We start from the raw sequence: 245405 nt of genomic DNA, 5'->3' as shown, positions 1-245405 counted from the left end.
ATAATGGGTAATTCTCGCTGAGATCGGCCCACTATTTACACCTTGTCTTCAAAAATGTTTAAGGTGCCGATTTTTTGAAAGCCCTCGCCTAAAAAGTAAGAAAAATGCATTTGGTTACTCAAATTGATGGACCCCCCGTTAGTTAGAGCCACAACAATTTTTGCAGACCCCTCGATTTTGGTCAAATGGTGGCTCACTAAAACCGTTATAACTCGAAAATTTCACCGAAAACCACCTCAAAACGAAATGTTGTTGAAAAGAGGAGAGATAGAGCTACTATTTACAATAATAAAAAGTTGGGTCGGCCATATTGATTTTGGCCGCCATCTTGGATTTTTATACAAAAACATTTTTTTTCACCATGAGGGCAACCACCGATTTTCGAAATTTTTGCATCAATTGAAAGCTGGGATATTTATACATAACATATCAAAAAATTAGAGATGTCTTTTTCTTCTTTCAAAAGTTATCTACAGTTTTGTAAATTGAGCCACGTTTTCTCCATACATTTCCATGCGCACCGGCAAAGACATGCAACAGCATCCGAGTTTACGCCTGCATGTATACACAAAGGCGCGTGTCGCAAAATTTGGCCAAATCGGAGGTTCGTTTCCGTTTTTGACTGTTTCTCAATGATGCGGGCATTGTTTTTATAACTTTTTTAGTGTTTTGAAAAGCTTAAACCTTCAACTTTCCATTAGTGGGTTCAGAATTTTAATTCTTGATCGTTAACACTGCGAAAAAACGCTGCATTTATGTAAACGGTCGGCACCGGGCCCAGTGCGCAAAAGTGGCAAGATTTACGAAAAGAGCGATATGGGAGTGTAGAATTGATTTTGGAGTAATATAAATTAGTGACAGAGCCTCTCTGGGTAATTTTTGTTTTCCGCTTAATTAAAACATGTAGCAATTGTGGTTCGTTGTGATAATCACAAGATCCAAACGTGGTTTAGGAAGAAATTGATTTTATATTTTATGATGTGATGTTTGAAAATTATAATATGTTTTTTTAGTGAATTTTATTTGTAGAATCTTCTTATTTAAATGTGCTTACTTTATGGGCTTATTTTTTGTACTTTCTGAGAAGGGATTATTATACTTTCTTCTCGTTTCAGAGAGCGAGTAATGGCGCTTAAGCCTAGGCTTTGAAGCCAGGACACATGGACAAATGCCTGTGTCCTATCCCAGGAGGAGAGACGCCAAACGGAGTGTGCATTAACCTTTTTAGCAGCACCACTCCCAACGATTTAATGTTCAAACACCATTCCCCTAATACGAAACGGCTGGTACGGTTGTCCCCGTTCCTTCCTTTATTCAATTCAAAAAGATTTGTCAATCATGTTATTCACAAGTGGATAACCTGATTGCCTTAAATTTTTGAATTTTCTTTCAACCCATTAGTCTGCACAGTGGGCCTGGCCATTTTAATATTTGTGTCACGTCTCTGACATGCTGCACATATTAATGCTGACAAGAAAATATCAGAAGAAATTTTGATTTTCCAGGATGCTTTTCAATACTGGCTGTGCAAGCACTAGAGTAGAATAGAATAGAATAGAAAGCCAAATATTTTTGTATGGCGCGTAAGCTTTCTCAAACCCCCCTTCCCCCTATAAACCCTTACGTAATTAATGGACAGCCCCTTTCCGGATCCGTTAGAGCAAATGCTCATAAGAAGGTCAGGTGTCAGCCGCTCTCGGAGGGAAGAGCAACTGCACTGAACGAAAACCCCCGCCCGAAAGCGACTGAGAAGCGATTCGATCGCGCCCTTTAACGATAATCGGTCGGAAACCGTATGGTCCACCGACCGAATGATGTCATCCTAAAATTGGATGACAACAATACGAAACTGGAATTCCGACCATATGATTGAGCAAACTTCTTCTCTAGCGATGGATAACAAACATTTTACCGCTTGCCTTTTGAAACAGAGTTTTAAAAGAGCGTTGGGAAGTTGAGATACCCTCGCGGGTTCCCATTTTCAAAAAGGTGGCCTGTCCTCAAAACAGCACACGCGACCAAAAATTGTCAACGTCGCGAACATTATGATCAAGGGACTTGTTCCGCTATCGATAAATATGACCGGTGCAACTGCGTTGCCTTCGCTTTGCAACCTGTGTTCATTCGCATAGCGAGCATCGATCCATACACGAATGAGATGATCGTCAGTCGATCTCAGGATGATTACGATACGACTGATTCGTCATTCCAAAACATGATTTTAATTATTTGGAGCGGATGGTCGGACAAATCAGTCGATTTCGGGATGGGGCTTCCGTTCAGTGTGACGAAAAATTGCAAGTGCCGGGGCTGGGATCGAACCCATGACCATCCGCTTATGAAGCGAACTTGTAGTCACTATGTCACGAGCCCCGGCATGATTTTAACATTATCGGGTCAATTTGTGTTATTATTATTATTGTTGTTGTCTTTACTAATGAGGTTTTCAACCCTTGGTTGGTTCGCCTCAAACATCAATTTGTGTGCTTTACGGACGACATGGGCATTACCGCCAGAACATTTGGAACGATGGCAGAACTGTACACCCGCCTGAAACGCGAAGCAGCAAAAGTCGGATTGTTGGTGAATGCGTCCAAAACAAAGTACATGCTGGGGTCTCCAGTTAGCCTAGTGGATAGGGCTATGGATCGCCAATCCGAAGACGGCTGGTTCGATTCCCGTTCCGGTCGGTGCAATTTTCTCGACTCCCTGGGCATAGAGTATCATTGTACTTGCCTCACAATATACAAATTCATGCAATGGCAGGCAAAGAAACCCCTTCAATTAATAACTGTGGAAATGCACTACGAATACTAAGGTGAAGCAAGGCAGGCCAAGTCCCAGTGCGGACGTAGAGCCATAAAGAAGAAGAAGAAGCTGGCAGGCGGAACCGAACCACCATCTTGGAGTTGGTGGAGGAATTCGTGTACCTCGGATCCTTACTGCCGTCTGACAACAATGATAGCAGTAAAATACGAAGGCGCATCATCAGTGGAAGTCGTGCCTACTACGGGCTACAGAAGAGCCTGCGGTTCAAGAAGATTCCCCTACGCACTAAGTGCACCATGTACAAACGCTAATAAGACCGTTCGCAATGCTGTTTTATTTTGTATGGCGAGTTTTAAAATTTTTAAAACTCGCCATACAAAATAAAACAGCATTGCGAACGGCCTAAGACCGGTGATTCTCTAAGGATACGAAATATGGACCATTCTCTAGGAGAACCTGCAAGCACTCGGAGCTTTCGAGCGACGCGTGCTAAGGACGATTTTCGGCGATGGGCAGGGCATGTTGTAAGGATGCCGGACAACATCTCTGCAAAGTTGGTGTTTGCGACTGATACGGTTGGCACAGGAAGGCGTGGAGCGCAGAGAGCATGATAGGCGGACCAGTTGGAGCGTGACTTGGCGAACATTGGGCGGGACCGAGGATGGAGAGCGGCAGCCATAAACCGAGTATGTATTGTGGCGTACTATTGTTGATTATGTCTTATCTAAAATGCGATATTGAGCAAACTTATGTACGTAGGTATGTATGTAGTGGCAGATGTGCAGTTGTTTAAAACAATCAATTATTTTATGTTGAAACTACCAAATCTCTGTTTGTTCTGTCAAAAATTTCGACAAATGAAAATATTTGTATCATCAAACAATGGATCAGGTTAGTTTAAGCTAGAAATCAGTTTGTTCTATCAATGTAGGTATGTATGTTCTATCAACCGCAATAATTTTTAAATTTAACCCTCGAACAGTCGCGTCTTTGACAACCTGCAGTGACGCCGCGCTCACGCTGTGTACCAAATGCGTGCATTTTTTATGGTGCGTGTACTCAGTATACGACGCGACCGCTCCCGGGTTAAGCATTCTATGACTCAGGGATATTTTTTTAGATTCATATTTATCTTGATTATGGTGTTGTTATCAAATTAGGGGCTTTCTTTTTCAGTTACACATAAATAAATGTTTTAAAAACCGGATCGTTATACAAATCATCAGTATATTCCTAAATATCAGTTCAAAGCATCATACGATATCGCAGTCCAAGTTGTGATGCATTACCGCTTATACGAGTATTAAGAAATCAGATTTAGAAGGAATCAACCCTTTCATCCCAACACCAAAGTATTTTTATTCTAGTATGTAGTGAGTACTTTTCTTCGCTACTTTATTTTTTATGTTCATTGATCTCGCGTACACTCTCCTTCCACAGTCGCTCGGAAACCAGATCATCAAATGCGACCTTCGATTTTGTCTGTTTCACGTTGGCAATATAATATCCCGTAGCCGGATTCTTCTCTGCGGTGTTGATATTTTCTGTTGCGCAGTGGATTATATTTTGAGCCCCCTAAAACGGAAAGAATGCTAGAGAAATCTGCAATTTCTCTGTGATAACAAGATAATTATTGTACCTGCTTGGCGGATCGAAGCATCAGCCAAACCACTGGCGAAAACAGGACGTAGTGGTACCACTTAGGATTGTAATCTCTGAAGAAATCCGTGTGGCACAAGCCCGGACACAACACATGAGCATCGTATCCCTTCTTGTATAGTTCTCGGGCAAAGTAGAAGTTCATCAGCTTGGAGTTGTTGTACAGATTGTTGAAGCGATCACCTCGAGCACGGTCCACCCATTTTCCCAGGTTTTCGAAGTCAACCTTGGCGTTTTTCTCATGCATCTTGGACGAAACGACCACAACTCGAGCGGAGTTGTTCTTGATGTTATCCTTCAGCAGATCCACCAGTAGAAAATGTCCCAAATGGTTCACCCCAAAGTGCACTTCGTAGTTTTCCTTCGTGTACTGCGGAGTTTGCATGGCCAGTCCGGCATTATTAATAAGGCAATCGAACGTCGGGTATTTGGCCTTGATTTCGGCAGCAAACTTATGAATGGACTCAAACGACGCCAGATCTAGTTCCAGCGGGATCAGTTCGCCCTCGCTGGTCTTCTGACGGATCTTGGCGATGGCGTGGCTTGCCTTCTCCATGTTGCGGCAGGCCATAATAACGGTTGCCTGACGGGCCACCAGGGCTTTGGCCGTTTCGTAGCCCAATCCGGTGTTGCTGCCCGTTACGATGTAGACTTTGCCGCGAAGGGAGAAATTGTTGCGCACCCAGCCCCATTGGAGCTCACGTAGCTTTCGGATCAGATAGATACCTGCGCCGACCCCGACCGGGATCAGAAGGTACAGCAGTGAGGTGGACATGTTCTTTCAGTTCTCGATTGGCTGAAGAGAGTGTTTGAAACATTTTTTGGTAAACAGGGTGTTTATTGACTGCTTTTCACTTGGGAAATCGACAACTATGGTAGGTACAATGTGTTTTTGGCAGTTACAATAAGGTACTTTGGGAATTGAGCGAGAAATTTCAAGCAGATATTGATAGCGTGCATAGTTATGATATATGTATGTACATTAGAGTGGGTCAACGTTGTATGGAGAAACTTTAAATTTGATCGTATCAACCCGGAACAAAGCTTTTTCAATCTATATTAGCGTCCAAAACAACTGTGCAAAATTTGGGAGCGATTGGTTGCGTCCCCGTATTCCGCATTGCGATTGAAATTTGTATGGAAATTAGTATGGGAAAACGTACTTTTTTGCATTTTCCTCATAAGTTGAATTTTTTTGCCCAATACTATGTAACTAATAACGTTAAAGTATAGCCTAGGATATGCTGAAAAACTTTGCCGAAGACCGCAAAGTGATCCGACGCCTGTGAAAAAAGTTATTCGCCTGGTAACTTAGGCCAAAAATTGAGATTTTATTATTGATGTTATTCCTTTACATGTTAAATGTTAAGCACCACCCGGCAATCTGTACGTTATAGCTTTTTTCACAAGTGTCGGATCACTTTGCGTTCTTCGGCAAAGTTTTTTGGCATATCCTAGGCTATACTTTAACGTCATTGGTTTGATTGTTTTAGACGAAAAATTTCAATTTATGAGAAAAATGCAAAAAAGCACGTTTTCCCATACTAATTTCCATACAAATTTTAATCGCAATGCGGAATACGGTGAAGCCACCAATCGCTCCCAAATTTTGCACAGTTACTTTGGGCGCTAAAATGAATCGAAGAAGCTTTGTTCCGAAAAATCGACTTTGTTGACCCAGTCTAATGTACATTGTTAGGAGTAGGTAAATTGTTTGAAATGGTGGTAAGGTTAATCCAGCGCTAATGATAGATATCTGTCAAATAGAAAGTTACTGCAGTTATGAACTCTAAAAATTGCCGGCCGTAGGATACTCCAAAATATGTATAAAAATGAATATAATTGTTCATGTAAAAAACAGCAATACGATAAAATGCACGTAAGAAAAATGAAACGACATATTCAGACTGGATCAGAGAATATAATTGATAATGTACGTCGTACAGTGTAACGAAAATAGCTACCGTTATAAGTGTGAACCTTCAATTTTGAAATCCAGAGTAATTTAGTTTGTCAGAAATATCGTAAAAATGTCTCGGAGAGGCTTTAGAAATTTCAAGAGATTTCTGGAAGAAGGTTTTGTCAAGTTTTTTTTTGTGTGTGTAAACAATTACTTTTACTATTATAGATTTGAAGAAGTAAGCTCCATACTAGTTCGAAAATCCCGGGAAATCTAAAACTGGTGCATGTTAGGAAGAAGATTATATAAATATGTATAACAGCGTAGCATGCAACAGCACTGCAATTATTGCATGTTTTTTATTCAGAATGCTTCGTGTTTACAATGTTCTAAACCGTCACTTTAGCTTTGAACTCGAATAGGGGGCATCCATTAAGTACGCTACGCTCAGAGGGGGGAGGGGGGTTCCGGAAAGTGTGACAAGCAATGCATTAGGTATACGAAAAAACCCGTACGAAGGGGGGGGGGTCAAAAATTTCAAAATTTTGCGTGACGTACTAAATGGATGCCCCCATAGTAATGTTTTTTCTTCTGATAAAGGAGTACATTTTCAAGATCTTTGCCGAAGACAGTATTAATGTGCAAGATTGTATATAGCCATTACTCTTTTATACATGATTCCGCAGGCCCCAAAGAACTACGGTGCGTGCAACAAAAGAAAACAACTAAAAAAATGCCTAAATTAGTACATTTATTTTATGCAATTACCTGTAATACATGGTTTCAAAGTTTGGGATAACAGGTTTTACATCAGACTCTAGTTTAATTTAAAAACACTTCACTAATACTTCACTTTTGCAAAAGAAAATAAAAAATGAATAACTCTTTTAAAGAAAAACTAGAAAGGACGAGCAAATTCCTTTTAATTCTACTACTGTGCTTATCTTCGGACAGATAGGCCTATTTCGTCTGTGACTTACAGACTTCTTCAGTGTCAAGTGCTCGACTGAAGAATGCCTAAAAAATTTCACAGTAGATCTGTCAAGAATTCCGACCAATTCATAGAACTAGTACAGAATTTATCCGTTAACGACGATGAAATTTTAGTTTCATTCGACGTTAAATCACTATTTCCAAGCATTCCAGTTAAAGAGGCCATTAACCTACTAGAAGATTGGCTTCTGAACCAATATGAAGATTCAGATTCAGATTGGATTAAGAAAGTTCGTACATACATCAAATTAACCAAACTTTGTATGGAAGAAAATTATTTTTCGTTCAGAAATGAAACCTACAAACAACTTAATGGTGCCCCCATGGGCAATCCACTTTCTCCATTTTTAAGTGAAATTTTTATGGCAAATTTGGAAAAACGCTTAGAAAACAACAAACAGCTTCCTGAAGTCTGGTGGAGATACGTTGACGACGTGTTTAGCATTGTTAAGAAACATCTTTTACCTGAAATCTTGAACAATATCAATAATGCACACAAAAACATCGAATTCACTTGTGAAATTGAACAGAACAACCAACTACCATTTTTGGACATACTCATCGTAAAACAAGAATCAACACTTTCCTTCGAAATTTACAGAAAACCGACACACACTCAACGCACTATTCCAAATTCATCATATCACTCACATCAACACAAAATTGCATCCTTCAATCACATGATACACCGAATGCAGACACTTCCACTTAGTGAAACAGGAAAAACGAAAGAACTTAATTACATTTTCGAAACAGCACAGTTGAACGGTTACACAAAACAAACAATACAACAGATCATCAACAAAAAGACACAACAACAATACAGACGTTCTTTGACTACACTGACACGGACAGAACCTACACTTAAACGGATAACTGTGAACTACAACAATGACACCAAAAAACTCCGACCAATTCTCAGAAAGTTTGGTTTTGAATTAGTTTTCACAAGCAAAGCTAACCAACTTCAAACTCTCTTAGGATCTACGAAAGACCCGTTGGACAACTTAACAAAATCTGGTGTTTACAAAGTAACATGTAATCACTGTGACAAAATATACATAGGACAAACAAAACGCACACTCAACACACGATTCAAAGAACACATAACGGAAGTATCAAAAGCACACAAAGACACAGACAAGGGACTCATTCATCATTTTAAATCTAAAGTTGCTGAACATATTTTCAATGAAGGACATTTTTTGAATACTTCAAATATTAAACTCTTACGACACATTACAAACCCATGGAAACTTGATGTTGCAGAAAGTTTAGAAATTTACAAACAAAACAATAAAAAACTACTTAACAAGGATCAGGGCAATGGGTACACGTGGCTGCAGGCTTGTCCGCACTGAGTGCATGAAAATTCTGCTCTTTGAATTTACACCATCAAGCACTTAATGAATTAGAAATCTTTTCATCTTATCAGATAGAAGGATGTTGAAATATTGTAAATGTCATTTCGAACTGTCAAAAAACCGCACCGCAGCGCCGCACGGGCCGTTCAAAGTGAAATTCACTAGAGTGTTTTCACCCGGGTGAAAATCTCTTTGCGCGCTCCGTGTGGCTCTGCGGTGCGGTTTTTTGACAGTTCGAAATGACATTTACAATATTTCAACATCCTTCTATCTGATAAGATGAAAAGATTTCTAATTTATGATGTGCTTGATGGTGTAAATCCAAAGAGCAGAATTTTCATGCGCTCAGTGCGGACAAGCCTGCGTGGCTGTTTAAATTTTTACCTAACACACACAAAACATTACACAATACACAAATTGACTACCTACCAAATCGGCAGGAAAAAAAAAAAATAACAAACACCAATTGACTACCTACCAAATCGGTAGGAATTTTCCTAGCTTTACGTATCTTATTGACACCCTGTTTTCAAACAGGTAGATACACCCCCTTTTTTACAAATCTGTACCTACAATTTTGTACCTACAATTTTGTACCTACAATTTTGTACCTACACTTTTACCCACACACGTACCTACACATACACTCCTAGTATAAATACCACAACGAATGCGAGGTTTTCTTCAGTCGAGCACTTGACACTGAAGAAGTCTGTAAGTCACAGACCAAATAGGCCTATCTGTCCGAAGATAAGCACAGTAGTAGAATTAAAAGGAATTTGCTCGTCCTTTCTAGTTTTTCTTTAAAAGAGTTATTCATTTTTTATTTTCTTTTGCAAAAGTGAAGTATTAGTGAAGTGTTTTTAAATTAAACTAGAGTCTGAAGTAACAAGTTCTACTAAAAGCCACAGACAAACAGACGTAACACCTTGTACGATTTTCATGGAAATCCATCACCCAGTTCGCACTACCATCACCTGGTGGAAAAGTTGCACGACTCACTGTGTTGTGCAATATCGCCAACAGAAGGCGCTAGTGTGAAACGTCAAACGCATAGAAAAACGATGCGCGCGCCTCTGGTTGTGAAAGCGACAACTATGAAAATTTAAAATGTTCGTTGAAAGCGTGGTCGATGGAAATTGCGGAAGTGTTACGTCTGTTTGTCTGTGTAAAAGCTCTAAAGTACTAGTAAAGGTTTTACATGCATATAAAATGCATAGTTTAACAAATTATGGTAAAGAATAGTAATTATCAGAAAAAAAACAGCAAAACAATCTGAGTGGAAGAAGCGTAACACCACCAGTATTCATACAAAAATTACATGGACTGGAAGTAGTAATTAGAAATCCTCTACATAGAGATTAGCGGAAGTTACATATGTCGATTCGGCAACGCTGTTTGTTTTGTTTACAACAGCTGCCAACACTTGCTATAAAGCTAGATGTTCGAACTTTGTGCGTGACTTTGATGTGGCTCAAGTTGTTTTATTTACATTTTCTAACTATGGTAGATTTTTTTTCAAAAATTTGTTAAAATGGCGCAGCAATTAAAAAAATCTGAAATTCATTGCAAAAGTGCTAATCATGTCGGCAGAAGTGAAGTAAGAAGCAGCAATGGAAGTTTTTTCGACAAGTGCAGCAACAAAAGTTTCGTTAACTAAACTACATATATGCTGTCAATTTTTCGATATTAAAAATAAATAATTTTAATTTATTTAGTTCCGATTGCAATACCGTTTAAACGACGCCTTTCTACGAACGATAAGCATGTTCATTTAGCTCACAGTTGACAGTTCTCTCTGCACGATTGGCTTACAATGGTCCCCTCCGCAGATCTCTATAATGCAGAATTACTAGTAGTAATGCAATGACACATATAAGATAGTAAATAGGTAGTTTAACAAGAACTTCTTTATACAGAAAATAATATGTATTACAACAGGTAAAATCAGGTAGTAATAAAAGCACAGACAAACAGACGTAACACTCTGATGATTCCCATAGTACATCAATTAAACGGTCTATATAAAAATTTGATAGTTCGCCAACTGGCCATCCATGGCGCTCGCATCGTTTTTGCTCGAGTTTGACGTTTGCCCACTACCGCCATCTAGTTAATGGTCGGCCTAACTCAGTCCTTTTAGCATTGGGCGAACATGTTGCCGTGACTATGATGTGAACCGTAAAATGTTCGAAGTGTTACGTCTGTTTGTCTGTGATAAAAGTTTTGAGTATTTTTATCTATCTAATAGCAGGGAAATTCAAAAAATCAATCAATGGTAAAATAATAGATGTCAATTTGAGTTATGTACAAATATTATCAAAGAGCTTCAACAAGAGTCAAATAGCATACACTTAAATGTTTTACAGTTCACCTAAATCCATTCGCGCACTCACAACGTCCTCTATCCCAACACCAAGTCCCTCCGGTTTTAGTGACCATGCGTTAGAATCCTCAATCCACCACACACCAATTAAAAAAAACAATCAACCACTCCTGCTCGCTTCTTCAATCGCTTCTACGCTTTCATTCCATAACCGCACGGAGATCTCCTCGTCGAAGGGGTACTTCGACTTCCGCATCTTCACATTGGACACGAAATAACCCGTCACGGGATTCCGTTTCTCGTCGGTGACACTGTCCGTTGCACAGTAGATTATGTTCTGTGCTCCCTGTGTGGAAAAGGAATACTTTTAAACGGATCTCATCGATTTCGTAAGTGTACGTCTTGATCGAACCTGTTCTGCCGACCGTAGCATCAGCCACACTATTGGAGAAAACAGCAGATAATGGTACCACTTGGGGTCGTAGTTCCGAAAGAAGTCTGTGTGGCACAAGCCGGGGCATAGCACGTGCACGTTGAACCCTCGTTTGTACAGCTCTCTTGCGTAGTAGAAATTCATCAGCTTGGAGTTATTGTACAATCGGTTCAACCGACTGTCATACTCAACCCACCGTCCTAGGTTGCCTATGTCTATGCTTGCTTCTATTTCGTGCATCCTGGAGGACACGACCACGATTCGAGAATTGTTCTTCTTCAAGTTGTCTTTTAGCAGGTCCACTAAAAGAAACTGACCTAGGTGATTCACGCCGAAGTGTACCTCGAACCCTTCTTGGGTAAACGCGGGTTCCTGAGCGGCCAATCCAGCGTTATTCACCAGACAGTGGAAGTCTGGATACCTATCTTTAATCTGGGCGGCAAACTTACGAATCGATTGAAACGACGCCAAATCCAGTTCCATCGGTATCAACTCACCTTCCTTCGTCTCTTGGCGAATCTTGTCAATGGCTTCGTTGGCCTTGGACAGATTTCGACATGCCATAATAGTGGTTGCTTGCCTGGCGGTTAGTGCCTTGGTCGTTTCATAACCAAGACCGGTGTTCGCTCCGGTTATGATGAAGAGTTTACCTTTGAGGGAGTTTCTATTCGTGACCCAACCCCACTTTTGGATTTTGTACCGTCGCAAGGCATAGATACTGATCGTCAGCAAACCGGACGGGATTAGCAACTCGTAGGGGATAGAGGACATTGCTTTTGCGCGATGGACTAAAATCAAAATGAAAATCGTACATCTGTTAATAACTCTTTTTTTTTTTTGTTTGTAATTGTCTGGTTAGTAATGATAATTTCAACACCTTTGATAAAAGTTTTCGATGCCAATGGTTTACAATACATAAGTTCCACATGCAATCTGCGTGTAAGTGTTTTTGTTTTTTTTTTCATTTCATTTTCATTTTCATTTTGCAGCATTTGGTGGGGCAATGAGAGCGCAAGTCAGTCCAAAGCCGATGATAAGGAGGGGTAATGGCTGAATAGTCTTTGCTGACCACATAAACGCCATGGGATAGGAAAAGGGTATTTTGGTGTGGGATTAGGGTGTTGGTACAGACTTGACAATATCAATGCTATTCAGATGCAAAATAATTTTAAGGCTCAATAGTAAATCGCATACCTTCCAAAACCAAAAAAACAATAATCCACAAAATACCAAGCAAGTCAAAGAAAGAAAAAGCGCCCGATTGTTTATTTTGTCAATTATAACAAACTGAAACTTCTACCCTCTCCGACTCGTCAGTCACCCCGGAAAAAAATGTCCCTTCAGTTGTGGAAACCGCGTGGTCTTGTAGTACCCCTGCTAGGTAAGAACCAGTCATTGCCATACATATTAAATGCTAGACATGACCCCATGGATAGCATTTGCATATGTAAAAGCTATGCTGATGTGACTTTCCTATTAGGCAATTCTCTTTCTCTCATCACGTGTTTGTCTTCAAAACCTTGTCAAGCTTAGAAAATTGAAGTTAATAAACAATACATTACATACAAGGTTCGAATTCCCATAGAATGAGATCATTCATTCGCACTACAACACCATAGGAGATAATATCACATTGGCTGATTACAGTACAAATGCGAAAAATCTCCCTTTTCCCCCTATCCGCAACCCGGGGACGCGCCCTGTTGGATTTCGAAAGCCTCGGAGAATATTACAAACCTTCAATGGCATTCCCATACACTAACCCACATTGCCCATTCAGGGGTCTGACTGGGCCTATTACCCTCCCTCAGTTTGTAATATTTTCACCAACTTGGAATTATATTTTCCCGGCATATAAATGACTTCGACAAATGTTCGATATACTATGCAGCATCATGATCAGAATAACAATATCAGATGACTTGATGATCTGATTTTTACAGAATTGTTTGCCATTGATTTTACATTCAGCTATTCCAATCATTTCTGCAAAGCACATCGACTACATGCCTGAAATCAAAGCTTCCTGGAAAATATAATTCAAGCCCAGGGGTGTAAGTGTTTTTGTTTTTTTTAACGCCAATAATAGAAAAGTTCACTGGTTACGATAGCCAGCACAATTCCTAAAAGAATTCCTAGAACAAATGCCTAGAGGAATCCTCGGAGAAATCCACAAAAAAAAAAATCTCAGATTTGTCCCTAAAGAAGTTACAGTAGGAATCCCGAGAGGAATTGCTGAAGAAATTCACCCTAGAGAAATACATAACTGGCCCGATTTTGTCAGCCCCTTTTCGGAACACATTTTTTGCTCTCATCAAAAACTTAAACAGTTTTTCAAGCTTTTTATTCCTTTATGTTCTGCATCTCAGCTGTAGTTAGATGATAAATATTCACAAATTGCTTAAAATGTGACAGTAAGATAATGAGAGCAAAAAGTTCGTCGCAAAAAGGGGCTGACAAAATCGGGTCCTTACTGTATATGTAAAAATCCCTAGCAAAAGTAGTGGAAAAACTATCTTGGGAAATTATCTGTAGAAATCCTAGAAGAAGTTCGAGCACACATTTCTGGAAGAATCCCAGCAAGAATTCATGAAGAAATCACTGGATAAAATCTCCAGAAGAACTCCTGGATAAATCCTGGAGGAATTCTTAGAGGAATATTTGGGAGAAACCTCCGGAGAAATTCCAGAAAGAATCAACGGAGAAAATCCTGGTAGCATTCCTAGAAGAATTCCTTGAGAAATCCCACTTGAAACTTTTAGAAAAATTTCTTGAAAATGCTCGGATAGTATCTGGATAAATTTCTGGACTAATCCTAGCAAGTAATGCAGGAGGAATATCAGTAGGAATGTCTGAAGAAAGTCCAAGAAATACGAAGAGAAGTTCACAAAAGAATCTCAGAAAAAAATCCAGGAAATCCTGGAAGAGTTCTCACAGGAATTTCTGTGGGCTTCGTGGCCGTGCGGTTAGCGGCGTCAGTCGTCTAGGCGTTTCGTAAGCCTCGGAGTGCGGGTTCGATTCCCGCTCCAGTCGGGGAAAACTTTTCGTCAAACGGAAAATTCGCCATTGGGCCACTGGGTGTTATGTGTGTTGTCCGTTGTCTTGTGTATGTAATGTTCAGTCTGTGCAGCCTATGGCTGAAGACGGTGTAGTGTCTTTTTTTTTATGGATGTCAGCAGGCATTCCTTGAAGAATCCCAAGCAATATTCCTGGAAAATTCTTGCTTACACCCCTTTGCTGCTACCCCGTGTGACCACGAACTGCATTCAAACTAGGCATTACAAATAAAGACAAAACTAAACAGCTATTCAATATCCTGTTCTATACTTTATTCTTTATTTAATTTGTATTGATGATATTTCTAACATTTCTATCGAACGTTTTCGATGTCAGCGGTTCACCGGGAATGTAGAACGGATTGCACACGGCATCTGTATAGAGCGAGTGTAAATTCCTAAACATACTCCGCACTTCGTTCTCCCGGAAAGAAGTATTGCTCGAATCGATAACGATCACAAACTTCACTTTGGTATTGGTAACGTATCCGTAGATTTTGTAAATCTCCGTCGAGTTCAGCAAGCCCAGATAGAGCTCCCGCCCATCGGCACTTTGCTTCTGGCCGGTGGAGCATTTCTCCTCGATCACATCGAGCGATGCGTGAACCTGATACTGAAGTTCGATTTCCTTGTCCGCGCTGGCCGTTGCAATATAGAGCGGCGAGTTTTCCTTGCCGATAATCGACACGCAAGCGCACATTTCTAGTCCTTAGAGGGTACTACAAGAAAGAAGAGAAAAAGTAGAGCTTGAATAGATTTGAGAACTAGAAATGTGGCCTACATTTTAGTCGATGACCTGAATAAGTTGCTTACTAATGGTTTTCCTCCTAATTCAACACAGGATAACCCTCCTTGTGCATTAGTGTTTTTTGCCCAAACCGTATAATACTACGTCATGGAACTGTTTCCAACGTGATGCATTAGGAAAAGTTTAAGGGTGTGATTGTTGCCATAACCCTCCTTGTGCCTTAGGATCATTTTTACCCGACATGAAGTGGAATACATTCCGGTGGGGCTTTTAAAGAAATACTTGATTGTTAGTCCGGAATAACTCAAGATTTTCCCAGAGAATTAATCAGGATTGCTTAAGAAACTCACACTGGGATAACTCCGAGAAGTTCTTCCGGGATACCTCCTGGAGTTCCTGGAATCCCCCAGGAATCATGCGAATTTTATGAAAAACTCATAAAATAACTTTATACGGAGTTACTGAAGCAATTTAATGATTGTGTTGACTCTTGCTGTGCATGCATCGCTAATGTATTAAGTGAATTTCGCTGCTAATCTTGGTAAGATCTTTCCGATAAATTATTTGAGCATTATATTGTTGTATTATCATATTTCTTTATTCGATATTTTCATCATCCTATCATCATCTATTGGAACCGGTTTCAGTTCTGGACGCTTTGTAAGTTGATAAGATTTATGAATGCTTGCAAGGACTTGGGTGTGTGGAGATCTTCTTCTTCACGTCCGCACTGGGACTTGGCCTACCTTGCTTCAACTTAGTGATCTTTGAGCACTTCCACAGCTAGAAATTGAAGGGCTTGCTTTGCCTGCCATTGCATGAATTTGTATATTGTGAGGCAAGTATAATGATACACTATGCTAGGGAGTCGAGAAAATTTTCCCGACCGGATTGGGAATCGAACCCGCCGTGTCCGGATTGGCGATCCGTGGCCTTAACCACTAGGCTAACTGGAGACCCCAGGTGTGGGGTTATTTTAGATAGTAGCTAAATCTACTATAGCAATGGTGCAACTCCATCAACAATTTGTGCATGTGATTTTTCACATCATTTTCATAGGAATCCCAGCAGAATACCTTCTACCGTAGACCGAAGCGCAATCTTGACAGGATCTGATCTTAGCATTGTTTTAACTGCAATTCTTATGAAGTCACTCGAGAACCGCAGCGGAATGCCTCCCGAAGTTTCAGCCAGGGTAATCTTTGAATCTCATCTATAATTCAGGTTGACCCCAGAATCCCATCAGCAAGTGCACTTTTCTACTGGGTGAAGCACGCATTTCGAATTTAAACATACTATGTAGTACCTATAAAGTTCAATTTGATGATGAACCTAAATTAATTAAATTAACCCTTGAAAGCCGACGAAATTATCTCACAAATCCAAATCGTCTAAAACGTAAACAACAATGCCACTATACGTCAAGACTTAGATTAGCAACCGCGGCGTACTGTTCTCTATGATAAAGCCCTAAGGCCTTAAGGCCCTACTAAACTACATATGCAGGGCGGTTTTCATTCAATTAATGTGCTTTTAATAGTGGAAAGCATTTGCAAATTATATGTTTGTGCAAAATATGGTAAATTAGCAGATTTTTAATATTTTTTGTAGTGAACATATTATTCAAACAAGAATTCATTTGTTAATCTTCCAGTAATAGTATCTTCTCAAGAAAAGTTTGAAAATATTTCGTCCACTATTAAGCTTTGTTCAATAAACAGCTAATTTTAGTACATCATTAGTCAATTTCCGTGCCTTTAAATCACGTATAAAAAGATATGAACATACGAATGAAAAGTTTATGACTTGGGAACTGTGGAATTGACCCCAAACTAAGCTGAGCTCAAAAAACAGGCTCTGTTTCAATGGTGATGTAATGTCAAGAACAAGAATTGCTGAGAATTCTCAATCCTGAATGCTGCGAGGGAAAACCCTACTAAAAGTTTTGCATAAATTAATACCAGATCGATGCGCATCCAGAATTCGGATTGACGCATGTATCTATCCCTGATAGGGTACACAAATCAAATGAATTAGGTGGACACATAGAGATGTTGAAAACAAACCGAGAAAACAGGTTTTTATCCAAACATGAGATGCCGCTGCTGAAGCAGCCAGCCTCCTCATCATCGAACAGAACGGCCATGGAGAAGAGGGAATGACAAAACATTAGGCTCTTGAAGATTGCTTGTGCATACGTGGATGATATGGTGCAATGGGTTTTCTCTTTTTTTTTTCGTTTGCTGCAATCATACAGCTACCGTACTAATAGATTTAGGTACATGCATTTACTAAAGTTTCCTGTTTGTTCAGTTAAATGCTACTAAAGAGACTATGCTTCGATTACATTGCATTTTTGAAAACATTCTGATGGAATGGAATAGGTGTGGAATCTGTCATATTTTGCTAGTCATTATCATGGAAATGGATTCGATTCATGGAGCCACGGGTTGAAAGTTAGCGACAAAATGATGGAATATTAATAAAAACTTACCTATTCTGCACTTTTTGAAGAATGAATGTGATTTTCACACGAACTTTTAAATTGAAATTGAAAAACAGTTATTTTTTGTTACGCGCTCCCGTACGACAGTCCGCTCGCGACGAAGGTTTGTTTACAACTGAGGATGATTGTCAAAAAGAGATGGCGCCGCAGCAAAACGCAGCGGTACCTGCTCAACTGTGATGACCGAATGTAACTAGTTTATCCGAATCCGTACCCGAACACGAACTGTTTAAAAAATCCGATCCGAACCCGACATTTTTTTGTTTGCTCGCTTTGCTGAAAACCGCAATTTTTACAAGCGAAAATCGGGTTTTCTTTTAATACATACATTGTTAGTTGTTCATAATTGATCGGACAAACGCCGATTTTCATACGAAATGAACCATTTTGAGATTCTGTAATTATGGTTTGCTTTGATGGATGGAGCTCAAATTTTGATACGCAACTACAAGACTTAGTATGCTGAATGTTACGTATACGAAGCGTAACATGTTTTCGTTCACAAGGTCGCTGTCCGATCACTTTTGCACAATTTGAATGCATCATATTCATAATTAAGGTGATATCACGGTCTAGGTTACGGAACAGTTGGGTTTCCCATCAGACGCTATCATCCATTTTGCATCCAGTCAAGAGAACGTTCAAAAATTACGTCCAACATTTGGGGAAGGGGTCTAGAATCTCGTCTAGAATAAAGTGTCTCGAGTATACCAAAGTGGCGAATCCTGGTCGTTTTGACAGGTCTCCTGCTCGATTGGAACTATGGGGATGACAGCAAATCGGCTGTTCCAATTTTGACGTTTCTCCTCTTTTTTATTCCAGACTCGTTAGTCTAGAATAGTGTGACTGTACGTGTATTGGGTAGGAAAATTGCGGTCAGAGGGGGGAGGAGGAGGGTCTGGAAAACCCGTAAAATGATAGACGTAATATTTGAATCTTGCCCAAGCTGATTTGTCTGATTTAGGCACGTATATGACATCCCTATTCCCACCCAATAAGATTGTTTGCAGCCAACATCAAATGGGTTCTCCCATTGACAATGCATTTGGGTTCCCTAAACATTAGTACAAGATGCGGGAATCGAAAACGTGACGTCATCCCACCCTGGTGGATTTAGGCATGCATAATCCCACATACAGAAAAAGAACGAAATTGATGCGGATATATTCTGAAAATTACGATGTGTGTTAAGTGGGTAAACAAGTAAAACAAATGATCTTTTCTCAGATTTTACCTGTTTTTATTTCTTTATAAAATGACATTTTACAAACGTTTCCCCAACAAGTATGGGAAACACTAAGCTGGCTTCCGCGTAAACTTTGACTGGTGTTGCATCCTTTTTTATCTTACCCCAAGACACCGCTTCATCCGGCCTGGCACCACTATCGCTCCCATCGAATTCCGAAGCAGTATTTATGAAAACCGAAAAATCAGCACCATTTCTCATCAAATTAGCATTACATATATGATGCTTTATCACACCGCCCCCCACTATGATAACGCCTGAGTTGACTGCCTTAACAGCCATGGTGTTCAACCGTCTAAGATCAGAAATGATGTCCAACACTAGTCCAGGATTGCGGAACGAATGGAAATACATCATGTCACCAAGACTGCCATCGGTAAGCGCTGGACTAAACACCGGTATTTTATTCTTGGCGGCCCAGTAATAAACTGAACTCTCATCGTTGATCTTTTCTCCAAGCCTTTGTATAACCTTGGACGGTGTCCAGAGTATTCCCGAAGATCGTTGTTCTTCCAACATTTCGTCCAATATTGGGATAACCCAGTTTTCAAACTTACAGTAGTTATCGTTCGGTACCAGCAGATTGCCGATTCGATTGATACCCTGCTCTCGAAGACGCTTTCCATTCAGTTCGAATGATCCGAGGTATGTAGGAGCGAGGCATTTTATCAGGTCTTCTTCGACACCGCCAGCAGTTGTCACAATACAGTCAACCATTTTATGTTGAACTAAAAACCGTATCGTTTCCCGCACGCCACACGACACCATATTGGAAGTGTAACCGAGAAATACGGTACAATTGGATTTTCGTTTGATGAATTCGTCCTCTTCATAGTTATCCTGTTTGTCATCGGGCAGAGGTATGTTTCGGCAATCAATCTGGAACAATGGTAAATGTAGAGGAATTATCAATAAAAAGATAGATGAATATTTTCAAAACATTTGGAAAATTGTAATGGGAAATTCCGCAGAAGTTGGAGATACCGGCTCTAGATTTCTCAAGTCGAATCAAAAGGCCGAGAAAAAAAACAACAAACCGATAAAACTCTTATGTTGTTTTCGTTTTTGCGGCGGTGCTGCAGTGCTACACCCATGGCTACACCGCTTCGTGCTACGCACTTTTCACTGAATAATCAAACATCTTCGGGGCAGTAGTTGCGTTGGTGTACGAGAATAAAAACCAAAATATTAACAACTTTGTAAATGATGATTGGTGGAAACGGTGCGAACCTGCTAGGGATCATTCAAATATTCCTGGCCTAATCGAAAGAGCTCATTTTTCTGAGTATAACATGATTTTATTGGATTCCAATACCTTTGTTTTGATGGTTTAATTGACAAAACAGTTTTAATTTTCGTGGATAGAATGACAGTTCAATCGATAAAGTGACAGTTCGACCTAAACAAAAAAAATTCTTCATACAAACTTTAAATGCATTTTAAAAATAGTTCCCGGGCTCCAAAAATTATGAAATTTTGGATTTCGACTAATTTTTGGGTGGAGAATCCGATTATGAAATAATCCGGATACCCCTAAAGAACCCAATGAATTACCTACATCGGCTGTTTTCCTACTCTCCGCATCTACCAATGTGGCGCTAGCTTCTATGCGCGAAAAATCGCTAAAAGTAAATCGCAAAAATATTGTATGGCGAATAGCATCTAAAGGCAAATTTATCGAAGTGGAACACATTATTCGAAAAATCAGAGGGGTGTGTACAAGACACAACCGCATGACGTAAACTACGTAAAGCAGTTTGTTATGAACGACAAAGGACTACTAAGCAATTTCTTTGGATCAATAATAGAATTTGTAGTGACTAATGGTTTTGAAAACCGTTAATTTTAACAATGTAAATTCTACAAGATTTTGGTGGATTCTGGGGATTTGTGTTGGAAATGTTGTTATAAATAAAGTTTGAAGAAATTCCTTTATAGCTATATACTGTGTACACACAAGAAGAAAGCGTACTCGTCAGATTCGGTGACACGACCAGATGATAAGACAAGCTGTTGCATTTAGTTTAGGAGAAATTCGGCGGTTTTGACACTTATGTGACCAGCGTCACTTTGTTAGAAAATCTACCGTTTACTCTTTCCTAAAACTGCTCTCAATAGGGCTGTTTGAACAAGAATTTGTTAAAAATATTACATTTGTCATCAATAATTACGTTGTTCTGCCAGCAAATGTCAGAACAGCGACAATGATAGGCTTTGTAAGAATAATTGGTTTGATGGTGTCAATTTTCAAACACTTGTTATGATGAAAAGGAATGCAATAGTGCAATTTTCGCACTAGAGAAATGTTGCCTTTTCTCCGACAAGATGCGGTTTGATTTCCACAGAATGCTTTTGATGTAGTTGGTTTCAAATTCTTGGCGGTAGAAACTTTCTCGGAAAACTCACCGTACCATCTTTCAGAAAATTGTTGGCCCTTTAAAGAACTGTTCGAATCAATTTTACAGAAAATTGCGCTCCTATGCGACAAAACATGGTTAAATTTCCGCGCCGCGCCTCTGATGCAGTTGCTTTTAAATTCTCGGTGGTTTCGACACTTTCACAACGCACACCAAATGCTTTCGATTGAACATTTGCATAATTTCGATAAATCATGCAAATTTTTAGGCAAAATTGTAGAGATTTACGAATTTTGCGACGACTTGCACACATTGAAATATGGCAACACTGAGTAATACATTCATCAAAGTGAAATTTTCTTCGTCATGTGAGAAGAAAATGTTTTCGAAATTGCCAATCAACTAGCACAGTTTAAACAAATTTGTATTGAATATGTCATGGTTGCGACGGAGCGCTATTCAATTTTCACACAGCGCTCATAGTGATTGACACTTGTGTCCCGGGCTTTCGTCCTTAGAAAATTATTCTTTCACCCCCGTGGGACATTTTCGTAGCCCTTACAAGGACTGTTTTACTGCAAGCGCTATTCAGCGGTGTAATTTTGTTGGCTTCTGCAAAGCTGCCCGGACGCCCTTTGAAGCCAGAATGAAGAAAGTTTTCGCTCCTGCCGCACCAGAGATCTGATCCGGTGTGAACTGGTTAGCAGCCCCACTGGTACCGCGCACAACGATGCAAAGACGACTAGCAACAACCGACGACCACCGCGCCCGGCTAGCCAAAGCATACTGAAGGGAGAAGCAAACGGAGAAACTGGCTAGCAGTCTTCCGATGCGTCTTCCTCGAGGTGTGAATGAATGATGAAAGATGCGTAGAAGTTTGTGTCCCGACGTCTTTCTTGGAAAATTATTCGGTTCTCTCTTGTGGAAAACATTTTCAAAGCCCTTAGAAGGGCTGTTTGAATCTATATGCTGAACAATAATTGTTCAATTATTGCGTACATGAGGTGAAATTCGGTAATTATGACAACCAAATCCAGATCGGCAGCGTTAGCTTTGCCTGACGATGCTGTGCAAAACGTCGTCGGGCAGCAAGGCTACCGTGTCGTATCAGTTTTGCCGTGCATCAGTTTGAACCGGCTGGTGGGGGCTTCAGTAGCGCCGCGCACGACGACCATACGAAGGGAACACACAAAAGCGCAACCACCCAGCACGGAGGAAGTTAGGCGTTCGACAATGTTAGGCATTTGTTAGTTATGTTGCTCATCGAAAATTTTTGGAGAGCATAAATCATAACCCCGAATTTATGCTGAATGTTCGATTTTTTCGCGCATCATTGACAGTTGAGCAAATGGCAGTGGAAAAACACTTTGTTAGTTGCGGCAGCTTAAAAATCGCGTTCGTCGGTCGAGAAAAAGAAAAAATTGCTCGTCTCAAATAGTTAAACCCGTAGGAATTACTTCCGTCGTTGCGTTGTCCAAACCGTCAGTTAATCGTCGCTGCTCCTGGCCACGAAGTCCGTTTCGTTCGCGTCGTACCGTCGCCGGAACCAGTTATCTCCAAAACAGTGACCGATTCCTTTAAGTTTGGCTCCATCGTGTCGGTGAGTCATTTTATTTTTAATATGATTTATTTTTCATTTAATTTCAATTAAATTTTAATTAAATTTTAATTAAATTTTAATTAAATTTTAATTAAATTTTAATTAAATTTTAATTAAATTTTAATTAAATATTAATTAAATTTTAATTAAATTTTAATTAAATTTTGATCAAATTTTAATTAAATTTTAATTAAATTTTAATCAAATTTTAATTAAATTTTAATTAAATTTTAATTAAATTTTACCAAAATTTTAATTAAATTTAAATTATATTTTAATTAAATTTTAATTAAATTTCAATTAAATTTTAATTAAATTTCAATTAAAATTTAATTAATTTTTAATTAAATTAAATTAAAATTAAAATTAAAATTAAAATTAAAATTAAAATTAAAATTAAAATTAAAATTAAAATTAAAATTAAAATTAAAATTAAAATTAAAATTAAAAATAAAATTAAAATTAAAATTAAAATTAAAATTAAAATTAAAATTAAAATTTAAATTGAAATTGAAATTGAAATTGAAATTAAAATTAAAATTAAAATTAAACTTAAAATTAAACTTAAAATTAAAATTAAAATTAAAATTAAAATTAAAATAAAACTTAAAATTAAAATTAAAATTAAAATTAAACTTAAACTTAAAATTAAAATTAAAATTAAAATTAAAATTAAAATTAAAATTAAAATTAAAATTAAAATTAAAATTAAAATTAAAATTAAAATTAAAATTAAAATTAAAATTAATATTAAAATTAAAATTAAAATTAAAATTAAAATTAAAATTAAAATTAAAATTAAAATTAAAATTAAAATTAAAATTAAAATTAAAATTAAAATTAAAATTAAAATTAAAATTAAAATTAAAATTAAAATTAAAATTAAAATTAAAATTAAAATTAAAATTAAAATTAAAATTAAAATTAAAATTAAAATTAAAATTAAAATTAAAATTAAAATTAAAATTAAAATTAAAATTAAAATTAAAATTAAAATTAAAATTAAAATTAAAATTAATTAAAATTAAAATTAAAACGGGCTCCGAGTTTTTTATCAAATACATATGTTTCGTCCAGCTTTCATTCGAGGCAGGCCCCTGACACGGCCTATATCAATGCATTGGAATCATGGTAGACAGGATGTCCTGGGCGCTAATAAATAGCGCCCACTGTCAAATGCGAAAACAACAACAATTTTTTGTTTAACGTTTATTTTGGTTTGTTGATCAGTTTTTGGAATCATTTTTTCCACCTGTTATGATCACAGAACACTTCAAACTCGCTTTAATGTTAATGTACGGTAAGAGGAGCATGCGATTAGTTCAATAAAGCAACCCAACAAACACGCATTGTGAATGTGATTTCGTGTGTGACTCACAACATCAAACAAAAGCTGCGTTTGTTGATTACACGCTCGTTTACATTTACACGAATATGAGTATAATGCAGTTAGATGTTGGCTACGATATATTTCATTGATGCCAGGGGCCTGATTCGAGGCAATAGTACGGTTGTAGTAGTGAACGCCGATAAAAGTTCACTACTACAATCACACTTCTTGCTCGGATGACAGCTGGAATGAAAACAAGCAGCATAAAGTCTATGCCTAACATTCGTCTAACAGCCCATACTAAAACATGTCTAACGTTAGTCTAATGTTAGACTAACAAACATGTTTCGAATTTGCAACATGTCTAACAAAAGTGTGTCATATCTGTCTAATTTTAGACTAACATTAGGCAAAAGTGAGACAAAAAGTTAGCCTAACATGCTGGCCAGTTAGTCTCACATTAGGCTAATGTTAGGCTAACCCTCCGTACTGGGCATCGACAACCATCGCGCTTGGCTTGCCAAAGCATACTGAAGGGAAAAGCAAACGGAGAAACTAGCTAGCTGTACTCCGATGCGTTCTCCTCGAGGTGTCACGAAAGAATGATGGAAGATGAGAAGAAGACAATAACTTATATACTAGACGGCTGGACGGCAAAGAGGTTCAAATTCCCCTCTCGCACGTGATTGGTTCGATGAAAGAGGGGTGTAAATTAGTGATGCCATACAGATTTTCCAGTATCCAGTGGGAGTGGTGATTGTCGGATTTGCCGACGACATTACGCTCGAAGTCTACGGTGAAACGATCGAGGAGGTAAAGTTGACTACCAACCACTCGATCAAGGTTGTGGAGGCGTGGATGCGGTCCAGGAAACTGGAGCTGGCTCACCACAAGACAGAGGTGACGGTTGTTAACAACCTGAAGTCGGAGCAGCAGACGGAGATCTGTGTAGGAGACTGTACTATCCTGTCAAAGCGCTCCGTCAAACACTTGGGCGTGATGATCGACGATAAGCTTACCTTCGGTAGCCACGTCGATTATGCCTGTAAAAGAGCCTCCACAGCTATTGCGGCACTGTCCCGGATGATGTCCAATAGCTCTGCGGTGTACGCCAGTAAGCGCAAGCTTCTGGCTAGTGTTGCTACATCCATACTTAGGTATGGCGGCCCGGCGTGGGGCACCGCGCTAAGTACTAAATGCTACCGACGGAAGCTGGAAAGTACTTACAGGCTTATGTGCCTGAGGGTTGCGAGCGCATACCGTACCGTGTCACACGACGCTCTCTGCGTCATTACTGGTATGGTGCCTATCAGCATTCTTATCAGTGAGGACATGGAGTGCTTCGAAATGCGCGGCACAAGAGGCATACGCAGGACTGTCAGGATGGCCTCTATGGTCAAATGGCAGCGCGCGTGGGACAGTTCCACCAAAGGAAGGTGGACCTATAGGTTGATACCGAGGGTAGATAGTTGGATTAATAGGCGCCATGGGGAAGTTTCATTCCACCTGACACAGGTCCTTACAGGTCATGGTTGTTTCCGACAGTATCTACACCGTTTCGGGCATGCGGATTCTCCCGAATGCCCAGTGTGCAATGGTTTAGAGGAAACGGCGGAACACGTTTTGTTCGTGTGCCCGCGTTTTCGCACAATGCGTGACCGCATGCTTGCCACATGCGGGGAGGACACAACTCCGGACAACTTGGTCCAGAGGATGTGTAGGGATGAGTTTGGCTGGAACGCCGTTTCAACGGCTATTACCCACATCGTCTGGGAGCTACAGAGGAGGTGGCGCGTGGACTCGGAGAATGGCTAGTCCAGATGCAGTACAAGAGGTGGTCCAGGGGTTCGGAGTCGGCTTCGTAGGTCATACCGGTGCCCTGCGGTCGAGATCGACCCTTACAACGATTAAGTGGCCGCGGAGAGGAAGTCCCGGTAGCGGTGCTGTCGTGGCGTCGGTCTACTGGGTTGGATCCAAGCCCGCGGTTGGAAAGGGGTCCCCGGCAAGGGTCGGGGCAGGTGGAGACCCTGCCGTCAGCAACCTACGGATGCATCTGATAGGGCCTGAAGGGTAGTGATACCCTTCCTTTGCGGGCAGGTCAGATCGGGTTGCATGTGGGCATCAGTTCTTGATGTCCGCTCAGCAGTAGGGCGCGGGCGGGGTTGACTCTGCCCGCCTTCCGAGGACAAAGGGAGTGGCGAGGACCACTCGGGAAACTGGCTAAGCGCCAGCATGCTACCGTGATGGACTCTCCAAAGCGAGTCATCGATGTTCGTTGCTGCAGGCTACGCAGCTAACCTTGTGGGTGCGATGTGCACTAGCCCCTCTCTGAAGCAATACCTTCTTGGTGGTTCCGGAGAGACGTAGGGTTTGGCGACCATAGGAATGGTTTAGTGGGTACGAGGAGAGAGTAGTCCTGGATTTTACTTTTGTTGTAGAAGACGGCCTGTCAGACCTACACTACCCTAACCTTCTGTTAGGGTGTCTGTTGAGCAGATTATCCCCCTATGGTTTAGAAGGAAAAAAAAAAAAAAAATACAGATTTTCGCACAGTGCACACAAAATGCTTTCTAATAATAATTATCTCATTGAACTTTTGCAAATCGATCAGCACAATTATGATGTTTAACAAATGATTTCTATAAATCTATAAATCTTTCGGCAAAATTGTAAAGAACATTTAAGAATTTTGCGAAGATTTGCACACATTGAAATATGGCAACACTGAGTAATACATTTCATCAAAATGAAAATTTCTTCATCATCTGAGTTGAAGAAAATGTTTTCCAATTGCCAATCAACTAGCGCAGTTTTCACACATTTGAATTGAATATCTCAATGTTACGACAAAGCGCAGTTCAATTTTCACACAGCGCTCACAGTGATTGGCTTTCCTCATGAGAAAATTATTCGGTTCACTCCCGTGGGACATTTTCGAAGCTCTTACAAGGGCTGTTTTAATTTACTTGCAGTATTTCTGCAAGCGCGTTCTATAATTTTGTTGATTCCGATGTTGGCTTGTGCTGCCCGGACGCCCGATGAAGCCAGAATGAAGAAAATTTTCGCAGAGCTGATCCGGTGTGAACAGGTTGGCGGCCCCACTGGTACCGCGCACAGCGTTGCCATGACAACTAGCATCAGCCGATGACCACCGCGCATGCCTAGGCAGAACATCCTGAAGGAGGCTTTCCTCCTGAGAAAATTATTCGATTCACTCCCGTGGGACATTTTCGTAGCCCTTTCAAGGGCTGTTTTAATTTGCTTGCAGTATTACTGCAAGCGCGTTCCATAATTGTGTTAATTCCAATGTTGGCTTGCGCTGCCCGGACGCCCGATGAAGCCAGAATGAATCCGGTCTGGTTGGCGGCCCCACTGGTACCGCGAACGGCGACGCGACGACGACTGGTGAAGCAAGTGGCAACAGCCGACGACCACCACGCTCGGCTAGCCAAAGCATACTGAAGGGAAAAGCAAGCGGAGAAACTGGCTAGCAGTCCTCCGATGCGTTCCCCTCGAGGTGTCGCGGAAGAATGATGGAAGATGAGAAGAAGACAATAACTTATATACCAAGCGAGAAAACCCAAAAAATGTGCTCGCTCGTGATTGGCTGAATAAAATTAAAACATAGGTTCACTTTTCCGCAATTTTCAATAGTTTGCTGTTGAAAATCAATAGTTTTCTCTATTTGACATGAAAGGGACATAGTTTTGCCACAGACAAACAGACGTAACACTCTGATGATTCCCATAGTACATCAATTAAACGGTCTATATAAAAATTTGATAGTTCGCCAACTGGCCATCCATGGCGCTCGCATCGTTTTTGCTCGAGTTTGACGTTTGCCCACTACCGCCATCTAGTTAATGGTCGGCCTAACTCAGTCCTTTTAGCATTGGGCGAACATGTTGCCGTGACTATGATGTGAACCGTAAAATGTTCGAAGTGTTACGTCTGTTTGTCTGTGGTTTTGCGATTGTTTGATGGCAAAATTTTAAAAATCGGTCAATAAATGGCTGAGTTATTAGCGTGCAAAATCTTTCATAATTTCGTGACGGTCGCAAAATTTAGATTTTCATTTTACACCCGGTGCCGTGGTACAGTACCGTACCTTCCCCATAGACGTAGTTTACGTCAAAAATATTTGGTAGTGGTTGTGCACAATGATGACCACTATTAAGCCTACCAAATATTTTTTCGGGAAAAGCTTTGTATTTCAAGTAATTCAAGTTTAGATGCATTTCGCCATACACGCTAACCTGAAACTACCCATCGACTGGGTCGATTCGACCCGGATTTTCATGTTGTTAGTAGTTGTCATAATCCGGGTAACCCGAAAACCCAGATTCGTTGAATTTGGGTAAAGATCTGGGTAATCGGCACTTTGTCACTTTTCAGCTTGAGAATATGGCAGCGGTCAGGAGAACGCTGAAAACTATGAATGTTTTCGCGAAAAATATGCCGATAAATGACGGGAAAACAGTGGAATTATTCCGGGGAACTGTTTTCCAGCATCAGGTAAGTGAACAGCACATGGAAATTAAGAGCTTTTTATTTAAAATCTAAATTGAAAATAAATTAACAAAATCAAGGCCCCGGAGGAGCTGGGTATCGTTTACCCAGATTTTGCCACCAACATCGGTAACCCAGATTTGAGTAAAGGTGCCTTTACTCAGTTTAGAGTAACTGCAGTTTTGCTCAGTCTGAGTCGCTTTGACACCAATCTGGGTAACTGAGGGTTAGCGTGTACAAATTTAAATTGATTTACTCCTGCTGATCAACTGTGGCTGCGCGCAAAGCGGGTAGTCCATTGACATATTTTGCGTTACGTAATATTTGAATGAACCCCTACACTCTCGAATTTTACTACTTTGGAATGGCTACTTAATTGACCGGTGGAATACAAGTAGCCGGTGAATCCACAATATATTGTAGAAAGAGTGCTACACCGGTGTAGCACAAAAATCAAAAACGAACATTTTCGGTACAAAAGTGCTGCACCGTTGTATTGTTCGTGAAAATCGGAATTTATGACACGCAAAAATCGATTTTTATCTCAAACCGTGCGTCGGATAAAGTGCGCTGGATAGAGGGCCAGATCCGCTGCCCAGCGTACTACGTCCGACGTTAGGTTTTACTTATGGACAGGCTTGACAGTAACTCCCTCGCGAGAAAATGGGAAGCGATTTTAGCGATTTTCTGAGGAATGAAAGTAAAACTCAGAAATCACAACGCAAATCCTCAACAGCACCGAGCGCGAGCTGGCCGCGCAGCGAGGAGCTCGTCCAGACTCATAATTGTTTGTTGTGTTTCTCACGTCCACTCACACTCAAAAAGCTCTCGAGGCGAAAATCGCACTCATTTAAACCCGAAATAATCATCGGCTCTTTTTTCGTTCCCCTCTTCCTCGCTCAGTTTTTATTGCCTCTCTGTTTGGGGTTCGTTCGCTCCCTCGCGACGAGGCAAATGGAAAACACTGCTCTAGAGCATGTTGCCAAACTCTTTTGATTTCGAGGAGGATTATCAAGCCTGCTTATGGATTTGGAGAAGACTCGATTGTCGCGTGTGAGGAAACTTCGGGTACGGCCAGAGTGGACGCGTCACGCGACGTGACGCGGTTTTCCCATACAATTTGACAGCTCCTTATTATTGATTGTTATTCCTCTGCGTGCAAATTTCCGCGTCGCGTCGCGTGACGCGTCCACTTTGGCCGTACCCTTCGGGTTTCAACCGCGACGACAATATTAGCGCATTTGCCCAAAGGTACACGCGGCAAATCCTTGTGGAAAGGAACAGCCACGTTTTTGCTCAGATTTTACTTCATTATTATGGGAAATAACATTGCGGCGTTTCCTCAAGTGCGGCTGTTCCTTTCCAAGATCATGTTCAGCAAACCACTTTAGGCTGACACAAATGTCGATTTTCTCTTACGTTCCCCCCCCCCCTCGGAAAATATTGGTCAGAATTCCACTTTTTGAGGGGGGGGGACAAAAATAAATTATTCAAAAAATTTAAAAAAATTAGGTGAAATTATAATTCTATAGAATTGTTGAGAAAATTTCTTAACAAATCCGATGAGTTTGATGATTTCGCCTAATTGTTTGGGTATTTTTTCATCAAAAACATTTGTTGTTTTTTATCCCCCCCCTTGACGAGTCAACGAGTAAAGTGACAAAAGAAGAAAATGAGATTTGTTCCGGCCTAATAGTACCGCCGCAAAAACGAAAACGACATTAGGGCCGGACATCCATAATTTTTCAGGATTCTAGCTCCCCTGGAATGTCACATTCTTAACCCCCCCCCCCCCCCCCTCCTTAAACGATGGACATCATATTTGAATGACCCCTTGAATGAGACCCCTTTGCCGTCGTTCACAAATTACGTAACGCTGTAGGGCGAGGGGGGGGGAGTATGGCCGAGCATAACAGCTCATACAAAACATTTTGGATTTTCATACAAAAAAGCATTACGAAGGGTAGAAGAGGGGGGGTAAAAATGTCGATTCTAGATTTACGTAATATTGAAATGGATGCTGCCTTCACTTCAGTGGAAATGCCGACTTTTTGTTTGGGATATGAAAACTTGTGTCGCCCCCCTATATCTGGCACGCGGCTTGATCCTCCCTACTGGCCAATAAACTGTGGCAAATGTTGAAAGGTCTCCCGCAAAACATGACAAACAGCAAATTTTAACGCTAAAATAGGTCATAAAACTGCGCTCATATTTCTATTTTAATAAATATAATATTATTTGTAACAATGTAATGTTATTTGTAACACTTGTTCTGTAAAAATGAAAAACGTACCATTTTTTGCACCTCTTCAATCGCCTTCCCCAGGTTGGTAGCTTGAAATCCGGAGTGCAAGTAAGTCCCGAACAAGGCTTCGTAATTGCGACCCTGATTCCAGTCGTATCCTTGCACTGTGGGCGTTCCTTCCGGTATTTTTGAACTCTCCTGCAAAACCGCCTCCTTGGCTAGCGTTGGTTCGGTAGAATTATTCATTTTTGAGTAAACTTCCGGCACTAGTCTTGAATTTGAAAACACGGAGCCGGCTTCAAACGCGCGGCATGTTCGGGACTCGCGATCTGAATGTTTACATACTACAGCCACAGTTGATCAAAAATGTCTCGCTCGCACCGCGGCGAGTAGGGAATGAGCCGCTGTAAATACTTCTTTGGTTGTCAAAATCAGCTGTTTACTTGCGGATGCTGATAAAAATTCGCTTCGCTTTTGGCTGATCGCGGGTGTGCGGTGCTAAAATTTACAGTTATTTTCCGGGAAATCCGAGTCAAACGGCTGTGATTATGATGTTTGCGTGTTGATGTGGTGCTCTTAATGTTTTATGAAGGCTGAAAGGTAAGTAGAACGCTAAGAATTTTATATTTTACCAAAAAACTCATTGCGATAAAAGTGTGCTTCATGAGCCGGATATGTAAACAAATACATTGTACAAGCTTCGGGCAAGTCAAACATTTTTGACTCAAAATATGCGATAAATTTCAGTTTTGAACAATGAAGTAGTTATTTTTTTCAAAAACAAACGCAGCTTGTTCAAAGATTAAATGAAATCCACTGAGAAGGTTGAATATCAATTTTCTAACGTAGTATTTACATACTTATAAGGATTTTTTTCTCGTGTATCACATTTAACAGTGTTGCAAAACTGAAAACTCTGGAAAAGTATTTTGTAATCGTACCTAATTGTATTTTGAACAACTCACACAGCAAAAGATCAACAAAAACCAATAATTATTAATATAAACATTAAGAATTACATAATTACACAAGTAGTATATCTTTTTATCTAGCTGTTTTATTCACAACATTTTTGACGAATTTATAAAAAAAAAAATTAAAATGAAATAATGGAGTCATTCAAAGTAGATTCTTTTTAAGAAACTATTGCCGGAAACTCGAAAAAACAAACGATCAGGTAGATTTCCTAGTGTTAGTATGAAATTCAATGAAAATGGTTTTAGATCTCTTCAACAAAAAAAAGGGAAATTAATGAATTCTTTGTCAAATCACCAAAGAATTTAAACAAAATTCTGGATAAATTTATAGAGAAAAAGCAAAACAAAGAAGCAAAGCTTCTTTTCCGATCAGGATAAGGCCGGGATGGCCTCTGCTGTACATAGTAGCCGTCTCCATTCCACTCGGTCCATGGCTGGCTGTCTTCAGTTCCGCACTCAGCGTAGGGTCCGCAGATCGTCCTCCACTTGGTCGACCCACCTAGCTCGCTGCGCTCCACGTTTTCTTGTACCGGTCGGATGACTCTCGAGAACCATTTTAGTCGGGTTGCTATCCGACATCCTGATGACGTGACCTGCCCACCGTAGCCTCCCGATTTTCGCGGCATGGATGATGAGGGGCCGTCCATATACCACGTGGACAGCTTGGAGGGGGAGGGGGTGACGAAAAGTCCACGCTTGTCCATGGAGAGGGGGGTGGGGGTTCGTCAAATGTCCACGTGGACAACATTGACTTATAAATTAGGAAACAAGAATCTACAAACGAAACAAAATATGTCGCATTATTGATGAGATTCTCTTTAACAGTTCTTTCATACATTTTATTTTATTATAAATTGTCTTTTAGTTGTAAGTTACTTTTTCAACGAAAAAAAAATCATGGTATTGATTCACAGACTAATTTGTTTTCAGAATTTCTAACTACTTAGTTTTCTTCATCGAGGAATATTCTGGAGTGTAGACCATGCAAATGTTGGTGTTTAAGTCAGAAAAATGTCATTGAGGTTCTGTATGGATTTTTCGAAGTTTCAAAATACATGTAGGGAAGCAGGCTTATCTCAAAAACTTTTTTTGTAGGTGCCTTTAAAATTTAAGATGTTTCTAATGGATATTAAAGTCTAAACCTCAGCAATACAATTTAGTTGCTGTAAATCTTGTTTTGAGTAAGAATCTACGAAATGTAATCTTATCTCAACAAAAATCTAAGATTTAAAATTACCTTATCTAAACAAAACAATCAGACAATCATAGATTGAACAAACATTCTAAAAAACACCGTCCTCAACCAGAGGCTGTACAGACTAAACATTGAACAATCACTAACATTAGGCGATGGACATTACACGAAAACACCCAATGAAAAATTTTCCATTTGACGAAAATTGTTCACCAACTGGAGCAAGAATCGAATCCACACTCTCACAAACATTAAGCTGAATTTAAAAAAATGTTGAAAACTTGTAGGTACCTATTTTGTGCTACTTGTTTGTATTCTATGTAAAGCTATAGAATATTTGACCTTTATGAAGTTTTCAATAATATTTAAGACATTGTTTATGAAGAAAAAATAAATAAATATAAAAAAAAAACTTTTCAAAATCACTTTTTCCATTTATTTTAGAAATACGAAAAAAAAAAACTTTTTTTTTATGTCCACGTGGACATTGGGGGAGGGGGGTAGGGGTCAATGAAAAGTCCACGCTTGTCCACGGAGAGGGGGGAGGGGGTTAAAAACCATGAATTTTCTGTCCACGTGGTATATGGACGGCCCCTGATTGGTTCTCTCAGCAGCTGATGCAGCGATCCAAAACCTCATACACAAGGCTAACTAGAGACCCCTCTCCAGGAGTGCGACTAGGAAATTCTCCAAAAGTTCCATCATGAATTCTTCCAGGAGTTTCATCTGGAATTTCCAGGTTCCTCCGACGAATACTCTAAGAATTCTTTTTAAGCAAGAAAAGTTGCTTCGGATATCTATACAGAATTGCATCAACAATCCTCTCAGAGTTCATACGAGGACTTCTCCAGGAAATCTAATCAGGAATCAATAGGACACGTTCGGTGTAGTACTAGAATTGTAGTAATGAGCTGATTTTTTGTATGGTGAGAAGGCGAATTCTCTGTTTTTGTAAGGAAGTTGTACAAAAAGCGTGGGTATTATGATTCCTTATCTAATTTGATGCTGTTTGAGCAAAACTTTCGAAAACTATGATGTTGAGACGAGAAATTAAGAAAACAACACAGTTTTCCAAAGTTTAGCTCAAACAGCATCAAATTAGATAAGGAATCATAATACCCACGCTTTTTGTACAATTTCCTTACAGAAACGGAGAATTCGCCTTCTCACCATACAAAAATTCAGCTCATTACTACAAATCTAGTACTTCACCGATCGTGCCCTATTAAAAAGATGTCTCGAGAAGCAATCCAGAATTTCTTAAGAGTTTCTCCAAGTAGTTCGTTTGATAATTTCATCAGGAATTTCAAAGACAATTGGCTTCTTTAACGGTGTTGAGATAATTCAATATTCTGAATCTGCATGTAAAACTGAGCCGAAACCCAAATTTTCATGACTTTTAGTGCCCGGGAACCTATTTAAAAATCAATTTGAAGTTTGTATGGGAGCGATTTGATGAATCCCCCCTCGTCGGATTTTGTGCTGGACGGAGCTGTCAAACCGTTGCGCCCCGTAACGTGGGTAGATCACCTTATGATGGTGCGTTACGGTGTAAGATCTACCATAACAAATTCTGATCTTGTAATTTTTTAGCTTTGTCAATTTAAATGCAAAAAAAAAATCCAAGATCATAATTTGTTCTACTTTTTTTTTGTATTATGTTTTTTATTGCTAATAAACCATTTGTTTCAGGAGGATTCAGGTAATTTTTGTCTATGTAAAGAGATTTATTTTCGAAAATTATGTAACTGTTGTGAGCCTATCACCTTTTAATACTATTTTCTATTTCAGATGTACAAGCGGGCAACCCTGCAGTCGGGACGACGAAACATCCTTCTTATTTTTTTAAGGGTCAAGATCGCCATATCATTCGGTGGCGGGTAGACCACGTTATCCGCGTCGTTTTTCTTCGAGCCGAGTGTCGTAATGTCGCGGGTGTGGACGCGTTTTTTTTTTTAGAAAAATTGATTTTTTTTTTCGGATTGCCAACCATGGTTTTTTTTACTCGTTTCACGCGATCTTGTTTTATTTATTTTTTTTAGATAAATTGAGATGTTTTTTGTTGTTGTGTAACGCAATTTTTTAAAAAAAATTTTTTCCTTTATTTTGTTATTTTTCGAGTCACCAATTTTTTTTCCTTGCGTTTTAAACATTTATTGCAAAGTTCCGATGACCCTGGAGGGATCGGTTCTGCTTGTTCCTCGCACTGAGCCGAAACATACTTGTTTATACAATAAATAGAAAAAATATCTTTTGATTTTATTTTCTTCAACTCGTTTTACGTTTTTTAATAAATTGAGATGTTTTTTTTCGTTGTTTTCGCGTTTTTTTATATAATTGAGTTTTTTTTTCCGGATCGCCAAATTTGTTTTTTTTTTCACGCGTTTCAAACATTTACTGTGATGTTCCGATGACCCTGGAGGGATCGGTTCTGCTTGGGCCTCTTACTGAGCAGGAACATAATTATTTAAACAATAAATAGAAAAAAATCTCTTTTGATTGCCGGCTTTCAAAAGATTAAATTTTAACCAACTAAACAACCAATGCCGTGGGTCCATCGCCAGCTTTTCAGGCGAATCCTTGACCTACATAATACATCTCCCAACCACCCACTCCGTAGTACTTATGGGAGTGTCACTGAGTCGGAGGCCTCTTATATAAGTGCTACATCAACATTTCCTTCCCCTATCCCAAGTTACGGTAAAGATGGGCGTGGCCGGGAATAATGACATTTGTGCTTTTGGTATTCTTGTATAAGATTGGAGCGAAGTTAACTCCCCAGCCTTGTTCCGAAAAGCAATCCATGCAAGATTAGCAAAAGGTACATGAATGTTGTTAGTATCCAATCTACGAAGTATACCGTAACTACGCTAACGCTAACGGAGCTGTCAAACCGTTGCCCAGCTGTCAAAAGGTATTTTGGAAAAATCTCTTTGAAATTTATTTTAGGTATCAAAATTAAGTACTAAAAATCTGAAAAAAATCATAGTGGCTCAGAAAAAGGTGCTCTTTTGTTTAAAAATATAAAATCATTGAATTTTTCTAAATTTAAAACCCAATTCCTCCAGAAGTTGATTTGACGTTCTCAATAAACTACGTAGACTCATTTTTGGCCATCTCAGAACCCCCTCTACCCCCTTGTAGACTTTTTTTTATTCTTCAATCACTTAACCTAAGTTACAGCTCTTTTGTCCACTAGGGCACTACGTGAGCACTACTATGAGTTCTTCCAGGAATTTTATTTGGAATACCCCTGGAGATCTATGGTGGAGTTCTCTAGAAAATACACGGACAATTTCTTCAGGAGTTGCATTGAATTCCTTCAGAAAATCCATTAGAAATACCTCCAGCCAGGATATCCAGCGGGAATTCCTCCAAGAGTTTGTTCGTATTTTTTTCCAGGAATTCTTTCGGGAATCCTTCCAGGAATTGCTTCAAGAATTCTTTCAGGAGCTCATTCAAAAACATAGATCTTATAGAAATTTCTTAAAGAGCTCCTTCAAGAATTTCTCATATTCTTTCAACCTTTGTTTAAGTTCCTTCGAGAATTTCTTCGATAATTTATCTTTCTTTTCGTTCCTCAATAGGACAGATCGGTGAAGTACTAGATTTGTAGTAATGAGCTGAATTTTAGTATGGTGAGAAGGTCAATTCTCTGTTTCTGCAAAGAAATGGCACAAAAAGCGTGGGTATTATGATTCCTTGACTAATTTGATGCTGTTTGAGCAAAACTTCGTGCAACAGTGTTGTTGTTTTCTCCATTTCTTGCAACATAAACAACATAGTTATCCAAAGTTTTTTCTCAAACAGCATCAAATTAGGCAAGGAATCATAATACCCACGCTTTATGCACCATTTCTTTGTAGAAACGGAGAACTGACCTTCTCACCATACAAAAATTCAGCTCATTACTTCAAATCTAGTACTACACCGATCTGTCCTATTCTTCAAGGAGTTCCTTCTATAAATGCTTGAAGAATTTTCGACGGCACTCCTGATCAAATTCCTGATCGAACTTATGGAGGAATTCCCAATAGAACTTATGGAAGATTTTTTTATAGGATTTGCCGAAGATTCGATTTCTTGAAGAAACTCCTGGTGAAATACCCGAAGGAACTCCTGGAGATGTTCCCGATTGAATTCATTGGCGAGTCTCCAACAGAATTTCTAAAGTATTCCAAAATTAAAGGAAGTTGCGCTGGAACTCCTGGTGAGATTCTAATAGGAACTTTTTGAGTAATTTCCGAATAAGCTATACTGGAGAGAATTTCGAAGAAACTCCTGGAGATTTTTTTTTTATTCCTAATCACTTAACCTAATTTAGAGCTCTATTGTCCACTAGGGCACTACGTGAGCGAATTCAATTGACAGCTGCACATACATTTTGTACAGCGCCTAGATGTTATTTTGTTTTTCTTTATCGAACTGGTGCCTTTCTGCTGCTTTCACTTTTCTACTCTATGCATGGTAGAATGATGAGCACAAGGATGATGATGGATGACCGTTGTTCCTTTCCAGTCCGATTGGGGGTCCATTATGAGCAGCAGTTTGCCGATGTCGAGGTATCCAGGTCCGTTTGAGCCATGGGGCTCAGAAGATAGTTAGTGTCAGCCGCTCTCGGGAGAAGAGCAACTGACGAAAAATTGCAAGTCCCGGGGCTGGGAATCAAACCCATGACCATCCGCATATGAAGCGAACGTATGACCAACTACGCCACGGGCCCCGACGCTGGAGAAATTTGTTAATGAAGAATTCTCGAAGAAACTCCTGGCAAAATTTTTAATGAAACTTCTTCAGCAACTCCCGATCAAAGTGCTGGAGGAATTTCCATTAGAACTCCTGGAGGGATTCCTGATACAACTCCTATGTAGATGAATTGTTAAAAGATCTCCTGAGGAAATTCCCGATTGAACTCCTGGAAGAGTTCTCGGTTGAAGTTTTAGAGGAATTCTGAATGGAACTTTTGAATGAATTCCCAATGAAGCTCCTAGAAGAATTGTCAATGTAACTTGTGTAAAAGAATTCCCAATAAAATTTCTGAAGAATTTTTTAAAGAACATCTGAAGCAATTTCTGGAGTGTGTCCTGAAGGAATCGGGCAATATTCCCGATGGAATTCCTAAAAGGAAGACCGGAAGACAGGAGTTCTTCCTGGAGAATGGCGATCCATCAAATCTCCTGAAAGTTGGTCGTATAATTCAGCTTGGTTAGGAAAAAGTTGAAGCCAACTATGAGCTCAACAGGTTTCATGAAACCCCCCATGACGAAGAGAACAAAACTTATTTTCCATTATTCATGTATTCTCAGGTAGAGCACACTCTCCTCTATCTAACGTAAATCAGTAACATATTTTGAAAACGACGTAGAATCAATGGTGAAGCATTGATTATACGTCGTTTTCAAAATTTGTTACTGAAATAATATAATCTGAATACGTCTGTGAGCGTGCAATGATTGTTCCGCTCCTTTCACAAGTTGGTCTAGAAGTGTTAAATTGCCGCAAAATGCTTGAAGACAAAGTTTTCCAGAAAAAGCTAGTTTGTATTAGTTTTAGAAATATTTTGTTATAAAATGATTGTCGTAACCTTAGGTCAAGTGTTCCTTTAAAACTGTTTATGATTACTGTAAAACCAATATTTATAAGCGTTTAACTACCTTCTTCTTGTTCTCGTAAACTTGCCGTACCGTCGTGCGGGGCTACTTTTGAAATGCGGGGCTACTTTGGACACTTTTGAATATGGATTTTTTGAATTCAAAATATTGTTCAAATCTGTTTGATGTCTTTGGGACTATTATGAAGCAATATTTTCCCCTTCATTTGGTTGAAATTGTTTTTTAAACAAACACTTTATTGTTTGTCAGGACGCGAAAAAACATCGAGTAAACCAAAAAAATATATGCAACGTATCAGAAAATTTGCTATGTATGCATTGTTTCTAGAGTTCATAAATTTCAAAGGGTTGATCAATTCAATCAAAATGTATCAACGTAGAATGTACAATCGAATATTTGAACCGTTATACATTATAAATGATCATTTCACCTGAATAAAGGATTGATGATCCCATTTTTAAAGCTGTCTATATTAAAATATCACGCTGCTCGTAATACCAAAGATACCACAGAATTTAGATATATTTATTGAAATCATGTACGATATAGTATGCTACAGTATTGGTACAATGTAGTTTTCCAAATTACCCTGAAATTTTAAATGCAGTTCTGTTATACAGTACCGGACAATAAAAATGCACCAAAGCCGTTTTCCCATACAAAATAGTCAACTTTAGATTGCCATATCTCAGTAATCTCTCAACGGATTGTTTTCATTTTTCTGTGACGAACTACAAAACACTTCAATTCTCAAAAACTATTGAAAAAGTTCAGTGATAACTGTTGATACAAAAGTTACAGATAGGTTGAATTTTGACAATAAAAATGCACCAAGTCAAAAAGTTTCATAGCAAAAAATGGTTACGTCATATCGTATTAGTGTCTTCGGCAAATATGTTTCTAGTATGATGACGAATACATTTGTTGAAGATACGAACATGATATGACTTCATTATTTTTTGGTATACAACTTTTTGTCTTGGTGCATTTTTATTGTCAAAATTCAACCTATCTGTAACTTTTGTATCAATAGTTATCACCGAACTTTTTCAATAGTTTTTGAGAATTGAAGTGTTTTGTAGTTTGTCACAGAAAAATGAAAACAATCCGTTGAGAAATAACTGAGATATGGCAATCTAAAGTTGACTATTTTGTATGCAAAAACGGCTTTGGTGCATTTTTATTGTCCGATACTGTAGTTAAAAATGTCCAAAGTAGCCCCCATGAAGTTCTATATGAGATGTGTCCGATTGTGTATGAACAACTTTTTTGTTGATTGATGGATTTAGCTCAAATTTTGCATACATCCCACATACATACTCAGTCACGATTATTGTGTGTAAAAATTGTAGAAATTCATTCACTACTCTGGGAGTTATAATGTCATAAAGTTGATAAACCATGAAAAAGTGTATGAAGAAGCCCCGAACGACGGTAACTTTTCAACTAGGACAAAGCCTGCTTCTCAATTGGTCGGCGTTAAGTCAGAGGGGACCAACTAACAAAATTGATGAAAATGTTATTTTTGTGGCATTAGTTTGAGAATTACATTATACACATGACACTTCTACCCGATTTGCTTAATGTTACAATTAACGAGAGTTATAATAAAATTCCATTTTGATTGATCTGCGAAAATCGATTATAGTATGCAGTCAGAGTGGACCAAATGCTTGATGTCATGAGAATTGAAAAAGTATCTTTTGGCTGAAGTCCAATATTCAAAATAATTCATCACCAAAACGTAATATGTTTGATGAATCGGATGACTCCTCAACGCATTTTCCAATGATTATAGAACAAATCAACATGTAAAAATCCATTTTATTCTGTTAACTATCGTATTTTACAGATCACCGTGTTGAAGCATATTGCGACATTTTACGTGCAGACAGAGTGGACCATGTGTCTTTTAGAAAAACAAGTTCAAATTACCTATTTCGTAATCCTATCTATGTCAAAATATGTTTGTTTATAAGCTGTTGGGCATCCTATTGGAATGTACCATTAGCGGTTTGATGGATAAGTTTATTTTACCAGTGTTATTGCAAAATTGTACTTAGTTCACTCTGACTGAACGAATATTAAAAAAAACACCAGTCATCTGAATAAATTATTATGAACACAGTTACAATATTCTGAAAAACTTATCGAACTATGAGAATACGTTCATAATTTGTTAGCTGTAACATGCTCTAGTCAAGAGTTCATAAATAGGCAATTTGGTGACACTCATTCATTGAACTGTTGTACTTGGTCCACTCTGATTGAACATAAAAATTGAAAAATGTTATCTTCAGCGTAATAACAAAAAAAAACAAATTTCAAGCCTCCAGTTCACATATACAAACTCCTGTTAAATGACGTCCTTCCTTTGCACTAATTTTTCATTGAATATGTAAGAACTTGAGTATGTAATGTAGTTGGTAGTATGTTTGTCAAAATTCGTTCATTCAGAGTGGACCAAGTTCAATCAATTACTAAACATTTGCTCGGTTTTAAGCCTAATTCTTACGTTTTTTTGTGATCAGTACATAGTGATGCTTTGATGAACAGCTATTAACCCTCTAATACCCAATCCTGCCTTTAGACGGGGTATAGTTTGAGCATTTTTGTAATTTTTGTTTCGTGGAAAATCAAAATTTTTATATTTTTGGGTGATGTTTAGGACTGTTTTGTATATCTTAAAATAAATTTTGGTGTATTTTGAAGCACACTTACATTTTTTAAAAATCATTGAAAAATTGATGTTTTAGTCATCTTGCAGAAATCATTGTTTATTTTGCTTTGAATCGCTACAATAACCATATTTTAAATTTTTCCCAAATAATTCTATCCTAGTTTAATAGTTTAAGGGAATCGAAAACACCCTAAAATTATTTTCCTCAAAATTACACGGAAAATAAAATTTTCCGTGAAAAAAATTTAAAATAAAAATATTTTAACAATAATCATAAAATCTCAAAATATTTTCATCTAAAAAAATCCGTACCCCAAACAGGCTTCCAGGAAAAATATAAAAGTATGGGAACGTTCAAAAATAAAAATTAGAAAAATCAAAAACTGAAATTCACGAAATCGAGAATTAAAAAGAATCATCTTCCAAAACATGTTTAAATCGATTTTAGATGACGAAAAATGATATTTAGAAAATTTACAGAGGTGTAAACTTTAAAGTCGTTTTTCTCGAAATAAGGAAAAAAAACACATGATCCTCTCTGACTTAACGCCGACCAATTAGTGTTCTATGAGCTCTTCCACCGTTATCAACTGAGAACTTTCTTTGCTAATGACCATTTTACATGTGTGTATATCGTGTGACAGGTACGAAGATAGTCTATGCCCAAGAAAATTTCCTTTACGAAAAGTTGCTGGGCCGACCGGGACTCAAACCTGCCATTTTACGATCTTTGTGTTCTTTACATAAGTCTATATTATGCAATAATGCATCGTGCTTATTACGATGTATTTTCGTAATGTATTCTCATGGCATCCATACTATACAGTTATGACTAACTCTCATAAGATATTTCGATGAATTTCGATAGTATACTTCGCGGAGTGAAGAAAGTCAGGGTAATTTCCTTTAAAAAAAGTTTCTGGACCGACCGGAGATCTGAATACTCTCGCTTTTACAGATATGACTATATTGACATATTTACAGCCATGGAACAGTGACCCTATCCCTATCAGATTTGAATTGATAGATCAAAATGTGGTCAGAAATTTCGTCAGTCTGTCTGCAGTTAATCTTCCTAGGGCCAATTTCTTCACCCTGGCTTAAGCATTAAACCAGGTTTAACTATATGAGTAAGCCTGGCTTACCAGTTAAGCCGAGGTGAAGAAATCGACTCCTAGGGCCGATTTCTTCACCTTGGCTTAACCGGTAAGCGAGGCTTACCCATACAGTTAAATCTGGTTTAACGCTTAAGCCCGGGTGAAGAAATCGCTCCCTAATGCATCACGTTTAGAAGAGCTTGCTGACGTAGTGTACGGTTTAGGTCAAAATGACTCTAATGCACAAGGAAAGGTAAATTCTTTAACGTTAAATTATTGAATAAGCTGTACGAAACAAATATTGACAATATTAGTGATTATTCAGTTATAGCACCACGGATGCCGGGTGATAAAAAAACAAAATAAAACGGTTAATAAATGCGGTCTGCAAACCATGTAATTAACGATAACATAAATCCACAAAAGGGATGAACCATAGCCGTCTCAACATGCCACCCAAGAGAGATTATAATTTAGGTGAGTGCTCAAGTCACCTAAAAAATGATTGACCAGCGTCCAGTTCCTCGTTGAAAGGGGGTGTTTGCCAGTCAAATGATTCGTACGTGCTTTTCTCTGCAGCGTTGTGTTGTTGACCCTCCCAATATGTTAACATAAACAGTTAGTCGAAGCACCAATAGGGTATCGGGATGCTTCGTTGGCATAGCCCCCTCGTTCGGCCTATCTCAATGTAAACCAAAAACTCAAACAAACACGCATAACTGGATATCGGAAAAGCTATGTGCCAAACAACTGTAACATTTCGTTTCAATTTTAGCACTTTGGAGCATTAAAATTGAATGAAAATGTCACTTTGTTTAACTTTTGAAGACGCCATGATTCTTCGGCTTAGTGGGTAGTCTATACACATGATCATAAATGGCATGATTCTGGAACATTTCGAATTGACTTTTCAATAACTGAACATTTGATGCGACGGTTAAAGACGCTATTTTGAACTTGTGTATTTGTTTTTCAACGAATAATAACTATTTTACAAATTGAATGTGGGCCGAATATTGAGGACATTTTTTTACTATGTACCCAAATCTTGGCCCATCAGTAAAGTGACGTCAAAAACAACGATAAAAAGGCGTCAACAACATTTCTTGCGTAAGAACCAGAAAGAACGAACAGGAAGAAAGATTTTGTGTACGGTGACTGTAAAAATATAACACAATAATAGGGTTGCGTTGTTTTCGGTACTAGATTAAGAAAGAACTTTAGTTAAAGTGATTTATTTATAGTTTTTTGAAAATTTGGCTCCGAAAATGTAATTTAAAAGTAAGATTGGTGAACAATCAGAGATAATACTTCAGCAGAAATATTGAAAAAATAAGATAATAAGTGGTTCTAGTGCATGGAAAGCAATAGGCCAACGTTGCATCCACTAATAGGCCAATTTTTGTACCATAGACCAACGTTGCATACCATCGCATCGAATCTTTTCAGCTTAATTAAGTAAATTCTTGAATATTTACGTAAGTTTACTTCCAATTGGTGAAACATGCATTGCCTAGAGTGTGTAGTATGGTCAACATATTATTTCTAGTGCTATTAATTCATGAGTTATGGTCAAAATTGTCAAGGCGGCTTGCAAATTAGGCCAAGGAATGGTACACATACCCTATGTGTTTGGGAGACACGAAAACTATACGAGAATAAATACCACCAACCACCGTCGGCCAAAGTTGCATAACCGATGGCATTGGTTTTGTTCGTCACCTGAAGTGTGTAATGTTGCCGTTAAAAAATGTCATCACAGTTAGTAGAGTTTGTATTTTTAGGGAATAAATGTCACTGCAAATATTGAGCAAGGTGGCTAGATCACTACTGTACACTGTTTCTTAATGCCGGTCAACACTGATTTAACGAGGGTACGAAAAACATTTAAGAGCCCATGTAGCTTAACTAATAGATCTATATTGAGGGCTGTGGGGCAAGATTAGCACGTTGTAAGGGCTGTAAAATGTGTTGTTGAGCCATCATCATCATTGGCAGCCATATTGACACTTTTGTTTGATATTTCAAAATAATAAAACTCTTGAGACCTGAGCTGTCATTGCTTTGAAAATGCATCATCCTACTACCTAAAGCCTGTATCCGCAATAATCGGGACACAGAAGTACGTCATTAGCTCTGTAATGAATCGGTAAAATTGACCAAATAATTGACTGAGAACTCTTTGTTGTATGTTTATTATTTGTGCTAAATTTCATAAAAATCGATACATTACTTTTAACTGTGGATGGAAAACAAACAGACGTGGTTTTAAGCATTTTGTACAATCATGGCCAATTTTCATTCGCATAGTAAATGGTTCTTTAACGCTACAGTTCAAAGTTCTGTGATGATAACTATGAAACTTCATTAGCAGTTATGATACTTATAGAGACACTTTCTTGCAAAATTTCATCAACTTTGACCAATTGGTTTGAAAGCTACTGTTGTTGATAGGGGTGAGTGTTAGTGAAAATTTTTCGTGTTTTTCATGTGAGATTTTTGCCTATTCATAACTTTTGAATTGCTCTGCCAATTTTCATGAAATTTTCACGGAAGCTAGTTTATTATGTGTATATTATGCCTGTAAAATTTGATGATTATTGGTATAGTACTTTCAATAGTACAATCGAAACAATAAAGGGTGCTGACTAATTGCTGTCTGAGAGGCTAAAATCACGTTCACTCCCAAAACATGTTTCGACTATAAAACTGTTGATAGCGCATCGATTTTTTTGAAATTTTGCCCATGCAACAAATGTAGATTGAGAAATTTGTGTTCAAAATTTCAGCCAATTCCTTTGCCAAATTCAAAAGTTACAGCGCTGACAAGCAAAACTTGGGGCTGTACAAAATTCAATGGCGCACATTTTACTCTTTCGTTGCTACAACAAAAAGTACTGCACCGATTTACATGAAATTTTGTAGGTGAAATGAACACATCTTAAGATGTTATTAGACAAAATTTGAGCAATTTTAATGTATCTATTGCAGAGTTACAGCTGTGTTTCTGTGTCCCAAATATTGCGGATACAGGCTTTATATATCGTAAACTGGGGTGTAGTTGATCAGTGGGGTAAACCTGATCACTCTATTACCCACGGATATGGACTTTCAAGGAGATTACCGTTCCATTTTAATGTAACGTCATTGGCATGCGAATGGTTAAAATATAATTGTTGCTTTCTTGAAAGTCTATATCCTCGGATAATTGAGTGATCAGGTTCACCCCACTGATCAACTACACCCCAGTTTACGGTACTCACTTGTGATGATACTTTTTTAGGTTGATTTGTGGATTCTTCCTGGAATTTAATGGAAATTTCCCCAGTTTTATGGTGAATTCCTCTAGAAAATTCATGGATATCCAGCGGGAATTCCTCCAACAGTTCGTTCGGATTTTTTCCAGGAATTCTTGCAAGAATCGTTCCACGAATTGCTTCAACAATTATAACTGGAATCATCACCAAATACTAAGTACTTTCAACCACCTGCATAAAATTTGCAAGTTTGTTCTAGAAAATGTGAAAAAATAACAAGTCGTTTTGTCTCATTATCTAATATTTGCGAATGTAACCGCATTACAGTCACACTGGGAAGATACGCTGGCCCTATAGCGTACCATCAATTATAATATGGTGTAATTAATTTTCTGGCTATTGGTTCAGCATACAACAAGAACTGTAGAAGATTTCATTGGTAAATAATCACTTTTGAATTTACAGGAAATTTCTGAAATTTCAACACATTCCCATACTATTGAAGGTTGCTAACATTCCGTTCCATTTTCTCCAATGCCACCTTTTGTCGAATGTGACTCTTATGCAGTCATGGGCAGTAGAACTCCTGGAAGAATTTCCAATAGTACTACTGAAGGCATTTCTTATGCAACTCCTAGAGGATTTGTTGAACCATTTAAGAGGCCATACAGCTTAACTTGCATTTTTTTTTCTCTGTTCGGAACATAAACCACTGCGACCAATATTTGATCTATTGTGGTATATCCCGTGTCATTTGTATAGTGCATGTCGTATTACTTTATCACCATTGAGAAGTTATAAAGTATTCGGTTTTATTACAGTAGTCATTTTCAACTTAATCGCAAGGGAGGATTCTGATTGATAGGTTCCGCTTTGAACACGCTCCTTTTTCAGTCAAAATCGGATCCCCTAACGATAAAGTCAAGAAATGATACCGATATTGACCATGCATCGGAACCCTAGTCCTTACTGTTTCAAACTAGTGAACACCGAATAAAAGATTAGGAATACTAATCCATTTGTCCCTGTTTCAAGGTCTATCTCGGCCACACCTAAAACCGAGACCTATCACTTTCAACAAGGTGTAAAATGTAATAAGGACCAAAGTGTTTCCTTTGATTACTAAGTTATGCTGTTCCATTAGTTGGAAGCAGTTAGGACTAGGGTTCGGTTTGGTAGATCTTTCACCGCAACGCAACCCAAAAAGGCGATCTACCCACGCTACGGGCTCCGTTAAAGATCGAGCATATTTTAAACCCCCTCAACCATTCATCCCTCGCCTGACACCTTGGAATGGGGTTACCTGTTTGGTGGACTCTTACCACCGGAACAGGTGGTCCGTAGTGCTATTCTAAGCCGGCAGCTACACGGGCATTGCATGGTGCATGGTTGAAAAATCACTTGTTTTTTATCATTTGAAAATCGCGGGGTAAAAAATATTAAAAGCAAAGTATCAATCTAAACAAAAAAGATCTCAGGGTAATTACTGGTCTGATGACTGGTCACTGCCCGAGTAAATATCATCTAAGTAAGATTGGAAAAATCCAATCCTCCGAGTGTCGTTTCTGTCAAACGAAAAACGAAACTGCTGAACATTTACTCTGCAATTGTGGAGTACTATCCAATCAGAGATTGGCGGTTTTTGGTAAAGGGTTTCTAGAGCCCTTGGTAATTTGGCAAAGTAATCCCAACAGGGTAATGAACTTCATAAAACGAGTTGTGCCTAGTTGGGATCAGGTGTTACATCAACCATTGTCCATCACAGCTCAATTGTGACAGAATATTTGACTAGCACCAAATTAAATATGGGTCATACCACAATATTCCTAAATAATGGACGCAGTGGTTAAAAGGCTCTACAGATGAGGAGAAAAAAAATAATGTTCGCGCATATGAAATTCAGATATTTGCTGCAGTTCTTCAACGCTTCATTGATCCACGACGGATGTGTCTCTGACAGGGTACGCAGAATATGACACCGCAAGCGAAAAATAGGCAACAAAGAAAGCACGGCAACAACGCTTTGTTTTTTCGTTAGCAGATAATGACAAAGATCGCTTCCGAGTTTGTTTGGAACAAAAACGGTAGGAATATTTGTCTCGTTCTGTTCACATCGTGATTTTCGCATTGTTTTACAACTGAAACTCGATTTTAAGGTTTGCAAGAGTTTTAATCCGTCCAAATACGGATGAATTCGATGATGTGGGTCGAAAATTTCTGCAGAAAAGCCGGAATATCAGAACACGCACGGCAAGCGATGTTTGTTTTATTGCTCTCATCGGATGACATGCGCTTGTTGCGAAGCGCCTTTGTTACCGACATACACCGTTTAGGACAAAGCGTTTGTTTTTTGGCGTGATCCGTTTTTCGTACCCTGCTCTGATCAAAATGAGAGATGGAAAATGTTGTGATCACATGTTGAGAAGTTTGTTATTAACCTTCCGTAACTCGCGCGGTTGACTACCTGCGTCAGCACCACGCTTATGCTGAGTACAAAAAGCGAGATTTTTTCATCGTGTTGTACAAAATACAACAGTGCGATCGTTCGAGGGTTAAAAAAGTAAAATGAAAGTTTTAAATATGTTTTAATCCACAATCACTCATACACTTTTGTACACTTGTACCTATGTCAAAGAGGGAGAGGAAATTAGGAGGAAATTAAAATCAAGAAATTGACTTTTCATAATTCAAATCTCAATTTGTTCATCGAGCACGTGTTTCTGATATGCACATGGATGTCAAAGCATTTTCAATAATGATTTTGTTGCTATTGTTATTTCTTAACATTTTAAAACAGGTTAAAACTTTAACACATGTATGCGGTTTATTGAATATAACTTTTTTACAAGCATTGGATCGCTTTGCTTTCTTAGACAAGTTTTTCAATACATCCTAGGGTATTCATTTTGGAGCCCGGGTCTAACCAGGCTTGATATTCCTCCTCGAAATCAAAAGAGTTTTGCACTATGCTCCAGAGCGGTATTTTGCTTCTGCCTCGTCTCGTCGCGAGGGAGCGAACGAACCCCAAACAGAGAGGCAATAAAAACTGAGCGAGGAAGAGGAGAACGAAAAAAGAGCCGATGATTATTTCGGGTTTTTGAGTGCGATTTTTGCCTCGAGAGTCTTTCTTTGTATGGGAGTGGAACTCCCGAGTGCCTTTTGAGTGTGAGCGGACGTGAGAAACACAACAAGTAATTATGAGTGTTGGACGAACTCCTCGCTACGCGACAAGCTCGCGCTCGGTGCTGTTGAGGATTTGCATTGTGATTTCTGAGTTTTATTTTCACTCCTCAGAAAATCGCCGAAATCGCTTTCTCATTTTCTCGCGAGGGAGTTTCTGTCAAGCGTGGTCTAAACCCTAGCTCGGACTGGAGGATCGACGATGGATACACGCATAGTGACCATCTGGCGATTCGATACAGAGTGGAACACGGAGGAAGACGGCCACAGCCGAAGGTCATCGACCGTCATCGGGGATGGCTGACCTCGCGATTCGATAAGCCGGCATTTGTGGAGCGGTTGTTTATGAAGGGTAACACCGACGATCTATCCAGCGATGATCTAGTCGGAACCCTACACTGCAAATTTCGTTTGCTGGTATTCAGCAAACTTTGCTGATTTTTTTTGTGCTGATTTCATTTAACAATACGAATCAACTGAATATCAGCAATTTTTTTGAACTTGCTAAACCATCCAGCAATTTTGACAGTTGCTCAGCAACGTTGTGCTGAAATTCAGCAATTTATTTTGCTGTTTTTTTTGTGCTGGAAGCATTTCAAAAAATTTGGTGTGTAAGCCGTGAATGTGACGCCGCTATGCCAAGGCGATCCCTACCCAGAAATTGACGCAAAGCGGTGTCCAGAAATCGCAGAACTCCGCGCATCTTGTTTAAGAGCTAGAAGGAGGAAGCAAAGAGCTCATACCGATGAGGATAGAATTGATCGAAGTGAGGCCTACAGGGCGGCTAAACTGGCACTGGATAAAGAGATTAAGGCACGTAAGCGGGCGTGCTTCGAAACTCTCTGCCAGGCAGCCAACACGACCCCATGGGATGACGCCTACAGAGTAGTCATGGCCAAAGCGAAGGGCGCGTCAGCACCCTCAGAACGCTCCCCAGAGATGCTGCAGAAGATCGTGGAAACGCTGTTCCCGCGCCACGATACAAGATGGGCCCCCGTTTTTATGGCCAAACCGGCCATAGCGAGGTAGCCCCGGTGACGAACAACGAACTCATTGCAATAGCGAAGTCGCTAGAGTTAAACAAGGCTCCGGGTCCGGACGGTATCCCGACATTAGCCATCGAGGCTAGCCTTGACGTCTTCAGAATGGCTATGCAGATGTGCCTAGACAGAGGCGAATTTCCAGAGTGGTGGAAAAGGCCAAGATTGGTTCTACTGGCCAAGCCCGGGAAGCCACCTGGTGACCCGTCGGCTACAGATCTACCTGCCTGCTGGACATCGCCGGAAAACTGTTGGAACGGATCATTCTGTCGAGGCTGATGGTCTATACCGAGAAACCCGATGATTCTGGTCTCTCGGATAACCAGTTCGGCTACCGGAAGGGTCGATCGACGGTGGACGCTATTAGGGCTGCAACCAAAACTGCCGAGATAGCGCTCCAAAAGAAGCGAACAGGAATCCGCTATTGCGCGGTCATCACGCTGGACGTTAAGAATGCGTTCAACAGCGTCAGCTGGGCCGCCATCGAGTGCGCTTAGGAGTCCCGGTTAGCCTATGCCGGATACTGGAGAGCTACTTCCAGAATAAGGTGTTATACCCCAGACAGACATGTGATATACTTATGTATGACACACATGTGATACAAGAATCACTGTACAATTGCGCTTGAAATGAGTGCCATACTGGAAATTCTCTCAGTTCAAGAATTTTCTTGACACTGCGTACCGTTGTACAGGAATCACACTCGTATCACATGTCTGTCCGGGGTATTAATCTATGGAACGCGGCGTATGATGGCGTATTGAGGCTCAAACTTCCACCGGGCGTAAAGTTGGTCGGCTTCGCCGATGATATTACCACCGTGGTATACTGCGTTGATAGAGGCAGTGGAACTGACAGCAACTCACGTAATTGGCATAGTGGAGGACTGGATGACGTCGACATTTGGCACTCGCGCACCACAAAACGGAGGTGATGATGGTAAACAACCGCAAGTTTGAACATCAGGGAATGGGAATGGGATTCCTCCAGCAAGAATATATGGACACACAGGCTCATACCGAGCGTGGCCAAGTGGACGAGCAGGCCCCATGGCGAGGTGCATTTTCAACTGACTCAATTTCAGTCAGGCAATGGGTGCTATCTGCACAGATTCGGACACACAGGCTCCCCGCATATCCGGAGTGTGCAGACTGCGACGAGACCGGGGAGCATGTGCTCTTTGAATGTCCACGTTTCGTGGAGCAAAGGTCGAGTATGCAGGAGATACACGGTAGAGATATCACACCTGACAACATTGTTGAAAGGATGTGTACTAGTATGGGACAAATATCAAATCCTCGCTCCAGTCGACTTTTTAGATCCCATTTAGGTCCCATATGAACTGTGCAAAATTTCAGCGCAGTCGGTGAAACTATAATTTAGCGCAAGCGGTTCAAAGTTTTCATAGGATTTACTATGGGAAAAATTACACTTTCAGATAAAAAATCCCAGAGGTCGTCCCTTGTCTCCTTAATTCAAATCGATCAATGTTTCTTGTAGAAAAATCAATTATGAAACTTTCCTTCCAAGACCGCAAAACAATTGGATGCTTGTGGAAAAAGTTATTGATTTATTACCGATTAGTGATCCAATGAACGGCTTTTTGTTTTGTTTTATTAGCAGCACTGTAGCAGCTGCCTTGGCAGCTCCTGTTTCTGGGGGTGGTGATGCCTCCCGCCACCCCATGCAACAACGGCAGCAGCAGTGCTGCTGATAAAACAAAATAAAAAGCCGATCGTTGGATCACTAATTGGTAATAAATCAATAACTTTTTCCACAAGCATTCAATTGTTTTGCGGTCTTCGAAGGAAAGTTTCATAATTGATTTTTCTACAAGAAACATTGATCGATTTGAATTAAGGAGACAAGGGACGACCTCTGGGATTTTTTATCTGAAAGTGTAATTTTTCCCATAGTAAATCCTATGAAAACTTTGAACCGCTTGCGCTAAATTATAGTTTCACCGACTGCGCTGAAATTTTGCACAGTTCATATGGGACCTAAATGGGATCTAAAAAGTCGACTGGAGCGAGGATTTATGTTTTCCATACAAGCGTGTACCATACTAATGTGTACGGGGGCGGACAAGTGGGACTCCGTTACTTCCATGGTTTCTCGAATCGTACTTGAACTACAGAGAAAATGGCGAGCCGAACAACAGTTAGTTGAGTTGCCCCATTACGTAACGCCAATGAGGGGGGAGGTCCAGCGCTGTGTTACGCTTCATACAAAATATTAAAATTTCTCTTTCAAAAATAGTTATGCGGTGGAGGAATAGCGGATAGGGTCTAAAATTGCCAAATTTTGCGTTATGTAATATTTGAACGACCCTTTTGTGGTAAAAAATCGTTAAGGTGTTAAGGGCACAGAAAAAAGGTATTCGGCAAAGTTAACATTCAGTGCTTTTTTACAGCCGAACTATTACATCTTTTATTTCTGTTTCTTCTTATCATAACATCCCTACTGGAGCACAGCCTTCTCCTAGTTTATAGCAATTGTGGTCTACAGAAGATAGTTGACACTGGTTAGCGCAGTTTAAATCATAACATCTAACTTTGGCTGTCAACGAATGAAAATGAATCAACATCTGATTGACAAGTATAGACACTCATACTGTCCGAATTGGCTACGTTTCCGCTGCCTTTCCACTTCAATTTCCAGAGCATAATCTCAAAAGAATCTCGGGAGAAATCTTTGAAGAAATGTTCGGGGAAATTTTCAGAGGAACTACCCGAGGAAATACGGAACGTAACCCTCAAGACATTCCCGAAGGGGTCCCGTAAGTAGTTTCTGCAAAAACTTTTAAAGAATCCTCACTGCAATCTCCGTAGAAATCTGTAGAGGCATTTCTTTAGCATTTTCTGAAAAATCATTGACAGAATCCCTATTGCAATCTTTGAAGAAATCTCCTTGAGAAATCCATGGAGGAATACTTAAAAAAAAATACTGGGGAAATATCTGGAGCAGTTTAAGGAGAAACTATAGCAGAAATGAATTGTTAAATTCTAGCATGAATTCCAGAAGAATTTCTAACAAAATTTTCTACATGAATTTCAGAAGCAATACCAAAAGATTTTCATAAAGAAATACCAAGAGGTAACGATAGAGGATGCCCAATTGGGAAATCTAACAGAGGAATCATAGTGAAATCTCTAGAGGAATTCTTGTATGAGTAATAACTGAAGGCATGAATAGAGGAACATTTTACGAAATTCCTACATAGAAGGATCCCTGATTGAATCCTAATAGGAATTCCTGAAAAAATCCCCAGGGAAATCGCTAGATTTATTCATCAGTAGGCTCCAGGGGCACATTCTCTTCCATTTGGGAAATTTGTGCCTTCCGTAGATTTTTCATGGACTAATGCACGCAGTAATTCATTTAGGAATTATTGCAGGAGTATCTACAGAATTCTCTGAATACATCACTAGAGCAGTTCCTGTATAAATTACTGGATAAAGTCCTACAAGAATACCATCAAGAATTTCTGAAGGAATCTCAACAGGAGTTCGTCAACCTGGGGGTATCATAGGAAGAATGCATGAACAATTCTTAGGGAAATATCTGAAAAGGTTCTTATAGAAATTTCCACAAAATTTCTTGGAGGAACTCCAGCAGAAGTTCCTGGACTATTCAAACAGATATGTATGGAGAAATGGCAACAGGATGTCTTGAAAGAATCACTAGGGAAATCCCTGGAAAAATCCACGTAGCAATTGTAGGAGCATTTATTGAAGAAATCCTTGGAGAAACCTCTGGATACATCGCTGTAGGAGTTCATGTAGATTTTTTTGAAAAAGAAATGCTGTAGGAATATCAACAAACTTTTGGAGGAATCCTAGCATGAGTTCCAGAACAAGTCTCAAGAAAAGCTTCTGGAGAAATCACAGGAGGAATGCCTGAAAAAACTTAAAGAGACACTCCTTAATAAATCGTTATAAAACTCCCGGAAGAATTCCTTTAAAAACTTCCGCCGGAATTCTTGGAGAAATATCTGCAAAAATTCTTACAAGAAACCACGCAAAAGTTCTTGAAGGAATCCCATCTCGAATTCCTTAAAGGTTTCTAATGAATACAATTCTGACAGCAATTTTGAACCAATCCAAGCAGGAAATCTACAATACAAATCTCATAATAAATCTAGACCAACATGTAAAAAAGAGCGAAACAACCATTGCATGTCTCAACTTCTTCCACCCCATCTTGGCGTGTTTAAATTTATTTATGCAAACTTATCCCGTTATCAGATAGAGGGGAGTCTGCTCTATCTGTTACTGATCAGAGATTACATGAAAAATGGGCCATATGCTGAGAAGGAAGGGAGAAGCAAAAACTCGAAATGGTTGTTGCGCCCTTTTCAAATGTTGGTCTATCTGGATCAATCCAAACAAGTAAACCTTGAGGAATCTCAGAGATGCCGGAAAGAAGTAAATGGATTGACTTGTAATCACAACAACAGGCAGCGTTTATTGTTTGTTCTGTTCCAGAGGAAATTCAGAAGAATAGTCTTTAAGCCCATATAGCCGATGTGGTAAGCTCAGTTGGAACGTTACGCCAAGAAAAAAAAGAGCTAGAATCTTTTAGCAATTTAAAACAATATTGGTTTGAAACATTGGCGAGGGTTGGGTGCTTAAATTGCCTCAATGTGTTAGTTTGCCAAAAAATTTTAACCGTTTTCAAAAGTTACACGAGTTTTGTTCATTGCGTAATTTTTTATGACGCCTTAAGACATCAACTGCAGTAATAATGATTATAAAATTGAAATTCTGAATAAAATACAAATTTATTTTTTTTACTTCAAAAAAGGCTGACAAAATCGGGTCAAAAAGCTGACAAAATCGGGGGTAGACAAAATCAGGGGCTGACAAAATCGGGTCCCCACTGTATTAGTCCATATGAATATTTTTAAATGGCGGCCTCTAAAATATAGTTTCACTGATCGAGCTGAAATTTTGCACAGTTGATATTAAACCAAAATGGAACTTGAAAAGCATACTTCTTCTTCTTCTTTATGGTTCTACGTCCGTCCCAACTGGGACTTGACCTGCCTCTCTCCAACTTAGTGTTCTTTTGAGCACTTCCACAGTTATTAATTGGAGATCTTTCTTTGCCAGCCATTGTATGAATTTGTATATTGTGAGGCAAGCACAATGATACACTATGCCCAGGGAGTCGAGAAAATTTTCCCGACCGGAACGGAAATCGAACCCGCCGTCTCCGGATTGGCGATCCATAGCCTTAACCACTAGGCCAACTGGAGAAAAGCATACATGAACGAGAAATTTGCATTTACTATTTTCCCCCATAATCTTGTCCCATGCTTATACTCACGCCTGTGGCTATATGGACCCTTAGAACACTATTGTATGGACATTTTTCGGTTGATATTGAACAAAAAACTCTTTAATTTCTTCCGACAAAATCTACATACCTATCCAAAACGTACAATTAAAATCTAAAAGGGTACTGCCTACATTTGCTCAAGTTGGTGCGAAATGCGTCATATGTGAGTTCCCGTTCTTTTGTACAAATAAAACAAATCCCCCTATACGCCGCATGATTTTAAATTTTGACCTAGTCAAACCTTCTGCAATGCAATGGTGTTATCGTTCAACCGACACGAAAAAAATACATATGTTATTCAAGAGGCCTGTCGCATGAGCCAATGATGCCGATGATGACGAAAACAAACCCCTAAAAGAAATCAAATAGCACTCAAGAGTCAAGACAAACTTTTAACGTTTTTCCTCTGTTTTTTTTTTCCTTCCACACCACTTTACTATGTCTTCCAGAGAGCAGTAGTCAATCGCAGCCGCCCGCCACCGAGCCGTGATCAGTCGCGAGTTTGCATTTAAGTTTGGCAGACGTATCTTTCTGCTTCCCCAGTTAGCGGCGGAGATCATCTATCGGTACGCGTTTCAGTAATAGCGCGCCCTCCATCATTTGTTCACCAAAGTGGGTGAGCTGCAGAATCAAAAAACCGGAAACGGATTAAGTGTGAAGTGTGCTGCTCTCAGTGATAGTTTCATTCAGCGAGTTACATACATAATACCAGTATAGCAAAAGTTCATAAAGTGCGTCTTCCTGGAAGAAGAAATTAAGTTTCCACTATTTTGCTACATGTAGCAACGTATTCCGAGCCGGCTAGAACAAGTTGTGTATATTTTTATCACAAGTCGTCAACCCGGCGGTGGCGGTCGTGCGTAGAAACAGGTCTCACCCATTCAAAACTCGACCATAATCGTACGCTAGCGTGCACACAGAAATGGTTATTTCGAAGATATGCTGCATCGGCGCTGGCTACGTGGGAGGTCCCACGTGCAGTGTGATGGCACTGAAGTGTCCCGACATTAAGATCACCGTTGTGGATCGCAGTGCCGAACGGATTGCACAGTGGAATTCCGAAAAGCTGCCAATATACGAGGTAAGTGCTCATCCTCCCTGATAGTTGGGATTGCATGCATTATTTGATTTGTAATTAAGACGGCCGCAAACCTGATGATGAGTAATGTGTGATTTTCACATTGTCGTGCTGATAAGCACAGCCCACTCGGTGCTGTTGCGGATAGCGGGTGAGCAGTTTTGCCACGTATCATAACAGAAATCTTCCCAGAATTGGAATTGAAGCTGTGCAGAGTTGGTTGGGATATCAGAGCAAAATTTAATCTTTTGTTGTTATCTTTTGGGCTGCGTTTTCATTTGAGCACTTGTCTGAGGGAAGACGCGCTCTTCCTGGAACGAATGCAGTGGGTAAGGGAAATTACTGTTATTACAGGCTGAGCGCGGATACCAGCAGCCAGCACATAAGTGCAGCACATGTTTCTTATCAACATGACTTGCCTGTACTAAAGAGCAGACGCCGGTCGTGAGAATTGATCTATATCTACTTTAGTTCATCTATTTTTGGGTACATTTTGAACTTTAACCTACTTTAACCAGTTATTTACAATATTTAACGTTTAGAAAGTAACCCGAGCAGAGGAAAAGAGCTCAATAATAGCAATCTAAGCAGCGTAATGATGACCTAAATTATTGTTTTTTTTTTTAATAATATATCACATTATTATTTAGTTCTTATGTGATCAAACCAATAGCAGCGAGCTATTCGTTTGAGCTATAAATATCAATTTTTGAAAAATTTTTAGATGTTATTTTCAGATCTTTTGTCTTTTATATCAATCAATCAACACGTTTCAATGCTTAGTAGGGTCTTGTACCATTTTGGGCACTTGCTGCTATAACTAAGTCAATTTCAAAGTTCTCCCAGGGTTTATCCCGAGATCTCCACAGAGTTTCTCTTAGGGTATCGAAGATGTTGTCATGGAATTTATCCTAGAGTTTATCTGGGTATTCCTCTTGAGGATTTTTTGCGTTTCCTTCCGGTTCTCCCCACGGAACTGCTTCAGAAAATCTTCTCGGCATTTCTCCCAGAGTTGCTATAAGTTTCTTGAAAGTTTTCATAAGGAATTTTTCACTTATTTTCCGCCGAATTTTTTCCCGGGATTTCTTCCGAAGTTTTTACTGTAGTTTCTTCAACAATTTCTACAGGAGTTTCAGTCGAAACTTCCTAAAGTTTCCCACGGGGTGTTTCGTCTGGTGTAGGTCCTGGGATGCCTCTTGAAGTTCTTTTTTAAATTTATCTTGGATTTTTCTCGAATATCTTTTGGGATTTCTGCAGAAACTATTGCTGATATTTTTCACCCAAGATTTCTTTCAGAGCTTTTCCTTGTAGCTGTTTACCGCTTTTCTTGCAGTGATTCACCTGAGATTTTTTCTCAGATTTTCTCGGGATTATTGGCATATCTCTTTTCTAAATCCCTATCGGAAATAATCCTGAAATTCTGATTGTTCTTTTTGGAATTTGTTTAATAGTTGCACCCGGATTTATTACAAGTTTTTTCCAGAAGTTTTCTAGGAATATCTCGTTGGATAGCTTACAAAATTACTTGTAAAAAAATCCCGGAAGGTATCCAGGTGAAATCTTCCAAGAGCCAATTGGAACCTATATCAATCTTAAACGGAACTACGAATGCAATCCTGAGAAAACTGGAACATCTTGGAACACAATCTAGAAGTAATTCATGCAGGAAATATTGAAGAAATTCAAGCAGGAACTCTGAAAAACTAAAGCGAAATTCCGGGAAGAAATCCAAGAGGAATATTGAAAAACTCTCTGGCAAGCTTGCTATTTGGTGAAAAATTTTGCGAAATGATGCGATTTGCTTTCGACAACGAATACGTTTTCACCCTTCCTCGCTTTATTCAATCAACCTCCCATACGAGTAGCACACGAACAGACTCGACACTGATCAGCATAGTTGACTCTTCCTTATCGCCGTTGAACCGTTGCGTTCTAGCCAAGCCTCTCTTTTCATCGCTTTCGCTTCATTCGCTTTCGTTGACTGGAAACTTTTTAGATATCCCCTGAGGTAATCTAGCCGAGACACCGAGAAAAACTCTTGTAGAAATTCTGGGAGAAACTCTGGTAGAAATCCCAGGAACAACTTTCAGAAATCCCAGGAACAACACCGAATAAATCTCGGAAAGCACTATTTATGGGAGCAAATATATAAAGAAAGGAATTCTAGGGAGAATCATGGATATAATTTAAGAGAAATTCGCAAAGGAATTTCGGAACGGATTTCCAATCAAATTTCTAAAAAATCTCTGAAGGAATTTCCTATTTTTAAAAGAGTTCTTGAAAAATATTTATCGGAACAGCCAAGACAATCATTACGGTTATCATAATTTTCAGTTTTCCACTGGATTTTCATCGGAATTTCAACATGACTACATCACCAGCACAGAGAAAAACAGACGTCTAAATCCAGTTTCAAAACTATGTTTGCAATTTTACGTTAATATTTCTTGGGAATTGTATTTTGAAGGCGTCAACATAGACAAGCTTTTTTTTCTCTGAATGTGAGATGGAGTGACCTCGAAGATTTGCGAATGTTGAAATAATGTTCAATTATCAAATCATTTTTAAAGATATCGTTTAATCAGACACTACTGGTGGAATGGGAATAGTTAAAACACGTATTTATAAAAAAAAAACTTCTACGATCCTATACTAATTACTGCACAATTTGCTCAAGTTGTCGTCTAGTCCATCGTGAGTATTGGTCCTAGTAGGGGGAAAGTTAGGAAAGGGTCCAGGCTTTGGTATAAGTTTTCCTGCAGCTCCACATGGTCACTCTACAAAAATAGGCAAACTTATATGTCTCCTACAAATTTTGGGAATCCGAATCTAGGTTACATTTACTCCAATTTGTTACACTTTTGAGATATGCCTTATTTCTTATGGCAAAATATGTAATTTTGTAGATTTGTGTCAGTGGGTAAATTTGTCGATTAACATTCCAAATGTCATAAATATTGGAGCACTAGAACCAAAGATACAGCCCTTTATAGCGCGCACACTTCAAAGAGTGAAACTTCAAGGTGAAACATAAAAAATCCAACTTCAGTTTTATTTTTTGAAGCATAATTTAGCGCTGATTTCGAAACCGTGCTTCAAAAAATTTTAAGTAGAACAGTTTTTGAGTTTTAGCTCAATATTGAGTTTTACAACTTTTTAAAATATGGGATTTACTATAATTAAAATATCTTGCGTTTTGTTCAACCAATTTTAAATCTTTTTCCATAAATTAAAAGCTGAATATAATACCATTTTATCATCTGAATGCAGGTTTTGCGTCAGATTGATGACATTCAAGATATTAGCAAGTTTTAGGGACGATCTCCTAAAATTTTAGTAGAATTTCCAAAAATATATGAAGAAATGTTTTTTTTTTCAATAAGTAAAAAACAATTTAAAAAATCTTTCTCAAAGTTTATTTGACATATCATATGTAGGCGAAATACTGTAAAAAATTCTGCTCAATCGGATCATTGATTACGAAGAATGAGATGTGTGAAGTTAGTGAATTTGCTTAAAAATAGAACAAAATCGATTTTAAATCATCAACCTTGTATGGAAAGTCGTATTTACTGTATTTTTTTTCCTTTGCGTTTCGTATTTTTTTCCTTTGCGTTTTCGAACTTATTACGTATATTAGGGTGTTCCAGAAAGTTCAAAAAAAGTCGAAAAACGCAAAATTGATTTGAAGCACCTCTTATTGTCAATGGATTTGGCTGAAATTTTGACCAGTTACTTCGTCTAGAATGCCAATCAAAATATGCGGGTGGACTTGAGAATCAGAGACGGCCGCCATAATTACCGCCGTTCATTTTATTCGAGCACACATGTTGAGATGCATCAAACAAATTGATCTGAAAATGCTAGTCGTTATTTGCTTACTCGCAGTGAACACCAAGTAGCATTTTCAGATCAATTTGTAGCAGCATTGTTCCTTTTGTCATGGGGAGTTTTCTAAAACCTGCTGAACACAAACTTGGATTCAAAAGTTTTCCTATCGAACTAAATTACACAGCCATGTTTTAGACAAAAACCCCTCATGACAACACAGTGCCGAAAATACCCAAAGTCATTATATGTTTTATTATAAACGAGATATTTAGCCACAGGATTATTTATTTCGGCATCAACGATTTCACTTGTCTTCTGATGGTATGAAAGCATGTGCGTTAGTCATCACACCCACACCAAACCCTCATCAGCCCACAATTGATTTATTGACAGAAATAATCACTAATCATGAATCACAGCACTTTCATTGAACATTTTGAACCTGTATCCAAAAAATAAAATACTGTGGACAAGGACTATATGCGACGCTTATGCTATTATTGGCACCACTCAATATGAGTGTAATGTGTTGTTGAAGCATTTGGATCCCAAGAAGTTGGAGCAGACGCGAAAAAACATCGTTTATTGATTTTTAATTTGCATAAACAAACATAAACTGATAAGGACTGTTCATTTTATAAAGAGGACACCTTATTTGTGTGATATCTTTTTTATTTTTCAATAAAATCATTATCGGTTTTTTGCATAAATTTCCATAGCTATTCTACAGTGTAGAAAAATATAACATTATACAAATTGTCCTTTGTTATGGAATTGAAGCGGTTTTCGTCAAAACTCAATAAAACCCCATTTCTCAAAATTCTACACAACTTTCCACATACATAACTTTAAAATTTTCATGAACTTTTCAATGTGTTGGGATCTAATACTATTCTTCTAAAGGTAGAGTGTAATAGTTGGCCAGTAATAATGCACCAAGCATTATACAGCTTGATATAGTGAGTTGCCTTGTTATCAATGAAATTGTTAAACAATACTTATCTAAGTCCAGTGATGCAATAACACTACGGAATCAGTTCAAAATTTGTCCAGTATAGAAGAGAATCGCATTCTAAATGATACCAAAGAAAAATATGCTTTAAAGTACATTCTTCATCATAAATTTAATACTTAATGATGGCCATAATGAAAAATTGCATACTTTTTGCTCCATAAATGCAAATTTTTGATTCTAGAGAAGCTTATTATTATTTATTTTCAGCAAGGTCTGACCCTATGTAATTATATACCTTATTTGAAAATAACTACATGTTAATTTTTATTTTCGACATCATTGTTACGTTGTATTTGCAATAGAGTACATCGTTATTTAGAAGAACCTTCATAGAACGAAGCGGTTTTATCTCCGGTAACTGCCATGAAGCACAGTAACCAAGCCAACAATGCTATCAAGAAGCGGTTTTCTGCATTTGAATTTGCATTATTAGTACTTTCGACTAGATCCATTAAAAACATTCAAAATTTAATATTTTTATACATTTTTGTTTAACAAATAAGTTTTATTCTGAAAGTCGAGTCTAATTTGTAACTTTAATATCTCAACAACCATTATTCCGATTAGGTTTATATTTTGCCAGAATATGTATCACTCAAACTGCTGCAGCATGGCAAACACTTTTTTGCAATTAAAAACGATAAACCGATGTTTTACAGAAATTTTGTGTTTATCTTTAGTTTTTGGAAATTGAAAAATTGATCTCTCGAAACACTTTGCCACATTTTTATGAAGTTCAATAATTTTAAACCAATTTATTTATGGTTATTATCTGCTAATATAATGTACTGAACAACTAACCAAGGCTGCTCAAATTTGAACTACGCGTTTTCTTTTTATAGCCTTGCAAAGTTGTCCTCTTTATAAAATGAACAGTCCTTATGCTTGCTGGCTGTAAGCGGGTAGTAAGAATTGTTGACATAACTTTGTTGGTATTCCCGATTCCTAAGAGTCATCGTGGGAAATTCAAGTACATACGGTGTTGATGTACATTGTTCAAATATGAAATTCATCGATGTTTCATCATCATGCCGATATATGTAGTCAGCGTCAAAATTTGCATACTCCGGTCGCTAAAACCACTCATCGAATAATTGTAGGGTACTGGCTATGGTTTCAGTCAGTCTTATGAAAATCATTTAAAAAAAATGAATCTTCATAGATTTACCTATGCTGTGGTGCGTAATTGATCGGACAAACGTCGATTTCTATTTGAATTCAAAATAGTTAACTTTGGGATGCGATAACTTTGATTTGCTTTGACGAGTTGGGCTAAAATTTTGACACGACACGCATCTTATCGTGCGATAACGGGATCGGTGGAATCGCTTAGACTCTTAGGTTTCTAATGATGAGTTCGGATTTGAAATCGGTGGTTGCGAACACATCGAAAATCGCAATTTAATGATAAAATTCAAAATGGCGACCAAATCCAAGATGGCTGCCAACAATTTTTCAACTTCAAATGAAAGGTCTATACTTTCCCTTCATAGAAAAGTGAAGTTTTGTATATGTTACAACATTAAATTTTGAGATATTTTGCGATAAATTAGGTGCAATTTGATGAAAAATCGTCATTTTTGTCACCTTGTCAGCCCCTTGCTAAGCGAAGGGTCCATCAATTTAATCCAACCAAAGTGGTTTTCATCATTTTTTATCATATTCTAGCGAATAAGCAAGAAAAAATTGAAATCCCAGACTTTATGTAAATGGCGGCCTGGTTTCAGCGAAAATTACTCCTCTTTGATTTACACGCGTACAGCTCTGCCGTGTACAGCATGGTTGTTCCATTCCCATGTTAATAGGGATTCCTATAGAACATGGGACAACTATGCTGCATACGGTAGTACTATCCTATTACTTTTGCTCATTATGCATGCCTTGCCACGCTCAAGCTGTTTGTAACAACGTAAATATTTTCAAATCAAAACATAGTTATTGCATCGCAAAGTTGAAAATTTGGTATTGAAATCGGCCTTTCAGCTAACAGAGTTCGGGACCATTTGAGCAGGAGTCCAATTTAGGGTAGGTAATCAAAAGTTGAACCAAATTGCGGCTTTCCGAAGTAGCGCAAATTTTAAGTGATTTTTTCTCCCACATGGAAATAATTTACTACGGCAAAATCTTATGTATGTGAAAGCCACGGGTATAAGCTTTCTGTTAAGTGGTAAAAAGTTTGTATTTGCACCGAATTCCATTGAAAAATTCGAATATTCGTTAATAATGATTTTAATCTTAATTTGAACCATCGTAATCATAATTTGAACCAATTTTAATCTTAATTTGAACTACTGACGGCAGCAGCTCGAGCATCTCCTACAACAGCCAACTTCGCGCTGAACAATAGAAAAACACATGGATCTGCTATTTCCCATAACTAAGTTTCATTGGGCAGTGGAATTTCAACTTAGAATGTTCTAAACTCTTCAGTAACTTGGATACTAAATTTGGATTTTTTCACCCTTCAAGAGTAAACAAAACAACCACTAGCGCAGTCTGCAGGCCAATACTAGAAGCTCGCCCCCGTGTACTAGTTCAAATTTAGATTACAAATGGTTCAACTTAAGATAACATTCTTCAAGTACGAATTACTTAAATTTGATAATTTTATAACAAATAATGCGGAATATTATTCGGTTGGTCGATTCTACGATAAAAAAGCTTTCATTTAACGTGTTCACATATTACGTGTGATACAATGCATGAGCTGTACGAGTGCACCGAAAATATGCTTTCTCTGGAGGGAAATGGGTGAAATCACAGTGATTTTTCAATTGCCTGGTTTCCATGACAAAAACGCTTTTTTCAATGCTTTTTAAGTTCATGTTATCAGGTTATATTACGGAAAGCTGTTTAACATCTTTTTCGGGACAATATTTGCCTAAAAAGTACGTCGTTTTAATGAATTTCGAAATGGTTCAAATTAAGATTACAATTTGATCAGTTCAAAGTTTGATTTCTTACCCTATTTGTTTTTTTTTTACTGTAACGGTTTATACTGTATCATATTTCTACCACTAAATATCTCTATAGCTAATTATTATTGACTACAACAAACATGATTCACACAAAGCATCAATCAGACTACAGTTACCTTACATCGTGCCTCAAGCTCAAGGCTGGAAACAGAATGCTGATGAGGATGACATAATTTGTTTCGGTATCTTAGTTCACGTGTACCAACAAACGACAATCAACAGCAACGGCGGTCGGATGGGGTCATTGCAACTTCGATTCCATCACTGACTCTCGTCCATCGTCCATTGAGTAAACGCGCTTTACGCTATACCAACACTTGTACTAACGACGCGTCGCACTTACCTACTATACGTTCGTTCCATGGAATAGAAACAAACCACCGGAAATCACGTTGAATCAACAGCCTTCGATTGGCAAGCATTGTTTCCACGGCCAAGGTCAAGGATTTGTAGGCCAGTGAAGCAACGAACTTCGGTTTAGGCAGGGTGATGCTTTTGTATTCTTTTTCACCTACTCGGTGTGAGCAACATAACTCACAGCTGATGTTGTACAAAATAATCGGAACATGCACATTTTGTGTCCCTCTGACAACATTTATATGTCCGACAAAACTCTTAAAACTTTACTGCTGTTATGACAGCTATGTAATTGAATATCATCGGTATCAATTTGGGCTTGAGTAGTCATCACTAAAGTTATTCGTTATAGCTTAGCCCCGCGCTTCCCAAACTATGTTTTTGCGCCGCACCAGCTTTTGCAGGCTCCCTAAAATGAGAAGAAAAAGCGAGCTTGCGACACGTTGGGGCGCCCGTTGGGGTTCCCATGGTTGTTCTAGAGCACCATCGACTTTGGATGAATTCTGAGCAGACGGAGTTATATGAAAATGAGGCAATTATTTTTAGACTACGATTGTGATCTCATAAGGTCAGCCCAATTACTAACTAAGTAACTAATAAAGCTAACTAGGGGTAATTCTCGCTGAGACCGGCCCACTATTTACACCTGGTCTTAAAAATGTTTAAGGTGCCGATTTTCTGAAAGCTCTCACCTAAAAAGTAAGAAAAATGCATTTGGTTACTCAAACTGATGGACCCCCCGTTAGTTAGAGCCACAACAATTTTTGCAGACCTCTCGATTTTGGTCAAATGGTGGCTCACTTAAACCGTTATAACTCGAAAGTTTCTCCAACAACCACCTCAAAACGAATTGTTGTTGAAAAGAGGAAAGATAGAGCTACTATTTACAATAATAAAAAGTTGGGTCGGCCATATTGATTTTGGCCGCCATCTTGGATTTTTATACCAAAACATTTTTTTCACCATGAGGGCAACCACCGATTTTCAAAATTTTTGCATCAATTGAAAGCTGGGACATTTATACATAACATATCAAAAAATTAGAGATGTTTTTTTCTTCTTTCAAAAGTTATCTGCCGTTGTTTTGTTAGGAAATCTAAGAGTTCTAGAGAGCCAAAATTGAGCTTTTGTATGGAGATTTCATTTTTTTGGGCTCTGTCCCGAAAGGGATATACACAATTAAATAGTAATTTGATAGATTGCAGGTAAACTTATATTAACGTACATTTTGATTTTCGGGCTCACAATAACATTGGACACATTTAGAAAAATTGCGGCTGTTTCAATCACACTATGGCCAGATATTCATCATATATATGTATTTTGAAACATGAGACCGAACTAAGACCACCTAAAACACCTGTAGCAACTAGGTTTGCACAAATTCGATGTGGAGTTATCCGATGTGAGAAGATATGATATCTACTTTGAAGGTTACCTATCATTTTGAAAACTTTTATTTCATGGTCGGTTGACTCTAATGACGTGCTGTGTGGTACATAACGGATCTTTTGGTTCAGCGTAAGCCGCATGGAATTCACATGTAATTCAAAGTTGTCTGACTTAGGTGATGTATGACGTGATAAATAAAAGTGGTTACCGTTAAACGGAGTACCACTGACCACCAAGGCCCTCTTAGTAATGCAACGGTTATCCATGAAATATATTCAACTGATCTACATGGCCCGGAGTTAGTCTTAGAATATCTTTAGGTACTAACATTGGTGAGTTACTAGTTACTTTGTTCAACGGGATGCCTCTAAAGCGCTCTACTAGAAACTCTCCAACTTTATGTAGAGTAATATAATATTGCCCAAATTCGTGCAATTTATAAATAAAATATTTGATATACAGGTGGTGGCCAAAATGTTTGGGATAGGCACCTTTTCTTCTCTCTTAAAAAAGTTCAACAATCTATTACTTTTCATAAAGTGCATTAAAGTTCTCAAATTTTGACTGCATGTCATCCTTTTATGTCTGCATCATTGGTACAAATTTCGGTTCGATTGGTTAGCCTTTCGTGAAGTTAATGTTTTCGTAAACACTATTTTTTAGACAACTAACTTTTGAAGTGTCGTATCTCTGAAACCAGTGAACCGAATTTAATAAAACTTTGAGCATCCATTAACAATATATTGAAACTTAACACGATGTTATAAAATGTAATATTTTTACCCTTCTTACACCCATAAGAAGGGTATAAATATCGCTCGAAAAACCGACTTTCGATCCGAGGCCCGAAGGGCCGAGTCTCATATACCAATGAACTCAGCTCGACGAACTGAGCAAATGTCTGTATGTGTGTGTGTGTGTATGTGTGTATGTGTGTATGTGTGTGTGTGTGTGTGTGTGTGTGTGTGTGTGTGTGTGTGTGTGTGTGTGTGTGTGTGTGTGTGTGTGTGTGTGTGTGTGTGTGTGTGTGTGTGTGTGTGTGTGTGTGTGTGTGTGTGTATGTGCGTTACAAAAAAAGTCACGCACGTTTCTCAGCCGTCTGTCAACCGATTTGAGTTCTCTTGGAAGGAAATGAAAGCTATAACATCCTAGTAGAACGCTATTGAATTTTTTTTCGATTGGACGTTTGGTTACCGAGATATCTCTCGAAGAGTGCTTATGAGTCATACTTCTAAACTTTTTAAGATTTTTGACCAAGTGTATCATAATAAATATTTCGGCCGTTTGTCAATCGATTTGGGTTCTCTTGGCACCAAATGAAAGCTACAGCATCCTTGTAGATCACCCAGAAATTTTATTTCGATTGGACATTTTGTTACAGAGATATCTTTCGAAGAGTACTTAGGATTTATACAACTAAACTTTTTGAGATTTTTGACCAATTGTATAATAATAAATATCTTAGCCGTCTGTCAACCGATTTCGGTTATCCTGGCACCAAATGAAAGCTACAACATTCTAGTAGAACCAATACAATTTCATTAGGATTGGACATTTGATTACCGAGATATCTTTCAAAGAGTACTTGGGAGTAATACAGGTTAACTTTTTTAAAGATTTTGGACCAAGGGTACCATAATAAATATCTCAGCCATCTGTCAACCGATTTGGGTTCTCTAAGCACCAAATGAAAGCTACAATATCCTTGTATAAGGCCCTGAAATTTTATTTCGATTCGACATTTGATTACTGAGAGAGATATCTTACGAAGAGTATTTCAATAAATTCTTTTTTATTTATTATTATATTCACTTGTTATCTTGCATTAGTTTTTCACCAGTCTATGGGAAATTATTTTTCAATAAATTATGCTGATCTCATACAAAGCGTATTCTAGCAGGTTATTGTTTTCAACAAAATTATAATTAACAAATTACAAATACACAGGAATTTTATGAAAACTAACAATATGTTAAATGAAAGCTTTGAATTTATATATTGTGGGAAAAATGCAAGAACCGGACAGCCAAAATAACTAGTTAATGCCAAAACTGATTAACCTAGTAGATATATTATTTTTGTCCTTTTTACACCATAACCATGAATACCAAGTACTTCTGAGCTAATATATTCGACTGATTAAGAGATATTAGACAAAGTGTATCTCGCTGATTTTCTTATCCATTTGTTAATCGATTCAAGATTATTCAAGATTAACAAAAGATACAATATTCCAGAATATGAAAGCTATTTTTTTAACATTCCATATAAGTTTCTAGGAGGTGTCTGGCATTTCTGGTAAGTCCATGGTCTGATGCTATTTTCGGAACCAATTCACTAGATGTCAAATCCACAATATTTTCTAGAACTTTTGGTCAATCACACAAAATTTGCTTAATACGCATAATACAAGAATATTTTTAACAAGTGTAAGAAGGGTTCTGTTCACCATAGGTGGATTAAATCGGGTTTTTCACAACAAATAAAGTTATACGGGTTTGACGTTTTCACTCATATAGAGGAAAATAAGTCAAATTTACAACACCACACAAGAAATACTAAATGTGCTCTTCCTTTAATTCAAATAGGTTCTAATATATCTTACTACAGATATCTTGAAAACAGAAGTAAACTATCTTTTAATATCAAAACTAAAATGTAATGATATTGATACAAAATGTAAGCAAATTTTTGAGAGAGATCTAAAAAGTATCAATCCATCTAAATTTTTTTCAACGTTCAAAAAGTGCCTATTGTTTAAATACTTTTGAAGCATTTCGGAGCTATGGCAGTTTAAATATTAGTTGTCTGTTAGTTTACGGTTCTAGATTCGCTAGAGTTTAACCAATCGAGCAGAAGTTTGTACCAATGATTTTTTTTATATGTATTAACGAGATTTTTAGCCCTGGGCTAGTTCATCTCGGGACCTACGCTTTACTTCCCTTCCGAAGGAAGAACTCACATTTTGTGAGTTTGTCGGGAGTGGTATTCGATCCCAGGTCCTCGGCGTGATAGTCAAGTGTTCTAACCATCCAACCAGATCCGCTCCACAATGTACCAATGATGTACATATAATAGGTTGACAAACAGTCAAAGTTTGAGAATTTTTAATGCACGCTATGAAAAGTCTTAGCATGTTGAACTTTTTTGTGAGAGAAAAAAAGTAACCTATCCCAAACATTTTGGCCGACCCTTGTACATTAAAAAAGTTATAGCTAGTTTATGAAAATGATCATGTTCCGATTATCTGTTCCCTGAGAGAAAATCAGAAGTTTATCAATTGGGTGGTAAATAATGAGTATATCTAACACTTAATACACAGACAAACAGACGTATCACTCTACTCATTTCTCATCGTTACCCTTTTTAACGGTTAGTTTAAATATATTGTAGTTCGCAAATCGCTCGGTCACGGCGCTCGCATCGTTTTTGTTCCTGTTTGCCTACTGAGTGGTTTGCGTAACACAGCTTGGTTAGCATTGGGCGATTATGTTTTCGTGACGATGATTTTTATCGCAGTTTGTTTTAAGTGATACGTCTTTTTGTCTGTGCTTAATATTTAACCGTGCGCGGTGTAGTTTCAGCTGCTTAGAGGCGCGCGTTCTGAAATGTTAATAAATCAATTAGACGTTTTTTCATTAATTTTTTTAATATTTTTTTTTTATTCCTTTTTAGCCTGGTCTCGATGAGGTCGTCAAGGAGTGCCGAAATCGTAACCTTTTCTTCTCCACCGACATCGAATCGGCCATCCAGGAAGCAGAACTCATTTTCATCTCAGTGAACACGCCCACCAAAACGTACGGCAATGGAAAGGGTCGTGCGGCCGATCTCAAGTTCGTCGAAGGATGCGCTCGTATGATCGCCGAACTGTCCCAGAATAGTAAAATTGTCGTCGAAAAAAGCACGGTACCGGTTCGGGCTGCGGAAAGTATTATGCACATACTGAAAGCCAACCATAAGCCAGGTTAGGGTGTTCCTTAGCTTAGAAGGAGTCGTGTGAGAATTCTCCGGGAACTAAATTTAATTTTTTTTGTAGGTGTTAAATATGATATTTTATCGAATCCTGAATTCCTAGCCGAAGGCACTGCCATCGAGGATTTGATGAAACCCGATAGAGTACTGATTGGAGGGGAGGAAACTCCGGAGGGCAAGACCGCTATCGAGAAGCTGTGTTGGGTTTATGAACACTGGATCCCGAAGAAAAACATTCTGACCACTAACACGTGGAGCTCGGAGTTGTCCAAACTAGCTGCCAATGCCTTCCTTGCTCAGAGGATATCCTCCATAAATTCACTGTCAGCCGTTTGTGAAGCAACGGGAGCAGATGTTTCGGAAGTTGCTCGAGCGGTCGGTTTGGATTCGCGAATTGGGCCCAAATTTCTGCAGGCATCCGTCGGATTCGGTGGAAGCTGTTTCCAGAAGGACATTCTCAATCTAGTGTATATATGTGAGGGCTTGAATCTTCCGGAAGTAGCTGCTTATTGGCAGCAAGTGATCGATATGAACGAGTACCAGAAAAACCGATTTTCGCAGAAAATTATCGAATGTCTGTTCAACACGGTTACCGATAAGCGGATTTCGATTTTGGGATTCGCGTTCAAGAAAAACACCGGGGACACTCGGGAAACTCCTGCCATTACGGTGTGTAAAACACTGCTCGATGAAGGTGCCCAGCTGAATATCTACGACCCGAAAGTAGAACCGGAACAGATCATTGCTGATCTGACGCACCCCAAAGTTACTGAGAGCCCCGAGCATGTGAAAAAGGTAGTTCAAATCTTCTCAGATCCGTATGATGCCGTTCGTGGTACGCATGCTATCGTAGTGTGCACCGAATGGGACGAGTTCATTGTAAGTATAGTTACTTTTTATACTTCCATAGGTTGAGTGAGTTTTGCTTAGCTGGGTTGGCTTTATTAAAAACTTGGCTTAAAATTTGTGACATTGATTTGCCTCTTGCTATTTTACTGCGAAGTTAAACTGTTTTTCAAAGGTTCTAATGACATATAAAGTATAAAAAACGAAATAAGACACATTTTTCTTATAAGCTGTATTTCACTTGTCATGATTTTATTTTTGTACTTCTCCAAATTGATTGAAATTTGAAATAAGAATATCAACTACCTGAAAAATATGAAACTTACAAGGAAATTAATAAATCCTAAAAAAAACTTTGAAATAATTAGGGAATTTATTACACAATTAAGATAAATTAGGTGAGAACACATGTTACATAAATCAAATCATGCAAAATTTCTAATGTTGTTTGTGGTAGATCTTCGAGACTTCTTTCTGACCAAAGCTTAATGGAAATTTCAGGCGTGAAGCCTTGTATCTTTGATTATGAAAATACTTTGGAACTCTTCGAGATTGTTTCCATATTTCCTGGGAGTATTTTGATAAAAATCCTCTAGGGAATTTATGACTGAATTTCTTGTAAAATTCCTGAAGAAGTCAACTGTTAAGTTGTGGTGGTGTTAACTTACATGAAAGCTCCAAGTGACCTCACATCGAGACCACCACAAAATGCGTGATTTCTGGAAAACTTGGAAAAATTCACGAGAAATCTTTAGGTCTTTTTTCTGAATAAGTTTTTGAGATTTTAGACAAACTTGAATTTGCTAAAGGGTGATTCAACCAATTAACCCTCACAAAGCATTTCAAATAGGCTACATTGTTTTACTTTTCAATAATCAATTTTTTAATAGCTTGCGGTTTGTTTATGGCATAATATAGGTATTCTGTGTTGTGGAATTTGTCCTTTTGTATCTCGGCTTTTAATAGCCGGATAGGGTCGGCCTTCATAGTTTGGAAAAAGGATAACTTTGAAAACGATGACTCAGCAAAACAAACCACCAACCTATCGACTTAATCTCGTCTTTGTTGCCTTCCTTTCACGCACCAGAAATACGTTTACTTCCAGAATCTCAACTACGAGCGAATTTACCAGTCGATGATGAAGCCGGCCTACATCTTCGATGGGCGTAAAATTCTCTCGCATGAAAAACTCCAGCAGATTGGCTTCCATGTGCAGACTATCGGCAAGAAGCTGAACCGCAACATTCTCACCCGGTCGTGGGGCAGCATTCCACAGCTGTAGGGATACAAGGAGGATGCACTCATCTGCATCCATTTATTAAGGGACTAAGGTAACCACTACGAACAAATACATCTCATCATCAGCATTACCTTTTATGAGAAGAGGTTCTCCTGTTAAGATAAACTCAAGGTATTAAGAAACAGTGAACAGGAATACTTGACTACTTGAAAGACCCAGCTAGAGCGTAAGGATGTTTGTGCGAACAAAGTATTATGATATCCTGATCACATAACAATTTTCAGTTTTGAATGTCTCGCACCTCTGGTAATGACCATATTCGTATAAAACGATTTGGCCCGATTTATACCATTCAAATGTTATTTTAGTACAACAGCATAAACTATCACATGTGCTGTTCTAAGATATAAAAACTAGTTTCCTTCATAGTCCAAGCTCCAGGTGCACAATTTATGCTAAGAACAAAGCTGCAATATCAGAAAGCACGTTACGTGTTAGCCTTTAATTTTTTGTACTGAAGTCAGAATATTTTTTCCTATTCATACCTAAGGTAAGGTATTTCCCAGAAATAGTTGGCGTTTTTTTCAAAATTTCTTCTGTTTTTGCGCACTGAAAATACAAAAGATTATTCCGATTAACCTATTCAATCTAATCTAAAACAGCCGAACACACCATTCTTGTACGTACGGATTAAATGACCATCACTGATGCCTGATTCTTCTTCTTCTTCTTCTCTATGGCTCTACGTCTCAACTGGGACTTGGCCTGCCTCGCTTCAACTTAGTGAAATTGTGAGGCAAGTACAATGATACACTATGCCCAGGGAGTCGAGAAAATTTTCCCGACCGGAACGAGAATCGAACCAGCCGTCTCCGGATTGGCGATCCATAGCCTTAACCACTAGGTTAATTGGAGACCCTGATGCCTGATGAGGTACTTAATTTTAGCCCAAAAGCCACCGAAGGGCATTTTAAAAACTTTAACCAAGTTGTACTGTTCATTCATTTAATTTATTTAGTATACCTACAACATGTTCACATACATTTCGGTTTGCTGCTGCTTCTCTCCAAACTTGTCCTCTGTGCTATGATTTCTTGCCAACACAATGTATGCAAGGTTGTTATCCAGAATACATCCAGAAACATGATGCTTGGTTCACCGTAGAGTGCAACCGTAGGTGATTCTTTGCTGTCTTGTTTGGCCGTAGCTTCTTCTGGAGCCCATCACAGTAGGCGCACGACTTCCGCTGATGACGCGTCTTCGAGGCTTAACGTCTTGCCTAAATGGCTACACAGTAAAACCGCTCAGCACTAAAATATGTAAGACCTTCTCATAAATGCATAATTTCCATTAGAATAACCAGCCACAGAAATCCTATGTCGCGACTGATCGTGTGACTAACATCTAGTTTGCCTCGCCTTCAAAGTCAAATTTCAAGAAACATAGAAAAGAAATAAATTGTAAAGTGACACAACACAAAAGAGAGGGTTTCCAGAATAATGCACGAAATCGACATACAAATTGTCGCAGAATTGTTATGCAACAGTGATTTTTTTTAAATTTCTTTTTATTCGTGAATTTTAAGCAACAGTGATGTTAGTAAAAATGTCGTTCCGAAACGTTTGAGACAGCATTGACATTGACAGGACATTGACAGCAATAATTCAGAACAGAAGTTCAAGTACTTACCTTACCGGTCAGGCTAAGGCCGGGGTGGCCTCTGCTGTATATAGTAGCCGCCTTCACTCCACTCGGTCCATGGCTGTTTGTCTCCAGTTCCGCACTCTGCGTAGGGTCCGCAGATCGTCCTCCACTTGTTCGACCCACCTAGCTCGCTGCGCTCCACGTCTTCTTGTTCCGGTCTTATGACTCTCGAGAACCATTTTAGTCGGGTTGCTATCCGACATCCTGATGACGTGACCCGCCCACCGTAGCCGGTGGACGATGGTTGGTTCTCCCAGCAGCTGATGCAGCTCGTGGTTCATCCGCCTTCTCCAAGTCCCGTCTTCCATCTGCACTCCGCCGTAGATGGTACGCAACACCTTCCGTTCGAAAACTCCAAGGGCGCGTTGGTCCTCTGCACGTAGGGTCCATGTTTCGTGCCCATAGAGGACGACCGGTCTAATCAACGTTTTGTAGATGGTTAACTTCGTGTTACGGCGAACTTTATTCGATCGTAGAGTTCTGCGGAGTCCAAAGTAGGCACGATTTCCTGCCACAATGCGCCTCTGAATTTCTCTGCTGGTGTCGTTGTCGTCGGTCACCAGTGAGCCCAAGTACACGAATTCTTCAACCGCCTCGATTTCATCACCGTCGATATGAATTCGGGGTGGCGGGCGCGGTGATTCCTCCCTGGAGCCCTTTGCCATCATGTATGTTGGGAGCACTGGCAACTCTGACCCAGATTCTACCACAGGGCTCACCGTTGGCAGGCGACTGTCATCCGGATAGACGTCACATGTGTCAACACTGCATTTCCATATGTTGAGTTAGATTGTCATTCTCGATAATGAAGAGACAAGTTTTATTGTATCCCGCGAAATAAAGTTTTAATAGTTTGTAACGTACAATTTATTTGTTCAATTATTTGAATAAATACACCGCCTCGTCACGTTACAACAGTGGCGACGAGAACGCGAGTTATTCGTATGTTTCGCGAGTGTTTCGCCGGGAAATTCGCGATCGAATTTTAACCACGACGCCGCCGCCGAACAAAAGAAAGCGTACTTTCAGTACAATGGACGGGCAGCAGCATGTGGATCCGAGCCAGGGAAACGTTCCACCTGGTCGGAATCAACATCCGAATGGACATCCACAGTTCCATCAGCAGCAGCAGCTGCCTCCTCAAGCTCCGCAAGGGCACAATCCGGGAAGCAGTCCACCCGGTCAGCATACGCAGTATCGCCAGCAGCCGATTTACCCTCCAGGGATGTCGGCAGACAATGTCATCGTGCAAATCTTGCAACAACTGCAGCAGCAGCAGGCAGTCACGAACCAGCTTCTTCAACAACAGCGCGAATCCGCCCAGCAACAACAGGGGTTTCTGCAGCAGCAGGAAGCGCTTTTCCGGAATGCCATGGCTTCTATCAATGTCAGCGTTCCGCCAAATCCAGAAGCGATTCTGGACTCTTTAGCTGGTAACATCAAAGAGTTCCAGTTTGATCCTGAGAACCACTGCACCTTTGCTGCTTGGTTTGCGCGCTACGAAGATCTTTTCGCCAAGGATGCGCAGAGGCTCGATGACGATGCGAAGGTAAGGCTACTTTTGCGTCGCCTGGGAACCAACGAGCACTACAGGTATGTGAGCTACATACTTCCCAGTACGCCGAAGGACTTCACATTCGACGTCACAGTTCAGAAGCTCACAGCGCTGTTCGGGACCACGGAATCAACGGTGAAGAAACGCTACAGCACGCTCACCATCACTAAAGTCCCGACTGAAGATTATGTCACTTTTGCGTGTCGGGTGAACAAAATGTGCGTAGAATTCGAGCTGACGAAGATGTCCGAGCAGCAATTTAAGTGTTTGATGTTCGTTTGCGGATTGAAGGGAGAGTGCGACGCCGATGTACGAACCAGGTTGTTGGCGAAGATCGAGAGCAACGATGACGTCACCCTGGAAGCGATGATCGAGGAATGTCAGCGGCTTATTAATTTGAAGAACGACACAGCGATGATCGAAGGCCCATCGGGACAGGTGCAAGCAATCCAAAGAGGTCCACAGCATCAGAGTAAGTTCCGGAAGCGGTCAAACGAAAGGCGTAATGCTCCACGAGCACCAGATGAGCAGAAGAAGGTACCAGCCACTCCGTGCTGGAATTGCGGTGCGATGCATTTCTCAAACCACTGCAGTTTCCGGAATCACCGATGCACCGAATGCAGGCAGTTTGGCCATAAAGAGGGTTACTGCTCAAGTGCCAAGCGATCGTCCAAGCCAAGGAAGCAGCGTAGCGGAAAGTTCTCCACCAAGACCATTGCACTTACCGTCGGTAACGTCCAGAGCAAGCGGCGATTTGTGCAGGTGGAAATCAACGGCGTACCTGTGCGTCTTCAGCTGGATACGGCGTCGGACATAACCATTGTGTCCGAGCAGGTCTGGAAGCAACTAGGCCAACCAACAGTGGTTCCAGCAACACAGATCGCCAAATCAGCATCGGGTGAACAACTCGATTTGGAACACGAATTCGCATGTGAGGTGTCTTTCAACGGGTTGGCCCAGCAGGGCCGCATTTTTGTCTCCAAGCGCTCGCTCAACTTACTGGGCATCGACTTCATCGATAAGTTCAACCTTTGGTCACTACCGATGGACAACTTTTGCAATCAGGTGAGCGGTGTGCCTGTTGATGCCAGTTCTTTGCAGAAAGCGTACCCCAAGCTGTTCAGCAACACGCTGGGCCTGTGCAACAAGGCCAAAATCAAGCTAGCTCTCAAGGAATCCTGCCGACCGATCTACCGCCCTCGCAGACCGGTTTCATACGCCATGCTACCAACAGTGGATCAAGAGCTCGACCGTCTGGAACGGTTGAACATCATTTCACCAGTGGACTATTCCGAATGGGCAGCGCCAATCGTGGTGGTCAGGAAGGCGAACGGCAGCATTCGCATTTGTGGAGATTACTCCACTGGACTGAACGAGCGACTCCAACCTCATCAATACCCGCTCCCCCTGCCACAGGATATCTATTCCAAGTTGGCGGGTTGCACGGTGTTCAGTACGATCGATCTGTCGGACGCGTTCCTTCAAATGGAGGTCGACGAAAGTTCCCGTAGCATGCTCACGATCAATACACACCGTGGCCTGTATCAGTATAATCGATTGCCACCCGGTGTAAAAGCTGCTCCAGGTGCATTCCAGCAAATGATAGACACCATGCTGGCCGGACTACCGGGTACATCTGGCTACTTGGACGATGTCATCGTCGGTGGCAAGAACGCCGAGGAGCACCAACGCAATCTTCACGCAGTTTTGCAGCGGATCCAAGAGTACGGATTCACTATACGTCCTGAAAAGTGCTCCTTTGCGAAACATCAGCTCGGGTACTTGGGTCTTCTGCTGGATCGCCATGGAATCCGCCCGGATCCTGTCAAGATCGCAGCAATCAAGAACATGCCACCACCGAAGGACATTAGCGGAGTTCGCTCTTTTCTAGGCGCTATAAATTATTATGGGAAATTCGTCCCAAATATGAGAACTCTTCGCTATCCGTTGGACGAGTTACTCAAATGCAGCTCATCGTTCAACTGGACCCCAGAATGCCAGCAGGCGTTCGACAAATTCAAGGAAATACTGTCCTCCGACCTCCTGCTCACCCATTATGACCCGAAGCAAGAAATAATAGTGTCCGCCGACGCGTCATCAGTTGGAGTTGGGGCAACTATAAGCCATAAGTTCCCTGACGGCAAAGTCAAAGTCATCCAGCACGCTTCCCGGGCACTGACAGCGGCGGAAACAGGATACTCCCAGCCGGATCGAGAGGGTCTAGCGATTATATATGCAGTAACAAAATTCCATAAGTTCATCTTTGGAAGAAGATTCCGGCTTCAAACAGACCATGCGCCGCTACTACGGATTTTCGGGTCCAAAAAGGGCATCCCGGTTTACACGGCCAACCGGCTCCAGCGCTGGGCCCTAACACTACTCAACTACGACTTCTCCATGGAATACGTCTCGACTGACAAGTTCGGGAATGCTGATGTGTTGTCCAGGCTCATCGACCAGCATGCCAAACCAGACGAGGATTTCGTCGTGGCCTGCACCACCTTGGAGGAAGATTTGAGGTCAGTAGCGGTCAATAGCGTAAATTGTTTGCCTCTCAGTTTCAGCATGGTCCAACAAGCAACCAAAACCGATCCAGTTCTTCGCAAAGTGTATCGTTTCGTCCGAGATGGTTGGCCCACATCGAAGCACGATCTACGGGACAACGAACTACGGCAATTCCACGACCGCCAAGAAGGGCTGTCGATCGTCCAAGAGTGCATTATGTTCGGGGACAGACTGGTGATCCCCGCAGTTTACCGGAAGAGGTGCTTGAATCAACTCCACAAGGGCCATCCGGGCGTGCAGCGGATGAAAGCCATTGCACGCAGCTATGTGTATTGGCCAGGATTGGATGAGGAAATATCCAGCTTCGTTAAGGCTTGTCAGCACTGTGCATCTGCAGCACGGTCTCCTCCAAAAGCTAGACCGGAACCGTGGCCAACTACAACCGCTCCATGGCAGCGTGTTCATGCTGACTATGCGGGCCCGTTGGATGGAGAGTTCTACCTCATCGTCGTTGATGCTTATAGCAAATGGCCAGAAATTTTTCCGACCCGCCAAATTACGACGAAAGCCACCATCAACCTGCTTCGCTCGCTCTTCGCCAACAAAGGGATGCCGGAACTTCTCGTTACAGACAACGGCACCCAGTTCAAGAGCGCGGAGTTCAGCCAGTTTTGCAGCGAAAACGGTGTACGACACATCACCACGGCACCGTTTCACCCACAATCAAACGGCCAAGCCGAACGGTTTGTCGACACTTTCAAGCGAGCGGTTCGAAAAATCCAGGAAGGAGAAGGCACTATCAAGGAAGCACTTGACCTTTTCCTGATGACCTACCGCACTACACCCAATCCGAACGTGCCAGACAAGAAATCACCTGCAGAAGCAATGTACAATCGACCACTGCGAACAACCATGGATCTTCTTCGAGCACCACCCGAACAAGTAGCAGATCAAGCCAACTCGAGTCAAACCAGAACGTTCGCACCTAAGGATTTCGTGTACGCCAAAGTCTATTCACGTAACAAATGGACTTGGACGCCGGGTACCGTGGTCGAGAAAGTGGGCAAGGTGATGTACAACATCTGGTTGAATGACAGGAGGATGATTCGGTCCCACATAAACCAGCTTAGGGCCAGGACCGGGACCATAGCGAAGTCACCATCGTCAAAGCAACAGCTGCCAATCAACATCCTGTTGAATGAATGGAAACTGTCCACCGCTTCAACGCCTATAGTGCGGGCGTCCACACCACCACCGCTGGGAAATGTCGAACCGACGTCGCCAACGTCGATAGTGGGTCAGCCTGTGGCCTCCCCAGCATCCAGTAGTTCAAGCTCAACTTCAACTTCGTCTTCATCAGCGGACTTCCGATCTGCTAACGACTCGTCTCCTGCGGTCAGGCTACCTAGGCGCTCTTCTCGCAACCGAAGACCGCCTCAATGGTTCCAGGCGTACCGCAGATATTAAGGAGGGAGATGTTGGGAGCACTGGCAACTCTGACCCAGATTCTACCACAGGGCTCACCGTTGGCAGGCGACTGTCATCCGGATAGACGTCACATGTGTCAACACTGCATTTCCATATGTTGAGTTAGATTGTCATTCTCGATAATGAAGAGACAAGTTTTATTGTATCCCGCGAAATAAAGTTTTAATAGTTTGTAACGTACAATTTATTTGTTCAATTATTTGAATAAATACACCGCCTCGTCACGTTACAACAATGTACTTTATCTTCGACACATTAATGACTAATCCGATTCGCCTGGCTTCACTCTTTAGTCGGATGTACGTTTCCGCCGTCGTCTCAAATTTACGAGCAAAAATATCAATATCATCGGCAAAACCAAGCAGCTGAACGGACTTCGTGAAAATCGTCCCACTCGTGTTTATCCCTGCTCTCCTTATTACACCCTCTAACGCAATGTTGAACAGCAAGCACGAAAGACCATCACCTTGCCGTAACCCTCTGCGAGATTCGAAGGGACTCGAGAATGTCCCTGATACTCGAACTACGCACATCACTCGATCCATCGTCGCCTTGATCATCCGTATCAGTCTATCCGGGAATCCGTATTCGTGCATAATATGCCATAGCTGTTCTCGATCGATTGTATCATACGCCGATTTGGAATCGATGAACAAGTGATGTGTGGGCACGTTGTATTCGCGGCATTTCTGCAACACCTGACGGATGGCGAACATCTGGCCCGTTGTAGCGCGTTCACCCATAAATCCAGCCTGATATTGCCCCACGAACTCTCTTGCAATCGGTGATAGACGGCGGCATAAAATTTGAAAGAGTATCTTGTAGGCAGCGCTCAGTAGTGTGATCGCGCGGTAGTTCCCGCAATCCAACTTGTCGCCCTTTTTGTAGATGGGACACACGATACCTTCTATCCATTCCTCCGGCAATACTTCCTCCTCCCAAATCTTGGTAATGACCCAGTGTAGTGCTCTCACCAGTGCTTCTCCACCGTATTTTAGAAGCTCGCTTGGTAGTTGATCTGCTCCAGCGGCTTTGTTGTTTTTCAACCGGCCAACCTCTTCCTCAATCTCTTGAAGGTCAGGTGCCGGAAGTCTTTCGTCCTGTGCACATACTCCTAGATCTGTTACCACGCCACCTTCGGTACTTGCAACGTCGCCATTGAGGTGCTCATCGTAATGCTGCCGCCACCTCTCGATCACCTCACGCTCGCTCGTGAGAATATTCCCGTGATTATCTCGGCACATGTCGGCTTGTGGCACTAAACCTCTGCGCGAGCGGTTCAGCTTCTCGTAGAACTTTCGTGTGTCCTTAGCGCGGTACAGCTCTTCCATCGCTTCGCGATCTCGTTCTTCCTGCTGGCGCTTCTTCATCCGGAAGACTGAGTTCTGCCTGTTCCGCGCCTGTTTGTAACGTGCCTCATTCGCTCTCGTACGGTGTTGCAACATTCTCGCCCATGCTGCATTCTTCTCGTTTTTCAACTGTTAACATTCGTCGTCGTACCAGTCGTTTCTGTGACTCGGAGTCGCGAAGCCTAGGGGGCCGTCCATATACCACGTGGACAGAAAATTCATGGTTTTTGACCCCCTCTCCCTCCCCGTGGACAAGCGTGGACTTTTCATTGACCCCTACCCCCCTCCCTCAATGTCCACGTGGACATCCGGAATTTTTTTTATATCTCTGAAATAAACGGAAAAGTTGATTTAAAAAGTTGTTTTTGATTAATGTTTTTTTTATTCTTCATAAACATTGCCTTAAATACAATAAAAAGTTTATGAATAACAAATATTCTAAAGCTTTACATTAAATACAAACAAGTTAAAAAATACAGTAAGAAAACTTTTTGAGTGACTTCATTTTAAAGTCTTTCTCAAAAAGGCACAAAATAGGTAGCTACAAGTTTTCAACATTGTTTTTAATTGAGCTTTATGTTTGTTGGAGTGTGGGTTCGATTCTCGCTCCAGTCGGTAAAAAAAAATCGTCAAACGGAAAATTCCCCACTGGATCATTGGGTGTTTCGTTTGATGTCCATCGCCTAATGTTAGAGATTGCTCAGTCTGTGCAATCTCTGGTTGAAGATGATGTTTTCATAATGTTTTGTTAGGACAAAGTAACTTTTTTCTTAAATTTTTGTTGAGATAAGATCATATTTCTCGGTATCGTACAAAAACCAAAATTACATCAACTTTTCAAAAATGCATAAAGTATAATTGAAACTAAATTATATTGCTGAGATAAATCTCAGCACTTCAATATCCTATGGAAACATCACAGACAAACAGACGTAACACTTCGAACATTTTTCGATTCAAATCATAGTCACGGAAACATATTCGCCCAATGCTAAAAGGACTAAGTTTGGCCGACCACCAACTAGGTGACGGTAGTGAGCAAACGTCAAACTCGAACAAAAACTATGCTAGCGCCACGGTTGGGCAGTTGGACAACTATCAAATTTTGAAAAAGACCGTTAAATCGGTGTACGATGAGAATTATCAGAGTGTTACGTCTGTTTTTCTGTGGAAACATCTTAAACTTTGAAGGAAGCTCCAAAAATGTGTTTGAGATAAACCTGCAAATCTTCACATGTAGTTTGAAACTTCGAAGTAGTTTACAAAATTTGATATGAAACTTAGAGAAATCCACACAGAACTTCAATGAAAATTTTCTGACTGAAACCCCAACATTTACATGGTATATATTCCATTTTAAATTTCCAGATGAAAAAAGTAAGTAATAAGAAGTTGTCATAATTTAAAACAAATTAGCCGATGAGTCAATACCATGATTTTTTTCCTTAGAGAAGTCACGTCCAACTAAAAAACATTGTATAATAAAATAAAATGTAAAGAACTGTTATTGAAGAAAATCTCATCAATAATGCGACATAATTTGTTTCGTTTGTAAATCTTTGTTTCTTAATTCTTATGTCAATGTTGTCCACGTGGACATTTGACGAACCCCCACCCCCCTCTCCGTGGACAAGCGTGGACTTTTCTTGAACCCCCTCCCCCCTCCAAGTTGTCCACGTGGTATATGGACGGCCCCTAGTGCTGTAGCCGAGGTACTATCGACGCGTGGTGATAACGGTCGAAAGTTTTGAGCGCATGCATACAGCGACTAAGTAGTGATCCGAATCTATATTCGCACTGCGGTATGTGCGGACGTTGGTTATATCCGAGAAGAATTTACCGTCGATTAGAACGTGGTCGATTTGGTTTTCTGTTTGATAGTCGGGTGATCTCCAGGTGGCTTTGTGGATATCTTTGCGGGAGAAGAAGGTGCTTCGGACTACCATACCACGGGAGGCTGCAAAGTTTACGCATCGCTGGCCGTTATCATTCGATACGGCGTGCAGGCTGTTTCGCCCGATTACCGGTCTGTACATTTCCTCCCTTCCTACCTGCGCGTTCATGTCGCCGACAACGATTTTCACGTCACGCGGCGAGCTCCCATCGTATGTTAGCTCTAACTGCGCGTAGAACGCTTCTTTCTCGTCATCGGGTCTCCCTTCGTGTGGGCAGTGGACGTTGATGATGCTGTAGTTGAAGAAACGGCCCTTAACTCTCAACATGCACATCCTTGCGTTGATCGGCTGCCACCCGATCACACGTTGTCGCATCTTGCCCAACACTATAAATCCTGTTCCCAGTTCATTGGTGGTGCGACAGCTTTGGTAGAAGGTAGCCACTCGATGCCCGCTTTTCCACACTTTCTGTCCAGTCCAACAAAGTTCCTGCAACGCCACGATGTCGAAGTTGCGGGGATGTAGTTCGTCGTAGATTATCCTGTCACATCCTGCGAAACCTAGTGACTTGCAATGCCATGTTCCAAGTTTCCAATCGTAGTCTTTATTTCGTCGCGTGGGTCTTTGCCGATTGTATCGAGTCGTATTTTCTCCTATGTTATTCGCAATGGGGATTTTTACGGGTGGCTTATTGGGCCTACGCCAACACTCCTGTCTCGCCGGAGGGCCATCGTGCCAGTTCTGTTTAACGTCCCAACCAACACTAGGACGACCACGCTGATGGGGCTACCACCTTGGATCTAGCTGGGCGTGGTGCAGCGTTTCATACTCAGCCGCTGGATGCCAGAACAGACGCTGTTTGAGCCGCACCTCCTTGGTGAACAGACACTCGGATCGTACCTCCTCAATCTAGCTGAAGTCAGAAGGACAACAGTGCCCAGGCTGCACTACCAGCTAAGCACACAACTTTTAGCTGGCGGTCTTTGTCATCGCTTGACCCCTGGAAGCATGAGGTAGGAACTTGTGAGGACCAGAGCTATATTGGACGCTCTCCTTATCGACTCACAGAAGTTCAAGTAGGTCCTTGAAATATTTACTTTGAATTACAAGCTATTGATGAAATCGAAAACCAAGCTGAATCATAAAAAGTACAAACAACAATTTCAAAAGTTTAACTAAAATTGTCAGAACTTCGGAAATTCAAAAAATTGGCCTTAAAGCACCGACGAACCGACGTGACAGCTAGAACAAATAAATTCAAATTTGTTGTCCGCGACGCCATGATGAAAAATAGCCGAACACTATCGCCACCTCTATAACGGCTCGCGATGATTTGATAGCTCGACACCAAACCCCCGTGTGTTCATATAGGAAACGGTTCGCGTCTGTGCTGATTTGACAGAAGCGATCGCTCGCTTCGCTGGTCGACCGTTAAATTAGGGGGGGACAGTTTTGGATCGCCACTGTCACGTCGGTTCGTCGGTGCTTAAAGTTCCACGAGGATATCAGAACATCCGATGATTTCGCAATATTAATATTTATTTTTAACTGACAATTTTTGAGCGACTTTCTTTCGAAGACTTCTTCAAAAAGGCAAGACTTTGGAATGTAAAAAAAAAGTCTGTGAAGCGACACTAGTTTTACTAAACAAAACAAAAACAGCAAAACAGAGATTTCGCGTTTTGGATAATAAGAGTTTGTTCTTTTCATTTTGGCCTAAGAGCATGCGGCGCACCTGAGAAATGTTCACGGCGCACCAGGGCGCCGCGGCGCACAGTTTGGGAAGTACTGATGTACGGATAAAGAATCTTCGTTTTCTACACTATCAGTACCTAATCTGGGAAAAAACTTTTTGATCAAAATTATATGCTAAAAAGTTTGCTAATTGAATTTCTCATCACGTACACCAAGCCGCTTTTAATTAAATATTGTTTTGAATTTTTTAGAAGCATTTGAAAACTGCTTCCCCATGCTAAAAAATCGGTCCTTCTCGCATACAGTAAACTTTTTCCAGGTGGCAGCAGCTGAAGGTACTCTCGAATTGTTCGGAATTCTTCAGGAATTTGGAAACTTCATTCCTTTGGAATTTTCCACCTCTCAAGAGTAAATAAATCAACCACTAGCGCAGTTTGCAGGCCAACACTAGAAGCTCGCCCCCATTCACTAGTTCAAACCTAGATTACAAATGGCTCAATTCAAGATAACATTCTCCAATTAATAATTACGTAAATTTGATAATTTTATGACAAATAATGTGGAATATTTTCGCTTGGTCGATTCTACGATGAATTTGTTTTCAATTAACGTATTTACTTATTGTATGTGATACAATGCGTGAGCTGTACGAGTGCACCGAAAATGTGCTTCCTCTGGGGAGGAATGGGCGAAATCGCAGTGATTTTTTAATTACTTTTTCAATGAAAAACGCTTTATTCAATGCTTTTAAAGTCAATGCTACTAGATTATATTACGGAAAGCCATTTACCTACTTTTTTGCGACAATATTTGCCCAAAAAGTGCACAGATATTTACACGTCATGTAAGCTTCATTTTAGCCATGTAAGCTTATTGTTATGATGGTTTACATGATATATCATGTAAATTTGTGTTATATTTCATGTAAACTCTCAGAGTCATGCTGCAATACAGACATATATTGGAAGTTTACATGATATTTTATGACTTTTACATGATGTGTCATGTAAACTTCTGTGATATCCCACGCTCCAATTATGTGCATCATATGTCACAGAATTTTACACACTTTTTTCGATCTGTGTGTGTTATTGAGGTGATGTAGGGATGATCAATAAACACAACCGTTGTATTGGAGGTGGTTTTACAGAATGATCCTTTATTCTATGTTAAACTTCGAAAGTTGTAGTGAATGACATTAATGCTGACATAGATCAAGGTAGGCATAGACTTTGACGGAGAGTAGGGCCTGACGTTTTATATATATAGAATAAAGGATCATTCTGTAAAACCACCTCGAATACAACGGTTGTGTTTATTGATCATCCCTACTGATTCTTCTGCAGCTTCCACAGGAAGCTTTTCGTCAGCTCCAGTTCTCTCATTCAAAGGACGGCAATATCCTGAAATCCGTTGTTCATCGAAAGTCTTCTGACAGGGCGGCATTATTCCACTTCTGATATTGAGGTGTTGTAGGGATGATCAATAAACACAACCGTTGTATTCGAGGTGGTTTTACAGAATGATCCTTTATTATATGTTAAACGTCAGGCCCTACTCTCCGTCAAAGTCTATGCCTAGTCAGCATTAATGTCATTCATTACAGTCATTTTAATGAATTTCTAAATGGTTCAAATTAAGATTACAATTTGACTAGTTCAAAGCTAGATTTCTTACCCTACAATCTAGTGGGCCGCATTTCCCACGCCACTGACTGGACCCCTTTCGCAGTTATTATAAGCACAGAGAAACAGACGTAACACTTAGAACAAGTTTCATTAAAAAAACATCGTCACGAAAACGTTATCGCCCAATGCTAAATGTACTGTATTTGGCCGGGCCGCCACTAGATGGCGGTACCGTCTACCCCCGTTCGTTTGAACGGCACCTCATGCAAACCAACGGGGTTCATTTTTAATTTGAACGTCTAGCAACTCTGTTAGTATCGAAAAACACACTACTGGCAACCTGATTTGGTGTTTTGTTTTGGTTCTGCGTTCCGTTTCACACCGTTCCATTAGCATTTGTTTGCATTAGTTTGAACCATTTTTAGTTTGAACGATGTGCAGATTAGAGGGGGTCAAACTAAAAAGTGTTCAGATTACATGCAGTCAAACGAACGAGGGTAGACGGTAGTGAGCAAACGTCAATCAAGAGCAAAAACGATACCAGCGCCGCGAGTGGTCAATCGACCTACTACTGAATATTCGAATCAACCGATAAAAAGGTGATCGATGGGAAACGATGAGAGTGTGACGTCTGTTTCTCTGTGGTTCAAATTAAGATTACAATTTGACTAGTTCAAAGCTAGATTTTTTACCCTACAATAGGGGGCCGCATTTCCCACCCCACTGGACCCCTTTCGCAGTGTGGTATAAGTGCGGGATTGTGAATAAAACTTCGATTTTGCATCGAATCGTTTCGGTGTCTTCTGCGCACTTATGCATTGCAAGGTGCTGAATAAGTGCGCAGAAGACACCGAAACGATTCGATGCAAAACCGAAGTTTTATTCACAATCCCGCACTTATACTAACTGCGAAAGGGGTCCAGTGGGGGTGGGAAATGCTCAATTAGAATTAATCATAATTTTATTATTTTAAATAAGGAAATCAAAAAAGTGGTTGTCGGCTAATGACTCTAGCGTCGACTAGGTGTGGAAACGTCAAACCAAATGAAAACAACTTTCGATGCACATCACAACGCTTCTCCCATCATAAACACTGATACACAGTGGTGACCGAGACCGTGGCATAGATGTTATGTGATCAAATCCCTAGTTTAGCCATTCTCTCGCAAAAGGTGTTGTGAATCCCGTGGTAATCAACGTCATTTCGGTTTAGGGATAGTGAATGATAAGTGCAATAGTACTGTAATGTTTCGGTTCATTCAACGTGAAACGCTTTCTAGATTGCGAACATCACGACCGGTAAATCGTATTCAGCCGTGCCGGCAAGCCCATCAGAAGCGACCCCGAGTTCCTCCGCCGGTAAGATTGCGTAGTGATGGCAATCAACCGATTACAGCTTTTGGATGGTTTCTTTTGGTGAGTTTACATTTTGATTGAAAATTTTACCTACTGGTCATGTTTTTGCTAACTTTTTCAGGCCATCCCAGCAACGACATTTGGCCTCGGCTGCTGGCAAGTGTATCGGAAGCAGTGGAAAGAAGATCTAATCAGGACTCTCGAGTCACGTATGCGCATGGAACCGGTTCCCATTCCAGATGAGTAAGTTAGATTACTACACATGAGATCATGTCTTCTAATTTTAAACACACATTCCTATTTTTCGGATAGCTTATCTGAGCTTGATAAGATGGAATACCAAAAGGTAATTGTCCGGGGAGAGTTCCTTCACGATCAAGAGCTGCATTTAGGCCCTCGTGCGTTCATCCAGAAGGGTGATTCAAACACCACGGGTGGTCTGTTTTCGCAGAAGGAGGCATCGATTGGATATCTGGTGATTACGCCATTCAAATTGGAAGGAAGAGAGTAAGTAACACTTTTAATTTGTGTATTACGAAATTTCTAAAATTGACCTGGCATAAACTCTCAACAAAATCTATTAAGGAACACAATAATTAAGGAATTAATGCAATAATTCCGGAAGATACTACTGTAGGAATACTTGTAAGAAATTTAGGAGCTCCATAATCCTTACTATTGCATTTTCCTTTTTTTAGGGACAAGATCCTAATCAACCGCGGTTGGGTACCGAAGCGATTACTCGATCCTGCTTCTCGCCCGGACGGCCAAATCAAAGGCACCGTAGAGCTGCAGGGTGTCGTTCGCCTACCGGAAAATCGTCCCCAGTTTACTCCCAATCAAAAGGGAGCGATTTATATGTATCGAGACGTGCCCAAAATGTCCGAACAGTGCGGAACGGAGCCATACTTTCTTGATGCGACGGTGGAGTCAACGGTGCCTAATGGCCCGGTGGGTGGACAAACTCGCGTGACACTGCGAAACGAACACCTGTCGTACATCTTCACGTGGTTCAGCTTGTCTGGATTCACGTCGTGGCTGTGGTTCAGACAGGTTGTCAGGGGAAAGTCGTTCTAGGATTGTTGTAGATTTGCTAGTGCATTTGCACTGTGCATTGTGAAATAAATTTCTTTCTGTTGGAGATTTGAGCTTTTTTTTCTGTAGAATTCCCTTATATGCTGAACAACATTTATCGGGTAGGGGTAAGCGGGGCATAATGAGAAGCTTAAGCAATTAAGCATATTGTCACCAAATGCAGTAAATTAAGCGCAAACAATATGCAATTTTAACGTGTAATCCTCATTTAAACATCTACTGACAAAAGCTAATCGTTAAAACTCCGAAGAAAGTTATGAATGTTGCAAAATTTAATGTTTTCAAAAATGTATAAAATTGTGGATGGCGCTTTGTGCCATGAGCACTAGGGTGGCCCACAAAGGTATGAAAAATAATAATTTTGAAAAATGCCTAGTCTTACCTCCTAAATCAGTTGTTTTGGACTCCCAGAAGCTACGTTCAAAATTTGAGCAAAATCGGTTGAGCCTAAGGGGGCGCTCAAAACGCTTGAAGTTTGCCGCTAAGTGGCGCTGTAAGCATTCAATAATCAAACCCTTAGGTAACTATATGCCAAAGAACTTTGTCGCAGACCGCGAAGTGATCCGACCGCTGTGGAAAAATTATACCCTAGGCAAAGTAAGGCAAAGTATTGAGATTTCATTTGACCAAATTTTCCCTTTTTTCGGATTTTCTGTTTTCTGACTAATGTTTCGCCATCAATTCATTGAATTTGAGATAATATAGCTACAATCAATCAATTTTGTTTTAAAAATTTGGAAATTTACAGTGCAAATACAAGGTGCTTATTATACCCCACACTCCTACGTGTCGTAGCTGGTTTGAATTTCTACTTCCATGAACGGATGGTTCAATTCAAGCCGCCACAACCGGCTTCTCTACGATATTTCAAGACGCCCTGAAATGATGAATCCGAGGAACAGGATACGCCAATATAGGAAAGTAAGAGTAGCCGGAAAACGAATCCACCGAAAAAGGAAAAAAGAGCATGAGGAAAATGTGATTACTCAGGCGCAAGAGAGTAGGAACAGAACACTCTGAAGAATTTTCACGTCCGAACAACTTTGCCGAAGACACCATACCGCTAAAATGACTTATAGGACTTTTATGCGAATAACGTAAGCAAAATATGCTACCGTTCAGAATATCGACCTTGTTCATATAAATATTTTCTCTGAAGACACCAAGTGTGGATCTCGACGAGCTAGAGGTTTTTTTTTCCGTGTATTTTCAGTCCTGCCCCAGTGTGCGACCCCTTTGCCTAACGTCCAGGTTTTGAACGGCTAGTCTGATGATGACTACTAGACCTAGACAGGCAAAGATCTCATGGTTATGATCTGTTAAATGTTGTTCGGCTTTGCTTTCGGTTCTATCGATCGGTGATACTTGTTCAGAGATTCATATCGAGCGAACGTTACTGATTTGATTTTTCGCGAAAATTTGACATGAATTTTACACATCGTTTACGTGAAATGTGGGTGAGAGCTACTGGAATCTTAGGTACATTTTACGTGAAACCATGATTAGTTCCACATGAATTTCACGTAATTTATACATGATTTTTGAATGAAAAAAGAGCAGCCGCACCAGCTTGCAACGTATTTAAAGAGGCAAAAGTTTGAAAATCCTTACAAAATGCAATGAAAAAGCATATATCGTAAAAATCATAGCATTGTATAAGGATTTAATGTCACGTAACTTTTGAGGTTTTCAGAATAAGCATGAGCTACGTGATATTTCACGTAAAACGGACGTGAGAATTATTTAGAATGAATGATATGCGGAGATTTTACGAAACTGTCAAATGGCGTGCAGAGAAAAACAGCGCCTTCTTCTTCCGACCGTGATGGAAACTTGCTGATAGGGAAAACAATGGTGGCTGCCAGGAGGAGAGAGCACTTCAAGGTATTGATAAACGGTGGGTATGGAAAAGCAACAGACAGAATTCGAACGACGGACAAGCTGTGGAACCTCCAATGCTAGACGAGGTCAAGACAGCCATTAAAGTACTGAAGAACAACAAGGCTGCTGGCAAGGACGAACTCTCGGCCGAGCTTCTCAAGCACGGCAGTGAGCAGCTTTCCTATTCCCTCCTAAGGGATGATGCACAAATTATGTCACGCGAAAATCGACCTTTTTCAACCCAATGTCGATCCGGTCTTGGTAGTGGTGCTAGATAGTGAAAAGTTTGATGTAATGGGCAAATTTGTTTAGCTCGGTACTAGGGTAAATGTACCAATAGTGGTGCTATTGTTAGCTCCTTGCAGTAAAATAATTGAATAAAATTGGTAAAACCACAACATAAAAAGTCTTAAAACGTTAATCGGTAGTTTTTCACTTAAATTTGCTAGGAAAACTTTAAAACCCAAGTTTTTTCTAATAAATCACTTGCACCAACCTGAGGCGAGACTCGCGAAGACGGTCTTCTTTTTCTCCACTTTGTTATTTTTTTCTTCTTCCTATCTGTGTTGACATTATGTTTTGGGCTGGTGCTTCAAACACGTACAGGGGATAGACAAAATGATCGGGACAGGCAAAATTTTCCCTTCTCAAAAAAATTTCAAATAGCTGTAACTTTTCGAAAAGTGCATCAAATATTCTCAAATTTTGACTGTAAGTGTATCAACTATTTGTGTATCAGTGGACAAAATTTGGAAAAGATCGAACTATTCTGCACGAAGTTATAAAGATTCTAAAAAAGGAATAATTATCCGATAGCCAACTTTGAGCTGTTATATCTCCGGATTCAATGAACCGAATGCAATGAAATTTTGACCATTTATGACTTACACCGTGTCCAATAAGTTCTCATACAAAATACAAATTAAGAAAATATAATTTTATTTCACATCTGTGATTCATATTTTCAAAATGAATACATGTATTGAAGGGCCACATAATACCGATTAAATAAAGCATACATTTTAGAATAACATTATTTTCTATTTGTTTTTATAAGCATAGCAGTACACTTCCGTTTTCTGAAATTCGTTTGCTCCGGCACGCAAGAAAATGTTCGAAAAATGTTTCATTCTACGGCAGCTTAATAGAGTCCATAAGGTTAAATTTTGAGTTTTTATCCCAAGTATTGTGCCAAATGGATATACTAATGCTGATACAATACAATTTTGGTGATGATATGGTAAGAAATTTGCTAGTAAGCTTCACTTGAGCTAATTTCCTTGAAAATTATCGTAGTATCAAAGATAAACATCATAAAACGTAAATTTTGGACAAAATTTACCACAACAGGGATACAAGTACGTTTTAGAAATGAGAATGTTGTGAATCAATAAGATAAGATACAGCCATGCTTTTTTAACACACCAAATCTCATTAAAACAGGTAAATGGATATTTTTGTTCGATTCACGTATTATTTTGTACAAAATAAAATGGCTTCGTACTCCACCATTATACAGTCTCATATTTTTTCTCTTTTGGTCATAGTTACTACTAGCAATGGTGAGGACAGGAACCTAATATGTTTCAACTTTAAACCATTACTCGTTAAAATGTGACGAAATACCAAAGAAATGGCGTGCGTGCCATCTGAAATGGACTTACGACACATAAGCGATCAGCAGAGATGGATAAAGGACAGTTAATTCCAAAACATATACTGCATCTGATCAGTGTTAGTTTGCCTATCAAAAAATACATTTACTTTGATAATCCTAATTAGAGATGTGAAATGAATTCAATTTGATTTTGTATGAGAACTTATTGGACACGGTGTATATAATGAGCTTCAAAAAACTTTTGACATAACTTAAAATTTTTAACACGGAAGAAAGTTATAACGATTGGATTATTTTTCTAATAAATCACTTAATTATCTAAAATTTCAACATCGTTTCAAAATTCAAGATGCTCATTATAGTTCATTTAAATTCCCTCTGATTGTCTTGAATACAGATATGTTTTGAAAGAAAGTAACAACATAGGCGGCAATTCATTGAAAAAGTTATAAGATGCATATTAAAAATAGACCAATTTACTAAAAAATCATAAAATCAATGAAATCGCTATAACTTTTTCTCTTGTTAATAATTTAAAGTTTAGTCAATCGTTTTTTCAGAGCTCATTATATAAGTCATAAATGGACAAAATTTCATTGCATTCGGTTCATTGAATCCGGAGATATAACAGCTCAAAGTTGGCCATCGGATAATTATACCTTTTTCAAAAATGATTATAACTTCGTACAGAATAGCCAGATCTTTTCCAAATTCTGTCCACTGATATACAACTAGTTGATTAACTTACAGCAGGGTGGCCACTCAATTTTAGTTTTGGAATTCCCGTCTTTTTCCCGGTTTTCCCGGTACGATTTTTCAATTTTTCCCGGTTTTCCAAAATGGACATTTTTGGAGTATGTAACACCAAAGATATCCGATTAACAAGATGGCCATGTGAAGGTGCTTTCCATACAAATCGCAGGCAACATGTCTTTTTAGTGACGGTGCTGCCATTAAGCGAAGCAATATAGAACTGTTGGCCAGTTCACAGTAGCATACTAAGACTTTTTTCAGGAAACAAACCAACTGACAGTTCTGTCTAAAACAAAACATTGTTGATTATTCGTCTCAATTCACTAGGTCCCACTAACTTATAGTTCACGAAGCCAATAGAATTCGGTCAATTTGGTAGATATATTCATATGCGGTCGTTACCTGCTGTTTGAAATTACATTCGATCTTCGTCTGTCTTCCTATGCCGACTGAGAAAACGTCTATAGGACAGGTTTTCTATACTGCAAATCAACGCGTCGACGGTGCCATCTGATTACTTTCTGCATAAATGGGAGTGTTGCGAACGTTTCAATGAAACTTTGGACTGGCTCCTGCTGGTTCCTCAGCTAGTGTGTGAGGTTTCCTGATTCAGCCCACCTTGGAACTTCAAATACAGTCGGAAGTTATTTTGTACGTTGCGACCCGATTTACGTCCACTGCAATCCACAGAGGTAGCAAGCTTGCAGCTCTAGGAGGGGGGTGGGGATGCAATTGGAATGGAGAAAAAACATAACTTTATTCCACATAAATACATATTTAAAATAAAATTTTACGGAAATTGATTTAAATTTAATTTTGAGGTATCCTCTCCATTGATTACGGATCACATTCTTCCAACTGAATCAGGAGCGCTTATACATTTTAAATGGATCGTGGTCCTTTTCGCTGTTCCGGAAGGTTTCGACGAATCGTAACAACTCGAAGGGAGGTAGCTCAGGCTGGCACACATACCGAGGCAGTTCTCTTGAAGTCTGGTAGAGTTAAATGCAATGAAATTGGCCAATACGGACATCTGGTCGAATTGATCCTCGACTATTCGTCTCTCCTTTTCAAACATAGTGTAACCAACGTGTAACATAAACTCCGGGTACTTCTTGTATTGACCAAAACGAGCCGAAGTTTCTTAATCCTGATGTGCTGGAAAAGAAATATATTCTTATTTTTCGTTAGTTCATGTTATACAAAACCTTGTGCAAACCAAGGTGCAAACCTGTATTCATTCCCATTTGATTTGATTTTTCCAAGTGATAACAAACAAAACAACCATAGCGACCATAGTAACCATGAAAAACAAAGCATACTTGTGCCACTATTTTCGTTCTATATTGCCCCGCAAGTTTGATGATGGCGCTGTATTCGTGCTTCCAAGAAAATCATGAAGTTGAGGGGGTCTGGTAACACCCAACTATCGTTTTACGTAAAAATTGGAACAATGTAAAAAAACCACTCAAAATTATGTATTGACCTAGTAAATACTAATACTTTTGCTCAATAAACCATATTTAAGAAGGATTACAGTTGAAAATAATCAAACTGTTTTAGCACTGTCTTGCAACAACGTTCTAAATGATGATAAGAATAAAGATTTTAAAAGCTTTTCTTCTACGTGAATTCTAACTTATGTATTTCACACTGCAATGAAGAAGTACTCCACCCTCTTCATCTTTTAAGAATGATCACCAACCATGGTTATAGGGCACCGCACTGTTTTGATTTTGTATGGGATTTTGAAGTTTCGTGGCCTTGTTGTTTACAAGATTTCTGTTAGAGTGAAAGAGAAGGAGAGAATTTCATGCAGTTCCCTATAAATAATATCAGTCAATGTTAGGTCACGCCAAAAAAGCGCAGATTATTGGACGCAGCTTAATTTCCTCGAATTTCTCCCTAATGTGGGAATAAAAAAAGAAAATTTAGCTGAAACCAAGTGTAATTCTGAACAAATATATTTTACTGAATTGCAGAAACTTATTCTTATAACAAATTTTACACCAATCATTTCACATCAGATGTGGAGTAATTCGAGTAATACGCAATCAAATGAATCGATTTATGGATCTTACAGTGTGACAGTGTGAGTAAAGTACTGTCCACGTACATACTGTAGCTCCTAATACTAATATTTGTTTTCTGTTGGAAATGTATCAACGAAAAGTATTTGGGAACAGGTCCTATTGAAGATAAAGTGAATATTTTAAAGTGCACGTTGAACAGGAAAACCAGGCTGGTACTTCCGCTTCTTCTGAATACTTAAATTTAACTTGAACAGCTGTCTAGATATCTAAGTCTTTAAACGAGCCGAAATAAATTTGTCCAATTTTAAATATAGTTTCTAATCACAGAAGTCTGAAAACAATTTTGGAGACGTAGTCACGTGCTTGCTTTCAGAAACATATGAAATATTAATATTCTATTTCTTACAACTTTGAACAGCCAAAAAAAGCGTTCCCGAAAAAAAAACCTGAACAACATTTTCTGCAAATTGGCTTACTTTACAATAGGTGTAAATTAATAGAGTTTTGGATTTTTTGATAATGGTTCCACTATTTAAACAAGTAGTTAGTAGATAACCCAAAACTAATGGTGTTACAATAATATTCTGAAAACTATTACATCTAATTCCGTTTGTATCAAGTTCGTCGAAAATGTTAAATATTCTGATTGAAAGACACAATTCTATCTCTTCCAATTCACTTTCAATATTTAACCCTCTACTTCCCATGGTTGCTCTAGAGCATCATCGATGTTCGACGAGCTCGAAACGAAAGGAATAAATTAAATGTGATGCAATAGTTTTTACAATACAATTGTAATCTCATTAGGTAAACCCAACTAGCAACACACGTTTAAATAGTGAAACTATTGACAAACAATTAACTGTAAAACTTTTTCGTTGATTTCGAAAACTGGCCAATTCAGAATAAGTTTTATTCGAGCACTTTTTTCGGAAACGCTTTCTTAACATAGAAATAGTCGTTCAAAATCGTGGGATAGAAAGAGTTAATCCTTTATGAAATTGTTTATGTTTGAAATGATGCTGAAGTTCTAAATTTATTCACAGATTCGATTAAATGAATTAGTAAAATTTCGAGAAAAGCAAGGTTGTACAGGATCTTAACCGATAATTTGAATTCAGCTTGCTTATACCGATTATCGATGAGTTGAATAAAATTAAAATATGTTAACCAAATTTCTCTCAACAATAATTTTCCCGGTAATCATCTCAAATTCCCGGCTTTTTCCCGCTTTTTTCCCGGTCGTTCTGAATTCCCGTCTTTTTCCCGGTTTTCCCGTTTTTCCCGGTTCGGTGGCCACCCTGTTACAGTCAAAATTTGAGAATATTTGATGCACTTTTCGAAAAGTTACAGCTAGTTGGACATTTTTTGAAAAGTGAAAATTTTGCCTGTCCCGATCATTTTGTCTATCCCCTGTACGTGACCGCATCACCTCACATGCAGTGTGACTGAATTCCATTCACGCACAAAATCATGTTGAGGTGAAATTTTGCATCGCCAACAATCGCCAAGCAAAGTAATCATTGGAATATTTTGTTTTCAATTTATTTTTTACAGTACAGGAGAAGAAAATCCTGCTCGGAGTGGATTTTGGCTTCAGAATTTATCTCGGATAGCAATACTTTACTCGTTTTAGGTAACGTAATCAAACGGGCTACAACTGACAGCTCAGTTGGGTTGCACTTGACGTTGTTTTTTTTCCTCTTCGCGAGTCTCGTCTCAGGCACCAACTATAGGTACACTGTTCCTATTGTGGTGGTAAAATTTAACATTGGTTCCTATAGTGGCGCATCCCATTGAATTCTTATAGGACCCACCACTATAGATGCAAAGCCGCAAAAAGTTAAGGAAAATAATTGTTTAAAATAGGTTTTTCGAAAAATCCTGAACACAAAACTTATGTTTTGTCTTTTATTAGGTAAGCTGCCTATGATCGCATAATTGTCCCATATGAATAGGAAACCCAGCAAAGATGGGACTGATATGCGATCATGGGCAGTAAGATGCATCTATTAAAAATGTCATTTGCAAGCTTTTTGGTCGAAATAGTGCTAAATTGCCGCTACTACCACTCTCGCTACTACCTCCACTAAGGGAGCTTTTACCCTAGCCGCCACTAGCATAACAGTCCCATCTTTGCTGGGTTTCCTATTTATATGGGACTGTTTTGCGAGTGGAGGCAGTATAGTAACGTACGATAATGATGTTACCCACGAGATGATAAGACGGATTGCGAATGCAAAGCGGACCTTTTTCAGTCTGCAAAACCAGCTGAAATCCCGTAAACTGCAAACGAAGACAAAAGTCGCGTTGTGCAAGACTCTGATTCTTTCGGTTGCTTTATACGGTTATGAAACATGGACGTCGAAAGAAGTTGACCGAAAATCCTTAGATTGCTGCGAACAATATTCGGCGGTAAACTGGAGAATGGTATTTGGCGGCGTCGCATGAACTACGAATTGTACCAACTATATAGAGAAATTGATATAGTGAAGCGAATAAAACACGGCAGGTTGCGGTGAGCTGGGCACGTAGCTCGTATGCCCGAGAAACGACAAGCTAAAATCATATTCAGCAGTGAACCAGGAAGGGGTCGTTGACTTCGTGGAAAGCCGCGCACACGTCAAGTACAAGACACTGAAGACGACCTTACAGTTGAGGTCGAAATACGTATCTGTCAAAGGATGCAAATTCTTAGTGGAATTCAAAGGAACAGTACTTAACGCGATTTTCTTTTTAGGAACAATTGATTTTAAGAATTTTAATCTTTAAAAGAATAAAAAATTCACTACTTAGATTATACAACATAAATTATAAATAAAAATAATTTATAATAAATAATTATCAGAAACAATTGATTTTTAGAATGTTTTCTTAAAAAATAAAGATTTCACTACTTATATTATACTATATAATTCCTTGACCTGAAAAATAGTTTATAACTGCCAGGCTCACGTCTAATCTAATAAATACAAATACAAATACAAATATAAATAAATATAATAAATTAAAAGGATATTGTATGAATTTGAAGGTTTTACGAGTGTTGCTAAGCTGACTGTATGCAGCGAAAGAACTTTATAGTCGGAGGGAAGGTGATGTATCGTTAACGGAAAGAGAAAACCCTGCCATGATATATGACGTGTAGAAAACGTATCGTTGCAAATCTACCACTTCATTTCAACTTTTATTTCTAGAATCTTCTTCGTTATCCTTATAGGTACTACTTAATCCATCTTGAAAAAAATGGGCATATATTGTATCGTAGGTCTTTGAACGAAAATAAAATATTTAAAATAGCATCAGTGTTGCAGTAGGTGTATTATTCCTAGAGATAACCCTTAACGTGTATTATACTTAGTGTAGGTATATAATATGTACCTAGTTATATTATTATTCATTTGTAAGCTAAAAAGAAAACGTTAAGTTGCCAAAGAAACGTAGATCTAGAAGATAACTTCTGGACTCAAAAACTGTCTAGTGAAAACTGCTCAAACCTGCATGGAAAACATTGTTAACGTGTTTTAGATTCATAGTAACGCATATTCTTCATTACACCACGAAACAGAACCTCACTAAGTCTAGCTTTATGCTATTTTGGCATATTGTATAGATGTAAGAAATCGTATTTCTTTCGTCTTGTCTACGTGCGATATGTCAAAATGATTCATAACTACTGATTGGTAGGTAATGTGTTTTAGGTTTAATGAAGAATTTGGTACACATGATCCCTGCTTGTATCAGTAAAGGAAATTTATGAATCATGAGAATTGTTTCAGTTGTATTTATCCATTGTTTTATTTTCAGCAACTAGAAACTAGACTTATTTACAAATTTTGTTGATCCATAGATTAGCGTGGACATTATTCAGTATATACAATTTACACAGCTTTGAACCATAAGCATATCAGCTTACTTGCGTAGTACAAATTTTCTAGAGCAAACGTTAGTGCAACACTCTACATTTATCTTCGAAAGCTGCTAGGCTTTGTTTTCGGATAACCATTGCTGAAGTCCGAATGTCTAAAGCGTACTTCGCACGGAGAAGGATACCATCTGCGGCAGCCACCTTATTCCTCTAAGCCGGCTGTAAAGAATCGGAATCAAAAATATGGTTTGTACGGTTGTTGGGGCTATATGCATTTGGGCTGTGATATTTGTGCAGGTTATTCGTTCTTTTCCGCATTTTTTTCATCGACATTTCCGGTGTCTGCATTCTGGTCAGTTTTGTTCGTGGGATCATCTTCTACCTGTTTTCGCTCCTCACTAAGCGATTCTTTCGGCTACAAGTAGGGGATAGCATGGGTAAACGATGGTAAGAAAAAGGGAGAAAAGAAAGCAATGCACAGGAGAAGGAGAGTTGTAAAATGAGTAAAACTATAAAGAAATAAAAGAAACTGGGATGAGTTCTAGAAGATAGGCTCGATTAGTGTAATGTTAGCAATGCGTTCACCATGTGCTGTTAAATTAGATTGAAAGCAATCAAGATGCTATACATGATCATTTAGACGGATTAGTTTTCTACAACGTTACGGCTCAACACTGGCGAAAATGTGAGCTATTAGACATCGATCACTACTCGTAAAATAAGTTAACTTTAAGTGTTGCCTAATGTTTTGATGTTTTTGTTACGTCGTAGCATTTTTTTGCGGTGGTTCTTTTGGGATTACTGTTATGGGGCTGTCCATTTATTACGTAAGGGAATTTTCTCGATTTTTGAACACCTTATCCCTCTCTTGTAAGATTATCACCCCCTACCTCCACAAACCCTTACGTAATTATTGGACGACCCCTATACTGCACGGTGCACCGCTTTAGGGGTGATACACAAATTATGTCACGCAAAAATAAAACCAAATATTCACATTTATAGGGCTCTGACGTAATAGAGCAGCATAAGGCCTTAGGGGCTGTTCATAAACCACGTTACGTAGACCAAAATTTGGCCATCTCAGACTTCTCCTCTCCCCTCGTACTTTTGTCCATACAAAAAATTTAAAATTTGTATAAAGCGTAGACTTTGGCCAGAACCACCCCCCTCCCCCAAAAAGTCTACGTGGTTTATGAACGGCCCCTTAGCAGTCGTCTCGTATCTATGAGCTTTTCTTTCAGGTCACTTTGAACAATGATTAGCTATAAGATATGGTAATCATTTCCTAACAGGGATATCATAATGTAAACGCCTCAAATGAAAACTGGAATCAGTGTGTCCGCTTACCCTACGTCTCCACTAGACAGAAATGTCTTGCCATTTTGCTGCCAGAAAGAGAAAACGTAACAGAAATGATCAACACCGCTGCTTTCCATGCAAACACCGAGAGAACATTTCTGTCATGACACATCTGTCCAGCAAAATGGCAAGACATTTCTGTCTAGTGGAGACGTCGGGTTAGGATTGAACATTCCTAGACAAAACTTAAGCTGTGAAAGCAACTAACGCTGCAAACCAAAAGGTAACCTGTCAGAGGAAATACGACTACATGATTGACGAATGGATCAACAACATTTATGAAATCTCGTCATCATGGTTTCGGAAGTGGTTAATAATATCCACTTGGAAAACAGGACAACATTTATGATGTGTACCGTACCGTACCGTACGTACCGTCGTTGGGGATGACAATAGGTCAGAGGGGCGGGATTGGGTCAGAACAATGTCTGAAATATCTCATCAAATATTGAGAATATTGAATACAAATTTTCACGGTGCCATCCTCGTAATTGCTATCGTTCTTGTAAAAAAATAGGTTTCTAGGAGCAATTAGGGAAATTTTACAATTGTTGCACGGTTAAAAAATCGCCAATTGTTGCACTGCCTATGATCGCATATCAGTCCCATATTTGCTGGGTTTCCTATTCATATGGGACAGTTATGCGATCATGGGCAGTGCACACCTCATAAGAATAACATGGAGTGTGCAACAATAGGCGAGTTTTTAGCCGTGCAACAATTGGAAAATTACCCTAGTAGTTTTTTGATAAATCATCGAAAAAAGCTTGAAAATAAGGTCTTTTTAAAATGCCGCTTAGAGAGCTCGGTGAAACATTACACTTTTAGGTGGATTGATACTTTTTAAAATCTCAAACTCATATTTATCATACACGCAACCAAAAAACCTTAGGAAATTCATAAGATTTTTACCATAATTGAACTATATGAATGCCATGAGGAATATCTTATGAAAACTAATTTTCATAAGAACTTCTTATGTAATGCCATAAGGATAATTTATGAAAACTAGTTTTCATAAGGTATTCTTATAGCATACATACAGTTGAGTTATGGCAAAAAATCATAAGATATTTATATGAATTTCGTTAGTTTTTTCGCTGAGTGTATGTTTTAAAATATGTAAGTAGTATCAACCTTGACCAGCACTTAACTAACTTGCTATGTTGTCAGTGCGGAATAAATTCGGTTCACTTGACCCATTGTCACCCCCTCGAAGGTGTGAGAATGGATCAATTTCATGCACTTGTTAGTTTTCGGGAAAATTGACGAACTCCATTTTTTTCAGGATTTGTGCACAGTGTAATCAGAATATGGCACCGCAAGTGAAGCATAGGCAACAAAGAAGGCACGGCAACAACGCTTTGTTTTTTCGTTAGCAAATAATGACAAAGATCGCTCCCGAGTTTGTTTGCAACAAAAACGGTAGGAAAATTTGTCTCGTTCTGTTCACATCGTGATTTTTGCATTGTTTTGTAACTGAACTCGACTTTATGGTTTACATGAGTCTTAATTCGTCAAAATGCTTATGAATTCGATGATGTGAGTCGAAAATTTCTGCAGAAAAGCCGAAATATCGACACACGCTCCGAGCGTGACGCTCGACAAGCAATTTTTATTTATTGCTCTCATCGCCTGACATGCGTTTGTTGCGGGGCGCCTTTTTTTACCAACATTAAACCGCTTAGTACAAAGCGTTTGTCTTTCGGCGTGATCCGTTTTTCGTACCCTGTTTGTGCATGTATTACCAAAAATCATATTCCAAGGCTTTTTCATGCAAAGAAGCAAAAGTTATTGAACAGTGAATGTGAAAGTATGCATTTTTGACCCATTGTCACCCCCAACGACGGTAACTCGAAGGTCGCGGAGGCTCCTATGTTTTGATGCGACGAGTAGCGGAAGAGTCTACTTCGATGATCGATTGTTATGTCCTATTTCATTACGCATTTGTAGTGTTCCGATATAAGATGTCCAGTTTTATTATATATTTGTAGTGTTTCATTATACTTTCGTAATATGCTTTACCACCGAAAGCTATCTGCTGATAGGTCTATCACGATTCTCCTTTCGAACCAACTAAATTGTTGGATGTTAAACACGGTTAGTTTTTCCAGCAGAGAGTGAAGTCTAAATAATGTATGGGAAAATCAAATTGACGCACCAAATCAAATCCATTGACGCACCAAAATCCGAATTATAAACTCAAATGTGTAAGCTGCGGTATGCCAATGAAACCTGGTGTGTATCAGTAGAGAACACTCAACGACTAACGGTGTCCTTGTATATCGTTCGTGCTCAACAGATTCAACAGGCCCGACTAGTGCGTAGTCGTTTTTTTTTTGAGTCTAGCTGTGTAGAAGTACTGTGAAAAATTGAAAAATAAATTCTACTTTTGTAGGAAAAAAAACTCGTAAGTCTAGATATGTCTACACATTACAAAAAGAAAGAACTGTCATCAGAATGCAGCAGCGATAAACCGCAGCTATCGCCCTTCCATCAGTAATACAGAATCGTCCATCAGTTACCTTCGAAGCGCACCAATAAAGACAGACACTTTGTGGTGTAGCTTTCGAAATCTTTATTGGGGAGAAAACATTTCAAATATTACACCAAATTCAATTGTGACTCATTCGTTAACCGTTTTTCTCTCTCTTCCAAGTTTGCAGATATTGTTTTTTTTGTATTTGTTGTATTTTCAATCAGTACCCTAAGAGCCTAGTTGCAACCTAATCGATATTATTAATATAATTAATAATTATTATTTTGTAATCCTTCTTCTCTCAGTTTATTGTTTATTTTATTAAGCCTAAACGACAACTAAACTCTTCCGTTACGTTTTTTGTAGTTTTTTTTTATAATTTAATAAGGATCTTGTCTCAGAACAATACATACAGGGATGTAGTTTTCGTGAAAAAATAGTGCGTTTGTTTGTTTGTTTGTGTATGTGTGTATGTGCTCTTAAATGTGTGAATGTGCCTAATAGGTGAGTTTGTGAAACTCGGGCTTTCTCTTACCATTATTATGTTGGGTTAAACATAATCTACAAAGGGTATCAGTTACTACAAATTAATGATCGAAGGAGTAAAATGCGGAGAGCGGGAAAAAACTAATAAGGTGCTCTGAGTTTACATTCCTTGACTAAGCTTCGTTCTTTTTATACACAAAAAAGGATAACCAAAACAAACAAAAAAGATATGAACTTGAGTTGGTCACGATAGAGGTTTTGGTCTTAGGATCAATCTCGCCTTACCTGTTGTTTGATCACCACCTGTGGCTGAATGAGTTCGTCGAAATTGAATAATTCTTGTTCGGGTGGATTGCTGGCCGTTGTTGTCGTTGCACTGGTTCCATTGCCAGCAGCTGTACTTCCGGTGGTGGTTGTACTTCCCGTCACGCCTGCACTGACCGACGCATTTTGACTGTTTTCATCGGATCCGTCTTGCTTCTGATGATGCTCGTCGCCGGCCTGTTCCTGAGCATGAAGTATTATGTGGCCACTTTCCGTTAAGATGGCCTGCTGACCTTCGGCGTCTTCGATATGTTGCTGTTCGTCGCCTTCGCCAGCATGTTGTTGTAGGTGTAGTTGTATCTGCTGTTCGCCACCATCCCCACCGGCCATTACCGTTAGGTTGCCTTCCTGGTCCACTTCACCGGAGGTCGCAAATGCCACTGAAACTGGGATTTGCAGTCCGTCTTGTGTGGTTATATGGGTTCCTTCGGCGTTAAGTTCTCCTTCTTGAGATTGCTGGATAACGATATTTCCATCCGCGTTCAACAGCGAAGCATCAATCAACTGTTCCTGTCCGTCAGCTCCCTGAACCAGGATCATCTGTCCTGTTTGGCCATCACCACCAATCATCTGTAGTGTTTCCCCATCACCTAAACCTTCACCGCCTTGCATCACAACTCCCACACTTTGTAGCAGCTGCTGAATATGCTCACTGTCGGTACCTTGGACCAGAATTTGGTTGCCATCGGCATCCGTAGTCAGGATATGATTATCCAGCTGAAGCAACTGGCCATTCTCATTAAGGATGAACTTTATTTGCTGACCATCGGCGTCCTGCATCCCTTCCAACTCCATGGGAACCCCACCTTCTGCATTGGAGTTTTGACTGTTTTGCGACTGATCACCGTCGTCGTCCAAACTCGGCATACTAACGGGCATGTTCATCGATTCCTGCTTGGACTGGGATTGATTCGCTTGCTGTTGCTGCTGATGGTGATCGTCGCCTTGATCGAGCGTTGGCATATCGATGCCGACGGATGCTTGCTGTTGGATTTGATTCTGAACAACCTGCAAGAAGAGAAGTGAAAATTATTAGAACTGCAATATATGAGAGAATGAAGCTGCGTTTTTGGGCTGATGACGTCGCACAAATCCTTAATAATTAGCGAAAAAGCCGTAACCAACAAAATGTACACAATTTGAGTAATTGCAGGAGTGAAAAGAAGCTAGATTTGTCTTCTAAATGCTCACAAAGTTTCCTTGGTATAACTTTTCTAACTATTGAAAATCACTGATTAAGTGAAAGGCGTAATCCCATTCTATTCCAAACGAACAAAAACAAGAATTACGCCTTCTACTCCTTTGTTTTGTTTGGTGCTTTGTTTACGAAAGTGAAAGGCGAAACTGAAATCAACACGTAAACACGGCGATAGTAGAAGGCGAAACTGAGATCAAAACGTAAACATGGCGAAAGCAAATGGCGAAATTCTGTCAAAATCTTAAACAAGGCAATTCTGAAAATGATATCGATTCGAGGCGCATAGTATTGGGCGAAATTAGCATTCTCAGGTATCAATTCAGGTGTAATTAAATAAAAGCAATTTTTAGTGCAAAAAATATGAAATTCGTGCAGTGTTCTTAGAAAAACATGAAACTATGTCAGAACTGTATCAATTAACCTTATTTAAGTTGCATTATTCTGTATTACTTCTTAATAGGAATTAAAATTTGATCAGCAAAATTCGGTTGTTGTTTTCGCATTGTTATTGCTTTGTTAGTTACGCCCTATTCGCGAATTACTCCCGAAATGTCGATAGAACTACAGGCGATGATAACATTCAATAGAAACCCAGGGATAAGTCGGTGACTCTATGGCAGACCGTGTACACTATGTCTGTGTCTGTTTGAGAAGCTTAACCTCCAGAAGGTCTGGAAGCGGCCAAGGACTGGGCCCGGTGGAGAGGGATTCTTCGGCGTATACTCAACGCATTGAACTAGCTCAGCAACCCCTATCCCTACCTCCTCGTGGTACCGAGCGGAAACTGCGAGTAGCCTTAGGAAAGATTGGATATCCCCGATGAAAACTTTGGTCGAAGGTTAATATGGAATGGGGGTTTGCTTCTGCAAACGAATTGCAGCGGGAATTCAGCAGCAGAATAATACGAACCGAGACCAACGGCAACAACCCACCCAACGAAACAGAACCTGCAATTGGAAACTCGGTACCTACGTGGAACTGCCGATGTCTAAACTTCATTGAGAACACTCGCATATTCGCCGATCTACGGAGGGTCCGTAGCGTTATAGGAGGTGTGTTGGACGGGATTCATGGTGCGAATGTTTAGAGGCAACACACACTAGCCATGAACCGCTTTCATCTTGCTGGGCGACATGCAAAGGCGCGTGATCGGTTGCTGGCCAAACGACAACGGAATGTGCAGGCTGAGGATCAAGGGCCGATTATTCAATTTTAGAATAATCAATATACACAATCCATCTAGCAGCCCATACTACGGAAGTACTGATGAATGCAAGCACGCATTCTACGCGCAGTTCGAACGCGAGTACGACCGCTCAAGATTATCATAAGAGACCCAAATTCCTTAGATAGGCCAGGAGAAGGGATTCCCACTGACCGACGATTGGAAAGTTCAGCGCTCACCAGCTAACGAACGAAAACGGTCGCCGGCTCCAAAAACATGGCCATAATTAGCAACTTTTTCCAACACAGCTTGCCTTTACGTTACACCTGGAGATTACTACAGCAGACGCAATCGCAAATCAATCACATTCTGATTGATAGACGGTACTTCTTCGACGTTATCTAGGTCAGGACCACTGCTTGGTGCTGTGCCCAAGCGCAAGCACCATCGGGTACGTAGAACGGAGCCGACGGAACAAATGGTTCGAAGAAGAATGCAGAGATTTTGAGGAAGAAAAACGCAGTGCGGGCGCTAATGTTGCAGCACGGAACCCGACAGAACGTGGAACGTTACAAACAGAAGGAGAAACAGCAGACCCACCTCTTTCGGAAGAAAAAAAAAAAAAACGGCGCGCGGATGAAGCGGAGTGTGAGGAAATGGAACTGGGAACACGACAATATCCCAAGAAACACGGAAGTTCTACCAGAAGCTCAACGCATTCCGCAACGACTGCGTGTTGCAAATCGAAATTTGCAGGGATAAAAATGGCAATCCATCATGACGGATGGACGTGTGGAAGCAGCCTATCGACGAGCACCTGAATAGCGTGAAGACCGTACACGGAGAAACTGAAAAACTCAAAATTAGGTACTTTTAAACTCAATTTTGAGTTCTTTTTCATCTCCCTTTTCATGCGCTCTTTCTGTTGTTGTCAGAGAGTGAAGAGAGAAACAGCCCAACTTTTGCAGTTCCGTGCGTCAAGCCAAAACTGAGTTTCTAGCACAGTACTCAAATTTGAGTGAATACAACCTAGTCAAAATTTCGGTTGGGTGGAAAAAACTTAAAATTAGGTATTTTTTTCACATGGAAGCAAGCGGGAACAACCCAACAAAAACATCGATTCCATCAACTCAAAATTGGCTTGACGCACGCAACCCCGAAGTTGGGTGGAAAGAACTCACTTTTGGGTAGTTTCGTCTCTCCGTGTAGGGATGGGAGACCAAGGCCACGGAGGAAACGACTATGCAGAAAAGAACGGAAATGATCAAACTCTTACGTTGAGGGAAATAAAGGATGCCATTGACAAGCTAAAACCCAACAAAACAGCTGATAAGGATGGTATCGTAGCTGAACTCATCAAGATGGGCCAAGAAAAATTGGCCACTTGCCTGCACAGGTTGATAGTCATGAACCAGAAACCGAATAGCTATCAGAGGAATGGAAGGAAGGGATAATCTGCTCCATTCACAAGAAAGGCATTTGGAATATGAGAATTTCACACCGATCACCATTTTGAATGCTGCCTTCAAACTGCTATCCTAGATCATTTACAGTGGCCTAGATGTACTCTGTACAGCAAATCTACCGGAAATGCCGAAAATACCAGGTCCCAAAGCATCACATCTTGGTCGACTTCCAGGCGGCACACGACAGTATCGATCGCATAGAGCTGTGGAAATCCCAAGCATTGGCAGCATTGTCTTTTTTCTCACTAATCTCGTTGATAAGCAAGAGAGGTCAAGTGCCCACTCAAAAATTAAGGCGAGAAAAGCTTGGGATAAAAAACAAACAACTCACCATTTTGCTATCCATTCCGTCTGCCGACTGTTGCTGCACGTACGACGTCGTCTGTCCCTGGGCAGCTGCCCCGCCCTGTCCCTGCTGCGCCAGCGTTATGCTGTACGTGATGTTACCACTAGCATTGTCCTGGCTAGTGATGACCAGATTATCACCGGTGTTCATATCGTTCTTGTCCGAGTGGATTTTCTCGAATATACTCTCGAGATCGCCATCGGAGATGGTGTTGCTATGGCTGGTGGTCATACCACCGGAGGTGCCCGAGGTGGAACCCGGTGCCAGCAGTTTGCCGTGCAGCTCCTGGCCACCGCCGCCATTGTTGAGCGCAGCCGCATGCTGGCTGACCATCTTTTTACTGGTGGTAACGGAGGTTCCGCCGATCGTTTGACTACTGCTGATCGGTGTCTGGGCGCCTCCTCCACCTGGACCGGTGTGCATCTTCATGTGCTGACTGTAAAGCTTCTCGTTGAGGAATGTCAGGGAGCAGGTGTTACACGAGTGGAACTGAATCGATTTGGCGTCGATCGTTTCCCCTATGGTGTCTCGAAGCGCTTCGTCTATCGTGGCTTGTAGAAGTTTTTGGGTAGACGAATCGGCCACCTGGTTGACCACAGGGACCTCACTCTTGATGTGGATCTGTGGCTGTGGAGGCTGCTGGTGGATGATTTGCTGTTGCTGCACCTGCTGCTGAGGTTGATGCTGAGGCACGGCTGTTGTGATCGTCGTATGTTTCTGTACCGTGGGATGTTTCTTGACGTTTTCGTGTGTTTCTAAATGTTTCATCAGAAGTTCACGCTTATTGAACGTGACATTACATATGCCACACTTGAAGTAATCCGGTTGATGATTCTTCGCATGTATCGAGGCTTGTTCGCGTGTTTCGAATCGCATCAAACAAACGCGGCATTTGAATGGTTTTAGCTTTATGTGCTTTCGAAGGTGGTCGTCGTAGTTCTGTTTGTCGGGTGTCTTGTAAGTGCACATGTTACAGGCATACAGTTGAGTTATCGTCGTTCCAGGTCCTTGTTGGTCTATGATTTTGATTTCGGTCGGTTGTTGTTGTTGCTGCTGGACAGGGTGTTGATGTTCCTGTGCATTGTGCTGCTTTAGGAGAGCAACCGAAGCGAAGATCTTCTTGCACAGCTTGCATCGATACGCCGATGAGGTGGTCGTCGTTGCTGTCGCCGTAGGCGTCGCCAGCTGCTGGCTAGTGTTGGCTTTACACTGCTCGTAGTGAGGCTGGAATTGAGTAAGATCCTGCGTCTTGAAATCGCAGGACATGCACTTGTACATTTTGATAGGATTTCGTCGAATCGTAGCAGTTGATTGCATTGGTTGAGCCGTGCTACTGACTATGTTGGCTCCATTGTTTATAGTCTGCATCTGCTGCTGCTGTTGAGGTTGTAACTGTTGCGTCACAATCTGCTGTTGAGGTTTTTCGAACATGTTTAACAGCTGGTTCTCAATATCCATTGAGCTATTGTTCAAATCCGACATACCGGATGTGTTCGTTTTTCTGGACAGCTCGTTCATGTCTTGTCCGGAATCGTTCATTGATTTCACACTGTACTGGGACAAAGCCGCACTTGTACCTCCAAGCTTCTGAATCTTGGCGGGCGGAGGTGTTATTCCAGGATCATCATCTAGGATGTTATATTTCCTGTGAATATAATTCGTAAGTGTGTGCCGTACGTGTTCCAGATCTGTTTCGAGTTTGTCCATTTGATTGAACAGTGTGATACACCTCCTGCACACGACATCATCCGTGCCGATGATCACCATATAACCTTCGCCGACAATTTTCGCAATCTTTGACGTAAATTCGGTTTGGGACGTGGTAGTCGATGCCTCCGTCAAGAGGGTGGCATTGACTCCGGCATTGTCTCCACAAACGTAGCATTTCTGTTGCTTCGACACGTAGCTGTTAGTGGTCGTGATCGACACGCTCGTCTGATTGTTGATTGGCTTCTTTTGGATCATCCTCGGTTGATTGCCAGGAATTCCAGTTACGCTGACGGCACCACTTTGCAGCAGGCTGTTGATTTTACGCACTGCGTTCATCTGCATTGTGGATTGCTGCTGCTGTTGTTGATGATGTTGTTGTTGGTGCTGATGTTGCTGCTGCTGAATTGTCGTTGTCGTAGTGCTACCGTAAACCTACAAAAATAAGAAAATATATTAAATTGCTATTATAGGAAAATATGTGTTTCTTATATCAATCTCTCACGTAAGCTAATTGAAAATGTTTCTGCTGAACACCGCCTTTGAGTTGAAAATATAAAACTGGTAATTTTAATATTTTCTAGATAAACATAACGGTAAAGGCTGGGTATGCTGCGCAATTCAGATCCCATTGTGATCCACTAGCCTCTGCCCAGCAACTCCTATCCCTACCTCCACGCGGTACCGGCCGGAAACTACGAGCAACCTTAGGGAAGATCGGGTAACCAACCCCGGTGGGAACTTTGGTCGTAGGCTGACAGGGAAGGGGGGGTTTGCTTCGGCAAACCTGAGCGTCTGTTCTCCAGGAGGAGCGGCTCACAACAGCGTCTGATCCCCATGTTAGGGGCGGCTGATCTACGTCCGAGTGCCAGGGAAGGACTCTAAGCTCAACTGTGCACTATGCAGGCCCTACGAGCCAGCCGTAAAAAACCATTGTAACGGAAAATCAGCAACAGAATAATACGAACCGAGACCAACGGCAACGACCCCAGCGAACAAAAAGGACTTGCGATTGGAAACTCGGTACGTGGAACTGCCGATCTCTCAACTTCATTGGGAGCACCCGCATACTCGCCGATCTACTGAAGGACCGCGGGTTCGGCATCGTAGCGCTGCAGGAGGTGTGTTGGACAGGATCCATGGTGCGAACGTTTAGAGGTAATCATACCATTTACCAGAGCTGCGGCAACACACGCGAGCTGGGAACAGCTTTTATCGTGATGGGTGATATGCAGAGGCGCGTGATCGGTTGGTGGCCGATCGACGAAAGAATGTGCAGGTTGAGGATCAAGGGCCGATTCTTCAACTTCAGCATAATAAACGTGCACAGCCCACACTCCGGAAGTACTGATGATGACAAGGACGCATTTTACGCGCAGCTCGAACGCGAGTACGATCGCTGCCCAAGCCACGACGTCAAGATCATCATAGGAGATTTGAACGCTCAGGTAGGCCAGGAGGAGGAATTCAGACCGACGATTGGTAAGTTCAGCGCCCACCAGCAAACGAACGAAAACGGCCTACGACTCATTGATTTAGCCGCCTCCAAAAATATGGCCATACGTAGCACCTTTTTCCAACACAGCCTCCCTTATCGTTACACCTGGAGATCACCACAGCAGACGGAATCTCAAATCGACCACGTTCTGATTGACGGACGGCACTTCTCCGACATTATCGACGTCAGGACCTATCGTGGCGCCAACATCGACTCCGACCACTATCTGGTGATGGTCAAACTGCGCCCAAAACTCTCCGTCATCAGCAATGTACGGTACCGGCGACCGCCACGGTACAACCTAGAGCGACTGAAGCAACCGGATGTCGCCTCAGCATACGCGCAGAATCTCGAAGCCGCGTTGCCAGACGAGGGCGAGCTCGATGAGGCTCCTCTAGAGGACTGCTGGAGTACAGTGAAAGCAGCCATCAACGACGCAGCCGAGAGCACCATCGGGTACGTGGAACGGAATCGACGGAACGAATGGTTCGACGAAGAGTGCAGAACGGTTCTGGAGGAGAAGAACGCAGCGAGGGCGGTAATGCTGCAGCAAGGGACTCGTCAGAACGTGGAACGTTACAAACAGAAGCGGAAACAGCAGACCCGCCTCTTTCGGGAGAAAAAGCGCCGCCTGGAAGAAGCGGACTGTGAAGAAATGGAACTGCTGTGCCGTTCCCAAGAAACACGAAAGTTCTATCAGAAGCTCAACGCACCCCGCAACGGTTTCGTGCCGCGAGCCGAAATATGCAGGGATAAAGACGGAGGCCTCTTGACGGACGGACGTGAGGTGATCGAAAGGTGGAAGCAGCACTTCGATCAGCACCTGAACGGCGTGGAGAACGTAGGCACGGGAGCCCACGGCAACGGAAGGAACGACGACGCCAGTGCAGAGGAGGACGGAAATGAACCAACTCCCACGCTGAGGGAAGTTAAGGATGCCATTCACCAGCTCAAAACCAACAAAGCAGCTGGTAAGGATGGTATCGCAGCTGAACTCATCAAGATGGGCCCAGAAAAGTTGGCCACCTGTCTGCATCGGCTGATAGTCAGGATCTGGGAAACCGAACAGCTACCGGAGGAGTGGAAGGAAGGGGTAATCTGCCCCATTCACAAGAAAGGCGACCATTTGGAATGTGAGAACTTCAGGGCGATCACTATTTTGAATGCTGCCTACAAAGTGCTATCCCAGATCATCTTCCGTCGTCTGTCACCTAAAACAAATGAGTTCGTGGGAAGTTATCAAGCCGGCTTCATCGACGGCCGGTCGACAACGGACCAGATCTTTACCGTACGGCAAATCCTCCAGAAATGCCGTGAATACCAGGTCCCAACGCACCACCTGTTCATCGACTTAAAAGCGGCATACGATAGTATCGACCGCGCAGAGCTATGGAGAATCATGGACGAAAACGGCTTTCCTGGGAAGCTGACTAGACTGATTAAAGCAACGATGGACGGTGTGCAAAACTGCGTAAGGGTTTCGGGTGAACTATCCAGTTCATTCGTATCACGCCGGGGACTGCGACAAGGTGACGGACTCTCATGTCTACTCTTCAACATCGCGCTGGAAGGTGTGATGCGACGAGCCGGGCTCAACAGCCGGGAAACGATTTTCACAAAATCCGGTCAATTTGTGTGCTTCGCGGACGACATGGACATTATCGCTAGAACATTTGGAACGGTGGCAGAACTGTACACCCGCCTGAAACGCGAAGCAGCAAAGGTCGGACTGGTGGTGAATGCCTCAAAAACAAAGTACATGCTGGTAGGCGGAACCGAAAACGACCGGATCCGTCTGGGTAGTAATGTTACGATAGACGGGGATACTTTCGAGGTGGTGGAGGAATTCGTCTACCTCGGATCCTTACTGACAGCTGACAACAACGTGAGCCGAGAAATTCGGAGGCGCATCATCAGCGGAAGTCGGGCCTACTACGGGCTCCAGAAGAAACTGCGGTCGAAAAAGATTCACCCACGCACCAAATGCACCATGTACAAAACGCTAATAAGACCGGTGATCCTCTACGGGCACGAGACATGGACCATGCTCGAGGAGGACCTACAAGCACTCGGAGTTTTCGAGCGACGCGTGCTAAGAACGATCTTCGGCGGTGTGCAGGAGAACGGTGTGTGGCGGAGAAGGATGAACCACGAGCTCGCTGCACTTTACGGCGAACCCAGCATCCAGAAGGTGGCCAAAGTCGGAAGGATACGTTGGGCAGGGCATGTTGCAAGAATGCCGGACAATAACCCTGCAAAGCTGGTGTTTGCAACGGATCCGGTTGGCACAAGAAGGCGTGGAGCGCAGAGAGCACGATGGGCGGACCAGGTGGAGCGTGACTTGGCGAGCATTGGGCACGACCGAGGATGGAGAGCGGCAGCCACGAACCGAGTATTGTGGCGTACTATTGTTGATTATGTCTTATCTTAATGATGTTGAACAAATAAATGTATGTATGTATAAACATAAAAAAGCACGCACTTACAGTCTCTGTCTGTGGATCAATGATCACCAACATTTTTATAATCTACACTGAAGTTTTTTTTTACGACGGTAATGGTACCGCGTAAAAAAAAACGCGTCATTTCAAAAAAAACGTCGTAAAAAAACCGCGTTATTTCAAAAAACGTCGTAAAAAAGTCAAGTCACGTTAGATGTAATCCTGACTATTTTGCGCTCATTTTTTTTTTGGACGGGTTTTGAAATAACGCGTTTTTTTACGACGGTTTTTGAAATAACGCGGTTTTTTTACGCGGTACCGCATAAAAAAACTTCAGTGTATCTATCCACACTTCCGATCAAAAGTTTGGGGTCACCCTCTCAAAAACATGTAATTTTTAAGGCCCATATATCCGCCAATATACGCCTGATTTCAAAAATCTAGGCCTCAATAGAAAAAAAAAACTTTCGAAAATCATTTAGATTTAACTTTTTTTTAAAATAGCTGTATGTAAACCTTTTTTTTCTAATCCTCGAGCGATCGCGCTGTCGTATTTTGTACAACACGTTGAAAAAATCTCGTTTTTTTGTACTCAGCATTAGCGTGGTGCTGGCGGTGGTGGCCAACCGCGCGAGTTACGGAAGGTTAAGCTCAGTTCCCAAGTAGAGCATTCAAATAAAGTTCCCCCTTTTCCGCAAGTAGTTTGGCCAACAGAATCGGTATGGGGAGCAGGGATGCCAGATGATTCTTTGAAAAATCTGTATCACTCTTTTTAAAAATCTGTATCCCATACAAAAATAAAATGGCTCATCTAGCTCAAAAATCTGTATTTCATATAAAACGAAATCTGTATGGATGCTCAAAAACTGTATAATATAGATAAATCTGTATATATGGCATCCCTGATGGGAGTAACTTTTCTTTACGGAATGATAGGATAGGTTTTTTTTATCTTAACATAACATTTTTATATCTAAAAAAATCATTGATTATCTTTAACTAGAGGCAGGATACGTGAGTTTAGTTAATTATCTTTAAAACAAGCCAAGAAGAATTAGAATTAAAAATTAAACGAAAGACGACAAAGATGTCAACAAATCTTTTTTCCATGTTTTATTGAAATGACCCCAAAATTTTGGCTAATACATCAAATCAATAGTGCCTAAATTTACTTAAAAACCTTTTCCTAAATTTTTTAGCTAAGTTCAGTAGAACTCTCATCTTAAAAGTTCGTCGACACAATTTGCAACGACACGGCCATAAGTTTATATTTCGACACTGATTCTTCATTAGGGCCTAACTGACATTTTCGATTTCTCTTCATCGATCCTCTCTTTGTGTTATTACGGAAAGTGTATTAGGTTTTCCAAAGATTTTTTGGTTGAAATGCGTCGACTACATATTGCTCTAAAAACAAAAAGAATAATGATTTTGTTTGTTTTGATCAAATTATTAGCGAAAGAGAGAGTCGATGAAGAGAAATCGATCAAGTCAGTTAGGCCCTTAAGAAAAATCATTGTCGATTTGTTATTAAGCTTAGTTTACATACAAATATTTTTGAAAAATCTAAATCATGTTCAAAGTGTCTTTGACTTATTATCCTTTGAAAGAGACTTAGGCTCTTGAAATCGGACGCAAATTAGCGGATATATAGACCTAAAAAAATGACGTGTTTTTGAGGGGGTGACCCTAAAATTTTGATCTGGAGTACCTATCAGAAGGCCGGCTCCAGAGGCACGTTATCCTCCATTTGGGACATTTGTGCCATTAATATTGATCATTTGGCATAATTTTGAATAAAAGAAATATAAAGCTGAAGATGGTCAATCCAATTATTAATATTATTATTATTATTTGTTTATCAAAGAGGTTTTAACAAAAAGTCATTCGCCTCCGAATCCCATTATTGATTCTTTGCTTATAGTTTTTGAACATCATCGTCAAAATAAAGAATCGTGTGGTATGTCTGTGATAGAATACCAGTTTGAAGGTAACAGTGATAATAATGCGAAAAATAGCACATGGAAATTAACAGTGCTACTTCACATGATATTATGCCAAACGGCAATGTACGAAGTCTCCTCAAGATTTTCTTCAGCAAGTCAGAAAGTTCTTCATGTTTTGTTTTTTTTTGTTGAATTCATTTAGGTATCTCGGTAGAAATTGGATCTTTCTCCTAAGTTTCGACTTGCAGAAATTTATATAAAATGTCGCCGAAATAGTTCTTGGAAACATTATTGATATAACTCATATCCCAGGCAGAGGTCAAGTACTGACGATCAAAACGTGCTATTGGTTTGATTGATATAAGAGGTAAAAGTACTGAAAATAATAGCAAAAAAATGTTCCTAGGACGTCTGACCAATAGCAAAATTTGCTATTTGAAGATCAACCGAATAGCTCGCTGCTATTGGTTAGCTCTCAAAAGAGCTAAATTTGTTATGATGATGTTGGTCGAGGAGTAAATTTTAGCTATTATTTCCAGTATATTTACCTCTTATATCAAACAATCCAATATCACTTTTTGATGTCCATATCAAAATATGCTTTTTCTTCTGCTCGGAATGTCTAGTGCATTCTTGTAAGTAAACCTTATGTAGTTCAAAGAAACTATTTGTCGCAATTGAGACAAAAAAAAAAATTAATTACATTTACTTTCGAACTAGTAAAGTTTGATTTTCATTCCCGTTATTTGCGAACTGTCAAAAATTATTTCGGTTGAAGAGATGACTATTTTTTGATTATGCAGAAGGTCATGGGTTCAATCCCTGGCCCGTCCATTTCATCCTACTTTGTATCTTTCTATCCACTTCCTCTCTCTCTTCTCTATATATACAAGAATATACTCATGTATATTCATATGTTCATAGCCATCGCCTAGAACCAGAAACGAATTGGAAAAAAGTCGTTTCCCTTCCATCCAATTTCCACTCACAGCACAGTGTATATAACGCCTACAAGTTATGCAACCAAAGCGTGCTGTGCCGCTTGACCTTATTCACCTCATTCACCACACAATCTATCACCTTACGAACACTATAAATAACCCCCTATCCATGGATCGCATCACCGACCCAACGGTGACTCCCAGATCTCCCATCCTTTCAGTCTAACAAATACCCCAGTCCGTGCTGGTTGTGGGGATGCAGAGGTGATCTCCGTCTTTAGTAGCAACAACCAGCACACTCTAACATTCCTTTCTCTTCCCAACTGACTATAAGGACGTGGTCGGCGCCGTTATTGATCCAAAATGTATGAGCTGGATTCATTTGGATCTCAGTGCAATTGGTACCAGCTCAGATCAATCACGGAGTAGCAACCATTGACATGTATAGTCAGATTTGATCGACGTTGATCGAATATCCAACTCCTTCAGAAAGATTCTAGTGAATTCCAGTAGAACTCGGTGTATTACTTCTTTCAAGAATACCCCTGGGAGAATCCAGAAATGCTTGAGGAATTCCTCCGAAATTCCTGGAAAAAAAATCTTCCACGACGTTCTTCTGCAACAAATATTAGCTAGAAACTCCTTCAATAGTTTGATCAGGAATCGGAGAGTTCCTCCAGGAATTAGGGATATGTCCCTAAGAGAATTCCTCAACGAAGAACAAGAATTTGTTCAGTAATTTTCCGGGAACTCCTTCAGATATTCCTATAAGAGTTTTTTCATGAATTTAATTATCCAGGAATTTCTTCGAAACTTTATTCAGTGACTGACAGTTCTTCAGGAATTATTTTAAAATATCGTGGAGCAATAGGGCAGATCGGTGAAGTACTAGATTTGTAGTAATGAGCTGAATTTTAGTATGGTGAGAAGGCCAATTCTCTGTTTCTGCAAAGAAAAGGTGCAAAAAGCGTGGGTATTATGATTGCTTGCCTAATTTGATGCTGTTTGAGCAAAACTTTGGACAACAGTATTGTTGTTTTCTCCATTTCTTGCAACATGAACACCATAGTTTTTGAAAGTTTTGCTCAAACAGCATCAAATTAGGCAAGCAATCATAATATCCACGCTTTTTGCACCTTTTCGTTGTTTTCTCCATTTCTTGCAACATAAACAACATAGTTATCCAAAGTTTTGCTCAAACAGCATCAAATTAGGCAAGGAATCATAATACCCACGCTTTTTGGACAAATCCATTGCAGAAACGGAGAAATGACCTTCTCACCATACTAAAATCACAGACAAACAGACTTAACACTCTTCAAAACGATTTGGCACATGCATTTAACGATAAATTAAAATTTCATTTGATTTGCGCGATCCTTCCACCAGATGCGCTAGTGTTCGATCGCTTTGACGTTTGCCAGTGTACACGTTGCTGAATGATGCAAACGAAAATTACAGGCGCTTTGTTTAGTAGTGTGTGTGTTAGACAAACGTCAAATCGAAATCCATCATGGCCGCAGTGTTGCGCGCGGTTCTGCAAACAGGTGGCAGTGTGCTCATGAAAAAGACACCGGGCAAAAGTTTTAGAGGAATTTCCTTTAAGAGTTACGTCTGTTTGTCTGTGTTAAAATTCAGCTCATTACTACAAATCTAGTACTTCACCGATCTGTCCTATTGCTAAAACTTTTTTTAATCTTCTGAAATATTTTCTAGTAGATATTTTTCAATTGTATAGTATGAAAGCGTTTTTGAGGGAATGAATACTCATAAAAAGATCAGTTAAAAAAACACCAGTAGAAATTTCTGAAAAAAAAACTTTTAGTATAATTCCCAAGAACAACTTCTGCTGCAGAAATGCCATTTGAAATTCATAACTGAGAGTGCTATTGTGGAAGGCAACCTAGAGGAATAGAAGAGGAAATGATCGAGAAAATTTCGCTGCAGAATTAGCTCAAGCCAGAGATAATGTTGAGGAAACACTTTTGGTGAGGCAACGTGGAAAACATCGATTTTGTTGATTGGACAAAAAATAACAATTCATTAATTTTTGAACTTAATTAGTTTTCAAACCGTCAAATTTAAGTTTAAATTATTTTCAATATCCCAATTTTGGAAAATCCCCAATGATTTTTTTACGAAGTGAGATAATTAATAAGCTTTCATTTGCCATACCGTCGTTGGGGGTGACAATGGGTCAGAGGGGCGAGATTGGGGGGTCAAAACATTATCTGAAATATACCATCAGGTATTGCGAATATTGAATTAACAATTTTATGGTGTCATCCTCATAGTTGGCAGCAGTTCCTATAAAAAAATAAGGCTTCTAGAGCAATTAGTTTATTTTTGATAAATCATCGAGAAAAGCTTGAAATTAAGGCCATTTTAGGGTAAATGTACCAATAGTGGTGCTATTAGTAGCTCCTTGTACTAAAATAATTGAATAAAATTGATAATACCACAAAATAAGAACTCTGAAAACGTTAATCGGTAGTTTTTCACCTAAATTTGCTAGGAAAAATGTAAAAAGCATTATTTTTTCTGTTTTTGCTAATAAATCACTTGCACCAACTATAGGTACACCGTTCCTATTATGGAGGTAAAATATAACATTGGTTCCTATAGTGGTGCATCCCATTGAATTCTTATGGGACCCACCACTATAGGAACACTACCACCACTATAGGGTGCAAAGGAGCAAAAAAGTTAAGGAAAATAATTATTTAAAATAGGTTTTTCGCCAAATCCTGAATACAAAACTGTATTATTATTATTAATTAGGTATGATGTATCTATTAAAAATGCCATTTGCAAGCTTTTTGGTCAAATTAGTGCTAAATTGCCACTACCACCACTATTGGTACTACCTCCACTAAGGGAGCTTTTACCCTATAATGCCACTTTTAAGGCTTGATGAAACATCACACTTTTAGGTGGATAGATATTCTTTCAGAATCTCAAACTCATATCCATAATATATTATTGGTAAGTAGTATCAACTTTGACCAGAACTTTATTCCTTTGCTTTGATGTCCACACGGAACAAATTCGGTTCCCTTGACCCATTCTCACCGGGTAAACAGTAAACTAGAATCTAAGGTTTTTCAGCAGTTTTCAAATATCCGATTTCTCCAGTTATTTTTTCCCAAAATTCCCGACGAGGTGGCTACTTTGGAAAAAAAAGTAATCATCGATTTTACTGAACTACCGGATCTATTCAGCTAAACTCGTCAAACCATTCACTCGACCAGTCTCAACTTTTCTAATTTTTCATCTTTTATCAACTATGTTCTTTTGACATGTTGCGTTGAAAGTACGCAGTCAAAAATGGAAGATGCTTTCAAGACTGGCGGTGGCCCCGTCAACACAAATCTGTCAACAGTTGCATCGAACGGGCAGAACAATAACTTACCAATTTATGCCACAATGTGATTTTACAAAACAAAAAAAAATATCTTCGGATTATTCTACTACACAATTTCCAGCGTGTTTCGTACGGATATGTAAAAAACTACAGCATGGTTCGTTCTCTACAGGCGCGAATGCTTCACATGACGCAATATCTCGCCACATTCGCGAAAACGGAAAGATTTTCTCTAAAAACTCCCGAAGCCAAAAAACGGGCCGCACGCGTCGCGAATGATAAGTGTGTCGTTGTCGCACATATCGGCTAGAAGAGTGTAACGAGCACTACACGGTAGAAAGCAGTCAAAAATTTGCAACAGTCGCGCTAAAATAATTACTCAGTTCCCGTTGTTTTCTTACGAGCTCTGCGATAACAAGTGAAGACCTAGGTAAAGACGGCAGTTGTTGAACTCGGTGGATTCTCTCGTGTTTGCTAGGCGCTGGCTCTCTATCGCTCTCTGCAACAACGGAAGGAGGCGGAAAAATGCAGCAAAATAGACACAACAGAAATTATAATTTGCCGTCTGTTGTACGGGTTAGGAAAGCTGGTGGCTGGTGTGTACTACACAAACAACCTCCTGGATACAGCTATCGCACACAATTGAAAGTCGCCCATACGCAGTGATGCCAGTAGTAGAGGATCCAGCCAGTCAGATGAGCTCAGTTGAATGTGTGTCGGTGATATGGTATGTTTGGTGAGAACACGCCAAAATGCTGTCGAAGAGCGGAATGACCCATGTGTTCACATGTTTACTCTCTTCCACGCAACGATGCTTGATTTATGTGAGAATTATTGGTTGCTGGTGCTGATATATGATTGTGGATGCAATTCACACGCATTGCTGCTTAAGAGATATAATCAAAATGACCGAGAACACCATTGATAATTTTCAGTATGATTCAGACATTACAAGTAGGTTTGGTATATGCCAGAAAAGACAATATTTACCAGAGATCAATCAAGCGTACTCTGTAAACTTCTTGAACGTTTTGAAAAATTGGCTTATGGTGAAACTGTATAGCAGTTGTTCTATTCTATGTAATGCACACCTCCCAGGATAGTTCCTCTGTGCAGGAAGATAGAAGAACAATCTCAAAAAGTTTCATTTCAATAGGAAGCAATCGGTGAAGTACTAGATTGAAGGTAATGAGCTTGATTTTTGTATGCTGAGATGATAAATGCCATTGTTTCTGCAATTAAATGATGCAAACAGCGAGGGTATTATAATTTCTTGCCTGATTTGATACTGGTCGAGTAAACTGTATTGTTGTATTTTGCCTCTTTTCATCCATTTGGATAACTCTGTTGTTGAAGAGGCACAACACAGTAACTCAAAGTTTTGCTCATATGTACAGCATCAAATTAGGCAAAAAACCGTAAGTGTATGCATCATTAAATGAAATTTTCATTGCAGAAACGAAGAATTTATTATCTCATCATACAAAAATCCAGCTCATTACATTCAATGTAGTACTTTCACCAATGGGGTACGTTCGGTGGAGTCCTAGACTTGTAGTAAAGATATGAACACAGAGAAACAGACGTAACACAAATTTCATTAAAAAACATCGTCACGAAATCGTAATCACCCAATGCTAAACGTACTGTGTTTGGCCGAGCCGCCACTAGATGGCGGTAGTGAGCAAACGTCAAACAGGAGCAAAAAGGATACCAGCGCCGCGAGTGGTCGATCGACCTACTACTGAATATTTGAATCAACCGTTAAAAAGGTGTGGGAAGCAATGAGAGTGTGACGTCTGTTTCTCTGTGATATGAGTTTTTGTATGGTGAGATGATAAATTCTCTATTTCTGCAGTAAAATGGTACAGAGTAGGTATTATTATTTTTTTGATTTCTTTCCTAATTTGATGCTGTTTGTTTTGTCATCATACAAAAGCACAGGAAACAAATGTGAGCAACTACGAATTGAAGTGTTGGTAATAGGACACGTTCGGTGTAGTACTAGAATTGTAGTAATGAGCTGAATTTTTGTATGGTGAGAAGGTCAATTCTCCGTTTCTGCAAGGAAATGGTGCAAAAAGCGTGGGTATTATGATTCCTTGCCTAATTTAATGCTATTTGAGCAAAACTTTGGGTAAATGTATTGTTTACATTGCAAGAAATGGAGACAACAACGACAATGTTGCCCAAAGTTTTGCTCAAACAGCATCAAATTAGGCAATGAATCATAATACCCACGCTTTTTGCACCATTTCCTTGCAGAAAGAGAGAATTGACCTTCTCACCATACAAAAATTCAGCTCATTACTACAAATCTATTACTTCCAGATTGTGTCCTATAGCTCATTTTCATTCCATGTCGGGTATTTCCATCACCGCGACCATTGTTTTGATCTATTATAATATACTTAATTTTGTTTTTAGATTATATGACATAGCACTATTGATGGGTTTGGTGGTCTAGTGTCTACCGCTTGTGATTCGTATGCAGAAGGTCCTGGGTTCATTCCCTGGCTCGTCCCTTTCCTCCTACTTTGTATCTTTCTATCTACTTTCTCCATACTTTCCTGTCCACATATACAGCTCATGTATATTCATATGTTCATATCCATCGCTGGAACCAAAAACAGTTGAAAAGTCGTTTCCCTTCCTTCCAACTTTCCAACAGCACAGTGCCAAGCCAATCTATCAGATACCTAACGCCTTCGAGTTATGCAACTGAGCGAACTGTGCCACATTAGCTTCATAGTAGGGTAGAAGCTTCAGTTTTGGCTAGTTCGGAGTTCTGGCCATAGTGCGGTATTCAGCCTGTTGCGAATTTTGGCCGATACATTATTTTGAGCGGTGATCCCAAACTTTTGGTCGATGACATAAATAAATAATTTACTTAAGAACTTATTTCTAGATGTTTTAGCTAGATTCGGCAAAAGCTGTTGAAACCTGATAGAAAATTAATAGACACCGCTTTCATTTTAAAATTTGGTCGACCCAATTTCCAGCGACACCCCCGTAAGCTTACATTTATTTTTTTAGAAAATTTGAACTCCAGGAACTCCTCCCGGAATTCTTTCAGGGATTTGTCCAAGAACTCCTCTAGGGCTTCTTCCTAGAAGTTCTCCAATGGTTCTTCAATAAAATACTCCAGAAATTCCTCTAGGGATTTCTCTAGAAATCGCTCCATGAGTTCCTTAGAAGATAGCTCAAGGAATTTCTCTAGAGATTTCTCCAGAAATTCTCTCAGGTATGTCTACTGGAATTCCTTCAGGAGCATCTCCAGGCGTTCCTTCAGGAGTTCCTCTAGAGATGGCTATTAGAATTTCTCCACGAATTCTCTTAGGAATTCCTCCAGGAATTCTTTTAGAAATACCTCTAGGTATTCCTCCAGGGAGTTCTATAGGGATTCCTCCAGGCATTTCTTAAGGATGTAATTCTGGGACTCCTCCAGGAATACGTTTAAGAACACCACTAGGAATTACCCCAGGAATTCCTGCAGATATTAACTCAGGAATTCCTGCAGAATTTATCTCCAGGTATTCCTCCAGAGATTTCTCCAGGAATTGGTTCAAGGGATCCCTCCAGGAATCCCACCAGCATTTCCTCCAGGAATTCTATCTGGAATTGGTCCAGGTATTTACCGAAAATTCGTTCAGGGATTCCTCAAAAGATACTTCCAGAAATTCCTCCAATAATTCATCCAGATATTCCTCCAAGAATTTTTCCTGGAATTCCTCCAGAAATTCCTCTGAAAATTCCTTATGGAATTTCTGCAGGGATTCCTCTGGAGATTTCTCAAGGATTCCTCGAGGAATTCCTCCAGGTATTTCTTTAGAGATACCTTATGGAATTCCTGTAAAAAATCCACTACGGATTCCTCGAGGAATTTTTCCAGAAATTCTTTAAAGGATTCATCAAGGAATTCTACCTGAAAGTTTTCCAGCGATTCTTCAAAAAAAAAAAAAAAACCCTCTAGAAATTCCTCCAGGTCGAATTTCCTCATGAAATTTCTCTAGATATTCTTCCAGAAACTCGCACAGACATGTCTCCAGGCATTCATCCAGGAGCTCCTCCAGGGGTTTTCATAGGGATTACTCCAGGGATTCATCCAGGCATTACTTCAGGATTTGATTCTGGGACTCCTCCAAGAATACCACCAGGAATTGCCCCAGAAACTACTGCAGAAATTACCTCAAGATCTCTTGCAGAAATTGATCAAGTAATTCGTTCAGAAATTATAACGGCAATTTATCCAGGAAATCATCCTCCCGGAGTTTATACACGCATTATTCCAAGAATCCAGGGATTCCTTCAAGGATTTCTCCAGAAATTGATTTAATGGATTCCTCCAGAAAAACCACAAGGATTAAGATCTGTCAAAATTATCTGATAACAGTCAAATATTATGAGGTTGTGTTAGTTGGTATAATAAAGAATTAACCATTTTACGAAACACAGGCGAATAAACTGTGGGAGCGAACTGTTTTATCAATGACAAAAATATCTTGAAGTTAACTCCATGTGAAAACCCTGACTCTTCTGGAAAGGAAAGGAGAGCTCCCATACAACAGACATATCTTCATTACTCAAGAATTAATCAAGGGGTCTCTTTGGCATGTGGAGGTTTTTGAAGGCAAGAAATGTTCCTCAATAGTGTGAGATTCCGCCCCATCACAAATGAAACAAACAAAACTACTAAAAATTACATCGGAAATGTTTACTTCTTTTCATCAAAGATGTATATTTAGCGATCAAATTGTTAACGCCAAGGTTAACACTTTGGGAGATACTTTATGTTACATTGATAAAGAGTAAAGGTTGGTTACCAAGCAGCTGATCTTAGATTTTCCTTCTTTTAAAAAAACGACTGTTTTTTTTCATATTACACTGTTATGAAAAAGTGGCCTTCTCTCAGCATAAATGAAACAATAGATAAAATTTGTTCGGGCAATTCAAACACAAACTGTGTATTTCTCGGGCAAAAAGCATGTTCTGATAGAAGTTCTGTTCTATTGTACATACACGACGTTCTATTATATATAAACTGACTTTGCATACCCTTTGTAGTCGATGAAATATTAGAACGATCGGCATGATTTCTGCACGGTTCAATTCGACTTCAGGGTGGCAATAAAATTAATATTAAATGCGGTAGATAATAGGACAGATTGGTGAAGTACTAGATTTGTAGTAATGAGCTGAATTTTAGTATGGTGAGAAGGTCATTTCTCCGTTTCTGCAATGAAATGGTGCAAAAAGCGTGGGTATTATGATTCCTTGCCTAATTTGATGCTGTTTGAGCGAAACTTTGGGAAACAGTTTCGTTGTTTTCTCCATTTCTTGCAACATAAACAACATAGTTATCCAAAGTTTTGCTCAAACAGCATCAAATTAGGCAAGGAATCATAATACCCACGCTTTTTGCACCATTTCATTGCAAAAACGGAGAATTGACCTTCTCACCATACTAAAATTCAGCTCATTACTACAAATCTAGTACTACACCAAACGTGCTCCATTGTAAAAAAAAACAACACCAACACATTTAAAATGGGCAACACAAGGTTTGTCGGGTCAGCTAGTATCATATAAAAAAAATGCTGATGCTCAGGTGTTCCCGTTTTTTTTTGTAGAGAAAACTTGACATAAATAGGCGACCCTTCTTGCTTCGTCTAAAAATATCATGAATTTGACCATGATGCAAACCATCACGAGACAACACGCTAAGAAAATGTTACTCTAAAATGAGTAAGATTCACACAAAACTGAGCTAAACTGGGACAGCTCAAAAAATGAGTAAATTGCATTTCCAGTGATAGCGCTGGACCAAGTTCAAAAATCCAACTGGTGTAAGCCGTATAATATTCTTCACATCATCAAGAATATTATACGGCTTAAACTGATGAGATTTTCGCACTTGGGCCAGCGCTAGCGCTGGACAAAAAATTTACTCAATTTTGAGTTGTCCCACTTTAGCTCAGTTTTGTGTGAATTTTCTGACCGTGAAGGTTTATATCAGAAGAATGGCACGGGTGTCATTGCCGGTCTTTTCATTGAAGGTTTACCTCTACGTAAAATACAAGGCATTTGAGTTACGATGACAAATTAACAACGATAATGATCATGCATTAATGTTTGAGACCACCTCCTTCCGAATGTGTTGCGCATGAAAAAATAAAAATGTTTATTTCCAAAATAGAAGCAAAAGCACTGCTAATGGCAACACTGCTGCTACGGCGTCGCATAATGTAATTCTGCTGAGTGTAATGTTCCATGAATGATTTATAAAAAAGTACCTACTTACCTAAGCTTTGCAGTAATAACAGGGTAGAATAATTCAAATAAAGTTATATCCTTCTAAACTTATCCAAACGTAGTTTATCCACCGGTTTATCTTCCGCATATCTTATCCATTGATTCAAAAAAGGCGATGTTCAGCAGATTAATTCAGAGAAGTAAATCGTGGGAAAATTAAAAAAGTAAAAACCTTGACGGGGGCCATTTTAGCGGGACCGCTTCGTCCATACATTTTTCTACACTCGAGCGGTATTTAGTACACTTTTCATTGAAGATATCGTTACATTAATCACACATACACACTCCGTCGATTGAACTTGCTCTGTGAAGAACAGATTTCGAATAAAAAAAAATGCTCACGGAACAATGGAAAGTAGGTAACTAATAATTCAAAACATCCTAGGTACACTGAATAGTCAAATAGCAAACGTAAGCACAACCGATTAAGCACTATATTTACACGAAAATTGGCGGGAAACTATTTTCACGAGAACTCTCATTACGTGCGAGTGAATATTATCGCAATATATTCCGGCGGTCGGTGTTTGCAAAGACGCGGTCGTCGACTATCACTTTTGAACGCAATTCGATCGAGGCACGAATCCACGCCGTAGTTGTTGATTGTCTTCTTTGTTGTATCCAATTCATTCGCACACTAACTACTAGTCCGCTCTCTCCGGTCCAGTCCGGACAACTGCCCTGGCCCTGCTACAACATTTACAGCAGATCGGCAGCACACCGGTGGTCGGTCGTTCTGTATCGTTTTTGCCGCTGACAATGCACACACTTTTAGAATACGTAGTAGCAATGAATGGAGAGTAGTGAATACATAAGCCTAATCAGCATGTGTGTGTGTGGGCGAAGAAGAGAATGCAAAAGAGTAGCAAGCGGTTGTTGAACGTGTTTGTGTGAGAGAGGAAATGAAAACGACACGATAATACAGATAGTGCTGCCAGTTTTGCAGAAAATGGAATCAGGTCACAAGTTTCATGGATTTCTTTATCTGAGAAAAGGAACAACCGCGTTCTTCTACAGGAGAACAAGATACAGCATAGAAATGCACTAGAACGCCAATGGCGCTGTACTCAGTTTTCCTATTTAATTATTTAAATAACTTCAATTGTAATAATTGATTATTTTTAAGTGCCCATCTTGTAGATGACCTTTTGTTTTGGTAAACAAAATTTATTTGACACTTATAGTACCGCTACTGACGCTGTAAGGGCGAGGCAAACTAGATGTTAATCACGCGAACAGTCGCGGTTATTCTAATAGATACAGCCACAAACATGCGTATCATTTGGAACAAATTGCGAACATGATTATCGTCGCGAAAACAAAATCGTCTAATAGACCAGCTTATGGCGAAATTCTCTCTCTTCCGCTCTTCCAGAAAATCAAAAAACAATAGGACCATTACCTGTCAAATTTGATTTGTGGGTCCTATTGCTTTCGGAGAGAAAGAGAGCGATTTCTTGATGACGTCACCGTGCATTGGAGTATAGGCCGACCGTACGTCCCATGTTTAACCCTCCTTGTGCATTGGGGTAACTTTTGTCCAAAACCGTAACCCAAACACTACGTAAGCGAGCTTTCCAACGTGATGCATTAGGAAGGTTAACGAGACAGTAACGTTTTTATGACCTTTTATGGATGTCCCGCCGTGTTGTGGATATGGATATTTTAAATTTAACCTTCCGTAACTCGCGCGGTTGACTACCTGCGTCAGCACCACGCTAATGCTGAGTACAAAAAGCGAGATTTTTTTAACGTGTTGTACAAAATACAACAGCGCGATCGCTCGTGGGTTAAAGGTCAAAATATCCCGTATTTCACGAAAGACAAGCATTTTCTTGAAAAAAAAAAATCTCTAGGAAAATCGTTAGATTTATTCATTAGTATGTTGGCTCCAAGGGTACGTTCTTGGACTAATGCACGGAGTAATTCATATAGGAATTATTTTAGAAATATTTACAGAATTCTCTGGATAAATCATTAGAGGAGTTCCTGTAGAAATTACTGGATAAAGTCCTACAGGAGTACCAGGGATTTCCTGAAGAAATCCCTGGGGATATCATAGGAAGAATGCATGAACAGCTCTTAGTAAAATATATGAAAAGGTTCTAATAGAAATTTCCAGAAAAAATCATGGAGGAACTCGAGAAGAAGTTCCTGGACTATCAAAGCAGATATGTATGGAGAAATCCCAGCGGGATTTCTTGAATGAATCCGGAGGGAGCGACACTAGTTTTGCCAAGCCGAAAAACCCCAAAAAAGCCGAAAAAAGTCGAAAAAAACCCGGTAAAACCCGCAAAACTATTGAGGGATTTGCACAAAAGTGCACGCGGCCTATCGTTTCCGAAAGGTACAACAGCGATTTTCACCCCCTGTTTACTTCATGCTTATGGGAAATAACATTGCGGCGTTTCCTATGGTGCGGCTGTTCCTTTCGAAAACGATAGACCGCGTGAACTTTTGTGCAAAGCCCCTTTTTGAAACATTTCAACGGCCGCGCGGTGTTTACGTTTCAAGAAATCTGACAATATTGCGGATTTTAGCGACTTTTTTTTAGGTTTTTTGGCTTGGCAAAACTAGTGTCGCTCCCCCTGAATGAATCGCTAGAAAAATTTCTGGATAAATCCACGTAGCAATTGTAGGAGGAATTATTGGAGAAATCTTTGAAGAAACCTCTGGATCAAGGTTGTTAATCGATAAATTATCGTTATCGGCAATAAAGTTAACGTCTGTTATGGTTTATCGTCGATGACGATAACGTCTTCAGGTGAAAACGTCATCGGCGATACAGTTACCTGTGGAAATTATCGAAGAAGTCCTGCAGGAATATCAGCAAAAAATTTGGAGGAATCCTTAAGGCGAAACTGGAAGCATTTCCTCACTTTTTTGTTTTTGATTTTTTATTAAATAACGAAGCAATATTTTCAAAATCGGTTTTCGTGCACATGTAGAGTATGGATCAAGGTATCTTCTGATTTTTTTTTGTAGTGGAAAATGTTTTTCGTTTTTGCAGAAACCATTTTTGAACAAAATTTCACAAAAAAATGGTTTCTGCAAAAATGGAAAACATTTTCCACCTCAAAAAAATTCAGAAGGTACCTTGATCCATACTCTACATGTGCACGAAAACCGATGTTGAAAATATTGCTTCGTTATTTAATAAAAAATCAAAAACCTAAAAAATGAGAAAATGCTTTTAGAGACACATCTGAATGAATCGTTATAAAGTCCCCAAAAGAATTCATTTAAAAACTTCCGGCGGATTTTTTGGAGAAACACCAACAAAATACTTACAAGAAATCAAGCAAAAATTCTCGAAGGAATCAAAGCAAGAATTTCTGGGGGAATCCCACCTCGAATTCCTTAAGAGTTTCTAATGGATAAATCGCTGGAAGAATTCCGACTGTAATATTTGAGGAGCAGGAATTCTACAACACAAATCTCATAATAAATATCTGGAGCAATCTTAACAAGTAAACCTGGAGGAATCTCAGAGATGCCGGAATGAAGAAGTAAATTGGTTGACTTGTAAACACAACAACAGGCAGCGTTTATTGTTTGTTCTGTTCCAGAGGGAATTAAGAAGAATAGTCTTTGACCCTTTGGAGCCGGGGGACATGTATATGACCTCAGCGTTGAAACCGAACATAAAAAACCAGCGAGGTTGCGACCACACTAGCAAAACACTCCGGCTCCAAAGAGCAAAACCATGCTGAGGGGGCGAGTTTGATTCCCGGTTAGCCTAGAATCCGTTTCATAATCGACATTTCCTCAACTACCTTGTGTATAAAATATCTTCATGACTACCACACGATATACATATGCAAAATAGACATTGGCTGTGGGGAATCTCAGTTGAAAATTGTGAAAGTTCCCATAAAATACTAAGCTGAGGAGCAGGTTGTGTCCCAATTGGAACGTTACGCCAAGAAGAGGAGGAGCTGGAATCTTTTAGCAATTTAAAACATTGGCTAGAGTTGGGTGCTAAAATGGCACAAATGTGTTTGTTTGAAAAAGAAAGTTTGGCCGTTTTCAAAAGTTAGCCGAGTTTTGTTTATTGCGTAATTTTTCTATGATGCCTTAAGACATCAACTGCATTAATATTTATAATAAAATTGAAATGAGCCATTTTACGAGACGTTTCGGATCAGCTGATCGCTCATTTCATGAATGAAAATTTGACAGGAGGTTGCGCCCAAGCCCGTGAGTGTTAATATCAATATCAACACTGTTGTCGTTTCGTAAAATAGACTATTTTGATTGAAAACACATTTCTCGCGTTACATTTGAAAAGGGCCTATCCCCAGAACGTAAACATTGAGAAAAATCGATGCAAACATTTTCCATCACATTTCCTAGTCGTATTTCAAAGTTTTCGGATTTTTCAACATGCGTTTCGTTTTAATGACACAAGAATAGATGTATCTATGCTTCAATAATTAAGTTTTCATTAAAAATTATCAAACAAGTATGAAACAATATAGTAAACATGTTAAGCCAATTTGAGAAATTTCACGCGGTGTAAGCCTTATTGTGAGTCTATCTAGAATTTTCTTAGCGTGGGTTGGTCCCCCGAGTGAGTCCGTTGTAGACATCGTATCAAGGCTTGGTCGTTTTTGAGAGAGAGAATTCTCTCTCTCTCTCTCTCTCGGCGCTCGGGTCGAGAGTCGTTCGTAAAATTTTCGGTTGTCGGCCCTTTAAACGAGAGGACCAACAAATGAAAACAAAATTTTACCGTTAGTGGCCCATTTGGAGCACGGGCTTATGAATGATTGAGAAAAAAGCAATTATCGGCCGTATTGAAGGTGGGGTTTATTCTGATAAGATTAACGGTTAGGCGGGTGATGTTTGCACAGTATGTTACTGTTGGGGGATGCTATGGAAAGGTATCAAAATCGATTTGTATACATTTTAGGGATAGGCCCTTTTCGAATGTAACGCGAGATTTATTTTTCTATTTCAAAAAAGGCTGACAAAATCGGGTCCCCACTGTATTCCCATATATTACTGAGAAAAATTCTCTCAGAATGCTGAGAGAAATTATCCCAGAATCTTTATAGAAACTCCTCTAGAATTCTGAAAGGAATTCCTCTAGAATTATGAGAAAGATTTCTTCGGAATGCTGAAAATGATTATACCACAATCCTGAGCGACATTATCTAGAATAGAGAGCAAGACTTTTCGGCTATCTTGGTAGGAATTCTCTCAGAATCCTGTGATAGATTGTCTCAGAACCCTCAAAGAAGATTTCCCTTGGGATTCCCGTTTGATGATATTCATAAAAATGTATTAATACTATTAAATAGTATTTTCATTATACCGAAATAGTAATTTTGATTATACTAAACTCGGTTGTCAAATTACCGAGTTTTTAACAACTGAGCTCTCGAAGAATCGAAGATGACCTCGGTAATCAAAGTCTTGATCGAAGTCATGTAACGATTCTTCAGTAACAAAGGCGTGACCACGTCGAATCGCGAGGGTAGGACAAAAGTATGGAATCATGAACACATTTTTGTAGCAGTTTTATATATGTATATACCTATGTAAATTTGATATATGTACCTATAGGTACATGCATTCCAGCATAAATTATTTTAGAAGTTTCTGGAATGAAAAGCATGACCATGCTGAGAGAAACGTGTTCGATTCTCGGTCTGTCCAGAAACTTCTTGCAATGGCAATTTCCTTGACTTCCATGGGTATAGAGTTATATACACTATAGATTCCATAGACTCGCGGTGACTTGGTTGAGCAATACGACTTTAGTGTGTTTTACCGTGAATTTAGAGTGTATCGAGTGAATGTGACGTCACGCAATCCATTGTCGCTATTGAAATCGTGACGTCATGCTCGTTTGGTTACACGAACTGACAGTTCGTTTGGCTACAGTTGTCTACGCCTCCGCGAGTATCTTCACAGAAAAAACAGACGTCTCACTCTACTCACTTCTCATCGTTACCCCCCCAGAATCTTTATAGAAACTCCTCTAGAATTCTGAAAGGAATTCCTCTAGAATTATGAGAAAGATTTCTTCGGAATGCTGAAAATGATTATACCACAACCCTGAGCGACATTATCTAGAATAGAGAGCAAGACTTTTCGGCTATCTTGGTAGGAATTCTCTCAGAATCCTGTGATAGATTGTCTCAGAACCCTCAAAGATGTCGGGGCCCGTGGCGTAGTGGTCCACACGTTCGCTTCATAAGCGGATGGTCATGGGTTCGAACCCAGCCCCGGCACTTGCAATTTTTCGTCAGCTGCTCTTCCCCCCGAGAGCAGCTGGCACCTGACCCTCTTCGGAGCATATAGCTCTAACGGACCCGGAATTTGGATATCGGCGAACCGCAACTCATAATGGACCCCCAATCGGACTGGAAAAGGAACAGCAGCCACACATCAGCATCATCGTGCTCATCATTCTACCATGGACAGGAAGAATGAAAGAAGCACAAAGGCAACCAGTTCAATACAGTAGAATATAATAGAATACATTTAGGCGCTGTACAAAGTGAAAGTGCAGCGTCCAATTGGAATCGCTCACGTAGTACCCGAGTGGACAAAAGAGCTGTAAATTAGGTTAAGTGATTAAGAATAAAAAAAAAAAAACCCTCAAAGAAGCTTTCCCTTGGGATTCTCCCAAAATGTTCCAGAATCTTGAAAAGGGTTATCCCAGCATCCTAAGATGAATTCTCCCAGAATCCTGAGAGGAATTGCAAGAGCGGTTCTTCCACATTCTAGAGATAAATTCATCTAGAATATACTGAGAGAGATTCTCACAAAAACATTTTTTTTTAATTCTAAGATGCATTCCCCAAGAAACTTAAAAGAAATGACACAGAATCCTGAAAAGGGTAGCTTAGAACCCTAAGAAAGATTACTTCAGAATCCTGAGAAAGGTTTCCTCAAAATACTGGGCGAGATTGCCAAAGAAACCTAAGATACTCTCGCAAAATTCTGGGTGATATGATTCCCCCACAATCTTGAGGAGACTTCCTCCAGAATCCTTTTAAGTATTCTCCCAGAATTCCCCTAAAATCCTGGGTCCTTTAGAATGCTGAGAATAATTCTGGCAGATTCCCGTAATGTATTCCCCAGAATTCCTGGGAGGGATCATAAGAGGGGTTCTTCCAGATTCTTGAGAAAAATATATCTAGAAACCTGAGAGGGATTTTTCCGAAAGTCTTCTATGGATTCTCTCTGGAAGGAATTACGAAAACTTCTAAAATGGACTTCCTCAGCATTCTGAGAAGGATTCTCTGGAATTCTGAGAGGTATTCCCACTTAAAACAGGAAAATTACCCAAGATTCTTAAAAGACGTGCCCCCAGAATCTTTGAAAGGACTGTCCCAAAACTCTGAGTGATTTCTCTAGAATACTTTAAATTATTACACCAGAATCTCAAGAGAATCTTCCCATAATCTTGTCAGGGATTTTCTCTGATTACCAAGGGATTTCTGGGAGCAACTGCTCCAGAATACAGAAAACAGAATTCTACTGGGATTCTCGTAGAATGCTGAGAAGGATTTTTTCCGAGCCTTAAGAGGAATCACAAAATCTATGCCAGGGATTCTCCATAATCCAAATTTCTCTGGAGAATTCTACCCAGAATCTCGTGAGAAATTCTTTAAGAATTATGAATTCAGAAAAAAGTGCTCTGAAATCTTGAAAAATACAGCCTAAGAATTCCAAAGATTTCTCTAGAATCATGTGACAAATTCCCCAGAATCTTGAGAGAAATTGTCCCAGAATCCTGAAGGGGATTACCCCAGAAAGCCGAATTTTCAGAGAATTTTGGGAAGAGTACCCGCAGAACGCTTAGTGATATTCTCCCAGAACCTTAAAAGGAACTTAGGGTGGGGCGGGGCAAGATGGGTCAGTGCCATTTTCGGGCGCATTACTCATGTTTTGATTTTGTTAGATGACCAGCATGAATATACAAAAGTTTGAAGCATTGGTTGAAAAATTATTCACTCTCATTGGAAATAAAAAATAAAATATATTTTAGCCATTTTTCTTATGCGATACATTCCATATAATCTCCATATAAACGGCCGCGGGGCAAGATGGGTCACCTTCAATTTTGAACGTAAGCTATTTATAAGCTATTTAAATTTTATTTTTTATTACAAGACTATCTCATAAATTACTTCAATCAAGCGGAATAAACGCTCAAAATTATAACATAAAATTATGATAATTTTTTAGTGAAAACATCGATTTTTATGTCGCCTTTGGACCATTCAAATCGTAAAGTTTTTTATATTCCAAATAAATTTATAAAATGTTTACTAGTAGCTTTTGTTTACTCAGTATGCATATGGAGCATAGATGAATGCGGAACAAATCTTATATTTTGACGTTTTTCGTTGAGAAAATGTGAATTACTTAAAAGGTGACCCATCTTGCCCCGCACTTTTTTCACGGCGCAAAATCGATCACTTTTTAAAACTGCTTGTTTAACATCATATTTTGTATTTAATGAACTTTTTATCGACTTTCAGCATAGCTAACTAGTGTATTAAAGAGTAGCGGACGAATACAAACCAATGCGATTTGTATTTACAACTTTATGGTGATCCATCCTTAGGTGACCCATCTTGCCCCGCTCCACCCTACGCAGAATCCTGTGTGGGATTCCCCCCGTATCCTGAGAAATATTCCCCCAGAATTCTGAGAGGAATGAAGAATGCAGAGTATGATTCTCCAAGAAGTCTGAGAGGAATTCCTGAGAATGCTGAGAAAGGTTTCCTCAGAATTCTGAGTGGGATCCTAAGTAAGGGTCTTTTAGAATCCTTAGAGGAATCAACCCAGATCATCCAGATATTTGTTACAATCCTGAAAAGGACTTCATCCAATGGTAAGGAATACCCAAAAATCCTGAAAATAATTTGTCTTAGAATCCAGATATCCAAATATAATACTGCTGAGAAATGATCCTACATAATTTTTAAAGGGACTCTTCCATAATTCTGAGAATTCCTCTAAAATTCTGTGAGATTCTTTCAAAATGCTGAAAACTATCACACCAGCATCCTAAAAAGACCTTATCACAGAAAAGAAAGAAAGACTCTTCCAATAGGAATTCCCCCTGAATTGTATTAAGGATATCCCTAGATTCTTGGAAGAGATTACTCCAGTTTTCTGATACGGATTCTCTCAGAATCTTCAGAGGAATTCTTCCAGAATCTTGAGGGATTTTCTCAGATTCCCGAAAAGGATTCTCCTTGAACCCTGTGATGGATTGCCTCAGAATCCTGAGAGAAGTTTTTCCTCGGGATTCTCCCAGAATGCTTAGACGGATATCCCCAGAACTACCTGGCGGATTCATCCAGAATACTGAAAGGGATTCTCCTAGAATTCTGCGAGAAATTCTCCTGGCAGTATTGAAATTTTCCTTGACCCGATAATTATAAATTGGTTTACGTTCGATCAATAAATACAATTACAAAGACATCCCATTAGAATTCTGAAAAAGATTTCCCCAGAACCCTGAGAGGGATCTTAAACATTCCACATCTACAATCCTGAGAGGGATTATACAAAAATTAAGTTCGGAATCCAGAGATGGACTGACCTAGAATCTTTGTCTTTTAAATGGCTCATTACACGGAATATAAGCCGTTTTGAAAACTTGATCGCGAATACATGTATATACGGAAAACTGGCAACACTTCCCCGCATCCACTTTCTGGTACGTTGGTTTCACAACCTCGACCAGCCTACTGTGCGCTGCTGCAGGCTAAAAGAACCGAAAAAAAGTCACCGCTTACTATTCTCAATTCTCGCACACACATTCACACCGCTGAGCGCCACTTTTCCACTTTTTCTTGCATGATCGGAAAGCGAAAAAAAAAATCGCGAACGTGAGAGATCAATTTTCACCAATAAAATTGCAATTTCTAGCGTTTTCCCCCGGTTGGGAACACTAGGCCAATATTGTACACTATACCTTTCGTACGGGTTGCACTATTTTCTTCATATTACTTCTCCTGCGCCGCAATTGCGCTGGTGAATGTTATGCTGGTCGTTTTAATTCCGCCCAGCCCCGATATAGCCGTCGTAGTGGGCCCGTGGCAGCAGCAGTACAGTTGCGTAGAGTTCCGCGTAATTTTGGTTTCCGAATTTGGGCCCTTCCCCGGGTCAAATCCAAACGGGCCGTCAAAATATGCGCTCCTCTTTGTTTGCCGTCGGCTTTCCGACGACGACGTTTGGGTCCTGCAGATGTCAAAATTGTGTCACTTCGAAGCGAACGCTGATGCGAGAACTGCGGAAAAACGTCGTTCCGCTACTTCGAAAAACCGTACTCAAACATGGCCGCGCTGCCAGTCACTGATGGACGAATCGACGACGACGACGATTATGTATTCGTGTGTTGGCACTGCGTTGTCACGGAGCGGCGAAGAAAAAAAACTGAATCGAACACGGTCCTTTTAATTCACGAAAGGCCACCGGGCCGCGACCGGAGTAGCAGCGCGCACAACGACGACGATCGGTGGTGTTTTACCGTTCACCGTTCCCGGCTGTGGCTGTGGCGGACAGCTTCTGACATATAAAATTTTTTATTTACTGCCCTCTGTCGCTGCTGGACTTCAATTCTGACACAAACGAACCGCGGCCATATTGATCGGAGCTGCCAACGTAACTGCGTTGAAAACCGAAAAAGAGAACGAGAGAGGTGCACTTCCGCTCACCAACACATACGTACTCCATGCCTGAGAATGGTGTGATTAGGGTGGACTGACACGTATTTGCGAATGTGAATGCGTATCAAGTTTTTGCATCTCCGCATTTTAAACCACGTGATAATGTGCCATAATGGTCTACTTTTCTTCATTTTTTCATGCAACAGAAATGCGTTATGAAACACTTTTCTGCCGTTTGATGATATTCATAAAAATCTATAAATACTATTTCATTATACCGAACTCGGTTGCCAAATTAACGAGTTTTCAACAGCTGAGCTCTCGAAGAATCGAAGATCACCTCATCGGTAATCAAAGTCTTGATCGAAGTCATGTAACGATTCTTCAGTAACAGAGGCGTGACTGTGACTGTGACTGCGTGACTGACGATTAGCCGGCATTTGTGGAGCGATTGTTTATGGAGAGTAACACCGACGATCTATCCAGCGATGATCTTGTCGGAACCCTAAGCCGTGCATGTGACGCCGCTATGCCAAGGCGATCCGTACCCAGAAATGGACGCAAACCGGTGTACTGGTGGTGTCCAGAAATCGCAGAACTCCGCGCATCCTGTTTAAGAGCTAGAAGGAGGATGCAAAGGGCTCGTACCGATGAGGATAGAATTGAAAGAAGCGAGGCCTACAGGGCGGCTAAACTGGCACTGAAAAAGAGACTGACTCGTAAGCGGGCGTGCTTCGAAAATCTCTGCCAGGCAGCCAACACGACCTCATGGGGTGATGCCTACAGAGTAGTCATGGCCAAAACGAAGGGCGCGTCAGCACCCCCAGAACGCTCCCCAGAGATGCTGCAGAAGATCGTGGAAACGCTGTTCCCGCGCCACGATACAAGACCATGGGCCTCCGTTCCCTATAGCCAAACCGGCCATAGCGAGGTAGCCCCGGTGACGAACGACGAACTCATTGCAATAGCGAAGTCGCTTAAGTTGAACAAGGCTCCGGGTCCGGACGGTATCCCGACATTAGCCATCAAGACGGCCATCGAGGCTAAGCCTGACATGTTCAGAATGGCTATGCAGATGTGCCTAGACAGAGGCGAATTTCCGGAGAGGTGGAAAAGGCAAAGATTGGTTCTACTGCCCAAACCCGGGAAGCCACCTGGCGACCCGTCGGCATACAGACCTATCTGCCTGCTGGACACCGCCGGAAAACTGTTGGAACGGATCATTCTGTCGAGGCTGATGGTCTATACCGAGAAACCCGATGACTCTGGTCTCTCGGATAACCAGTTCGGCTTCCGGAAGGGTCGATCGACGGTGGACGCTATTAGGGCTGTAACCAAAACGGCCGAGATAGCGCTCCAAAAGAAGCGAACAGGAATCCGCTATTGCGCGGTCGTCACGCTGGACGTTAAGAATGCGTTCAACAGCGTCAGCTGGACCGCCATTGAGTGCGCAATACACCACCTAGGAGTCCCGGTTAGCCAATGCCGGATATTGGAGAGCTACTTTACTTCCAGAATAGGGTGCTAATTTATGACACCGAGGAAGGCAAAAGGAACTACAAAATCACCGCAGGGGTACCGCAGGGGTCCATCTTGGGCCCGGTACTATGGAATGCGGCGTATGATGGCGTATTGAGGCTCAAACTTCCACCGGGCGTAAAGCTGGTCGGCTTCGCCGATGATATTACCCTCGTGGTATACGGCGGGTCGATAGAGGAAGTGGAACTGACAGCAACTCACGCAATCTGCATAGTGGAGGATTGGATGAGGTCGAGACATTTGGCACTCGCGCACCACAAAACGGAGGTGGTGGTGGTAAACAACCGCAAGTCTGAACAGCAGGCAGTGGTCACCACAGGTGGATGCACGATCAACTCTAAGCGCTCACTGAAGCAATTGGGGGTCATGATCGACGATAAGCTGAAATTCGGAAGCCACGTAGAATATGTAAAAGGGCAAGCATGGCGATAATGGCATTGTCAAAGATAATGTCAAACAGCTCGGCAATAGTCTCGAGTAAGCGTAAGCTGCTCGCGGCAGTAGCGGTCTCCATACTACGGTATGGCGCTGCTGCATGGTCGAAGGCGCTAGTGGTTAACCGAAACGTGAAGCGACTTGAGAGTACCCACAGGCTGATGTGCCTTAGGGTGGTGAGCGCATACCGCACGGTCTCAAAGGACGCGGTATGTGTGCTAGCGGGCATGATGCCCATAGCTTTAGTGGTAGCAGAGGCTGAAGAATGCTTCGAGCGACGCGGCATAAGAGGTGCGAGGCGTATCGCCAGAACCTCGTCTATGCTGAAGTGGCAGAGCGAATGGGATTCCTCCAGCAAGGGTAGATGGACACACAGGCTCATACCGAGCGTGTCCAAGTGGACGAGCAGGCCCCATGGCGAGGTGAATTTTCACTTGACTCAATTTCTGTCAGGCCATGGGTGCTTTAGGTGGTATCTGCACAGATTCGGACACGCAGGCTCCCCCGCATGTCCTGAGTGTGCAGACTGCGACGAGACCGCGGAGCATGTGCTCTTTGAATGTCCACGTTTCATGGAGCAAAGGTCGAGTATGCAGGAGGTATGCGGTAGAGATATCACGCCTGACAACATTGTTGAAAGGATGTGTATGGGGGCGGACAAGTGGGACTCCGTTACTTCCACGGTTTCTCGAATCGTACTTGAATTACAGAGTAAATGGCGAGCCGAACAACAGCTAGTTGAGTTGGCCCCCCTTCCCCATCCAGGAACTTGAGTTCAACGGGTAGTCTAAGTACTAGCCAGGACCCGAGCCTCCAGGGGAGAGTGAACAACTTAAGGCGGTAGCTGGTGGAACGCTTACTATTAGAGTGTACTCATGTACGATCCCCCCCTTCTCGAAGTCATCCCTAACGGGCGTACCGCGAAGGTAAGGAAGACAGAGAATGAGTTTTTAGTGGGTCGATCCCCACATCACCCGAGGAACCACCTCTTGGGTATCTGTTGCAGATTTTCTCATTCTATAAAAAAAAAGAGGCGTGACTGTGGCCAGATGATTTTCTTCGATATCGGCAGACTTCATGAATAAAAATCGGTAGCTATCGGTAGGCTTGAAAAATAGGTTGAAATGGAGCTCTCAACCCAGCCAGTTAATCGAGTTGAAACAGAATCAATCTGATGAATTTTTGGGAACATAGATAACCATAGAGCAGGGGTTCCCAACCTTTTTGAGGTGGCGACCCCCTTTAAGAATTCTCAAAGCATCTGGGGTCCAATGAAAATTTTTAGAAAAAAATATGAAAAAAATGAACGAATCCGAGTTTTTTGGGTACAGTGGCGTAGCCAAAAAATTACTGTGGGAGGGATTTTCGACGATCACTGATACGTTTTTTTTTAATTCGACACTCACATTTCGTAAAGAATGATGTTATGTACATTCAATTTGAGTCGTAGCTGAAAAATAGCGGCGCAGCCGAAATTTTTCTTCTTCTGAAGGTGTTTGATACTGAAAGTTTGTGCCTCGAATTGTGGCTTTTGAGGGTAGCGGTAATTGAAATTTAAAATTTGTATAATTTGCACAGAATAGAATAAAAGTTTAACATTTTTTTTGGTAACATCGCGGCCCCCCTGGACTGGCTTCACGGCCCCCAGGGGGCCGCGGACCACCGGTTGGGAACCCGTGCCATAGAGCATACACTCCAAATAGTGAATTCCAAATCATGGGAGATATTGAATTAACATAATAAATAGTAAGTTCTGAAATAATTCAGCTTATCAACACTGTATTCTACCGTCTTCTTTCCAGAGATTGTTCCATGGATGACTCCAGATTTCTACTGGAATTCTCCCAGGTATTCCTGCTGGGATTCCTTCAGGATTTCATGCTGAGATTTTTTGGGAGTTGTTCTTTGAGAAGCTCTTGAAATGTTGGGATTCCTCCAGGAATTTGTCCAACGATTCCTCCAGAGATTTTATCCAGCCATTCCCCACGGAATTTCTCATGGAGTAATATTAGGTATTTCTCGAAGAATACCTTTTGAGACTCGGGCATTTTTTGCCAATTTAACTCCAGGAATTTCTGTAAAGTTTTCTGCATTAATACCTACTTGGATATTTTAGGCATTAACTGTCGCAGTTACTCCAGGAATTTATCTAGAAATTCCTTCTGGGATTCCTTTTGAGATTCCTCCTGTGATTTCTTAAGGAAATCTGCAACGAGTTCATTTAAGGATTTTTACAGAGATTCTTACAGATATTCGTTTAGAGCTTTCACCACGGATTCTTTTAGATGTGTATCTAGAGATTCCTCAAGGGATTGCTTCAAGCATTTTTTTTTCCAATAATGTCCCCAACAATTTCTCCAAGAATTCCAGAATTTCTCCAGATATTTCTGCTAGGATTACTCTATGAATTTCTGTAGAGATTTTCCTTCTAAAATTCCGCCTGAAATTCATTTTCTAAAATATCTGCTGTAATTCTTCCTCCCATGATCTCTTCAAGGATTCTTCCAGGAATTTCTAGGGATTCCTCCGAGAATTTTTTATGGGCTTTAGAATATCTGCCGAGATTCCTAAAGCAATTTCTGCTTCTGAGATGCATTCAGGGATTTTTTACATTGTTCACACATATTCACTATGTTTCATTAGTTGTGTTAATATAATGAGGATTTGATTTGTTTAATTATTATTTTAACCCTTTATTATTTTTTTTAATATGTTAGAACTTTAAAACTTATCCAGAGTATCGATTTAAAATTTATTGAAAGATCTCATAAATCAAATTCTAGATATTTTTCCAAGAAAATAAGGAGACATCCTCGAGTTTCTCAAACAATTCCGTTGTACTCCAAGAAATAACTAAGTAATGCCATTGACAATTATATAAACTTCACTAAAGCTAATTAGAAGTTCCTTTTTAAATAGGCTGCTGTTACTATAAGAAAATTTCATCTTTATCTTCAGGAAGTCCTCCTAATTTCAAGTAATAACAAATGTCGTTATACTACTAGTTTTTGTCAAAAAAAAACATCAAAATTCTAGTAATATAATCAATTTATTTTATTTTAATATGCTATGCCTTCTGTCAAGTTGATTAAAATTCTGGAATTTTAAAGAACATTCCATGATTTTTTTTCTACGAAGGTATTACCTATCAGAATTTTAATGAGCATTCTGTAAAAACAAAGCGCCACAAATTGCTTCCACTATTGTTTAACCCTAAAAGGGATACCTTCATGGCCTCAGTTTCGTCACCTCGCTGAGTGTGTTCCATCAAAGACGAGCTCTGAAAGGCGCCTGGGGTCCAATGGACCCCAGGTATCCCTTCAGGGTTAAACACAGAAGCAAAAGTTTTTCCAGGAATTAAAAATAACACTTTGAATTAACCACAAATATTTATCAGATATTCCTTTAGCATTTATTTAAGATGTCATGTTTTTCCAAGGCAAGAGCGTTCTTTAGGAGTTGCAATTTTAGTCCTTAAACATTAAGGATGTCTCCTTTAATTGCACCACTTGTTCTTCATAAGTTATACAAATAATTTTACCCGAGATATTCCAAAACAATTCCCCATAACTTCTACAAGGATCTCATTATATATTTTATCAAACAAAAAAAAAACTCCAAGAGGCGTAGCTTACTTTTGTTAATTGGTGAAGTAAAGCAATTTCGGAAAGAATCCCTCTAGGTATTTTCGGCGGAGCTTCCAGGAGGAATTATCCTGAAGCCTTTTTTGGAAATATTTTTAGATCATTACCTGGAAAAAAATCCTGGGAGACTCTCTAGAGAAATCCATTTAGGGATGCTTGGGAAATTTCCCCTTAAAACCCTTGTAAACATCTCAGGAGCAAAAATTGCTTAAGGTACATATTACTCGATGAATTGGAAGCTGAATTTTGGAAGAATTCCATAAAGCATTCTTGGAGAAATCCCAAGAAAAAACTTCTGGAGACATTTCTGAAAGAATCTTTGAACAAATCACAGGAGGAAGATTTGTAGCAGAAGTTTTTGAATTTCTGGCGGAATCCTAGAAAAAAACTCCAACAGATATTCCTAGAAGAGCAATCCCAGGTGGAGCAAATGGAGGAATCCCTGGAATTCCTGGAGGAATACAAGTAAAAAAATCCGGGAACCTTGGAAAAATGCTTGGAAGCATTGCTGTAGTAATCTCTGGACAAACCTCTAGATACAGTTCTTGAGGAATCCCTGAAATTTCATAACTAATCTCTGAAAGAATATCTACAAGAATCTAAGATCCTTAGATGATTTTTTTTGAAGATTTCCTGAAGGAATCACAGGGGGAATTTCTGAAGGAATACTAAAAAGAATCCCACCACGAATTCCTAGAGGCATTCCTGTTGTAATCACTACAGTAAATGATTGAGGAATTCCACTACGAATTTAAACAGATATCTTCACAGAAATTCCTGGTGAAAATTGGCAAGCTCTTTAAATTTTAAAATTATTGGATCTGATTTCAAAAATGCATTACAACTTTGATTCTAAACTTTTAAATTTTATGTTAATATATTTTAATATTGTTGATAATCAGGAAGGAAAATCGGTAGTTTTCGGTAGGAAATTTGAAAAATCGGTAGTTTCAGGGCTGGCGTCTGTGAAACGGTAGGCATGTCGAAAATCGGTAGGACTACCGAGAAGCATACATAGGGTAAGTGTACCAATTATGGCTATGGTACCAATTATTCGCCATAGTTAATTTTCACCCTTTAATGATGTAAATCAACAGGAAAAAATTTGTGAACAACAGATCACGTTCACAAAAGGTGGTTGCAATCATTCAAACTTCAAAATTTGCTCAAATTATGATAGAAATAAATCATTTTCCTTATGATTTCGGCTTCCTTGCACCCTTTTTCGCCATAGTGTACCAGTTATGGCTAACCCCATGAGGAATGCATGCAAATAGTGCGAAAAGGAACCGAAGTTAAAAAATGTAACCATAACTGGTACATGGTTCCTTTCATTGGCACACGCTGTAATAATTACTTAAAGTAGTTTTGGCTCCGTTTCGATATTTTTCCAGTAAAGTATGGAAACTAATCTGTCTTTCAACGTATTGATGACATTCGTTGGTCTTCTCGTTATTTTTGTATAAATAGCTTTCCTTAGCTAGTGCCATAATTGGTACACTTACCCTACATTTATTTGTTCAACATCATTAAGACAAGACATAATCAACAATAGTACGCCGCAATACTCGGTTTGTGGCTGCCGCTCTCCATCCTCGGTCGCGCCCAATGCTCGCCAAGTCACGCTCCACCTGGTCCGCCCATCGTGCTCTCTGCGCTCCACGCCTTCTTGTGCCAACCGGATCAGTTGCAAACACCAACTTTACAGGGTTGTTGTCCGGCATTCTTGCAACATGCCCTGCCCAACGTATCCTTCCGGCTTTGGCCACCTTCTGGATGCTGGGTTCGCCGTAAAGTGCAGCGAGCTCGTGGTTCATTCTTCTCCGCCACGCACCGTTCTCCTGCACACCGCCGAAGATCGTCCTTAGCACGCGTCGCTCGAAAACTCCGAGTGCTTGCAGGTCCTCCTCGAGCATGGTCCATGTCTCGTGCCCGTAGAGGATTACCGGTCTTATTAGCGTTTTATACATGGTGCATTTGGTGCGTGGATGAATCTTTTTCGACCGCAGTTTCTTCTGGAGCCCGTAGTAGGCCCGACTTCCGCTGATGATGCGCCTCCGAATTTCACGGCTCACGTTGTTGTCAGCCGTCAGTAAGGATCCGAGGTAGACGAATTCCTCCACCACCTCAGAAGTATCCCCGTCTATCGTAACATTACTACCCAGACGGATCCGGTCGTGTTCGGTTCCGCCTACCAGCATGTACTTTTGTTTTCGGGAGAGGCATTCACCACCAGTCCGACCTTTGCTGCTTCGCGTTTTAGGCGGGTGTACAGCGCTGCCACCGTTCCAAATGTTCTGGCAATAATGTCCATGTCGTCCGCAAAGCACACAAATTGACCGGATTTTGTGAAAATCGTTCCCCGGCTGTTGAGCCTGGCTCGTCGCATCACACCTTCCAGCGCGATGTTGAAGAGTAGACATGAGAGTCCGTCACCTTGTCGCAGTCCCCGGCGAGATACGAATGAACTGGATAGTTCACCCGAAACCCTTACGCAGTTTTGCACACCGTCCATCGTTGCTTTAATCAGTCTAGTCAGCTTCCCAGGAAAGCCGTTTTCGTCCATGATTCTCCATAGCTCTGCGCGGTCGATACTATCGTATGCCCAGGGCCGGATTTAAGGGGGGGCCAGGGGGGCCATGGCCCCGGGCCCCCACATTTCAGGGGCCCCCACAAAATGTTACTTCAAATGGGAACCGAAAAAATAGTAGTGCTAGAAACATCTTGATTTAATTTTTATCACAAGTACTTCTACTCTCAAGATGTGTGAAAAATTGTGAGTGTAGAATTAGCATTTAAGTTAAAATACACGTTAATAAAAATTAAAAAAAGAAAAAAAGTGAAATATTGTGCTTCAAATTATAAAGAAGCAGATATCTGCCTTCTAATAAAATTTCAAACTTTTCCTAAAAGTTGTTTAGATTTTTAAGGTTTGAATTGATTACTCTTGTGAATTGCACAAGTTATTTTAACGAAAATATATGAGAAAATCTTCACCTGAATTCTGGATGAAATCTTAAACGCTATGGAATAGAGAGTCGAAAAGTTTTTGCTGAAATTTCGTGTTTATTTCTGTCGAAAATTATTGGTGTTATTTTTAAAAATTTCTTACATAGATCTTTGAAGATTTGTAAGTGTTTCTATCAGAATAAAGAATTTTTTTTTAGAATTGTAGAGTTTGATTTCGCTTACCATACCTATAAATGATTGAAATCCCAGAATTGTTGAAATTTTTTGTTTTGAAGGAACAATCAAGAGTTTTAGATTGGATTTAGGCGGAGATCTGATCCGACTTTCTTCAGTATGATTAAATCCATGACAAATTTTTCTTCCTGGCTTGAATGTGTAATTTGAGGCGAACTCTTAACAAATACACAGGTTTCTTATGAAAAATACAGTAAATATTTGTGGAGAAATTATTGAAAGATCCTGAAATATTTAAAGTTTTCCAAACAATTTTTGTTTAAATTGGTTAAAAAAATAAAATTTCATAAAATTTCTTTTACAATCGTCTTCAGACTAGATTTTCATATCTGGATCTCTTTTATGCTTAGTTTATAGAGGATGCCTTTTTTCTAGTTACTCTTATTAAGCTTGATTATTATTTCTTCAATAACAATTTAATTTTTGGAAGAATTTTACATATTTTCTGGATTTTTCTACATTGGAAAAATAAATAACCCCTAAAAAGAGGGCCCCCACAACTCTGTGGTCCCGGGCCCCCGCATTTGAAAATCCGGCCCTGCGTATGCCGCTTTGAAGTCGATGAACAGGTGGTGCGTTGGGACCTGGTATTCACGGCATTTCTGGAGGATTTGCCGTATGTCAATTCATAGTATCATACGGGCGTATCTACAATGATCGATTTCTCTTCATCGATTTTATCTTTGATTAATAACTTGGTGTGCAAATCATTTTCCGTTGTTTTTGTTGTTTTAGATGATAGTCCTAGTCGTCCTCTTCACCGAAACATACCGAGAGACCATCCAAATATTGGTCGTATTTCCAGGAATAATCCGAAGAGAAATCGATCATTGTAGATACGCCTGTATGTTACTAAACGCTAGATGTAGAGGATATCAACATTTTTTCTAGCTCTGCTTATTGTTCTAGATTAAAATTCTTCTACCACGGCATCAATACCTTTATTAAATATTCTTAAGAATGATTAACAACTTTTAGTACCGCCCTTATGTTCCCTCTCTAGTTGCGCCATATGCAGCTGTTTTTTAAACGCAAATAAACACATTTTGAACACAACAATTTAATCTAAATGAAGACACACATTTTTTCATACTTTTAGACATTTATGGGTTTGTCCCAACTTACAAAATTAATTCCAATTCATAAAAACACTTTTGAAAACAGACGTATCGATTGTTTCCGTTCTTTTTGTTATCATGTATGTTCATTCCTAAAAAAATCAGAACAAATAGCACTTATTAATAGCTTTGTTTTTGATATGACGAAAATGGAGGCACATGGGTTCCTACCGACAATAAATATTTACTCAATGAATTCAAAGTCAAAAAGGAGCTGTAGAGCAGATTTTTTAATGGCATTGACGAACGACGAAAATCTCCACAATTTCTAATATTTTGCTAAAAAGTTTTACATAAGGCATGATTTTGAAGATAGCCATTCCCAAGTAACAATTCCATTGCTAATTGGTTTTCTTTGATTTTTATTAGGGTTTTATTACAGCAATAATTGAAACTTACAGTTTTATTACTGATTTTATGAAAACCAGTGATGAAATGTTTTATAGTATATTTGAAGATATCCATAAAGCCAGATTTAAAGAGTAAACAAAACAAGCCTTCTGGCATTCATTATTACTACAATAAAACTGTTCAAACTCTCAACAGATGGCGATCCGATCGATTAGTAACGACATCTGTTGGTGGAAAAGCAGAAACTACGTCACTGCTAGGTTTGTTGCGGTCATCATAAAAGTAAACGTGCTTTCGTTTTATTTTCGCTAATAATGGTCATCGTAAATGGAAAATAGTTATTTTGCTCAGATAAGCAATGAATTGATAGTTTGCCTCCATTTCCATAACATACTCACATAAATGAACTCTCTCAGCTGAGTTTTCTTGTGATTCGAGATAGTTTTACTAAATCAACAAATTAATTTATTTCATTCCAAGATGATAATATTCACCATTTTCGAAGCGCATCATTTTTATGTTTCTGCAACCCCAATATTCACGGTAAAATTGAATGCGCATAAGCCTACCAACACAATAACTACTAAAATATTACTTTGAAATGATTGCTTTCTACTTACGAATAATGTATTCTCCTGAACTTTACGTGCCATCGAAGAAGCTTCTCTGCATCTTGAGCTGTCGTAGTTGTGGTTGAAAAAAAAAACAACAACAATCATCATAACATCTTTCGAGAATGGAGATATTTCCAACTAGGTTTTAAAACGGTTTTAATGCTACTCTTAATGTGGTTTGCAAAACATCTCCGAGAGTGGTCCACTTAGCCGGAAGATGCTCTTAAAGAGGTTATCAAGAGGTTTTGATGCATAAATCAGTTTTATTGCAAGTTTCATATAATTGGTCATGAAGATCTCTTATAGAGTTGAACAAAACTTAAAATGTAACTTGGGTTCCTATGTGTAGTTTTGTTCTGTGAGTGACTTATTCTTTCATTTGATAGAATCATAGTTACTATACGCCCGATTGTTATAGGAATCCCTTATGGGACAGTTACAATTATTATAATGAGACAACATAAAAAGATACATGTGATATTACCAACATATTTGATTACACAGAGAAATAGACGTAAAAAATGCTTATGAGATAAGATTACCAACATATAATATATCAAAGTTACTCGTATTCCCAAGAAGCATTTTTTTCTGTATAAGAGTGGAACGAACCATTCATAAGCAAACTTCATGAAATTCTCAAGCGTCGGTAGCCGTGTGGATAAAACACGGGCTCGGTGATCCCGACGCTCATGGATCGGATCCAGTTTGCATAATTTTAAGATTTTTTTGTTCTTTTCATAAGTCTATCTTATGAAATTTGTCATAGTAAGCACGATCAATTGTCATAAGGTATTCTTATGGCATCCATAAGAATTAGTTATAGCAAATTTTCATAAGGTATTTCGATTAATTTCGCTAGTATTTTTCGCTGAGTGTGGGGTGAAATTGATCGACGCCAGGGCCATTCTTATTTTAAACTTTAAACTTTTAACCTTAAACTTTAAAGCTTTAAACTTAAAACAATTTGTAAAAAATGTTCATCATCTGGCTCAAGAGTTAAGGAATGATGAGTTTACATGTTTCACGGCCAATTAGTCACATATTTATGTATAAAATTCAATATTTTCAGAAAATGCCTGTTCAAAGTGCCTTCAAAGACACTTTCAAACTTTTGTTACCGTAGCTGTATCGCAAATGTAATGAATATGCGAATGAATGTTTCTAGCTGCTAAGTATTCGCTTAATCCGATTTCGTCATCAAAAGTTCTATAAATATTGAAATTTATGCATAAAATTGAACTTTTCCAGAAGTTATAACATATTTAGTATGGAAATTGCATACTTTCAGGCGTTTTAGCAAGATTTATTATACTTAAAACCTAAATCATTAAAAATTAAGTAAATTTGTAAAAACTTTGCATAGCTTTTCGCATTCCGGGGTGGTTAATTCAGGAGGAAAACATATTTTCAGCACTTACAAAAACATTCCACTGACTGATCAATTTCACCCCGAAAATAAAATTTTTGATATTTTATTTCAAATGATTTTTTTGTTATAAAATGATTTGCTGTAGGGTTTTTAAGTTAAAAATTTTAACCTCGTTGACTGATGAAAACCATGGTCGTACTTGTTTTAAAGCATTAAATTTAACTATATCGATAAGTATTCAAAAATTATTCGCCAAAACTACGAAAAATGATCAGTTTCACCCGAAATTACGGTACTTGTTTTAAAGCTATAAAATAAAGGCAATAGGTAAAAATATAATTGATACGAAAATTAGCATTAGTTAGCCTTTAGTGGTTGATTGGTTCTGGATTACTGCATCCAAATTTCAAATTGAGAAAGCTTTCCAATTTCAATCACCACTAGATGTCCCGGCCCATAGCACACCATCGGATGAATGGTGTGCGTTGTCTTATGCTACAGGCTCGCACCAACATCAAATAACACGTGTTGCAGTTTGTTTACAATCTTGGCCATCTCTCTTCATGCTAAGGCTAAGTTCACAGGGGATAGCCACGCTGCAGCATGGATGTATGTGTATGCTGGTCGGTTCCAGGTCTTCGTAGATATTTATGTTCATTCATGAAGGATCCATCAATACATGACTGCTGCTGTTGACCAGGCGACCAACGAATAACAGTACATGCCGTGTAACAGTTGTAAGAAGTCCGTCAATGGGCATTAGGTTTTGTTTTGGCACAGAGATGTAATCGATTCCGTGAAATTTAAGGTAAATTTAAAGATTTTAGCTGATCCAGAAAGAGACTGTGAGCTACGTATAATGAGGGCGATTCCAAAGTGGGTCGAGAAGATCCACGATCCAAACGAGAAAAACGATGTGGCCAGGTAATGTGTTTCTATCTAAAGAGCAAAGATCGATTAATCAATAAATATTAATTTTGATTCCAATCAAATATTGTACATCAAATGTTTTTGTTTTAGCATTCATTCGATATGTTTCCACCCGGAAGGACTGCAGTTGATTGTAGGAGCAGGCGACAAGGTTTTGGTGTACGATCCTGTCGATGGGAACATAATCAGCTCACTGAAGGGCCATAAAGACACCGTTCACTGTGTTGCGTATGCACGCGATGGAAAGAAGTTTGCATCGGGGAGTGCGGACAAAACCGTCATCATTTGGACAAACAAACTGGAAGGATTACTGAAATACTCGTAAGTTCACATATAGCAAATATAGTTTTGTAAGAAGGTTTATACTTATAGTGTTTTTATATGCAGTTTTGTTCGGGTTTCTATACTCCCTACAACATAAGGTATGCACACAGCAAAATCTAGCCACCGCATTTTGGATAGAAATTTCTCCATTTTCAACGAATCGTGGCAATCTCTGGCGCAAATGAAAGCTTATTGTGTAAGGAATCGAAAAATATTTACTTCGGGATATATTTTGACATTGTGTTTAAAATAGAGTCAAGGGAACAAGAAGTCCTCGAAAAGTTTTTGCACAAACGTGCTGAAAATCTGACAATGTACATTAAAGCGACCGTCCCCGCAGACCTAAGTTAGCTTTCAAGTATTCGGTTCTATACATCATTACAATCTGGAAAGGTTGCAGATCAACTTAAGAGTAAGAAAAAATCGAAGTTTGGCAAGAAATACATAGTTTGGTCAACAATATGAATTTGTGGTTTGAAAAACCGAACTTTTAGAAATACATGTACAGCAAATCATCTTTTTCACTACGGGAAATGTCGGGAAAAATGGCTGGCATCCCTTATTCAAAAGCTTAGATATTATGTATTGATTTGAATTGATTTTTGTTCCCTGTTTTTGGCGGAGAATGCTTGCGTTTGTATGCAGAAAACTATGTAGAAATTGTACTGCATTTTTCCAAAAAAACGTAAAATCTCATACACTTCAAAACTCAACCCAATTGAAAAATATTGAGTAACCGTGAATTGGAACCTTCAAAAAATGTCAAGAACGACAGCTTTCATCGAAAAATAAGATTGATTTTGACACAAAGGTGGTAAAAATTTCTTGGCATGCGGTCGAAGGTACTGTGCAAAACTTTACGGAAGGACTTAAGCTCAAAACTTGAGATGACGGATATAACAAGTCAAATCAGCAATGTTTTGATGTTGATTTAAAGTAAATTAATGCTTTTTTATGATGAATTGCTTTTGGTTTGGGAACAAATTGGAATGAATTATCACTGCTTGATTTTCTTTGGCCAGATTTTGCTGTGCGCATACCTTAGGTTTCCAAACTTTCAGGTGCGCGACCCCCTTTGGCAAGCAGACGTACTTTTCGCAATCCACCACAGAAATTCTCTCATTTGTTGTCTGTAACTGTAAAATCTTCGACTGTAATCTTCCCTAGATGAAGGCCAGCGATCCCCCTTACAAGAATGCCCTACTAGAATATAGATTGAAATGATTTTTCATTATGGCCCAACTGACTTGATCGATTTCTCTTCGATGATTCTCTCTTTCGCTAATTAACTTGATCAAAACAAACTAAATAATTTCTCTTCCTTTTACCATAGAGCAGTGATCCTCAGCCTAACCGTTTTCGCGGGCTAAATTTTGTTTGCGATTTTTTTTAGCGATTTAGTGGATCATGTGAAATTTCTGTGCATAATTTGTGGGATTCTGTGCATAATTTGTAGGTGCAATTTCCCACCTAGGAAGAATTTTCCATATTTAGCTGAGGAAAATGTTTTGAAAACTTGTGATTTAAATTTTGCGGCATTTTCTTACATTGTCTTTGAGAAATATTTGCAGTCAATTTATGGAAGATTTATTTGCAATGATTGATAGGAATTTCAATTTGAAGTTCTGGAGGAACGTCTGATAGAATTCCAAACAGAATATTCAGAAAACTCTTTTTTACACAGCTCTAGGGAAGAAAGAGATGAAAATCCAGAGGAAATTCAGACAGATTTTGGAAATTTAAATTTCTTAAACAAATTGTAGGTGTAACTTCTAACTGAGCTCGAAAAAGAATTTCTGACGTAATTCTGAGAAATTTCCTTAAGCATTTTCTGATGTCATTAGCGATAACTTAAACATGTTTTTGCAAAGCTTAGAATAAACATTTTGTGGTAATGTTTGAAAGTATTGTTCGAGAAGTACCTTAGAGTATCGCTGATATTTTTAGTGGGATTGATACATCAACTTTTGGAAATATCAAAATTTGAAAAAATTGAAGGTGTAAAGTCGGAAGTATGAACTAAATTCTTGATTTTTTTCAAATAAACTCTTTAGAAAACTTACAAAAATATTGCAAAAAAATGCAAGAAATTTCTTCAAAAACGTCGAAAGAAACGAAATTTATCCTTTGAACAAAATATTCTTGGCGCATTTAGCCAGAAGTCCAAAGTCCAATAGAGAGCCCCTGTAAAATTATCCTCATAATTTTGGGGAAGAAAACAATATTCTCAGCAAAACTAAGTTGTGAATTGCAGCCCATTCAAATCAGAGTAATAATATGATCAGTATTTTGAAATTGTTTAACTTCTGGACTAATTACAATTTAGAATATTTCCGGTACATTTCGGAACAAATTCAGTATACCTATTAGAAAACATATCAACATTTGGTACAATTTGTAATATATCCCGGATTACACAGCGTAACAAAAATAAACTTTTGGTCTGTCTCAAGAGCAAACTTATGTGTCGCTGACAGATTTTGGGCCGCTGAATCCGAATCCGGGCTCAGATTTGCTCCAGCACGTCACAATTCTGAGCTATACCTCAATTTATAGGACAAAATATGCGATTTTGGGCGTTTTTGAATGCAGGCATTAACCATGGAAATGTTTTTTAAGCAATCAAAAGGTAAATTGGTCAATTAACATCTAAATTAACGACTCATGCAAAATATTTCGTTTTACCGAATCAAATTAGATAGTTTTAAGTGATTTGTGTTAGGTATGATGTTTCCCATACAAGTCACCCTCCAAAAGTTGCATGCAAGTTTACATACTAACAACAAAATGCTTAAATCTATCTTATTTGCGAGATAATTTTTCGGCAATAGCAGTCTGAGTGGTTAGCAAACACAGTTTTTGCTCCTACGTCCGACGTTTCGGTTCTTTATTGAACCTTCTTCAGGGGATCTAAAAATTTGGTGTTTGAATATACATTGATTTCCGATTCTTTCCCTCAATGTGCCCCATTTTCCCCTACTTACAGGAGTTTGTATTTTTGTAAACATGTGTAGTGGCCTACATTTGGTTGTCTGTATTGTGTCTGTAGATGGTTTGTAATGGCGTCTTTGGTGCCTAAAACATAGTGGGTTTTCTAATTTCATCATTTTGATTTGGTTTTGGAAATCACTTACTGCATGTGTGTCGATTTTTACGCCCGACACTGTGTTTCGCAACTTTATAGCAGCTTAATCGCACAAAGCTTGTTTTTTATCGCTTCTGTGATTTCTTTCTGCCTACGCTTTTTTCTTGCACCTGCACTCTACGCTTTCGAGACTGATATTGACATTTTCAATCTTGTGTGAGTGGTGTTTCGATTATGTTGTGTGTATGTGTATTATCCGTGTTTGTTGTGATTCCGTGTGTGTTTACATTTTCTGTGTTTTTCTGTTTTTTCGTTCCTAGCTTGTGAAGTATTCCTGCGTATATTGCATTTAAACCCTCTGTGTCTGTTCTTCGGTTGATGCAGTTGCTGTTGTTCACGATGTGACACATTTCCAAATATGGGAGTGTGTGTGATTTGTTTGTTTTGTCTAAAATTTTTGTGTTTTCTAGGTTGAATCGGTGGTTTTCGACGATCGTGTGTTCCATTAGGGCTGTTTTCTGCTGGAGCTGGATGATTTGCGGATCCGTTATGCTGACTCCTGTTTGCTGTAATCTGTCTAGCACGTTGTAGTGTGTTTTGTGGCCGCTGATCCTTGTTTTGAGCCTGTTTGTCGTCATGCCTATGTAGCAGGCAGAGCAGTCGTTGCATGGGATGGAGTAGATGACATCCGTCTGTTGATCTTCGGGGATCGGGTCCTTCACTTTTGTGAACAAACCTCCTACAGATTTCCAGTTGTATGTTGCAAGTCGTATGTTTTTGTAGTTTTTCTGGATTTCCTTGTCGATGCGATTCGACAGGTGAGGCATGTATGCGATTGAACGGTAGGTATGTTCCAGGTCCATTTCATCCGGTGTTGCTGTTGGGGAGTCATTGCGGGTATTTGATCTATTGGCCAGCCTGTTGCGTAATGACTTGGGGTAGTTATTAAGCTTGAGGTGTTTGTCTATTAGTTGGTTTTTGGAAACTTCATCTAGGTCTGTTGACAAACGATTCACTCTATTTATGAAGTTTCTGGCCGTATTCAGTTTTTGCCCTAGGGGGTGAAATGACCGGAAATTCAAAAACCTCCCACTCGCTATGGGTTTTTGGTACCACCGCGTTGTGACCTTTTGGTTCTCGTGGCGAATGAGCAGCATGTCCAAGAAGGGTAGGCAGTTATCCACTTCCAGTTCGTGCGTGAACTGGATGTGGGTGTCATAGCTGTTAAATGCTTGCAGTACGCTTTGTAGTTGGTTGAGTGGGATTGCAGTCACCAGATCATCGACAAACTTCCGAATGAACGGTAGCGGGATGTTTAGTTTGTTCAAGACTGAATTTAGCAGGCTCTCCATGATCCAGTCGGCTGTGGCCGAGGATAGCGGGTTTCCCATGGCGGTTCCGAAGATTTGGTGGTAGTGTTGACCATCATACCGGAAGTAGCTAGAATCTATACAGTATTCTACGATCTCAAGGAACAGATCTAGGTTTATATTCGTGTTGGGTTTTATCTCGTCCCACCTCATTATGATGTTGTTCAAGACCAGCGATTTCGGAATCGATGTGAAGAGAGCTTTCACATCGAGTGAAATCAACACGTAGTTTTCCGGTAGTGTTACGTTGTTGATGAACTCACAAAAAGTGTAGGAGTCCTTAATGTTGTATTCACTTACCAGTGACTTCTGGAGGATGCTCCCAACGAACTTCGAAAGCTGGTACGACGGTGCCGTCATATTTGGTACCACAGGTCTCAGAGGAAGGCCGGGTTTATGAGACCAAGACCAAGATGCTAGAACTACTACAAGATCGCAGTACGTACGAACCTATCTCAAGAGACCCCACATCACGCTACCAGCAACAGAACAACAGCCTGGTCAACCGACTCAGGAATCTGGGTCTTATCGACAGAAAAACAGCTAGTAGATTAACCACATATAAAGCGGTATGCCCTAGAATCTACGGTCAACCGAAGGCTCATAAACCCGGCCTTCCTCTGAGACCTGTGGTACCAAATATGACGGCACCGTCGTACCAGCTTTCGAAGTTCGTTGGGAGCATCCTCCAGAAGTCACTGGTAAGTGAATACAACATTAAGGACTCCTACACTTTTTGTGAGTTCATCAACAACGTAACACTACCGGAAAACTACGTGTTGATTTCACTCGATGTGAAAGCTCTCTTCACATCGATTCCGAAATCGCTGGTCTTGAACAACATCATAATGAGGTGGGACGAGATAAAACCCAACACGAATATAAACCTAGATCTGTTCCTTGAGATCGTAGAATACTGTATAGATTCTAGCTACTTCCGGTATGATGGTCAACACTACCACCAAATCTTCGGAACCGCCATGGGAAACCCGCTATCCTCGGCCACAGCCGACTGGATCATGGAGAGCCTGCTAAATTCAGTCTTGAACAAACTAAACATCCCGCTACCGTTCATTCGGAAGTTTGTCGATGATCTGGTGACTGCAATCCCACTCAACCAACTACAAAGCGTACTGCAAGCATTTAACAGCTATGACACCCACATCCAGTTCACGCACGAACTGGAAGTGGATAACTGCCTACCCTTCTTGGACATGCTGCTCATTCGCCACGAGAACCAAAAGGTCACAACGCGGTGGTACCAAAAACCCATAGCGAGTGGGAGGTTTTTGAATTTCCGGTCATTTCACCCCCTAGGGCAAAAACTGAATACGGCCAGAAACTTCATAAATAGAGGCCCAGATTCGGATTCAGCGGCCCAAAACCTGTCAGAGACACATTAGTTTGCTCTTGAGACAAAAAGATGTTGCGCTGTGTTATTGAAGTCTTCTAAAATTCGGAAAACTTTTAAATATCCTTGCAAAATTGTGATGATCAGATAAAATTCCTTGTTACATCAAGTAAGTAAAACTCAGTATTTTGAGAATGGTCATTGACTGTCGAACTTTTGAGTCCTTATTCATTCAGAGTTGGCTATACTGATTGAGAAAAGTTTTGTGGGTTATTCATACTTAAGCTGAAAAAAAAATCCATGAATACAAAGTAGTTTTGTAATCGATAGTCATTTTCATGCAAATTTTAGGATGTAGCAAAAATGTTGACTGTTATTTTAAACCTAAAAGCGGGCGCCATTCTAAATTATTTCAAAATCAGCTCCCGGGCCGCACAAAACCTCTAAGACGGCCGCAGTTTGGTAACCACTGATATAGAAAGATACACAGCTAGTCGCGTTCGGTAATTTTTACCGAAATCTCAACTGCTGAGCGTTCGTTAATGGTTTTTTAACGAAATTCTGTAAAAATTACCAAATTTCGGTAAAATGTTATCGTTCATCTGTCAAATTTTAACGAAGTTCGGTAAACGTCACCGAATTTCTCTGGTAAAAAACTTAACGGTTGAGATTTCGATAAAATATTACCGAAGTCGGAGATTTTTTCTAGGTGTGTATACGGAATTAAATTAAAAAAAAAAAAACTTCAAAACGTTCAATACTGGGGTAGCCCATACTCATATGAAAAACGTAAAATTAAAAAAAAAAAAACAAGTGTTGCCCCCACAATCAGTTGTGTTGGACTCCCAGAAGCTACGTTCAAATTTTGAGCGAAATTGATTAAGTCTAAAGGGACGCTCACCGAGCTTGAAGTTTGTATGGCTAAACGTAAGCTATAATCTTAAGTTTCCGATGTTTGCCGCCAGTTTAGTTTAACAATTAAACCTATGATATCTGATAAATGTTTGGGAAACACTGCTGTAAGCATTTTCAAAACCTGACGAATCAGTTTCTTAGGAGTACCTACCATGAATCTAAATTAAAGAGAATGTCATTTCCTTCGCATTAGCAATCCCAAGAAATGAACTTTTTCTCATTTATTTGACCATTCTAAGGGAAACGTGTTTGTTGTGCTCTTATCTTCTTATACGACTGTATATTCTAATGAAATAATTGGAATACTCATTACCAGATTTTTCCACCTTCTTCTTGCTGGAGTAACGGCCGCACTGGGACAAAACATGCTCAGCTTAGTGTTCTATGAGCTCTTCAACAGTTATTATCTGAGAGCTTCCTCTGCCAATGAACAAGCATGTGCGTATAGGGGAGACTGAGGAGACTTGATCCCTGGGGAAACTTGTTCCCCCCTATTTTCTCGGAATCAAAAACATTTTTCTTCTAGCATAATTTTCCCAAAACTACTCCTGGACAAACGACTATGTTTTGGCTACAAGTGATTTCGATTGTACATTACATTATTTTTTAACGGCTGATGGTTTGTTTTCAGTCCTTCGGAAATCTTTTAGGTGATTCCGAAAAATCTCAATAACTTTGTGAAAATTGAACCAAATCCTGTCAAAATTTCACAGTACACAGTTTGAATAAAATACTTTCAAACTTATTTATCCAAATAAGGCTGTTGTTAACACATTTTAATTAATTCAGCTTAGTATACACAACAGTGACATGGGGAGACTTGATCCCTCGAGGATTACACACACATTTTACATGTGAAAAATAAAATTCTATTCGGAAGCTTCTATTTACTTGGAATTCTAGTCTATTCAACGATAAAATGTGTCAGATAAATATAACTTTAGTACAAACCAAGAAATGGGGGATCAAGTCTCCCCATTTTGAAAATACGGCATATCCCTAAAAATTTAAGGAAATCTTACAATTTCAAACACTCCATGTTCATCGAAAGTACAAGAAAACTCGAAAAGAAAATGAAAAGGAAGACTCTGGAATTATTTTCCCTTTAAATAAACCATGTGCTCAAAGGGGGATCAAGTGTCACCCATTTTTGAAAAATACATCATAAGACATGCTTCCATAAAAACACAGTTTTGAAAACTTCAACAATAATTTAAAGGCCTTCTGTTGTGTATTAACTTGCAATGGATGTTTACCTGCCATTTTGAACGGAAATCTAGCTTTGTGTTTTTTTTAAGCTTCAGGTAAATTAAGAAAAAGGGATCAAGTCTCCCCAGTATCCCCTACCGTGTGGCAGGCATGAAGATACTCTATATCCGTGGAAGTTAAGGAAATTTCCATTGCAAGTACCTAGTTTCTGGACAGACCGAGAATCGAACACGTCTCTCTCTGCATGGTCATGCTTTTCATTTCCGAAACTTCTAAAATAATTTATGCTGGAAGAATGCTTTCAAAAAATCTTCAGAAATTCTTCTAACAATTATTCCATGAATACCTTCAATGGTATAATGGTAAATATCCTCCAAGATTTTTTCCGAGAATTCCATGGAAAATTCTTTCAAGAATTGCTCCGAGAATTCTTTCAAGGGTTCTTCGAGGAATTCTCTATAGATTCTTTAGAATTTGTTCAGAAATGTTTCCACAAAAATCTCCTGGAATTATTCTGAGGACTCCCCCAGGAAATCTCTGAGGAATTATTCTGAGGCCTCCTAGGAAACATTTTTCCAAAAAATCTTTCAAGTACTCATCTGAAAGATTCCTCCCGCATTATTCGAAGTATTTTTTCAGGCATTATTCGCTTGCCGAACACAGTATCAGCGTGGTACCGACGGTGGTAGCCACTGCGTGATGATTATTCCAACTCTTCAAGCATATTTTGAAAAATCATTCTGAATTCTTCAAAGAATTCTTTCAAGTTTTCTTTCAAGAATTTCTCAAGATTTTTTTCAAGAATTTCTCAAGATTTTCTTTAAATAACTTTTAGAGTTTTGGTTCACATACAGTCATAGCACAATCATGGGTCACCCAGAATTATGGGTCAATTCCATTTGAATTGCATGGTGAACTGTCTGACTAATATTTGTGACAGAGTGACCCATAATTGTGCAATGACTGTACATTTCCAAGAAATCATGGAAAAACATGATGAATTCCTGCGGTAATTCTTGGAAGTCCAAAATTTTCATTCCAGGATTTCTTGGGAAATACTCTCTATATATCTCCATCAATTTTTCTAAGAATTGCTCCATACATTCTTCTAAGTTTATCTTAGGAATACTTCAAAGAACTCCTCCAGGAATTCTCCCAAAAATTTCGTGTTTTAAGCTCGGTTCCATCGCTGGGGTTACATATTATTTCTTTGGCTCGTTTAAGGGCACATTTTAAATCTTTCCAGGAATCCTCAAGAAAAATTCGAGGATTTTTCTAGGAATGATTCTAAGGATTTGTCTATGAATTCTCGTAAGTATTCCGTTAAGAGTTTTTTTTTGGCAAAAAAACTGCAGTAATTTTTGTAATGTTTTTTTCAGCAGTTCTTTCAATTGAATATTCGGTAATTCTGTAAAGACTTTGTCCAAAAAAACTTCCAGGGGCTCATCCGAAAATTTTCAGACTTTCTTTTCAAGAATTTCTTGCCATTCTTCTAGGAATTCTTTTTAGAATTTGTACAGAAATTCTTCTTGGGGTTTCTCTATAAATTTTGTCAATAAAATGTTCGGATTTGTTCAGAAATTCTTTCAATACACTGTAAATTCTTTAAAAATTTTCTTCAAGAATCCTTCCAAAATCTTATCCAGAAAATCTTTTAAGTCGTCCTCGAATTTTTAAAAGAGCTTTAAAAATATTCTCCAGACATACTTCCATACTTCAAGGGCTCGCCTAAGCTACCTAGTAATTCATCCAATAATTCATCCAAATTAAAAAATGACACCTCCACAATTTTTTACTCATATTAATCATGTAATTTTCCAAGGTTTTCTTTGAAAACTATTTTAAAAATTCCTGCAAAAAATATCACAAAACATTCTTTGAATATCCTTCTAATATAGACTCCAAAGAAGAAATTCCTGTGATTTAATTTTAAGAGATCAATAATTCTTCCACTGATATCTACAGGTATTCTTCCAATGGATAACTGACACTGAGAAAGATAACAAGTGGTAGTCGAAATATGCGTACAAAACTGAAGGATTAGAAAAGTCGGTACAAGATTCTTCCAAAAAAAGTCTCTAGTCAACTTTTTGAAGATGCGTTTAGGAATTCTTGCAAGAATTGCCTGGGGTTTTTTTTTCCAAGGATTTCCTCAGGAACTCTTCTGAAGAATTTTTCAAAAATTCTTACGAGGTTTTTTTTCTTAGAATTCTTCCAAGCACATTTCTGGGATTTATTTAAACCCTCGAAAGATCACGCTGTTGAATTTTGTACGACAGGTTGAAAAAAAAACTCGCTTTTTGTGATCTGCATTGACGTGGTGCTGGCGTTGATGGCCAACCGCCCGACAGACGGAAGGTTAACTATACTTGTTGATATTATCCCAAGGATTTCTTCAGAAACTCTTCTAGGGTTCTCTGCAGAGGTTTTTAGAGAAATTCTTTGTAAGAATTCCAGGCAGTGTTCACGGGTGAACTTACGGAGGAATCTTCGGAAGTATTTCTGTAGGGATTGTTTAAGAAGACCTGGGGGGGATCTTTTGCAAGAAATAGTGGAGGGTTTTTGAGGTAATTCCGTGGACGTATTCATGCAATTGTTTCTGGAATCTTGGAAGAGACATCTGGAAGATCCCCTGGAATCCATGGAAGAACTCTTGATGAAACACTTGGAAAAAGCATAAAAAAGCAATTGGAGCACTTGCTGGACGAATCCTTGGAGAATAAACTTGAGTAATCCTTATTTACAGTTCTTGGAGAAATTCATACAGGAATTCTTCGAACGATTTCAGGAGGAATTCTGCTAGAATTCCCAGATACTTGTGAGTACTTTTTGGAAGAGTTCCTGACAAAGTTTCTATTCCATCTTGAAGAAATAGGATTTCCTGGAGGAAGAACTTCTGACTGAATCTCAGTAATAATACTTGGACGAATTCTTAGAAGAATTCTTTTATGTCTTTCTGGAAAAATCATTGGAAGATTGTTTGGAGGAAACCTTGAAAATACCCTGATAAACCATTTAACCCCGGTCGTGCATTGGGTTCATTATGACTCAGCCAGGCATACTGAGCGTATACTACGTTAGCGCAGTGAGGATCAGCTAATGCACGAAGAAGGTTGAAGAAGTCCCGGAGAAATCATTGGAAGAATTCGCAAAGAAGTGTGTAAAGATTTTTCCGGAAGAATTTATGATGGAGTTTTTAAAGATTTTTTAGAGGAATCCTGGATTAATTCTAGTATGATTTCTTCAACGAACCCCCTAAAAAAATGAGAGAGTTTCCTGGAAATCCTTGGAAGATTTCCTGGAGAAGCCTTTGGAAGCATTCCTAAAGGATTCCATGGGAAGATTCATGGAAAAATCCTGATGATGATTGAAGCAATCGCGGAAATATCCTGGAGGAGTTTGTCTAAAAATATCTAGATCTATACTTGAGGTGAATCCTGCAAAATGTGGAGCCTCGTAGCCGTGCGGTTAGGGTCACCAAGCTTCTAATCGCACCATGCAATGGAGTGAGGGTTCGATTACCACTCCGAGCGATGAAACTTTTCATGAGAAAAGTTTCTTCTCCGAAACCACTGGTGCATTCTTCGTGTGCCCCTTGTCTAGTGTTAAGTTTCATTCAGTCTGTACAGCCTCTGGCTGACGACGGTGTCCACGTCTTTTAAAATTCTTGCACTATTTGGAGAGGAAAGTTTTGAGTAATTTGTAATGCTCTTCTTGGATAGTAAATTATTGAAAAATACTAAGATAAACCGTTGGAGGAATCCTAGGTAAAAATAATGAAGAACAGAAACATCATATTTTGGAAACATTTTGAAGAAACTCCTGTAGAAATGTCTGAATGTGGCCTTCGATGAATCATTGGAAGAACTACTTAAGAAATTTCTGGAGTTATTTCTGCAGAAATTCTGCTCAGAGCTTTTAAGATTCAACCTTGCGACATTTTGGAAAAGTCCAGGAGGAAATATTTTGAAAATATTCTTGAGAAATCTTTGGATATTGACATGAAGCAATTCCTAAAGGGTTTCCTGAAAAGTTCGAGATACTCTTACAAAAATGTTCTGGGGGAGCACTGGCATAAATTCCTGGTGATATATTGCTGGAAGATTTTTTTTCGAACTCCTAAGAAAGTTTCTAGCAGAATTTCTAAAATAATTAGGGGTAGGCGGGGCAATATGGACACCCGGGGCAGAATGGACACCCTCAATATTTTGAAATATGCGAACTTTTTTGAACTTTTAATGAATAGAGAATATAGTCCATTTATCTAAAACGTAGTTTCAGGAAAGAAACATTCGAACTTAAAATTATACTTGATTTTACACAAAAAAGTTGCGTCCTCCGTTTTTTGTGCATGGAAATTATAATTTTCACACCATCTAAAATAAGATTTAGTGATTAATTTATTGCAGGTCGATTAAAACCTGATATTTCTAGAACACATGCAAGTAGTTTTGCTGTATCTACATGCTTAACATATTTATATTTTCTTCTTTATTATATTAAAAATCAAGTTTGGAAATATCTTCTGCTGCCGGGGGCAAAATGGACACTCACCTTTTTGAAAGAAGCGGCAAAGGAAAAATATAACCTTAATCACAAATCAACCAAATTCTTCGATTTCAGTATATTTTCGGTTAAATGTTCACTATAGTAGACATAGGGTGAAACAAATTGGTCAAAAAACGACTGCAGTGGAAAATAGTTGTTCTAGGCACAGCTGTACATGCCGACAAAAACGAAGCTTTATCCAAAACAGCCTGAATTTAAATTAACTGAACAAAAATGAACTACTTCGGCGTATTATTCATCCATAATAGTTGTTTTGTAATGAAATGACTTTATAGGTGTAAATAATGTACGAAATTCGTAAAAGTCTCATGGTGTCCATATTGCCCCATGGGGGTGTCCATTCTGCCCCGTATGCTTGAAGACGGTCATGAAAAACTAACATTTTTCAAAACATTTTTTGAAGTGGATAAATAATTTTCCTTCGTGAGCATTCTTATGCAATAGATGCTAAATAGACTTTAAAAGGATACATGTATGAAAAAACTAAACTTTTTTGACATCTTGCCAGGTAAAGTTGGCAAAAACCTTAGGGTGTCCATATTGCCCCGCCTACCCCTACTAGGGAAGAATTGCAAGCTCTTCCGTAAGGTGGCCCACACTTATATGAAAAACAAAAAATTCGAAAAATGCCAAGTCTTACCTCCTCAATCAGTTGTTTTGGACTCCCACAAGCTACGTTCAAATTTTGAGCAAAATCGGTTGAGCCTAAGGGGGCGCTCAAAACGCTTGAAGTTTGTATGGGAAAACTTTGCCAAATGTATGCAGAAATTTTAAGTTTTCGAATTTTGCCGCTAGGTGGCGCTGTAAGCGTTCAATAATCAAACCCTTTGGTATTATTGTAGGTTACTATATGCCGAACAACTTTGTCGAAGACCGCAAAGTGATGCAACGTCTGTGAAAAAAGTTATACCCTAGGAAAAGTGGAGATAAACTTTATTGTTATTCTTCCAATACATGTAAAGGAATAATATCAATAATGAAATCTCAATACTTTGCCTCACTTTGCCTAGGGTATAACTTTTTTCACAGCCGTCGGATCACTTCGCGGTCTTCGACAAAGTTCTCTGGCATATAGTCACCTACAATAATACCAAAGGGTTTGATTATTGAACGCTTACAGCGCCACCTAGCGGCAAAATTCGAAAACTTAAAATTTCTGCGTACATTTGGCCAAGTTCTCCCAAACTTTAAGCGTTTTGAGCGCCCCCTTAGGCTCAACCGATTTTGCTCAAATTTTGAACGTAGCTTCTAAGAGTCCAACACAACTGATTTAGGAGGTAAGACTTGGTATTTTTTCCGAAATTTTTGTTTTTCATATAAGTGTGGGCCACCCTACTCTTCCGGAGAAACGACAGTAATTTAAACTGCCGGAGAAACATTAGGAAGAATTTCTGAAGAAGAAGGGTTTTCGTTACCCAGAGGAACTTCTGAATGACATTTTAGAGCAATACTTGTAAGAATACCCGGAACAACGCTCTGAAAAATTACTAGAAGAATTACTGGAAGAATTATCATAACCACTTCTTAATGAGAAATTCTTGAAGAACTCTTCAATGAATTTCTGAATGATCTCCCGGTGGAGCCTCTGGAAGAATTTTTGCGGCAACGCTCTGAAGCCGTGTGCAGTTGAGCAATCGACTTTGAAGCAGTCTGTTAGTTGCAGACGCAATAGGCCTACAGCTCTAGTTCCGATGAGGTTTCAGAGGGTTTTCCGGAGCAATTTTGGAAGTTTCAGAGAATTTAGAGGATTTCGCAGGCATTACAGTAGCGTGGCGTTATCGGGGTTCTCGGTAAGTCTCAGATGTGTTATAAGAGGTCCGAGGGGGTTTTACGAGGCCTACAGTTTTTGACAATACATTTTGGATCACTGCTCAGCTATCAGGGGGTTTCGGAGTATTTTTAAGGCCCTTCATAAGCGTTTCAGACGGTTTCGAAGCAGGCATGCAGGCAGGCCACTTGTAGATCCGATGATCTATACTCAAGGGAGTTCTTGATAAAACATTGAACTCATCACTTTTGATAGCTCATAGTTGAGTCTGTACAAACATGAATTCCATTCCAACACAAATTATGCATGTAGATCTGATGACTTATTCCCTTGACTTGTTTTAATTTATAGTTAATATTGTAATGTATTTTTTTCTTCCATAGTCACGGTGATTCGGTCCAATGTCTTGCGTTCAACCCCATCTCGCACCAGCTGGCATCGTGTGCCGTGTCGGACTTTTCCTTCTGGTCCTCGGAGCAGAAGGCCGTCCAGAAATACAAAACTGCAGCGCGAGTCAACGCGTGTGCCTGGACCAACGATGGACAATATTTGGCCCTGGGAATGGCCAACGGGACGATTTCGATTCGCAATAAGGCCGGTGAGGAAAAGATCAAAATCGATCGTCCGGGTGGTGTGAACAGTCCTATTTTTGGATTGGCCTGGAATCCTCCGGCCAGTGGTTCGGCGGATATCCTGTGCGTTATCGATTGGAGTCAAACGTTATCGTTCTACTCGCTCGGAGGGCAGGTGATAGGGAAGGAAAGGAATTTCAACTTTGACCCTCTGTGTTTGAGCTTCTTTCCGGATGGGGAGTTTCTGATCATTTCCGGTTGCAACAAGGCGTTGCAATTATTCACGCGGGATGGCATACGACTAGGAATGCTGGGTGAACAACACGATTCTTGGATTTGGGCAACTACTGTACATCCGTTGGGCAATTCAATCGTGAGTAGATTCCAATTGTCTTACTTTGATCATATTGTATCTCTTATTTCTTGTTTTAGGTTGTTGGTTGCCAAGACGGCACTCTAGCATGCTACAGTTTGGCCTTCAATACGGTTCACGCCCTCTACCGTGAGCGCTATGCATTCCGAGAGAACATGTGCGACGTAATCATCCAGCATTTGGTTTCCGGACAGAAAGTTCGTATAAAGTGCCGCGATTTGGTGCACAAGATAGCCATCTATCGGAACCGCCTGGCGGTTCAGCTACCGGAACGTGTCGTTCTGTACGAACTAAGCTCGGCTGAAAATCAACCCATGCATTACAAGGTGAAGGAAAAAATTGCCAAAAAATTTGAGTGCAGTTTGCTGGTTGTTTGCGCGCAGCATTTGGTTCTTTGTCAGGAGAAAAAATTGCAAAGCCTGGATTTTAATGGGGTTCTGCAGCGAGAGTGGATTATGGACAGCTTCATACGGTACATCAAAGTAACGGGAGGACCTGCTGGGTGCGAAGGACTTCTGCTGGGTTTGAAGAGTGGACAAGTGTGGAGAATCTTCTTGGATAATTCACTCCCTATCCTGGTTACAACCGTACTTTCTTCGGTTCGTTGTCTGGATCTCAACGCAACCAGGACCAAACTGGCCGTTGTGGATGATGCAGGTCGTCTGGTGGTTAGAGATTTGATAAGTGATACTATGCTGTATCAGGACTCCAACGTGAACTCAGTCGCATGGAACACTCATTTGGAATCGATGCTATGTTATTCACATACCACGGGAGGGTTGAGTGTGCGAGTGGGATCACTTCCACCAAGAAGCCCGCAGTCTATGCTGGGAGTAGTGGTAGGCCTATGTGGAGCAACAGCCTTTTGTCTGCGTGGAAATGTAATGAGCAACGTACCCTTGGCATTGGGAGCGACCATGTGGCAGTTCGTAGAGGCTGGATTGTTTGAGTAAGTATATGTGTTGTTGTTTTTTTGAAAGCTTTTAATTGGACGGCATAGTTGAGAAATTAATTTGTAAACATACATCGCGCTCTGGTGGAATTCAAACCCTCGGCTTCGTATTTACTAGAACGCCGCTTTAGCCAACTAAACCAGAGACTTTGTCATTGCAGTAATATTGTTCATGCTGTATTCTTTTTACCCTCTATTCATCTCGTCACATTTGACGTTGGATTAGACAAGATTAAACTGTTTAACGGTATGGAAATAAGAAAAGAAATAGCAATGACGAATTGAATGAGCTACTATTTTTCTTTAAGTGTAGGGGTAGACTGCTGTACAATTATGGTATCGGGGAAAGTCTAGAAAATTTTAAACTCTTGAAGATCCTCGTCTCCATTGAGATTTTAGTTGATTGCGTTAGTTCAACATTGAGGCAGCCAAGGCAAATCTCATTTAAGTCGAAGAGCCATGATTTATGGACAGTAGAAACTGTTTTGTCATTTTTATAACCTTTTCAAATACTTTACAGAGAAGCTTACCAGGTTGCATGCCTTGGAGTACCCCTATCGGACTGGGAAGGCTTGGGACAGGCCGCTCTAGAAGCTCTGAACTATCAAGTAGCTCGCGATGCATACGTCAAGGTACGCAACTTGCCCTGGTTGGAGCTGATAAACGATCTCAAAGAACGTCAAAAGCGAGGCGATACATCGAAAGAGGTGCTCCTCGCGGATACCTACGCCTTCAACGGGAAGTTCAAGGATGCAGCGCGATTGTACCAAAAGTCCGGCAACAATACCAAAGCCTTGGCCATGTACAGCGATTTGCGGATGTTTGACTTGGCGCAGGAGTTTCTCAAGGAAGGAAGTGCGGCCGATAAAAAGGAACTCATCAGAAGGCGCGCCGAATGGGCCTGTTCGGTACATGAGCCTCGGGCGGCCGCCGAACTGTTGCTTTCCGCAGGGGAATCTGAGCGAGCTATTGAAATTGTAGCAGAGCAAGGGTGGACTGATGTACTGTTGGACATTGGTAGACGTCTAAACGCCTCAGAAAAGGAACCACTGGAGCTTATAGCGACGCATCTGAGGCGCTTGAAAGCTCTGCCTTTGGCAGCCGAAATCTACCGTAAGCTTGGCGAGGAAGAACAAGTTGTGCAACTACACGTGGAAGCTAGAGATTGGCCCGAGGCGTTTCGCTTGGCAGAGCACTTGCCGAAGATTCTACCTTCTGTACATTATCAGCATGCACAGTGGTTGGCTGAATCCGATCAATTCATTTCTGCTCATGAAGCTTATGTATTGGCGGGTAAACCTAATGAAGCTACCAAGCTGCTCCGAGATCTGGTGGAGTGTGCAGTATCTGAGGAACGATACTTAGATGCAGGATACTACACGTGGCTAAGGGCTAAACAAGTGCTCAAATTGTTGGAAGGTGAATCGGTTTTACTGGAGTCCAAAAGCGCTGAGTACAAATCACTACAGAAGCTAGCTTCTATCTATTATGCTTACAGTACAATTAATTCGTACCTCAAAGAACCGTTCACAAGCAGCCCGCCATTGACGCTATTCAACACCAGTCGATTTGTAGTAAATCAAATAAATGGAGTAACAGCTCCGAAGGGAATAAGTATTTTGTAAGATTTTTTTCATCCTCATAATACACATCGATAATACAACTAATAAATTTTCATTTTCAGTGCTGTTTACTACACCCTGTCCAAACAGGCAAAAGTTCTGGGGGCCAACAAGCTCCATCTTCAAATCAACAACAAACTTCAATCGCTCAAGCCACCGGCAGGAATACAGGAACAGGTTGACATTAGCTACATTACTAGTCGAGCTTGTCCGGGAGGATTCAACGATCCGGAGGAGTACCTTCCGATGTGCTATCGTTGTTCTAACTATAGCCCTCATCTACATGGGAACCGTTGCCCAAACTGTCATCAGGAATACGTCTTCTCGTACGTGTCCTTCGAAATTCTACCACTAGCAGAGTTCAGCCCTGATGACGGCATCTCTGATCAAGAAGCTGAAAGGTTATTGATGGCCCCACCGAAGATGAACGATTATGGTCAACCGGATCAGTTCATCCATGAGGTACATCTTCGTAACTTCAATACCCATTTATTTCAATGTACAAACAAGTTTTTATTCCAGGATATCATGGATACCTTTCCGTCCAGCATGGATCGTGATGCGTTACGAGCGATTGATCCACGGGAAGTTATCATCATCAAAGGTCCCAAGCCGTTGCCTACTCGTTACTACAGAAATCTGCTACCCGAGCTACAAATAACCGTTTGCCCAGAGTGTAACAATGCATTTCACTCGGAGGACTTTGAACTGCAGTTTTTGCAGAAAGGTTATTGCCCATTCTGTAGAACTCCTGAGGAAAGCTTGGTTGGGTAAATTGAAAATGTCAGAGCAATTCTGGAACACGATTGCCTTACTCTTTAGTGTCTGATCTCATTCCGTCCAGCATCACGTAACTGTGATTTTTACATCTTATTAATGTTTTAAGCATCAATTTAATCGTACTAAACAAGGAACTTTAATTTTTTCACAAATTTGAATAAAAGATAAATTGCACAAAATCGGTTTATTATTGATGGGACTCACAGGATTAATAGAGTTAGATTCTAAACATGCTTGGGCTTCAATTCGTGTTTCATTAAATATATACCAAACGAAGCAGTCGTCGTTTTTCAGGCATCCTTGCGATGTAGCCTGCTCAGCCTGGCATGTCGTGTTCAATTAACTTGACAATATTTCGGCTGTTCGGGTCCGTATGAAGTTGATCATCAACATTAACTTCTTTTCCCGATCAGCCTAGATAGCTGTGTAGTGTCGGTAGCGGTTGTCTCAATTGGCTAAGAATAACACTACGGACCACCTGTTCCGGGGGTAAAAGTCCACTAAACAGGGAACTCCAATCCAAGGTGTCAGGCGACCCGTGCTGATGGATGAATGGTTGAGGGGGTTTAAAATATGCTCGATCTTTAACGGAGCCCGTAACGTAGGTAGATAGCCTTTATGTGTTGCGTTACGGTTCAAGATCTACCAAACCGAACCCTAGTGACATCCGGGTTGTCAAGTTGGGGTAATGTGTTTTGGTAATAAGGATTCATGGCACAAAGTCCTTTTTACTGGTGACAGTTTCTAAAATTGCATTTATTCTGCCTTGCTGATAGTTAAAGAATCGGACTTTGCCCACCCGAGACTACACTTGATGTTAGGAAAACAAACATGCTTTACGTATCTAATTGCGTACTAACCTATCAAGGACTGTTTAGTTCTGGTAATTCAAGGACTCACGTGTATTCTTATTGCAGAACACATTCTCTAATTTGACAGAGTTTTGCAACTAGCCTAAAGTCCCGGGTTTTTCTTTGTTGTCCTGGGACTAAACTAGAAGCAAGACATGGATGGGGCTAGAGTTCCGATGCATGGATATATATCAGTACCACCGTTTTGTTTTTCTTAGAATTCAAATAGATTGTGTTTGATTAGTGGCGCTCTTTCACTGGGATTTAAATCTCTATGATAACGGGACCTTTTTATCGCAATCTATTTCTTGCACCTCTGGGATAACAAAACAGGAACTGTACAGAAATCGATGCTTCATTGCCTCTCAATGACAATGGAGTAGTACGACATGCACTAAATACTGAGGATACGGGTAATGCCACAAAAGATCTAAATACTGGTCGCAGTGGCTCACCCGAACAGAAAAGAAAAAAAAAATGACAATATACAAGATCCTGATTTGTATACACTAGCACATGATTCATGCAACACCGCCAGATGTCGTTTCTCTTTTTACGCCACATATTGTTCGAAGCAGTAGTGCGCAAAACGGTGAGTCGAAAAGGAGAGCGTCCAACATAGCTCTGGTCCTCACAAGTTCCTACCTGCTACCTCATGCTTCCACGGGTCAAGCGATGGCAAAGACCGCCAGCTAAGAGTTGTGTACTTTGCTGGTAGTGCAGCCTGGGCATTATTGTTTTTCAGACTGCAGCTAGATTGAGGAGGTACGTCTCGAGCGTCTGTTTTCCAAGGAGGTGCGGCTCAAACAGCGTCTGTTCTAGCATCCAGCGGCTGAGTATGAAATGCTCCTCCACCGGAAGATATACCTAAGGTGGCAGTCCCACCACGGTGAACAGGGGACCTTAGGCCAACAACCTACTGTTCCCGAAACCCAAAAAACCGCTACTGAAACCGAAAATAAAAGATTACGAACTGATTCAATGGCAACGACTTTTAGCACGAAACAACGGACAAGAGTTGATGGAACTTGGAATGTATTAACACTAGACCAACAGGGTAAACTGGCACAACTAGCCAATGAAGCATGCTGTATGAAGCTTGAGATCCTAGGATTGAGCGAAGTCTTTGGAGAACACAGATTGTCGTCGGGTCAAATTCTGCTATATTCTGGCCTACGAGGTGAATATGGTCCTCGTCACCGTGGTGTTGGTTTCCTGCTCAGCGCTCACGCCCATGCTGTGCTCATGAAGTGGGAACACGGATTCGAAACCTTACCATGATCCAATGTTACGCGCCAACCGATGCTGCCGAATTTCAAGATAAAGATAACTTTTACAGTCAACTGAATGCTGTCGTGGACAAGATTCCGAAATGTGATATCAAGATCCTCATGGACGACTTCAATGCGAAGGTTGGTTCTGCCAACTCGGACTATGAGCACGCCATAGTCGCTCTTTTCGCATCGACCAGTGCACAAAGTGAAATGGGTTTCCCGTGATGGCGTCACGGAAAATCAAATCGACCACATCTGCATCAGCCGTAAATGGAGATGGAGCCTTCTTGATGTGCGGAACAAATGTAGCGCCGACATTGCGTCCGACCATCAGGTCCTTATCCTTATTGGCGAGATCCGGCTGCGCATTGCTAGGATCCATCGACAGGAGGAGACAATTGGGCGCCTGTTCAACATACGCCGACTGGAAGACGCTGCGGTGAAAAGGTCCTTCGTCGAGGAGCTAGAGAAACTATGCTGCGAATATTCCAGAAGGTGGAAGCGTAGAAGATCAATGGAGCGCCATCAAGAACGCCTTCATCGCCACCAGCGAGAATAATTTGGGTGAGCTACGCACCCAAAGAAAGCAATGGATCACAGATGATACCTGGGGGAAGACAGAGGAGCGAAGGAACGCCAAAGCCGCGATAGAGCGAAAGAAAACACGAGGAGCCCAGGGGACTGTTATGGTCTTCTTGTTTTCTTACCCAGCATTAAAACTATGCTGCTGTGTTAAAAGATAGGTTGTCAGCTTGAGCCGTACGCTTGAGCCGCAGTTGTGTTGGCTACGAAAACATGCCATTGGTGCGATAGGGATGCCACTTCCTTGGAGGAGCCAAAGCCGTAGCCCGTCAGCGCTATTCGTCTCTCGAGAAGGAAGTGAAACGCTCATGTAGACGGGACAAAAGAGCGTGGGCGGACTCCCTAGCCGACGAAGGCGAGAAAGCTGCAAACACAGGCGACATCCGTCTCGTCTACGATGTCTCACGTTAGTGGGACCAAAGTGAATGCTACGATGTCCGTGAAAGACACGTCGGCTTACCAGTTGAAACGCTGGTTCGAGCACTTTTCAAGTGTCGGTCACGCCATCAACACCACAGCATGATCCACCGAAGCTCCATCAGTACAGGATATAGAAACAGCCATCCGTAGCATGAAATCGAACAAGGCCCCAGGGGTCGATCGCATATCAGCTGAGATGCTCAAAGCTGACCCCGTAGTATCCGCACAACTACTGCATCAATTATTCTGCAACATATGGGAAACCACGACATTTCCGGCCGACTGGATGCAAGGCGTGTTAGTAAAGGTACCCAAAAACGGTGACCTGACTGTATGCGATAATTGGCGGGGCATCATGTTACTGTGCATCGTTCTCAAAGTCCTCTGCAAAGTGATCCTTAATCGGATACAGGAGAAGATTGACGCAACTCTCCGACGGCGGCTTGGAGGATTCCGTGCCGGACGATCCTGTGTGTACTATATATAGTCACGCTCCGTATAATTTTGGAGCAGAGCAATGAATTCAAAGAGTCTCTCTACCTGGTGTTCATTGATTATGAAAAAGCTTTCGACCGTCTCAATCACGGAAGCATGTGGGAAGCCCTCAGGCGCAAAGGTGTCCCTGAGAAAATCATCGGCCTCATTGAAGCACAGTACAGGGCATTTTCGTGCAGAGTACTGCACAACGTCGTTTTGTCCGATCCCATCCCATCCGGGTCGTTGCTGGAGTGAGGCAAGGATGTATGACGTTGCTCTCCTAGCTCAACGGTGCTCTGATATGCAGAGCAAGCTCGATGATCTTGCTAATCGCTTCTCAGCGGCAGGTCTTACCACAAGACCAAATCGTTAGATGTAAACACGGTCAACCCTTCCAGCTTTACGGTGCCGTAAACTGGGGTGTAGTTGATCAGTGGGGTGAACCTGATCATTCAATTACGCGCGGATATCGACTTTCAAGGCAACAACAATTCTATGTTAACCATTCGCAATCCAATGACGTAACATTAAAATGGAATGGTAACTTCCTTGAAAGTCAATATTCGTGGGTAATTTAGTGATCAGGTTCACCCCACTGATCAACTACACCCCAGTTTACGGTAGCTGGGCAATCAGTGGAGAATGTTGAAAGCTTCCAATATCTTGGTAGCCAAATGGCGGCCGATGGCGGCACCAAGAACGACATAGTTGCACGGATCAAGAAGATGTAACCAGTGGTGTGTTGAAGTGTCCAAGATTTGTGAGATTTTCGTGATTCTGTGTTTCGTTGTTTTGTTATGTAAATCCAAGGAAGTCCTTAAATGTCTAAACTGGACACTACCCAACACCCACTGTGAGGTAACGCAGCCAATAGTTCCGCTACTCACCACCAGGCGTCGCAGAAGGACATGTTGGGCGGCCATTGTGGGTGGTGTAAAGGGGGGCCATGATGGGGCGAAATATGATGGGCGGATTACAGCACGGTCGAAGGCTTGGAGCATGAACCGCCATCGCTAATCCAGCAATTACGTTACAATTCTCGAGAAGTGAAGACGTGAGTTAGCAAAGCTAAACCAAAAGTGATTGAACCAAATTTAAGAAAGTGACTTTGTTACAAGTCGTGCGAAAGTGGAAGGAGCGATTAGGAAAAAGCATCCAGGTAACCCAAGGCCTACATTAATTCCGACCAAGCCCATCATTAACCGCCAAAATCCCCCCCCATACAGGACCCCTGTGCTATAGTTTTAAATAGCCTGTGCTTAAGTTAAAAGTTAGCACTTACCTGTGTTACAATTTAAAAAGCCTGTACTTACCTGTGCTACCCTTGAAAGGGCCTGTGTATGCCTCCAAGTTCCCCGGAGGATTGCCGGAAGTACGTTAGAAGGAACCGTGGTCCGGAGTTGGCTTCGCCGTCAAGTGCGCCGCTCCGTCGACCTGATAGACCGCCATTGGCCAATCCGACGCCGCCTAACCAGTGAAAAGGTGCGGCCATTTTGTGTCCGGAGTTCACGCGCACAACCAACCGTCGCGACTCGGACTGCACCGACCGGCCGCCCAGCTCAACGGAAGACGAGAAGCAGCGAAGGACACCACAGGAGAGACGGAAGTGAAGGTGTAGTAGCGGAGCCAGAAGAAGGGGCCCCGCCAAAAGTGAAGAAGAATCAAGAGTGAGGTAGGAGATAGAAAGTAAGGAAGTGGGAGAAAGTAGTCAATAAAGGTACCTAGTTTGTGTAGAAAGCGAAATAAAGTGGGTTTGTGTTCAATCGAAGTGTTTAAGTGTTTCCTTGGCCGCGATAGTCAAGCGCGTACGCCGACCCTGAGGCAGTTGAAGGAGGGGGGTCTCACGACCCGAGCAGAAGAGAAAAACAACAGCATAACAAAATGCGTTATTTTGGCAAAATAACTGCATAACGGAATTAGTAATTTTCATGTTATTAACATAACATATTGAGTTATAAACTTGGCTGTCATAAGCGGCAAAATAACAAGTCACATAACAAAAATTTGTTCCTGAAAAATCAATTTAATAATATGTTTTGTTAGTGGCAATAACAACTTAATAACAGTGAATTTGGGAAATATTTCAATAACAAATTTTGATATTAAAGAGTTATTAAATTAGTTAAAAATTAGGGTAAAAACTAACTTTTTTTACTCATTTTTGGGTAATTATTTTAAGTGTGTTATTCTATTTTTAGAAAATAACAGGTCACATAAAAAAATTTCGAATTCATTATAAAACTTACAAACATGGACGGGATTTGAACCTCCAATCCTGCTATCGTAAATTTTCAGTCGCCTTTACCAATGAGGCTATCACAGCACTTGCAGTGAAGGACGATAGAAGCTTTACTGGTTCTACGTATTGCCAGTTTTCCCATTCCCCCATTTCATGTTTGCCAGTCGCAGGACAAAAATAGACAGAGATTTGAATGCAAGATCAAACAATGAACCTCTCTCTCTTACCAACAGCGCTATCGCGGTGCGCAGACATGCGCACTGAAACACTAATAACAGTGGTGGCGTTCGCATGGCCCGTCGTTGGCTGTTTCGGAACAAAGAGAACGACAAAAAAGTTGCTAGTCGACTATTTATGATTGAGCTTCGTCATGGGGTGCATTTTGGCGGCGACAAAGATTCTTTCCGGACGGAGATGATTTTTTTTTATTTTTTGTTTTGTTCGCGTTGTGAGAACGGCGATTATACACGTACCTACGTAAGCGAAGGTAAAAGGTAATTATATCATATGCCGATATGATTACTTCTGCAGATGCTGTTTAGTTTTATTCTGTTTTAGATTATTTTTAGTAATGAAAAAAGATATTTATGACATAATGTCAAATAATATAAGATCGAATAATAATAGATCGAAAGAAAAAAGTTATAATAGACAAATGCAATCATCAATTGAGCAGAATTGTCTGTATAGTTGACATAAATTAGAATTATTTAGTAGGTACCATATTTGCTATCTCCACTCTCACTAACATTCATTACTTCGTAATACATAGTCTGTTCGGTACTTTTTGACGTTATAATTAGAGGTTAGAATAGCAGTACTGTTAAAATGACATATAAATTCAACTAAGTTTACTCAATTTTGAGATAAAAAAAAACTCATTTGCAGATGTATCACTTTTTGAAGGTAAAATTTTACTTAACCTATAAGAATTGGGAATCGTAGAAAAGTGATAGGAATTTGGCACCGTAACGGGACTGGGATATTGAAAGAAGGAAATTAACACAAAAATAAACATATCAATAGCTATGATGCTATATTTATCCAAAACTCAAATTATAGCAATGAATAAAATAAAAAATACGGAAGAGTCTGATGAAATTTCTAGAAGTTGCAATGCCTTTATTTTTTACTTCATAATATGAAACAGCAGACAATAAAATAAAGAAGGTAAACTATGTAATGGTTATATCTGCGATGAATTTTCTCCGATTTTGACAATATTGATCTCATGTGATCCAGATTTATTTTTTCCATCAACAACAAATCCGACTGAACCGATCTGGTCATCGTGAGTTAAGAAAAAACCCGAATTGCCATACACGTGGAATTTTCCATAGACCAGCTGCAATTGGCTTCTTTAGTGGTGTTGAGATAATTCCATATTCACAATCTACATGCCAAACTGAGCCGACATCCAAATTTTCATGAACTTTGGTGCCCGGGAACCTATTTAAAAATCGATTTAAAGTTTGTATGGGAGCGATTTGTCGAATCACCCCTCGTCGCATTTCGTACTGGGCGGAGCTGTCAAGCAATTACCCAGCTGTCAAAAGGTGATTTCAAAAAATCTTTTTGTAATTGAATTTAGGTATCAAAATAAAGTTTTAAAAATCTGAAAAAAATCATACTGGCTTAAAAAAAGGTGCTCTTTTGAATAAAATCAAAAAATCAATATATTATTCTTAATTGGAAAACCCAATTGGTGATTGGTACAAATTAAGTACCTTACCAAGAAAAAAATGTTAAATTTAAATTTATACGTTCAATATGTAGTCCGTCCAAAGTCTTACACCGTACATCAAACCGTTTTTAATTAGATTTTGTTTTAGATTTTATAGAGGCATTTTAAAATCTTCTCCTGTGTGGTAGGGATAGGATTTTTCAAAACACCATCGTTCTTCTTCTTCTTCTTAATGCACCATCAAATCACCAATAGCATATCTGCCCAGCCTAGGCCCATAGTATTCGCGGAGAGACGAAACTACCCAAAAGTGTGTTCTTTCCACCCAACTTCGGGGTTTCGTGCGTCAAGCCAATTTTGAGTTGATGGAATCGATGTTTTTGTTGGGTTGTTCCCGCTTGCTTCCATGTGAAAAAAATACCTAATTTTAAGTTTTTTCAACTCAACCGAAATTTTGACTAGGTTGTATTCACTCAAATTTGAGTACTGTGCTAGAAACTCAGTTTTGGCTTGACGCACGGAACTGCAAAAGTTGGGGTGTTTCTCTCTTCACTCTTTGACAACAATAGAAAGAGCGCATGAAAAGGGAGATGAAAAAGAACTCAAAATTGAGTTTAAAAGTACCTAATTTTGAGTTTTTCAGTTTCTCCGTGCGACTTCAAAGTAATCATTACGAAGCATAAATGTCAATTTCTTGATTTTGCTTTGGCTGACCAAGCCAAGGTTGACCGTAGCATTTTCATAATTCAAATCTCAATTTGTTCATCGAGCACATGTTCTGTTGTGCTGCACGTGGATGTCAAAGCGTTTTCAACAGTGTAATTACGAAGCATGTTTCACGAGAGATCATATCTTTTCAATACGCTAACTCCACAACACCGCCGATATTACTGCGCCACTTGGGCAGTGGCTGGTATTTTGGGTACTTTTCAGCTACAACCCAGTCAATTTCAGAAATTTAGCAAAACCTCGCGCCGCCCAGCAGGGACATTGTTTTGTACACATTACAGCACCTCCATGTCACGTAATATACCACACCTCTTATCAAATGTGATACCGTAAGTGTACCATACTTTGCGCACCTAGGGCCTAACTTTGCGCACTTTTCAAAAAATCGTTAAATAGTTTTTCTGGTGCATTATGCAAACTTTTTCCCACGGAATACTTGCTAATGATATGGGGCATGCACTTTGTCTCAGTTTGGATGTAATGATAAATGGAAGAGGAAGACAAATTGATGAGTGAATATGCAGTTGCTTTCCCTAAAATGCTGTAAATAACATTGTAGAATGACGTAGGTTTTGTTTCAACATTTGTTTTAGTTTAGATAGCAATACCATAAAGTATTTGTGCACTCTCAATAATACAATAATAACCAAACTTGTTCCACAACAGAATGTAATATTGAAATGTTATTTAAGGGCTGCATACCAATTGCTTGGTCATAACAAAATAAGATTGTCCAACAAAACATGTTATGGAAACGTAATGCCTTGATAATTCAATAATAACAAAACAAGATATAAAAACAGGTTTTGTGATTTCGTAGTTATTAATTTGATATTCCCCTCTGCTCGGGGAGTGCTGGGCAGGGATCGCCCACTAGTTACACTTGGCGCCCAACTGAAATTTGCGTAGACTATCAGAGCCCGGGTACACTTGAATAACGATTGCGTGTCTTTGCGGAAGTCTCTGGGAAAACTTCCAGACTTCGCGGACGAACTTGACCAAAGCACACAAAACAGGTAACCGATTGATGAATGGGAGTCAATATAATCGATTCTTAAAGAGGGGTCTTGGATGTGAGTGAACGGTCTGACTAGCTACCAACAATTGAGCAAAACTTAATAAAAACATACGAACGAAGTCGGAGAGTTTTCGCGGTGAATTCCGGAATCTCGAACAGTGTTGTGTGGTTTTCAGACTGTGAAACAAAACGCCAAACAAGAACGAAACGTTTATTTGAAATAAGCGAGCTAAAACTAGGATTTTTTAAATTATTTGCTTCAATAGGGAGCGTGAACAAATTTTAGGTTTTTCAATTTTTTACAGCTTTCAAGCTAACGGAAGCGTTTTCTAATTAGGATTTTCAAATTTGGTTCAGTGGAGACCCCACTTGAACACCGTTTCAGTTTCTTTTTTTAATTTTATTTCGATTTTCTTTTGTTGAATGGCATTCGAAGAGATGGCTATGCCCCAGTTCGTGGCGTGGTACCACGCGATGAATCCTGGGCATCTCACCCTCGATGAGCTGGAGCACGAGATGAAAATCAGGGACATTCCTCTGGACGTCTCTCGTAGCGCAGCTGAGCGGACACTGCGTAGCCATCTGAAAGAGGAGAAAGGCAAGTCTGAGATTAGAAAGCGGTTTGTGAGTGATTCTGTAGTTGCTGAGTTAGAGGTTTGTGACGACAAGCTAAATGGGATTAAAAACCACCTGGACAAACGAGTGTCTAAAAAGGCACCAGACCAGCTGTTCAAAACCAGGTTAATTCACATTCTCTTCCGTATGCAGACGTTGAAAGACCACGCAGAGAAGGAAGAGGATTTGAACAGCCTCGCAGTGATTGCTGGTGAGTGTGTGAAACTGCTCAATGTGTACTATTCCGCCACCTCTCACCTCTCAGAAGTGCGAGATGCCGAATTGGCGATAATTAATGAGAGTTTGAACCACATTAGGCGTGAGCATGAGTTAGGTGAGGGCAATGAAGAAGAAAATGACGCGAATGGTAGGACAGATGAAAGGTCGACTGACGAAAGCGTGGTCGAACCCAACGGTAGGAATGCGGATACAGATAGGGAGAATGCAGGTAGTCAACCCGAGAAAACGACAGAGAGTGAGAAAGAGGGCTTAGCAGCTGAGATCCGACAATTGACGGCAGTAGTGACTCAACTACTGCAACGCATCACAGTTCTTGAGGCTGGTCAACCCGTTGCTCAGTCTCAGAATGTACATGCAGGTACCGCTAACAGCACTCAGATTGAGAGACACGTAGTAGAGGAGAAAGATGTAGAAGAGGCTCAGGAAAAGTCAGTAGATTTCTTAGGCTGGTTGAAACAGAGAAATGAATCGATAGAAACTCTGAAAAACTCAGATGAAGGAAAGATCGTAGAAAGCAAACTGAATGAGAGGAGAGAAAATAGCAGGTCATTGAAGAGTGGGAGCAAGTTTCCCATTCATAAGTGGTCTGTAAGATATGACGGAATGGATAACGGTAGGAGGTTGAATGAATTCCTGAAGGAGGTGGAATTCAACGCTCGCTCGGAAGGATTTTCTGAAGCGGAGCTGTTGCAGGGTGCTCACCATCTGTTTACGCAGAAGCCGAGATCCTGGTTCATGGAGGTTAGTGGAGAGATAGGGTCGTGGAACGAGCTAGTTAGTGAATTGAAGAAGGAGTTCTTACCGGTCGACATTGACTATGTCTATGAACGGCAGGCGAATAACCGGAAGCAGGGTCCCAGAGAGAAGTTCCAGGACTTTTACTTGGACATGGTCCGGATCTTCCGTAGCATGTCGTGCCCCTGGGATGAAAAACGGAAGTTTGACGTCCTTTTCCGGAACACTCGTGAAGACTGTAGGATCGCGATGCTGGCAGCCAATGTGAACACGATACCTAAAATGAAAGATTTTGGTAAGCGTTTTGATTCCATAAATTGGCAAATGTACCAACGGAAAGAGAATAGGTTTTCGCGAAGAGAGATAGTTCAAATCGACGAGATTAGAGGTCAGCAGCGGTTTAGAGATAGTCAAGATAGGCACAAGAACCAAAACCAAGAGAGAGAGGATTGGAAGAGTAGGAAGCAGTTTCACCCAGACTCACAGCAGTTCCCAAAACGTCCTTGGAAGCAACAGCAACCCAACAGCCAGAAATCCGATGAGAAGCAGAAAGAACATGAGAAACCCAAACCTAAGCCTGACAATGCACAACGGCAAAACAACCCAGCTCCTGGAACCAGTGGAACAAACACGCTTCAGCGAATCGTGAACGCGTATGTTCCTCCCGGGAAAAATGTTTGTTTAAATTGCCATGAAAGTGGGCATAGCTTTGAGGACTGCAACAAGCTGGACTCAGAGCGTAAATTGTTTTGTTTCCGTTGTGGGTTCCCAGGTTTCAAAACTAAAAACTGTCCATATTGCCAGTCAAAAAACTTGCCCAAGACTGCCTAGAGAGGCAAGACAGTCTTGCAATGATCTCCACAAGACCTCACACAGAGCCGGCAGTTCCAGACTCTCTCGAACAGCTGGGTTACTCACGAGTGAGTGGAGATACTGCTGATGAGGCCGAGCTAGCAACCATCCTCGTGACTCTCAGCGATGACCCCAGACCATTCGTGAGAGTGGAAATGCTGGGGATCCCAATAATTGGACTGCTAGACAGTGGAGCAGCTAAAACAGTTTTAGGCATAGGCTGTAAAAAACTAATTAACGCCTTGAAATTGAAACTGAGACCCACGCGAATAGATTTAAAAACAGCTGGAGGGCAAAGCGTAGAGGTTTCTGGGACAACTGACGTTCCAATAACGTTTAACGGAGAAACCAAACTCTTACCAGTTCTGGTCGCTCCAAATCTGAGTCGTCGCTGCATTCTCGGCTACGATTTCTGGCAGGCTTTCGGGATCCGTCCTACGGTATCTCAACATATCGATGCGATCGAGGAAGCTGAAAGAGAACCGTTGGAAAAGATGAGTGAGTTGAGCGAGGATCAAATGAGGCAGCTGGAAGAAGTGAAAAGTTTGTTTCTCCCAGCGAGTCCAGGCCATCTGGGCAAAACAGGTCTCATTGAGCACCACATCGAGCTGAAGGACGAGTTTGTGAAGGCCGATCCTGTTCGAAAGAACCCGTACCCGTGGAGTCCTGAGATCCAGAAAAAGATCCACCGTGCATTGGATAATATGATCAGGGACGGAGTGGTCGAACCTTCGAACTCGGATTGGACTTTACCTGTCGTACCCGTTAAAAAGCGCGATAGCGATGATGTGCGGCTGTGTCTCGATGCTCGAAAGCTGAATGAGCGAACAAAGAGAGATGCATATCCTCTCCCACATCAAAATCGCATTCTCAGCCAACTTGGTCCATTCAGGTTCTTAACAACCATTGACCTTTCGCAGGCTTTCCTGCAAGTACCGTTGAACCGTGCATCGAGAAGATTTACTGCTTTCTCGGTACCGGGGAAAGGTCTTTTTCAGTTTACCAGGTTGCCTTTCGGACTAGTAAATAGCCCGGCAACTCTGAGTAAACTCATGGACAGGGTCTTAGGACATGGCGAACTTGAGCCCGCTATATTCGTGTACCTCGACGATATAGTGGTGGCGAGCCACACTTTTGAGGAACATATCGCGAAGTTGAGGGAATTAGCGCGAAGATTGAAAGAGGCAAACCTCTTCATCAATCTGGAGAAATCAAAATTCTGCTGTCACGAATTGCCTTATCTGGGATACATCCTTTCCGAGAAAGGATTACGGCCTAACCCGGATCGAGTCCAAGCGATCCTGGGCTTTGAGGCACCCAAATCGATAAGGTCTTTGAGAAGATTCCTCGGTATGGTGAACTATTACCGCAGGTTTATCGCCAAATTCAGTGAACTCACCGCACCTTTGACGGATCTGTTGAAAAACAAACCCAAGAAAGTGCGGTGGAATGAGGCAGCAGAAAACGCGTTCATAGCCATCAAAGAGAAGTTAATTACTGCCCCCGTGATGGCTAACCCTGACTTCAGTGTACCGTTCTGCGTGCAGACGGACGCCAGCGATACAGCACTCGCAGGTGTGCTCACTCAGGTCCACAATGGCGTGGAAAGAGTGATTGCGTACCACTCGGAGAAGCTGAAAGGTGCCGAACTTAATTACCATGCGGCGGAGAAGGAAGGTTTGGCAGCCCTCCGCTGCATTGAAAAATTTCGATGCTATATCGAAGGCACACGCTTCACTCTCGTGACGGATTCATCGGCACTCTCATTTATCATGAGAGCCAAGTGGAGATCGTCGTCTCGCTTGAGCCGATGGAGCATCACCCTGCAGCATTTCGATATGGAGATAAAACACCGTAAAGGGAAGGAAAATATCGTCCCCGATGCTTTGTCCCGGTCTATTGAAGCGCTGGATGTAGTAGAGTCGGACAAATGGTACCGGAATTTGTATGAATCGGTTGAGAACGATCCCGAAAAATTTATTGATTTCCAGATTCAGGACGGAAAACTGTTCAAGTTTGTAGCCGCACAGTCAGATCTGTTGGACTACAGATTTGAATGGAAAGAGTGTGTACCAGAGTCCGAACGCCAGCGCATCATTAGACAGGAGCACGACGAAATGATGCACATTGGGTTCGAAAAGTGCATCGAAAAGGTCAAGCGTCGGTACTATTGGCCCAGAATGAGTGCTGACGTGAAAAAGCACATTGCAAAGTGTGAGACTTGCAAAGAAAGCAAGCACTCCACCATATCTACTGCTCCAGAAATGGGAAATCAACGGATAGCCAGCAGACCATTCCAGATTGTGTGCATGGACTATATTCAATCACTTCCTCGAAGCAAGCAGGGCAATGCCCACTTATTAGTCGTATTAGACATCTTTTCTAAGTACTGCCTGCTCGCTCCGGTGAAGAAGATTGCGTCTGGAAACCTGTGCACAATCCTAGAGGAAAGGTGGTTCCGTAAGTTGTCCGTTCCGCAGTATGTCATCACCGACAATGCGACGACCTTCCTATCCAAGGAATTTCAGGACTTGTTGAAGAGGTACGAAATTCAACACTGGGCTAATGCACGACACAGAAGCCAAGCCAATCCCGCAGAGCGACTGAACAGAACGATTAATTCGATGATTCGAACGTACGTCCGTACCGATCAGAAGCTCTGGGATACTAAAATCTCTGAAATCGAATTCGTCCTCAACAACACAGTCCATGGGTCAACAAAGTTCTCACCTCATAGAATCATCTTCGGGCACGAGATGGTCACACGTGGATCGGACCATCGCAGAGAAGCAGAGAGTGAGCTCTCAGGGGATGATCGTGCTGAGATGCTGAAGGGTATCAGCAAGAAGAACTACGACCTCGTCAAAGAAAACCTAAAAAGAGCATATGAGAACACCAAAAACCAATACAACCTACGTCACAAACGCTACTCACCTACGTTCACTGTCGGACAGCGAGTTTTCAAACGTAGTTTCGCTCTGTCCGAAGCTGGCAAGAACTTCAACGCAAAGTTAGGGCCGCAGTACAAGCCGTGTGTCATCGTCGCTAGGAAGGGCAACAGTTCCTACGAGGTGGCCGACATGCCCGAATAAAAAATACAGTAGAAAAACCGAACGTTGTATTGTAACAGTACTATTTAAAACCATATTTTTACAATAGAAACCACTGTAAAAATAAAAATACAAAAACAATAAAATGTAATGTAGAGCACCATGCAGTAAATTGTAAATAAGATTTTTACAATATACTATACGGGTTGTTAAGTATCGTAACAATATAAAAAAATATTTTTCTCCATATATATTTTTTTGCAAAACCATACATTATATTGTAAATGAATTGTTATAAATACTGATACGTGGGTTTTAATAAACCGTACATTGTATGGTACACATATGGTTTCAAACAACAAAATGTACCGTAAATATATTGTTTTTAATTGTAGTTTCACCACTGGTTATACATTTAATTAAATGGTTTTGGAATGGTTCTCTTTTGTTATGTTGTATTGGTTTACATTACATAAACCATGTAATGTTATATTATCTTGTCATTTTCCTCCTGTTAATGGCATCTTAGGCTTACTAGCATTATGAGAATGCGCTTTGGGAATTCTCCCGAGCGTTTTGGATAACCTTTCATATATTGGATCGCCCACGTCTAAGTCTGAGTCGAGGTCTGAGTAGTCTCTGAATGCATTAACAGTTGAAGCTTAGGCTCCCATGCCCCACCAGCCAGATAACCGGGTTTCGCAAACTAAGCATTATTTGTGGCAACACTTTGAGCGGCTTGATGGAACTATGCCGAGCGCGCTGAGCATTATTAGACCACCAATGTAGTTGCATGAAGTGGGTGACGAGGTACATAAGTATCATTACAACGTGCTTAACCGTTATTGCAATATTGAGGCTCCAGTTTGACTAAAGTTTGAAATACACGTACATATGTATTTAACAACTCATTAGAAAACTGTCAAGTTCGATTCAAGTATAAGTTAGGTTAAGAAGCGAACCCACAGACGAACCTATATTAGAATTTCTTTCAGTATTCAGTCCAGTCCATATGTTAAAGATGGCTCTACGTCAAAGATAAAGTTCGTCAATCGTATTCCTCTCATCGCACTCTACATACCTAGCCCGCCATATCTCTTCGATCTGCGATTCTTAAGACATCTGGTTTACTACTTATTTAAACATTTTATTGACTTTAAATTGATGTTTCAACTTATTCACTTTTTTCTTTCTTTTCCTTTGCATCATAAAAGTCACAAAGATCAACAAAACAAAGCACGGAAAAAATCTAAAACTGAATAAATAATTAAAATGCACGGAAAAATAATGTTTCGGAAAAGTGAATGGTTCAAACGTAAGAAAAACAGTATAATATAGCGTTACATAAAAATCTAATGTAAATGTATAGTAGCTACAATGTGCGAAGCTTTTAGTTAACCATTTCATTACAATATACATTATTGTAGCTGGTACACTGTATGGTGCAGGAATGGTTTTCACCAAACACCCTATGGTTAGTTTTTATCCGGGTGAACGGCCGGTCGCTGGGAGTGTTCTCCGCAGCAGATCTCAAAGCCTGAAAGGAGATTTTCCATGAATCACACGTGATTCCATTAACTAGCCTGATTCTTGAGTGAGGGAAGGTCAATTGAGAGGAAAGTGACTGATCCGTGAAAACTCCATTTGGATCAGTCTACTTGAATCCTATTGCGTAATTTCCGCATCGAGGATGGAATCAGGACTAGAATAGGGGATAGGTGTCTGCAGTAAACCCCCCTAAATAGAATGCATTCAACTACTAGAAAATCATGTTTTAATGTGTTATGTTAAATTGTTTTGAGAATTTTGTTTCGTGTATAAATGTCCAATCATTTTTAAGATTTCTATTACATCATTATGCACATTATGCAGTTCACTGACTTGCATGCAATATCGTCATTGATCATTTGAAATTGCATGAGGAGCAGTCGACGATGCAGTGTATGATAGGGTGTGAGAGTGTGAGTGTGCATTGATTTATGAATGGCCTAATCATAATCAAGACCGAATCTACACGTGGAATATCTATGTTATAGCACTTAGTTTAGCCGGTTTGATGTACATAGTACATGTCACTTATACATTTTATTCATTATCACCACCATTTGGTACTTACCTTTTCAACATTCATGCAATTTTCATGGTTGATGAACTTCTAGCTAAGATCAGCAAAAAAAGGAGATTTTGAGAAATAAACTATCAAAATGATCAACTGGCCAAATTGTTTTCTTCGACGCGTCATCAAAATGATAATAAATTCTCAAAATGCATCAAATTTTAACCGATTTTAGCCACAAATTCATCAAACTAATCCGCACCATACCACGTTTCACCATATTGTAAACACAATAGAATTGACAGTTTGGTTATTCATAGTCATTCGTACGCACACACTGATAAAACCGATAATGTCATCAAAGCCACAGTTGATTTCACTGATGGGCTCTGACTCCGACATAGTGAAACGAAACGTTAGTGAAATATTTCATACCGTACTCTAGAGTAAATTTGTAAATGTTGTAAATATTATTCCGGAATTCTTTTTTTTTAATACCATGGTAGATTTAAGCTTTGCATGATCATTAAAAATGATAAATGCATGTTTTAAAATGTTATTTTATTTTTTTAATTTGTTATTATAGTATGTTCGTATATATTTTAATTTGTTTTGCTTCAATGTTGGTCCAAAATTTATGTACAGTTTAATGGGTTCGCTGGAGACCGGAATCGTAAGATGTTGATGGTCAGTAGGAGGCCAAAGCCTCGAAACAGAGTGGAGTTGGAATACCAACGATGAAAACTTATGACCCCGACCCAAAATATGGCTGATACTAATAAAACGCTACTTTTTCCCTAGCTTACAACTTTGATTCGTTATTTTTGAAGAGGTTTGAGATTTTCAGGAGTCAATTAGTGTTAAAAAAAGAGTGTGTGAGTAAGTTTTGTTCTGTTTGTGAAGACCCTGGTTCAGAGGTACGCGTCACAAAGTTGTTGTTCTTGTGTATGAAAACAAAAAAAATATCGGCTTCACCGAATTTTTTTAACCCGAGCGGGGGGAGAGTGTAACCAGTGGTGTGTTGAAGTGTCCAAGATTTGTGAGATTTTCGTGATTCTGTGTTTCGTTGTTTTGTTATGTAAATCCAAGGAAGTCCTTAAATGTCTAAACTGGACACTACCCAACACCCACTGTGAGGTAACGCAGCCAATAGTTCCGCTACTCACCACCAGGCGTCGCAGAAGGACATGTTGGGCGGCCATTGTGGGTGGTGTAAAGGGGGGCCATGATGGGGCGAAATATGATGGGCGGATTACAGCACGGTCGAAGGCTTGGAGCATGAACCGCCATCGCTAATCCAGCAATTACGTTACAATTCTCGAGAAGTGAAGACGTGAGTTAGCAAAGCTAAACCAAAAGTGATTGAACCAAATTTAAGAAAGTGACTTTGTTACAAGTCGTGCGAAAGTGGAAGGAGCGATTAGGAAAAAGCATCCAGGTAACCCAAGGCCTACATTAATTCCGACCAAGCCCATCATTAACCGCCAAAATCCCCCCCCCCATACAGGACCCCTGTGCTATAGTTTTAAATAGCCTGTGCTTAAGTTAAAAGTTAGCACTTACCTGTGTTACAATTTAAAAAGCCTGTACTTACCTGTGCTACCCTTGAAAGGGCCTGTGTATGCCTCCAAGTTCCCCGGAGGATTGCCGGAAGTACGTTAGAAGGAACCGTGGTCCGGAGTTGGCTTCGCCGTCAAGTGCGCCGCTCCGTCGACCTGATAGACCGCCATTGGCCAATCCGACGCCGCCTAACCAGTGAAAAGGTGCGGCCATTTTGTGTCCGGAGTTCACGCGCACAACCAACCGTCGCGACTCGGACTGCACCGACCGGCCGCCCAGCTCAACGGAAGACGAGAAGCAGCGAAGGACACCACAGGAGAGACGGAAGTGAAGGTGTAGTAGCGGAGCCAGAAGAAGGGGCCCCGCCAAAAGTGAAGAAGAATCAAGAGTGAGGTAGGAGATAGAAAGTAAGGAAGTGGGAGAAAGTAGTCAATAAAGGTACCTAGTTTGTGTAGAAAGCGAAATAAAGTGGGTTTGTGTTCAATCGAAGTGTTTAAGTGTTTCCTTGGCCGCGATAGTCAAGCGCGTACGCCGACCCTGAGGCAGTTGAAGGAGGGGGGTCTCACGAGTGCTGGGCAGGGATCGCCCACTAGTTACAAAGACGAGGGCTGCTTTTGCGAGTTTAAGAAATGTATGGAAAAATAACCAGATTGAAGGCCGTTCACACCTAAATCCGGACACAGAAAAAATATTCTGGAAAAACAACAGCATGATTTTGATCCATATTTTTTAATTCATGTTATAGACAAATGTGATACTGAATACCACAGCAAATAGACTTATATGGATTTAATTCGACTAGCTGCTACGCGCACTTTCTTGTTTACACATTTCGTGAAGCTTTGCACAGTGAACTTGTCGATTTACTTCTAAGCAATATGTCACTGAGAACGAAATGATTGGATCGTTGACACCTCTACACTGCTTTTTGAGGTCTTCCTTCACCATAGACCAGTAATACCATATTATATGATAAAAGTGGTAAACTACTAAAATCGAATTTATTTTAATTTTCCCCGATGAAAGATTTTTCAACCTCCAGAATCTTGATATATACAGCTGAGACTAACTTATAACGAAAAATATTTTAGGTTCATGAAAGTGCGATAATAATCGTGTTTCAACACACCGTGCGGTACAAGAGGTGATCCAGGGGTTCTGAGTCGGCTTCGTAGGTCATACCGGTGTCCTACGGTCGAGATCGACCCTTACAGCGATTAAGTGGCCGCGGAGAGGAAGTTCCGGTAGCGGTGCTGTCGTGGCGTCGGTTTATTGGATTAGATCCGAGCCCGCGGTTGGACAGGAGTTCCAGGTAAGGGCAGGCCCGGATTTAAGGGGGGGCAAAGGGGACAAGTGCCCCGGGCCCCCCGATTAGGGGGGCCCCCAAGAATCCATAAGCACTATATATTTTGTTCAACGAATCCATAAAAATGCACATCAAAGACGATCATATTTATTGTAAGTCCTAGAGTTGTTATAATTGGATACCCTTCCAGATTGTTTATAAGAAATCGAAATCCATAATTTTGAAGCATTGGAACTATTTGCAGATTGGATTCAAAGTTTTTGTGGGATTTCTTTTTTTTTTTGTATGTGCTGCAATTCTAAAGCCATAAAACTGTTTTGTCAATTTATGTTTTGAAGCAATGAAATTTTGATCTTGCGATTAAGCTGAAAAACAATATTTTAATTGCTTGACAATTCAATTGTTTAGAATATGTGTGTATTTCCCAGAATTACTATTTTAATTTGCTGCAATCAAGCAAAATTCAGCTCTAGAGAGTTTTTACAGTATTCAACAATTTATTGAGATCTGAAAAAACTTATTTATGTTAAAATTACTGCACACATGTGTCTCTAACATTGGCGGAGCCAGCTTTTTCTTTTTTCTTACTCACTCTCCTAAACATACACGAGAAATAGCGAGATAAAATAGGAGGCAAGCTGCCTCCTCTTCTATCTTTCTCCTTCTCGTGTATGTTTAGGAGAGTGAGTGAGAAAAAAGAAAATGCTGGCTCCGCCAATGGTCTCTAAACACTCAACTGAGTGCGTTAAAAGATTTAGTTTTTCGGAGTAACTTAAACAATACTTGTACATCAGCCTGTTGATTATACGATCATATTCTGAAAACAAACTACTTAATATTCATCTGCAAAAGCTCATTGAGGACAGATGTTATCATAGGAAATAGAAGATAATGATTTCTGGTGATTTTCCTGGAAAATTCGGGTTCGTTTTGAAAATCTAGTTTCCAGAAACATCTCAGAAAAGTGGTTTTACACATCTGTTTCACTGTCATTTTGTTTTTTTTTACAATTCATTTTCAAAGTTGCTCCCTGGCGTACTAACTTTTTTCAATCTGAGTCTTAAAATACTCGTAGAATATTGCAATCCTAATGAAAATTTCTCCACATTGCTAGGTGTTAAAATTAACGTTAAGTTCTAGAATTTTCATAAATTGTATGAATTCGAATGAATGTTTAAAATATATGTAATACCTAACTGAATAAGATGACATTTACGCTGTAAAATTGAATGCAGTATCTTGATGTTTTAGCAAAAATATTAAAATAAATGTTTATACACTGGAACCTCTTTTTATGCACATGGCTGGGACTGCATAAATTAAAAATGTGCATAAATTAGAAATGTGCATAAAAAGAGGGAAATTTATGCATAAATTAAGTTCGGGCTTCAATTAGAAAATCTAGTTTGCGAGAACAGATCTTGCTCCTGGGCAGATGAGGTGGGGCAAAGGGGGTTTTCAGAATGTTCCCAGAGAGCCCTAAAAGGGGGTTCCAAGGGGCTTCAGGGGCGTTTTAAGGGGTTGTTTCGGGGGGTTTGAGGAGCCTTACAAGGGTGTTCTGTCAAGATTTTTTGGTGTTTTCATGGGATTACGGAGAATTTTGGGGTATTTCAATAGTATTAAGTGGGTTTCAGGGGCGTTCCAAGGGGCTTTAGGGGCAATTCAAGGGATCTCAGGAGACTTTAAAGGGCGTTGCATGGGGTTTTGAGGGGCGATTTAAGGTATTTCGGAGTCTGTTCTAAAATTTCCTGAAATGCCTCAAAAATCCCTCTTGAATCCCCCGGCGACCCCATGTAACACACCTGAGAGGCTTCGAAACCCCATAGAACTTCTCCGTAACGCTACCGTAACGCCTCTGAATCCCCCGAAAATGCTCTGAAACGTCTTGAAATGCCTCCAAAATCCCCCTTAAACCCGCTCGGACCCCATGTAACGCACCTGAGAGGCTCCGAACACCCCGAAAACTCTTCCGTAACGCCTAAGTAACGCCACTGCATCCCGCCGAAAATGCTCTGAAACGTCTTGAAATGCCTACAAAATCCCCCTTAAACCCCCTCGGACCCCATGTAACGCACCTGAGAGGCTCCGAACACCCCGAAAACTCCTCCGTAACGCTTCCGTAACGCCTCTGAATCACGCCGAAAATGCTCTGAAACATTTTAAAATGCCTCCAAAATCCCCCTTAAACCCCCTCGGACCCCATGTAACGCACCTGAGAGGCTCCGAACACCCCGAAAACTGCTTCGTAACGCTTCCGTAACGCCTCTGAATCACGCCGAAAATGATCTGAAACGTCTTGAAATGCCTCCGAAATCCCCCTTAAACCCCCTCGGACCCCATGTAACGCACCTTAGAGGCTCCAAACACCCCGAAAACTTCTCCGTAACTCCTCCGTAACGCTTCTGAATCACGCCGAAAATGCTCTTAAACATTTTGAAATGCCTCCGAAATCCCGCTTAAACCCCCTCGGACCCCATGTAACGCACCTTAGAGGCTCCAAACACCCCGAAAACTCCTCCGTAACGCTTCCGTAACGCTTCTGAATCACGCCGAAAATGCTCTTAAACATTTTGAAATGCCTCCGAAATCCCCCTTGAACCCTTTCGGACCCCATGTAACGCACCTGAGAAGCTCCGAACACCCTGAAAACTCCTCCTTAACGCTTCCGTAACGCCTCTGAATCACGCCGAAAATGCTCTGAAACATTTTGAAATGCCTCCAAAATCCCCCTTAAACCCTCTCGGACCCCATGTAACGCACCTTAGAGGCTCCAAACACCCCGAAAACTCCTCCGTAACTCCTCCGTAACGCTTCTGAATCACGCCGAAAATGCTCTTAAACATTTTGAAATGCCTCCGAAATCCCCCTTTAACCCCCTCGGTCCCCATGTAACGCACCTGAGAGGCTCCAAACACCCCGAAAACTCCTCCGTAACGCCTCTGAATCACGCCGAAAATGATCTGAAACATTATGAAATGCCTACAAAATCCCCCTTAAACCCCCTCGGACCCCATGTAACGCACCTGAGAAGCTCCTAACACCCTGAAAACTCCTCCGTAACGCTTCCGTAACGCCTCTGAATCACGCCGAAAATGATCTGGAACATCTTGAAATGTCCTCCTAAACCAAAACCCCTAAAAACGCCTCCATAACGGCTTTGAAACCAGCCTAAAATGCTCTGAGACTCCTGAAATGACTCCGAAATCCCCTTAAGACCCACTCGGTGACCATGTAACGCACATGAGACCTTCGGAAACACCCAAAAACGAACCTGTAACCTTCCTTTGCTCTCATCTGTAAACACCTCCCGGTCGCCGTTGCAATAGTTCCTGTCATTATTAAATATTCTATGCACAATATTGGTTCTGAGTAGCTCTCCCTCTTTTTATGCAGGGCATAAAAAAAGGTGCATAAATTAAAAGTGCATAAAAAAAACATGCATAAAAAGAGGTTTTAGTGTATATTTTTCTTCATTTAAATAATATGTCGTCATTTTTTGAGAACTGCAGTGTTTAAAGTACACTTTTTATAGGACATCGGTAGTAAGCAATATTCAGCCTGAATATTTCCTACAATAATACTATATCGTTTATAATAATGCACAATAAATTATAAAATAATAATTTGAATGAACAAAATAGTTGTCTTAGTTTTTTCCTGAATTGCAAAAAAAACATTAAAAATATAAAAATACGAATACACAACATTGAAAACAAAAAGTTGAAAAATCTTCAAAATTTTGCTTTTGGGGGCCCATTTTATGGGGTTTGCCCCGGGCCCCCCAATGCCCAAATCCGGCACTGACCGGGGCTGGGATCGAACCGATGACAATCCGTTTATGAAGCGAACGTGTGACCACTAGCGCCACGGGCCCCAACATTAGCTGGATTTCAACAAGCACATCATGATGACTACTGCCATGGCCTTCGCAGTGTTGGGCTTCATTCGCCGGAACGCGTTTGAGTTCCGTGACGTGTACGCATTGAAGACTGTCTATTGCTCTCTTGTTCGTAGTCTTCTAGAATACGCGGTTCAAATACGGGCACCATACCATAACATATATGCGTACACGTATTGAGAGAGCAGTGTTGCTTTTTGCGCTTTGCTATACGAAGACTTCCTTGGAATGTTCCGATGAGGCTGCCCCCTTACGAGCACCGATGTGAGCTGATCGAGCTTGCAAATTTACAAGCGCGCCGAGTATTCCTTCGGAGAATGTTCGCTTTACGACATTTTATGTAATCGAGTCGACTTCCCTGATCTACTACAACAAACTAGCTTCCTCGTTCTTGTGCGTCGTACCCGTTCTCGTTCCTTGTTCTTGGTCAATAGGCATCGTACCGTGTTTGGTCAGAATCATCCATTACAAGTGTGTTTTAATTTGTTAAATTTCAGTGATTTCTATTTTAGTGTTAGCAGAGATAGATTTAAAACTAGTATTAGAAACGTACATGTTTAGTAGAGTGGGTCAACGTTGTATGGAGAAACTTTAAATTTGATGGTATCAACCCGGAACAAAGCTTTTTTAATCTATATTAGCGTTCAAAATAACTGTTCAAAATTTGGGAGCGATTGCTTGCGTCCCCGTATTCCGCATTGCGATTGAAATTTGTATGGAAGTTAGTATAGGAAAACGTACTTTTTTGCATTTTACTCATAAGTTGAATTCTTTTATCCAATACCATGTAACTAATTACGTTAAAGTATAGCCTAGCATATACCGAAAAACTTTGCCGAAGACCGCAAAGTGATGCGACGCTTGTGAAAAACGTTATTCGCCTGGCATCTTATGGCTGATTTCTTCACCCTGGCTTAAGCGTTAAACCAAAGTCCAAATTAAGTCGTCCAACTCCCATACATTGGTGTGAAATTTCGGGATTCATGAAGTACTAGATCAAAAAACTATCATACCTTCGTATAATGTTACTTTGCACTCTAATGTATGTTGCTATGAGTAACAAACTACTGTTTATGAAAATATAAACAAGAAATAAACAGACTGCGGTGGGTTACGAAGAGATGATCATTTTGGGCATGTCGAGTTTCCTAATGGGAACCTTTCATTCTGCTTGCGCCTGCGGGTAAGTTTCTTAATTTCCTTCTGAAGCTAGAAATTTTCACCAGAAATTTTAACCTTACTTTTTACAAGGTACTTACGGTCGAACAGATTGATACATCTGTGTGAATGGAATTCCTAAACCGGAACGTGGGTGCGTGGTCAGTAGAAAACGGCAAGACAATAACAGCAGCGTCTGGCAAGGTTGGCGTCAATAGCCGCCGAGGACAGGCCGAAGTTTCCTACCCACGCGGTGTGATCCCGTTTTTGTCCCGAAAAGAAAGGCCCGGGATTACCGAGCGCTTGTAAACTGGATTGATAGGGACACAATAATCCTTGTAACCAACCGAAAGATGCCTTGGCGGGGAACGTGCAGCCAGTCGGGGGATGGACAGATGCCAAAGACCTGCAAATGCGGGTGTTTCCGACCCAAGCGGGATAAGGTTTACTTCGACTCGGAAAACCGGCTCTTGTTGGTCGGACGCTTGGGTATTCGGCCACTCGGATTCTACAGGGCCAGGACGATCCCTATAGATAGCGACCGGCAGGCCTTAGATTGTCGGATCACGCGGATACATCAGAGACTGAAAATTAAATAACTCCTTGAGGTCGAACGATAGCCATTGGTCAGAATACACCGTTGAAGGTTTACGTTTTCGAAATAAATGTTTCCCTATTTTCACGCACTCCCATATTGAATTTTAATGAAAGATGAAAGATTTTTTCTAATAGATAGAAAGCTACCATCTTTTCCACTAACAAAATGCCAAGAAAGACACATTTTAAGCATCAGCGATATTAGCAGATACCTAACTTCAATCACCAATTATTTCGTTGCCTTTGTAAATGAGACACACTACTGCATTCTTCAAAGTACATCGTTGGATAAATGAAAATTACTTGGTCTATTTCTAACCAAATAAATGAGGAAAATGAATATTTTGCTCGAGTGCGTCGACTTTTCACACGAGAATTTTATGCTGGAGCTAGGCTTGTTGTCATAAATGTCATAAACTCCTAGATCACAAAGTAAGTTGAAAACAAGGTAGTCAGCCAAACGTCAAACTTGGGTACCGGGGACCAAATGTAGTACTAGAAGTGGTACCCGGTTCGAGCACGAGTGCTACGACTTTATTTGGACTTTGGTTAAACCAGGTTTAACTATATGGGTAAGCCTGGCTTACCGGTTAAGCCGAGGTGAAGAAATCGGCCCTTGCCAAAAATTGAGATTTTATTATTGATGTTATTCCTTTACATGCTAAATGTTAAGCTCCACTGGGCAATCTGTACGTTATAACTTTTTTCACAAGTGTCGGATCATTTTGTGGTCTTCGGTAAAGTTTTTCGGTATATCCTAGGCTATACTAAACCATCATTGGTTAGATTGTTTTAGACGAAAAATTTCAATTTATGAGAAAAATGCAAAAAAGCACGTTTTTCCATACCAAATTCCATACAAATTTCAATCGCAATGCGGAATACGGGGAAACAACCAATCGCTCCCAAATTTTGCACAGTTACTTTGGACGCTAAAATGAATCGAAAAAGCTTTGTTCCGAAAAATCGACTTTGTTGACTCAGTCTAATGTTTAGTCTTAGTTTACTCAGTCTGTACAGCGTATGCTGAAGATGTAGGTTATAAATAAATAAATAAACAGGGGTAAATGTTGTGACGTTGGTTTCACCTTTCCAGTGTGAGCAGTTAAGACAAAATATGAAGAAACCAATATTAAACTATGTAACGTTCCAGTGGAGAATGTTCGAGTATTGAAAATTTAATGTGTAATATCTTATAATAAGTATTTTGAATATTATAATATAATGCCAACAATGTATTCCCTACTGAAACTTCAGAAAACCCGATTCCACATTACTTAAGATTCAATCCACTTTTCGGTACAACAGTTGGATAGAGCAAAACACTGATTTCCTCATAAATATGCATCAGCCATCTTCCATTCTTGTGAGAAGTAAAAGAAAGCTCGTTTCTTATGTTTTCCCGTTCAACAACCAACCGCCTAACTCCAGCTATAAGATTATGCAACTCGAATCGAGAAACGATAGCAATTTTCATTTCAACTTGGGATGACGAGGGCGGCACTGCCTTTTCCCCTTCTTCAGTGTTGATTTGGACTTGCACTGCGCATCCCAACCGACGACGGCGCTCGAACAAAAGATTTGTGCAAATTGAATTAAATTGGTAGATTGCCGCTTGTCCTGGAAAAATAGGGGAAAACAGTTGGATCGGCATTTTTCCCGGTCGGGGTTCCACCGTCGTCGTCCCATGTTCCTGATTTCCGTTGAAGCGAATATCCCGCACACCGGGAACGGGGAACTCATCCGGGTATTATTCTGTGTCATTGTTGCGTATAATCCGCTGTCGTCGCTGAACAACTACCCTGTCCGATGATGCCTCAATGAACTGTGAGAATTTCAAGCAGGGATGTTTTTTTTGCATTGTTGTGGGGTGGAAAAAAAGTTAGACCTAATAATTTTCCTTTCAAGTTTTCTTTGAACAAGTGCAGTCTTGTGTGGTGCTGACTTGTGAAGTTGATACAATTCCGGTTTATTGTGCACAGAACAGTGCAAAGAGGGTGGACTTATCTTTATTTTGTTCAGAAGAGGTGTGATCAACGTTGAAGCACTCATAGAATATTGTGGTGTACGATGTACCGAAGACTAGCAAGGATTTATTCTCCAACGCTGTGTTGAAGAGTTGCCTTTTTGTGGTTTGGAAATTGCCTACAATAAGAGAGAATGGCAATTTGTCGAAGTTCTACTTATTCACACAGATTCAAACCAAGCGTCGATTAAAACTGTGCAAATCTCTCAAAAAGTTCCAAACATAAACAACTAATTTGATAAGTATGTACAGACTATTGTAGGGTAAAAAGTCTTATTTTTTGTATTTAATTTTCATTTATTTGGTTCAACGTCCAATTCAAGATAAAACATAATCAACTAGATATATTACGCCATAGAACGGTTCGTGACTGTCAATCTCCAGCCTCGATCAAGTCCTAAAAAGGATCTACCAATTGCCTTACAAACTTTACACTAATTTCGGCTACACATTTTTCTTAAAATTGCTGCATGAGCTCTAGCATGAGTTTCTACTGAATTTCTGGGCTCTAATGTCGCGAGCACGGTCGTGAAAGGCGTTATTTTTTTACTTTATATGAATTTCTTTTATCATTGTTTTCACGCTTGAATTTTAAATCTGTTATGAATAAATTCAGTGGATATCAACATTTTCCCTAGCTCTGCTTATTGCTATAGATTTAAATTCATCCACAACACTATTAATGCCTTTATTGATTCAGTTTTGTAAGAATGAGCAAGAACTGATAAAACTGGCAATTCTTTCTGGACGCTTGTGGTTCCGTGAAGACGTAGAAAATTTCTCCGGATCATTCGAAATGCAAGTTAAATCTAGAAGGAATCTGATAACCGTGCTAGAGGAACAGAAGGAGGACTCCAAGATGTAGCAGATATGTCCGGGAAGCCGACGAGTCAGATCCCGAGGGTATAAAAAACTCCACTACCAGGTTTTTTATAGATATACCGTCACCCGAGCAGAAGAGAAAAACAACAGCATAACAAAATGCGTTATTTTGGCAAAATAACTGCATAACGGAATTAATAATTTTCATGTTATTAACATAACATATTGAGTTATAAACTTGGCTGTCATAAGCGGCAAAATAACAAGTCACATAACAAAAATTTGTTCCTGAAAAATCGATTTAATAACATGTTTTGTTAGTGGCAATAACAACTTAATAACAGTGAATTTGGGAAATATTTCAATAACAAATTTTGATATTAAAGAGATATTAAATTAGTTAAAAATTAGGGTAAAAACTAACTTTTTTTACTCATTTTTGGGTAATTATTTTAAGTGTGTTATTCTATTTTTAGAAAATAACAGGTCACATAAAAAAATTTCGAATTCATTATAAAACTTACAAACATGGACGAGATTTGAACCTCCAATCCTGCTATCGTAAATTTTCAGTCGCCTTTACCAATGAGGCTATCACAGCACTTGCAGTGTGGGACGATAGAAGCTTTACTGGTTCTACGTATTGCCAGTTTCCCCATTCCCCCATTTCATGTTTGCCAGTCGCAGGACAAAAATAGACAGAGATTTGAATGCAAGATCAAACAATGAACCTCTCTCTCTTACCAACAGCGCTATCGCGGTGCGCAGACATGTGCACTGTAACACTAATAACAGTGGTGGCGTTCGCATGGCCCGTCGTCGGCTGTTTCGGAACAAAGAGAACGACGAAAAAGTTGCTAGTCGACTATTTATGATTGAGCTTCGTCATGGGGTGCATTTTGGCGGTGACAAAGATTCTTTCCAGACGGAGATGATTTTTTTTAATTTTTTGTTTTGTTCGCGTTGTGAGAACGGCGATTATACATGTACCTACGTGAGCGAAGGTAAAAGGTAATTATATCATATGCCGATATGATTACTTCTGCAGAAGCTGTTTAGTTTTATTCTGTTTTAGATTATTTTTAGTAAGATATTTATTTCACTAACATTCATTACTTCGTAATACATAGTCTGTTCGGTACTTTTTGAAGTTATAATTGGAGGTTAGAATAGCAGTACTGTTAAAATGACATATAAATTCAACTAAGTTTACTCAATTTTGAGATAAAAAAAAAACTCATTTGCAGATGTATCACTTTTTGAAGGTAAAATTTTACTTAACCTATAAGAATTGGGAATCGTAGAAAAGTGATAGGAATTTGGCACCATAACGGGACTGGGATATTGAAAGAAGGAAATTAACACAAAGATAAACATATCAATAGCTATGATGCTATATTTACCCAAAACTCAAATTATAGCAATGAATAAAATAAAAAATACGGAAGAGTCTGATGAAATTTCTAGAAGTTGCAATGCCTTTATTTTTTACTTCATAATATAAAACAGCAGACAATAAAATAAAGAAGGTAAACTATGTAATGGTTATATCTGCGATGAATTTTCTCCGATTTTAACAATATTGATCTCATGTGATCCAGATTTATTTTTTCCATCAACAACAAATCCGACTGAACCGATCTGGTCATCGTGAGTTAAGAAAAAAACCCGAATTGCCATACACGTGGAATTTTCCATAGACCAGCTGGTGATTGGTACAAGTTAAGTGCCTTACCAAGAAAAAAATGTTAAATTTAAATTTATACGTTCAATATGTAGTCCGTCCAAAGTCTTACACCGTACATCAAACCGTTTTTAATTAGATTTTGTTTTAGATTTTATAGAGGCATTTTAAAATCTTCTCCTGTGTGGTAGGGATAGGATTTTTCAAAACACCATCGTTCTTCTTCTTCTTCTTCATGCACCATCAAATCACCAATAGCATATCTGCCCAGTCTAGGCCCAAAGTATTGACTTCAAAGTAATCATTACGAAGCATAAATGTCAATTTCTTGATTTTGCTTTGGCTGACCAAGCCAAGGTTGACCGTAGCATTTTCATAATTCAAATCTCAATTTGTTCATCGAGCACATGTTCTGTTGTGCTGCACGTGGATGTCAAAGCGTTTTCAACAGTGTAATTACGAAGCATGTTTCATGAGAGACCATATCTTTTCAATACGCTAACTCCACAACAACGCCGATATTACTGCGCCACTTGGGCAGTGGCTGGTATTTTGGGTACTTTTCAGCTACAACTCAGTCAATTTCAGAAATTTAGCAAAACCTCGCGCCGCCCAGCAGGGACTTTGTTTTGTACACATTACAGCACCTCCATGTCACGTAATATACCACACCTCTTATCAAATGTGATACCGTAAGCGTACCATACTTTGCGCACCTAGGGCCTAACTTTGCGCACTTTTCAAAAAATCGTTAAATAGTTTTTCTGGTGCATTATGCAAACTTTTTCCCACGGAATACTAGCTAATGATATGGGGCATGCACTTTGTCTCAGTTTGGATGTAATGATAAATGGAAGAGGAAGACAAATTGATGAGTGAATATGCAGTTGCTTTCCCTAAAATGCTGTAAATAACGTTGTAGAATGACGCAGGTTTTGTTTCAAAATTTGTTTTAGTTTAGATAGCAATACCATAAAGTATTTGTGCACTCTCAATAATACAATAATAACCAAACTTGTTCCACAACAGAATGTAATATTGAAATGTTATTTAAGGGCTGCATACCAATTGCTTGGTCATAACAAAATAAGATTGTCCAACGAAACATGTTATGGAAACGTAATGCCTTGATAATTCAATAATAACAAAACAAGATATAAAAACAGGTTTTGTGATTTCGTAGTTATTAATTTGATATTCCCCTCTGCTCGGGCAGGGTTTCTCTCTGAAATTTCTTTAAGAATACCTCGTGGAATGTCTCCAAGGATTTCTCACAAGATTCCATCCGTATTTTTCCGACCGATTTCTCCTGGAGTTTATGACGGGATCCTACATAATTTTTTTTATTCTTAATTTCTTAACCTAATTTACAGCTCTATTGTCCACTGGGGCTCAACGTGAGCAATTTCAACTGACAGCTGAAATTACATTTTGTACAGCGCCTAGATTCTATTCTACTTTATCGAACTGGTTGCCTTTCTGCTGCTTTCACTTTTTCTACTTTATACCTAGTAGAATGATGAGCACAAGGATGATGATGGATGGCCGTTTTTCCTTTCCAGTCCGATTGGGGGTCCATTATGAGAAGCAGTTCGCCGATGTCTAGGTATCCGGGTCCGTTTGAGTCATGGGGCTCAGAAGAGGGTCAGTGTCAGTTGCTCTCGGGGGAAAAGCAACTGACGAAAAATTGCAAGTGCCGGGGCTGGGAATCAAACCCATGACCATCCGCATATGAAGCGAACGTGTGACCAACTACGCCACGGGCCCCGGCAAACCTACATAATTTATTATCAAGATTTCTTCCAGAGGTATTACTCCCAGAGTCACTTTTCCGCGAATACTTCCGGTGTTCCTCACGGGACTTCCCCAAGAAATTCCGCGATTTCTCCCAGAGTTGTTACAGGAGTTATATCTGAGACTTCTCATAGAGCTCCTATAAAGATTTCTTTAGGAGTTTTTCTGAAAGAATTTTCAGAAGGATTCCGCGGGATTTCTTACGAAATTTCTCCTAATTTCTTTTCTTCTAGACTATCTCCCTGGATTTCCACAGGAGTTTCAGCTTAGATATATCCTAATGTTAGTTATGCTCTTTATTATGGATCTTGTGGAATTTCTTTTCAAGTGTCCCCAGAGATTTCTCTCGAAGTGTTTCCCGGGACTTTTCAGATTTATTTTTCTGAGTTTACCATGAAGATTCTTATTACATTTTTTTCCGGAGTGCCTTCTTGGATTTCTGTAGGAGCTTCTTCTTCTTCTCTTCTTTATGGCTCGACGTTCGCATTGGAACTTGGCCTGCCTCTCTTCAACTTAGTGTTCTAAGAGCACTTCCACAGTTATTAATTGAAGTGCTTTCTTTACCTGCCATTGCATGAATTTTGTCTAGCAAGTACAATGCTACACTACCCAAGTAACCAGTAAGCATTTAAAATAGCATTCCTTCAGCATTATAGTAGCCTTTACGACAAGGCATTTAATGCTAATTAGCCGTATATGCGCCTATAGTGCTACCTCACAGCAGGTTTTGGCAAAATAACGGGCTGTCTTAGTGCTATCCCTTCAGGAACGTCGTGACGAAATGTCAAAGAAGCGTAACGCCTCGTCGAGCAAAAAAAAACAAAAATAGATTGACGTCTGCTTCGCGTTCTCTCAGCCTGCTTCCCCGCTTCATCGTCCTTCCATATTCTAGCCGGTGCTAGGTGGTACTTTTTTTGCTGATTTTTGTAGTGATGTAGGTTTGAACTTACGATCCGGAGATTGATTAATCTTATCTGCTTCGGATTCTGTTGCTCCTGATCCACGATGCTAAAGCTGTCCCGGTGGCGTGCGTTGATTTAATCGCCAATATAAAGAATGATTCGATAACAGCTTCAGATTCAACATCCAAAACTTGTTTTCATTGAGATGTTTCATTGTGGTAGAGGATTACGATCCCTTCTTTCAAATATCTGTGAAATATGATTCTTTCTTCCCTCTTTCAAACAATCCAATGTTCCACCAAAGCATTTACCTATTCGGCACACATTTTCCGACGAAATGATAAATAATTGGTGTTTTTTGATGGACAAATTCCCAAACCAATCCAGCTGCAGTAATGTTTTCTTTAGTGCTTTTGGATGAGAAGAGGAAAATGAAGAAACAAATAAGATGCACAAATTTGTAAACAGAAGCATAGGCTCTGTAAGAGAGAGACAATATGTGTTGCCAAATGCGTAACATATCTCCCAACCTTTTTGCTCCTAGCATTTAAAGAGCAGTTGAAAAGCATTCTGATTGCTTCCAAGTGAAAACACTTCAAGCAGTTGAAATGCTAATTAACAGCCAACAGCATTTGAGAAGCACAGCTTATGCTAACTCAAGGCAGTTATGCATTCAAACTGCTTATGTAGGGCAGTAAGCAGTTTAAATGCATAATACGGGCTGATACACGGCTTATTCAAATGCTTAGTGGTTACCTGGGTATGCCCAGGGAGTCGAGAAAATTTTCCCGACCGGAACGGGAATCGGCCGGATTGGCGATCCATAGTCTTAACCACTAGGCTAACTGGAGACCCCGGAGCATGAGCTATTGCTGATATTTTTCATGAAATTAAGGAATATTCAAAGAGGAACTTTGACAATTTTTAGAGAAATCCCGTGAGAAAATTCAGGAACACATCCCTGGAAGAACTTCTACAAAAATTGTGCAAAAAAGCTGTCCCGGAAAACATGTAAGAGAAATTTCTGAAGGTACTTTAGATAAATTTTGGAAAGATCTCCGGGAGAAATCCAGCGAGAAACTGTTAGCATATCGTGAAACCTCTAGAATTCTTAGACATCCCGAAAATGACCGGTAAAAGCTCGGAAGGAACTACTTATGGGATTGGAGCAAATACTTAAAAACACTCTGGATGGAAAACCGGGAGAACTGCAGAAATTCAGAGAAAACACTGGCAAACCTCTGAAACAAAAGTTAAATTTTTAACTCAATTTTTGAGGATAACTTTATATACTTTGTAAAATTTGGTCTATTTTTTTTATTATAACCTTTCGAAATTCCCCCTGGGAAAACCTAGAAAACTCATGGAAATTTATTTTATCCTATAAGTAGACACCCTGAAGACAGTTTTTCATACCCCTATCCCGGGAGTCTCCAGTTAGCCTAGTGGATAAGGCTATGGATCGCCAATCCGGAGACGGCGGGTTCGATTCCCGTTCCGGTCGGGAAAATTTTCTCGATTCCCTGGGCATAGTGTATCATTGTACTTGCCTCAGAATATACAAGTTCTTGCAATAATGGCAGGCAAAGAAAGCCCTTCAATTAATAGCTGTGGAAGTGCTCAAAGAACACTAAGTTGAAGCGAAGGCAGGCCAAGTCCCGGTGGGGACGTCGAGCCATAAAGAAGAAGAAGAAGAACCCCAGGAGTTCCTTCTGGAGTTAATGGCGATCCGTTCGATCAGTAGCGACATCTGTTGGTGAAAAAGCAGAAACTACGACACTGCTAGGTTTATTATGGTCATCATAAGAGTAAAATTGCTTTCGTTTTATGTTCGCTAATTATGGTCGTCGCCATATTGAATAATTAGCTGACGTGAATTGAAAATAGTTAATTATGCTTAATTAAGTAGCGAATTGATAGTTTGCCGCCATTTCCATCACATGCCCACATAAATAAACTCTCTCAGCTGAGTTTTCTTGTGATTTGAGTTAGTTTTACTAAACTAACAAGTTGGTTTATTTCATTCCAAGATGATAATATTCACTATTTTCAAAGCGCATTAATTTTATGTTTTTATGAATGCGCATAAGGCTACCAACACAATAACTACTAAACTATTACTTTGAAACGATCGCTTTCTACTTACGAATAATGTAATAATGCCATCGAAGAAGCTTCTCTGCATCTTGAGCTGTCATTATTTTTGGTAAAAAAAAACAACAACAATCATCATAACCTCTTTTCGACAATGGATTCGTTTTTAACTAGGTTTTTAAACGGTTACTCCTAATGTGGTTTGCAAAACCTCTCCGAGAGTGGTCCACTTAGCCAGAAGATGCTCTTAAAGAGGTTATAAAGAGGTTTTGATGTATAAATCAGTTTTATTGCAAGTTTTATAAAATTGGTCATGAATATCTCTTATAGAGCCGAACAAAACTATAAATGTTACTTGGGAGCTGCTCTCAGGGGGAAAGAGCCACTGAAGAAAGTGCCGGGACTGGAATCGAACCCATGACCATCTGCTTATGAAGCAAACGTGTAGCCAATACGCCACGGGCCCCGGCAATTTTTATTTTATCCAAGAGCTTTTGGTGCATTGCACAATGAGTCCAGAGCCATGTTTACGAAGACAAAAATGTTTGTGCCTAAACCATAAGTTTTAGATACATGGTGTCTTTGGGAAACTTTCTTCTTGTTTTTCGACCTTTTTTCTCATTACTGTGAAATTAGGGTGGTACCTCTAGTTTCGCTGATCCAAACATCTGCTTTTTAATAGTTTTATGTACGTTTACAAAATGTTCTACAAAGTTGTAAAAGAACTTATTTGGAGCAAGTTTGCCGAAGAAACTATTATTCTATCTCTTATGGTTCCTAACTTATTTTTTTTTTAAATATTCATGTTAGGGTGATCCATGAATTTCAGTTTTCCTGAAATAACTTTTAATTCGTTCGTTTCTCGTAAATACTTTGTTCCGACCACTTTTAGAACTATCAACGACGCATCTTTTTTCCAAAGAGCTCAAAGTTCTAACTCGCGTAGTTAAAAAGATATTGGCATTTTTCTTCAAAAATCACTTTTTTTCAAAAAGTCATATCTCAAAAAGGAGCAAATGGATTTTCATTCTCCCGGTTGCATTGGAAAGATCGTACTCTGTTCTATTTATGGTAAAAAAACTGTAGGTACCTTTTTTGTTTAAAGCTTTTTTATTGAATTTTGAAAATGCGATTTTTTTTTCATGGAAAAGCAGTTGTAACTTTGAAAATCGATGAGATACAAACTTGGCGTCTTCGACAAAATTGTGAGTTTTTGGCTGCTATAAAAGTGCCCAAAACAAAGTATTGCGAAAAAATCAACACATAAAATAGAGAACTAGAACTTTGAGCTCTTTGCGTCGATAAAAAAGATGCGTCGTTGATAGTTCTTAAAGTGGTCGGAACAAAGTATTTACGAGAAACAAACGAATCAAACTTGCTCCAAACAAGTTCTTTTACAACTTTGTAGAACATTTTGTGAACGTACATAAAACTATTAAAAAGCAGATGTTTGGATCAGCAAAACTAGAGGTACCACCCTAATTTCACAATAATGAGAAAAAAGGTCGAAAAATAAGAAGAAACTTTTCCAAAAACACCATGTATCTAAAGCTTAAGGTTTAGGCCAGTGGTGCTCAGGCTGGAGGATACCACGGGCCAAATTTGCAATTCGGGATCGACCTGCGGGCCGCATTAAACATCGATGCACAAAAACAACAAAAAGAACAATTCTAAAGCATATTTAAAATCTGAACTGTTCAGAACTTATGTAAGGGTCAAACTTTATAATCTATTGCCCTATTTGCTCTAATCTATTTGCTGGATTTCTCCTGAAATTTCTTGTGGAGTTGCTCCAGAAGGTTTTCGAGAAATTTCATGAAGTTTCTTTTAGTTTTTCTAGAATTCTCTTGGAACACCTCCAAGAACTCCTCTTAGATTTGCCTTTGGAACTGCCCTGAAGTTACTTCAGGAATTCCTCATTAATCGTTTCCAAGAATTTCTCCTAGAATAGCTTCCGGATTTTTCCGAAAATTTTCCAGGAGTTTCTTGAAGATTTAAGTAAATTCTTTCCATTAGTCTCTTCTAAAGTTGATGAAATACTTCATCATTGAAGTTCTTCAAAAATTAGATTTTTAACAATTGTTTCCGGAAGTTTCTTCAACATTATCTTCTAAAGTTGCTGCATAAGCTGCTTCAAATTTATTGTTCAAATTTTCCTCAGGCGTTCTAGGCATCTTTTGTGTCTTGATGCAGTTGGTCCTGGAATCTTGTTTGTAGTAACTCCTGAAAATTCTATTTTTGTTGCTCGAGGAATTTATTTTAAAATTGTTTGAGAAATTTCTGTTAGAGTGGAACCAGAACATTTTTCTAGGAGGTGCTCCTATAATTTCCATGCAGTATCACCATAACTTCTCATTGAGTTTCTTCAGGTTTATTTACTCCAGGATGATTTGAGTTTCTCCATATATTTCGCTTAGAGTTGCTTAAAATTTTTCTCTAATAATGTTTTCGGGAGTTTCTCCAAAAATGTATCCAAAAGGGCACAGGAGACGCTTTATGAATCTCGCCTGAGATTTTTTTCTTTAAGTTCGTTCAGGAGTTTTGCTTGGACAATTCAAATTGGATTCGTAAGTTTTGTTTCGAAAAATGTGTAAGTCTTATAATAGAAATTTAAACAAACAGTGAAAATTAAACAATATTGGCAACCAAGTTGAGATTTGTTGAGAATTTTGTCAAAAACTTCGTGCTTTGTGTTTTTATGTTCTTCAGAAAGGCGAAATGTGAAATATTTGCTCAGCGTTGCATTGACTGCGCTTAAAAACTGCAACTAATTTTTAAATGATTCAATATCACATTTTTAACAAATTTTCATTAGATTTGTATCACTTATAAATAACTATAAGCTGGCTTCGTGACTTAGCTAAAATACCGGAAAATTTCAGAGTTGCGATTTCGAATCTTACCAGAACGGATTGTTCTTTTTGTTTATTTATCATTTAATTTGTGTTCAACACTGTGAAAATTGATCAGCATTTTTTTTAAATTTGGTTTCTTAATAAATTCAACGAGTTATTTCAAATAATCGTTCAAAAATTTCGATTCGTCTTAAAATACTCCGCGGGCCGCATCTTAAGGCTTGGAGGGCCGCATGCGGCCCGCGGGCCGCAGCATGAGCACCACTGGTTTAGGCACAAACATTTTTGTCTACGTAAACACGGCTCTGGACCCATTGTGGCATTGCTTCTATGATCGTCTTTATAAATTTCTTAAGGATTTTATACAACCTTTATTGCAGGAGTTTTTTTTATTCTATAGGAATCCTCCAGGATTTGCTTCTAACAATCATCCAGAAGCTCCTTCTGGGAATCCTCCTAAAATCTCTCAAAAATCACTTTTGGGAATCCCCTTGGGATTCCATCAGAAAATTTTCCGGGAATACAACCTGCAAATCCTTCAGAAATTTATTCTGACAATCCTGTAGAAGCTCCTTCTGGAAGCCCTCCTGCTTTTCCTAGCGGAGATATTGCTGGATTTGACTTATTTCTGGAAATTATTTAGAAGTCCCTTCTTAACATCTTACAAAAGTTCATTGTGAGTCCTCAAATATTTTTTATGGGAATCTTCCAGTTACTGGAACAATGCATTATTTGAAATCCTGGATCCCAGACTAAATTCCTTCTTAAGTATTTTTAAAGAAGCTTCTGCAGGATTTCCTGGCGATTCCCTCAGATATAATTTCTGGAGAAACTCTCAGAAAGAGTTGAAATAAGCTAATAAAATGAAAAAACGGTTTAAGTTTGCTTCAGGTGTACAGGTGTCTGCGCATCTACTATGGAATTTTGAACTTTTATTCATAAATTTGTTGTTGACGAAGTTTTCACGTAATACTTTCAAAAATTTGAAATTTACGACTGATTTAAATCAAACCAGGAGTTTATCAAACATTTTTTAGTAAAAATCGTCAAACACACGTCCGAGATTTCAATTTTCTAAAAATTTCAAACAAAAAAAAAATAAACTGATCAAATGAGAAGGTAGAAGCAAAGAAGTGTAAGTGACAAAAATCTGCTTTCGAGTAAATGAGGTTTAAAGTTTTTCACAAATTTTTCGTCCCATAAAAATTGCATTGAGTTTCAAAACCGACCCAATTTTCTCCGATTTATTGTAATTTTTCTAACCATCGAAAATATAATCTAAAAAAGTTCTTAAGAGCTTGAAATCTGAATAGTTTTTTGACATGCTTAGCTTAAAATCGACAAAATGGTGAATTACACTCCTTTGCATCTGGGCCTCTCATATGACGCCAGAAATGCCGTCAGTAACATCGAGCGTTTCAGCTCAAATTACTTCTGGAATTTCCATTGGAATTTGCGCACAAATAGCATATTAGAAGAGGTACTGCTCCATAAAATTTAAACAAACGTTTTTTTTTATATTTCAGCATTTTGTCGGAGATTCATTTGAAAGATTTCCAGAAACTCGAACGACAGTCGCATTTGAACTTTGTGTGCTTAGACTACAAAAAAAAAGACCAGCAACTATTCCAAAGATTACATCAGAGATTTCACTAGAAATTCTTTTTGTTTCTAACACCAAAAAAACAAAAGGATTTCTTTGTGAAATGTCTGATGTACTCTCTGGAGTAGTTGCTGGTCTTTTTTATTTATTTTTTATTTCTGGACACGAAAAATGCAATTTTCGACTCGATAGTTTGTTATTTGAATGAGACTTATTCATGCGCTGGGTTTCCTAACTTTTGGAAAGGGCGTATGAAAAAAAGCATAATTTTCTTCAAAAAAATATAACTCGAAAACGGTTTGCTGGATTCAAATTATGTGTCCGAAGTTGTTCCAGGATACTTTAAGGACTTTTGGGAAAAAATACACTGAGAGTAGTATTCATCGTGGATCTATGTAAAACGCTATATAATTATAATTTTTAAAAACGTTACTCTTCGATATTTTTACTTCTCGTTAATTGACTTTCAACCTCTAAAATTTCCAAGTAGCCTTGGATAGTCAAATGCTTCCAAAAATTTTTTTCTCATTTTTTTATCAATTTACAAAACAATCGAATATTCGAAGTAATAAATTGGTAAAACCTCCAGTGTTGATAAGAACGAAATAATGTTTCAACGAAATCGAAGTTTGACAAAAACGTAACATATCTATATTACATTTAGTATTACACTTGGTCCTTACAACATGCAGTAATGTTTAGAGGAAAGTCAAGGAAACCAATCAAGATATCAGTTGTGCTCAAATTTATGATAATTTCCCCGGCACACTGAAAGACGCAACAGAATCCACCCCAATCGTCGTCTGATTATCTCCCCTAACACGTGTGATGTTGCAGCATATATGTACGTAAACCCAATGCTTGCCATATTAATTATGCCATGTTTAGTGAAAGGATGAAAGCGCACAATTAGTGATGTTGTGACAAGATGTGAATAATAGAGGTAGCAATTTTTGCGTTGCGTCCAAATTCCCAAAACGCGGCCCATCAATTGCTCACAATAAAATCTAATCACGGGGTTGCGTAGGTTGAAAGAGTTGATAATGTGCTTTGCGTGTCGCCAGGAGAACGCTCGGTTTAAATCTGCACGAGGTTTTATCATCGTAGTCATTTTATGTGCTGAGGGTACTCAGGGTTTGAGAAGCACGGCACCTGCTCATTAAAAATGTGACATTGTAATTCGATGGCAGGCAACGGAACGATCCAGGAGGAGTCGGTATTTTGACTGCTACCGTTTCACATTCTGCGGTCGAATGTCGATGCTTTGTCTGGGAGATTGATTTAATTATTATCTCACTTTTGTGATTTTATATGTGATTTGCAGAACTTTTGTTGGGATTTTAGACCGAACCGTCGCGCCCGAGTCGGGAGTGAACGCCTGCTGACAATAGGGTTGGGTATTCGTTTGAGCATGCGACAGGATGTGGGTAGGACAGGACCGGCATTGTCGCACAGACATGTGGGTGCACGGACACGAAAGGAGCACAGAATCGGAAATTGCATTAGCTCTGTACAATGCCGTTTGATGGATTTATTTATTGCTGTCACACTTTTGCTGAATCTTTCGCGACAGCTAATGCATGTGCCTTTGGCCATCGTGGCAGTTGAGTACAAATATTTTAGTTTTCAGACAGATGGATTAAGAAGGGTAGTTATCCGTGATACTTAAATCAAACTTAGGCTTACGATTATAGAAAAATATGTTAACTATAGAAAACATCCAAGAAATATTTTTGAATAAAGTTAAATAGTTGAAGTAACATTAGTACTTAACTGAAATATATGTAAACTCGTTAGAAATTGGATCGAACGCATAAGCTACACTTTTTTTTATTAACGAGATTTTTAGTCCTAGGCTATAGTTCATCTCGGGACCCACGCTTTGATTCCCTTCCGAAGGAAGAACCCACATTTTGTGAGTTTGTCGGGAGTGGGATTCGATCCCAGTTCTTCGGCGTGATAGTCAAGTGTTCTAACCATCACACCAGGTCCGCTTCTCAAGCTACACTTGAAAGTAATCGAAACCTTCGTGAAAAATCATTTTTTACTAAAAGTATCCTGTGTCCATCGACTTCAGTTCATCGATAAAGTGACGTTAACAACAGTGCTTGCGTATGAACCAGAAGTAACGACCAGGCCGAAGGATTTTGTGTGTGGTGACTGTAAAAATACAACACAATAATTTGGTGGCGTTGTTTTCGTTAATACATTAAGAATGAACTTTCGTTTAAGTAATTTTAAAGTTTTGATTATAGTTTTGTGAGAATTTTGCTCCGAAAATGTAATTTAAAAGCAAGATTCATGAAAAACAGCGATCATATTTTAGCAGAAATATTGAAAAATTGAGAGAATAAGTAGTACTAGCGCTTGGAAAGCAATAGGCCAACGTTGTATCCACTAATAGGCCAATTCTTGTACCGTAGGCCAACGTTGCATACCATCATTGGTATAGATAGGTATGTGCATCAGCACGCTTTTCGCCCTTCAGGCAGTTGAGGGTTGTTGTCGCCAATATGACCTTTCGGTAAATCCAAGTAAAACATCTATTGTTCTTTTCACGGAAAGGCGGAACCGTAATGGCGTTCGACCTTTACGTCCATTTGTTTCTGAAATCAATGTGACTGAACTGAACATGTAAAGTACGTTACAGTCATTCTTGATTCCGAGCTTTACTGGACACCTCATATTGAGTTCAGAATCAAGAAAGCTTGTATGGCATTCGGGCAATGCCGGCGAACCTTATTTGAAATTTGGGGTCTATAAAACCCAAGTATCCTCTCCTCTTCTTGGCGTAACGTCCTCACTGGGACAAAGCCTGCTACTCAGCTTAGTGTTCTATGAGCACTTCCACAGTTTTTAACTGAGAGCTTCCTCTGCCAATGACCATTTTGCATGTGTATATCGTGTGGCAGGCACGAAGATACTCTATGCCCAAGGAAGTCAAGGAAATTTCCTTTACGAAAAGATCCTGGACCGACCGGGAATCGAACCCGTCACCCTCAGCATGGTCATGCTGAATACCCGTACGTTTACCGCCTCGGCTATATGGGCCAAGTATATCAAATTGATTTACACAGCCTAGTACACAGCTGTTGTTCGACCAATATTGGACTTTGTATGTCTTGTGTGGTGTGGTTAGAGTGGGACTTACTTTGCAAAATCTTTCCGGAATAGGATTTTCTAAGTATAAAGTAATCTGGGCTGCAAAATGGTGAGTCGAAAAGGAGAGTGTCCAATACAGCTCTGGTCCTCACAAGTTCCTACCTCATACTTCCACGGGTCAAGCGATGACAATGACCGCCAGCTAAGAGTTGTGTGCTTAGCTGGTACATAGTACAGCCTGGGCACTGTTGTCCTTCTGACTTCAGCTAGATTGAGGAGGTACGACCCGAGCGTCTGTTCACCAAGGAGGTGCGGCTCAAACAGCGTCTGTTCTGGCATCCAGCGGCTGAGTAAGAAATGCTGCATCACGCCCAGCTAGATCCAAGGTGGTAGCCTCGTCCCAGTGTTGGTTGGGACGTTAAACAAAACTGGCACGATGGCAAAAGTAAACTGACATATGCTTGACCTGCTAAGTATTGCAAAAGTGAAAACAATAAAAATAACTCATACTATTGCATCAAAATGTGTTTTATTGTATTTTTTTATCAATATAATGTAATTTTTATACAATTATTCGAAAACAGTAGGCCGTGGAATTTTGACGTCTAAGAAAGAGTTGTTTATTTAGTCAAAATGAACAACTTTTTCCAAGACATAAACACTATAATGTGTAACAGTAAAAAGCTACATGCGGCACTACTTATATTTATACTGTTACTAAAAAGCTATTATCTCAAAAACACAAAAAAATACCTCTCCAAATTTTTGGCAGTATGTTCACCTATTATTACTTCGTATTTGCTGAAAATTTGAAGTTGCGAATTTTTGCGCTTCGTGAGACATTGAGGCTTGAAATTCTCACTATTTTTTTAGAATTTTTATTTTTTATTGGTAATGTTCAACATATTCCCGTACAATGCGTTTGATTTGACACATATGCATTAGGAAAAAAATTAATCTAACATGGTTTCTAGTAAAAATGTCAAAATTAGCTTAAAAAATTGTTTTTTCATTGATTGGTTTTTATTTTTTTAAAAACTCGAAAACAGTAGGCTGTGGAATTTTGACGTCTGAGAAAGAGTTGTTTATTTTGCCAAAATAAACAACTTTACCGAAGACGCCAAGTCACTAGGACGTAAAACAAAGAAGTTAGATGGTGGCGCCACCTATGCGGATAAATTGCGAACTACTACGTTCTTAGCAATAGATGCCCCTGCTGATGTCAAACAACTTTGTCGAGGACGCCATGTGTCAGAAATGCTTCGTTTTGGAGTAGTTCCGCTAGATTGCGATTCTGGCCCTTAGTGGCAATGTCCGCACATACCGCAGTGCAAATATAGACTCGGATCACTACTTAGTCGCTGTATGCATGCGCTCAAAACTTTCGACAGTTTTCACCACGCGTCGAAGTCGAACGCCGTGGCTCAACATCGAACAGCTGTGTTACGTAGAAGTGACTCAAGGCTACGCGCAGCAGTTAGCAGTGGTCCTACCAACGGAAGAGCAGCTTGGCGCAGCTACACTTGAAGATGGCTGGAGGGACATCCCCATTGGCGAATCTAGCTTTTTCTTTTTTCTCACTCATCCTCCTTGATAAACACAAGAAAGAGCGGGATGCAAAGGGGTGCCGCGGCACCCCTATCCATCCTTCTCTTTCTCGTGTTTGTTTAGGAGAGTGAGCAAGAAAAAAAAAGCTGGATTCGACAATGGACATCTGATCCAGCATAGGTAGTACCTCAGCTACAGCACTAGGCTTCGCGACTCCGAATCACAGAAACGACTGACACGACGGCAAATATGAACAGTTGAAAAACGAGAAGAATGCAGCATGGGCGAGAATGCTGCAACACCGTACGAGAGCGAATGAGGCACGTTACAAACAGGCGCGGAACAGGCAGAACTCAGTCTTCCGGATGAAGAAGCGCCAGCAGGAAGAACGAGATCGCGAAACGATGGAAAAGCTGTACCGCGCTAAGGACACACGAAAGTTCTACGAGAAGCTGAACCGCTCGCTCAGAGGCTTTGTGCCACAAGCGGACATGTGCCGGGATAATTACGGGAATATTCTCACGAGCGAGCGTGAGGTGGTCGAGAGGTGGCGGCAGCATTACAACGAGCACCTCAATGGCGATGTTGCAAGTACCACACTCAGGCAACTGAACACGAGAATTACAAAAGGCCAGCCTTATGAAGCAGCAAAAAATGTAAATAATTGGCTTTCATAAGGTCCTCATGCATTCCATAATTGTTTAGTAAATTTTTATTACCTTAGTCTAAGATTTTTCTAAACAACGAGTTTGAAATTCATAACGCACTACATGAACTGTTCCAGTTTCCAAAAATAAGAAACTAGCTACTTACCACTTCGAAAGTTTACCACTTGCCTCCTAAAACTCGTAAAAAGCAGCTCCAGAAATCAAACCTGTGAAAGGATTTTTCGTCCGCCAAATTCCCAGCAAGTTTGACTTTGGAGCGAAAGAGTTTTCTTTGAATTAATAGCAATAATACAAATGACGGCTTGAATGGAGTTAATTTTCATCAACGCAATCGCTCATACGATAAATAAACACGAGGACTACTTCATTATGCCGACAATCGAATCTCATATAGAGCTCCAAAAATTTCTTTATTTACCTTATCATTTCCATTATGCTCGTTATACTATTCTTAAAGCGCCATACATAATTTCATTAGGTATTTTTATGAACTTCCTTGACGTCGATTATGGTTTCATAGCGCAGTACTATGGATTCCTCAAATTGATCTTGGTTCATTTCCACATGTTTCATAATGAGCAATTAAGAAATTCTTAGGAAAAATGTATGGCGAATTTTCATAATGCATTTTTATGAATATCTTATGTTTATTTGCCTGAGTGCAAAGGTGGTGTGGTAACAGATCTAGAATTATGTGCACAGGACGAAAGACTTCCGGCCCCTGACCTCCAAGAGATTGAAAAGCAGGTTGGCCGGTTGAAAAACAACAAAGCCGCTGGAGCAGATTAACTACCAAGCGAGCTTCTAAAATACGGTGGAGAAGCACTGGTGAGAGCACTACACTGAGTCATTATCAAGATTTGGGAGGAGGAAGTATTACAAAAAGGTCGACAAGTTGGATTGCGGGAACTACCGCGCGATCACACTACTGAGCGCTGCCTACAAGATACAACGTGCCCACACATCACTTGTTCATCGATTTCAAATCGGCGTATGATATACAATCGATCTAGAACAGCTATGGCAGATTATGCACGAATACGGATCAAGGCGACGATGGATCGATTAATGTGCGTAGTTCGAGTATCAGGGACAGCCTCAAGTCCTTTCGAATCTCGCAGAAGGTTACGGCAAGGTGATGGTCTTTCGTGCTTGCTGTTCAACATTGCTTTAGAGAGTGTAATTAGTTGAGCGGGATAAACACAAGTGGAACGATTTTCGAACGAAGTCCGTTTAGCTGCTTGGTTTCGCTGATGATATTGGTATTCTTCTTCTTCTTCTTCTTCTTTATAGCTCTACGTTCCCACTGGGACTTGGCCTGCCTCACTTCAACGTAGTGTTCTTTGAGCACTTTCACAGTTATTAAATTGAAGGGCTTTCTTTGCCTGCCTTTGCATGACTTTGTATATTGTGAGGCAAGTTCAATGATACGCTATGCCCAGGGAGTCGATAAAATTTTCCGACTGGAACGATATGATATTGACATTATTGCTCGTAAATTTGAGACGATGACGGAAACGTACATCCGACTAGAGAGTGAAGCCAAGAGAATCGGATTAGTCATTAATGTGTCGAAGACAAAGTACATGATGGCAAAGGGCTCCAAGGAGGAATCACCGCGCCCGCCACCCCGAATTTATATCGACAGTGAGGAAATCTAGTCGGTTGAAGAATTCGCCTCTGAATTGTGGCAGGAAATCGTGCTTACTTTGGACTCCGCAGAACTCTACGATCTAATAAAGTTCGCCGTAACACGAAGTTTACTATCTACAAAACGCTGCTTAGACCAGTAGCCCTCTATAGGCACGAAACATGGACCCTACGTGCAGAGGACCAACGCGCCCTTGGAGTTTTCGAACGGAAGGTGTTGCGTATAATCTACGGCGGAGTGCAGATGGAAGACGGGACTTGGAGAAGGCGAATGAACCACGAGCTGCATCAGCTGATGAGAACCAACCATCGTCCATACCGCGAAAATCGGGAGGCTACGGTGGAGATCAGGACATCAGGATGGTTCTCGAGTGTCATCCGATCGGTACAAGAAGACGTGGTGCGCAGCAGGCTAGGTGGGTCGACGAAGTGGAGGACGATCTGCGGACCCTACGCAGAGTGCGGAACTGGAAACAAACAGCCATGGATCGAGTGGAATGGAGACGGCTATAATGTATAGCAGAGGCCACCCAGGCCTTAGCCTGATCGGTAAGGTATGGTAAGTAGAAAGTGATCTTCTGGTCGATATATGTAAGTTATCTACGCAAAAATGTGCGATTTAAGGCTGGCGCAATAGGGTTTAAGTGGAATTTATGCTTAGAGCCAATACTCAAACAATATTTCAAATTAAATTTTAATGTATAATTTTTCTAGATTAAATAAGTGATCCTAGAACCTTTGACCTTGAAATTCGATACTGCTTTTCGAGATATTTGAAAAAAAAAAGTTCTACATGTTTTAGTATCCAACACAAAAAATATTATCTTTTCCTACATTGCCACATACATAAATAAGTATTCTGATCTGGTTATTAGTTTTTTTAGATAAAATGATTATGCCGAAAACAAGGATGTCCACAAACAATTACTCCGGTTTACTAAATAATCCGTTCTCGGCGTAAAAGGCATGCACTTCAACCACCACACTCGCTCTGCTCCCACTTGAATGATTAAGTTCTTCCACTTACAACCAATTTTCGCCTTGTGCATCGTACGTGACATTAACACCTGCTTTTACCCACTTGAAATCTCTCTAAAAATGCCTTGCCCTGGACACTACTGGTATCATAGATATTCGACGCCACCCGTTGGGCCTCTACATTGATTGATTGCATCATTTGCATCTCCGATCGAGCGAGAGGCGACAATCATCGGCGCCATCATATGCACTTTGTATCCCGCGAGACGGGTGGCAGGTAGGTACATGCACTCGGAATACAAATTTCGATTCGAATCGCAGCTTCAGCCTGTTGGAGAATCGTCGTTTCCCTTCTGCCGGCGACAGACAAACATATCATTTGCATAAGTACGGTACGTAACGTATCTAACTTCGTATACGTACGTACCTACGTACTACTGTTTGGTCTGGTGAAGCTATGCAACGTGGTACGCTGTTGTACAGACGACGCACAAAGTCATTGACTGGGGGCAAAATTAAATTAAAATCTCGTGGCTACCTGCAGTTTTTACAGGAAATCGTACCCTGTCGCCTTAAAGCTGAAACATCGTGGCTTACGTACCTACGGACGGGCATGGATGCTGAGCTGATATTCCGGGTATCCCACATCTACACGGTGGAAAACAAAAATTGCTGTGCAAAGAAATATTTCAATAATTGATTGGTTATGCATAATAAGATATCCCTTAAAGGCTATAACATTCGATTTGTTATTTTCAGATGAGATTTGCGAATAAAATAAATATATTATACTTCTCTTTATAAATTGCACCGGAGCGAAAATGTAATTCCCTTCGTCCAGCGCACCGGCGGTTGATCCTTGCGAAACAATCTCAAGCTGCAGCAAGAATCGTCTTGGATCTACCTCCCGCCCGGGTGAAGGGGAAATGGGAAAAGTGCTCGTGCAGTAAGTAGAGGGAGAATAACGATTCAAAGGGTTAACATATGTACACACATAAAATCATGTTTACAGGTTGATTTACCGATTATTATTATTTAAAGTTGCTTCTTAAAGTAATTCTGCGGTATCGATTTTTCTTCGATGGATTCAGTCGGCTGGATTTGAAGGGGAAGTCAAAGTGTCATACTCGATTAATGGTAAGGGGTGAGTCAATTGAACACAAGACTAAAATATTCATAAATTTAAACTAGGGAAGAAATGTTAAGAAAAATATTGAATGTTCTTCTTCATTTTTTCGTGGCATTACGTCACAATTGGAACAGAGTTTGCTTCTCAGTTAACGTGAAAATTTTTCAAAAGACAAGAGCATAGCAGAGACGAACGGATAATCATCATTCTTTTATAGCATTCTAATCATAAACCAGTACTCTTGTAATGGTGAAAATTTCATCGATTTTCTTGCAACGAGTGAAAAGTTATTTCAGATTGATGACAAACGAAGGAAAAAACTACCCAAACACGTTGAAAATTTAGCGTGGTCAGGTACGACAGTCGCGAAAAATGATAATATCTCCAAAAGCATTATGTGTGATGTGCTCAGATGTTGTTAACCATGCCATGAGGAAGTGTCCCTGGAAGATTGAAGTTAGTGTTCATGGATTGATATGCTTGGAATTCCAAAATTTACGATTTTCAAAAATGCACGTGAGGGATCTGTAGATGTTTAAGCTACTTTGGCAAACTGTCACGATAGCCGGGGATGTTCAGTGGTGTCATCACGGATGGATAGTGTTTATTACGAAAAAACACTAAAATTTCGTCCCTTTGGAATTCACTGAATTGCCCTTAATTTTGCAAGAATAGAAATGCTTGGAAAAAGTTTCATTGGAATCCTAATCAGACTGGTAGAGGGTCTCAGGACACTACAGAGATGACCTGGTTGTGAGACAAATACGCCGAAGAGGTTGATGCAAAAATTTACTACCATTGTGCAGATTTTTAAATCTCTTTTGGCATTAGGGTCATTTTTTACCCAAACCGTACACTACGTCAACAAGCTGCTGCCAACGTGATGCAAAAGGCAGGTTAAGGAAGTTGACACGGAAAAAATGAGAAAATGAATGAAAAACTAAATAATTTCAATAATATGTTTCCATGAAACTACAATAAATTATCTTTGTTTTGAGAGCTTTGCCTCTGAGATATAAATGATTATCTGCGTCCGGATTCTAAAGGACAATGCCTTAAAAAAGTGACCACAACGGCGCAAGAAGTGATAAGTATCGCCTAGCGACGCCAACATAATGATTGGTTTGTCGAGGTATGCAAACCAGGACCGTTTGAGAATAGTGTCGTCAGGATTCAAATACTAGTGGATGTTACCCGAACTAGCAGAAAGTGATACACGATGACAAGATGAGGAAAGGATCAACCACATTAAGAAACTGCAGCACGAAGGTAGTGTTTTTGCTAAAGCACAGGAAGGCATGGATCGGAACGATATGCTGAGGTTTTATGCAATTGTCAATGGAATAATGCACAAGACCGCGCCAGTGCTCTCCAGTGCAATGACCGGGATAAAAATTTGCTGACAAACAAAAACGTATTGCGGCCAGCTGAAAGGCGAAGATAAATTGAATGGTATCAACAAAGTTACACTCAAGAACAGAATTTCTGTTATTTTGGGTGAATTTGATAACTTTCTACAGTTTTTGTTACACAATTTTAAAATTGATATGGTATCACATTTAAAATTACAAATGACAACACTATTTCTCCTTTATACTTTGTTGGCAACAAAGTTACTTTACTCCAATGCCGAGCGAATATGTTAAGTGTGGGCGGCAACAATTTAACCTCGTTGAAATCGTCACATATCAGCCAAACAGAGTCAATAGATAAAAACGGACTTGCAACAGAAGCAACAATTGGCTGCTCAGTTGGTGGGCGGAATGTTCCGGCCACTAGCAAGAAGCCGGGATGTTTTAGGACACCGCACCAGCAGAAGAGCATGTCTCATGCTGACGGCTCAAAAACTGCTCCACAAGCCACAACTATCTCCCTCATCACTAAGCACTGAAGGTTTAAACAATCTAGGTGTAAATAAAAAGAAAATCGGGTTAAGTACGGTTCCTTTGAATTCCACTAAGAATTTGCATCCTTTGACAGATACGTATTTCGACCTCAACTGTAAGGTCGTCTTCAGTGGCTTGTACTTGACTCGAGTCATGACTCGAGTGTATGACTTTTTTCTAGTTACGCTTATTAACCCTTCAGGACGCTCGCTGTTGTAAAAAATACAACACTACCAAAAAACTTCGCTCGTCGTATAGAGCGCGAGCGCGGTGCAGTTCGATTGCTTGATGGCGCGCGTCCTGAAAGGTTAAGCTAGACTTTTTGTCCCCCCCCCCTTCGAAAATTTTTGGCAATACATATGTATATTGCATTTTGAGGGAGCAGTTAGAAAAATATTTATCAAAATATCGGGTGCTGCCAAAATTATTTAACAAATCTGAATAGTTTTAAATATTGTTCAAATTAAATACTTTATTATTTTTATCCCCCCCCATCGACCAGCCAAACAGTGTTGGGACAAAAAGTGAAATAAACATGTGAATCGGCCTAATTTCTTCAATAGCAACCCTAATTTTTGGAAGAATTTTCTATATTTTCTGGATTTTTCTACAATGAAAAAAAAAATATCCTCTAAAAAGAGGGCTCCCACAACACTGTGGCCCCGGGTCCCCACATTTTTAAAACCGGCCCTGCCTAGAATTTTGAAATTACTTAAAAACTTTAATATTTATAATTATTTGAAGTGACAAGAACCGAAATCAAAATTTGAAATCAAATTTAATCGAGATAAACCAATATCAAAATGTGATATAAATTTGCTGCTGATTACAAATCGTGTTTTGGATTTGCTATCAACACCGCTAGCCATCATGGTTTCCCATAGCGGAAATCATCATGACTACAGGGCGCAAGCCCTGATAAAGTGTGGAACGTTTTCATGGCTGTGATCCCTGACCATCATGTAAACAAATCCCCAGGGATACTCAAGTGATCATACTGTTGGGTTGTGGGAGTTGCGTGTGTGGGGTGCATATATTAACAAGCATTGCTATGGATCGTTAGGGCCGGCTTTTCGGGCCCGTATGAAGTTGATCATCAATATTAACTTCTTTTCCCGATCAGCCTAGATAGCTGTGTAGTGTCGGTAGCGGTTAGTTCAACTGGCTAAGAATAGCACTACGGACCGCCTGTTCCAGTGGTAGGAATCCACTAATCAGGTGACCCCTAATTCATGGTGTTATGTGGCTTTACGCTTACCGTGCCTAGGAATAAATGGTTAGGGGGGTCTTATAAAAACCTAATCGCAAACGGAGCCTGTGGAGTACCAGGGCACCCTCCACAGTATTTGCCCTTACTGTGCTAACCGGAGCAATAGCGCGGTGGACCTTGTGTTTCTCCGAGACAATCAGCTGCCCTTCTTCAATCTCATACTTGAGGCTGAATAAGGGCGGGATTATGAAGATGTTATTAATTAGTTTATATTTTCACCTATATGGTTTCGCATTATGCGTTTTACACAGTGTATTCTTGTATTCTGTGCATCCTCCGCCTTTGGTGCACTCAAAACGATACCGATCTGGCTTTATTGTTGCTGTTCTTTGTGCTGTGATTGTTAAGAGTTTAATCTTGCATAGTTTGGGTAGTGGCTACGGTTAGGATAGCTCAGATCAATATTCAGCACAAAAGAACAGCAACGATCAATCTTTGTAGACTTATGCAAAATGGTACAGCCCAAGTGGCGTTAGTCCAAGAACCTTACTTTCGTAAGAAGAATTTCTATCTGGGAAACCTTGTGAATCCGGTGTTTGCTACTTTCAGTAAAAATGAAATGGCAAACTCACGTGTCATGCCTCGAGCAGGGATGGGAACACTCACTTGCGAAGAGTTACACTCACTTGCTGTTTTCTCAGCTCAGAAGCGTGCTATCAAGAAACGATGTATGGACGACTTTTGCCTTTTGGTTTTGTCTAAAAGTTTGCCGAACAAAGTATGGGTCGCACACGCATATCGAAGACGTGAGGGAGCTGCGAAGGCAACTCTCCACGAGGTGAATGTAAATTACACTCACCTCGTGGAGAGTCGCTTTCGCAGCTATGTCACGACTTAGGTATGGGTTTGCGACCCGTACTCTATTCGACAAACTTTTAGACAAAACCACAAGCCAAAAGTCATCCATACATCGTTTCTTGATAACACGCTTCTGAGCTGAGAAAACAGCAAGTGAGTGTAACTCTTCGCAAGTGAGTGTTCCCATTCCTGGCCTCGAGCATGTGTGCTTGTCAACAACGCAATCGTTGCTACACTCGTCTCTGAACTAACTACCAGAGATGTATGTGCTATCACAATAGATGTATCTGTTGGAAACCTCAACAGGAAATACGTTTATTGTTCGGTTTATTTACCGCATGATGAACCATCCCCTACGGATGCTTTCAAGCAAGTCATTGCATACTGCACTTCAAAAGGTCTTCCGCTAATTGTTGGTAGTGATGCTAATGCTCACCATATAATCTGGGGCAGCTCAGACATCAATTTGAGAGGCTCCAGTTTGATGGAATACTTAAGTAGTACAGATCTTGGATTACTTAACATAGGCAACCGCCCAACCTTCATGGTATCTGGTAGAGAGGAAGTGTTAGACATAACGCTTTGCTCTAGCAGAATTAGTCATGAGCTGACCAATTGGCATGTGTCAGATCAGATGAAGAATCTTTATCTGACCATCGCTACATCTTGTTTGAACATGTGAATGTTACTTCGCAAACTTTGCGTTTCAGGAACCCCCGGTCAGCCAACTGGGATCTCTTTACCGATTTGGTTGCAGCCAAATTTCATGGATACTCACCATCAATTGACACTCCAAGTGATTTAGATGATGCCGTTGATACTACAGCGCCCAAGTAACCACGGTGCTGGAGCCTTATTGCATGCAGATATACGGTGTACTTAGAGCATTCATTACTTTACATGCAAACTTAAAGTTGATTTAAAGTGGAAATAGGCAATTATGCGACTGCTTCACGATTATACCAGTATAATCTTAATTTGATTCTAAAATTGCCCACTTCCATTTTAAAACAACCTTAAGTTTGCATGTAAAGTAATGATTGCACTAAATACACCGTATATCTGCATGCAATAAGGCTTCAGCACTGTGGTTACTTGGGCGGCCTCCATCATGGAACTTTTGAAGAAGCCTGCCCTCAGCGGTCTGTGAAGACCACAAGAGGAACCCCTTGGTGGAACTCCGATCTGGCGAAGCTCAGGAAACAATGTAGAAAGAGTTGGAACAGACGACGTTCGGCTGGATCGGAGGCTTTCAGGTCGGCTCGCAAGGCCTACCAGAAAGCTCTTCGATCTGCTGAACGATCCGGCTGGAAAAACCTTTGTACAAATGTTTCCAGTCTGAGTGAAGCCAGTCGATTGAACAAAATCCTTGCAAAATCTAAGGATTTTAAAGTGAACGAACTTCGTTTGCTAAATGGTGATTTCACTTCCTCTGATGAGGAAGTTTTGGAATGTTTATTCAGTACACACTTCCCCGGATGTGTGGGTATTACATCTTCGGATGAACCTGATGTCTTTTCTTGTAGTTATGATTCTTTAGCTTCGGCTCGGAGTATCATAACTTTAGAATCGATTGAATGGGTACTTAAAAGCTTTGCTCCTTTTAAATCTCCTGGGGCAGATGGGATTTATCCTATTTTGCTTCAGAAGGGATTTGATCATTTCAAACATGTTTTGAAACAACTACTTGTTTGCAGTTTTGCTACAGGGTATATTCCCAAATCCTGGCGGGATATTACTGTGAAGTTTATTCCAAAAGTGGGTCGCGCGTCGTATGAAGAAGCAAAGAGCTTCAGACCTATCAGTTTGACCTCTTTTCTTCTGAAATGCTTAGAACGCATAGTCGATCATCACATCCGTGATGTTCATCTGGCCAATGTGCCTCTTCATGTGACCCAACATGCTTACCAATCTGGAAAGTCCGCTGTGACTCTTTTACACAAAGTTGTTTACGATATCGAGAAGGCATTCGCTCAAAAGCAATCCTGCTTGGGTGTTTTCTTAGATATCGAGGGTGCCTTTGACAACGTGCCTTTCGATGCCATATTGGAAGCAGCACGGGGTCATGGTATACCTCCAATGATTTCCAATTGGATTCACAAAATGCTCAAAAACCGACATCTCTTCTCGACATTGCGTCAAGCGGCGATTAGGTAATTGAGTGTTTGTGGATGCCCCCAAGTGGGAGTCTTATCGCCACTTTTATGGAATCTCGTAGCAGATACGCTATTGAGGCAACTCAATAATAGCGGTTTTCCTACTTATGGTTTTGCTGACGACTACCTAACATTGTTAGTCGGTATGTGCATCAGCCTTTTCGACCTGATGCAAAACGCTCTTCAGGTAGTTGAAGGTTGGTGTCGCCAATATGGCCTTTCGGTAAATCCGAGTAAAACATCTATTGTTCTTTTCACGGAAAAGCGATACCGTAATGGTGTTCGAACTTTACGTCTCTTTGATTCTGAATTCAATGTGACTGAACAGGTAAAGTACGTTGGAGTCATTCTTGATTCCAAGCTTTCCTGGACACCTCACATTGAGTTCAGAATCAAGAAAGCTTGTATGGCCTTCGGGCAATGCCGGTGAAGTACTTCAGACGGCATCGTAAGTTACACTGATGGCTCCCTTCTCGAAGGTCGAGCAGGTCTCTCTCTCTCTTCTTGGCGTAACGTCCTCATTGGGACAAAGCCTGCTTCTCAGCTTAGTGTTCTATGAGCACTTCCACAGTTATTAACTGAGAGCTTCCTCTGCCAATGACCATTTTGCATGCGTATATCGTGTGGCAGACACGAAGATACTCTATGCCCAAGGAAGTCAAGGAAATTTCCCTTACGAAAAGATCCTGGACCGACCGGGAATCGAACCCGTCACCCTCAGCATGGTCATGCTGAATACCCGTGCGTTTACCGCCTCGGCTATATGGGCCTATAAGGTCGAGCAGGTGCTGGTGTTTATTCTCGTGAGCTAAGGCTGTATCAGTCTTATTCACTTGGTAGACACTGCACCGTTTTTCAGGCCGAAATCTTTGCTCTTATGTGCGGAGTGCAATCAGCACTTCAGCAGCACGTAATGGGCAAAGTAATATACTTCTGTTCAGATAGCCAGGCTGCTATTAAAGCACTTGCTTCGGCCAACTCCAGGTCGAAGATAGTTATCGCTTGTCGAACTCAAATTGAGGAGCTGAATTCAGCAAACGCTGTTCTCCTTGTATGGGTACCTGGCCATTCTTCCATCGCTGAAATGAATTGGCTGATGAGTTAGCTCCCACTGGAGCATCACATGACTTCATTGGCCCTGAGCCAGCTATTCCGATATCGAAGTGTTGTGTAAAGCTTCAGATTCACACCTGGGCTGCTACTCAACACAGACAATACTGGAATAGTTTGGAGTCATGTCGTCAAACCAAATTGTATTGTACTGAGCCATCTCCAAGGGTGGCGAAGTATCTTACAAATCTGTCAAAGCAGAATTGCAGCATTCTGGTCAAAGCATTGACTGGCTACTGCCGACTCAGCTATCACATGGCGAATATTCAGCAAGCTTATTCATTTGCATGTGATAGCTGTGAATCCGATTATGGAACTTCGTATCATTTGATATGTAACTGTCCAGTTTTTGCGCAACTGCGTTTCTGAGTATTCGGTAAACACTTATTAAGTGAAACTGACTTCAGAGACCTGAATATTCATGCTATTCTGTTGTTCTTAACCTGCTGTGGTAAAGAGCTATAGGCTCTCTTTCGCTTTATGCGTTATTACAGTGCCCTTTTCAGGGCGTTGTTTGAACCCATTGTGGTACGCTTATGCGTTAGTATCCTCTTCTGGGGTACTTTCCCTATTTCCCTACCTATCCTTATCCCCATTCCTATCCTTATTCCCTTCCTTTTCCCTCAGGTAGATGATGAAATAGGCTATTATTTTGGCGATGGCACAAATGTCCCAAATGGAGGATAACGTGCCTCTGGAGCCGGCCTTCTGATACCTGGGTGCTCAACAAGTCGTTGAAGTGCCGTCAGCAAATTTCTTTCCCGGTCATTGCACATAGTAGGCACTGGCGCAGTCTTGTGCCACGCGCCATTGACAGTTGTGTAAAACCTCCGCATAACGTTCCTATCCATACTCTCCTGCGCTTCAGCAACCACATTATCTTCATGCTGTCGTTTCTTGCTGTGGTGGATTCGTTTCTCTTCAACTCTTGCCACCCTGTACCGCTCCCTGTGGAGCCAGGTACCGGCCACTAGCATTTCAAGACCAACAATTGAAAAGGCCGCATCAACATTTTGTAAACAAACATGTTTCTGTCGACTGGAGGCCTTTTGAACTCCACCCACACACCTAACCAACACTAACAGAAAGCGCAAACATCAAGCTTTCTGTTAATGGTGGTGAGAAACGTGAGTGGATCCCAGAAGGCCCTAAGTCGACAGAAACGTGTTTGTTACGTAATGTTGATGCGGCTTTTTCAATTGTTGGTCTTGATTTGACTTCTGAAGGCATTATTCTCGCTCGCTACTCGTTGGCTATCCTCGTCGAACCAACCATTACGTTGGCATCGCTGAGTGGTGCCTATCACCTTTTGCGCTGGTGTTGCCACTGCTTCAGATAAATCAGGCCAAACATGTCTAAAGGTCCTATCTGCAGAAGAGAGGCTCTCTTTGGTTTCCCTCTCTTTCGTTAATATCTCAGCTGTTTATTTGTATTATGATTGTCTCCTTGCATTGAACGATGGTCAAAACAATCGTCTTTTGATTTGTACTGCAAACATAGTTGAAAAATGTATCATTACATTGCAATAATTGAAAGAGAGAGTGAACAAAGAGAGCCTCTCAAATGCAGATAGGACCTATTGAATTGTTTGACCTGAAATCCCCATAAACTGTTGACATATCCAGATCCGTTGGTCTCCTCTATCCTCTCTTCTGATGATAATGTGCAGCAATCCTTTCGGATGACAAGCGTTGGATATCAAATCGAATGGTTCTGCCCCAGTAAAGTCTGATAGCAAATTGAAAACTGCTTTTGATGTTGTGATATTGCAAATACAGTGACGATTCGCTCGTTGAGAGCTCGTTAGATGGGCTGTCTCGATGGTTGACTGTTCACTGGTTGGGGCAAAACCCAACTGAAAAGCACTGTCAATGTCAAAATAGATGCCAAACGAGTTTGACGTCTGTCCGCCGTCGTATCACAGCTCCTGTATACAGAACGTTTGCGCAAGTATGTGAGTGTTTCGTGACGTTATTTCTCGTAACTTGCGTGTGTCTAGAGCATTTTGATCAGTTGTCAGTTGCTCTAACGAACGACCATGATTCGCTAATCGGGACGCAGTTGTGACCCAACAAGCGAATCCGGACTGTATTAATAACTGAGGTTGTTATCGTTTTGGTCGTTTTAACGGTTAAAACATCAAAAATGAGAGCAGAAAAATATTCCCGTGACAGCAAATTGAAAACAGTTCCTGCCATCAGTGATAACAAATTGATAACTGTTTTTGCTTTCAGTGCAAAAAATGGAAAAGTCGTTAAATGTAGAGTTTTTACGATTAATATGGAAACCAAAATGCAATAAGATAATTGCACAAATGGTGTATGATCAAATGTATTGTACTAGAATGCCTAGAAGTTTTGAAATTACTTAAAAACATTAATATTTATAATAATTTGTAGTGACAGCAAACCGATATCAACATTTGAAATCAAATTTGATCAAGATAAACCAATATCAAAATGTGATATCAATTTGCTGCTGATTACAAATCGTGTTTTGGATTTGCTATCATTTTGTTGTTGGGCTTTGCTCGGGTGTTGCTTCTTGAACTTGTGACGCTGAATATTTTTTGTGACAACAAGATAATGATCCGAGATAATATTCGAGTAGAACTCGTCTTCTGTGCCGACCGAAAAGCTAGAAGAAGCTGAAAATACTACGGTTTTTCTATTTTTGCATACCGCCCTTCTACCGTAAATGTAGTTGAATTTCATCCGATTATGTCCAATCGAACGACCCCTCGTTGGGCCCTTATGGACCTCCACCAACAACGGTAAGCAACACGCGTCGGGTAAAGTGCAATTTGAAGAGCATAAAAAATGCATCATCAGGAAATGTGCTTCCATCTCGCAGGAGCAAATCCGCGCCGTTGGGCACACGCTACTCAGTAGTGATACCTGGTGGATCTGAGCGAACACCGACCGCGTATGTACAACTGAGAGTAATCTTTTGCCGCTTCTTGCTTGATCCATTTTGCAAAAGCGCGCGGACAGCGACGAATCTCCGGGGCATTGGACAAAGCTGCGGACAGTCTGACAAACGGCCAGCCGATGGGCTTTTTCTCGTGCGCGGACTCTATGGGCAACTGTATGCCCCGCGTGCATAAAGTGTAAAAGATACTGGCAGCCGGATCGAACATCGTAAGAAACCGTAGCGCTCACACAATGCAAATATGGGAAAATTTATGATTGTTATTTATTAATAAACATAATTTACGGTTTTCTTTCCTCACCTGAAGCTCCCGCGAGAATGCGAGCAACAGAGTTGTTGATTTACGGAAGAAGAGTGCTCGGTGGTCGCGGAGGTTTGATACCTGGAGGACTACGCGGAATCTCATCATTCTCTTGCGCGTACGAATATTATATGCAGTGGTTCATCATTTTCAAAAAAAATCAATTGAAAACATATTGGTTGACCAAGGCTATTATCGGCAGGATTGTTCTCTTTGTTGTTGGTTTTTTTTCAAGTAATAATTCCATTGCTGATTGGTTTTGTTTGATTTTTATTAGGGTTTTATTACAGCAATAATTAAAACTCACAGTTTTATGTCTGCTTTTATAAAAAAAAAACCATTGCTGGAATGTTTTATAGTATACTTGAAGATATCAATGAAGCCAGATTTTAAGAGTAAACAAAACTCTCTGATATTTAAACCTTCTGGCATTCATTATTACCACAATAAAACTTCAAATTCTCAACAGATGGCGATCCGTTCGATTAGTAACGACATCTGTTTGTGGAAAAGCAGAAACTATGACACTGTTAGGTTTATCGCGGTCATCATAGAAGTAAACTTGCTTTCGCCATATTGCCATATCGAACAATTAACTGACGGGAATGGAAAATAGTTGAGGGGGTTAGAAGCAAAGGGGTGTAAGTGACAAAAACTCCCTTTGGGAACGTCCATAAATTACGTCACGCCAAATTTGCTGATTTTCAACCCCCCCTCCCCCCTATGTCACACTTTTTGTATGAAGACTCGAAAAATTTTCTATGGGTCGTCACACTTTCCTGAACCCCCCCTCCCCCTCAGAGCGTGACGTAATTAATGGACGCTCCCTTTCGAGTAAATGAGGTTTAAAGCTTTTGACCAATTTTTCATCCCATATAAAATTTATGGAGTTTCAGAATCAACAAAATTTTCTCTGATTTACACTGAATTCTGTTTTTACACGACTTTTTTTTACGCGATTTTATTTTGCACGACTTTTTTTACGCGATTTTCTCGAAGTTACGCGACTTATTTTTACGCGATTTTGGTCATTTGCGGAGGGCAAATCGCGTAAAAAAAATTTCCTTTGGATTTTTTTTGCGCGAATTCTCGAAGTTACGCGAACTTTTTTTACACGATCTTTTTTTGCGCGAACGCATCCATCGCGTAAAAACAGAATTTAGTGTATTGTAATTTTTCTAATCATCGTAGAAACAATCTCAAAAAAGTTCCTGAAAGCTTGAAATCTGAAGAATTTTATGATATGCTCAGCTCAAAATTGACAAAATGGTCACTTACACCCCTTTGATTCTGGGCCCTTCAGTTGATTTTGCTCAAATAAGCAATAAATTGATAGTTTGCCGCCATTTCCATAACATGCCCACATAAATAAACTCTTTTATCTGAGTTTTCTTGTGATTCGAGGTAGTTTTACTAAATTAACAAATTGATTTATTTCATTCCAAGATGATAATAATCATTATTTTCGGAGCGCATTAATTTTATGTTTCTGCAACCCCAATATTTACGGTAAAATTGAATGCGCCAACACAATAACTACTAAAATATTACTTTGAAATGATTGCTTTCTACTTACGAAAGATGTATCCTCCTGAACTTTTCGTGCCACCAAAGAAGCTTCTCTGCATCTTCAGCTGACATTAGTTTTTGTTTAAAAAAAAACCCTAATTAATCCACCTAGCGGTGATGGTGCCTTTCTCGTGCATTAAAATATCCTTTCAACAAAACTCGAGCGACATGTTGATGACATTGACATAAATACAAAATGGAAACTGCTTGCTAAATCTACTCAATATGGATACATTTTATATTAGCATAACATCCAATATTCAGAAAATATAAGACAACGATCCAAAACTCAAACCAAACAAGTGTCATGAAGCCGCAAAATTTTGAAACGTCATTTTAGATTTTCCGGTCATCATTTTATGACTCCGGATATCTACCCCAACTAAACTAACCGCCATCTTGAACATTGAGACATCATCTTGGATGTTCTGGTATTCATTTTTGGACTCTGCACCTAAAATTACATAAAATAGTCGCCGTATTGAATTTTGGCATGTCGTTTATGATTTTCTGGTTACCAGTTTTGGACGAAGACCGGCATTCTTCCCCATTCAAACTATAGTCATATTGCAGACCTTGTGAAACAGCGCACAGCTTGGGTTTTCTGATTACAAATTTTGAATTCTGGACATATTTTCATACAAAATATGCCCATAAAGCAAGATAAAATCCAATAAAATAGGCACTAACTTGAATACTGGACCATTATCTTGGACTTTGGACCGCTATCTTGGATACTCTGGTGGACTCCGAACATATTTCCCATACCAAATACACTTATTTTACATAGTTTTAGAGCTCAAAATTCCTTAAAACAGCCACCATCTTCTGTTGACGCGATCAAATTCTTATTTTTTTATTCAACGTTGACCCATCCTGCTATAAATTTACACCTTAGGAATCTGAAATGGTACGATTTGATGAGATCGCTTTAGTTTTGTCTATATTTTGTTCTCATATATGAGAACTTAGACCTATTCGTCACTGTTGTTCATACCTAATGTTTATCAGGTCATTAAACAAAGCCACGATTTAATTTTTCACTTGAACGTTGGTTCTGCTCAGTCTTGTGCATTATCACCATCATAACACAAAAAAGCCGCAACATCAACATTGCCCTTCTTCCTCCATCAACGCTACAGCCGACCGTCTCTATGTTGCTATCGAACACATTCGAGACGAACGCATTGATACGGTGGCTGCCGCCGCCACGCTCTTTCTCTGCAAATCTCTTGAGTAGCCGAACGCTTCTTAACCGTCGTTCCGACGCAGAGCTACACAGGGAAAAATTTCTACTCAGTGACTGAGTTGGTCTTACTCAGAAATCGAAAAATCCTTTGTTTTCTTACTCAGTTTCCGTTAAAAGTGGGACAACCCATTGCCAATGGGTTGTCCCACTTTTAGCCGAAACTGAGTAAGAAAACAAAGGATTTTTCGATTTCTGAGTAAGGCCAACTCAGTCATTGAGTAGAAATTTTTCTCGGTGTATGTCACTCACTGCTGGGTGAATCTCGTCTGAAAATGCCAGGATGAGGGTCAATTTGTTAAGTAGTATTGCATGGCGCAGCAAACACAACCATAGCACGCCCTATGAATAGAATGCAAAGCGTAGAACAAAAACTCGCTTCGGTGTTTCATCGTGTGGTTCGAAAACAAGAGACGATCGCTGCTGTTGGATGTGGTTGACTCTGCATTGAACGAGGGTTGGCTTGAGTGGCTTTTGCGTGAATCGATTATGTTTTGATGGACTGCGTTTGTCGTATGAAGTGATGGTTAGAGCGAGTGTCATTCGACATTGACCCTCCTGAAACTGCACAACCCTGGTTCTGCTACACAACAGCTAGTCTCGAATGTGATCTAAGGCTATTTTCTTGCTAACCGCTCATTAGATTATCAAAAAATCTGCAATCTAATGTGTCGTATGTATGGGTTTGGTTCATTTTTATATTTGGTAATTTCCGGTGAGATAGCCGGATCTGATTCCATGAGTCATGGACCATGACACTACCGGTTGTCCCAATTATGGTCTGAGAATATTTTATTGCTATTTATTCACCTTTACCTAATCACCGCGATTTGATATATCGCATGAATAAGTTTGCTTCACTTTTACTTCTATCCACTTTCGAAGCCACAGCTGAACCCGCAACACTACTGGGAATCTAATGTAGTCTGACCCTATTTTGCCATCAGGTTGTCGGTAAGTCGTGATCAGTCTTGTTAGAGATCATAGTCATTTGAACCTTTTCGTCGATATTCGGCCTCCTTTGTCTCCGACATTCGCAACACAAGCAATCAAACTACTGTTCGAAATAAAAATGTCAAACGAATGCACTTCACCACGATAGCGGATTCGGGAGACGGTTCGGCTTTTGTTATTCCTGTCTTCTTCCATAATAAGAGCTATGTTCCCCATCTGTGTGTCGTATTCAATGCAACATGCTATAATAAACTAATATTAACATTCATAATCGGAATTTGCTGAAAATCTATGCGTAAAGCTAGAATTAGACACATGTCATCGTGTCAGATGACATTGATTTGACCCTTTCTTATGTTTATTGATCTTCGTTCTACTGCTCGTGTTGTGTGTAGGTAAGAGGTAACGATAGCGCACGAATGTAACAAAGCCGACTGATACCCGACTGCGGCAACGAAATGAAGGTAGTTAAAAGTGTCGAATGTTTACAAGACTGGTCGTGATTTGATGTACCGCATCCATGGGTTTGGTTAAATTTTACATTTTACTACCCGGATCGGATTCCGGGTAACTACCGGCTGAACCGAATATGGTCTAACATTATTGTCTTGTTAACTGCTCATCGGTTAACCAAAAACGCTGCAAATTGAAGGTGTCACATGCAGGGTTTGACAATTTCGACGGGACTCTCGGAACCAATTCCGGAACACTACCAGTTGTCTTTAGTGTGACGGAAGGCTATTTTCTAGCTAACTGTTCATCAGGTTATCGCAAAAGCCACGATTTGATGTGTCACATGCCTGGATTTGGTTTACTTTTACATTTGGCCTCTTCCGGCCACTCAAAACCGATTCCGAAACACTTGCTGGCCGTTCATTAGGTAATCTAAAAAGCCGCTATTTGATGTGACGCATGTACGGGTTTGTTTCTCTTTCAGATTTAACCACTTCGGCGGGAACCCCGAAACGGGTTCCGGAACACTACTGGTTCAGATATGGTCTGAGATGGTTTTCCTGCTCATTGTCCATCAGGTAATCGAAAATGCCGTGGTTTGATGTGTCGCATGTATGGGTTTGGTTCAATTGTATATTTGGCCACTTCCAGCGGGACGCCCAGAACCGGTTCCGGAACACTACCGGTTCAGATATGGTCTGAGATGATATTCCTGCTCATTATCCATCAGGTCATCGAAAATGCCGTGATTTGATGTGCCGCATGCATGGGTTTGGTTCAATTGTATATTTGGCCACGTCCAGCGGGACACCTAGAACCGGTTTCGGAACACTACCGGTTCAGATATGATTTTATTTTTTTTTCCTGCTTACCGCTCATCAGGTTATCGAAAATGCCGTGGTTTGATGTGTCGCATGCATGGGTTTGGTTCAATAGTATATTTGACCACTTCCAGCGGGACGCCTAGAACCGGTTCAGATATGGTCTGAGATCATTTTCCTGCTCATTATCCATCAGGTCATCGAAAATGCCGTGGTTTGATGTGCCGCATGCATGGGTTTGGTTCAATTGTATATTTGGCCACTTCCAGCGGGACGACTAGAACCGGTTCCGGAACACTACCGGTTCAGATATGGTCTGAGATGGTTTTCTTGCTCATTGTCCATCAGGTCATCGAAAATGCCGTGGTTTGATGTGTCGCATGCATGGGTTTGGTTCAATTGTATTTTTGACCACTTCCAGTGGAACGCCTAGAATCGGTTCCGGAACACTACCGGTTCAGATATGGTCTGAGATGATTTTCCTGCTCATTGTCCATCAGGTCATCGAAAATGCCGTGGTTTGATGTGTCGCATGCATGGGTTTGGTACAATTGTATACTTGGCCACTTCCAGCGGGACGCCCAGAACCGGTTCGGGAACACTACCGGTTCAGATATGGTCTGAGACTAATTTCCTGCTTACCGCTCATCAGGTTATCGAAAATGCCGTGGTTTGATGTGTCGCATGCATAGGTTTGATGCATTTTCATATCTGGTCCCTCCCTGGGGTACCGTTCCGGAACACCTAAATGGCCATATCTCCGGAACGGCTGAACCGACCCAAACCATTTTCAATAGGAAACAATGGGACCAGATTCCGCGTCGAATGAACCGTCGGTCATTGAAATCGGATGAGGTTTACTTCCAAAAAGTGATGTGAGTTTTTTTTGTACACATACACACACACACATACACACACACATACACACACACATACACACACACATACATACACACAGACATCACCTCAATTCGTCGAGCTGAGTCGATTGGTATATGTGACTCAACTCTCCGAGCCTTCTATCAAAAAGTCATTTTTGCAGTGAACATATAGCCTTTCCAGTACACTTAGTGTACGAGAAAGGCAAAAAACGGATTTACTATTTGTGAACCACTGCTGGACAAACGGTGCTGTGCTGTCTTTGTAGAATTCAATTCAATTCCGTTGCTGACCGGGTTGGTATTGTGATGAAACCCGTGTTCAATATGGGCGGCATACCTAGACGGATCCTTCCTAGCTGTCGGAGGTCAATTCGTCACACCGTTGTTGACACGCGAGTTCCCTTTACCCAACACCCACCAACAACGTCGTCGTGAATCCAAAATTCCTACACAGTCAGCGAAACAAATGCTGCTGCTGCAGCAGCACAGGTAGGAGGCTCACGGCAAACCCTTGAAAAATCTGCGATTTATGATTCATTGAATACCGGGGATCCAATCCCCGGTCAAGTTTGCGATTTTCACGCTCGATAAATCTGATTGTCTTGGCTGGCCGGCTGGGGTTGAAGTTTGGCAGGTTTAGAATCGAACTACTTGCAGAGATTTATACTGCGATTTTAGTCTGGAAGCGGAGTTAAGCCTTTAAAATCAATTTATTTTTTACGTTTTCCATCTGAGTTGTATTTGTATCAGCATCGTTGTGACAAATGATTGGTTTGCTCTTGTTGGTGATACATACATGGTTTCCGAAGAATGTACAATGGCAATATACCTTTTTTGCTTACTTGAGTATTCAAGTTATCTTCTAACCGCTGTCAGCTAGGTGGGCATTAGTTAGCCTGAAAATCGAGGGAAGTCAACTAAAAAGATATTGTATCGTAACGGAATTCCATTCCAGAGATCTTTATCACGGTGTATTAAAATGTTTGACCTGCCATCCATTATGTACTCCACTAAATCTACTTTGTCCCAATCTACTAACTCATTCCATGTATCGTCCTATCCATACAGTAATAGGGTATCGGGATGCTTCGTTGGCATAGTCCCCTCGTTCGGCCTATCTCAACGTTTACCAAAAACTCAAACAAACACGCATAACTGGATATCGGAAAAGCTATGTACACAAATCTTGGCCCATCACTAAAGTGATGTCAACAACACCGGTAAAGTGACGTCAACAACATTGCTTGAGTAAGAACCAGAAAGAACGAACAGGAAGAAAGATTTTGTGTACGGTGAGTGTAAAAATATAACACAATAATAGGGTTGCGCTGTTACCGTTAATAAATTAAGAAAGAACTTTAGTTTAAGTAATTCATTTACAGTTTTTTGAAAATTTTGCTCCGAAAATGTAATTTACAAGTAAGATTGGTGAACAAACAGAGATAATACTTCAGCAGAAATATTGAAAAAATGAGATAATGAGTGGTTCTAGTGCATGGACAGCAATAGGCCAATGTTGTATCCACTAATAGGCCAATTTGTGTACCATAGACCAACGTTGCATACCATCGCATCGAATCTTTGCAACTTAATAAAGTAATTTTTTGAATATTAACGTTAGTTTACTTCCAATTAGTGAAACAATAATTGCCTAGAGTGTGTAATAGGATCAACATATTATTTCTTGTGCTATTAATTCATGAGTTATGGTCAAAATTGTCAAGGCGGTTTGCAAATTAGGCCAAGGAATGGTACATATACCCTACACAGTGTGAAAATTGCACGACTGACTGCACCCGTTTATCCGGTCGTTCGTTCGATTGGTCCTTCGCCTGAAGGGAAAGGTCCAGCATATTGAATACAAATTTATGTTTTCCCAATTTTCGCCCCATCGGGTTTGAAACTTTCCCATTCATACGTGCTGTTGTCATCCATGTGTAAATTGTGTATAGTTACGATGAGCTGTTGCGATAACAAAAACGATGAGCGATGATCTGTTTTCCATGTGTTTACTGCTATCCATAGATTATCAGCAGATTATGAGAATGGGACTGGCAGGAAAATATTTATTCCGGTAAATTAAACTCATTTTCCGGTTGGATAGACACAATGTTTTCGATTTTATAGGAGCATCAAGTGAAGAATAACTTGAGAGCGGTTATCACGAGTGAAGCAAACGCTATTTAACCAATAATTATCATGCAATATTTCATGAGATAAATTACATATTTATTCCTTGGAAAACTACAAAAAATGATGTTATACTGTTAAGCCGATGATATAACTGTTATTATTGTGGAGCCTCGTAGCCGTGCGGTTAGGGTCACAAAGCTCTTAATCGCACCATGCTGTGAGGCGAGGGTTAGATCCCCGCGCTCCGTGTGTCCGTTGTTCTATAGTCTTAAGTTTCGTTTAGTCTGTACAGCCTCTAGCTGAATACGGTGTCCGTGTCTTATTTTTTGTGGAAAAAGCACCAGACTCTGCCTCTTCCATACTTCTGGGAAAACTCCCTTCTAGGCATTTCTGGATAGTAGACCTGAACATCCCGGGAGCCTCTTTAATAGCTACTTTTAAGGCCAATTTGCTATCCCCGCAAGTTCCACATCGGTGACTCTCTCTTCATCGCCAACCCTAGTCCCGGCTGTCCTACAAAAGGACGCCAAGGACTAGGATCATGGCGCGGAAAAAGGCCCTCGCTGATCCCCTCCATATCTGGAGATTGCTCTGTAGGAGCCATCACGATTCAGTAGGCGTCACCACACGGATTCGCATTGGCTCTCTAACAGAGACCCTCAAAGCAGGCATTTTTGCTAGCCCTTACTCGGCCTTCAGCGCGGCTTTTGCAGCGGCGAACACCACTCGCAGTTTGTTTCGCTTTTCCTCAGATCGTTCTCGCAGCATTCGCTGCCTAGCCCGTATGCAGGCGCGGCGCAGGTCCGCAATCGCCAGTAAGCCGGTGGCCTCCCATTTCTAGGCTGGACACGCCTATGCATGAACGCATCGCACGCACGCGAGAGCACCGCTACCAACTCGTCGCCGTCCAGACCATGTTTCGCTTACGGCGGAGCGCCTCCCTAAATGGAGTCCTCCCTACGTGAAGCCTCGTAGCCGTGCGGTTAGGGTCATCAAGCTTCTAATCGCAAGATTCCCGCTCCGGGCGTTCATGAGAATAGTTTCTTCTCCGTATCCACTGGTGAATGCTCCGTGTGTCCCTTGTCTAGTGTTAAGTTTAATTCAGTCTGTGCAGCATTTGGCTGAAGACGGTATCCGCGTTTTTTTTTAAATACTCCTTCGTTGAAGTATGATGTCTTCCACCTGCGAGGGCTTGGCCTTGGTCTAGCTGCTTCTTCCTCTACCTGCTGTTGTTGTAGTCGATACTGTAGTGAACCGCCAGGTGGCCGCTGAGAGTGTAGCTATTATCTGTTCTTCAGTTCGAACTACTTGTTAGGCTAGGAATACAAAAAGTAACATCAATTATCGACTCCGCACCGTTCTAACTAAAGGTACTTTTGGTACCGTCATTCGCTAGATCGACATCTAGTATGGCCAGTATCTCTAGCAGGATCTGACCTGCTGGTTCGTGAAACAGCTTCTCCATTACACGACCTGCATCACAGTCCTGCATCTGCGTGATCTGCTCGATCGGCCGCCGCGGCGGCGCATAACAGCTACAGAAGAAGACCCCGTTTACTTTGGCGACCATGAAGCCCTCATAGGTAGTAGACACCAACTCCTGGACGGGCTATTTCGTCGTCCATATCGCCGCCATTTTTCTGGACCCATCCGCGACCCAATTGCCGTTGCCGGCGGCTATGATGGCGATATCCGCACAGGCTAATGTGCCTTAGGATGGCCAGTGCATACCGGACCGTCTCGAAAGACGCGGTATGCGTGCTAGCGGGCATGATGCCGATAGCACTAGTGCTGGCCGAGGATGTTGAGTGCTATGAAGAAAGAGGTACAAGAGGTTCGTGACGAAATGCCAGAGCTTCGTCCATGGTGAAATGGCAGAGAGTCTGGGGCTCTTCGATCAAGGGTAGATGGACATACAGGCTCATACCGAGCGTGTCCCGGTGGACGTGTAGCCCCCATGGCGAAGTGAACTTTCACCTGATACAATTCCTGTCGGGCCATGGGTGCTCTAGTTGGTACTTGCACAGGTTCGGGCATGCAGATTCGCCCTCATGTCCGGAGTGTGCAAATAGGGCGGAGACTGAGGAGCATGTGCTCTTCGAATGCCCGCGCTTCGCGGAGCAGAGGTTGAGCATGTGGGAGGTATGGGGTAGGGATACTACTCCCGATAACATAGTAGAGAGGATGTGTACGGGGGTGGACGAGTGGAACGCCGTGTCGGCCACGGTATCCACAATCGTGCTTCACCTCCAGAGGAAATGGAGGGCCGACCAACAGTTAGTCGAGTTGCCCCCCTAGAGAACAGCTGTATGTGATGGCTGACGTTTGACAGTGAGAGTGCGCAAGTACGGTCCTCCCCTACGAAGTAATGCATAACAGGCGTACCACGGAGGCAAGGTCAGGTAGTGCAGAAAGAAGTTTTTCTAAGGTGTTGCCAACCAACAGATTTTCTCATTCTATAAAACAAGACCTCCAGCGTAATGTCGTCAGCGTAGCCGACAATTGCCTCTCCCGCCGGAAACCTCAACACATAGTCGTACATGACACTCCATAACACCGGACCAGATGGAATCTTTCGAGACTCCTGAGATTATGTGAAAGCATATCCGTTGAGCATATCTGTTGAGCATGACTTTTCGATCTCCTTCCCCGCCGTGTCGATCAAAATATTGGTCTATATGCCAACGGGGGTCTCCGGGTGGTTTCCCCGGCTTTGGAAAAAGAACCAGACTCTGCCTCTTCCATACTTCTGGGAAACTCCCTCGTCTAGGCATTTCTGCATAACAGACTTGAACATCTCGGGAGTCTCTGCAATAGCTACTTTCAAGGCCAAGTTCGGTTCTTTGTCCGGACTTCGGGCCTCACCTACACATAGGGAATTAACTACACGCAGGGTGCTTCCAGGGTAATTTGGTTCAGTGGAAAAGGAATCTTAATTCGGCGATAGATACAACGCTCTTCATAATACATAAGCTTTGCGTTCTGTTTAACTCTGTTTCATGTGCAGAATGACGTTTGAACGGTGGTTTTTCATCCCTCTGTAAAATATCTTTCTATGAGTTAAAGTAGATCGTAATCTCCGCAGCATCTTATATCCAGATCGACAACATTCCCACATAAAAAAAAACAATCAAATGCGGACAAATGGAAACAATGTTCCATTGAAAGGCTAATTCCAAAGGCTGCAGCAAACGTTCCTCTATCCATATAGCCCGAAGTCCTCGAATGCACGTGACCCCGTAACCATTGTTTACGCCGGGCGCCACGTGGCCCTAGTTGAATGTTGACGCTAACACTTCCCTTCGCAATGACTTACTCAGAGCAGGGGTGCCACCGTCGTCGTTGGTCGCTGATTATCCTGTCATTAAACGCGTACCGCGTGCGAACACGCCTCAAAGGGAATATTACACGCGCCAGCAGCCAAGTGCATAATCCTGTGCATTGTTCCCCGGGGAGATCATTGTAATGTGTTACACTGTTTTCGGCGTTCACCATTCCAACCACGAAAACAATGTGTCTTTGGATGTTCGTGAGATACTTGACCGAGAAAAGTCGACCCATTACTGCTGGGATTGGAATATCGATGAAGTGGAAATTGTGAGAGTTTGTGTTTATCGTGGTTCACAGTTCCAATTGTATTCATTCGCCACAATGGCTATTGTGGAAAGTAAAGCCGAAAGTTTAGTTATGCTTTGATGAAAATAAAAGATATTCGTACTTTCAAAAGTATCAAAATGATGCTTGAGAGAATTGTTCAACTAAAGGATCTTCCCTCAATTCTAATTCTCAACGTAAAACCTTATAATGCTTCAGAATCTAACTTTGTATAAGGAATTGCTGGCTGCCGATTGTTAGACGAGAAAAAAATTATTTAAACCAAAGTTGATTCACGCAACGGGTAGAGCGAACGAACTGTGACGCTCAGTCGCACTTCTGTTCCTCCAACATGAATAGGATTAAATGTTATCAAACGTGTGGAAATGAGAACGGATGAATTTTAAAACAGGAACATCTAAAATTCAAAGGGGAATAAAAATGCGGTGCAAAGCAAACGAACAAATGATTCACTGCATAAATCCCTCGAAGCGATTAGTTAATGTTCACACCAGAAACCAGCTACCGTATCCGGCTGAGAAAACTGGCTGCCGGTAGGCGCTGCTGGGTTGTGATGAGAAGAGTCTCTGGTTGGTAGGTCTGATTTGGAAGGAAGAAATTAGTATAACATCAAATTCAAGATGAATCTGTGTCAACAATATTTCTGCATTACACGGTTCGTGGCTGCCGTTAACCATTCTCGGTCACGCCCGCCCACCCTTGCCAAATGACGCTTCACCTGATCCGCCCATCGTGTTTTTTGCGCTTAAGGACAGACTTGATAGAATCCCAAAATGGCCGCCACAATGGCCGACTTTAGCACCTACTCACGATTTCGGGCGCACAAATCTCTTCGTAAACAAAACCAGCGCACCTAATCTTTTTATTTGAAGCTTATTACAAGTGAGCAAGCACAGAATATTAAATTCCACTGTTGTTTAAAGCTTGCTTTTCGAGATTTGTGCGTCTGAAGTTCTGATGCATTGTTCAAGCGGGATTTCAAGACGTTTGTCCTTAACGCCTTCTTGTGTCAACCGGATCTGTCGCAAACGCAAACTTTACAGGGTTGTTGTCCGGCATTATTGCAACGAGCCTTGCCCACCGTATCCTTCCAGCTTTGGCCACCTTCTGGTTGCTGGGTTCGCATCGAGCTCGTTGTTCATCCTTCTCCGCCACACACTGTTCTCCTGCACACTCCGAAGATCGTTCTTAGCACGCGTCGCTCGAAAACTCCGAGTGCTTGCAGGTCCTCCTCGAGCATGGTCCATGTCTCGTGTCAGTAGAGGACCAATGGTCTTATTAGTGTTTTGTACATGGTGCATTTGATGCGTGGGAGAATCTTTTTAGGCCGCAGCTTCTTCTGGAGCCCGTAAATAGTAGGCCCGACTTCCGTTGATGATGCGCCTTCGAATTTCACAACTCACGTTGTTGTCAGCCGTCAGTAAGGATCCGAGGTGGACGACGAGGTCCATCACCTCGAAGGTATCCCCGTCTATCGTAACATTACTACCCAGACGGATACGGTTGTGTTCGCATCCGCCTACCAGCGTGTACTTTGTTTTTGAGGCATTCACCACCAGTCCGACTCTTGCTGCTTCGTGTTTCAATCGGGTGTACAGCTCTGCCACCGTTCCAAATGTTCTGGCAATAATGTCCATGTTGTCCGCAAAGCACAGAAATTGACCGGATTTTGTGAAAATCGTTCCCCGGCTGTTGAGCCCGGCTCGTCGCATCACACCTTCCAGAGCAATGTATCACTTTGTCGCAGTCCCCGGCGAGTTTCGAATGAACTGGATAGTTCACCCGAAACCCTTACGCAGTTTTGCACACCGTCCATCGTTGCTTTAATCAGCCTAGTCAGCTCTGCAGGAAAGTCGTTTTCGTCCATGATTCGTCATAGCTCTGCGCGGTCGATACTGTCGTATGCCGCGTTGAAGTCGATGAACAGGATGCTTTAGGATCTGCTATTCACGCTAGAGGACTTGCCGTATGGTGAAGATCTGGTCCGTTGTCGACCGGCCGTTGATAAAGCCGGCTTGATATATTCCGAAATCATTCGTTCCAGCTGACAGACGACGAAAGATGATCTGGGAGAGCACTCTGTAGGCAGCATTCAAAATAGTGATCGCTCTGAAGTTCTCACATTCCAAATGGTCGCCTTTCTTGTGAATGGGGCAGACTATCCCTTCCTTCCACTCCTCCGGTAGCTGTTCGGTTTCCCACATCCTGACTGTCAACCGGTGCAGACAGGTGGCCAACTTTTCTGGGCTCATCTTGATGAGTTCAGCTTCGATACCATCTTTACCAGTTGCTTTGTTGGTTTTGAGCTGATGAATGGCATCCTTAACTTCCGTCAGCGTGGGAGTTGGTTCATTTCCGTCCTCCACTGCACAGACATAGTCGTTTCCTCCGTTGTCGTGGTCTCTCGTACCTACTTTCTCCACACCATTCAGGTGCTGATCGAAGCACTGCCTCCATCTTTCGATCACCTCACGTCCGTTCGTCAAGAGGCCTCCGACCTTATCCCTACACAAAGCCGTTTCGGGATACGTTGAGCTTCTGGTAAAACTTCCGTATTTCTTGGAAACGGTATAGCAGTTCAATTTCTTCGCACTCTGTTTCGTCCTGGCGCTTTACTCTGTTTCTGATTTTCCGTTACTTACTTGATACTTGATGGGCTCGGTCCTGCGCCAATCGCTTCCAGTCGCCCTGAACGTTTAGAGTCCTTACGTCCTCCTCAACTGCAAAAAGCCAACGTGTGCGCGGCCTCCCACGAAGCCGACGACCCCTTCCTGGTTCTCTGCTGAATATAATTTTAGCTTGTCGTTCCTTCGGCATACGAGCTACGTGTCCAGCCCACCGCAGCCTGCCGTGTTGTATTCGCTTTACTATATCCATCTCTTTATATACCTGGCACAATTCGTAAATCGTAGTTCATGCGACGCCGCCAGATGCCGTCCTCCAGTTTACCGCCGAGTATTGTTCGCAGCACTTTACGTTTGAAGACTCCAAAGGCTCTCCGATCAAGTTCTTTTAACGTCCACGTTTCATGACCGTATAAAGCGACCGGGAGAATCAGAGACTTGTACAACGCGATTTTTTTTCTTCGTTTGCAGCCTGCGGGACCTCAGCTGGTTTTGCAGACCGAAAAAGGCCCGATTTGCAGCCGCAATCCGTTTTTTCACCTCGCGGGTAACATCATTATCGCACGTCACTAGAGTACCAAGATAAACAAATTCATCCACAACTTCAAACTTTTCCCCACCTAGCACCACTTTCTCACCACTACCACGGCCGGACCGACGTTGAACACCAGCAATCATGTACTTAGTCTTTGTGGTGTTAATCGTAAGTCCAATCCTCGCAGTCTCCCTCTTAAAAGGTACGAACGCCTCTTCCACGGCCCGACGGTCGATTCCGATGATGTCGATATCGTCTGCGAAGTCCAGGAGCATATGCGACTTCGTGACAATGGTTCCGCTCCTGTGCACACCAGCTCTCCTTATCGCTCCTTCCAGTGCTATGTTGAACAGTAAGTTCGAAAGAGCATCGCCCTGCTTTAGTCCGTCAAAGGTTACGAACGATGACAAAATTTCATCCGCAACCCGTACACTTGATTTCGATCCGTCAAGCGTCGCACTAATCAGTCTAATCAGCTTCGCCGGAAAACCATGTTCGATCATAATCTGCCATAACTCGTTTCTCATCACTGAATCGTACGCCGCCTTGAAATCAATAAACAGATGATGGGTCTGCAAGTTGTACTCTCGAAATTTATCGAGAATCTGCCGCAGGGTGAACGATCTGGTCCGTCGTTGATCGACCGTCACGAAATCCTGCCTGATATTCGCCGACGAAGGACTCCTCAATCGGCCTGAGCCTGTGGAACAGAACTCCGGACAAAATTTTGTACGCTGAATTGAGGAGTGTTATTCCTCTGTAATTCGCGCACTCCAGTCGATGCCCTTTCTTGAAAAGAGGGCAAATGAGACCATACAACCAACTAGTAGGCAGTTCTTCCTCCTCCCATATCTTCAATATAATACGGTGTAAGAGTTGATACAGCTGCTCACTACCGTGCTTGAGAAGCTCGGCCGGGAGTTCGTCCTTCCCAGCAGCCCTGTTGTACTTCAGTCCCCTAATGGCTGTCTTGACCTCGTCTAGCGTTGGCGGTTCCACAGCTTGTTCGTCGTCGTCGATTCGAATTCTGTCCGTCGCTCTTCCACTCCCACCGTTCAACAATACCTCGAAGTGCTCTCTCTACCTAGTAGCCACCATTGTCTTGTCTGTCAGCAAGTTTCCATTACGGTCGTTGCACATGACGGGAGAAGGCGCTGTTTTTCTCCGAACGCCATTGACAGTTTCGTAAAATCTCCGCATATCATTCTGTTGCATACTCTCTTGCGCCTGAGAAATCACATTTTCCTCGTGCTCTTTTTTCTTTTTGCGGTGGATTTGTTTTTCGGTTACTCTTGCTTCCCTATATCGCTCCCTGCTCTGTCGGGTCCCCGACACCAACATCCGGCTTCTAGCAACATTCTTCTCGTCCGTTACTCTCTGGCACTACTCGTTGAACCACCCGTTTCTAGGTCGTCTTTGAGCAGTACCTATCACCTCTCGCGCTGCTATACTCATCGCTCCGTGGATAGACTCCCACAGAGAGTTGAGATTATCGCTCTCGTTGATCTCACTTATCCGCTCGTCAATCTTCTGGTGATAGTCAGCTACCGTACCGTCTGCTGAAAACCGCTGGATATTGAAACGCATCGATCGCCGGTTCCTAGAGTCCGACACGGTTGATAACCGAGCTCGAATCTTACTAACTACGAGATAGTGATCAGAGTCGATGTAAGGAGCTCGAAAAGTTCTAACATTAATTACGTCCGAGAAATGTCGGCCATCTACCAGCACATGGTCGATTTGGTTGCAAGTCTCGCCGTTTGGGTGTCTCCAGGTGTGCTTGCGGATATCCTTGCGTGCAAAGTAGGTACTACTAATGGCCATCCCCCTGGCGGCAGCAAAGTTGAGTAATCTCAGGCCGTTGTCAATAGTGACGGAGTGAAGGCTCTCCGTACCGATGATTGGACGGAAAAAGTCCTCTCTTCCGACCTGTGCATTGGCGTCACCGATGACAATCTTAATGTCGTGTTTTGGGCATTCTCCATAGGTCTTGTCAAGACATTCATAAAACGCATCCTTCACATCATCGGTTTTCTCGTTTGTCGGCGCATAGATATTGATCAGGCTGTAGTTAAAGAATTTTCCCCGGATCCTTAATACGCAGATCCGCTCGTTGATCGGCTTCCACCTCATTACTCGCTTCATCTGTTTCCCGATAACTATGAATCCGACCCCATGTTCTGCCTTATCGCTGCCGCTGTGGTAGATGTTATATTTGAACGATGTGTTGGCGTATCCACCGCCCTGAATTCACGTTCACCAGTTTTGGGCCACCGCACTTCCTGTATAGCAGCCACGCACACACCAACTTATTTCGTTGCCGGGTCGGTTTCCGAGAGTATCGTTTGCATATTCTATTTCCTACTTCATTTTTCGTAGTGTTGAAAGGCTTCGACAGGCTACCTTACTGGGGTCGCGCTGCCTACGCGTTGGTGGGGCTGCCCCTTAGGTATAGCTGACACGATACAGCGTTTCATATTCAGCCGCTGGATGCCAGAACAGACGCTGTTTGAGCCACACCTCCTTGGTGAACAGTTACTCGGATCGTACCTCTTCAATCTAGCTGAAGTCAGAAGGACAACAGTGCCCAGGTTGCACTACCAGCTAAGCACACAACTCTTAGCTGGCGGTCTTTGTCATCGTTTCACCCGTGGAAGCATGAGGTAGGAACTTGTGAGGACCAGAGCTATGTTGGACGCTCTCCTTATCGACTCACCGTTTTGCAGCCCGATTTTCCGTTACAATGGTTTTTTATGGCTGGCTCGTAGGACCTGACACCAACCCTCTACTTTTCGGAGGACCACAGTTGAGCTTAGAGTCCTTCACTGGAACTCTTACGTTGATCAGCTGCCCCTAACATGGGGATCAGAGCCGCTCCTCCTGGAGAACAGACACTCAGGTTTGTAGAAGCAACCCCCCCCCCTTCCCTGTGAACCAACCACCAGAGTTCCCACCGATTTTCCTTAAGGTTGCTCGTAGTTTCCAGCCGGTACCACGTAGAGGTAGGGATAGGAGTTGCTGGGCAGAGGCTGGTGGATCACAATGGAATTTGGGCAGCATACCCAGCCTTTACCATGCCTTTTTTTGGTTCATACAGTCTCATAACTTTATATAGACGTCATCACATGCTTTTGCATTTAAATTAAAGATCTTCCAAATAGCTAGATACAAAAATATAAACACAGTTTTACTTCGACAGATTCTCATCTCAGCGGGTTTCTAAATTATGGCTGAAATAAATTAGTGCGATAAATGGTCAGCACATTTGTCCCACGCCAGACTGAGAGCGACAATGTCATCCGGGAGAATATCTTTATTACCAAATGATCGATATGCAGACGGTGCTGCGTTCGTATAGCTTGACTTTGGACGATTTATTCGGGATCCCGTCGTTTTGATAGGTCATTCCAAAAGCAAAAGGTATTGTTATGTTTTCATCGGGGGGCGATGGAAGGATGTTTTAACCTGTTTACATTTGGATCCATTCGCCATTTGGTTTGGACACTGAACGTTGGGCATTTACCACGCCTGCCTCCGACTGTCAGGAACACGATGAAAAAGCTATCAGTTTTATTGACACCTCTATAAACCTGTGTT

At 40.5% G+C, this 245405-nt stretch overlaps 10 protein-coding genes across 20 annotated transcripts; 4 read left to right on the top strand and 6 right to left on the bottom strand.

The window, feature by feature from the left end:
* Nucleotides 1-3976: 3976 nt before the first annotated feature.
* LOC115253648 (retinol dehydrogenase 12-like) lies at nt 3977-5203 on the bottom strand. The gene is made up of 2 exons (XM_029879826.2): nt 4409-5203; nt 3977-4344 (listed from the first exon to the last, which is right to left on the bottom strand). Exons 1-2 carry the CDS (start codon nt 5201-5203, stop codon nt 4165-4167), a joined length of 975 nt encoding a protein of 324 aa, XP_029735686.1. The 3' UTR covers nt 3977-4164.
* On the bottom strand, nt 5121-12374 carry LOC115253728 (retinol dehydrogenase 12). The gene is made up of 3 exons (XM_019675734.3): nt 11424-12374; nt 11060-11357; nt 5121-5224 (listed from the first exon to the last, which is right to left on the bottom strand). The coding sequence occupies exons 1-2, from the start codon at nt 12213-12215 to the stop codon at nt 11172-11174; spliced, it is 978 nt and encodes a 325-aa protein (XP_019531279.3). The 5' UTR covers nt 12216-12374; the 3' UTR covers nt 5121-5224; nt 11060-11171.
* Nucleotides 12375-14758: 2384 nt separating this feature from the next.
* LOC109404269 (trafficking protein particle complex subunit 2-like protein) lies at nt 14759-15384 on the bottom strand. The gene has a single exon (XM_029879825.2). It carries the CDS (start codon nt 15198-15200, stop codon nt 14784-14786), a length of 417 nt encoding a protein of 138 aa, XP_029735685.1. The 5' UTR covers nt 15201-15384; the 3' UTR covers nt 14759-14783.
* Nucleotides 15385-18955: 3571 nt separating this feature from the next.
* LOC109404272 (probable deoxyhypusine synthase) lies at nt 18956-31390 on the bottom strand. Its single transcript, XM_019677107.3, has 2 exons — nt 31090-31390; nt 18956-19879 (listed from the first exon to the last, which is right to left on the bottom strand). Exons 1-2 carry the CDS (start codon nt 31285-31287, stop codon nt 18995-18997), a joined length of 1083 nt encoding a protein of 360 aa, XP_019532652.3. The 5' UTR covers nt 31288-31390; the 3' UTR covers nt 18956-18994.
* Nucleotides 31391-31500: 110 nt separating this feature from the next.
* Nucleotides 31501-72765, top strand: LOC109404271 (UDP-glucose 6-dehydrogenase). 3 transcript variants are annotated; one of them, XM_029879911.2, is made up of 5 exons: nt 31501-31641; nt 55872-56503; nt 69749-70037; nt 70110-70924; nt 71997-72765. In XM_029879911.2, exons 2-5 carry the CDS (start codon nt 56345-56347, stop codon nt 72171-72173), a joined length of 1440 nt encoding a protein of 479 aa, XP_029735771.1. In that variant the 5' UTR covers nt 31501-31641; nt 55872-56344; the 3' UTR covers nt 72174-72765. The 3 variants fall into 3 exon arrangements, with proteins under 3 accessions (XP_029735771.1, XP_029735770.1, XP_062708406.1); XM_029879910.2 differs by having other exon boundaries at nt 31504-31641; nt 71979-72765; XM_062852422.1 differs by having other exon boundaries at nt 31592-31611; nt 71979-72765.
* A 2103-nt stretch (nt 72766-74868) lies between these two features.
* Nucleotides 74869-79362, top strand: LOC134286694 (uncharacterized protein K02A2.6-like). Its single transcript, XM_062848346.1, has one exon. It carries the CDS (start codon nt 74869-74871, stop codon nt 79360-79362), a length of 4494 nt encoding a protein of 1497 aa, XP_062704330.1.
* Nucleotides 79363-87009: 7647 nt separating this feature from the next.
* LOC115254258 (SURF1-like protein) lies at nt 87010-88447 on the top strand. The gene is made up of 4 exons (XM_029879830.2): nt 87010-87366; nt 87428-87549; nt 87619-87813; nt 88005-88447. Exons 1-4 carry the CDS (start codon nt 87196-87198, stop codon nt 88381-88383), a joined length of 867 nt encoding a protein of 288 aa, XP_029735690.2. The 5' UTR covers nt 87010-87195; the 3' UTR covers nt 88384-88447.
* A 9373-nt stretch (nt 88448-97820) lies between these two features.
* On the bottom strand, nt 97821-136229 carry LOC109404267 (uncharacterized). Of its 7 annotated transcripts, none has more exons than XM_029879913.2 (6): nt 135539-136229; nt 126032-126357; nt 125762-125893; nt 107366-109522; nt 103167-104213; nt 98780-98969 (listed from the first exon to the last, which is right to left on the bottom strand). In XM_029879913.2, the coding sequence occupies exons 3-6, from the start codon at nt 125801-125803 to the stop codon at nt 98853-98855; spliced, it is 3363 nt and encodes a 1120-aa protein (XP_029735773.2). In that variant the 5' UTR covers nt 125804-125893; nt 126032-126357; nt 135539-136229; the 3' UTR covers nt 98780-98852. The 7 variants fall into 7 exon arrangements, with proteins under 7 accessions (XP_029735780.2, XP_029735773.2, XP_029735774.2 ...); XM_029879914.2 differs by having other exon boundaries at nt 126075-126357; XM_029879920.2 differs by lacking the exons at nt 98780-98969; nt 126032-126357 and adding an exon at nt 97821-98773.
* Nucleotides 136230-148854: 12625 nt separating this feature from the next.
* On the top strand, nt 148855-169641 carry LOC115270378 (intraflagellar transport protein 122 homolog). The gene is made up of 7 exons (XM_029879921.2): nt 148855-149433; nt 149530-149760; nt 164414-164975; nt 165035-165924; nt 166448-167548; nt 167612-168011; nt 168072-169641. Exons 1-7 carry the CDS (start codon nt 149369-149371, stop codon nt 168321-168323), a joined length of 3501 nt encoding a protein of 1166 aa, XP_029735781.2. The 5' UTR covers nt 148855-149368; the 3' UTR covers nt 168324-169641.
* Nucleotides 152581-154604, bottom strand: LOC134287187 (uncharacterized). Of its 3 annotated transcripts, XM_062848852.1 has the most exons (3): nt 152898-154604; nt 152748-152838; nt 152581-152673 (listed from the first exon to the last, which is right to left on the bottom strand). In XM_062848852.1, exon 1 carries the CDS (start codon nt 154576-154578, stop codon nt 153055-153057), a length of 1524 nt encoding a protein of 507 aa, XP_062704836.1. In that variant the 5' UTR covers nt 154579-154604; the 3' UTR covers nt 152581-152673; nt 152748-152838; nt 152898-153054. The 3 variants fall into 3 exon arrangements, with proteins under 3 accessions (XP_062704836.1, XP_062704835.1, XP_062704834.1); XM_062848851.1 differs by having other exon boundaries at nt 152748-154604; XM_062848850.1 differs by having other exon boundaries at nt 152581-152838.
* Nucleotides 169642-245405: the final 75764 nt, after the last annotated feature.

This window comes from Aedes albopictus, chromosome 2, assembly GCF_035046485.1.
Source record: "Aedes albopictus strain Foshan chromosome 2, AalbF5, whole genome shotgun sequence".
Taxonomy (NCBI): domain Eukaryota; kingdom Metazoa; phylum Arthropoda; class Insecta; order Diptera; family Culicidae; genus Aedes; species Aedes albopictus.
The sequence above is the reverse complement of the archived record's forward strand: the minus strand, read 5'-3'. Positions and strand labels throughout refer to the sequence as shown.

Coding starts and splice junctions, on each gene's coding strand:
- LOC115253648 (XM_029879826.2), bottom strand. CDS start 5,203: ATGTCCACCTCACTGCTGTACCTTCTGATCCCGGTCGGGGTCGGCGCA. Junction 4,345..4,408: donor TGCTTCGATCCGCCAAGCAG/GTACAATAATTA, acceptor TTTCCGTTTTAG/GGGGCTCAAAATATAATCCA.
- LOC115253728 (XM_019675734.3), bottom strand. CDS start 12,215: ATGTCCTCTATCCCCTACGAGTTGCTAATCCCGTCCGGTTTGCTGACG. Junction 11,358..11,423: donor TGCTACGGTCGGCAGAACAG/GTTCGATCAAGA, acceptor TTTTCCACACAG/GGAGCACAGAACATAATCTA.
- LOC109404269 (XM_029879825.2), bottom strand. CDS start 15,200: ATGTGCGCTTGCGTGTCGATTATCGGCAAGGAAAACTCGCCGCTCTAT.
- LOC109404272 (XM_019677107.3), bottom strand. CDS start 31,287: ATGAATAATTCTACCGAACCAACGCTAGCCAAGGAGGCGGTTTTGCAG. Junction 19,880..31,089: donor TTGAAGAGGTGCAAAAAATG/GTACGTTTTTCA, acceptor CCATTGTTCCAG/ATTGATTGCCGAAACATACC.
- LOC109404271 (XM_029879910.2), top strand. CDS start 56,345: ATGGTTATTTCGAAGATATGCTGCATCGGCGCTGGCTACGTGGGAGGT. Junction 70,038..70,109: donor GAAAGCCAACCATAAGCCAG/GTTAGGGTGTTC, acceptor TTTTTTTTGTAG/GTGTTAAATATGATATTTTA. Junction 70,925..71,978: donor CCGAATGGGACGAGTTCATT/GTAAGTATAGTT, acceptor TTCACGCACCAG/AAATACGTTTACTTCCAGAA.
- LOC134286694 (XM_062848346.1), top strand. CDS start 74,869: ATGGACGGGCAGCAGCATGTGGATCCGAGCCAGGGAAACGTTCCACCT.
- LOC115254258 (XM_029879830.2), top strand. CDS start 87,196: ATGTTTCGGTTCATTCAACGTGAAACGCTTTCTAGATTGCGAACATCA. Junction 87,367..87,427: donor CTTTTGGATGGTTTCTTTTG/GTGAGTTTACAT, acceptor TAACTTTTTCAG/GCCATCCCAGCAACGACATT. Junction 87,814..88,004: donor TTCAAATTGGAAGGAAGAGA/GTAAGTAACACT, acceptor TCCTTTTTTTAG/GGACAAGATCCTAATCAACC.
- LOC109404267 (XM_029879913.2), bottom strand. CDS start 125,803: ATGTATGGACGAAGCGGTCCCGCTAAAATGGCCCCCGTCAAG. Junction 109,523..125,761: donor CTAAAATGGCCCCCGTCAAG/GTTTTTACTTTT, acceptor TTATTTTTGTAG/GTTTACGGTAGCACTACGAC. Junction 98,970..103,166: donor AGGTGGTGATCAAACAACAG/GTAAGGCGAGAT, acceptor CCCTACTTGTAG/CCGAAAGAATCGCTTAGTGA.
- LOC115270378 (XM_029879921.2), top strand. CDS start 149,369: ATGAGGGCGATTCCAAAGTGGGTCGAGAAGATCCACGATCCAAACGAG. Junction 167,549..167,611: donor CCGAAGGGAATAAGTATTTT/GTAAGATTTTTT, acceptor TTTCATTTTCAG/TGCTGTTTACTACACCCTGT. Junction 168,012..168,071: donor CGGATCAGTTCATCCATGAG/GTACATCTTCGT, acceptor TTTTTATTCCAG/GATATCATGGATACCTTTCC.
- LOC134287187 (XM_062848851.1), bottom strand. CDS start 154,578: ATGACGGCACCGTCGTACCAGCTTTCGAAGTTCGTTGGGAGCATCCTC.